This window comes from Neomonachus schauinslandi, chromosome 2 (genome assembly GCF_002201575.2).
Source record: "Neomonachus schauinslandi chromosome 2, ASM220157v2, whole genome shotgun sequence".
NCBI lineage: Eukaryota > Metazoa > Chordata > Mammalia > Carnivora > Phocidae > Neomonachus > Neomonachus schauinslandi.
The window spans coordinates 107,803,564-108,091,921 of NC_058404.1; positions in this window are offsets into that span (position 1 = coordinate 107,803,564).

Here is a 288,358-nt window from a genome sequence, read left to right on the forward strand (position 1 = left end):
CCATTCCTTCTTTAGTAGCATGTTGTTTAACCTTCATGTATTTGTGGTCTTTCCAAATATTTTCTTGTGGTTGACTTCAAATTTCATAGTGTTGTCGTCAGAAAATATGAATGGTATGATCTAAATCTTTTTGTACTTGTTGAGGCCTGATCTGTGACCTAGTGTATGATCTATTCTGGAGAATGTCTCATGTGTACTTAAAAAGAATGTGCATTTTGCTGCTTTAGGATGAAATGCTCTGACTATATCTGTTCAGTCCATCTGGTCCAGTGTGTCATTCAAAGTCATTGTTTCCTTGTTGATTTTCCGCTTAGGTGATTTGTCCAGTGATGTGTTAAATTTTCCTTCTATTTTTGTATTATTAAAATTTAAAATTTCCTTCTATTATTGTATTATTATCAAAGAGTTCCTTTATGTTTGTTATTAATTGTTGTATGTATTTGGCTGCCCCCATGTTGGGGGCATAAATACTTACAATTGTTTATCTTCTTGTTAGGTAGTACCCTTTATTATGATATATTGCCCGTCTTCATCTCTTGTTACAGTCTTTGGTTTAAAATCTAGTTTGTCTGATATAAGTATTGCTACTCTAGCTTTCTTTTGATGTCCGTTAGCATGATAAATAGTTCTCCATCCCATCAGTTTCAAACTGCAGGTGTCTTTAGGTCTAAAATGAGTTTCTGATAGGCAGCATATACATGAGTCTTATTTTTTCTTTTTTCAATTAGCAATAATCGCGCCTTGTATAAACTGCGTTGGCTACGATACTGCCACTGCGCAAAACTTGTTGTTGTTGTTTTTAATCCATCCTAACACCCTATGTCTTTTAATTAGAGCATTTAGTTCATTTACATTCAGAGTAATTATTGACATATATGAATTTAGTGCCATTGTATTACCTGTAAAGTTGGTGTTTCTGAAGATTTTCTCTATTCCTTTCTAGTCTTTGTCACTTTTGGTCTCTCTTTCCCACTCAAAAAGTCCTCTTTAATATTTCTTGCAGGGCTGTTTTGTGGTCATGAACTCCTTTAGTTTTTGTTTGTCTGGGAAACTCTGTGTCTCCTTCTATTCCAAATGATAACCTTGCTGGACAGAATTATTTTTGGCTGCAGATTTTTCCTATTTATCACACTGAATATATCATGTCACTCCCCTCTGGCTTGCCAGGTTTCTGTGGAGAGATCTTCTGCTAGCTTTATGGGCTTTCCCTTGTAAGTCAGGGGCTTCTTTTATCTTGCTGTTTTTAGGACTCTTTCTTTATCACTATATTTTGCAAATTTAATTACAATATATTATGATGTTGGTCTGCTTTTGTTGATTTTGATGGGAGTTCTCTGTGTCTCCTGGATTTGGATGTCTGTTTCCTTCCCCAGATTAGGGAAGTTTTTGGCTGTTATTCCCTCAAATAAATTTTCTGCCCCCTTTTCTCTCTCTTCTTCTCTGGGACTCCTATGATCCCAAGTTATTACATTTGATGGAGTCACAAAATTCCCTAAGTCTATTCTTATGATCCATATTCTTCTCTCTTTTGTTCAGCTTCATTATTTTCCACTATTCTTTCATCTATATCACTTATTCTTTCCTATGCTTCTTCTATTCTTGTGGTCATTACATCCAGTCTGTTTTATATTGTATTTTTCATTTCTGACTGATTCTTTTTTAACTCTTTTATCTCTATTGTAAGGGTCTCCCTGAAATCTTCAATTTTCTCAAGCTCAGTGAGTATCCTTATGACTGTTGCTTTAAATTCTCCATCAGGCATGTTACTTATATCTGTTTTGATTAGATCTCTGGCCATGACCTTTTCTTGTTTCATTTGTGATGAATTCCTCTATCTTGGCACTTTGTCTAAATCTCTGTCTTCTTCTCTGTGTTAGAAAAGCCTGTTGTGTGTTTCCTGCTCCTGAGAGTGATGGCTTTATGAAGAAGTCATATAGTGCCCAGGGCCTGGAACTTCAGGGAGTGTCTCTGGTGTGTGCTTCTTGTGCTCTGCTCACAGTTTTCACTGCTCTATCCTTCAGGCCAGTCATCTATAGAGGCTCTCCTTGCCGTTGTGGGCAGTGTTTGAACATTGGCCAGAGTTTGGCAAGTTTTAACCAAGTGTGCTCTGGTCTCCTCTACTTCTATAGACCTGAAGCCTTGAGGAACTCTCTGGTTGGTAGATGTGGTTGGTGCAGAGGTTTCTGCTGGTCTTCTGGGGAAGGGGCTCACTGTGTTGGGCCTTAGGCACACTTTTCTGAGAAAAGCAGTGCCAGTAAAGTGCAGGGGGCTGGGACTTGGTGTAAGCAGTTTAGGTGGCCAATGTTGGCACTGTGCTATTTACTAAAGTTGTTTTATCTTTTTTTTTTTAAGATTTTATTTATTTATTTGAGAGAGAGAGAATGAGAGATAGAGAGCACGAGAGGGAAGAGGGTCAGAGGGAGAAGCAGACTCCCAGCTGAGCAGGGAGCCCGATGTGGGACTCGATCCCAGGACTCCAGGATCATGACCTGAGCCAAAGGCAGTCGCTTAACCAACTGAGGCACCCAGGTGCCCTACTAAAGTTGTTTTATGCTGAGGGGTGGGGGAAAGAAATGGCTCCAGCAGCTCCTTTGTCCCCAGAGAGGGGTCTCCATGCTTGCTGCTCTCAGGGAAGCACTCCCAGAAGAGCAAATAATTTCCCCCATGCATCCCAGGCCTTTTTCAGATCACTGCTTTCATGCTGTCTGTTTTCAGGTTGCTTGCTTGCCTGGAGCAGCACAGTGCATTTTGTGCTCTATCCTAGCCAAATCTAGTATCTTTTAAAACTCTGAACTCTAGGTCCCTAGTGTCATGGGCCCTGTACTGGTCATTTGGGGCAGGGTCTTGCCATGCTGGGACTGATGCAGGTTTGACCAAGTAGGGCATTTGTGCCAGAGCACAGGTGGATGGGATTTGGAGCAAGCAAGCTAAACAGCCAATGTCCAGTTTAGCTGCCCTTAGCAGGTGTCTCTGTGCCTTTGCTGAGGGGCAGGGGAGGAAAATGGAGCCCACTGACTCTTTTGTCTCCAGAGAGGCATATCTTTGAACACCATCTCTCCCAGATGCACTCCAAGAAAAGCAAATAGTCTCTCTGCTGTGAGCCTTAGGCGATCCTCAGATCATACCATCTGCCCTGGGGTTGTCTGCCTTCTCCCTAGGAGTAAGACAGCATCCTCAGAGCTCTATCCCAGCCAAACCCACCGACTTCTAAAACTCCAGTCTTTGAGCCCTGCTGGTTGCAAAAACTCACAAAAATCAGCCCCTCTCATTTTCCCAGCCAATGTCTTTGGGTAAGTGTTCTGTGTGTATATATCCCCGTGCACTCCACTCTCTCACCATTCTCTGCATCACATGCAATCCATTTCTCCCCCAAACCATGTCTCCACACTTCCTACCTTCCTCAATGTGGCCTTTTCTCTCCCTCTAGTTGTTCAGTTTGTTCTCTCAGTACTAAGGACAATTCTGGGATGTTCACAATGATTTGACAGTTACCTCGTTGTGTTCAAGGGATGAAACAAGCCTACATTCCTCCTACTATGCCACCATCTTAGCTCTTCCCACTGAAAATAAGTAATCTTTGTACCTTCTCTTTTATATATAAAGTACAAATCTATATATATTAAATAAACAGACATACAATATATGTGTTGTATTACTGTGGGGGCGGAAACCTTTTTAAAAGACTTTTCAGGAAGAGGGAAATTAAGAAAAGATTGAGAAACACTGACCTGGACAAAAAAAAAAAAATCCCAAATTCCCATGGAAATGCATAATGAAATATGGTAATGATAAGGTATCTTTTGACTTCCCAAAGTGTAAGATGCATATTAAGGCAATATTTCTCATGGCTTATAGTGGAAGCTGCTTTTCATCAAAATTTGACAGATTTTAAGGCTTTTCTTATTTAATGAATGTAGTAAGAACATTCTAATTTCTAATTATATTTGTCTTTGCATATAATCAGATCCTGGACTTTATTTTCTGAATTTGCTGGAAATTTTCTGAATTTGCTGAAAATTATTATTGCCCTACATAGGCAGAATAAAAATCTTTTCAAAAGTGTTCATAACAGTCCTCTGGTCTTCAAAGATTTTCTTGAGATTAGTTATCTTCCCTGAGCCTATCACTTTTTTTCAAGGTCTCCAATGGCTTGAAATTCATCTCATTCTTCAATATTTATAATTATTATTTGTTTCCTATCACAAAAGTATCACAACCACTCTTTACTCCGTTTTACCCTCTATCACATGCATTGTCAAGATAGACCGTATTTGGGGTCTTAAAGCACAACTTAATGCATTTAAATGTTTTAAAGTAAGGTTAAACTTGAAATCATTAACAGAAAGGTATCAGGAAATTTTTAAATATTTGGAAGTTACCAATATACTTCCAAAAATTAATTGTTAAGTTGGAACTTATTTACAAAAAAGAATAAAGTTGAAAATTCACATTATCTGTTTCAAAATTTACTGTAAAAGAATTTGTTATTTTAGAGAAAGGATAGACATATAAATCAACAGATTATCACAGAATCCAGATAAAGACCAACCTACATATAGTCAATTACTTTCTGGAAAAGTATAAAACCATTCAATAGAGGAAAAGTTCTCTTTTTTTTCCAAAATGGTACTAAATAATTAAAGATCTAAGGAAAATATAACTTTACTTAAGATCATACCTTAAAAAAATAACTCCAAATGAACCATAGACATAAGTATAAAAAGCAAAATTATAAAAATTCCAGAGAAAAATATAGGAGACTTTTTTTTTTTTTGGTGGCTGTGAGTTTGGCAAAGTAATTCTGAGGAAAACATTACTATGAATATCAACAGAAACAAAACAGCATAATTAGCATCCCAAGGATTTTGATGTTGGAACTATCTATTGTTCTAAGTTACTTCTTATTTTCCAGCATGAGATTATTTCAACACTGGATTAATCTAATTGTAATCTTTTGAGTAGTTTAAATTACAATTAGATTAACCCAGTTTTGAAATATTCTATGCTAGAAAATAAGAAATGACTTGAGACAACAGGGTTGAAAGTGACAACAACAAAGTAGTTGAATGAGAAGGAGGCTGATATACTTTTGGGTAAACAAGGACAAACAGAGCAAGGCATTACATGAGAGGTGCTATTAAAGTTAACAAATGTATCCTTGTGTGTTTATAGAAAGAAAACAAATAGAAATAAAAGAATTAAGATATGTGATTGTATTGTTAGATTTCATGATTTTTAAGGTGAAGTCTTCCAAGTAATGAGAAATTTCAAAATTTAGAATATGGTAAAAAAAAAATAGACCAATTAAAAATGTCAACACAGGGGTGCCTGGGTGGCTCAGTCATTAAGCGTCTGCCTTCAGCTCAGGTCATGATCCCAGGGTCCTGGGATCAAGCCCCGCATCGGGCTCCCTGCTACGCAGGAAGCTTGCTTCTCCCTCTCCCACTCCCCCTGCTTATGTTCCCTCTCTTGCTGTTTCTCTCTGTCAAATAAATAAATAAATAAAGTCTTTAAAAAAAATATCAACACATGGAGGATTCCCTTCTGACACCCTCTGACACTCCCAGTGCTTATATTAGTTTCCAGTTGGATCTTATAATTTCTATACTACTGAATTTTGGAAGAAATCCAGCAAACCTTAGCTAATCAATCACCTTTCATGAAAAGCATTATCATTTATATTAAAGTGTATTTTTTTTTGTTTGCTAATCTCATGGTTAATCATTAAAAAGAACTTTTTAGTTAACAAAGAATATAAGAAAAATATTTAGAATAATATATGAATATTTAACTATTAAAGTGTGATTATTGAGAAATAAAAGATCATTTTAATGCATAATATTTTTTGCTAAAAAGAGAATAATTTAATTGATAATATGGATTCATTTTATTCTCCTAACAAAGTGGCTGTGTTTGCCTTGGAATTCATTATACTGATAGTACATCCAGTGAAATATAATGTAACCTTTAATTAAAAGATCATCTACAGTATTTACCATTTTAATGAAATAGCTAAATTTAATTAATTGCAAGTGAAAGAAATATCTATACTTTAAGATAGATTATAACTTAAAAATTATGCCAAATATTATATGTGAATCTAAATTGTATGTTATTTCCATTATAACCTGCAGTTATTATCTTATTATATGACATAATTACTATAAAAGTAGTTGCTATATCTCACTGCAGATATTAACAGCGTATTAAAATCACAACCAATATTATTACTGCTTTAAATATAATACTCAGAATGTAGTAAGAGATGAAAATAAATCACAGGTGTTGCAGATAGGGAGAGAGCCTTGATCATGGAAACGAGATAGAGTGAGAGAGGGAGAGAGAGAAATCAGCATGCAGGGATTGCACAAGAAAAATAATTCCTCAAAACCATTGACTGGGAAATGAGAGGGGCTGATTATTGCAAAGTTTTACAAGCAGTAGAGCTCAAAGTCTAAAGTTTTAGAAGCCCATGCCATCACTGGTGTGGAACTTGGCAGGGCTTAGAGTTGTTCCTGTGAAGGAGGGCAGAGGCCCTGGAGCAGACATTGTGCTTTGGGGATCCTCTGAGTCACACTGGGAGAGACAGCTCCCCTTCCTGGAGTGCATTTGGGAGAGGTGGCACTGCATCTCTGGGGACAAAAGGGAGAGCAGTGAAAAGTTCTCATTACTCATGTGTCTAATGTTCTCTTTGGTTAGTGGGAATAATGTCACCTTCTTCTGGATTCCACATCACATTGTCTACCCAGTGAATTCACACCTCATGTTATCTAGATGTTATATCTCTTTTCATTCACATTGTAAAGTTCATAATTGCTATAATATTTTACAAACTAAGTGATCATAATGTTTCAGAAACATTTTAAGAACATTACATATATGATCACAGTTATTCACAATTACTCATTTGAGGCAAGCAGAATGAGGTAAGTAACTTTTTGAAGAAAGTAAAGTTAATAAACTTAATAAATTTATTTACAAAGTATGAATAAATGGAAGAAAGCACTCTGTAATTGCTTCTTGAGGCTCCACATTAATTCAACTTGTCTCCTCTTTCTTTTAATTCGTTTTTTCCCTGCTTTTTCACTCTGAATTCTACATCTACAATATGGTTAGGACATGCATATGTAAAAAGCAAAGTATGTGCTTTATCTGGATCAGTAACTAGTACACTGTTAAGGTATTAATATATGATGTACAGAGCCTGACTTACTCTCAAGAAATTATTAATTTCCAGGAAGTTGTACAATGACATAATTTACTATCAAATATTACAAATACTGTAGAATTCTAATGAAAACCATAAAACAGGCTCTTTAACTATAGAGAATAAACTGAGGACTGCTGAAGGGGAGATGAGTTGGGGGGATGGGTTGAATTGGTGATGGGGATTAAGGAGGTAGTTTGTGATGAGCACTGGGTGTTGTATGTAAGTGATGAATCACTAAGTTCTATTCCTGAAACTAATATTACACTACATGTTAAGTAACTGGCATTTAAATACTACTTGAAACTACAAAAAATTAAAAATAAAAATATATTCCTGGTTATATCTTGTCAAAGTTGATCATGTCAATACCCACTTTAATTGCTTGTTTTATAAGACAAGAAAAAAAAGAGTATTCATTTTAAATTAAAAAATAAATTTATTGTCCTAAAAAAATGTAGGCTATGTATTTTGTTCTATATACACTATATATTTCCTTTATTCTTTTTGTAGAACTCAGGGATGTGTGCAGTCACACAGTGTTAGAACATCTTTCCGTGTTGTTTACAAAGCTCTTGACTTAGTAGCTGTTGGCAGTAATTAGCATAACTTTGGTAAGTTAATGCAGCTTTTTTTATCTCCTTGTTCTAGTCTGTGAAATGCTTCATTTAAACTAAATACACTTTAATGTCTTTTATAAAGGTAAAATATCACAGTAGAGGTCTACCCACAAGGATCATTATTAATGTCACCACTATAAAAAATGTGATTATTCAGACAAGTATGATTAAATATTGTGCTTAAAATTAACACCAACGTTATATATTAATGTATGCTTCTGTCAATAGAGCATTTCCTTATATACAGTATTATAAACTAATTGACTCAAATAGAAAACAGAGCAATGAAGTGCTAAAATATTTAAATAAAACATAATTTTTAAAGCAGATTCATTTATTTGTTAACTTTGTAACCTTGGGAATTTATATAAATTATTTAGGATTCAAACTATTCAGGCACAATCTGAAAAATGATTAATAGGTAATACCCTCAAAATTCCCTTGGGGATTTATATTCACCCAATATATAACTGCTATAATAGTACTAAAAGTATTACTGATACTAATGGAAATGAAGTTTATTATATTTTATTTGTTATTATTATGAACAACATAATTGGAGCTTAACAAAGGAAAGATGTTCACAAAAAATAGCAGTCCATGTCTTTTGGGATTGAAGGTATCTAGAAAACCTTAATTATTTAATTATTACTACATTAAGTTTCTCAGCAGACCCTCTAAAGTGTTAACTTTCACTTGTGGGCTACATTATACTGGAACTGGACTTTGAATCTGGCAAAGAATCTTGAAAGTGATAGTTAATATACACTATCAAATATTTATCAAGTTAAATTACTTGATCTTCAAAAAAATTTTGAATTTGTGTTATCTAAATTATGTCTCCTAAATTAGAAAATTATCAAATAGTTTTGACATTTCCACTTTATATTTTATCTATAAACATGGCCACAAAATTTTATGGATTATTTGATTTTTATTCTTAGGGAAATTTTAAAACTTTGATTTTTAAGACCATTCTATTAGAAATTACTTTTTTATGTTAAAACAAAATATCTTGGGGTGCCTGGGTGGCTCAGTCGTTAAGCATCTGCCTTTGGCTCAGGTCATGATCCCAGGGTCCTGGGATCGAGTGCCACATCGGGCTCCCTGCTCAGCGGGAAGCCTGCTTCTCCCTCTCCCACTCCCCCTGCTTGTGTTCCTGCTCTCGCTGTCTCTCTCTCTCTGTCAAATAAATAAATAAATAATCTTTAAAAAAATAAAAATAAATAAAAATAAATAAAACAAAATATCTTGCTAAAGCTATTAACCCTCCAAAGGGAATCGCCAGAAAAAGTCTAATCCCTTTCGATAAACGCCCTTTTGGATACTGTGGCATAAATAGTATGCTTTTCGAAATCATTTCTTCTCAAGACAAAATACAGTATTAGAACAACTTTTGTATCAGTCTTATGACATGTCTCAAGTTCTTTTATATGCCTCATCACTCTTGCAAAATAATTTTATTCAACAAATATTTACTGAGAATCTACTACTATGTACCAGATTCCAGAGATAGAATAGTGTACAAACAAGGAAAAAAAAAAAATCCCTGCATTTGGAGAACTTTTATTTTGATGGGACATCAAAACGGTACTAAGTAATGAGTACAGATGTATTTATAGACTCTCTACGTTTGCTTAAGCTCATAGGCTTTGTCTTTTCATGACATCTGTTTCTGTAGCTTCCTAATGACTATACTGACAGGAGCAAGGAAGGAATCTTGTAAAAATCACCTGGGGTTCTCCTGTATGCTAATATCAATTCATTAACTTCAGTTGAAAATCCAGCTAATTTACATCTCCATCTTGTTCACTTTAAGAGACTAAAGAGACTTTGTCAAACACCATCCCCCATTGCCTGTGCTGTACATTACTTTGAATAAAGAGAATTAAAGTACTGTCATCAACCACTATAGATTTCTGAAATTTTAAGAAATATTTCATTCACGGGTGAGGCTTAGGGACAGCATGCACTTTGCTTATCCTATGCCAACTAGTCTGAATAAATTTATTTTTCTCCCTTTATTAAAAATTTAAATAGAATGTAAAACTACAACTCTAATATATCATGAAGAGGTAAATGAGGTAAAGATATCCTGAACAGCACAAACACAGGAGTTAGGAAAAAATCGAATTGAACATATACAAGTGTATGCTAGCTTTAAAATTCTATTTCATTGGAAGATAACAAGGGCTCATAGGTTAGCAATATGCATTATAAAAAAATACACATTTTTAAAAGTGAATTTCTCAGTTCCAGCCATCCAACAAACATCACAACATGGTTCTTCCTTATCCCATGCCCATTAGTACACAGAAAAGGGTAAAGTAATTTACAAAAATAAATTAATATGGATCTTTTAAAAATCAATCTCATAAGCCTATTTTTTGTAACTTTTAGTAGTAAATTTCATCCTTGCAATATTATGAATGCCACTTCAGGTGAAAAATAATTATTTTGTGTCATCAAAGAGGTGATACTCAATGAAACTGTTAAGCTTAAAACAAAGTGGCTACTGAGATCAATTTTTATCATGCATTGGGCACCTTGGATGTTCAATAAGTAATCCATAAGATTAATGATTTTAATAAAAATATAACTTTTTACCATATTCTTTCAGTGAATCATAGATTAAGATTGCATTTTGTGATGTTATGAACTATATTACTTCATTTACCTCAAGTTGCTTATTTTGCTTATATAAAATGCATCAGATTGATGTTTGTGAGAAAATTCATTAGAGACTTTTCAACAAATAAACTCAAAATAAAACAAAGAAACACTGTAGTACATGTGGGAGATATCTGCAAATCTCCAAAACACACTAGAATATTATTCATAATGGACTACATCGTGTTAATACAACATGCCAGGAAACACAGTGAAATTAAAACAATATCACCAATAGTAATTCAGGTCCTTAAAATGCTTTTTAAATGCCATAAAAATCAGAATAACTTATTTCATGCTTTTGAGATAAATACACCTGATTATCTAAAAATAATCTCAACTAACATAGAGAATGAATTTGGATACTCCACAGAATTTTATGGTTATGATTATATTGAATATTTCCAAGGTATACTTGTCTCTAAGTGTGTATTATTTTATCTCTATATTAAGGAGATAATATTTTGAGGCATTTATAATTTTTATGTAATTATAAGATTAAAACACTATAGAGCAAGGGTGGAGAAGAGCTGTTGAGCAGGAGATGAGTAACAATGTAGAGTTCTGAAATTCTGAGATGACAGCATGAGTTCTTGAGGGAATATAGAGACCTGGAGGAGAAAGGAAACTCCTCCAGATGCAAAGCCCAGTGCTAGAAGCTGTGAATGATGCGGTGATGGTTTAGATATGATCTAAACCTATTAAACAGATAAAGACAAATGTCCAACTATTATAAAGTACTCTATTGAGGGGTTCAAGGTAGAGGCATGGGAAGACCCTGAATTCACCTCCACCCACAGCCACACCAAATCTACACGTACATATAGAGCAATTCTTCCTGAAGAATTAAGGGCTTATTAGCCAGCTCCCATATAACAAAGTGTAGAAGGACCACATAGAGAAAGGTACGAAAGACAGAGACATGGTAATACAGGAACTCCACCCCCAACACTAGAACCTGTGGTAGGGAGGGATAGCACTGAGTGACCCACACACAGATTTGCTACCCTGAGGTACAGCGGAAAAACAGCAGTTTAAAGAACAATTTAGACTGTAAGTGATGGAAACCCATTTCCTCACCCTACAGCATCCACCAAAGGTTGAGGAACTGTTGAAACTTTCTCTGGGGTTGGAGGTGCTAGGGTTGGAGGTGTTTATATTCCCCCTCTGTTTTGATAGTGCAGATGAAAGTAGGGTCTGGGCATTTTATGCAGCCTGCCACCTCAAGTCCCAGGCCTCTAGCCCACACCAGTTCAAATCAAAACAACAAAATATCACCTCACACCAGCCAGGATGGTTAGTATTAAAAAGACAAGAAATAACAAGTGTTGACAAGGCTATGAAGAAAGGGGAACCTTCATGCACAGGGAGTGTAAATTGGGACAGCCAATGTGGAAAACAATATGGCAGTTCCTCAAAAATTCAAAGATAGAGGGGTACGTGGGTGGCTCAGTTGGTTAAGCGTCTACCTTCAGCTCAGGTCATGATCTTAGGGTCTTGGGATTGAGTCCCGCATCTGGCTCCCTGCTCAGTGGGGAGCCTGTTTCTCCCTCTGCCTGCCTCTCCCCCTGCTTGTGCTCTCTCCTTCTCTCTGTCAAATAAATAAATAATTTTTAAAAAAAATTCAAAGATAGAAATAGCATATGATTCAGTAATTCTACTTCTGAGCATTTACCCAAAGAAATGAAAATATTAATTCAAAAATATATATGCACCCCTATGTTTATTGTAGCATTATTTACAATGCCAAGGTATGAAGGCATACTATGTGTCCATCTATAGATGAATGGATGAGGAAGATGTATATATTTTACTATATATATATATAGTAAAGTATTACTCAACTATAAAAATAATTAAATCTGGGGTGCCAGGGTGCCCCAGTTGGTTAAGTGTCTGCCTTTGGCTCAGGTCATGATCTCAGCATCCTGGGATCGAGCCCCACATCAGGCTCCCTGCTCAGCAGGGAGTCTGCTTCTTCCTCTCCCTTTGCCCTCCTCCTGCTCATGCTCACTCTCTCTGTTTCTGTCTCTCTCTCTCAAATAATTAAATACAATCTTAAAAAAGAAAGAATTAAATCTTGCCATTGTGACAAAATGGATAGACCTAGAAGGTATCACGCTAAGTGAAATTAAGTCAAACAGAATAAGACAAACACAATTTGGTCAAATCTAAAAAAGAAACAAAACAAGTGAACAAACAAATTAAATCAGAAACACACTCAAAAACAGAGAACTGATGGTTGCTAGTAGGTAGGAGGTGGGGGATGGACAAATAGGCAAAGGGGATTAAAAGGTATAAATTTCTAGTTATAAAATAAGTCATGGGGATGAAAAGTATAGCATAGGGAATATAGTCTGTTCTATTGTAATAACTTTGTATGGTGACAGATGGTAATTACACTTATCATGGTAAACATTTCATAATGTATATAATTGTATGACTATGCTGTATACCTGAAATTAATATAATATTGTATGTCAACTATACTTCAATTAAAAAAATACTACAGTATCATCAGATTATTTTTTTCTCTAAATAGTGTGTTTAGACAATAAAAAGAAACAAGAGCTATTTAAATGTAAAAGCTGAAGGAAAATAAAACTCTTGCTCTTTGCAGATGATATGAATACATATTCTACATTTTCTTGCCTTCAATAGTATTTGCTACTTCTGAGTCTCAAATATTGCCAGTTAAAGGCAGGGCTGCCCGGCATCCACAAGGCAATACTTTCCTTTTCACTTTTATTTGAAAATAATGCTTCTTAAACTGTGTTGAATTTCTAATTTTCTTTTTTATTTCCTTTCCTTGTGCTTTCTTCACTGCTGCTCTTGTTTTCTTTATGTAGATCCAAGTTTTCCAATCTGTATCATTTTCCTTCTCTCTGAAGAATTTCTTTTAACATTTTATGCAAGGCAAGTCTACTGTCAACAAATTATTTCATTTCTTGTTTGCTTGAAAAAGTCTATTAAATATTTTACTCAATTTTCTACTTCCTCATAAGATTTGTAAAAAAGAAGTTTCATATAATTCTTACCCTTGTATAATACAAGTAAGGCTTCCCCTGACCCTGTCTTTTGTTAAGACTTTTTCTTTATGTTTTCATGTGGTTTCCTAGGATATCTCTAGGGGTAGATTTGTGTGTGTTTGTGTGTCATTTATTGTGATTGGCGTTCTCTGATCTTGGATTTGTGGCTTGTTTTCCTTCACAAATTTTGGAAAATTCTCATTCATTGTTACTTCAAATGTTTTTTTTCTCTTTCTTATTCTTCTGATCTCCCATTATATATGTTACAAGTTTTGTAATTGTACCAAAGTTCTTACATATTCTTTTCCATTTTTTCATTATGTTATGTTATGTTATGTTATGTTATTTATTTATTTATTTATTTATTTATTTATTTATTATTTTTGCTTTTCAGTTAGGGAGTTTCTATTGACATATCTTCAATCTCATTGTTTCTTTCCTCAACCATGTCCACTCTACAGATGAGTCCATCAAAATCATTCATTTGTTAAAATGTTTATGTCCAGCATTTTCTCTTGATTCTTTCTTAGAAAGAATATTGCCTTTGTATGTGTATATAGAGACATAGATATACATTGTCTTATTGCATGTTGTTCAATTTTTCTATTAGAACTCTTATGTTCCATATTAATCAAGTATTTAAAATTCCTGATCTGATACTGCTAAAATCTTTGTTATATATAGTCTCATTCTCATATTTGCCTTGTTTTTCAGGTTGTGTTTTCTTTTGCCTTGTCACAGGTCTTGTAATTTTTTTTTAAGATTTTATTTAATTATTTGACAGAGAGAGACCAGCGAGAGAGGGAACACAAGCAGGGCGAGTGGGAGAGGGAGAAGCAGGCTTCCCGCTAAGCAGGGAGCCCGATGCGGGGCTCGATCCCAGGACCCTGGGATCATGACCTGAGCTGAAGGCAGACGCTTAACAACTGAGCCACCCAGGCACCCCAGGACATGTAAATTTTTGCTAAAATCTGGGCATGGCAATGGGAACTGAAGCATATAGGCCATTAGTGTAATTTTATGTTTACTTAGCTAGGAGTTGATCTGTGTCTACAGTTTGCTGTAGCTGTATGTGTCTGAGGCTTCCATTTCTTCTAGTGATTTTTTCTTTCTCCTCTGTTGTGTTTGGGTTTCCCTAGAAACTCCTTAGAGTCTGTCCCTTGTAGATCTTTTAATGTAGCTGACTGTTATTTTATAGGAGCCCTGTGGTTGTGGTGGTAAGAGTGGGGTTGGTGGGGTGAAGAAGCATTCTACAATTCTTTGATTAGATCTCAATCTCAGTTAGCCTGTCTGAGATGTCATCTTTACAAATGGTTCTCAGCATTTTTTTTTTCTTTTCCTAATCTCCTTGGATGAGAAAAAAAGGTTAGAGTTGGGTAATTTTCTATTCCCAAATCCAATAAGGTTCATGACGTCTTTTTGAAACCTTGCTGAACAGGACTTGGCTGCAGAAAATTCTTTGAGATTACTTAAAAATAACTATTTTTCTCCTGGAAATATTTCAAAATGGTTATTTTTCCCCTAAGCATAATTAAAAATCGTTACTGTTCCATTCCCTTGGTCAGACATGAGGGGATTTTTCTCTAATTGTTTTTGTGAGAAACTGGTAGAACTTCTGAAAGCAAACCCATGAAAATATGGTGCCCGCTTGGAATGGAGTCCCAAGAGTTTTTAACTCTCAAGTTTGTCCACACTTATCCTCCATCAGTTTGGTCAAGTTATCATTTAAGTGTTTCTACTATTTACCAGCACCAGTAGATTATGCTTCAGGGGAAGCTGATTTGCCTTTTCTGTATTTGACTGTCTCTCCAGTTTTCAGGGTGGTAGTTGGTCCTGTGACTTCAGTTCACTGAGAGATCCACAAAAAAGTTGAGTTTCAGCCTGTTCAGCTTTTTTCTTGTGAGGATCTGATTCTTTTTGTTACTGGTATTTGCAATCAGTTCTTTCAAGGAAATATATCACATAATGGAATAGAAGAAATATTTTACAAGTTTAGTGGACACTATTATTTAATATACTATTTTTTTTTTTTTTTTTTTTTTTTTTTTTTTAAAGATTTTATTTATTTATTTATTTGAGAGAGAGAGAGAGAGAGAAACAGCATGAGAGGGGATAGGGTCAGAGGGAGAAGCAGGCTCTCCGAGAGCCGGGAGCCCGATGCGGGACTCGATCCCAGGACTCCGGGATCATGACCTGAGCCGAAGGCAGTCGCTCAACCAACTGAGCCACCCAGGCGCCCTTAATATACTATTTTTAAAGAAGAAATAATTTTAGTAATAATTCTTCATTGGGCCTTTACCCCAATGAATATGAAACATACTATGGTAGACACCTCTGAGGGATAATTTTATTGCTACTTTTATTTGTAAAGTAATAGTTATATTATGAAGCAAATTTTTCTCTTTTGAATTGTGCATTGTTTTATTTTCCTGGTAAACAAATACCAATGAAGTGAGAAACCAATCTGATATCTAAAGAGAAGGCTATGTCTTCACTTGAGATGATTATGAGGAATAATCAATCAACAATCATAAAAAAATTTCTAAGGTACTAGTTGAATAATATTTTAATAATTAACTTTGTGATTACAAAATGAGAGCTATCACATTTTTTTATATTAAGGAAACCTAATAGTCATCTTTTCCTAAATGATTAGAAATAAAATCAACTTTAATGATTATTATGTGAATTCTCAACCTTACAACATATTTGATCATTTTGTTTAAATATTTTTATTATTAAACTGTAATTTTTTTTCATTAACTCAAATTATAAAAGTGCACTTTATTTTTAAAATAAAAGTTTTAACATCTCATTGTTGATTTCTAATGTAATCGCTTTATAGTTGAGAACATTATAACTTTGAAAATGAGCAAGAAACTTTGATCTAGAGCATGGTCATAAAGTTGAAATATTAAAAGTCTTCTTGAAAATACTATATATTTCCACAATATATAATAGTTTGAAGGGATACATTTTCCTATGTATTAGCTGGATCAAATATTATCACTGGGTTTTTCAAATCTTCTATAGATTCACACATTTTCTATTACTTGAAACAGTTTGAAAGATGCAATGACTAACGTAAGTTTGTAATTGTCAGTTTGAGATTTCTATTTTATAAAATCATACAGTTCAAATTGTTAAACTTTTATTTTTTAAAGATCTTATTTATTTCTTTGACAGAAAGAGACACAGCAAGAGAGGGAACACAAGCAGGGGGAGTCGGAGAGGGAGAAGCAGGCTTCCAGCAGAGCAGGGAGCCCGATGCGGGGTCAATCCCAGGACCACAGGACCATGACCTGAGCCAAAGGTAGACGCTTAACGACTGAGACACCCAAGCGCCCCAAGTTGTTAAAATTTTATTATTAAATTTTAAAGTATTTTTCTTTGTATTAATTTCTATCAATTTCTCATCCTCAATTATATTTTGTCTGAAATTGTAATAGCAGATGTCTTCCTCTAGTTTAATGCATTTCCCTACTTTGCAATATCTTTGTGTCATTTCAACTATGTTCTTTAATAACAGTGTATCCACTTTGATTATTTGTCATTTTTTTTTTTTTTTTTTTAGAGAGAGACAGCATGTGTAAGCAAAGGGTAGGGGTGGCAGTGGGAGGGACAGAGTGAGAGAAAGAGAATCCCAAGCAGGCTCCATGCTGCCAAGCATGGAGCTCAACACAGGGCTCAATATCAAGACCCTGAGATCGTGACCTGAGCCAAAATCAAGTCGGATGCTCAATTGACTGAGCCACCCCGGTGCCCCTGATTATTTGCCTTTTAATAGGTGTTTCTAAGTAGTTGTCATTGATCAAAGTGTCAAATATACTTAGGTGCATTCCTGATATCTCACTTCAGGCTAATTATTTACATGCTTTATCTCTGTTTTGTCTCTATTTCTGTCTTCTGCTTTGTTAATTCAATTTTTTCTTAATGTTTTTCCTCTTAGGTATTTTATAGAAGTTATGTTTGTATTTCTATTTGTTTAGGGTTATTTCTACATTTTTAACAATTGTACTTTATATTATCAAAAAAAGTTGTAAAAACATTTATTAAGTGAGCAGGAGTGGATGAAGTTTGTGTGGTAACACATAATATCCACTATCAGGTTGTAGAATGCTTGCAAATGGAAAATATTTTTTTGTGATTTTTCTATTTTTGGCATAACTGGATCAACTCACAGGCTTGAGAAGAAAGGTGCCTGGAGATTATCCTTTTTAGACTTCTAGTTTCTTTACTACAGGAAGACTTACATAAATCTGAATCATTTATTCAAGAGCATCAGGCACCTGTGTTTAATTGCAACAAATTCTCACTCCTTCCTGTATTCCTGCCCTTTGTTTTATGACTTCATGTGCCCTTTCACTAAATTGGTGGCATGTGCTACCCTATTTCCTGAGTTTGAGTTTGGTCAGATGACTAGATTTGGTCAATAGGTTAAGACAAAAATGATGGCATACCAATTCTAAACCAAGATATCAAGAGTACCTGCATATTTTAACTTGTGTCTCCTAAGTTTCTGTTATCACCTAAGAATTGTATTCTTAAGCTAGACAGTTGGTCTTAGGGGGAGGATGAAAGCCAAGGAAGGTGAAGCACTGTTTAAATCAGCTGATGTCTAGCTCAAGCTATATGATTGTTTATTGCTTTATGACTCGATGTTTTCTTTTTTCTTGGCTAATAATTACTTTTGTCTTTGAATAGCTGACATATGGCAGTTTACAGAATTCTGGAGTAGTCACTGAGTCAGAATTCAGTACTACAACTCCAGTGTGTAGCTATGGTTACAGTTAAGAAAAGCAGCAACCAGGAAAAACAGCCAACCATTCCCTAGATTTTTTAGTGAAAATTCTATTCCACAAGCTCTTGTTATTCAGCTCGCTGATTACAGGACCAGAAACTACAGGATCAAACAAAGCTGCCCTAGAAGAACCCAATGCCTTCTCCATTATGCTTAAAAGAAGTATTTATATCTTTCTTCCAACTGTCTCTCAGCATTCCCCTTTGGCAGAACTGGGTTACATCTTACACTTGAGACACAAATCAATCTGTAAGTGTAATTTTCAGAGTTCTACTTCTATATTATAGGAAGACATAAAAAAAAGTGTTATTATCAGAGCTGAGAGAACCATCTTACAAAAAGTTTTATTAATTTTGAACTTACATGAAAAGTTCTTAATGGTTTATGCTTATTTCTCTGAAAGTAAAACTCTTACAATCTTTTGTCTAATTGATTCCCCTTAAAGAATATTCAGTTACACTAAATTAATTGTATAGTTGCTATGTGTGTTTGCATATTCAGTAATTATATAGTCATTGGGCTACATTGCCTGAGGCCCAGTCTTCCAAAAGCCTAACATAATGAAATTTATTACCTAAGCACTGTCTTCCTCCAGGAACTGACCTTGCCAAGCAGCATAGTTAGTGCAAGAACACCATTTTGGAAATTTTGATCCTATCCCTTGACTATTGATCTTATGTAGACACTGAACTCAGTTGATCATGTTTTCTTCCCAGATAAATCTGAAATGAGAATTTTGAAAGAAAAAAGTGTCACTATGTGAATGAATCTCTGAGACAAAAAATTCAGGAGTTGTTAGCAGACCTGATGTCTGCCAAACTGAAGAATATAGTTAACACATAGAAAAATAGGAGACAGGGCTCTAATATCCTTAAAAACATGGTTCCTGTTAATGTTGAGTCATGTTGGTTTCCTGATAATAAGAGAGGTACTCATTATATTTATCAGAATGTGTCCACTTTGCTTAAGCTGATTCAGGGAGTTTCTATCACAATCAAAAAGATTTTCTATCAAGAGTTTCTATCAAAAAGCGATCTAAACAACTCACAGCAAAAAAGTGTTGACTAATCTTGTTACTCTTAGCTAAATTCAACTTAAACATTTACCAAAATACTAGTCCCAACTCATTTTAGGGTCACAGAAATTTATTTAATATAGTTAAGAAAAAACATATATATAAAGAGAATTATTTATCATAAATGCTCATTTAGCTCAATGTAATTATATATCCTAAATAAAATGTGATGAAAATATTTCACCATATATATATAAGAATTACCTTGAAATATGAGGTAAAAATAATGAAGATTAATTAATAATAGCAATGAGTTGGCAAAAATATCTTAGAGATATCCAAAAAAAATCCATGTATGACAAAAAATATTGAGCTGAATACATTTCCATCCTATATTTTGATCATAGTATAGCAAGCTTAAATGTACACACATGAATCAGGAGAAGAGAGAAGTCTTAGTTAATAGAAACTAACCAAATTTACATTTTAATTCTTTTTTTCTTTATATGTTCAATAAATATTTATATAAAGAAAGAAAAAGTGTTAGCTACAATTATTTACATCAGTACTATTTGCCTAATTTCATCCTGTTTATGTTAATTTTCACAGGAGTATTACAATGTAGTCATTATCATTTTCCACAGTTTACAGAAAAGGGAATTTATGCCTAGAAGGACTTTAGAAAGTTATTCTAGTTCCAATGCAATCTTAATAAAGCATTATCAGTTATTTTAGAAATTACCAAGCAATAATCAGCAATCTTATGAGAATATGAATGTACTAGCAAATGAAAGCAGAATATTGAGTTAATCTTGTAGGAAAGGAGAATATCAACTACGTGTTCAACAGCATATTCCTGAATAACTTCACTACCAAGGCAGCTAAGTAGGGCTCAGAACATATGCTAGAATGGTTTACTGAGGGATCCCTGGGTGGCTCAATAGGTTAAGGGTCCCACACTTGGTTTTGGCTCAGGTCGTGATCTCATGGGTCAAGGGATGGAGCCAGGGGCTCTGCACTCAGTGGGGAGTTTGCCTGAAGATTCTCTCCTTCTGCCTCTCCCCCGCCCCCACTCATTCTCTGTTTTTCTCTCTCTCAAATAAATAAATCTTTTTTTTTTTTTTTAAGAATGGTTTACTGAAAAGGGTGCCCTTCCTCAAAAGGAAAATCCATAGAGTGCATGAGTATAACATCATACCTAACAAGGACCCAGAGTACCAATAATAAAAGATGCACCACAAATTGTAGGAATTAGCTTTTCATATAGGAAATGGAATAATGAGAGACATTACTTCCCCTCAATATTGTAATGGAAAATACTGTTTGGGGAAGCATGCAGAAAGGCTTTTTGCATGCATTATTATCAGTTACAGATTCTACTGATACTTATTTGTGTTGGTGATTAACTGAAAACTAAGTATTTTTAAGTATTCTGGATAATTTTAGTGACTGAGTAAGCAACCATTATATAAAAATGCTTTAGGAAGCAGTATTCTAGCTGAGAACTCAAACCTCAGTAAATGTACAATAAGTAAGAGGGTCTCTATCACATGAAGATGTATAACAGGGTATGAAGAAAACAGTATTTCACAGGCTAAATTTTAATAGGATTATGAATCAACCAATCTAGTATTGTTTCATCTATTCATGAAAATCCAATGATTTCTGATTTTAGTAAGTGAAATATCAGTAATGTAATTTCCTATTAATTTTAACAAATTAGGTAAGTAGCATCATTAGGGTTGGTGTCTTCAAACCATCTTTTTTTTTTTTAACACATTTTATATTTATTTTTTATTTATTTCTTTTTTTTAAGTAATATCTACACCCAATGTCAGGTTCAAACTCACAACCTAAAGATCAAGAGTCACATGTTCTACGGACTTAGCCAGCCAGGCAACCCACAATTTTTGAAAGCATTCAAACCATCTTTGAAGAGTTTGGCTGAAACTAAATCCTGCTCTTCAATGCCTCACATAATTAAGCAACTATAGGAACCCACCAAGGATCAGAGAGTAAGAACAAGACATTTCTGTGAATCCACTCCTTGTTTCATTCAAGATGATAGTCTACAAAGAAAAAAAAAAATGTGAATCTTAGAAAGCACAAATACTATTTGTTGAGGTCCAATAAGAAATTTATAGAATTTCATTTCTATGTGTTTATCCCACGTTAAAAGAAATATTTTAAAGTACATTATATATTATAACTGTAGGTATGACAATTTATACATAAACACTTCTGCATATATTGGGGTGCATGCCAAAATGTTTTACTAATAGAGTGCATGATTAAAAATATATAAAGCATCGTGTTAAAAAAATCAACACAATTTAAGAGGGAATCTGTGGAGGAGCTTACTCTTGGAGCCTCAAATAGAGAGAAGGAAAACTTAAGCACATGTCTGGATCCAAGCTGCTTTTTGTGGCAGATATGAATCCGTTCCTTGTTTAATGTTGAGGAAAACAGAGATTCATTCTATGTGCTACATGTGTGTTAGTGTAGGCACCACGTGCAGATCATAAAATAAATTTACAGTAATTCACAGTCAATGTAATCAAATTTTACTTGTAACCTCTCAGCACTATAAAGGGAGAATAAGCATACTGAGAGGCTAGGTGGTTGATGGTGATGCCAACACAAACACTTAAGAGGAATACTTCATTCTTAGATTTCTAGTAACAGAGAGCTAAGGGGAAATTTCATGCCAGTTAACCTCTGTTTACCCTCTATAAAATGTTTATAACACTTGCTCCTATATAATTCATATGCTATTCTGAAATTAAATTAAGGACATTAACAGCACTTAGTAAAATATAAATGTATCATCAAACCTGTGGTATGGTAATTCTTATCATGAAAATAGAACCGAATAAACTCTATAGCTCTATAGAATTGCTAAGTCCCTCAGAAGACTACATGTTCCTTACAGGGATCTAGGAATAGGGATATGTCAAGCCAAAAAGTAAATCCCATCTACTGGTATAAATTTTACTCTGATAATGGCTACTGATGATAATTATGATGTGATAGTGATTATAGTGATGATAGTAAGTAACATTCATAAGGCACCTACAATCTTTAATATACAATGTCAACTCACATGGGAAGTTATGTATTATCATCTTCATTTTATAAGTGATTATCATTAGTATAAGTGAGGATATGTGATTTACTGAGAGTCACCCAACGGGCAAGATCCACTTTGTTATTTCTCCACAAGGATGCTGTTATAATACATCATGCTGGCTCTGTATATATTCAGCAAATATATATTCGGTATACACTTAATAATTCAGAGAATAAGCATTACTGACTACAAAGAACATAAAGCGTAAAGATTCAGGTTAGTGGATAGCTTGGAAGTAGAGCAACATTTTGGTTTCTGTAATTGAGAACAAGTCATTTTTGGAAAATTTGACACCAAAATTAAGTTAAAATGTAAACTAAAGTGTGTGTCAGTATAAAGACCTGCCTATATTTATATGCGCACATTTGCTTGTACTATATTGCCTGTGGGATTACATATGAGAAGACTATATACATTTTGACATGTGTTCTCCTGGGCACCATGTTGTGGAAAGCCAAATACGCTCAGTCAGACCAATTTATTAATTGTGTAATGTTGGAAAAGTTACTTAAATGCTCTGAGCCATGATTTCTTCATATATAAAATAGGGAAAATATCATCTACATCACAGGATTTAGCTTTCAAACGTGAATAAAAGAATCTGGCACAATGCCAGATACACACATGCTGCAGATACACACATGCTACATGTTTTCCTGTCTTCATTTGCTTTGCAGTATTAAACCCGAATATTGTGAACACTTAAGAAATCAAGTACTATGCTACATTTCCTATGAAGGTGCTATTTATCCCTTAAATTACTGTTATTCTAAAATTTTTAAAAAATAATAAATCAGAATCAAAAACTATCTTAAAATGATTATACATATAAAAATAAGGTGATAAATACAGCATATGCTTCCCTTGTATGCATCATTGTCAATATCAGCTTTAGATCATATTATAGGTGTACTGCAATGCACAATTCAACAATGAAGGCATTGTTGTAATACTTGTAACTTCTATAGCAGGTTATGTAAAAACAGTAAAGATATATTCAATATGGAGGACCTCTAATCAAAGTATCTGAGGGCATAACTATTACAGCTTCTGAGAAAAATTAAAAAGCAAAACATATTTTTTGCATATAGAAAAGACTAAACCAAATCCTTTTGCAAATGTGAACTTTAATGTTTGATGATGAGACACAATGACAATTAGCTACATTTTCTTAGTAGAGGTGGCTAGTTAGTAAAGAAGATGCAGAAAATTATTCTGGCTAGATAAGACAGACAATTATTTGAAGGTGTGTTTGTGTTTCAATTTTTCTGAAATTTTAAGTAAAATTTGAAGGTTTTATAAAATGCTTTCAAATTAAAATTTTTAGAAAATTGTATTATCATCATGGTTTATTAATCACAAGATCATACTATATATTTAATTTTAGTATTAATATAGTATCTACCTAAATATTTGTCCACATGTGTACATTCAGAATTATACTAAAATTAAAGGCAGTGTAGGGGTAATAAAGCTCTTCAAACACAATCATAAGGTAAATACAAGAAAGTTGTTTGTATATATGTGTGTGTGTGTATATTTAAACATTTTCTTGTTCATTTAACTCATTAAATTTATTAACTTAGAAATATTATTCAAATTATGAAAATATTCTAAGAGGAATTACCAGAAACACTGATCTCTCTGTAAGCATTATTCTTATCTTAATGTTTTATAAAGTTGCAGTATATGAGTTGATATCCCTAAAATTTCACTGATGGTCAAACATGTTTTTCATATTTGAAAGTCAATCTTTTGGTGATGAAACACTTGCATACATTAGAAGCTAGGTCAACATATATTTATGTTTAAATATCAGTGTTGAACATAAAGACTTCTGGTTCAGTGAAGTATTTTATTAGCAGACACCTATTCAGACACTTATGTGTGGTAACAGCTCCTGGTTTTTGAAGAAATGCTTTCATTTATAACATAGTATGTATTCATTTTATTCTATTTTGTTAAAACATATTAATAAGAAATCCTTTTTTAAATCTTTTCCCATATTAAAATAAATGATTTTATATTTTGCCAAAATATAAAATGTCTTTTTTACTTTCACTTCAAACAGGCTATGTGGACGTCAACTTCAAAAATATCTACTATTGTAATGAATTTAACTGAAAGATTTTCTATAAGATTTTCAAGTATAGTATAATTTTTACAAATATACCTACAATAAATGTAGAAATGTGTATATATTTATGTACAAATTGGTCAATAAGTTTATTAAAAATAGGACACTGATAGTATCCAATGGAAAAAAAGACAATCTTTTCAACAAATGTTGCTGGAAAAACTAAACAGCTACATGCAGAAGAATGAAATTGGACCACTTTATTACACCATACACAAAAATAAATTCAAAATGGATGAAAGTTCTAAATGTAAGACAGGAAACCATCAAAATCCTAGAGAAGAACACAGGCAGCAACCTCTTTGACATCAGCCATAGCAACTTCTTACTAGACAGGTCTCCAGTGGCAAGGGAAACAAAAGCAAAAATGAACTATTGGGACCCCATCAAGATAAAAAGCTTCTACACAGTGAAGGAAGCAATCAATAAAGCTAAAAAACAACCTTTGGAATGGGAGAAGATATTTGCAAATAACATATCTGATAAAGGGTTATTATCCAAAATCTATAAGGAACTTATAAAACTCAAAACCCCCCAAAACAAATAATCTAGTCAAGAAATGGGCAAAAAACATGAATAGACATTTCTCCAAAGAAGATATACAGATGGCCAATAGACACATGAAAAGATAATCAACATCATTCATCATCAGGGAAATAAAAATCAAAACCATGATGAAATACCACCTTACACCCGTCAGAATGGCTAAAATTAACAACAGTGAAAACAACATATATTGGTGAGGATGCAAAGAAAGGGAAACCCTCTTACACTGTTGGTGGGAACGCAAACTGGGGCAGCCACTCTGGAAAACAGTATGGAGGTTCCTCAGAAAGTTAAAAATAGAACTACCCTACAACCCAAAAATTGCACTACTAGGTATTTACCCAAATGATGCAAAAATACTGATTCAAAGGGACACATGCATCCTGATGTTTATAGCAGCATTATCAACAATAGCCAAATTATGGAAAGAGCCCAAATGTCCATCAACTGATGAATGTATAAAGAAGAGGTGGCATGCATATAAATATATAGTGAAATAAATATAGTAAAATATTACTCAACTATCAAAAATAACGAAATCTTGGGGCCCCTGGGTGGCTCACTCTCAAGAGTGAGACGCTCAGTTAAGCGTCTCACTCTTGACTTTGGCTCAGGTCATGATCTCAGGGTCATGAGTTCAAACCCTGCATCAGGATCCATGCTGTGTGTGGAACCTGCTTTAGATTCTCTCACTCTCCCTCTCCCCTTGTCCGGCCCTCCAGTTCAAGCACTCTCTCTCTCAAAAAAAAAAAAAAAAAAAAAAAGACAAGAAAAAAAAAGAATGAAATCTTGATATTTTCAACAACATGGATAGAATTAGTATATTATGCTAAGAAAAATAAGTCAGGAAGAGAAAGATAAATACCATATGATTTCACTCATATGTGGAATTTAAGAAATAAAACAGATGAACATGGGGGAAGGGGAAAAAAAAGAAAGGGAGGGAAACTATAAGAGACTCTTAACTATAGAGAACAAATTGAGGGGATGTGGGCAGGCGGGGTTGGGCTAAATGGGTGATTGGTATTAAGAAGGGCATTTGTGATGAGCATTGGGTGTTATATGTAAGTGATGAGTCACTAAAGTCTATTCCCAAAACCAATATTACACTATATGTTAACTAACTAGAACTTAAATAAAAACAAAAAATTCTATGAATTGTTAAAATCTAATTATCTTACATAAAAACTGTTAAGTGGATTGATGTTCTTTGTTCTTTCTTATTTTAATTTACATATCTCATGTAGATAGTGATAATTTATATTTTTCTTATGGGTATTAATAAGTGGAACTTGAGGGATGCACAGTAAAAGAGAGAAATATATAGATTTCTTAACATCTATTTCTAAAGTGAATTTCTCCTGCATTAATTCTTTTATAATAGTTTTAAAATTTATTTGATTAAAACATAAGGTTATTTGACAGCTAAGTCCTATGGCTGAAACTGGTGGAGGCCTAAAATGCCCTCTGAACTAGAAATACTGAGAATGGAATTTGTTTTGGGGGCAAACAGACACTTTGTGACTGGGACTGTGTGGAAAGTTCTGTTTTATAGCATAGGAAGCCACATAGTAAAAATAAAATTCTTGAGGACATGGATCCACTGTGTGTCTTAATTGCCCAGTGAACGTATTTCTTGACACATAGTAAGTATTCCATTTGATTATTTAATGATTGGATGAGTATAAGAAAATACATAGGTATATATAAAGTTTTGGATTTAAGTATTCAGTTTTGGAAAATATAAATGTAGCTTATTCATATATTTAATCATTCTTGCCATTGGTATCTTTTTAAATCACCAAGTTCTGCCTTAATGCTCAAAGTGCACATGCATAAGCAAGCTGGAATTTTTGATCCATACTATTTCCGTTATTTTTACAACTGCTATCAATTATACTGCAGAATATTGCATTGTGTTACAAATACTGTGCTAGAATGATCATAGTGACTTAGTTTCCTTTGTTACAATGCAGACCTTTGTTGGTTTGGACTAGAGCTTTATTCTAATATTATTCCATGAATCAGTCTGACAGCATTTTACACCACTCTAAACTGAAATGACTGTTCTTTACCTCTTTAATTACATTACCTTTCAAATCCCTTGTTAAGGGCTCATTCATTCTAAAAGCCATTAAAACTACCTGAATTCACAACAATAAAGACTACAGACAAATGATAATTTATTACTAAATTTCATTATTCCAAAGAGCAGTGCATTTTCTTAAAGCAGTGAAAACATCAGTTCCCTAATTTTGAATTGTGCTTTAAAGTACACTGTATTTCTTTTTAAATGATGGAAATATTCTTAAGCTACCATTCTGACATTAAGGTAAAATAAGCACTTAATAAAAATGACAATCTAATATACATGGCCATATTTCATTGATTTTATTTAACTTCCCTCTTTGATAATTTACAAATGTATATTTCTGCTATAAAGTATAAAGCTACTAATACAATTCTATTCTCTGTAGGCGGCTTGGGGACTGCTGTCACTCTGCCTTTATTAGGATCATACAATGCGAAGAGCATTCTGCAGGTGTTGGCTGGCATGTTGTAAAGTAAAAGAGATTCCATAATTAAAGACTGTGGTGCTGGAGAGGCCCTGTACAAAGTTATCTTTAATGGATGGCATAGACAAAGATCAATCTCTGACAAAACAGTGATCAGAGGTCATTTAGGTTGAAAATCTATATTGTAAATTAAGTATTGAATATTTGTTTTGCTTACTCTTTAATTAATAATAAGTATTTATCTTACCTATTATTTCATCAACATTTTGATTACATGGTAGGAACTTTCAACATTTAGGCTTTTAAAATAACATTAATAAATTAAATTCTTGAAGAATTTCCTCCCAATTGTTATTGAATTTCCAATTATTAACAAAATCATGAATGGCTAGAGTCCTTTTCCTATTTTGTCACTGATAGAAAACCAATATTTGATATAGTAATGCTGTTTGGACCATCAAAGAGGAAAAAAAAATTACTGAGAAAATTAACATTCTAACACAGGCAAAATGTACATTTGTGGTGCAGAGCTCTGTCCTGTCAATTGTTACAAAATTATAATAGTAAGTTCAAATTAGTAAATTTAATTCATGGTTCAAATAATACAATCTAGGGTACCTGGGTGGCTCAGCCGTTTAGCGTCTGCCTTTGGCTCAGGTCGTGGTCCCGGGGTCCTGGGATCGAGTCCCACATCGGGCTCCCTGCTCCATGGGAAGCCTGCTTCTCCCTCTCCCACTCCCCCTGCTTGTGTTCCCTCTTTTGCTGTGTCTCTCTCTGTCAAATAAATAAATAAAATCTTAAAAAAAAATACAATCTACATAGAAAATAGGAAAGAAAACCAAATAAATAAAATTTCTTGACAATATTTTATCTTCTCAAGATAATCTTTATATCTAATTAAGATTAAACATAAGTGATGCTGGCACAAAGTTGGACACATAGATCATTGAAACAGGTTAGAAAGCCCAGAAATTAACTCACAATTATATGGTCAATTAAACCGACAAAGGAGGCAAAAATACACAATGAGGAAAAGACAATTGCTTCAATAAATGATGTTGGAAAACCAGACAGCTACATGCAAAAGAATGAAAGTAGAACACTTTATTACACCATCCACAAAAATAAACTCAAAATGGTTTAAAGACCTAAATGTGAGGCCTGAAACCATAAAATTTCTGGAAGAAAACATGGGCAGTAATCTCTTAGACATCCATCTGAGCAACATATTTATGGATACGTCTTCTCAGCTAATGGGAAAAAAATGCAAAAACAAACTATTGGGACTATACCAAAACTAAAAGTTTTTGCACAGCAAAGAAAACCATCAACAAAACAAAAAGTGAACCTATTGAATGGTAGAAGATGTTTGCAAAGGATATATCCAATAAGGAGTTAATATCTAATAAAGAGCTCATACAACTGACACCAAAGGAAATAATCAATCTTACTAAAAAATGGTTGGAAGACAGGAGTAGACATTTTTTTCAAAGAAGACATAAAGATGGCCAACAGACATGTGATAAGATGATCAACATCACTAATTATCAGGGATATGCAAATCAAAACAATAGTGAAATATCACCTCACACCAGTCAGAAGAGTAGAATTAAAAAGACAAGAAATAACAAGCGTTGGCTATGATGTAGACAAAAAGGAACTCTTGTGCCCTATTGGTGGGAATTTAAGTTGGTTCAACCACTATGGAAAACAGTATGGAAGTTCCCCCCAAAATCAAAAATTGAAATACCATACAGTGATTCCAGCAATTCCACTACTGGGTACTTATCTGAACAAAATGAAAACACCAATTTGAAAAAATATATGCACCCCATGTTTATTGCAGCATTATTTATAATAGTCAAGAAATGGAAGCAATCTGTCTATTTATAAATGAATGGATAAAGATGTGCTCTGTGTGTGTGTGTATATGTGTGTGTGTAATATTACACAGCCATGAAAAGGAATGGGGTCTTATCATTTACAGCAACATGAATTGACCTATAGGGTATTATGGTAAATGAAATAAGTCAAAGGATAACAAATACCATATGATTTCATGTATATGTGGATTCAAAACAAACAAACAAACAAACAAAAAACAGGAATAGACTCATAAATATAGAAGACAAACGTAGTTGCCAGAGGCCTGGGGAGTGGGAAAATGGGTGAAATAGGTGAAGGACATTAAGAGGTACAAACTTTAAGTTACAAAATAAGTGTCACAAAAATTAAACAATGTAGCATAAGGAATATAATCAATATGAAAATGTTGTTATATGATAACACATGGTATCTATACTTATTGTGGTAAGCACTGAGTTATGTGTAGAATTGTCAAGTCACTCTGTTGTACACCCTGAGCTAACATAACATTGCATGTCAACTATACTTCATTTTTTAATTTTTATTTATTTTTTATTTTTTTAAAGATTTATTTATTTGAGAGACAGAGAGAACTTGAACAAAGGGAGGGGCAGAAGGAGAGAAACTTGAAGCAGACTCCCCACTGAACACAAAGTCTGACCTGGGGCTCAATCCCATGACCCAAGAGATCATGACCTCAGCTGAAACCAAGAGCCTGATGCTCAACTGAGTGAGCCACCCAGGTGCCCCACTTCATTTTTTTTTAATCACAAAAAGTATTAAAATAAAAAGACAATAAATGGATAAATCTGTAAATAAATTACAAGAATATGTTTGGGATGATAAAAGCGAGGTTTCAGGTATTCAGAGGCTTTATCATTATTAAGAAATAATATACAGGGGCAACTGGGTGGCTCAATAGGTTAAGCGTCTGCCTTCAGCTCAGGTCACTATCCCAGGGTCCTGGGATCGAGCCCCACAGTGGGCTCTCCACTCAGCCGAGAGTCTGCTTCTCCCTCAACCTCTCCTTCTGTGATCTCTCTCCCTTTTGCTCTCTATCAAATAAACAAATAAAAACTTAAAAAAAAAGAAATAATATACAGTACAGAAAACAGTTTAGGAGACATATAGGAGATAGTAAAAAGTTATAAAAATTAATAGAATAATATGGAAGAAAACTACAAGTTCTATCACTTCAACTTCTTTGGTGCTACTTATCCAAAACCCTAGAGATATGTATTCTTCTAAAAGTAGATATTAATACAGCCCGAGGGATAAAGACACATAGATAAAACTCTACCATATATATTGACATATATGTTGATGTATTTGTTCACATATATGTATGTAAATTCTATTTCATCAAGCAAGAGTTACAGGCCATCATTATGACAAAACTTTATTTTTGTTCTCATGACCACTTAGAATTTATATTTTGTGATTTATGTGTTTTTTTTCCCCTAACCCAAGGATGAAGACTTTATTAATTATCTTCCTCCCCTTACCTTGCAACTGTTATGAACAGGAAGGCTATTGTTTAAATAATGAGAATTCAATTTTCTTCTGTCTCCTCTTCCTCCTCCACTTTTCAGCTCATGTATTTTGACTTTGGAGGATGGAGCATGATAGAGACTATCAAGGATCACTGTTTTCTGGGCTTGATATAAGTTTGACATTCTCTTTTTCTCCTTTAGGGCTCCATTCCCTTTAAATTCTTAACCTGAACTAATGCCTCTCAACTCTAACTAATAACTTGAGACAACCTGTGTATTCCTTAACATTCCTTTGCCTACTGCCAACTGCCTTGCAAGGAAGTCTTAGTGCCTCTCAAGGTGGACAGAATAGGGGTAGGATATGGCCGAGAGTGACAGTAGGAGAAAAAGTCCCTTTTCCTTCCCTTGATTATTCTTCCCCATGACTTAAAACATTGTGATAATATTTTTAAATTCTGGGTCCTTATTCATATTTACCAAGATATTAAACATAGAAATATATATGAGTACAATTTGAAGTTATACATAGCAGTGCATTGCCCTCTACTAAACTTTGTTTCTTGAGTGATTAAGTTTGACTTTAGAAAAATAAAAGTATAGAAATGAGAAATATAATTAAGATATATGTTTAAGTATACCAGAAGTCATCTAAACTTGTAGAGCATACTACAGCTTATTTTAGTCTATAAATTGTACAAATACTTTCATATGTGCTGATAAATATTACATACTCTGAAATCCAGAGATAAGTTTTAAATCTAATTAGTTATACAGAAAGTTCATGTATCACTTTGAATTATTAGCACATTACTGTTTTACTGTTGTTCTGGAGAAAATATATGAATAACTAAAAAACCAAATATATTCTCATGTATCTGTTTATAATAATTACATGATCTTTATATATACTATATAGTTTTAAATTACTACACATAACATGATTTTAGAGCTTGTTATCATTTATTCAGCACAACTTATTAAAATAATTATCATATGCAAAGTACTTACAATATTCCATTACATATTATGGTTACTATATTTGTCTTCTCATAAAGTCTTTGCATTATTACAGAAAAAACATAACATCTTGTTAATTTCCACTTACCACGATCATAAACACAATTCATAAAATAACTCATAATTTGCAATACCCCCCAAATGTCCAACATCTCATTAAAGCTTGAACTACATAATAGTTTATAATTTGAGGCTCTTTCATTTACAACACTGCATTAGCTGCACAGTTCTGTTAAGTAAGTGGAGGGGATAAAGACAAAATAATCATTTTAGGGGTAAAGGAATGGAGAAGCCAACAATATACAATGAGGAAAAGACAGTTTCTTTAGTAAATGGTGTTGGAAAAACTGGACAACATGCAAAAGAATGAAACTAGACCTACTATACAATGTCATTCACAAAAATTAATTCAAAATGGATTAAAGACTTTTATGCAAGACCTGAATCTGTAAAAGTCCTAAAAAAAAAACAAAAACAGTAAGCTTCTTGACATTAGTCATGGTGATAATTTTTTGAATCTAAATCTTAAAGCAAAGGCAACAAAAGCAAAAATGGTCAAGTGGGACCACATCAAACTAAAAAGTTTCTGAACATCAAAGATCTCAAAACATCTTTAAAATCAGCCTACCAAATGGGGGAAAATATTTGCAAATCATATGTCTGATAAGAGATTAATATTTAAAAGATATAAATAACTCATGTAGCTCAATAGCCCCCAAAAAGCCCCCCCAAAAAAAATCCAATTAAAAATGAGCAGTGTACATGAATAAACAATTTCCAAAGAAGACATATAGATGGCCAACATATGCCTGACAAGTTGCTCATTATCATTAATCATTAAGAAAATGCAAAGCAAACCCATAATGAGATATCACCTCCCACCAGTTGGGATATCTATTATCAAGAAGACAAGTGATAACAAGTGTTGGCAAAGATGTGGAGAAAAGGGAACTCTTGAGCATTGTTGTTGAGAATATGAATTGATGCAGCCACTATGGAAAACAGTGTGGTGGTTCCTCAAAAAATTAAAAATAGGACTACGATTTGATCCAGCAATCCCTCTTACAGGTATTTATCTGAAGAAAGTAAAACTACTAACCCAAAAAGATATATGATCCTTGTGTGCACTGCATCAGTATTTACCATAGCCAAGATATGAAAATAACCTAAATGTCTATCTATGGATGAATAAAGACATGGCATGTATATACAATGGAAGACTATTCAAAAAAAGAATAAAATCTTGCCATTTGTGAAGAAAACATGGAAGGAATTTGATGGCATTATGCTAAATGAAATAAATCAGATGGAAAAAAAGAAATACTGTATAATCTTGGGGTGTCTAGGTGGCTCAGTCTGTTGAGCATACGACTCTTGATTTTGACCAGGTCATGATCTCAGTGTTGTGGGATGCAGCCCCGTGCTGGGCTCTGTGAACAGCATGGAGTCTGCTTAAGATTTTCTCTCTTCCTCTCCCTTCACCCCTCCCCCTGTTCCTCCTCCTCTCTCTCTAAAATAATTAAAAAAAAAAAAAGAAATACTGTACAATCTCTCTTATATGTGGGATTTAAATAACAACAAAAGTGGATGGGGACATGGGGAAAATGGATAAAAGAGGCCAAAAGGTGCAAACGTCCAGTTATAAAATAAATAAGTCATGGGGAAGTAATGTACAGCATGGTGACTAGAGGTAATAATACTGTATCAGACCAGAGAGGGAGACAAACCATAAGAGACTCTTAATCTCAAGAAACATAAAACAACAACAACAACATCCAACAAAAGCTTGTCTACCCAAGACAAAGGCCTGGAGAAAGGGTGGCAAACACCTGAAAACAGTTTGACCAACACCCACCCTCTCCAGCCTAACACCAATAGAGCAAATGCACCCTACACTCCAAGGCTTCAGCAGGGCTGAGGGAGAAGCTGATCTTCCAAGACACCACCCTGTCCCAAGGAAACAGTTGGCACTTTCCAAATGTCCCCAGGGTAGTATTAACATGATCCAGCAGCAAGGTGATCCTTGACTCCTATCCAGTAGTCAAAAAACTTGACATGGCAAGGTCATTTGGGAGCAGTCATCACATAGTATCATATCTACAACATATTAAGTAAGACTGTAAATTTTAAAAATGAAAAAAAAAAAACAGTGGAAAATAAAATAGAATAATGGGAGAGATAAACTTGTTCTTCATAAAAGAAAATAATTTAAAAGCTTTTAAAAATATGAATATCCAGGGGCGCCTGGGTAGCTCCATCATTAAGCATCTGCCTTTGGCTGGGGTCGTGATCCTGGGGTCCTGGGATTGAGCCCCGCATCCGGCTCCCTGCTCGGCGGGAAGCCTGCATCTCCCTCTCCCACTCCCCCTGCTTGTGTTCCCTCTCTCACTGTGTCTCTCTCTGTCAAATAAATAAAATCTTTAAAAAAAAAAATATCCAACTGACCCACCATCATTAATTGAAAAAAAAAAATCTCCAACTAAATGAACATAAAAGGTCTTTTTTTTTGGAGAGAGAACATGCACACGTGTGTGAGTGGGGGAGGGGCAGAGGGAGAAGGAGAGAGAGAATTTTAAGCAGGCTCCACACCCATCATGGAGCCCCATGCTGGGCTGGATCTCACAACCCTGAGATCATGACCTGAGCTGAAATCAAGAGTCCAAGGTTTGGGGCGCCTGGGTGGCTCAGTCGATAAGCGTCTGCCTTCCGCCCAGGTCACGATCCCAGGGTCCTGGGACCGAGCCCCGCATAGGGTTCCCTGCTCTGCGGGAAGCCTGCCTCTCCCTCTCCCGCTCCCCCCACTTGTGTTCCCTCTCTCGCTGTGTCTCTCTCTGTCAAATAAATAAAATCTTTAAAAAAAAAGAGTCGAAGGCTTAACTGACTGAGCCACCCAAGTGCCCTAATAAAAGTTGGTCTTCAACAGAATGAATATATTCCATGTGTGGGTCTAATTTTCTTTTTTTTTTTTTTTTCCTTTAGCCTCTCTGAGGTATATTGACAACTAAAATTGGGTCTACGGGGTATAACTAGATAATTTGATACATATATATATATACATACATATTATACACACACACACACACACACGTTTTTAATTTTGATGAAGTCTAATTTATAGATTTTTTTTCTTTTATGAGTCTTGCATTTGTCATGCTAAGATATGATCCTGATCAGGTTCTAGGTTTTCTTCCATATTATCTTCTAAAAGTTTTATAGTTTTTTTTTTGATTTTCCATTAATCTAGGTATTTTTCCCACTACCAGTGCCACTGAGTATATATTACTGTGACTATATAGTAGTTCTTAATATTAGGTAGTGTAATTCCTCCTTTATTTTTTTTTTAAATAGCTCTGTGAACATGGAATTTTTCTCCATTTATTTACATGTTCATTGGTTACTCCTTTTAGTATTGTGTGATTTTCAGCATACAAGTTCTATGCATGTTCTCTTAGATTTACATCTAAGTATTTTAACTTTTTGAGAGATTGTAAACAATACTGAAAATTTAATTTTAATAAATTATGAGTTCATTGCAAGTATATAAATACAATTAATTTTTATACATTTATATCCTGTGGCCTTGCTAAACTCACTTAATAATTCTAGGATTTTTTTTTTTTTATAAATTCTTCAGGATAACCTAGGTAAACCATAATATTATTTGCATATATGACAATTTAATTTCTTCCTTTCCAATATGTATGTCTTTTCTGTTCTTTCCTTATTGTGTTCACTAGATCTTCCAGTATTTTTTTGATTAACAGTATTGAGGGTAAACACTCTTTTCTTATTTTTGACTATCAGGGAAAGAATTCAGTGTTTCAATATTAAATGTTAGTTGTAGGTATTTGATATTTGACACATTGATTTTACTTTTAATATCTTTAATAATTACACTGATTATTCATGGAAGACAAAAGTGTTTAATTATTTTTTTTTCTTTTTCTAATTCTTTCAGAGAAGTCACACTTTTGACTGATAATTTTAAGTTTGATAACGTCAACATTTTATAAGATTATCAATATTGAGTATTATAACTAATTCATCTAACATTACTAACGGAACTTAAATTATTTAATCCTAAGATACTGAATCATAAGGAACAAAGTATAACAAAGCATAGATAACAAAGAGGATGTAGGCTTAGCTATCTTGTACCACCTAAGCTTATGTAAATGGAATTTAATTTCTTATGTGAAATAATTTTGTTTCCTCCAATTTTTATCTCAAGAATTCTTTGCACTAGCAGAATGATCAATTTTGAATTATGAAATACAATTTTGTAAAATTAGGTTTTTTCTCTCTTACTCCTTACCAGGAAGACATGACTAGTGACCAGAAAAAAAATAAATAAATAAAAGAGAGAGAGAGAGATTAATCTAGTTACTTTGTTTACTATATTATACTTCTACTAAAAAAGTAAGACAACTTCATAGTTGAAGCCTTTTATAACCTATGAATATGCTATATTTGGTATTTTATTTCACTATTATTGACAGTGCAATAACAGTGAAATAAATATATGCTAATTCCTTATATACATTGGATCAATTCTTTAAACTCTTTGTTCTTTAGTACACAACATGATATGACACCCGACACCTGGAGAATATCTCCCCTTCTAGAACTAAAATGTGCATCCCTCATTTGTTTCAAGTCTTGGCAGACAAAAGCTCTCAGCTAATTCCCTCTCTGGAACTTGCCTTTAGCTAAAGATAGTCCCCTTGTCCAAAGAAGATCACAGAGGCTAATGGTTGAGCTGGCTTGCCTAAATTCAAGATACTTCTCATTCAGCTCCTGAACTCCTCGTAGTATCTGCTGAATCACTGGTGTGATTACATCACCTTTGAATTTTCCCTATCCAATCCTGTTTCCTTCCCTTCCCCTCTGCAATTGGCATAAACAGCAATCATAATAAACTTTCTACACACAACAGGAATCTAAACTCAACAGCACTTCTGTGAACTATTCTTTATAAAATGAAATCTATCATCTTCCTCCTATGGCAGTTAAAATTTATACATGAAAAAGTAACATAAGGTCAAATAGCTCCTAAGAAACATAGTTCAGTCATGACCATATATAAAGACAATAGAACAGAAATGATACGAAGTATCAAGAAATGAGAGGGCAAGAAAAAATAAATGCAGCATTATTCTGTCACAGGCAAATATATTTTATTAACCTCAAACTATGTATTAATTTTAAAATATGTGTTACAATTTCTATTCTGAACCATCTAGTAGGTTATCTACATAATGACCACCAATAATTCCTCTCATACCTGTGTTAGTGTGCTGCTTGCCCTATCGAGAACAAGAATTCAGGGGCACCTGGGTGGCTCAGTCGTTAAGCGTCTGCCTTCGGCTCGGGTCATGATCCCAGGGTCCTGGGATTGAGCCCTGCATTGGGCTCCCTGCTCCCCGGGAAGCCTGCTTCTCTCCCACTCCCCCCGCTTGTGCTCCCTCTCTCAGTATATCTCTCTCTGTCAAATAAATAAATAAAATCTTAAAAAAAAAAAAAAAAACAAGAATTCATTCCCCTTCTGTTGAAACTGAGCTATCCTAGAGACTTCTTTGACCAACAGTGTGTGACTTCAGTGCTTAGGTGTTAAGATGCTTGGAGTTTCCTGTCTTACCTGAGAAGTCAGCTATAATGTAAAGAATTCTGATTCCCTACTGGAGAGCAAGACCATTTGTAGAGACTGCAGGATGAAAGAAAATTTATGGAAAGAGAGAAGCCCAAACTATTCCAGCCATCCAGCAATCCAGCTGGGATGTCAGACATGTAAGTGAAGGCACATGTCCACCAGAACCAACTGAGCCTAGCCAACATCATGACGTCAGAAGGAGCATAAACCATCCATCCCTGACAAGCCAGATCCCGGTCAAAAATTATGAAGAAACTAATAACTGTTGTTTTGAACCAGTGAGTTTGGGGTAGTTTGTTTTGCATCATTAGATAATTGAAACAACCACATGATCACAATGAAAATTCTCTTGAATGTTGCAGCCTAATAATTAACTGAAAAATTTTTATATTAAATGCAAACTGATACCTATGATTAATGGGTTTTCTTAATAAATACAACTATTTTAGGGAAGAAAAAATTATAATTAATCTATTTAATAGATAGTGTTTTTCATTTAAAATAAACTGCAGGGGAAGGGCATATAACCCATTTATAGCTACAGGTTACAACTGGAAAACATTACTCTTCCATCGATAATATCCATAGATAATTTACAAAACATGTACATTGCCTGTTTTACATATGGTAGCAGATAGTCTTATTATTTATTTTATAGTGAAAAACTTCATAAGATCCTGACATACTCTATAAAAACCTATTTTACTTTTTTAACTCTGGTAAGTTATGAGAGGGATACTAAGAAGGGAGGAGAGAGTGTCTATTGTAAAACTGCATAAAGTGGAGAAAAGTAACAGCAAATACAATAGCAAGGAGCAAAGCAGTACTTGTTTGGGAGAACATCACCAACCTGAATCAACCTGGTTTTGATCCTCTCTACTTTGAAACCCTAAATCCATTTTCTCAATCCCTCCCTCCCTCCCTCCTTCCTCTGCCTCAGCTCACTATTCCTAGCTGATGGTTTCCACCTAATGTTGATTTTTTACATCAGAGAAAATATATTAAGCTAGATTCTACTAGAGTACAGCCAAAATAAGAGACTCCTAGAGTGTATCATTAATAGAAGCACATGCAGACAAACAGATGACTTTCAGAAAACAATGCCATAAGGCTGGCTTGTCTGTGGGTCACATTCAGCTTTAGTCAGTTGCTACTTATCTTCAAATCTTCGAATTTAAGAGTTATATATGGAGGGAAACATATCTTAGGCTAATTTTTTTTTAATTTTAAAGAATATGAGAAGCCTGTAACTAGGATTTATTTCTGTCCTCTTTTTACTATCTTTTCCTTCTCGTATTTCTCTAATTTCTCACCATCTGCTATGACCTTATTTCTTCATCAAGTACAACGATCTTGGCGTCAATGGCAACAGCACATCTGTCCTACGATTCTGTTTTCTGTTTTGTTTTGTTTTTTTCCCTTATCTGCTTTATTCTTTCCTGGCCTTTCAATTTATTTATTTAAGGCAATCCTATTAATTGAATTACTAAAATCACTCTCAAATTTAAAAGAGTAGCATAAAAGATTTTAAATGGTCATCTTACTCAATAATTGCTTATTTTCCCACCAATTTAAAATCTTAAAAATAAATCATTTTGTGAACAAAAATATTACCTTTCAACCTTTGAGCATTTTAATATTACTAGGAGTTATACTGAAACACAAGGTGCATGTTTTAAAAAGAAGATAAATAGTATTATATAATATAATATCCATTTTGGAAGGTTTTTTTTTTGCATTTTTTTTTGCATTTTTTAATGAAATTGGAAGGGCAGGCATGATGAATGTCCATAAGTTTAATGGAAGCCTAAGATAAAAATATAAAGAAAACTAGCTACGTATTCAAGCAATGAAATATAAAAAGAAAAAAAAAAAAAGATTCTCACTTGTACTGACCCCTAATATATCTTTTATAGGTTACACAGTAGCTGAATGTTTCCTACATATTTTCCTTCAGGAAATCCCCATAGCATTTTTAGTATCTCTTGTGTCTTTTTTGTTTTGTTAAGAATTTTCAAAAGACTATATCTACAAGCATCTGGCTTATTTTCTAACTTTTCTAAAAATGCAAAGAGGGAGATAAATGTAGTGTTCTCCCCAACTTATTCCACTTTACTTTTTAGACATAGACACTTAATTTAAATTGTTTACAACAGGGGCATCTTGGAGGATCAGTTGGTTAAGCATCTGCCTTCAGATCAGGTCATGATCCCTGCATCCCGGGATCAAGCCCCAAGTCCATCGGGCTCCCTGCTCAGCAGAGAGCCTGCTTCTCCCTTTCCTCTACCCCTCTCCCTTTCCTGGGCGCTTTCTCTAGCTCTCTCCCTCCCTCTCAAATAAATAAATAAAATCCTTTTTAAAAATGTTTACAATAGATTAAGACAATGTCAAGACATTCTCAATATTTGTATCATGAAGCACTACATTCTAAACATATAGTTGGTTAACATAATTCAAATGTGAGTATTATTTATACTTTTATTTAGTGAAACAATTTTTATGCTAGGAATTATATTCTACACATCACATATGTTATCTGGTAAATTCATAGAAAAATCCAACAAAGTAAATTCATTATCCCTATTTTGGAAATGTGGAATATATAATTCAAATAGTTAGATAACATACCCAGGTCCATACTAGTTAGTATTAAAGCCCAAACTTTGTCTAGTGGGGAAAGAAAACAGAACAACAACAACAAAACATTCTAACTGGGAAACATTTTGGTTGGTCTCTTTCATCTCACATTTGATCTTCTGACTCCCAAGAAACTTATGTTCATGCTTCAACCTAGAAATTCTGGAACTACAATGTTGTGATCCTGAAACTAATGCTGGGGGTGGTCTGAAAGAATCATTTGAAATATTTGTAAGCACTAAAAATTTCTCTTGACTTAAGCTGATCATCTGAAAACAGGACAAGTATGTGCTGGATGATAATCATTTAGATCATACCCTTGCTCTTGATTTCTTTAGCTTCTATGTCTCAAGGCAGGTCCTCCAAACACCAGTTGATGAGTGACTGCGCATTTAGGTTTGACAGCCAGGCACAAAATTGCTACTTGGCAGGAGTGTGTACATGTGTGTGCATGTTGTACATATGGCAGCATGTAATCGCGACTTGTGAAATTTACGTTACAATAAAGGGATGATAAAGCTTCTTGCTTTGACCTCCTTCTCCTGATCATCCATTCATTCTCTTGATCTCTTGATCATGGGCAGATTACTAGATACCCGAAGATTTTAATTTGTGAAACTGGTGTAAAGAAGGTACTTACTCAATCTACTTCATGGGGGTTTGATGAGAGCGAAATTGGGGTAGGAAAAAATCAGGAAAGGAATCCTAGACATGTTAATATTTTTAACACTCAATTGCAATGGCCTCAGAAGATGCACATTTACAAAACTAGGCATAAAATAAATGGCATATGTGCACCATTTCACAAGATTCTAAAAATCTATATTATAGAATATAATCACTGCTCCAAGAGTAATTTTAAACAGAAAATTTATTACATAACGAAGTATGAGTCTATAAATTGTAACATATCTTTTAGTATTCACCACTGTATAAACACATCCTAGTATTTTGCATTGAAAACATCAATATATGAAATTTTATACTGTTTTATTCAACATGTGAAATCAACTTAAGCAGCTATTTATAATTCCATATTTACTACCTTGTAAAATATGATAATAAGGGCGCCTGGGTGGCTCAGTTGGTTAAGCGACTGCCTTCGGCTCAGGTCATGATCCTGGAGTCCCTGGATCGAGTCCCGCATCGGGCTCCCTGCTCAGCAGGGAGTTTGCTTCTCCCTCTGACCCTCCCCCCTCTCATGTGCTCTCTCTCATTCTCTCTCTCTCTCAAATAAATAAATAAAATCTTTAAAAAAAAAATGATAATAATACACCACTGTCCTTTTTCATTGTTGATTTTGTCAAGATTTCAATGAGTGTCTCATGGGATTTGTCCCTTGGATTTATTACTAGAAAAGATAATGTAGATTTTGATATATCACGTATGGCATTTTTTTTTTTAATCAATAAGTACCTGAGAAATCCCTGGAAAATTACTATCTCTGAGAATTTATCAGTAAAATGAAGATAATCATACCTTTTTTATGGGGTTCCTTTGAGAATGAACTGAGATAATATAACATGTTTTGCACTTTGCCTGGCACACACACAAAAAAGGCAATATTAGATATAATTACCAAATATTAGCTATAATTTTTATTACTGTCTAAGATTCATATTGCTATCTCCATAGTATTATGATGACCCTTAGGAATTGTGTTCTTAACATCTGTATATTTTTGACATGAGGTTTATTTTCTATATCTATTTTTACTCACTTATATTTCTATTTTTTTAAGATTTATTTATTTCAGAGAGAGAGAGCACAGGAGAAGGGGCAGAGGGAACCCACTCGGGGCTTGATCCCAGGACCCTGAGATCATGACCTGAGCTGAAATCAAGAGTCGGATGCTTAACCGGCTGAGCCACCCAGGTGCCCCTATATTTCTATTTTATTACAAACTACATTTCTCCAGTTTTATTTGCCTACATCTATTACTGTGTTATTACCATTTACACAGTAATATTTATTTCAACAAAATTAGACACTGTGTAAGTAGGTGGAATATCAATAAATATTCATTAACTTTGGATTTTTGTTTTCAGTTATATGATATATATTCAGAATTGTAAACACAAAACTTTACTAAAATAGACATTTTAGGTAAGACCAAGAATATATTTTATTATAGAACACTTATTCCTTTTCCTCACTTACATTATTAAATTCTTCTATCTTGGTAATTAGCTCTCTTTTGGCAAGTAAATCAATGGGAAAACAAGATTTTTAATCTATAAAATTTCAATTTAAAGTGAGTTTGTCAAATTTTTGTATATATTATACAAGAAAATGTAGTATTTTCCATTTTATTTGAAAATAATTTGAAAACATAATTAGAGGTCAATTTTGGAATATTCATCAGTAACATACTTAGATGTAATTTAAAGATTAATTCTGTTGAGTTTAAAACTTTCAAATCTGTAACTATTTAATGTATTGAGAATTAAAATGCATTACCAATGATAGTATTAAATATTTTAATTAACTTCTAAAACATTTGAAGAATGTTTTCCTATAAACTAATACATTGTGTTAGCAAAATATTATGCTTTTGACAGTTCAGATATTAAACATTTCTTAATAGGCATGAGCTAAGTGAGTTCTAATTAAACACTGTATAACTTTTGATTCTTACCATATATTCGTTGCAATAATAGGTGATTTGGAGAAGAGGGGAGTATTAGAAGACAAGGCTCATAGTTACAGGGGTTTTGTCATCTATTTTGTGTTCATGCTTTATAGCTGAGAATTGAGGCAACATAAAAGACGTTAGAAATGTGAAAAAAAATCAAAATAGAAGTGGTTGGGGTATATAGGTTTGCTGGTTTCTCAAATAATAGATAACAAATTTTAAAAATTAATTTTATATTAAGGTCTGGATACAAGCATTTTTATTTAGCCCATGGGAGCCCTATAAGATAATTCTAATTAAGTGTGATAGGTTAGTCTAAAAGTAGTTGAGAAAACACAGATATAAACCGCTGCAGTCTAAATTAAGACCCAATACCTTGAATATTACACTGTTCTATACAAGTAAAAATTAAGACTAAAAAGCAGCAACTAATTTGTTCTTGTTATAATTGTTCATTATAATTCTTTTTTCATAAAGGTTAAAGAACTGACTTGTTATTTTCTCTATCTATCACCACAACTCCTAGAAAATTAGATGAAAATTACTCCAGGTACAAATTATTCTTTGCTTTATCTTCATTTTATTGTCCATTATAAAAAAAATCTGGAATATAATCAAAGGCAGATTAAATATATAAATTAAGTCCAATATATTCTCTTTTCTATTTAATGCCAAGAAAACATGTCTTGCTTGAGCTACAGTGACATCTTGTGGCCCAAAGTGTTTTGTTTAGTTTTCATATGTAAATTGTTCACATTTTCTGCTCTTCAGTTCTAGGTTTTAAAGGAGGCAGCTTTCATTAGCATAGATTCTGAACAATTGGTAAACATTACATAAACAAAATGTTAAATAGGGAAAAAAAAGAAAATTTCACAGTAAACATGTCCTAGGACCACCGCTGACCTAATTTCTTTTGGAAGTCTTTCAATTACTTAAAGCATATTTTTAAATATTGAAAACATATGTGGAAAAGGTGAGGCCAACTTCATTCTAAATTTGATGGCAAGTAGTGCCAATGACTTTGTTCTCTTCCATGTAATTAAAAAAGAATCAACTAACTATCAATTGAGATGATTTTTACAAATTTTTGAATATGGTCTCAATATCTGCAGTTAAAACAAATCTTCTATGATGTGTACATTATCTTTGCAATTTAGAAGATTTATTTTGTTTCCTTAGGTGCATACTGATAAACATATTGAAGTTATATTTTCTCAAGCCTCTCTTTTCCTCAATTAATATTTGCCAGATGGCTTCTGATTATTTTTAGAGTTCCCTAGGGTTCCATATCGAATGCACTGAATCACATCTTCAGATTTTTAACAGAAAGCTCAATCGTTCTTTCTGCACATCTTATGGAAATATAATCATGAATTGAACAATATTTCTTGACCTGAATGTGCACAGATGACTGTAGTTTGTAAAGCTAATTTGTTAAGAACTAAAATACTGGTGATATATATAATACCGATATTCAAATTTAATTTAATGTAATATTCAAATAATTTTAAATAAAGTAAAATATATAATAATCTAATAAAGTGCATTTTTTTTAATTTTTTTAGGGAGGGGGAGAGAGAGAGAGATTGGGGGGAGGGACAGAGGGACAGGGGAGAGAATATTAAGCAGGTTCCATGCTGGGCATGGAACCCATGTAGGGCTAGATCTCACAACCCTGAGATCATGACCTGAGCCAAAATCAAGAGTCAGGAGCTTAACCCACTGAGCCACCCAGGCGCCCCTAATAATGTGCATTTAAACCTATTTCTGCTATATGGTCATTTAAGTTTTAGAAATAATTGTTTTATTATAATGGGTATAATTCAGGCAGTCCTGACAGCATTCACCATATTACTGTTTTCTATAATACTGTTACTGTTCTTTAATTCAGGATTTCTTCTACAAATTCCAAAATGAGTATCTTTTTTAATAACTAGCTTTTGTTTGACAGAAATGAGGTACTCAGTTTTACATTTATGGACTCACATTGCAAACATAAAGATGGCAACACCAAAAGCCTCTTTTTGTATGTTTTATAAATGAGCACTGCACAGGGCTCCTGGGTGTCTCAGTCAGTTAAGCCTCTCACTTCAGCTCAGGTCACGATCACAGGGTTGTGGGATGGAACCCTGCCGAGGTCCGAAGTTGGCAGGGCGTCTGCTTGTCCCCCACCCTCTCCCTGTGCCCCACCCCTCTTTCTTTCTCTCTCTCTCTCTCAAATAAATAAATAAAATCTTAAAAAAGAGAAAAAAAGGAGCACTGCATAAATATAGTCGCCACTGGGTTGGTTACTGATAATTCTGGTACTTCTGATAACTGAAGAAATGATTTTACCTTGGGATTTTCTAGATAATTTATAAGCATTAATCAAAAACACTGCCCTTATTTCATGAGATGTTGTTAATTTTAACATAAATCTAGATTAAACTATAAATGTCAAACAGATATAATATTGTTCTAACCATATCTATTCATTTCTCTTTGCTAGAATATTGGTAAAATCTGCATGCATCTTGGCTAAGGTTCAGATAAGAAGTTAGCATTTTTTTTGTTGTTCCTAAAAATTTTTATTAAATGTTTTTAATGCTCCATCTACATTTATTTTGTGAATCAAGAGTTGTTCTTTCTGATTTCTAAAAAAATCTGCAACCTATTATTTTTTAAATAATTATTACAACATATTTAAAGATTCATTTTAAACAAATATTATAAATCCCTTCTGATAATGTGAAAAGAGATAGAAAAATCAAAAGTATGTGTTTATTAGTAAATGGTTTATTTGAGGACTATTTTCATATAGCAAATGCCATTCTGAGAGAAATAATAGTACCGTTTTATGGACCCAGTGCTTTAGATATATGGTACTTTTTATTTCAAGATCTGCATACATGATCAAAATCCTAGTTTAATAGATGGGGAAACTGAAGTTAAGAGCTTAAGGTCACAGGGACTACATTTTTAAAGACAGGATTCATTCAAGATGTTCCACCACAAAAGCTCATGCTCTTCACTATATGCTGGTCACCTTTCTCTCATCATAAAGCCTCTTCAATATATTTAAATTTATAAAGTTAATTAAAGGAAATTCAGGTCAATATGCCAATTATCACACAGGTAGTTCTAATAATAATGAATTATAATATCCTTGCTTAAATAGGCCTTTGTGTGAACATTTCCTTATTTAGCCTTTTAAGATCTCCTTTATGATATCTCAAAAGTGGCTGGACATTGAATAATATTACTTAATGTCACATATTCTACACAGATGTGGGTATTAATTTAAAAAGTTTTAAGGATATCTTTATTTTGTAAAAATAATTTCCAATTACATGAATACCATATAAATCATTACCTATCTTAATCTTTTTTGCAAGTATTGTTTACATATATATTTGATTTCTCCTGTATTTTATTAAGAAGTTTTCTACTTTTATCTGTTATTGTAGCTTATATTCAATTTTGCTCAAGTATACACTCAATTTTTGTGTATATATTAAAATTATAACAAAATTTAGATTAATTGCAGAACAAAATGCATTTTTTAACCTGTTTTTCTCTACTCTTTGAAATGTGCCTTGGAGAGCACCTCTCTTGTTAGGGAATATATCCATATACAATTCTGTGTGTGTGTGTGTGTTTCAGAGAGAGAGACAGAAGGGTAATATGTGAGAAATAATAAAACAGATGTGAAGACACGTTAAAAAATAATGAATCTGGCTAAATGTAAAAGTTCCACACATGGAGAAAAACTCAAACATATCAATGAAAAAATTTTGCATTTAAACTTTATGAAATTTATAGTTTCCAAATAGATCTGGAATTTTAAAGAACACATTTAAGTATCAACATTTAACTTCTATTTTATGACATTGCCCATGATCATAGAAGTGAGTAGTAAATATTATAGAAAAAGAAATTATTTTATGGTAAAAGAAATATAGGCTTAAAGCCAATACATTTCCTCTTGTAATCAAAAAAGAGTCATCTATATAACAGAATGTGTAATACTTTGTATGCAAATAAGAAAGTACTATTGAGCTGAGGAAAACATCTGTTTTATGGTCCACTACACACAGTTCTAAGTGCCATGATAATTTGGGGCAAGGACTTGGTTTTTCTTGCAACATCTGGGCATTTCAGGCAAAAACCGTAAGTAGTGTTCTGTGTGAATAACTTGGACATCAGCAGTATAAACCTAATATTGAATTTTAGAGATGTAGAAATAAAACTGTCATATTTATATTTATGATTTCAAATTCATGAATTGTGGGGCGCCTGGGTGGCTCAGTCATTAAGCGTCTGCCTTCGGCTCAGGTCATGATCTCAGGGTCCTGGGATCGAGCCCCGCATCGGGCTCCCTGCTCAGCCAGGAGCCTGCTTCTCCCTCTCTCACTCCCCCTGCTTGTGTTCCCTCTCTCGCTGCATCTGTCAAATAAATAAATAAAACCTTTAAAAAAATAAATAAATTCATTAATTCTGACATATTTTGAAAATGAAGGACACCCGTTTGTGCCTGTTTATGTTCTAAAGCATATTAGACAGTATTAATCATATTTCCCTTTCTGTATTGTGTGCTATAACATATTGGAAATAACAGTGCATTAGCCTCAGAGGATTCTGATTTTACTTTGCTTCCAGTGTTACTTATTTGGACCTTTAAGTATTTCTACATATGATCGCATGAGGTGATGTCAGTGAAATAGTTAAAAAAAAAAGATTGTTATTGCTCAATTTATATGGGTTAAACCAAAAGAAGTACAAGAGGGGGAAAAAATATTGTAACTTGACTTAGACCCAAAACTAACTTGAATCCAAACACCAAATGTGGATATATTTTGTTAGAACATTGTGGGTGTTTAGGCAGAGGAGGATGTAAAAACAAATTGCTATTTTTTATTATAAAAATATTGCAAGATCTAAGAAAAAAAGCATATATGAGAACATAAGAAGAAATAAACAAGAGGTAATTATATAGAGAGAAATTTTATAAAAAACACTATTTTCTAAATTTGAAAATCTTGATAAATGGATGAATTTCTAGAGAAATTAGGCTTATCCAAAATTTTGTGAATAAAATAATTTAATAGGGTAATAATTGTGAACAAAATAAGATATGAAAGAATTTATTAAAATTTCCAAACTCAGATTATTTTAATGTGAATGATTTCAACATGCATTAATACATTATCATACATTCCTTATGTAATTTATTCCAGAGAGTAGAAGAAAACACACTGTATTGAATAAAACTAGCAAAATACTGGGGCGCCTGCATGGCTGAGTCAGTTAAGCGTCCAACTCTTGGTTTCGTCGCCTCAAGTCATGATCTCAGGGTTTTGAGATCTGGCCCCCCTGTAGGGCTCCATGCTCAGCAGGAAGTCTGCTTGAGATTCTTTCTTGCCCTCTCCCTCTGCCCCTCTCCCTGTTCTCTATCTCTTTCTCTAAAATAAATAAATATTAAAAAAAAAAACTAGTAAATATTTTTGTTGTTGTTTTTCAGATTCCACACGTAAGTGAAATCATGATATTTGTCTTTGAACTAATTTCAGCATAATAGTATTTTAGCATACTACATATTTTACCATAATATTCTCTAGGTCCATACATGTCACAAATGACAAGATTCATCTTTTTTATGGCTGAGTAATATTTCATCGTGTGTGTGTGTGTGTGTGTGTGTGTGTGTGACATATATATTATGTATTCTTTATCCATTCATCTATGTGCAACTTGGGTTACTGTGCTATTTGTGTATTATAAATAATGCTGCAATAAATAGAAGTGTGCGTATATCTTTTTCAATTAGTGTTTTCATTTTCTTAGGGTAAATACTGAGAAGTGGAATTACTGGATTATATGGTATTTCTATTTTTAATTTTTTGAGGAACCTCCATACTGTTTTCCACAGTGGCTGCACCATTTTACATTCTCATTATTCTCCCTTTGTCCCATATATTCTTTCACAATGATTTCTTGTCTTTTTGATACTAGCCATTTTGACTGGAGTGAGGTGACCTCACGTGGTTTTGATTTGTGTTTCCCTGACACTTAGTAATGTTGAACATCTCTATGTCTGTTGGCCATTTGTATGTCTTTGGAAAAATATTTCTTCAGGTCCTCTGCTCATGTTTTAATTGAATAGCTTGGGTTTTTTTTTGGTGTTGAGGTGTATAAATTCTTTATATATTTTAAATATATCAGATAGATCCGATAACGCCTTATCGGATCCATCATTTCAAATATCTTCTCCCATTCAGTAGGTTGACTTTTTGTTTTGTTTATGGTTTACTTTGCTGTACAAACACTTTTTATTTTGGTGTAGTTTAAATACAGAAAACAACCTGGTGTTTGTCAGAGGAGATGTGGGTGGGGGAACGGGTAAAATAAGTGAAGGAGATTAAGAGGTACAAACTTCCAGTTATAATGTAACTAAGTCACAGAGTTAAAACATACAGCATAAGAAATATAATCAATATTACAACTTCATATGGTAATAAATAGTGACTATACTTATCGTGGTGACTACTGAGTAACTATACAGAATTGTCATATCACTGTGTTAAATACCTGAAGCCAATATATAATCGAATGTCAATTATACTTTAAAAAATTATCAAAATTTTTATTACAAATGTGATTAAATTACTTTAAAAAATTAAAACCCTTTCCTCTAAGTGTTATCAATATAACACTGAGAAAAAAACACTAGCTATTTTAGCAGAATGTTATATGATGTGGTTAATCCACTAAAGTAAATGTTATCTAAATAATGCAAAATAGACTGATTGCTAATGAGATTAAATCAGTAATCAAAAATAAATCCCAACAAATAAAAGTTCAGCACCATATGGCTTCATTAGTGAATTCTACTGAACATTCAAAGGAGAATTAATACCAATTCTTCTCAAACTCTTCCAAAAAATGAAGAGAATACTTCCAAACTCACTTTTCAAGGCCAGCATTATCCTGATACCAAAACCAGACAAGGACACCACAAGAAAAGAAAATTACAGGCCAAAATCTCTGAACATATGCAAAAATCATCAACAAAACATTAGCAAAACTAATTCAACAATATGTTAAAAGGATCATTACCATGATCAAATAGATTTATTCCAGGGATATAAGGATGGTTTGACATCTGTGAACCAATTAACATGATATATCATATTAACAAAATAGAGGATAACAATCATACAGTCATCTCAATAGATGTAGAAAAAGCATCTGACACCATTAAACATCTATTTTATGATAAAAACTCTCAAGAAAGTGGATACAGAGAGAATGTAACTCAACATTGTAAAGGTCATATATGACTGTAAGAATTATTTAGTAGTTGATAAACAAAGGAAATTTTAAAGGAAGAAGTCTGGAAATATATTCATTAAAATATAACACCCACTTCTTATTGAGATAAATTGTGGGAAATAATATATAAATTTTAAGAATAGAGGGATTTAATAAGGAATTTAAGAATGCTTCACTTAATATGATAAAGAATATTTCAAAATAACTCATAGGTCATTTTATGTCTTATAATGGATACTTTCATTAAAAAATTAAGGGAAATTGCCTATCTGACTATAATCATTTAATAATTTTTAAAAAATTCTAGTCAATTAAGTAGAAAATAAAATATCAATATTTGAACTTTTATAGAAAGTCTGAGACTTATAAACACAGAAATAAAACAACAAAAAGAGTAATACAAATGTTTACAAAATAGAAGTCTAAGGAATAACAAACATTTAGCAATAGCTTATTTTAAAATATAAAATTAAATCATTTCATTGAAAATGATGCAAAAAAACACCAAACTATTTTAAAGTGTGTCTGCTATATGAAGAAAGCAAAACAATTTACTAAATTTTTAAACAAAGAGTTGAGAAAAGGGATGTGTTATAGTCCTAACTGACACTTATAAAGATGTTGATAATGGAAGATTAATGTATGCATAGATTATTTCAGAAAAACTTTAGTTTTAAAAAATAAAATAAAATACAGGAAAGGAGAAAAAAAGAATTAGGGTATTATCATGTGTGCAGCAAAGGGCACCCCAATTCAAAGAGCAAGCTGGAGAATCCATGTAAAAGGATATTGTTTAGCAGATATCTTGAAAGGAAATTGCATTCTTCTTAATTTAATCCTCTTCATCTCACCTACCTTAAAATAAAATTGTGGTAAGCATCTGAAGATAGAAGAAGCCTAAGAAAATGTAGCAAATGAAGGAAAGGAAATGAGAAAGAGTAGAGGGAGAGGATGAGAAGGGAAATTAAAATGGGAGAAATTTAGTAAGCCAAAAAGAAAGTGGATAATTTGAAATTCATGAAAACAAAGAGCAAAGACAAGAGTGGATAATGAGTTAACCAATCAGGAAATGACAAGAAAAAGATCTGTTCTATGAAATACATAACTAAAGGGATATCAGTCTGAGAAAAGTTACCAATTTCTTCTTGAAGCTCTTCTAAAAACGAAAATAGAGAAACCTTTGTAAATGTAAAGGGAAATAAACACAGAAAATTAAGATGATTTGAGAATTGCCAATCCAGTGGAAATTGGTAGGATGAATATAATGGGAAAAAAGTAAACAAAAATAAACAAAAACTGAAAAATTGGCAAGAGAGCACTTTGTTCTAGAAAGGAGGAAAATGAGTGAATTTTCTCAAATGACTGAGTAAAAGCTCAATGTTAAAGAAGTGTAAGAGAGACCAAGTATAATTTTATCTCACACATATTTCTTTACGGATGGCTTTAGGTATTTAGGTTTGGACTAAAACATATATTTAATGAAATATGATTATTTTGTAACAACAAAAAATTTTAACAAACATCAAATTTTGAAAAATAATTTCACAATTATTATGTCCTTAATAGTTGAAAGGACTAAAATTATCATGGCAACTAATCAAAACAAAAGTATTCTTGATAAAAATGTCAACCCAGCAATGATTATTTTGTACTGATTTTTCATACTGGTAATGTATCCAGGGATTAAAAGTTAAAGCTTCAGACTCACTTAGAAAAAAATATTTCACCAGAGATAAAGAGGAGAAATACATGAGATGGAGTCAATTCATCAAGAAAACATGAAACTCCTAAGAGTGAGTGCACATACAGCACAGAATTACAAAGAAAGAAAGAAAGAAAGAAAGAAAGAAAGAAAGAAAGAAAGAAAGAAAGAAAGAAAGAAAGAAAGAAAGAAGAAAGGAAGGAAGGAAGAAAGAAAGAAAGAAAGAAAGAAAGAAAGAAGAAAGGAAGGAAGGAAGGAAGAAAGAAAGAAAGAAAGAAAGAAAGAAAGAAAGAAAGAAAGGAAGGAAGGAAGGGAGATAAAGACTGTTAAAACCGAAAAGAGAATCTATGTACATAACTGAAAATTTCAATCCTTCTTTCTTATTAATAGAACAAGTTGACAAAATCAAGTGGCATAAAGAAAAAATAAACATTAAATAACTTGACCTAACTAACTTTTATAAAGCACATCAACAATGGAAACATTTGGAACATTTACAAAGAAACTGTACCTTGGGCCATAAAAAAAAGTTTACATACTTAAAGGAAATTGAATCAAGCAAAGTAAGCTTTCAGAACATGATGCAAATAAACTAGAAATTAGTATAAAAAATATATCTGGGGGACACCTGGGTGGCTCAGTCAGTTATACATCTGCCTCAGGTCATGATCCCAGGGTTCTGGGATTGAGTCCCGCATCAGGCTCCCTGCTCAGCGGGGGAGTCTGCTTCTCCCTCTGCCTCCTGCTCTCCCTGCTTGTGTGCTCTCTCTCTCTGACAAACTAAATAAAATCATATATATATATATATATATATATATATATAGAATCGCTCCAAATATTTCTAATTAAAAAAAACAATGCAACATAGTATGTGGATTATATTAGAAAGTTGCAGAGGCAATTATACATAATATTACAGATTATTTTTAATTGAATGAAATAAAATATATTGTTTTGTGAGATACAATTAAAGAAATACTTAGAGGAAACTATAGCATCAAGTGCTTGTATCAGAAGAAGAAAAAATTTTCAAAGCAATCATCTAATCCACCATAAGAATAAAGTAGAAATCGAGTAACAAATAACTGAACAAAGGGAATGCATAAAAGAACAGAAATCAACACAATTGAGAATGATAAAACAACAGAAACAATCAGTGAAACTAAAATCTGTATCTGTCAAAAGTTTATTAAGTAGGGGAGCCTGGGTGGCTCAGCCATTAAGTGTCTGCCTTCGACTCAGGTCATGATCCCAGGGTCCTGGGATCAAGCCCCACATCGGGCTTCCTGCTCGGTGGGAAGCCTGCTTCTCCATCTCCCACTCCCCCTGCTTGTGTTCCCTCTCTCTCTGTGTCTCTCTCTGTCAAATAAATAAAATCTTAAAAAAAAAAAGTTTATTAAGTAAACTCAAGCAAGCACACCAAGGGGAAAAAATAAAGTCATAAATTACCAACACAAATACTATTATGGATTTTATAGGCAATACATAAAAGATAGACAATATTATTAAAAAAAAACTTTCATAAATTTGACACTAGATAAAATGGATCAATTTCTTGAAAGACATGTGATCATGGAGTTTCTTCAAGAATCAATACATAATTTGAACAAGCCTAAACTGTTAAACATATTAAATTCTGAATTAAGAAATCTTCCTGAAAAGAAAATGATGACCAGAGGATTTTACTGGTTAATTCTATCAAATATTTATGTAAAGTAATCCAGAAAATATATAACAAAAAAAGACACAGATATCAAAAGAAAAATTATTAAGGATCAATATAGAAGTAACTTCAAATACTCTTAAGTAAATATAAGCTTATCAAATAGAATGTTACATAAAAAGGGTAATACATTATGACCAAGTAGGCTGTTATCCCAGGGATACCAAGATTGGCTTAACATTGAAAAATCAGTCTATGCAGCTTGTCATATTAAAAGACTAAAAATAATGAAAACCTAATAATCTCAATAAATATCTAAGAATTGTTGGAAGAAACTTAGCAGCCATTCAAAACAAAAAGTCTTAGTAAACTGACAATTGAAGGGCATTTTTCCAACCTATTAAAGATCACTTACTAAAAATCAATATCAAGATTGGAAATAAGGCAAATGTCTCCCTTCACTTATTCAACTTTGGCTGAGATCCTTGCCAGAGAAATGATGCAAGAATAATTAAAATTGAAAAATTATATACCAAATAGAAAGGAAAAAGTAAAACTGCCCTTATTTACATTGAGCATTTACTGTCAGTTTTTTCAAGTTTTTATTTAAATTCCAGTTAGTTAACATATATTGTATTAGTTTCAGCTGTAGAATTTAGTGATTCATCACTTATATGCAACACCAAGTGCTCATCATAAGTGCCCTCCTTAATGCCCATCACCCATTTTACTCATCCCCTTACTCTCTTCCCCTCCAGAAACCTTCAGTTTGTTCTCTATTGTTAAGAGTCTGTTTTCTGGTTTGCCCCTCTTTTTCTTCCCTTCCCATGTTCATCTGTTTTGTTTCTTAAATTATGCATATGAGTGAAATCATATGGTATTTGTCTGTCTCTGACTGATTGATTTTGCTTAGCATAATGCTCCCCAATCCACATTGTTGCAAATGGCAAGATTTCATTCTTTTTTGACTGAGTAATATTACATTGTGTATGTATATATATATCACATTTTCCTTACCCATTCATCAGTTGGATAAAAACAAGAGAACTTAAATACACCAAAAATAGTAAGTAAATTTAGCACAATAATACAGGATTATATTTAAAATATATTTTTCTACATGTTAGCAATAAAGAAATGAAATTATGAAATGTTTAGATATAAATCTAATAAATTATGTGTAATATTTTTACAATTAAATCAGCAAAATTTAATGAAAGAAATCAAAGATCTAAATAAATGGGGAGATATGTTGTGGACATGAAATAGAAGTCTCAATGTTATTAGGTGTCATTTCTCACTGAACTGATATGTATAGTCCATGTAATCATATTCAAAATCCAGTCATATTTTTTCTACAAACCAAACCAAGAAGTTGATTTTAAAATTTATATAGAAAAGCAAAAGAACTGGGATAAAACAACCTCTAAAAAGAACAACTTAGGTAAAAAAAAAATGTTTGGGTAATCTAAGAATAAAGAAAAATATTGTACAACCCTTCACAAAATAATTTGTCAGTGTCTTATAAAGTTAAACACTTTAGGGCGCCTGGGTGGCTCAGTCGTTAAGTGTCTGCCTTTGGCTCAGGTCATGATCCCAGAGTCCTGGGATTGAGCCCCACATCGGGCTCCCTGCTAAGGGGGAAGCCTGCTTCTCCCTCTCCCACTCCCCCCACTTGTGTTCCTTCTCTTGCTGTCTCTCTCTCTGTTGAAAATAAAATCTTTAAAAAAAATAAAAATAAAGTTAAGTGCTTTAAGTCCATAGTTTAAGACTTGGTATAGAGCTATAGTCATCAAGTCAGTATGAAACAGAACTGATTGCAACGAAATAGAGCCACATTTAGAGACAATTGCTTTTTATAAAAGGGATCGAGGTAACTCAAAGGAAAAAAAATAGCCATTTTCATAAATATTATCAGAACAATTGGACCTTGATTTGCATAAAAATGAATCTCAACCAATATCTAACGTATATATATAGACATGAACTAAAAAATAATTACTTAAATGTTAAAACCTAAAATGATAAAATTTCTAGGATAAAACTTTAAAAATGCTTTGTGATCTTGAGATATGCAGTATTTCTTAGATAATACACAAAATGTACATTATATAAAATATTAATTTATCAAAATTAAGAACTGCTAATTTTACACAAATTAACACACATTCATGAGAAAAACTCTTAGGAAACAAAGAATAGAGAGGAAAATTCTCAACTTAATGAAGAGTACCTAAAAACAACAACAACAAAAACCCCTACAGTTAACATCATATATAAGGTGAAAGGCTAAATGCTTTCCCTCTAAAATCAGGACCAAGGCAAGGATTTATAATCTACTCTAAATAAGTAAAATATTCAGGTAAAGATATAATACAATATATACAAGACTTCTGTTCTAAAACTACAAAACACTGATGGAAGTAATTTTAAAATATCTAAATAAATGGAGAGACATGCTATGTTTATGGCTGAGAAGATTACAATGAAAGTGTCAACTCTCCCCAAATTAACAGATTTTTAACACAATTTCTAAGAAAATTTTAGTAAGATTTTTGTAGAGGTTGACAAGATTTTTCTAAAGTATACAGTGAAAGACAAAGGAAGAGTGGGACAAATGAGTCTACATGAATTGACAGCTTATAGCTATAGCAGACTGTATTATTGGTGAAGGGAAAGAAAAGAGAACCAAGAAATAGTTTCACTCTAGTACAGCAAACTGATTCTGTCAAAGATAACAAAAGCAATTCAGTGGATAGTGGATAGTATTTTCAAGAAATAGTACTATATTAACTGAATATCCATTGACCAAAAAAAAAAGTGAGCCCTTACTTCAACCTTATACCTCATGCATAAAAAGAAAAACTCTAAATGATATATAGATTAAATTAGAAAATATAAACCTACAAGACTTTTAGAAAGTAATATCAGATAATATCTTCAAAACCTAGAGTTTGGTAAATAGTTCTTATGTAGGACACCTAAAGGACTATCCATAAAGGGAAAATTTTTCTAAATTCTACTGCCTCAAAATGAAAAAATAAAAAATTCCTCTTCAAAAGAGGATGAAAAGCATAGACTGGGAAAAAAATACTTGCGAACCAAAAATCTGATGAAGGACCTATATGTGGAATAAACAACTGTCAACCCCAAGATTATTTTTTAAATCCAATTTTACACTCACTTCACAAAACAATTTGTCAATTATTCACAAACATAAACTTATGCCTTATGCCTTATTTTTTAAAAAATACATTATGTGCTAGCAAATATAGACTTAGGTATTTACTCAAGGTGTGGAAAGTTATATTCCCAGAAGTGGAATAGCTAGTTAATAGCTAGTTAAAAGTATTCTATCTTTAATTTTTTGAGAAAACTCCATACTGTTTTCCATACTGGCTATACAAATTTACATTCCCACCAACAGTGTGTGAGGGGTCCCTTTTCTCCACATCCTTGACAACACTTGTTATTTCTAGTCTTTATGATACTAGCCATTCTAACAGGTGTGAGACAGTATCTCATTGTGGTTTAGATTGCGTTTCCCTGATGATTAATGATGCAGAGCATCTTTTCATGTACCTATTGGCCACCTGTATGTCTTCTTTGGAAAAAAGTCTGTTCAGATCATCTGCCCATTTTTTAATCAGATTGTTTGGGTTTTTGTTTTGTCTTGCCTACTCAGTTTTATGAATTATTTATATATTTTGGTTATTAACCCTTCATCAGATATATGATTTGCAAAGATTTTCTTCCATTCAGTAGGTTGTTTTTTCATTTTGTTGATGGTTTCTTCCACTGTGCAGAAGGGTTTTAGTTTGATGTAGTCCCACTTGTCTGTTTTTGCTTTTGTTGCTTTTTAACCATTTTTAATGCCCTCAATCTGGTCTTTTCTTTCTTTCAACCACAATTACTTGTGGAACTTTAGTTAGAAAAGAGTTGAAGCATGTATTGAAGCCTACTTTGCTCGTGATGCAGAAAACTAGCAGCCCTAGGATTTAACATTTCCTGCATTTGATCTCTATTTTATTCAATATCTGATGGATGTGAGCATTGAAATCCAGGTAACTTTCAGATCAGGATAACTCTAAGGGCTCACATTGCATAGTTCTGCAGGATCAGGTTAAGCAATCTTCTGAAATTACACCATTGTTTAGTTTACTCATTTTGCTATCCTGATACCTCTACTTCTTTATTAATTTTCAATGGGCATACTTCCTTAAGAAATTATTTTGAGGGAAGATGATTGAAGGTAGTTGGTACTGGAAATGATCTAGGAAGTAAACATTAAAGATGCTTTTTTTTAATTTTATTTTAATTAGTCATTAGCCAGATGACAATAGGAAACACATTTTTGATGGTCAAGGGGAATGATAATCTCAACAAAGTATATTAAAAATGGTAAGACTAAATTGGAATGTAAAAGAGGTAGATGGAACTGCATGGATTTATATTTTTGGCATTTGAGGGTTATGAGTATGCTACTTTATAAGAACTGTGGAATTGAGTGGTTGCTGAAAGCACAACTTTGTATTAAATAAAATGATAGGTTCAACTAAGCCAGTATCCAAATTAAATGTGATAGTCAGAAGTCCTCCATCTTATGCTCCCAGAAGGTAGAATGTGCTGAAGACAAGTTCTAGGATTTGACTGTAAAAAGATAATTTTTGAAAGGCTAAATTTGCAATTCACATCTTGGCAAAAATTCCACACTGGAGTTAGAGCTCTAATAGGAGAAAATTCTGACCCTGAGTTTTGGGCTATGCATATCTTGATTATGTGTTTGAGAGCATTAAACCCAGATTTCCTTAAATTTATTAGCCTGCAGAAGTGATTCTCTCAGTCTGGAGAATAGCAGAAACCCTCTTTTGCCTAAAGTTATTATGAATGTATTAATATAGTCAGATTCCTCACAGGAAAACATTTTCCCTCCTTCAGATATGCACTGACCTTAGCTCTCAGCCATTACTCTAATAAACAGGGTCAAATGCCAATATGACCTAACTGGCAAAATCCTGGATCTAGTAAGAGACAAAGAGATTATTCATTAATATAGCTATAATTGTATACTTCTAGAAACTGTGAGAGCATGGATTGGAATAAATCTTTGTAGGGAAGTACAGAGAGGGGGAAAGGGTAGCATACATTAAAGCTGAGTAAAAGAGTTGTTGATGGGGGGCTATTGGCTATAAGACTTCCATTTATCAAAGTATCAAAGTATTTAACCAAAGTATGGGCACCCAAAGCCAGCCATAAAAATGCTTTGGAGATGGCTTTCCAGAGAGTGAAAAAAATGAAGGCTGATAATAATTAGGTGAAGATGGCAACTACTTTCTTTGTGTTGAACAAGGGATCAAAAGGCTTACAAGTAGACATGCTAACATGAACCTATTAAACAAGACGAAGTAATCCCAAAGATGGAGGACAGGGAAGACTCTTTACTAAGGAAATAAGAGAAGTGTTGTTGGTTTGGTAGGGGAGAAGAATAGCCATCACTGAGAATCTGACTCACTGTTGTCTACTGCTGGTTGGGGCTGATAGTAAGAAATATTGTGAACAGGTCTTCCTACTATCAGTGTGGGTAATATGTCTCAGTTTGTCATCATCTAAGTATCAAAACAAGGCAAGTGCAATTTGTCTATAATCAACAGTATCCTAATGGCAAGTAGAGGAGCATGATTTACAGGGTTTTATTAATATAGCCAATAAACTGTGGTCTTCTTGGTGTAAGATAGTAGGTCAGCTCAAAAGACTACTGCTCTTTTTACAAAATAAAAAAATTCATGTGTGGAGGAGCATAAGGGTCCTGTCAGCTGCCCCAAAGGAAAGTCAAAATCTTTCACCCACCTTCCATCCCTAGCCAGTTCTGAGACAAAATACATGGATAAAGAAATGGTCATTTTCCCCTGAAGAAATCTACAATGTCAGAGCAGAAGTAGCAATTGCTTCAGGCCTTTTCCAAAGGGTAATCTGCCCACTTTACATTGGTAAAATGGGAATTCTAAGATATTTTCACAGCTATTAAATAAAGTGTCTGAGCTAACCTTCGACCCTGTATTAGAGTAGGAGCATAGAAAAGAAATGGAGTCCTGGCCCTGGATGTCAATAGTAGATCAAATAGGTACACAGACACACCCAATGTTCAATCTTTTCTTAAAAGCATAACTGAGTTAGAAAGACTTAGGATCTACTGAAGTCTCATATTTTTTTTTTTTTTTTTTTTATCTTAGGGAGTAAGAGTTATCATGGTAGCAAAGGTGAAGTGGAAGAGCCTAAAGCAGGCCACTTGCAATGGTGTATACACAAAAATAATCAAAAACAATACTGTGTTCTAGGATGAGTGGCAGAAAATAGATTAATGCAATTTTCAGATTAAAAAGATGCAGAAATTGTGGTCCCTCTTATTTTCTAATTTATTCATCACCGTGGCCCCCTGTGGAGAAATATAGACAAATCATAGCAATGTACATAAAAAATCACTATACCCACAATTGCAGTTTCAATTCTGTATATGGTATTCTTAGTGGGATAACCTATGGAAAGGTATTTGATGTGATGCTACTGATCTCATAAAAGCGTTTTATCTCCCAATGCCCATCAGGAAGGAAAATAAAAAATGGTGTGCATTCTCCTGGGAGGGACTAATGCATTCATTTGTGCTCTTGCCACAGGGCTATGTTAATTCCCACTCTGTCACAATAAAATCTGAAGAGAATTCAATTGTCTAGGCATTTGTTTAGTGTTACTTGAACCATTATATTGATGGCATCATGTTAATTGGACCCGGAAGATAGGAGGTTAGAAGTATCCTGTATATTCTAGTAAGACACACTATGATGAGGGAAGTAAACCCTATGAAAATTCAAAATTCTGTTGCATTGAAAAAGTCTGTATTGACCTGGAGGTCGGAGGCATGGCAGTTGATTTCTTCCAAAATAAAGACAATTACTGAAACACTAACCTTTTAACACTAAGAAAGGGTGAGTGTGATTGGAACAATTTGGGTTTTTTAGAAAGAATAAACCAACTTGGGAATACACTTTTGGCTCATTTATTGGTCTACTCAGAAGGCTGCCTTTTTTTTTTTTTTTTTTTTTTTTTTGTCTAAGAGAGGGTTCTGCAGCAGGCATAGTCTGCACTTCAGTGGCACTGCCACTTTAACTATACAATGTAATGTATAGTAAATGTCATAGTAAGGATTGTAACTGTATCAGGAGCCTATTCTCCACTACAGAAAACTACAGATCAAATGACGATGTGAACAGAGCTATCACAGTGTTGGTTACTGTCATAGTGGTATATCTGTGAAAGGATTGCCCCTAAGGTGACCTAGATTCTCTTATCTCTATATCCCTATAACTCTCCCTCAGAATGCACTGATAGGCTGTCCCCATGACCAGTTGATGGAGTAGGGGGGAAAAAAAAAACAAACCTGGCTACTGGGTATTTTACGTAAGTGATGAATCACTAAATTCTACACCTGAAACCAATTTTACCATATATGTTAACTAACTAGAATATAAAGAAAAATTTGAAATTAAAAAAAACAAAGAACTTGGCTACTTTCCCTGTAAGTAAATTTTGCATGTTGGTACAAGCCAAAATTTGACTGTTACTATTCTATAGCTCCATTCAAGGGCAACATCTAAAGACAATGTTAAGAAAAAGTGTTCTCACTACAGAAAACTTTAGTGGTCATTTACATTGTGGGGAGGCCAGTGATCCAAGGGCAGTGTTCAATGAGATTTTTGCTCAAGGCTCTGAAAAAAGTAAGGTTGGAGGCACTTTTAACACTCTTCCTAATGTCTCTTAACTAATGACTGACAGTTCCAAATTATTTTATAACTTACACAATTTTCTTGCCTACTTTTTGGACCATTCCAAGCTATAACATATGCTCCATATATCTAATATGGGATCCAAATAAAGTTATCCATTACAAAATTTTGTTCCATATTACACCCCTGCTTGGGTCCTTCACCTCTCTTATCCTGTTTCCTCTAGTCCTAAAGTGTTTTCTCCTGGGAACAGTTCCTTAATGGTTTAAATGTATGGGAATCCTCATTAAGGAATGAAACTCTGGCTTGAAATATTATCCATTTAAGAAAAACTGATAAATAGGACAGTAACAAAGTTAAGAACTTTGGTTTATCAGAACATTACTGACAGTGAAAAGCATCCAACAAAATGGAAGAATAAAATAATCACAACACATATATCTGACAAAAGACTCTGATAGGGAAAAATACATTGTACAAATCAACAAGAAGCCAGGCAACCCTATAAAAATAACCAATAGAGTTAAACCGGCACTACAAAGAAGTTCTCAGAATGGCCAATGAAAATATGAAAGGGTACGCAACATCTGCAGGGTAAGATAAATTAAACCCACAATGAAATGCTATTGTATTTCACGATATTACACTCTAAGTCAAAAATTATAAAACATACCAAGTTTTGCAAGAATACAAAAAAAAAAAAAAACCAGAAACTTTTATACTCTGCAAATAAAATAAAAACACCCATTTGGAAAATTGGCAATATTTACTAAAGCAATATTGAAAATTCTGAAATTAATGAAAAATAGTAAGTAAATAAAAAATGTTTAACTCAACACATTACAAAATTAATACAGCAGTCTTTCTTGGGATAAAAGGGAGAATTAAATTCCTGATAAGAATAGCTAGAAGGAAGGATTTTAATAATTTTAAATATACTAAGGTACCAGGAAGACATGTGAGTGAAATATTGATGTTTTGGTGTAAATTTAAATGTAAATGGTAATATATTTAAAGAGAAATTATAAATTTTATTATTTGGGGCAAATAACAAGAAAGAAAACAGAAAAAATAAGCTTTCATTCAATCCCATTGATAGCAAGAACAAGAAAAAAACTAGATAAAATATGCATATTAATAATAGTAAGAATCCATGTATATCAATAATCACAATATTATAAATTGAATAAATTTATAACTTAAGAGACAGAGATGGTATGACAGTTCAAAATACAGATTGAACAGCTATATAATATTAAAAGAAACAAACATTAGGAAACCAACAAAACAAAAAGGCAATCTAATTGAATGGGAGAAAATATTTGCAAATAATATAATCAGTAAGGGTTTATTATCCAAAATATATGAAGAGCTCACACAACCCGATATTTAAAAAAAAAAAAAATTCAATTTAAAAATGGGCAGAGGAGAATTGACATATTTCCAAAAAGACATACAGATGGCCAACAGACACATGAAAAGATGCTCAATATCAATAATCATCAGGGAAATGCAAAGAAAACCACCATGAAGTATCACCTCACACTGGTCAGAATGGCTATTATCAAAAAGACAAAAAATAACAAGTGTTGGCAAGCATGTGGCCAAAAGAGAATTGTGAATTGTTGGTGGAAATGCATAATGGTGCAACCCTTATGGGAAACAGTATGGAGGTTTCTTAAAAGATTAGAAATAGAACCAATCCCATGATCCAGCAATTAAACTTCTGGGTATTTATCTGAAGAAAACAGAAACATTAAGTTGAAAAGATATATGGACTCCTATGATTATTGCAGCATTATTTGCAATAACCAAAAAATGGGAGCAGCGCAAGTATTCATTGATAGATGAATGAATTAAGAAGATGTGGAATATATGTACAATGAAATATTACTCAGCTATCAAAAATAAAGGAATCTGCTCATTTGCAACAGCATAGTAGATCTAGAAGGTTTTATGTAAAGTGAAATAAGTTAGAGAAAGACAAATATCATATGATTTCACTTATATGTGAAATCTAAAAAAAACAAACAAATAAACAGAAACATAGATGCAGAGAACAATCTGGTATTTGCCAGAGCAGAGAGGGATGCGTGTATGGGCAAAATAAGGAAACAGGATTAAAAGGCACAAACTTACAGTTAAAAAATAAAGACTATGTGGGGATGCAATGTACAACAGCATAGAGAATATACTAAATAACATTGTAACTATTTTGTAAGGTGACAAGTGGTAAGTGGATTTATCATGGTGATCACTTTGTAATGTATATATGTGTTGAATCACTATGTTGCACATCTAAAACTAATATAATATTCTATCTCAACTTCAATAAAAAAGAAACACCAAATATAAGAATAGAGAATATTTAGAGGAGAAATAACAACCCAAACAGAAGTCAAGATGCCTTTATAAAACTTTTTAAAAATTTTTTGGATAAATAGAATCAAAGGATCACTTCACAAAGAAAATATAATTTTAATAAACTTGTGTGTAATAAATATGACTTATCTCTTCAATTAAACTCCAACAAAATACCTAAAGAACTACTGCTATCTTAGAAAATAAATGATAAAATTTATGTGTCAGGGCAAGAGCCTTTTTCCTAAAGAAATAAGAGAGGCAACTTTCCTAACAGCATGATTTTTTATACATCTCTGTTAATAAAGTAAGTGTGGTACTGATGCATGGACAGAGCCCAGAAGCAGATATAACTGTAAATGAAAAAAGTCATATAACACAGTGCCTTTGAATAACAGTGAAGCAAGAATAGTGATTCAATAAATGGTGTATAACAGAAAAATAAAATATTTAGAAAAAACAAAAGGAAGCTCTAGAACCAAGAAACATAATGCTAAAGTACAAACAGCAAAAACCACAAACAGAGAATATTAATACGTTAGCCTACTTTTCTATTATAAATTACTAGAGATAAGACATGAGTATCAAAGAGTTAAGATGTTTGCAACATATGAAAATTATAAATATATATGTAAATATATAAACATATACAAATATCAGGACAAACAACACAAACGCACATATATTCTAACAATTCTAAAACTCAAAAAGGAAAACATACAAAATGGTCTAAAGTTATGAATAAAAAAGAAAAAGAGAAATTTGGATAGATAATAAATTTAAATGTGTTCAGCCTCACTAGTAACAAGTAAACTGAAAATTAAAACTAAATTGAGGCAATATTTTACACTTATAAAACTGACAAAGCTTAATGTCTGTAAACATTAAGACACAATTTAGGAAAATGTACTAAAATTTAACATGTGCATAAATACACATACATTAAATTAAAGAAATCAGTCTTCAATTTACATACCCCAGCATAACTCTCATACAGCATAAATGGGGAAAAGTAGTATTATAGTATAAATGGTATTGTTTTAAATAAACAAAAATTTGGGGGGGGACCGAGATGGTGAAGTAGAAAGATCCTGAGCTCACATCCTCCCATAGACACACCAAAACTGCAACTACACATAGAACAATTCTCTGAGAACAACCTAAAGACTAGCAGAACAGCTCAACCACAAATAAAGTCATAAAGAAAAAGCCACATTGAAACAGGTAGAGGGGCAGAGAAGCAGTCTAGTCAGGACCTACAGCCCCTGGGGCAGTGAGCCACAAATAGGAGGGATATCACATATTTGAAAGTCTTCTTGAGGAGCTAAGGGCTCAAGCCACACAACAGGCACCCACACCCTGGGGACCTGTACCAGGAAGATAAGCCCTCATAATGTCTGGTTTTGAAAATCAGTAGGGCTTAACTCCAGGAGAGCTGGCAGACTAAGGGAAATCAATGCAGAACGCACTTTCTCTGAGACCCAGAACAAAGGCAGCAGTCTGAAAAGCACCAGGGCCATATACAGAAATGTACTGATTTATTTTAGGGCATATGCCAGAGGGCCAGAGATCTAGGAAATTTTTCCAGGACTGGAAGTGCTGGAGGGTGTCATTTTTCTTACTTCCCTTCACTTATTTGGTCGTGCAATTGTGGGTTCCATTTTTTTTGTATTCTCCATCTACCTTGCTAGCACTGCTCACCCCACTCTGGTGTTTCCCTGCAGATCTGCCCAGGCAAATCTGCCTATTCTATCAGGCAATCCTCAAAAGTGATTCCCACTATGCCACACACCAGTCAAAACTGGTACACCCCCAATGTGGTTCCCACTCAAGGGGGGCAGCCCCAACTGCCAGTGGAGCTACAATAGTCACAGCCGGTCCCACCAGGGCATGGCCCTGCCCACCAGGATGTTCACAGCAGTCACTGCCCAGCCACAACAGGGAGAGAGATGCAGCCCACAGAGGGTGTACCCCTGACCAGCCTGGTGCTGGTGACCAGGGCAACTGCACTTCTGGGCTCCACAGGATACCTTTTACATAAAGCCACTCCTTCATGACTGGGAAACATTAACTGATCTACCTAATACACAGAAACAGAGAGTCAGGCAAAATGCAGAGATGGAGGAATATGTTCCAAATGAAAGAATAAGACAAAAAACTCAGAAAAAGAACAAAATGGAGATAATCAATCTATCTGATAAAGAGCTCAAAGTAATGGTCATAAAGATGCTCACTAAATTTGAGAGAAGAATGGCTGAACATATCCATTTAGAGCTTCAACAAACAGAGAGAAAATATGAGAAAGAACCAAGGAGAGCTAACAAATACAATAACTGACATAAAAAATACATAAGAGGGAATCAACAGCAAGTTAGATAATGCAAAAGAGCAGGTTATTGATCTGGAAGACAGAGCAGTAGAAATCACACACTGAACAGCAAAAACAAAAACAAAAACAAAAAAAAAAGAGTTTAGGGATGCCTGGGTGGCTCAGATGGTTAAGTGTCTGCACTCAGCTCAGTTCATGATCTCTGGGTCCTGCAATCGAGCCCTGTGTTGGGCTCCCAACTCAGTGGGGAGTCTGCTTCTCCCTCTCCCTCTGACTCTCCCCCTGCTCATGTTCTCTGTCTCTCTCTCTGCATCTCTCTGTCTCAAATGAATAAATAAAATCTTAAAAAAAAAAAAAAGAGTTTAAAAAAAGGACTGTAGGTTAAGGGACCTCTAGGACAACATCAAGCATAATGACATTTACACTATAGGGGTCTCAGAATGAAAAGAGAGAAAGAAAGGGTATCAAATGTATTCAAAGAAATAATGGCAGAAACATTTTCTAACCTATGGAAGGAAACATATATCTAGTTCCAGGAATCACAGAGAACTACAAACAAAATGAACACAGAGAAGTCCATACCAAAATACATAATAATTAAAATATCAAAAATTAAAGATAAAGAAAAAAATCTTAAAAGCAGCAAGAGAAAAGCAACTAGCTATATATAAGAGAACACATATACCTGTCAGCTGATTTTTCAGCAGAAACTGCAAGACAGAAGGGAATGCTATATTTAAGATGCTAAGAAATAAACAAAAAAGTCTACAACCAAGAATACTTTATTTAGCAAGTTTATAATTCAGAATTGAAGGAGAAATAAAGAGAGGTCCAGACAAACAAAGGTTAAAGAAACGGCACAAATAAAATCAGAATTGCAAAAAAAGTTAACCAATACCACAGAAATACAAGGTTTATAAAAGGCTACTACAGGAGGGGGAGGCAAGGTGGTGGAGGAGTAGGGGACCGCTGAATTTAGCTGCATATCTATCAAACCATTTTGACCACCCATGAAATCAGCCTGAGATGTAAGAATGTGTATCTGGATCTCTACAACCAGAAAGAAAAAAACTGCTTTTTGCAAGGTAGGACATGTGGAGTCGTGAATCTGCAGAGAGATATAGGAAGATAAACAGAAGGGGGAGGGAGCCACCATAAGCTGGTTCCTGGAAAGTGATATAACAACAGGGTGCAAAACTGGAACCCTTAGAAATCTGCTCTCGGGGTGCCTGGGTGGCTCAGTCTTTAAGCGTCTGCCTTCGGCTCAGGTCATGATCCGGAGGTCCTGGGATCGAGCCCCGCATCGGGCTGCCTGCTCCACGGGAGGCCTGCTTCTCCCTCTCCCCATCCCCCTGCTTGTGTTCCCTCTCTCACTGTCTCTCTCTCTCTGTTGAAAAATAAATAAAATCTTAAAAAAAAAAAAAGAAATCTGCTCTTTTGAAAAACATCCCTCCCTGAAAGGGGCTCTGAAAATGAAAAGGCAGAATGCTAGGTAGGGCATTGTGGTCTTGGGATATGAGGAACCACAGAGCAAAAGGGGGTTCCTGAACCAGTAGAGTGCCCAAGAAATGGAGCCAGGAAGCAGGTTATGGTCAGTGAGCCCAGGAAGGGACTCTCAGCTCAGATCGCCATACACCACAAGCCAGGCCAGTCAATTATCACTCTTTTCTTGAGCAGCCTGAAAAAATCTAGAACCTGCTGCTCCTGTGACTGGGCAAAAACTTGTAGAGTGGTAGCAGCCCAGAAAGGCCTTAGAGCGGTACTCAAACATGATCCAGGAGCTTCGGGTGTGCACACGAGCCCACGGTTTTAGAATCACAAAGGGCAGTGGCACTACAGGGCCCCTGGGACTACCTCTGAGAGAGGTGCTGTGGATGTGCATAGCAGGAGGCAGCAGTTTTCTGCAGCACATACAGAAGTGGTGACTGTTTGTCCTGGAGGGTTTATGAAAGGGCACACTGTGGGCCAGAGGTTTGACTGTGGCCATCTTTGCTCTGATCCTCTGAAAAGGGATGGAAAGCCCCCAGGGAACAAAAGCCACACAGAAGACCAGTTTCTACTGAGCCCATCCCCCTGACAGGGGGTGGGGCAAGTCCGCACAGATAGGGTTACCTAAGAAACAGGGCAGCAGGTCCCTCCCCCAGAAGACAGGCTGGAAGAACAGCTGGATGACAATCCTATGGATGCCATAAGATTTTAAAATCGCAACACTAAGAGAAAATTATATATTGAGCACCAGGTGTGACCTCAAGACTTTTTTTTTTTTTTTCAGATAAAATTCTCCTTTATTTTTTTCTTTTTTTCTTCTCCTTATGCTTCTTCTCTGTTTTTTTTTTTTTCCTTTTTACCTTCTCATTTCAACTGGATGTTTATTATATCAACTTATATTTCATAGTCGCTTTTTAATTTGTATTTTTTCACAACTATATTATTTATTTATTTTTTTTTTTTAAGATTTTATTTATTTATTTATTTGACAGAGAGAGACACAGCGAGAGAGGGAACACAAGCAGGGGGATGGGGAGAGGGAGAAGCAGGCTTCCCACCGAGCAGGGAGCCCAATGTGGGGCTCGATCCCAGGACCCTGGGATCATGACCTGAGCCAAAGGCAGACGCTTAACGACTGAGCCACCCAGGCGCCCCACAACTATATTTTTTAGATATATGCTTTATTATAGTCCTTTTTTCACTATTCAATTTTACCTTTATATATATCCAAGTTTTAATTTCCTTGTAATTTGGGGACATAGTGTCCTCTAACACAGAGACCAAAATATACCCAGGAACAACTGAAACACCTTGCTTTGTCCACACTGAGAGATTATAGCCCCTTCCCTTCCCCCCTTTTTTTCTTTTCCTTTTTTTAAAATTAATTTTTAAAATTTTATTCCTGTGTTTCATTTTGGCCTTGTTTTTTCAGTGGTGGCGCTGACCACCTCCGGATTTTGCTAGGTGCATCTTGCTTGGGTCATGGTTGATATTTTGGACTCTACTCATTCACTCAACCATTCCTCAACAGAATGGCTAGAAGGAGGAACTCTCAACAATGAAAAGAAACAGAGACAATGTCCTCTGCCACAGAAGTAATGGATATGGATATAAGCAAGATGTGAAAGAAAGAATTCAGGATAGCAATCATAAAGTCAATAGCTAGACTTGAAAAAAGCATTAATGACAATATAGAATCTCTAAGAGGAGAAGTGAGATCTAATCCCTGAGGTGGTGGAGAAAGACAGGGGGCTAGAAGATATATTTCAGCAAATCATAGCTGGGAACTTCCCTAACCAGGTAAAGAACAAGCATTTGAGTCAAAGAGGCAGAGAGGACCCCTCCCAAAATCAATAAAAATAGATCAACACCCTGACATATAATAGTGAAGCTTGCAAATTTTACATCCAAGGAAACTATCCTGAGAATAACCAGAGAAAGGAGGTTCTTTACATATAGAGGAAGGAACATCAGAATAACATGAGACCTGTCCACAGAAACCTGGCAAGCCTGAAAGGGCTGACAAAACATATTCAGGGTACTAAATGAAAAGAACATGTGTCCAAGAATACTTTATCCAGCAAGGATGTCATTCAGAATGGATGGAGAGATAAAGAGCTTTCGGGACAGCCAAAAACTGAAAGAATATGTGACCACCAAGCCAGCCCTGCAAGAAATATTTAGGGGGATTCTATAAGGAAAAAGAGACCCCAAGAGTCACACAGACCAGAAATAAACAGAGACAATCTACAGGAACAGGGACTTTACAGGCAATACAATGGAACTAAATTTATATCTTTCAATTGTTACTCTGAATGTAAATAGGCTAAATGGTCCCATGAAAAGACACAGGGTTTCAGACTAGATAAAAAAGCAGGACCCATCCAGATGCTGTCTACAAGAGACACTTTTTAGACCTAAAGACATCTCCAGATTGAAAGTGGGGGGATGGAAACCATTTACCACACTAATGGACCTCAAAAGAAAGTTGGGGTAGCAATCCTCATATAGACAAATTAGATTTTAAACCAAAGATGGTAGTAAGAGATGTAGAGGGACACTATATAATGCTTAAAGGGTTTATCCAAAAAGAAGATCTAACAATTGTAAATATCTATGCCCCTAACATGGGAGCAGCCAATTACATAAACCAATTAATAACCAATATAAAGAAACATATTGGTAATAATGCATTAATAATAGGAGACCTCAACACTCCACTCACAGTAATGGTCAGATCATCTAAGCAGAAGATCAAGAGAGAAACAAGAGCTTTGAATGACACATTGGACCAGATGGGCTTCATAAATATATATAGAACACTCCATCCTAAAACAACAGAATACTCCTTCTTTTCAAGTGTACATGGGACTTTCTCCAGAATAGATCACATACTGGGTCACAAATCAGGTCTCAACCAGTACCAAAAGTTTGAGATTATTCCCTGTATATTTTCAGACCACAGTGTTTTGAAACTGGAACTCAGCCACAAGGAAAAATTTGGAAGGAACACAAACATTCAGAGATTAAAAAGCATCTTGCTAAAGAATGAATAGGTCAAACAGAAAATTAAAGAGGAATTTAAGTAATTCATGCAAACCAATGAAAATGAAAACACATCAGATACTGCAAAGGTGTTCCTTAGAGGGAAGTACATAGCCATCCAAGCCTCTCTCAAAAAATTAGAAAAATCCCAAATGTACAACCTAAACTTACACCTAAAGGATCTGGAAAAGGAAGAGCAAATAAAGCCTAATCCAAGCAGGAGAAGAGAAATAATAAAGATTAGAGCAGAAATCAATGAAATAGAAACCAGAAAAACAGTAGAACAGATCAACAAAACTAGAAACTGGTTCCTTCAAGAATTAATAAGGTCAATAAACCTCTGGCCAGAATTATCCAAAAGAAAAAAGAAAGGACCTAAATCAATAAAATCGTGAATGAAAGGGAAAGGTTCACCACTAACACCAAAGAAATAGAAACAATTATTAGAAATTATTACCAGCAACTATATGCCAACAAATTAAGCACCCTGGAAGAAATGGATGTCTTACTGGAAACTTATAAACTACCAAGACTGAAACAGAAAGAAATAGACAATCTGAATACACCAATAACCAGCAATGAAACTGAAGCAGTAATCAAAAACCTCCCAAAAAACAAGAGTCCAGGGCCAGATGGCTTCCCAGGGGAATTCTACCAAATATTAAAGAATAAATAATACCTATTCTCCTGAATCTGTTTCAAAAAATAGAAATGGAAGGAAAACTTCCAAACTCATTCTAAGAGGCCAGCATTACCCAGATCCCAAAACCAGACAAAGACCCCATCAAAAAGGAGAATTACACACCAATATGCCTGATGAACATGGATGCCAAAATACTCAACAAGATCCTAGCCAATAGGATCCAACAGTACATTAAAAGGATTATCTACCAAGACCAAGTAGGATTTATTCCTGGGATGCAAGGGTGGTTCAACATTCGCAAATCAATCAATGTGATAGAGCACATTAATAAAAGAAAAGACAAGGACCATCAATTGGATCCTCTCAATTGATGCAAAAAAAGCATTTGACAAAGCATAGCATCTTTCCTGATTAAAACTCTTCAAAGTATAGGGATAGAGAGAACATACCTCAATATCTTAAAAGCCATCTAGGAAAAGCCCATGGTGAATATCATTCTCAATGCGGAAAAACTGAGAGCTTCTCCCTTAAGGTCAGGAACACAACAGGGATGCACACTTTCACCATTATTGTTCAACATAGTACTAGAAATCCTAACCTCAGCAATCAGACAACAAAAAGAAATAAAAGGCATTCAAATTGGCAACAAAGACATCAAACTCACTCTCTTTGCAGATGACATGATACTTTATGTGGAAAACCTAAAAGATTCCACCCCTAAATTACTAGAGCTCATACAACAATTTAACAATGTGGCAGGATACAAAATCAATCCACAGAAATCAGTTGCATTTCTATACACTAACAGTGTAACTGAAGAAAGAGAAATTAAGGAATCAATTCCATTTACAATAGCACCAAAACCCATAAGATACCTAGTAATAAATCTAACCAAAGAGGTAAAGGATCTATACTCTAGAAACTATAGAACACTTATGAAAGAAATTGAGGAAAGGTATAGAGACAGAAAAACATTTCATGCTCATGGATTGTAAGCATAAACATTGTTAAAATGTCTATTCTGCCCAGAGCAATCTACACTTTCAAAGCAATCCCTATCAAAATACCATTGACATTTTTCACAGAGCTGAAACAAACAATCCTAAAATTTGTATGGAACCAGAAAAGACCCCAAATGGCCAGGGGAATATTGAAAAAGAAAACCAAAGCTGGGGGCATCACGATGCCTGACTTCAAGCTCTATTACAAAACTGTGATCATCAAGACAGCATGGTATTAGGGGCGCCCGGGTGGCTCAGTCGTTAAGCATCTGCCTTCAACTCAGGTCATGATCCCAGGGTCCTGAGATCAAACCCCACATCGGGCTCCCTGCTCTGCAGGAAGCCTGCTTCTCCCTCTCCCACTTCCTCTGCTTGTGTTCCCTCTCTCACTGTGTCTCTCTCTGTCAAATAAATAAATAAAATCTTAAAAAAAAAAGAAAAAAAAAGACAGCATGGTATTAGCATAAAAACAGACACATAGATCTATGGAACAGAATAGAGACTCCAGAAACAGACCCTCAAGTCTATGGTCAACGAAACTTTGACAAATCAGGAAAGAATATTGAATGGAAAAAAAGACAGTCTCTTCAATGACTGGTGCTGGGAAAATTGGACAGCTACATATAGAAGAATGACACTGGACCATTGTCTTACACCATAAACAAAGATAAACTCAAAATGGATGAAAGACCTCGGAGGAATTCATCAAAATCCTAGAGGAGAACATAGGCAGTAACCTCTTTGACATAGGTCACAGTAACTTCTTTCAAGACACATCTCTAAAGACAAGGGAAACAAAAGCAAAAATGAACTATTGGGACTTCATCAAAATAAAAAGCTTCTGCACAGCAAAGGAAACAGTCAACAAAACTAAGAGGCAACCCACAGAATGGAAGAAGATATTTGCAAATGACATTATAGAAAAAGGGCTAGTATCCAAGATCTATAAAAAGCTTTTCAAACTCAACACCCAAAAAACAAATTATCCAGTCAAGAAATGGGCAGAAGACATGAACAGACACTTCTCCAAAGAAGACATACAAATGGCCAACAGATACATGAAAAAATGCTCCATATCACTTGTCATCTGGGAAATACAAATCAAAACCACAATGAGATATCACCTTACACCAGTTAGAATGTCTAAAATTAACAAGACAGGAAAGAAGAAGGGGAACCCTCTTACACTGTTGGTGGGAATGCAAGCTGGTGCAGCCACTCTGGCAAACAGTATGGAGATTCCTCAAAATGTTAAAAATAGAGCTACCTTATGACCCAGCAATTGCACTACTAGGTATTTACCCCAAAGATACAGATGTAGTGAAAAGAAGGAGCACATGCACCCCAATGTTCATAGCAGCAATGTCCACAATAACCAAACTGTGGAAGGAGCCAAGATGCCCTTCAACAGAAGAATGGATAAAGAAGATGTGGTTCATATACACAATGGAATATTACTCAGCCACCAGAAAGGATGAATACCTACCATTTGCATCGACATGGCTGGAACTGGAGGGGATTATGTTAAGAGTGAAATAAGTCAAGCAGAGAAAGACAGTTATCATATGGTTTCACTCATATGTGGATCCTAAGAAATAGTGCAGAGAGGGGCGCCTGGGTGGCTCAGTCGTTAAGTGTCTGCCTTCTGCTCAGGTCATGATCCCAGAGTCCTGGGATTGAGCTCCACATCAGGCTCCCTGCTCAGTGGGAAGCCTGCTTCTCCCTCTCCCAATCCCCCTGCTTGTGTTCCCTCTCTCACTGTCTCTCTCTGTCAAATAAATAAATAAAATCTTTAAAAAAAAAAAAAAAGAAATAGTGCAGAGGACCTCAGGGGAAGGGAGGGAAAAGTGATTGGGAAGAAATCAGAGAGGGAGACAAACCATGAGAGACTCTGGACTCCAGGAAATAAACTGAGGGTTACAGAAGGGAGGGGTGGGGGTTGGGGTAACCGGGTGATGGGTATTAAGGAGGGCACGTGTTGTGATGAGCACCAGGTGTTATATGCAACTAATGAATCATTGAACATTACGTAAAAAACTAATGATGTACTATATGTTGGCTAATTGAACATTAAATAAATAAATAATAAATAAATAGACACTACTGCAAACAGTTATATGTCAAATTGGTCAACTTAGAAGAAATGGACATATTCCTAGAAACATACAATATTCCAATACTGAATCATGAAGATCATGAAGAAATGAAAAATCTGAACACACTGGTTACTAATAACAAAATTGAATCAGTAATCAAAAACTCCCAACTTGCGGTGCCTGAGTGGCTCAGTCGTTAAGCGTCTGCTTCAGCTTAGGTCATGTTCCCAGGGTCCTGGGATCGAGCCCCGCATCAGGCTCCCTGCTCCGCGGGAAGCCTGCTTCTCCATCTCCCACTCCCCCTGCTTGTGTTCCCTCTCTCACTGTGTCTCTCTCTGTCAAAAAAATAAATAAAATCTTAAAAAAAAAAAAAAAAAACTCCCAACAAACAAAAGCCCAGGACCAGATGACTTCACAGGTAAATTCTACCAAATGTCTAAAGAATACCTAAACTTCTATTCCAAAAAATTAAAGAAGTTATGCTCCCAAATTCCATCTACAAGACTAGTATTAACCCGATACCCAAACCAGACAAAGACACCACCAAAACAAAACAAAATATTACAGGCCAATATCCCTGATGAACATAGATGCAAAAATCCTGAACAAAATATTGGTGAACCAAATTCAACAATACATTAAAAGGATCATACACCATGAACAAGTGGGATTTATTCCAGGGATACAAGGATGTTTCAATATTTGCAAATCAATCAATGTGATACACCACTTTAATGAAATGAAACACAAAAATCTATGATTATCTGAGTAGATAAAGAAAAAACATTTAACAAAATTCAACATTCATTTATGATCAAAACCCTCAATAAGGTGGGTTTAGAAAGAATATACCTCAACATAATAAAGACCCTATATGGCAAACTCAGAGAAAATATCATATTCAACAGTGAAAAACCTGAAAGCTTTTCCTCTAAGATGAGGAACAAGACAAATATATCCACTCTTGCCACTTTTATTCAACAATATAATAGAAGTTCTAACTGCAGCAATCAAACAAGAAAAATAAAGGTATCCAACTTGGTGAAGAAGTAAAATTGTCACTATTTGCAGAACACATGATACTATATATAGAAAACCATAAAGACTACATGACAAAACTATTAGAATAAATGAATACAGAAGTGTTGTAAAATACAAAAGTAATATAGAGAAATCTGTTGTGTTCCTATATAATAATGAACTTTCAAAAAGGAAAATTAAGAAAATAAACTCATCTTCAATGGCACCAAAAAGACTAAAATACCTAGGAATAAATATAACCAAGGAAGTAAAACAACTGCACTCTGAAATCTATAAGACACTGGTAAAAAAAAAAAAAAATTGAAGATGACATAAAGAAATGGAAATATATGCCATGCTAGTGAATTGGAAGAGTTAATATTTTTATCCTGTCTATACTACCCAAAGGAATCTACAAATTCAATGCAATCTCTATCAAAATTCAGTGGCATTTTTCATAGAACTAAAACAAGTAATACTAAAATTTACATGGAACCACAAAAGACCCTAAATAGCCAAAACAATTTTGAGAAAGAAAAACAAAGCTAGTGTTGTCATGCCCCCTGAAATCAAACTGTACTACAAAACTATAGTAATCAAGAGCATATGATATTGCCACAGAAACAGACACATAGATGAATGAAATAGAATTGAAAGCCCAGAAATAAACTCATGCTTATATGGTCAATTAATCTATGACAAAAAAAAGCAAAAATATACAATAGGGAAAAGGCAGCCTATTCAGTAAATGGTGTTGGGAAAACGGGATAGTTACATAAAAAAGAATGAAACAGAACCATTTTCTTACTCCATATTCAAACAAACAAACAAAAAACCTTAAAATGGATTAAACACCTAAATGTGAAACCTGAAATCATAAAACTCTTAAAACATAAGGAGTAAACTCTTCAACATCAATTTTAGCAATATATATATTTTTTGGATCTGTCTCCTTAAGCAAGAGTGACAAAAGCAAAAATATACAATTGGGACTATATCATACTATGAAACTTTTGCACAGTGAAGGCAACTATCAACAAAATGAAATGACAATGTATTAAATAGAAGAATATTTGAAAATGAAATGTATGGGGTTAATATCCAAAATATATGAAGAACTCACACAACTCAATACCCAAAAAAATAAAACAACAAACAAACAATTCAATTAAAAAATGAGCAGAGGACCTGAACTATCATTTTTCCAAAGATGACATACAGATGGCCAACAGATACATGAAAAGATGCTCAACATCACTAATCATCAGGGAAATGCAAATCAAAACCACAATGAAATCACTTCACACCTGTCAGAATGGCTAGTATCAAAATGACAAGACATTACAAGTGTTGGTGAGGATGTGGAGAAAAGGGACCCCTTGTGTCCTTTTGGTGGGAATGTAAAGGGGTACAGCCTCTATGAAAAACAGTATGGAGGATTATCAAAAAATTAAAAATAAAGGTGCCATATGGTCCAGCAGTTTCATTTTGGTATTTTTCTGAAGAAAACAAAATATTAATTCAAAAGATATATGCATCCCTATGTTCACTGCAGTATTACTTGTGATAGCCAAGATATGAAAGCAACCTAAGGGTTCAATGATAGATAAATGGATAAAGTAGATATGGAATATTTTATACAATGGAATATTACTCAGCTGTTAAAAATAAAGAAATATTGCCATTTGTAAGAACATGGATGTACCTAGAGGATATTATGCATAAAATCTGTCAGACAGAAAAAGACAAATACTATATGATTTCACTTATATGTGGAATCTGAAAAACAAAACAAATGAACAAGCAAGACAGGGACAGATTCATAAATACAGAGAACAAACTGGTGGTTGCCAGCAGGGAAGAAGATGGGAAAATGGGTGAAATAGATGAAAGTCATTAAGAGGTATAAACTCACAGTTATAAAATCAATAACTCACTGGGATGTTATGTACAGCATAGGGAATATGATCAGTAATATTATAATAAATTTATGGTGACAGTATCTAGACTTATCATGATGATCATCTTATAATGTATATAAATGTCAAATTCCTATGTTGTAACTTGAAACTAATATAATATGTCAACTGTACTTAAGTAAAAAAAAAATAAAAGTGAAAAGAGAAATAAGGTAAATTTTTAAAAAAATGGTTAAATTATACCAATGTAAAGTGGAATATTATTATCAGTAAAAATAATCAACATTCTTATAAAGTCATCTGATTTATCCAAATATGATATATTTTTTAAATGTTACAGAAAAATCCTATGAAATGATAAGTTATCCAGTATTTAGAACAGGCAAAACAATAGCATATATTAATAGAAATTATTCTTTACGTAGTTAAACAAAAATATTTAATATGGAGGTGGGGATGGAAAGAAAATACATAGAGAAGATACATGGGAGTTTTAACTATAAAAAGTGTCACGTTTAAGAAAAAAAGAAAAAAGCACCATGTTTTTACTTGAGTAGTGTGTATAACATTAATTACAATATTCTTTAATTTTGTGTATTTGAAATTTTTCATAGTGAGTTCAAAATAAATATAAAATAGACCAATGATTGGGATGCCTGAGTGGCTCAGTTGGTTAAGTGGCTGCCTTTGACTCAGGTCATGATCCCAGGTCCTGGGATGGAGTCCCGCATTGGGCTCTTTGCTACGCAGGGAACCTGCTTCTCCCTCTGCCTGCTGCTCCCCTTGCTTGTGCTTGCTCTCTGTCTTTCTCTCCCTCTCTTTCTGACAAATAAATAAAATCTTAAAAAAAAATAGAGCAATGATGAAAATAGTTAACATGTATACAATTTATAAACATAAGATTGAAGAGATATTAACCATTATACTATCATTTAATTAATCGGTATATGTTGCAATTGATGTATCATTTACTTATGGATTATACTTATCAGACATGAAAATCTACTCAGATTCTTTGTGGGGGAACAGAGTAAGATAAATTGTCTAAAATATTTAAATAAAAGAAGATAGCATCTATACAAAAGAGAAATACAAAGATCAATGAAATAGTCCGTTAGGTCATAATTCTAGAAATGAAAAGTACATAATGTTAAAGTGTAATAAACAATAAAAATAATATAAGAAAATAACACACACATATGTGTAATAGAATAAATGGCCACAAGTGCACCATAAATATTCATTAAAAATTTGCCTAGGGGCTCCTGGGTGGCTCAGTCGCTAAGCATCTGCCTTCGGCTCAGGTCATGATCCCAGGGTCCTGGGATCGAACCCCGCATCGGGCTCCCTGCTCGGCGGAAAGCCTGCTTCTCCCTCTCCCACTCCCCCTGCTTGTGTTCCCTCTCTCCCACTGCATGTCTCTCTGTCAAATAAATGAATAAAATCTTTAAAAAAAAAATAAATAAATAAAAATTTGCCTACATATCTAACTTTTGCGATCTCAAATAACAATGTAAATTAGTAAAGAATATTAAGATAGGAAAAGTCCTGCAGATACCTTTCACAATGTACAATTTTAATGATTTCTGCTGGACTCTGCATATTGAAGAAAGACACCAAGGCTTACTGCAGAATAACTCTTCATCAAAAACAATACTGAATTATGGAAATTTAATAAAATAACCCCCCAAAAAGCTCTATGATAATCTCCAATTTGGAAGAGCTCAGGGTCCAACTTGAAGAATAGATATACAGAAGTACCCTTGGAAACTCTTCCTTTACTGTGGTCAATCTCTTGGCCAGCTGCCCCTGGAAAAGCACCACATAGGCACAGTGCTAGCCAACAGAGGGACATCAGCCTCATCAGCATCTATTTGGCTTTGTAAAACTCTCTTCCCATAATGTGGCCAGCTCTACCAAGGAGGCCAGCCACATCCACTCTGTACCTGGCTTTCAGCAAGGAGAAACAGAAAGATGAATACACAAATCCGGTTTTCATCCTAGTTGCTTCTGCACACACCCAAAAGTATAGAGATCCTCCTGTTCTATATTCACAGGCTTTTAGCTGTTGTAAAGTAAATACACATCAAATAGCCTACTGGGACATTACATCCTAGCATAAAATAATCTAAGTATTAAAGTAGCCAGAGGAACCAAGGCAAATCTACCCAAGTAGTTTTGGGAAAAATAACTTACCTAAGAGAAATGGAGAGATACCTCATTTAGGAAAAAAAAAAACTCTAGCTAGAATATCTTATCAATTTACCTACTTTATGTGTAGTATATTGATATATGTCCACTGATAAACATAGTATGTATTGATAATTATTATAGTCTTAGTTATATTTGTTACATATAAATAGCTAATTATCCCTGACATTAACTACAGTTATAGTTTTATAATATGTAATGAAACATGGAATGATTCCAACATGAATATCACACACTTCATAGCACTCCTTCCAAAAGTCTTATTGAATCGACAAGGAAGATATAAATAAACAAATAACAGTTCTGAAGAAGGAAAAAAAGATCTATCAATGAATCAATTATTTGGTGTATTCCTAGAAAACAGGGATTAGATTTCCATAAAAGGCAGAGTAGAGGTACCAAGTTTCTGAAGTGGTAAGAGCAGGGTTTCTTCTCCAGTGGGACTCATGTAAATCTCCATGTTAGTTTTTGCTTTGTTTTGTTTTGTTTTTAAATACAAAAAACTTACATGAACCTAAGTCACTTAGGATAATTATCATTATCAAATAATGAAGTTAATTATTTCCTAATGGACATATGTTTTGGTCCTTTCAAAGAACATACAACAGCTTTCAGAAATGATGTATCACTTATTAAAAGTATAAATAACTATTTTCTTAAGAAAGTAAACACAGTCCATTAGTGATGTTGCCAGAAGGGAAACCACCAAAGAGCCTCTGTCGATGGAGAGTGGGATAAAGGCAAAGTGGCTTCAACAAAAAACAAAGGGGCAGCCTATTCCCCTAATTTCCAGAGAAGACTATTAAGATTTACACAGACCCCAAAACTAGTCCTATTATTCACCAGAGAGAGGCAAAGAGAGAGACCTATAAAACTGCAGCGAATACTTAACTTGTCTTCCTCCTCAGTGACCCTCAAATTTGGCTATACCTTTGAGTCAAATTGAAGAATTTTAAAGTTACCGATGCCTGAAGGTTGTGATTTACCTTGTGTTACATGCAGCTTAGGCATTGCTTTTTTTTTTTAATGCTCCAAGTGTTAAATTTACAGTCAACTTTTTGTCAAATGTTCTACTATCCATGTACCTATTAGAATCATTTCAGCCAGGAGTCACAGAAAATGCAAACAATAACACGTATCATTTAAGAAACAAAACAAAACAAAAAAACCACAGGATATTCCTAAGCAGAGCAGGGTTTCATTAATTCAGACCCAAGGATGTCTTCAAGTACTGTTTTTCCCCTTTGCCATCCTCCATAATGCTGCTTCCTTCCTTTATGGTCAAAGGAGAGCTGTAGCTGCTACATTCTCACACATTAATGCTCAAAGACAGAAAATGCTTCCTTCTTCTGATTTCATTTATTTTTTAAGAGTGACAAAATGTTTTCCAAAAGCTAGAAATGGGTCACTGTTTACTTCTGAATTACCCTGGACCTAATAGTATTTACTCAAGGCCTTTGGGACAAAGGTAGACACAAGAACAGGTGCTCACACATTACAAACTGTTTTTGAAACTCCTCCTAGCCTTTATGATTTTTCAAACTTTTACAGTTATCTCTACTACATCATAAACTTTCTTTAAGAAACTCACATTTGAGGGCTTTTAATAAGCATTATGTATAGTTTTAAAAAATAGAATTCTTTTTGCTCTTGAAATGCCTGCAGATTTAATTTGTGAAAAAATATAACTGACTCTAGTTATTCATAGAATTTAACTGATGAAGTCCGAAATTCCAAGGCATATATATTACTTGATTACTGGTTTCCTTTCCCCCAACTCGTAACAAATAACAATAGTCATTCAGCATGCTGTGAGCAGCTATGATGATCTGGAGAGAGAATGGAGAAATTATATTTGTGTGGCACGAAAATTGTTTAGTTAAAAGTAGTTAGTTAAGAATGGCTTTGTTGTAAAAAAAAAAAGAAGAAGAAGAATGGCTTTGTTGTGCATATACATCAATAACTATTTCTGTTACTGATCTTTTATCTATATAAAATTAAAATTGTATATGAAGAGTCAGCAGAGTGAGAGAGAGCAAGAGAGGGAGAGCAAGGAGAGATTGTATGTCTGTTTCAGTTGCCTCATGTTTGCACTACTGAGAAAAGTTTATTTAGTTTAAACTGGTGGTTTTATTTCAGATTTTTCCTCATCAATATAGTCCACCCTTTGAACCAGTAAGAACCACATTTTAAATAAATAGAACCAGGTGACACCTTTAGGGGAAATAATCTTATCATGCAATTCTTATTTCCTCGGAAAGTAGCTTTCAATTGTAGTATGTTTGATACTTTTGGAATGCATCATTATTGTTATCTGGGGACAGGGTTGCCATTAAATAACATGAATTGCAATAATATAAATGCCCAAAGTGCTATTGCAGTCTTTTATGTTCTTAAAATTAACATAGTTCATTAAATAACTAAATGTCTATGTTTCTATATGCTGCTTTATAATAGAACACCAGTTCTTTGATACGATGATTAGTGGGATGTAAGCTCCATAAATTTATGAGCCATTTTAGACAGAACCTCCCCACCCCTGATACCACCACGGCAGAAACATTAAGTACGAGCCTACAAGTTTTTACTGGTCCTTGGAAGCAGGGCTTCTTAAGAGAGCTTCTCTAAGGAGAGTAATATATCAGATGGATTTGGCAGGAATGTAAGACAAGTCAACAGAACTATGTCCTCACATTAAACAGGCTTAAGAAGGATCAACCATATACTCAGAGACACTGACCCAATCCATCAAGGGCTCACATCTTCATTTTTAAAGGGCCTTCAGTTTAGGGTAGTTTTGGAGTAGTTAAGAGTATTAGTTCTTTGTAGTGTTAAACTCTTTCACTGAGATCACAAACACATGATGAAGACAAATGTAATGCAAAAGTAGATTTGATATTGAAGCTCCTTGGGATTTTGTGTTCCATGATTCATATGACACCGAAGTCCCTAATGTTTCTTGGTTTTTGCTTTCAGCCTCTCTCTTCTAGTGTTGTTTTTTTTCCCTTTTCCAACTTTTTGGTTCCAAGAGGGAGGCCATCCATGAGAGTGTTTCAAAAAGAAAAGTAGCAGTTTCATATCAATATTTCTTTTTTTAAAAAAAGATTTTATTTATTTATTTGACAGAGAGAGACACAGCGAGAGAGGGAACACGAGTAGGGGGAGTGGGAGAGGGAGAAGCAGGCTTCTCGCAAAGCAGGGAGCCTGATGTGGGACTCGATCCCAGGATCCTGGGATCATGACCTGAGCCAAAAGCAGACGCTTATCGACTGAGCCACCCAGGCACCCCTTCATATCCATATTTCTTGCTTAACATCCTAATTTTTGTGAATGTTAGAAGGGAGGGAAATACACCCATTCTCTTGAAAGTACAAAAATAAATGTGATTAAATTTCCTGAAACTCTGCTTTATTTTCTTTTTTCCTGCAGTTGAATGATTTTTTAAATGTTATTGTTATTATATGTATTTATCAGAAATTATTTTATATAATAGTGATTTGTACATTGCCATTTTTCTTTTTCATTGTAAGGATAAGATAGGACTACTTTATCATTAAGAGATTCAAACTGTATGGCATTGTAACAGGAATAATGTGTCAGCAAATATAAATGCAAAATCTCACCTCTTGCATCAGTTTGGTACTTCTCACCCATTTACATGCTTATCACTTTTTAGCATATATGTTATCTGCTTTAAGTATTAACTATATGGTTTAAATATTTTTTTCATGTGAGAACATTTAGGTCTAACGTTTTTCCAGGTTTTTTTTTTGTGGTAAAATATACACAAATTTTAACATTTTAACCATTTCTAGATATGCAATTCAGTGACATTAGGTACCTTAACATTGTTGCCTGACCATCACCACAGTGCATCTCTGGAAGTTTTTGTTTTCTTAAACTGAAATTTTGTAGCCATAAACTATAACTCCCCATTCCTTCCTCCCCCAGCCTCTGGCAACCACCATTCTATTTTCTGTTTCTATGAATTTGACTACTTTAGTTACCTCATCTAAGTGGAACCCTACAACATGTGTCCTTGTGAAGTAGAACAATACAATATTGGTCCTTAACGCATCTAGCTTATTTTACTTAGCATAATGTCTTCAGGTTCCTACATATTGTAGCATGTGCCCAAATTTCATTCCTTTTTAAAGCTGAAAAAATTCCATTTTCTGTATCTATCACATTTGGTTTATCTTTTCATCCATCGATGAACATTTATTTAGGTTGTGTCTACCTTTGGGCTATTGTGAATAATGCTGCTATAAATGCAGGTGTACACATATCTGTTCTACCTCTGCTTTCAACTCCTTTGGGTATAAGCTCAGAAGTAGAATTGCTATGGACTGTATGAAAGTTCCATGTTTACATTTTGAAGAACCACCACACTGTTTTCCACAGCAGCTGGACCACTTTACATTCCTACCAGCACTCACTGCTATTTGGCAGCGAGCATATTGGTGACCCAAGCAAGAATCTCCCTGCTGAACCCAGTTTGTTCACAGAAATGTGAGAGACAAAATGTTTTTTTTAGGCCACTAAATATTGGACTGTTTTGTTACAAAGCAATAGGTGACTCGAAGTTGGAAACTGGAAGTGGGATGATGTGACAACTTACATATGTAACATTAGGGAGTGGGCAGCAAATAAAAACTGGAAGCTCCTCAAGGAAACCATTAGAGAATTACTTAAGTACACTGAATAAATTATTGATAGAGTCTGGAGGAAAAAGGGATCCACATTATGTAAAGCCAGAAAACTTGGCAACATTATCACTTGTGGTAACATAGAAAAGGGGATATGTAACCAATTGGGGATTTCTGCATGGGATTTCCATGCAGAATATTTAAAGTACCAACTGATTTGTTTTGTTGCATAAGATACAGATAAGAGGGATGAAGGAGAAAAAACAGTTTAGGTCTCTAGAAGATATTAGAGAAAATATAAAGTATCTAGGACTTACTAGGTTCAACAATAAAATTATTTCTCATCCTGTTACATTCAGCAAAAGTCATACATATTAATAAATAGATTAAGATTAAAATAATGCCAAATATACAGATACAAGATCCTTATTGAGACCTTCGAATGATTCGACAACATATTTCTTAGACCCACTATGTCAGATAAGAAAATTTCTAAAAATATTCCAAGAATTGTCTCACAGTACTTTGATTCTAAATATAAAGTGGAGAGAAGATTGGCTCAGAGATATTTAAGGACATGGCATATTTTTTCTATTTTAGTGAACTCTAGTAAGATTTATAGATGATAAGTTGTTTAGAGTCTGGAATGTTAGAAAAGTTTCAATTAAAAGGCTGTTTAACTTAAATAACTTTACCTATTCTAATTGTATTGTTCAACTGATAACACCTGACAATAAAGTTATACTTCTTGTATTATTTATATAATAGCTATAATATCTTCCTCATTTTTTTGTTTTTATGTCAGCTGAAATTGTGCACAGGTATTGTTATTAGGATTAAGGAGGTAACAAAGGTACTTCAACAGTATTAAAATTAATAGAGGTAATGACATTTAAAAATGTTTTTTACCTCTACCATTTCGTCTTAGGAATATTTTAGTGAATCACATTACAGTGTGATTATATGTTTTGTGTTTTTTTCAATTATGAATTAAAAACATTAGTTTGAAAATTTAGTTTTTAGAATTTTAGTTTTACTTAACATTTTGATACCATGAATCATAGATTTGGCTACATTGCATATATGGCTTTAAAGGGCTTGATTCTAGAAAACTTTTTGCTTTTACTTTTCTTATTAACAGGAATAACCAGATTTCCCATGAACAAATGCTGTATGGCTGGTGAAAATAATTCAGCCTATTTTTGCTTCAATGCTGTTTCCATCTGTAGAAAGAATCTTGCATGGAGTTGAAATTATTGTATCAATTTGCTAAAAAAGCAATCTTAATCACTCATCAAGCCTTGATTTCTATATTTGCATTTTCATGAATGTATATTAACTTATTGTTGTGTATAAAAGTACATATTTGTGGATTAACTTTATCAAATTTAAATGTTTGTGATATCCCAGTGAGCATAAAACCTAGTAACTTGGTTGCATCTGTTCACATAATTGATTTCTGTATTCACAGGGATTCTGAAACGCTAAGCACACAAGCAGTTATCATTAAGGCAGTTTCACAGGCCTCTGAATGTTGTGTTCCAATGATCCACAAACTCTTAAAAGAGAATATGAAGAAAGACTTAGCAGTGGCTTTGAATATCATGAATAGTTGTTACCTTTTTCTCTGATTCATGGAAATGAATCACTGTATATTTGCATTAGAGCATTCACATCCATTGAAAAATTATTCTATCAAGAGGAAAAGTGTTAGTTGACGATGAAGCATGCACATTATTTGAGAAACTGCTCACACATTTCAATAAATGATAGCTTAATAAGGATAAATAGTAAATATACATATATTTTTAAAAAACAGCTTTCACCTTTGTGTTTATATAATCATACTCATTTGTGCTGGGGCACAGGCGAAGGCAATTTTCCACAAATTATTCTAATAAACCACTGGGTTGATATCCACTGGTATCAAATACCAGATGCATATAATTGCTTACAGGTGTTTCCTCATAGAATAATTCTGTATAGCAATAAAAATATCAATTCCTATTATTCTTGTTTCCTAAAGTGTCTCCAAGTTAGTAGTTACACATTAATAGGAACATCAGTGATAAAAGTTTCTATGTCCTCATCAGTTTTCCAAATTAAGGGATCAACAAGATTAGAAAGGTTTTTTCAGCAGACTTTAAAACATTTGTAGAGCAATATGCATTAATTTGAATCACCAATTTGTTAATCCTAAGTGTGTGTGTGTGCACGTATGTGTCAGGAATGTTGTATGTCTACAGTTGTATAAAATAGGTTTTTGGAAACATTGCAATAGCCACATTTATTTGATGAGGATGAAGTTCTCTTTATATTTTAATTTGTATAAAATAATTTTAGAATTACCATGACTAAGATTTTTCCACTTATTTTTCTGTTCAGATTTAGAGGGGAGAGAGAGTTTGATGGGATTATTTAGGTTGGACATTGTAGCCGAGGCTTCTTGTGACAATATTTTGGGTGATCTTAGAGGAAGACTACTGTTGCCAGTTTTTACTGAGACCCAAAGCAAGAGAACATTCTTCAACAGTCCCAGATAGCAAGGCAGAAACTCTGTCAAGTTGGCTTAATAGCTCAACAGATACAACGCCCCTTATATTTTCTGTAGTAAATATGTTCAATGTATGGAGCTTCTGGAAATCTACAATAAAATAGAATTCTCTAGATAACTATTCCGTAGCCCCAGGCTTGCTATCGAGCCAGGTAAAGACAGAGCTCGTGAACTTGTGTTGCCAAAAGGCCATGCAATCTGAGCTTCCACTCATGAACTGACCCATCAAGCTAAAATGTGGACTATATACAGCAGCTCTCCAGTACTATGTGAAAGTAAAACATAGATTAGATTAGATTTAAGCAGATTCTGTTGCATAATCAAGTGCCTGAAACACAGATATTCCCCACTGTCCTTGCACTGGCACCTTTCCCTCAACTCAGCCCTATCGGCCTCCTGTATGTGGTTTTCCACATACAGATGTCTGAGGAAGGCTGGCACCATGCATGTAGACCTCAGGAACGTTAACCCCCTATTCAGTGATGATCCTAAAGTAGAATAATCCGGACTGTGAAGTAAATGTCTGGTTATTTATAATTAGAGTTGACCAGAGCTATGGATCCACTTAAATCCATGGACAGTCACTAATGGTTAGCCTAGATGACAAGGGTGTTGGAAGAACAAGACTGAAGGGACAGTGACAAGAGGCACTGGAAAGAGGTATAAAGATGGGTCTTTAATAATGGGAACAACGTGTAAGGATGACCAGCAAAGGGCATCCCCTGCAAATGATGCCTTTAATAATAATAAGGCAAGCAATAGGACTCAAACCCTTTGATATCACTTTGTCTCTTTCTCCACCCCAGCGTTCCTCAATATGATCATTGACAAAGGGTAATGGTGGCAGGGCTGCCATTGAAATAATGCATGGGCTAACAATACAGGCTTCTGCACATCACGATTTATCTGGTCCTTTTAATTGCTGAGTGCCCAACTTTTAAAAAACAGAAACCAAGGAACACCTGGGTGGCTTAATCAGTTAAGTGTCTGCCTTCGGCTCAGGCCATGATCCCAGGGTTCTGAAGATTCAGAAACAGAATTAGCTGAGTGACAACATTTACAAAAGCACATCCTTTGTACCATAAAAGCCCTGAACTAGCAATGGATATATGGTACCTTTTCTCCCATAAAAACCAGAATACATGGGTCTGGGAACCAAGGGTGTGGAAGAAGACATGGCTTCTTTCCCTAATACACAAAAGTCTCTCTTTAGCATTTTGCTCCTTGAAACTTAAGAGTTTTGTTGGATTAGAGGTCTCTTTTTTTATTGAGGGGGAAAAATTTCTACTACAAGACAAAACATTATTTGCATTAAACTGGAAACTAAGAATCCCACCCAGCCACTTTAAGCTTATCATGATACTGAATCAAGACAAGGAATGGCATATCTTGAGAGGATGATCATTTCTTAATATTTCATTTTCTAGAGTAAAAATTATAGGAGACTGTAGTAACTGCTTACAGTCAGGTTAACGGCTTTAATCTAGGCTTTATCTTTAGTCGCTTGTTCTAAAGGGGAAAAGTGATGAATGGAATACATTGTTAGCTTCCAGCAAATAAAGAGACCCATGAGAGCATCTTCTCCTCTGACCAGGATTCTCTTCTCGTACTTTCTCTGACAGATATTAGAAGTTGGGCATGCTCTTTGCTGGTCTAATTCTTCCAGTATTCTTAGATAAAAAGCAATCCTATTTCCAAGTGGTTTATTTATTATTAAGGTCTATTTGACAGAAGTTAGAATGTAGTTTTTTATTGGTTTAACTGGATTATTTGGGGTTTCTTCAGGAGCAGACTGTGATATGAGAATTTTCATAAAATCGGTTTATTAATAAGGTGTTCCCAGGAAACATTAGGAGGGAAGAGGAGATATTAGTGAAGGAATGGAAGCCAACACAGGGTGCCTTATTAAGCAAGTTACTATCGTGAACAACTGAAGATAAACCCTGCTTTTAAACTAAGGTACTCCATTTAGAGCACACAGCTGAGTTAACTCACTTGGAGACATGGGGCCTGGGATATGTACTGATCAATTCCTATTAGTCACTGATCAAGAGCTGCTCCCAGGGACATCTTAATTCATTGGCACTTCCATGTGACATGGACATACCAGGTTCCAGAGGCAGAGAATACCCTCAGGGAAAGAGGCACAGAAAGTGAAAGTTTTAACTTAGTCCAATAGGACAAAAAAGTTAAATACTGACAGGACATTTGCATTGCACTGACAACATCTACCACACATTTTATTTGCTTAGTGAGACAAAATTTATTAATCCTAAGGTATACCCTGTCTAATAATTCCAGATCAGAGCAAAAGGACTGTTTTTGTGTTTTGTTATATTTTGCTTTGTTTCCTCAAACTTCTTTACTATCCTCATCATTCACAGTAAAATAGTAAGAAATGAATATTCAAAATTCCCTCATGAAGGTTATAATCTTATTTCAAGAGCTAGATTATTATATCACATCAAATAAGGTCAATGAGATAATTATATGGGAAAGTGCTCTGTAATGTTTGAGTGCTATAATGATTTCAGTTAATTATTTCCATAAATTCACTCACATTTAAAGATCAAATAGCACTGAATGCCTTAACAGAAGAGCTAGAAAATTAATCAGGTAAATGGATTTATTTTCATATATAATGTTTTAAGACAAGAAGTATTTTTTGAAAAATCTCACCCATAATATGAAACATATTTTATTTCATTCTCAAACATATTTAAATTTTAATACCTCACATTTCACACCAGAATATAAGATACAACCAGTTCTTCCATGTTGAATGTGCCTTATAAATATGTAAGGTCATTTAGCAATGCTTTAAATGTAGTATAAATATTACATATTCTAGCCTAAATGACTCATGTAACTTGAAACATCATGAAATTTTATAGAAAAAAAGTTAGAGAGAAAATTACTGTATCAGTGAAAGAATATAATTGATGCACAGTAACAAGGAAATCTAGCAGAAATAAAATCCATTGACAGGGAATACTTCTTTAAAAAATATACCTGGTTGATACAAATACATCATAAAATGATTGGGAATGTTTTAATTATTATGGATTATCTATAATAATTGCAGTTTTACTAAATTTTATCTTTAATAATCAATGTATTTGCTGTAACATGGACACTAATAATTATATACAGTAGCAGGATCCATTCATTCCAAAGGTTCTTTTCTTTTCAATAAATATATATTTCATTCCTGTTGTATTAAGCTTAAATTATATTTAATATTAACCATGCCTTTTAAAATATGCCTGTGATTTATTTTTCACTGGCTTTTTATTTTTTGAGGTGTAGTTATAACCTACAGAGATCAGCAACTAAAAAATTTTGTGATGAGAAAAAAATCATGATGAGTACATTGCTCAATGAAATTGAAAAATAGAAAATTACTTCATGAACTTGTAGTGGAAATGAAATACCATTCTGAAAATCAAAGATTTTAGTGTAGATTTAGAAACTGGATAATTTATCCAAAATTTTATTTTCCAAAATCACAACTTAAGATATGTGTATGTATATAACTATATAGAATTACTATAAATATCATATATTATATATAATTATATAAATTATGTTGTAAATTACAATATAAAGTATAAATTATATAAATATATATACTTAATAGCATCACTAAAATCACCTTGAATGTGAAAGATGTTTAAAAAATTGCAATAGAAATCTTTAAAACAACTTTATAATGTACAAAATGAAGTTTAAATTCTACAATGCTATTTTTGAAATGTACATCAGAATAACAACAACATTGGTTTCAGACTAAATATATTTATATTTTAATAACTTATTTTTCTAAATATTTCCAATTTCTACATTTTGCATACATTTTTATAAAAATATGTTGACTATAAAAGTAAATAATTATAAAATGAATCTTTTGGCATCACAATTGATAAACCTTAAAAAGTCCACTAAAGTATGGGGGTGCCTGGGTGTATCAGTCAGCTAAGCATCTGACTCTTGATTTCTGCTCAGGTCATGACCTTAGGGCTGTGAGATTGAGCCCCATAGGGCTCCACACTCAGTGTGGAGTCTGCTTGTGATTTTTACATTCTCCCTCTGCCCCACCCCCTCCCTCTTTCTCTCTCTAAATAAATTAAAAAATAAAAGAAAAAATCCACTAAAATATTAAATGTTTTACTATAAATAAAACCTATAATGAATTCTAAGTCAAAAATACTTGGCTATTACCAGCTGCAGTTTTCATCATTAATGCATTCCATGAGTTTCTCAGTAACACTGTTCGGTGATATCAGGCATGCTGGTTGGGGAATTCTTACTGAAAAAAGAAAGGATACACAAAAGAAGAAAAATGTATGAAGAAAAATCTGTTAGTGTTCAAACCAGGTGAAAGAGAAATATACCTGCCAGATAATTACAGAATTATTTTCAATATATTGAACAGTTGAAAAAGGGAGAAAATGAAGGATTCAGTGATTAGTTCACAGCAAACTAGGGAAAAGCCAAAAGAAAATGTAAGAAAATGTAATTACAAAATCTCAAACAGAATATAATAATATCCTTTCTCTGCCCCATGCATACCACCACCACCCCTACTAGGTAAGATTGGCTTTAAATAGAGATTAGGGAGCACTGTGGATGTTTATTTTGTTCTTAATGACAAAATACATGATATTTTGAACAAGGCTTCAAGCCAAGATCCATTAGGCATGTAAAGCAAGAGAAATTCTGCACTGTATAGAAGATAAATTCATGCTACCTTATGTTAAAGAAATTCACTGGCCAATAAATGAATCTCTGAAATTCTGGCTGGTGACCTTCAGTAAAAAAGTTTGCTAAGGTTAGTAAAAGTTTTATCACCAGGGAACATCTGGTGATTAATAACAACAATCACCAAATTTTTCAATCACTAGATGACCTTTAAATCATTCTCTGTGTCTTGGGGTGCCTGGGTGGCTCAGATGGTTAAGCATCTGCCTTTGGCTCAGGTCATGATCCCAGGGTCCTGGGATCAAGCCCCGCATCAGGCTCCATGCTCAGTGGGGAGTCTACTTCTCCCTCTCTCTCTGCCCCTCCACCTGCTCATGCTCTCTCTCTCTCTCTCAAATGAATAAATAAAATCTTAAAAAATAAATAAATCATTCTCTGTGTCTCAAATATAGAATAATTATAGATAATATTTAAATATTTTAAAGTAATGGTTTGGCTCAAAAAAGTAAAGACTATAAATTGAAGAGCAAACATAGAATAATTATAAACAATTTGTAAATATTAAAAGGAGTTCCTTGGGCTAAAAAACAAGCAAGTATTAGAAAATAAGTCCAATAAAAATAGTTTAGGGAAGTAAAACCATGGGCAGTGGGCAGCCTGGGGTCTGGTTCTGAATGTAGGCAGAGGAGCTCTGGAAGGGTACCAGGAACTAACTTTACTCAGGAAAAGACCAAGAACCACCACTGGGAAATCGGGTGCTCCTCTCTAAAAGACAGTAACTATAAAAGACAGTTCTCATTTTTGTCTTTCATAATCTGAACTACATTCTTATCCTTGGAGATTTCTTTGATATATGACTGTGGAAGTCAAATACCAGTTCCTACCCTGGAAGCCGAAAATGCAAAATAATTGGGTTCTCAGTCTAGCCTGCAGGTCTGGTAAAGATTTGTTGATTTGGATTCTTCCAATCACACACCCTCATGACAAATTTGAGATTAATGTGCAACCTACCTGCATCTTTGCCCATAAATTCTCGCCATTTTTTTTCCTGTCTCTATATATGAACTGTTGATTTTAACCAAGCTCTCACCTTCTATTTTTACACGAGGTCACATATGTAGTTGCTAACACAAGAATATTATTGCTCCAGCCATGCTAACATAACCCCCCTGTGTCACCAATTTTTATCTCTTAATTGGATCATTATTATGATTTCTCCCACGTGAAAAGGAGCATTATTTAATTACATTTCACCTTTTCAAGCTTCCATCTTGGTTCTCTACTACCCTTTAAAAGAAGTCACTGATAGATTTGCTTGAACACAATGACTATAAATTCTCTCCAATTTCTCTTGACTCCATTTCAATCAGGATTTTTTCCAATGCCATTCCACTGAAACCATTCTTGTCAACAACAGCAATGACTATCAGTTTGCTAAAAACCAAACATGTCACTATGTTTGTTCTCATTGTTTTCTCTGTGGCATTTTAAAGAGCAATTACTTCCTTTTCTTTTGAATACACTCTCTGAAAATGATGGAGTTTTATTTGAGGATTTTAAGTAGATTTTCATAACTTATGTTTAACAAGATCCCTCTGGCTGCTGTGTGGATAATACTGAAGGGGAGAACACTTTGTTTCTTGCTTCATGCTTCTATATAAATGGCTTCTCCTTATAGCCTCTTTGATGTATCTCCCTCTTCCCCTAAATCTTTAATCAAGACGTAACTTAGGACTTAGTCTTTGGATCTCATCTCTATCTACATTTACTTACTTGGTGACTTCATTTAGTTCCTTGGCTTTTACACCGACCTATATTCTGTTCTTTGCCAAGCCTGGGTCTCTACCCTTTTTTACAGAAATGGATATCTACCCACTAATTAAATGTCTCCACTTGTATATTTAATAGGCATCGCAAATTTAACAAGCGTAAGACTGAGCTTCTGAAAATCACTTTTCATAGTTTAGAGCAACCCTATCTTTCCAGTTCCTCAAGACACATGCTTCCGAATCATCTCTGTTCAATACAGATATTACATCTAGTTCAGCAGAGAGTGCTGATGTTTCTACCTTCAAAATGTTTTTGATCTGAACACTTCTCTCTCCCTATCATACGGGAATGCCCACTTCACTGCTTTCACTGCTTTGGCTCTTGCTTCCCTTCAGTATTTTCTCTCCAGCAGTCAGAGGGATTGTGTTAAACCCACAAGTCCTGTCACTCCTCTGATTAAAACCCTCCAATATTGTCCTAGCTCTTAAGGAAAGAGCCAAGTCTTTAACGTGGCTTACAGGTTCTCAAGCAGTCTAGACTCTGAACACAAACAGCTTCATTTCTCCTTCATTTCCTCATGAAAATTTTATCCAATATCACCTTCACAGTAAGACTACAATTTTGACTGCAGTAGCCTAACAGTCACATTCCCTGATGTATTTATCTCTATGGCACTTATCTGTGTACCTAATTCTGCTTATTGTCTATTACTCCCTTTTACAACGCAAGTTCCAGAAGATCAGAGATCTTTGTTTCGATCTGTCGTATCCCTAATATTCAATAGCATTCTGAAATATAGTAATTTATTGATGTTTATATTAAACAAATGTAGGAATAACTGAAATTATGAAAGAAAGCTAAGACGACAAAATTTCTCCCTAGTGTTAATGTGCCTATAGGTCGAGCAGAGTAGCATGGGTGGTGGCTTTGGTAGTTTGGTAGTTCAAAGAAGATGAAGTTTGCACCAGAGCAGTGACAGCCCATAATGCCTTTGGTAGTTGTGGATAGCCTGAGTCCCTATGGAAGCAAACATAGGTGGACAATCTGTAGCTTCTAGTATTCAGCCTGGTTTCTATTCCTGCACCTGGCTTTTAAACCCCCTTGCAATTTTTAAGCTACATGTATATTCTAATATATTTGTGATAGTCAATTTTCTATGTCAGCTGGTCTAGGCCATGGCACTCAGTTTTTGGTCAAATACCAATCCAGATGTTTCTGAGAAGGTACTTTTTAGATGTAATTAACATTTAAGTCAGTACACTGAATAAAGCAGATTATACTCCATACTGCAGATGGGCCTTACCCAATCAATTGAAGACCTTAAGAGCAAAGCCTGAGGCTTCTTGAGGAAGAAGGAATTTTGTCTTCAGACAAGAGCAACTGTAGCTCTTCCCTATATATCCAGTCTGCTGGTTTCCCCTACAAATTTCAGACTATACAGGCAGCCTCCCAAATAAGAGAGAGAATCTATATAGATATGCTATATATTCTGTCCCTCTGGAGAAGTCTATGTTTCTGTTTCTCTGCATATTCTATTGACTCTGTTTCTCTAGAGAATTCTATTTTTTTATTTCTCTGCATATTCTATTGGTTCTGTTTCTCTAGAGAATTCTGACTAATACAATATTCCTTCCCTAAAGTCAGCTAGCACTGGTTTCAGTTACTTACCTATAAAAGGCTTGATTGATATAAAAATTAATACAAACAAGAACTAGAACCAGAGAGAATTTAGGAAGAGGTAATTTGTGATCAAGCAGTTGGTGTAGTTTGGGCTCAATTGCCATGAAATTACATGTGTAATGGGGGAGGGAGTGGATTTTTTTCAATAAATGTTATCAAGTAGCAAAATGCTTAACTAAAATGTCATTACTGAGCAGTATTTATGAAACATCTATTATAGGCAAGGCCTGGGGAACCAAGTGACCACTGCCACAGATTGCTATCAAGACTGTAAAGAATTAGAGGACTGTTGCAGGAAAAGAATATTCATAAGAGTGCTGTCAAGTTAAAGAGAATGACAAACTCAGGTGTCTAAATGTTTGCCTCAGGCTCTAGGGTGTTTAAGAGAACATCAAAATAAATTTTCTCTCACACCTGGAATACTAAGCCAGAATTTAGCATCAGTTGAATTCACATCACTTAAAACTTTAGTAAATAAAGAATAAGGCAGTGATTTAGAAACACCAGAACTCCATAAATTGAAATGGAAATACATGGGAGTATTCAAAAACCAAAGACATACATGATGAATGAGATTTTCTTACCAGTCTTTTTTTTTTTTTTTCCTACTGCGTAATGATGGTGCCTCAGCCTCAGTAATCATTTTGCCTAATTGTCTATTGAGTGTGTTAGGTTGCAAAAAGTTAAGTTCACTTCCACTACTCCTCATTTATACAGATCTATAACTAAACTTTAATATCAGCATGGAGCAATGTATAAATTACAAGTCAAAATTTAATATAGAAAAAGTTATACAGAAAATTGAAAACATTTCATATACAGGCAAGATGTGCGGAACAGAACTAGAAATTGATTCTGAGACTGAGAACTTAAGACAAAAATACTTTTGTTTGAGTTATATGTATCAGTATGAGTGTACTTATCTGAAAATCTGAATTTAATATGATAGTATTGAAGTATGACAAGGATTTCATATTTGCTGGGTTCGTTCTGTAAATGTGGACTCAATGACTGCCTCTGTAACATAAAGTTAACAGAAATTCCTTAGAAATTTGTGGAGGAAGGATTTTAATGCCTTAGGGAGGTTAAGTTGCTGGAGTCAATTTATCATTTGGAAAATTTTTTTTTATTATTTATTTATTTGAGAGAGAGCGAGAGAGAGCACATGAGCAGGGGGGAGGAGTAGAGGGAGAGGCAGACTCCCCGCCGAGCAGGGAGCCCGATGCGGGGCTCGATCCCAGGACCCTGGGATCATGACCTGAGCCGAAGGCAGACGCTTAGCGACTGAGCCACCCAGGCGCCCTATCATTTGGAAATTTCTAAAGTACCTTCTAATGTTATCTGCCTATAAAGATCTACAGGATGTATATGAAACACTTTTCAGTTGTTTTATAAACTTAAAACCATTTAGAAACCATACAGTATATTATTAAAAAAAAAAAAAACATGAGTTGTCACTGCACACCTATCTCTTGGCTAAAATAAATAAGGACAACATGAAATGCTGGCAAGTTTGTGGACAAAATGGATCACTCATACATTGCTCTCCAGAATGTAAAATGGTATAGCTTTCCTGAAAAAGTTTGGCAGTTTCTATTAAAAAATCAAACCTGCAAATACTATGCATCTCAGTAATTGAACTCCTAGGCATTTATTCTAGAGAAACAAAGGCATGGTCACACAAAATCCTTGAGTGTTTATAGCAGCTTTCTTCATAATAGCCCCAAACTGGAAACAGCCAGATATGCTTCAATAGGTGACTAGTTAAACTGTAGTACATCTACTTATGGAATGCTACTCATCAGTGATACACAAAATAGCCTGAATAGGAAAAAGTCAAATCTAAAAGGTTGCATATGTGGCTTCTCAAGGCAAATCAAAGAGACATTTACAAAAGCTTTTAAATGCTGAACTACCTTCTCATTAGTCCCAGTGTCCATTTGGAGAAGTCATACGAAATCTCTAAAACTACCCAAGATAGTGATGAGGTGGTAATGGAAACAAGATGAGGATGAAGTGAGCCTGATCTATTCCCCAACCTCTACTCCTTACTTATTTAAATTCTGTTCTCTCCTTCAATTCCAACCACACCTGACTCCTTACTGTTTCTCAAACATGCCAGGAAAGTCTTAGTTTAGGGTCTTGGCATGTGTTGGGTTTTTTTGGGCACCCTTCCTCCACACACACAGTCCCATTTCCCACATGGCTTGTTTTCTCACCTCTCAGCTCTTGCTTTGAATGCCATATTTTCAGTGAGATCTTTCCTGTTCATCTCATTTAAAATTACATCATAAACTCCCAATACTTCTCACTGCCTTCTCTGTTGCTTTTTTTTTTTAATTTCCAAAGCACATATCGTAACTTTCTGACATACTCTGTACTTTACTTTTTTATTATTTGAGTTCCTCAAAAGGAATGTAAACTCCATGAAAACAAGGCTTTTTTGTCTCTTTGGTTCACTATTGAATGTGTCTAGAATAGAGCCTGGCATATAATAGCATTCAATAAATAATTGGTAAATTGATTTAATAGAATATAGAGAACATTGAAAACCATACCATGAGATAGCCCTATCATCTTTGAATAGCACTTTGTGGCTGGGAGATGGGTATGGGACAGTGATTTGAAATGAGCTGTTTTCAATAAAGATAGCAGAGTTCAGAGTGGCAAAGGTCAGATAGAAAGAGTGCCATCAGAGAAAAGGCAAGATTATCACAACAGGCAGCACTTTAGTGGTATCCGAATGGTTCAGGGGCGCCTGGGTGGCTCAGTTGTTAAGCGTCTGCCTTCGGCTCAGGTCAGGATCCCAGGGTGCTTGGATCGAGCCCCGCATCAGTCTCCCTGCTCAGAGGAGAGCCTGCTTCTCCCTTTCCCACTCCCCCTGCTTGTGTTCCCTCTCTCGCTGTCTCTCTGTGTCAAATAAATTAAAAAAAAAAAAAAAAGATCTTAAAAAAAAAAAAAAGAATGGTTCAATCTACTGGCATTATAGGGCCAAAATAGATGGAAACCAATTTTTGAATAACAAATGACAAAAGCAGCAACCATAAAACACTTAAGATAATGTAAACATAGGTTTGACTTGAGCCAATAAAATAGATAATCCTGCCCCCACATGTGAATTATTTACCGAGTCAATCCACAGTCCCAGACAGAACCCAGGTAAAGCTGAAAAACTTAAGGAAAGACCCTATAATAGTAATGTAAAAAACAATATGCTACATGTCACTCCAAGCCTTCAGCCAAAACTCCTGAGGCTATTTAGCTAGGTGTTTATATATTAACATAAGGAAAACACCCTAATCTTTCAGAGATTATGGAAAATACTCCTAAATCAACATTAGTTTTTGGATACCTGAATTCCTCATGATTTACTAGATAGAAGTAACGTTCCAGAAGCATTAAGGAGAGTTTTGACCCTAGCCCAACTCATAGTAGGCTTGGTAGTGTGCAGAGGCCAATCACATGATACATTTCTCCACTGCAATGTGTAGTCAGAGTAGATAAATTTAGGAAATAACAAAATCCCTAGAATGGCTACCTTGCTAATGATGTTAAGATTTTTATAGCAGGAATCACTAAGTGGAAACTGCCAGTTCTCTATTACTACCAAAAATGTAAATCAGGGGGTGCCAAGGTGGCTCAGTCGGTTAAGTGTCTGACTCAGTTTCTGTTCAGGTCACGATCTCACAGTTGTGGGATCGAGCTCCGCATCAGGCTCTGTGCTCAGTGCAAAGTCTGCTTCAGATTCTTTCTCCCTCTCCCTCCCACTCTGTCTCTCTCTCTCAAATAAATAAATAAAATCTTTAAAAAAGTGTAAATCAGTGTGATGGAGCCCACCAATTTTGCAAAGATACCAGTGGTGCAAATTATCTCATTTCACCACTCTCTCCCATTTGACTGATACATAGTGTGTATAAATGATGGAGGATAAGGGGGAATTATTTTAATATGTGTGTTTAATCTCAGATTTTTAACCATATATGCTTTCTTTACTGTTAACTTTACTGGTGTCTCCTTGAATTGTAAATGCTCACGATCTCTCTTGACCACATTCCATCCTCTCAATCTCACACACTGACTTTTTAACCAAATGTTTTACTGAATGGACATGTCAAGATCAACCATGGACTCTAATTTTCAGTAGTATTTAGAATAGTTGATCATGCAAACTTGAAATATATATTCACTTGTTTTCCAGATAATACAGTTTGATTTTCTACTATCCTATTGTAAATTCTTTCTCTTCGTCTAATTGTCCTACCCTGAACCACAGAAATTTGGTGTGCTCCTGGAATAAATCCTCAAACTTCTCTCTATACTCAGCCGTAAGTGACATTATTTACTTCCAATAATTAAATATCTATGCATATTCTGGTAGCTCCTAAATTTGTAATCCCAACTCTAAGCTCAAATTAGTCATGTACAAAACAGATATATGGCAACTCAAAACAAAAAGAAATGAACATTGCTTAGAGATCTTGGACTTTCAAATGCCAGCAGTAATTGAACTTTGGTTCCTCTCTCCTTTGAGAAAGAGTTGAATGGGATTTTGATTTATGTGAAATAATCACATTGTGTCAGGTAGGAGAATCAAGCATTGTGTTTAAACAAACAGAAATGGGTGGATATGTGATTGGAGGGAGAGAGCTGAAGTGTAATGGCAATCATTTTGTTTGGCCAACATGGTTTCTCATATTTTTAGGACATCAACTGACTTTTTTTCCTCTGGTAAAAAAACATTTTCCAAGCAGTACTTATTTATTTATATACTTATTTATCTATCAGAGAGAGAGCAGGAGCAGAGGGAGGGCAGAGGGAGAGGGAAAACAGACTCCCCCTGAGCAAAGAGCCAGACATGAGGCTCCATCCCAGGACCCTGGGATCATGACCTGAGCCGAAGGCAGATACTTAGCTGACTGAACCACCAGGCACCCCTTCTAAGCAATTTTGATGAGACAGTTAAGTCTTCCTTCTTCCTAGGGTGGGAAAGAGAAGCTATAACTTTAAAATTATTTTAGTGCCTCAATGGGATATTGATATGACTAATACAAAGAAAAGCTTTTAAACAAATTCTGATATAGTATCCTGACATTTCTCCAACATTCTCAATGCTGGAGATACTTTGGTTCCTTTTCATCTCAAAAGCAAGCTGTTGTTTTATTCTTTAACCATGAAATGATTTTTGTATATGTGCATATGTATTTATTGGTGGTTGTTTTTTAAGAAAATGTTCTGTGGAAATATAACATCTAAAGTGCATAATCATAATTGTATAACTTGAACTTTATTAAAGTGAATGCATCCATATCATCAGTACCATGTATAGTGACAGAAAATGCCCCACACCTCAGGAGTTCTTGTGGCCTCTATAATCATAATGGGTTATGGAAATGTTCAATGAAGAGTTCATCCACTCAAGATTAACCCTTCCCTTTATAGACTGTAGATAAGTTTTACCTGCTTTTGAAATTTAAATGGAATCATGTTATATGTCTGGCTTCTTTGCTCAACATTTTGTTTGTGATATTGAGTTTCTTGTACAGGTCTATTAAACTAAGATTGAATTTTTAGCATCTATTTTACCTATTGAGTATGTTAGTTTCTTATTATGATTGTGGATTTGTCCACTTATTTTATTAACACATTCAATTTCATGTATTTAAACTGCTATTCAGTATATTCAGATTCAGAATGTTGTTAACTTTTTGGTGAAATTTTTATATTTATCAATGTGAACATCTACTTTATGCTTCTTGCTTCAATAGTATAGATATATCAACATACTTTTAAAAGTGTTGGTATGCTATATCTTTTTCTATCCTTTCACATGTGGTTTTATCTATTCTTTATTATTATTATTTTTCATTATTTTAATTTTAGAGAGGGGGAGAGAGAGAGAGAAAGAGACAGTGTGCATGAGCAGGGTGGGGGGTGGGCACAGGGAGCAGAGGGAGAGGGAAAGAGAGAATCCCAAGCAGGCTACACACTCAGCACAGAGCCCCACATGGGTCTCAATCTCACCACCAGGAGATCATGACCTGAGCAGAAATCAAGAGTCGGGTGTTTAACCCACTGAGCCACCCAGGCACCCTTAGTTTTATCTATTCTTATATTTAAAGTAGGTTTCTTATACACAGATTTTAAAAATCCCTTATAACATTCCAGTCTTTTAATTGGTATATTTAATCCAATTGCTTATAAGTCATTTACTAACAAATTTATGTTTATATACTATTACATTAATTTCTATTTTAACTTTTCAGTATTTTTTTTTTGCTCCTTCACTACCTTGTGACTTGAGAATATTTGTTATGATTTTTCTCCATTAACTTATTATATATTGTTTTACTGTTTTTTCAATGGTTACCTTGGAGTTACAAAATACATTCTTGACCTTTACAGTATAATAAAAACATTCACTTCTATGACTTCCCTAATACTATTAAAACTATTGAACACAAAATCCACTTGCCCTTGTCTCCATAAATAGCAGTTTATGTTATTGCTTCCACATGATTTATTTCTACATATATTTTAAACTAGCATTTATGTATCACATGTGTGAGATATATATCTATTTATCTCTATATACACAGAGAGATTTTTATCTCAGATATATTTACCTATTACTTGTTCTTCATTCTTTTCTGTTTCCCTCAATCCTTCTGCTATCACTTTATTTCTTTCTGTCAATCTCCTTTTAGCATACTGTGTATTTAGTGTTATGTTGCTCTACGTATAACAGATTCTCTTAAAGTTTGTCTGCATGAAATCATTTCATGTTCTATTTTGAAGGGGATTTTTGAAAAGATAGAAATTATTTTGAGGACTATAAAGGGTCATACATTTTCTTCATATTAACATCTTTTTTATTTAGATATGTCTTATTGTCACTCTTTAGAATGAATTATGCATTGTTTCTACTGCTGTTTTATAATTTTTCTCTATTTGACCAAATTGGTCTAAGCAATTTCCCTAAGAAGTGCTTACGCATGAGCTATTTTGTATTTTTCTTTCAGCCTTGAATATAATTTCCTCCAGTAGGTCTTCTGCTTATTCTTTCCCTTTCCAGTCTATGCTTACTTCTGATTCTACTTATGTTAGAACTGTTCAGTACACTATTTTCCGTTTTGTTTTGTTTTTTCTTTCAGTTTAGATATTTCTAGCAACCTGAATTCTAGTTCACTAATCCTGAGACTCTGGCAGTCTTAACCCCAGATACTGAGTTATTCAGCTGCAGTTATTTTTCAGTTTTAAAGATGTTTATTTTCATTATTATTCTTAGAATCCAATTCCCTGGTAAAATTATCTTTTTGCCGGGCGCCTGGGTGGCTCAGTTGGTTGAGCGACTGCCTTCGGCTCAGGTCATGATCCTGGAGTCCCTGGATCGAGTCCCGCATCGGGCTCCCTGCTCGGCGAGGAGCCTGCTTCTCCCTCTAACCCTCCCCCCTCTCATGTACTCTCTCTCTCATTCTTGCTCTCTCAAATAAATAAATAAATCTTAAAAAAATTATCTTTTTGCCTATTTTCTACAAATTTTCCTATATTATCCTGAATATATTAATCAAAGTTATATAAAGTTTCTATCTGCTTATGCAAATGTATACATCACCTCTAGGTCTACTTTTACTTTAAGTTTTCACTTGGGAGTTGTAAAAGCCGGTCTGGCATACCTAGTGAGTTTTGGTTGAATGCTTGAATGTTGGGAGTAATATGTAAGAAGTGTTGAGGATCTAGATAGTGATCTTTAAGAAGGATTAACACTGGCAGAAATACTGGATGATGTTTAACTTAATCCTATTAGAGAGAAATGGGAGTCATAGCAGTTTTACTAAGGCTCAGTCTATGTTTCATTTATACTCCTGTCCAAGACTTAGCCTTGCAAAAATTTTGACTCATTCCCACATGTATTTTTTCTAGCACATCACCCATCAGTTTGCAAACTTTAAATATACTTAAATCAACACAACAAAACTACTAAAACTCTGTTTTTCTTTACAGAGGCTGTTTGGCCTATCCCAGGATCACTAAATCTCCTTCAGGAAAAGCAACTTGAAAACATATTTCGACTCTCTACAGTTCTTTGCTTTCTAAAACATTAGTGCTTCTATTCCCCTTTGCTTCTGAAACTCCTAGCTGTCTTTATATATTAAATCTATATTATATTTACAATATAGATTTTATATATTATATATTTATTTTTCCAAATATAATGAATTGAATTTGGTTTCTCCTTCCATATACATGGATGGTTGATTGTCTCCCTTAAAATATTTGCTAATAATACTGTCCACTGTTTACTGGGCTCTTATTGTTGACTGTGTAAATAATATTTAATATTCATAAATGCTGAATTAGATTTCTTATTACATTTGTGAGGAAACTGAGCCTTGGAGAGATCCAATAACCTCCCTAGAGTTTAATAATGATTATATTTCAGTGGGGCGGCTCCCAGCTCCTTGAGAAAATCCTGGCAAGGGGCTTTTTAAAAGATTTATTATTTTTTAAGATTTATATCCCAAAGGGACAGAGAAAAAAATGTATAATTACAAGTTCTATAAACTAAATGCTATAAGAAAAAAAGAAGTCAGAGGCCTAGAGTCAGGAAGAAGCCTGATTATGGTTTAATCAGGTTGAGGGGAATTTAAGGCCATCTTAGTCATAGTCTTTACTAGAGCTTCTGTCTCTTCTCCAGTGATCTGATGTGTTTTTCATTTGTTTTTGTCCCCTACCCCTGTTCATTTCCCTAGCTTATCATTTCCAGTCTATTTCCTTGAAGCCACATTCTTCATTGATTATGTGCTCTTCCACTCTAAGTGAGACATGAAGGCTAGAGGGATAATGTGTGGAGGATTCCACTTTCTAAGCTCAAAGTCCTTGCCTTGGAATTGTGGAGAAAAACCAAGATGTTTCACAATGGCCACTTTTCTATTCTCCCTGCCCGAGCCCTGAAAGAATTTTTCTTGGATCCTCACTGTGAGGACTTGATGGAGCTCCTTGAGGTAAAGTCCATAAAAGTTTGCAGCTCCTCTAAGTTTGTGGCTCCAGGGATATTTCTGTTGCATGTTGGACTATAGTGAGCTTCCAGAAATTCGTCAAAATTGCCATTTAAGTGTTCCATTTTGTGACTTTCTGCAACTTCTGTTCCAGGTAATCAGGTCTTTATTTCTCTGGATGTACTATTCTGTCCAGATTTTAGGGTAGTAGTTTGCTCTGTTTAGTTCTCTGTTGAGTCCAAGTTATTAATTTTCAATTTATTCATCTTTTTCTATTCAAATGAGAGTGATGATTCCCAAGCTCTTTACATGTCTAAGCTATTATCAGAGGCCTTGAAATATTTTTCTGATTATAAAATTATCATTGAAGAAAATTTATAAGATGCAGGAAAAACATAATTTATTGAATGAAACAGTAAGACAAAATAAGCTAACAACAAAAAACTTTGAATAGATTCCTGTTGGAATGAAAATAAAAATCAAAGACTTTATGAGGCTCTTTAAAGGCCATGCATGATTCAACCATATCCCATTTCATGCCTTCCCCAGTGACCTTACTACAGCCACACCAGTCACAAATCCTTTGGATATGTTTCCTCTGGATGAAATGCCTTTTCCTATTCCTCATAGTCATTTCTTACTTTTGTCCTTTAAATCTCATTTTAAGTAGTTCTGCTTAGAGACACATCTCCCTAATCACTATATGTCAAATAAAGGCCCACCTAAAATGTTATATATCCTCACCTATAACCAACTTCCGTTGTACTACCTATGTCATCTATTTCTTGGGTTTTGTCTGATGCCCCATTAGAATGCAGGCTCCGTGAAGGAAGTGAGCATATTTTTTTCATATTCATCACTGTAATCTAATGACTAGCACCTCATTTGACATAAAGTGGGTTAATTAATCTTTCCTTATCAATAATTCAAACAAACTCTTCCTCAACCCAATGTTTAAAATATTCAAGGAGACGGGGCGCCTGGGTGGCTCAGTCGTTAAGCGTCTGCCTTCGGCTCAGGTCATGATCCCAGGGTCCTGGGACCCAGCCCCGCATCGGGCTCCCTGCTCCGCGGGAAGCCTGCTTCTCCCTCTCCCACTCCCCCTGCTTGTGTTCCCTCTCTCGCTGTCTCTCTCTCTGTCAAATAAATAAATAAAATCTTTAAAAAAAATAAAATATTCAAGGAGAAAGTAAACTTAAAATAGAAATAATTCCCATGGACTCTGAATCATACAGTTCAGTAAGTGCTGTCCCCTACTGTGTGTTAGTGGACAACATATAGTTCTTCTCTTGTATGAGTTTCCTTATCTGTAGAGTGACACTAATAATAACTTTTTCTTATAGAATTTTAATGAAAAACGTAACTGAATAAATGTAAAACCTTAGAACAGTCCCCAGGATATAAATGCTTAAAAAATATTTTCAAAGAAAACAAACATGAATAATGATTACATATGTCACAAAAGAAAATATACTTAATAATCTGTACTATTTTATAACATTTCTTTGAAGTGTGTTTCAAAGCATTATAAAAGCACGATCAATTGTATTTCCATAACAATCCCACAATTTCTACTGCATTGTTAATAGCTTATTGCTTTATAAAGTCGAAGTCAAAGACCTAATGAGAGCAATTATCTTTCACAAGGTCAAAAAATATTTTTTTTCAGTATAAAGTTTGAGATGAATTGATCTGATTAAGAAAACATGTTTATATTACAGATTATCTTCATTATATTCTTATTCAGTGCTAACACTGTATAAACTGTTTGTATATAAACTTGCAATATTGCAAAGAAGCCTAGAAAAAGTGTCTCATGTTACAGAAAGAAAACTAAGGAAAAAAAACAACAACAACAAAAATTTCTTAGAAGCCATATCTGGGCCACCCCAAACAGGCATTCATACCACTCCCTCCTTCACCTATCTCACACTAAATGGACGGGTAGGTCCAAATTTCCAAAGTCACTTTGTGAGGTATTATTTCAGACACCTGGTTTCTGGTCTTCAAGTCCAGTATTCTTTCTACAGTATTCTGCTGATTTGAGCTTATTACAGTCATTATAACATTCTTTGTTAAATATCAAACACATTTGTCAGCTGGGGGTAAGTGGGGCAAATATATTTCACTCTTTTCTGCTGTTCTTACCTAACTTGGGGCATGGTGATATATTCTGATTAACATACTATAAGAACATTCTTAAATAAATGTATCCAGAATAAAGCAAATGGAATATTGAAAAGACATGAAATGGTATAATAATGGAAAATATAGGAAGATGTTGAGTTATAAATGGGATAAAAGAGAGCTTAATATTATATTTTATTCATTATTGAATAACAGAAATACTCTTATGAATAAAGATTAAACTTGACATTTGTGCCCACCTAACACTTCCTCCATTCTATATTTTAGTGCAACTCAAATAGTTTCCTAGTTTCTTTAAAATTTTACTTTTCTTTTTTATTCCTTTAACTCAGTGGTTCTGAAAATTAACTATACATTGCACAATGGGATCATTTGAGGAACATTAAAAAGTTATTCATGCATGGTTCCATCCAGGAAGATTCAGATTTAATTGATCTTAGGTGCTAGCTGTACAGTAGTATTTTTAAAAACTCTCCCAAATAATTCTAATATGCAACCAAAGTTGAAAATTACAGCTTTAAGTAATGTTGATGTTGTTTCTTTCCCCTCACACACACATTTTAACTTCTTCACCTAATTACAACTCATTTATCTATATCTCAATTCAATTGTCATTTCCTCAGAGTAACCAGTATCCCTAGGTAGACTTAATTTATACTCCCATACTATCTTGATATCTCCCTGAGCAAAAACATTCATAAAGTTTTACTCACAATCTTTGTTTGTTTTGTTTGTTTGCTTGCTTTTTGCTAGAAGGCCTTGAGAACAGGAGGAAATTATTCATGTTTTCATTTTGATATTCTAAGTCCTTTTCTTCTTCAAGCATGTACTGGACCCCCAACAAACAGAAGAACTCAGACCAAGAGGTAAGAGTTTAGCAGTAATAGATTTGATATTATCATATACACTATAATTAAATGATCTATAGTTGACTGAATACTCATGAAATATCAAGGGATTTACAAGCAATAGCTATAATCCTCAATAGCCTTTCTAGATGTGACACAAATTAAACAATAAATTAAAGAGATTAATAAAATCACCCAAGGTCACAGCTAGGAAACTTATCTAAATTCAGTTGGGCTAAAAACACCACCTGTATATTTCTACCATAAAATACTTTACCTCAATAATATAAGAAAAAAATGCTCTGAAGTTATTAGATATATTCCAGAATAAGTGAGGCTATGTCATCTTCCAAGTTTTTATCACTGGTAGTATTCAAGTGGATGCTTTTATAGAGAGAACTTCAACACAAATGGTATATACCATTATATCATGAATCTCATGATTGTTTTTTTAAGATTCTGCTATACCTTCTCATCTTTCTATCTAAGCAGTTGGTGATGGAATGTAATTTGGACGTATAGCTTTGGTATCTTGATGATGAAGATTATTTTAAAAACATTACAATATAAAATTTAAAAATAATAAATTATGAAACTTTGCTGTACAATTTGTATAAATGTATGTTTAGAATATAGTGTACTGCCTTTTGATTTTTATCTGAAGTATCAATATCAATGTTATTTACTGAGAGACAGGTGGATCTTCTACTAGGGATGGAGTACGGAATACAGATTACAGCATGCCTACATTAGTTAAAAATATTATATGATAATGCAAATTTAAAAGATTTTTTTCACTTTTCCAGGCCAGACTATTAAACTCATGTTAATTTATAATATTTAAGGCTTAATATAGTTCCCATGCAAATATACAGAATTGATAAATATATGTACAATAATTGCTTATAAAAATGTATTTTCATCCCCATGGTTTATTTTGATCACCAAAAACAAATATAATGTTTGCATTCCCAAGACATAGAAATATGTTAAAACCAAAGGAAAATGGATGTTCAGTATTAGCAGAGAACGCTTAGCTGGCAAAATGACCTTTCTATATGAATGTACTATTCAATCTCTTTTTTTAATCAGGTTTATGAAGTCTTTATCATATTGATCATTATACATGTTTTCAGGTTGAAGCTGAGTGTGGTTATTGCATTATTATTTTTCATTTGGAGTTTATTGATTTTCTGCCAGTAATTTACAGATCAATTTATTAAAAAGTATTGTAACCACTTGATTTATATATTTTCTAAAAGATAGTGCCACAATGGGAATCCTTTCATCAATCTGTCAGGACTATAGAGCTTTCATGCTGTGGGCATTTGGACTTTAAGGTATGTCAGATTCTGGTTCATCAGGATTTTTCTCACCAAATTTATTTTTTTTAAGATTTTATTTATTTATTTGAGAGAGAGAGAGAGATCACAAGCAGGGGGGAGGGGCAGAGGGAGAGGGAAAAGCAGATGCCCCCCTCCCCTTACGCCCCTTGCTGAGCAGGGAACAGGACATGGGGCTTGATCCCAGGATGCTGGGATAATGACCAGAGCTAAGTCAGCAGCTTAACCAACTGAGCCACCCAGGCACCCCTTCCCTCCAAATTTAAACCTTCAGATTATTTATAGGAGTAAGAAACTAAATATGATAAATCAATTGTTCAATAGTAACTCCTGATTTTAAAGTTGATTTTATCACATTCAAAATGGCCTTTTTTGATAAATCAAAGGTTTGTTGCCATAATGCCCTTTAAGCTCAAGGGAGTTTGACAGAAAACAAAAGCCAGGGCACTTATATTTAATCACATAATTGTCATTAGTTACTGATTTTAAATAATCTGTGAGCTATTTTTTTCTTGTTATCAATTAGATTTGAAAATATAGAAATTATACAAGACTTGAAATTATTTGGGACTTGGGATATAGAAATGAAATGTATCAGGCTAACTTCCCATTCTACCATTATAATCTTAGGTAGAAATGGTGCTGTTCATGGATGTTATCCACTTGGAAAAATTTCATCTAAAAATAAATATTTTTATTTGGTCATTTGCATTAACATTTGTAATTGACTTTCCATATGATCAGTTCAATATCTACTCTGGTTGGACTGTAAAAATTCAATCTAGAATGTTTAAACAAGAATAACTACATAAAAATATCACCAAATAAGAATAAAAAGAGACTTATGATTTCAGTTCTACTTCTAAATGGCTAAATTATTTTGGTAAGGCAATTTAACACTTCCAACTACCAATTCCTGTTATTTTGAGAGCTGGACTAGAAAGTCTTCTTAGAACCAAATGTCCACTTTCATAAAAATGGATATATCTCATCACATAAAAATAGTCTGAGTTCATTGATGCTTGAATTTACTCCCCTGCAAAAGCTGACAAACCAATATAATATTTATTAGATCCCTTCCTGAATACTTTTTCATTTATCTCAACTTCATGCCATTACTACTTCATTCTAAATTTCTGGGTTTTAACACTATATCTGAGAGTCTTTGGTCTCAATGCTTTTTCTAGTTTCCAAAAAAATTGTATTTTGTTTTCCATAAAAGACTATAAACCACCACTAATAAAACTTACATTATGATTCAGGCAATGTGATATGTCTTTTTGATATGTTATCAAATACATCTCCAAAAATCTGCAAATATACATTATTCCAAATTGCAGGCATCATATATTTTAAATATTTGATTTCAGATTCCAGCTTTAGACAATAAAATTATTTAAATGGTTTTACTAATCTTTCTTTGTCAAATGATTTCTACCATCCACTGCTTAATTCATCTAGAGTTTTCCTTGTTGTTTGGCAATTTCCGTATACATCCAGTTTAGATGAATCATATTAGCTATACATTTATTTAATCTGCTCCAATGTTTTTGACTATATGCTTTATTAACACTCTAAATGCAGTGACACAGATGAGATCTGGAATCTAGGTCATGGTGTGGATATTCTATTTACATTTTGTCAAAGTAGTCCACAATGCACTATCTCCTCTGGGTATGACTGCCACATGAAGTTTCATAATATTGTGGCTGGCTGTGTTCAATGTGACAAGGTTTAGGTATGACCCTTAGAAGACATGGTACGAATTTGAAATAATCATACATGTACCTCTACATCAGTCTACTGATTTGGAAATTGAGAAAGCAGAAAATCATTCACAGCAAATTTTATCTGGTAATTCAGACTTACCTTTATCAATCATCTTAAGTCCATCATTAATAGAAGAGGAAAAGAAAAGGTTTGCAGATTTCTTATAAATATCATTAAGAAAATATTTTTTTGGAAACTTAGGGACACTGGGTCATTAGGCACAGTGACTATTTTTAACATAAATATGAATGTTCTTCATATATGGCCAGCCATTCTCTTGATAAAAGCATGCTTTTCGGGGCGCCTGGGTGGCTCAGATGGTTAAGCGTTTGCCTTTGGCTTAGGCCATGATCCCAGGGTCCTGGGATCGAGCCCCACATTGGGCTCCTGGCTCAGCGGGGAGTCCGCTTCTCCTTCTCCCACTGCTCATGCTCTCTCTATATATCTCTGTGTCTCAAATGAATAAATAAAATCTTTAAAAAAAAAAGCATGCTTTTCATTCAAAATCACAGAAATAATAAACCACATTCATTAGGCCACCATTTATCCTTATACATTCAGAAACACAGATAATTATAATGGCATTTCTAACCTACTTAAGCTTGTTTTTTTTTGTGAGTAAATTGGAAAAAAAAACCTGTGGCAAATTTATTTTATCTTATTTATTTTTTTTAATTTTGTTATGTTAATCACCATACATAACATCATTAGTTTTCGATGTAGTGTTCCATGATTCATTGTTTGCGTATAACACCCAGTGCTCCATTCAGTACGTGCCCTCTTTAATACCCATCACCAGGCTAACCCATCCCCCACCCCCCTCCCCTCTAGAACCTTCAGTTTGTTTCTCAGAGTCCATAGTCTCTCATGGTTCGTCTCCCCCACCTGTGGCAAATTTAAAAAATGTCTGCAACATTTTGCAGTTTATCTCAGGAAGAGATGAAATCTATTTCTGACTTTTGAATTTGGTTTTGTCCTTATGACTTGTTTTGTCTCACAGTCCTTGGCAATTATGATGCTAGCAGAGATGTGACAAGTGCATATACTGTGGGGCTTGCTCTTTTTTCCTATTCTACACCCTTCTACCACCATATGAATAAGCCAGGGATGGCCTGTTGGACAATAATAAATCTTGTATAGAAAGGTCTCCCTGTAAACCCAACTGTCAGAGATGAGTTCCCAGGTATGAAGGTGAGGCTATTTTATTTTATTTTTTTAAAGATTTTATTTATTTATTTGAGAGAGAGAATGAGAGAGAGAGCACATGAGAAGGGGGAGGGTCAGAGGGAGAAGCAGACTCCCTGCCGAGCAGGGAGCCCGACGTGGGACTCGATCCAGGGACTCCAGGATCATGACCTGAGCTGAAGGCAGTCGCTTAACCAACTGAGCCACCCAGGCGCCCGGTGAGGCTATTTTAAACCATCCACACACTGTCAAGCTATTGCCTCATCACAGATATCAGCCAACCTAGTGCAGTCCAGAATTAACACTCAGTGGATCCAAACCTATAGCCCTGCCCAATTGCTGGATATAGTCTGTCGCCTTGCCCAGGCAGGTAGACCAGACAACAACCCAGCTGACAATGGAGAACAGTATCTAGCCCCACACAATTGTGGGATAAATGTAGAGTCCTTCCAACCAGAGAGCCCAGCCAGTGACCTTGCCTAACCGTGGAACACAGCAAAAGGCCTGCCTGATTGGGAAGCCCATTCTAATGACCTCAACCCAACTTCAGAGTACAGCCTTCAGTTTAACTTGAAGAACTCTGCCTATGGCCCTATCTAAACACAGAGTCCAATTAGTGACACCATATGGTCAGGGAACAAAGTGTGAGACCCTTTTGAACAAGGAGTGATTGCAGAGCTCAGCCCATGACCCTACCAAATCACAGATTCCAATCAGTGTTACCTCCCTATTAGGGAACACAGCCTGCAAAATCACCTGTCCAGAAATGATTGCAGAGCCCTGCTAGTGGCTCCACCTGACTGCAGACCACAGCCAGCTGCCCTACCTGATCAGGAAGTCCATCTGGTGGTTCCACTTGAACACTCTGCCCAACCAATGGCACCCCCATGACCTGAGAGCATGGGCAGTAGTTTTATTCAACTAGGAATCCCAATAGCAAACTCTACTTGCTCATGGGAGCTATCAGCTAACCCATCCAGCGCCCCTTAAGTGAATTGACTGGTGAGGGTCTTGCCCTGCCCAAGTGAACCTATAAAATCTGCAAGAAGAGACCACTTTCTCACATGTGCAAACACAATGCAAGGAATCAAGGTTCACAAAGAATCAGGTAAATATAACATTACTAAAAAAAACTAATAAAGGTCCAATAACCCTGCAGAAATGGAAATCTATCAAGTACCTAGCAAAAAATTCAGAATAATCTTAAAGAATTTCAGGGAAATAGAAGAAACAGACAACTAAAAATTAGTAAAACAATGCATTAAAAATTGATTCAAAAAACAGATAGAAATCAAAATAAATAAATCCTAGAGCTGAAGAATATTACTAAACCAAAGAATCTATGGAGAGCTTCAATAGTTCTGACCAAACAGAGGAAAAATCAATGAACTAGAAAATAGGTCATTTGAAATTACCCAGTCACAGGAACAAGAATGAAAAAGAATGGGGGGGAAAAAAAGCTTTTGAGACTTGCAGAACACCTATAGTGAAATGATATACACATGGAAATTCCAGAAAAAAAAGAGACAGAAAGTTTTATTAAAGCAGTAATAGTTGAAAATGTTCTAATCTTGGGCAGAGAAATGAACGTCCAGATTTGTGAGGCCCAAAAGATACCAAACAGGTTGAACCTAAAAAGGCTACATCAGGATACATTATAATTAAATATAAGCCCCAAAGCCATAAAATACCTAGAGTAGGGAAAAACTCCTCAAAATTGTTCTTGGCTGCATTTTTTTTTTTGGAAATGACACAAAAGCACAAGCAACAAAAGCAAAACAAATGAACAAACAAACAAATGAAATGGCATCTAAAAAGCACAGTAAGAGATATCAACAAAATTAAAAGGCACCTTATGAAATGGGAGAAAAATTTTGCAAAGCCCATTATCTAATAAGAAAATATGTAAAGGAACTCCTACAACTCAATAGCAAAGCAAAAACGAAAACACACATACATAAAATAATCCTATTAAAAATGGTCAGGGCACCTGGGTAGCTCAGTTGGTTAAGCAACTGCCTTCGGCTCAGGTCATGATCCTGGAGTCCCAGGATTGAGTCCCACATTGGGCTCCTTGCTCAGAGAGGAGTCTGCTTCTCCCTCTGACCCTCCCCCCTCATGCTCTCTCTCTCTCTCACTCTCTCTCTCTCAAATAAATAAAAAATTTAAAAAATCTTAAAAAAAAATGGTCAAAGAACCTAAATAGACATTTTTTCAAAGAGTCAGATGTCAATCTTTACCATTTATCAACTGCATTTTTAGAACTTGCCTATCAATGGAAATATCAACCTTTCATATAAAAATAAAACTAATACTTTGAAGTATTTTTCGCTAATAGATTTTCAGGTTCTTGTCATTAAATCTTATTAAAGAGACTTTAATATTCATTTCTATATATTTCTAAAATTTTTTGTAGAGATTCTGGAAAATTCTGGAACATACCTAATGCTCAATCACCATGGAAAAAAGTTAGCAGTGTCATAGTGAAAAAATTTGATTGCAAATCTTGGTTAAAGCTCATAAAGAAATGATTCACATTATTAGTCATTAGGGAAATGTAAATCAAAACCATAGCTGGAGACTATATCTGTTAGTATGACTATAATTTTTTAAAAGGAAAATAAAAGAAGTTGAGGAAGATAGAGACAAATTGGCATTCTTTGTACATTGCTGGTTGTAACATGAAATGGTATAATTACTGTGGAAATTTGGTAGTTCCTCAAAAAGTTAAGCACAAAATTACCATATGAATTAGCAATTTCACTTCTAGGTATATACCCAAAATAACTGAAGAGAGGTACTCAAACATATATACATATTTACAGTAGCACTATTCACAATATTCAAAAAGTGGAAACAATCCATTAACAAAAATGGATAAAAAAAATATGGTATATATGTAGAATGGAATAGTCAGACAAAGGATAAATGAAGTAGTAGCATATACTACAAAGAAGACAAATCTTAGAAACATGCTCAGTGGAAAAAAAAAACAGAAAAAGGCTGCTTATTTATGATTCTATTTATTTGAAATATCTAGGATAGTTAAATCCATAGAGGAGGAAAACAAAACGGGGGTTGCTAGGGACCACTGGGAGAAAAGAATGGGGACTGATTGTTTAATAGCTATTACATTTTCTTCTGGGGTGGTGAAATGTTTTGAAATAAATGGAGGTAGTGGTTGCACAACATCTTGAATAGACTAAATGTAACTAAGCATACACTTTATATTTTGTGAATTTTACTTCAATTTAAAAAATTTGGTTTATTGGGGTTCATGGGTGGCTCAGTAGGTTAAGCATCTGACTCTTGATTTCAACTCAGGTCATGATCTCAAAGTCATGAGATCAATCCCCGTGTTGGGCTCCATGATCAAAACAGAGTCTGTTTTTCCCTCTCCCTTCCCCTGCTCATGCATTCTCTTCTCTTTCTCTTTCTCTCTCTCTCTCTCTCTCTCAAATAAATAAATAAAATCTTTAAAAAAATTGGTTTATAAATTTATGACACAAATAGGTGGTTGCCAAAAAATTCCTAAATAAAAATTGACCTGAAAATATGACTTACTATATGCTATACATTATAGTAGTATATGATATGAGGTCATATTTTTAATTGGTTAAGACTGTGGTTTGTTTTAATGGTTTGTCAATAATTTTTTAGCACATGAGGAATCAGAATTGAACCTAGTAATGATATGGAGTTTTAAAAATTATCTAGCTTTAAGTATATGTTGATACATTACCTGAAATAGTCCTGGTATTATCCTCCCAAATACATTTTAATTGGTTCAATATAATTTTGTATCTTCACATACTTGGTAAATATTTTACTAATTATCAACAAAATTATATATATATATGTTTTTAATATATTACTTTTAAATATATATTTTAGGGGCACCAGTGTGGCTCAGTTGGTTAAGCATCTGCCTTCCACTCAGGTCATGATCCCAGAGTTCTGGGATCGAGCTCCCTGCTCAGTGGGGAGCCTACTTCTCCCTCTCCTCCCTGCTCCTGCTCTTTAGCTATCTGTCTTTCTCTCTCCAATAAATAAATAAAATATTTTAAAACATTATATATATTTTAATCTTTAAAATATTTTAAAATATTTAATCTATATTATTTAAGAATCCCTCTACCAAATTTTAAAGATTATCTTTTTAACTTTCAGATTTAATTACCTCTATATTCCCTTTGAATTTTACTTCAAGGTGATTTTGATGTTTCACCTCCTATTTAAAAAAGTGCCTGGATAAAATGCAAGCTTTGCACTTTAAATGAATTTGCCCTTGGTTATCTAATAAGATAGCTGAGCCTTCATGACTTTGGTATTTCAAGGTCCAAAATATATGGCTTACTTTTTAAGAACTACAGAGTTCTCATTATTTCAGTGGTTGTGTATTGCTTTTATTCTGCCCCATATAATAATTCTACTCAAAATTGCTATCAGCAGGTTTCAAATGGCAACGACATGACTGTGCTAAATGGGTCCTCTCTCACTTTTCAACCAAGTTATCCATGAAGCCACACATAGAGGACTTGATTCAGGAATTACATGATTATATGATTTTTTTCCCCTCAGTTCTGGAATTGGAGGCATGGACAAAATTCTATCAATTTTTAATTCAACAGGTCTGTGTGGGGGCACGGTAGGAGACTGAAAGTGAGATTTTCTGTAAATATTAGCATGTCATATGCTCTCTCCTCTAATGAGCAAATAATAATAATAATAATAATAATTTTAAAATATCAAAAAGAAAACCAAAATCATCAGCAACACCCAAAGAACACAACTACAGTCATCAGAGGAAGCTGACTATATTAATTTAATTTAGTTCTGACAAGGATAATTTTGAAAGTTTAAAAGTTGAAAATGCAAATAAGCAAAAGACAAATACTAGTCATAAGTCTTTTCAACACAGTCTGTTCCTACGCCACATGACATAAATTATAATCAGAAACAGCCCATTTTATTGTTCTCAGGTTTCAGGTAGGAGTTATCTTTTGGAACAGTAAGAAAAGCTAAAGATTTTTTTTTGTCAAAGAGGTTCCAAGCATGTAAACATAACCTCACCACTGTTTCTGTTCCTTGTAAGCAATTGGCTTCAGTTTTTTATACCTATGACTGACTGTGGTGATAACCAACACATTTTTTTTCCTCTCATTTGGAACATCAAGTGGTAAGAATTTCTTATTTTCTAATAATATATATTAACATATTGTGCATTATGTAAAGACTGTCAACACTTTATACTTTGGCTTTCTTACTTTATGCTAGCATAGAATTATGTTGATCAGCCACTAGCTGTGTGATTATATTGCTTAAATTAGTTGTGCTCCAGTTCCCTTATCTATAGTCAGAATACACATTCTTCTCAAGAGCATATGGAACATTCTAAAATATAGGTCAAGTTATAGGACACCAAACAAGTCTTAGAAAATTGAAGGAGATTAAAGTAGCACCAAGTATCTTTTCTGACCACAATGGTATTGAACTAGAAATCAACAACATGAAGAAAACTGGAATGTCTACAAACACGTGGAAACTAAATGACATACTCCTGAGCAACCAATAGATCAAGAAAGAAATGAAAAGGGAATCAAAGATTATCTTGAAATCAATGAAAATGGAATCACAGCATACTAAAACCTAGAGGATGCTGCAAAAACAGATTTGAGAGGGTAATTTATAGCAATCAGTGCACATATTAAATTTAAAAAATTTCAAAGAACCTAACTTTAAATCTCAAGAAACTAGAAGAGAAAACAAAAACAAATTAAGCCAAAGTTAGCATAAATAAGGACATAAGTAAGTGAAATCAAGATCAGAAAAGTAATAGAAAAAGATCAGCAAAACTAACAACTAGTTTTTCAAAAAAAGTTTGAAAACAGTAGCAACATTCAAAAAAGAAAGACTCAAATCAGAAATGAAAGAGGAGAAATTATAATTGACCCTACTGAAAAATAAAAACAAATTCAATAATCTAGAAGAAATGAGTAATTTCTTGGAATCAAACAACTTACTAAGGCTGAGCCAGGAAGGAAATACAAAGTCTATCAGACCATTTAGTAGTAAGGACATTGAATCAGTCATAAAAACGTCCTCAACCAAAGTCAAGGGCTGGATGGTTTCACTAGTGAAGTCTATTAAAAATTCAAAGAAAAAACACCAATCCTTTTCAAGCACTTCCAAAACAACTGGAGAGGAGGGAACCCTTCCAAATTCATTTTAAGAGGTCAGCATTATACTGATACCAAAACAAGGACACTATCAGAAAAATTACGGGTCAATATCCCTGATGAATGTAGATGCAAATATTCTCAACATAATATTAGCAAATCAAATTCAAGAACTCATTAAAAGGATCACAAAGCATGATCAAGTGGGATTTACCCAGATCTGAGATGCAAGAATGGTTACACACACACACACACACACACACACACACATATCGATGCAATATATGAGCATTGCAATAGATTATTTTTCTGCATATGACAAAATTCAATATCCTTTTATGATAAAACACAACAGATTGGACACAGAGGGAATGTACCTCAACATAAAAAAGGTCATATATGACAAATCTACAGCTAACATTATACAACATCCTTTTATGATAAAAACACAGCAGATTGGGTACAGAGGGAATGTACCTCAACATAAAAAAGCTACAGCTAACATTATACTCATAGAGAAAAATTTAAAGCTTTGCCTATAAGATCAGGAAGAAGACAGGGATGCACACGCTCACCATTTTTATTTAACACAGTACTGAAGTCCTAGCTAAAGAAATCAGGCATGGCAAAGAAATAAAAGATATCCAAATTAGAAATAAAGTAAAATAGTAATTATTTTCAGATGATATGATCTTGTATAGTGACCATCCCAAAGACTCAACTAAAAACTATTGAATCTAAAAAATAAAAAAATGAAAAATAAAATAAAAATTAAAAACTATTGAATCTAACAAAGGAAGTCAGTAAAGTTTCATTATATAAAATCAAAACACAGAAATCAGTTTCATTTCTATAAACTGACAAGAAAATATCTGAAAAAAACCTATGCCATTCAAAATAGTATCAAAAACAATAAGGTGGCTGTGAATAAACTTAACTAAGCCAAGAATCTGTACAATAAAAGCCACAAAACCTTGAAAGAAATTGAAGACAAACAAATGGAAGGATATCCTGGGTTCATGGATTGACAGAGTTAATATCTTTTAAATGTTTACACTACTGAAAACAATCTACAGATTCAACACAATTCTTATCAAAATTCCAATGGTATTTTTAACAGAAATAGAGAAACAATTCTAAAATTTGTATGGAACCACAAAGATGGAAAATAGCCAAAGCAATCATGAGAAAGAAGAACAAAACCAGAAGCATCACACTTCCTGATTTCAAACTATACAATAAAGCTACAGTAATTAAAACAATATACTGGTATACTTTACAGCATAAAGGAAGACATAAAAGAAAACATAAAAGAAGACACACAGGCCAATAAAGAGATCTCAGAATAAAACCCCCACATATTATCAACTAATATTTGATAAAGGAGCCAAGAACCTCCACCTGGGAAACAATAGTTTCAACAAATGATGTCAAGAAAATTGAAAAGCCACATGCAGAAAAATGAAATCAGACCCCCATCTTAAACCAATCACAGATATTAACTCGAAAAGGATCAAAAATTAAGCTTAAGACCTAATAACACAAAACTCTATAAGAAAACATGAGAATCTTCTCAACATTGACTTTGACAGTGATTTTTTTTAGCTATGACACCAAAAGCAGAAACAACAAAAATGGAACTACATCAAACTTAAAAACCTCTACACTGCAAAAGAAAAGATTAAGAAGATGAAAAGGCAATGTATGGAACAGGAGAAGATATCTGCATACTATGTATTAGACAAAGGGTTAATATCTAAAATTTATAAAGAACTCCTACAACTCAATTACAACAACCCGATTTTAAAAAATGACCAGAGGAACTAACATTTTTTCCCCAAAAAAAGACATACAGATGGCCAACAGATACATAAAAAGATATACAACTCCACAAATTATCAGCGAAATGCAAATACAAATAAAAACTGCAATGAGCATCACCTCACACCTATAAGAATGGCTATCATGAAGAAGATAAGAGATAAGAAGTGTTGGCAAAATTTGAAAAAAGGGAATGCTTTTACACTGTTACTGGTATTGTAAACTGGTTCAACCACAATGGAGAACAATATGGAGGTTCTTCAAAAAGTTTAAAATAGAAATACCATAATCAGTAATCCCCTTCTAAGTATATATCCAAAGGAAATGAAAACAGGCTATTGAAGAAGTATATACACTCTCATGTTTATTGCAGCATCATTCAGAGTAACCACAATATAGTAATAACCTATGTCCATCAATGGATAAAGAAGATGAATAGATGAATGGAATACAATTCAGCCATGAGAAATAAGGAAATTCTGCCATTCATGAGATGAATTGACCTCGAGGACATTCATGTCATAAGTGAGATACATCAAGCAAAGAAGTGAGATAAGTGACATATGTCAAACAGAGAAAGACAAATACTGTATGATCTCTCCCATATATGGAATCCAAAAAACCTAAACTTGACAAATAGGGTGATTACCAGGGGCTGAGTGATGGGGGAATGGGGAGGGATGTTTAGGGCACATACTTGCAACTAGAAGATAAATAAATTCTGCAGATAGAATACACAGTACTGTGATTATAGACAACAAAACTGTATCATAAACATTAAATTTGCTAGGAAACTAGATCTTAATTGTCCCCATCACTTGAAGAAATAATAATTATGTGACACAATAGAGGTATTAGCTAATGCTACAATGGCAATCATATAAGTGTATCAATATGCTGTACACCTTAAACTTACAAAGTTATATGCCAATTATATCTCAAAAATAATTAAAAAGGATTTATTGGAAATAGGAATAAGGAGAATTAGCTGAAGAATAGGAGATTCTACCGTTGCAAAAAAACAAACAAAGGTGGCGCCTGGGTGGCTCAGTCGTTAAGCGTCTGCCTTCGGCTCAGGTCATGATCCCAGAGTCCTGGGATCGAGCCCCGCATCGGGCTCCCTGGTCTGCGGGAAGCCTGCTTCTCCCCCTCCCACTCCCCCTGCTTGTGTTCTCTTTCTCACTGTGTATCTCTCTCTGTCAAATAAATAAAATCTTTAAAAAAAAAAAAAAAACAAACAAAAACAAATGGTATGTACAACATGAAATTATACATGTATTCCTGTGAATATTTGTATACCTAATATCCCAACAGTTATTTTGAAATTAAATTGAGATAACCTGTAAAATCACTTTAATTAAGACATTGTGTAAATAGTTGAGATTATTGTGATGGTTAATATTTCTGTTAGGGTTTTTTACATTAATAATTTAATAACTCTATTACCCAGAAGATAAACTGTGTATTCTTTAGAAATATATAGCTTAATGTAAATTTGTTCTATAATGAAAAATATTTTGTGAAAGAAACTGATTAAATATTAAAAATAATGTTTGGAATTGTCATATAACTCACTATGAAAATTACTCCTTGGCAGCAAGGATTATTATTACAAGTGTATGAACTGTTTTTGTTTTAAATTGTTCATTTCACTATTCTTTAACATCTTCAAAAACTGATAATCACTCAGGATAGTTACTTTGGAAATAACATTAACTTGGTAGATTTTTCAACTCTCCCATTTCGTTTCTTCAAGTGTGGAGTACAATGGCTATGTCAAAAATTAACTAATTGAGGGCACCTGGGTGGCTCAGTTGGTTAAGCGACTGCCTTCGGAGTCCCGGGATCGAGTCCGCATCGGGCTCCCTGCTCGGCAGGGAGTCTGCTTCTCCCTCTGACCCTCCTCCCTCTCATGCTCTCTGTCTCTCATTCTCTCTGTCTCAAATAAATAAATAAAATCTTTAAAAAAAATTAACTAATTGAGGCTCTATTATTCTGCATATGAAATACATGCATGGTAATGAAAACCTTTAAATGACTGAAGTAGTACAGTTAGTATGTGTGCTCATGAAAGAATATGAGAAGGATAAAAAATAATACTCAAATGTAATCTTTTTAGCCCTCAAAGTGGGTATTTTTGAAATAGATCAGAACAGAATAATTGTCCTTTTTAAACATATCATTTGTACAGTGATAGTCAAGATTATATTAATCATAAGTATAGGGTGTTTGATTCTTCCTTTAAAAAAAATATATTGGGTACGAAAGGGAAACCACCTTTAACTTACACTATCTTGTAATCTCTTCTCTGGTCTTATTTTCCATATGAACAATATTTCATACAAGAATCCAGCAGTGGAAAGATTTTTTTTTTAATTTTCAATTATCTACTTATTTTAAAATGTTTTAGAAAAAAAATTATTTTTGTTTTAAACAAACATGGCTGTAATCAATTGCCCAGCTAAGTATCTGTAACATACTTTTCTTCCTGCTGAGAAATTTTATATATAGTTCCCTCTTTAATAGCACTGGTTACCAAGTAAGATTTGGGTAATATTTTAGGGGACCATATTAAGTGTCTTCTGACTTCCAAAATTACTTCCTGAGAATGGTAAATAACTCTATTCCAATCCAGACATGAGATATGATTCAGTTTCTATTATTTGACATTTGTTATTGATTATAGACAATACTTTATCCCATTTTAGTGGAAATATTACAAAATAAAAATCTAATTTTACTCATATTTCCATCAAATGTAGTAACAAATACAAGAGATTAAACATGGAAATATTTCATGCTGCTATATTCTCATTTTTTAGTGTTTTTATTTTTTGCCTAATCTCATTCTTCTTAAAAAAGTACAAATATATAACATTTATCATATGTTAAGTCACTCTGATATGAAGACAATGATCCCTATGCTAAATAACTCATTTGAAGGCTTGAATGGCCATGTTTATCTTTTCCTGAGTGAACTTAGAATTATTTTTACCTTCCTGACTTCGATATATATGTTTTCCAGGGAAGGCTATATTTTTAAGTTTAAAATCTGGTATAGTTTGACCTTTCATTTTGACATTCAGTCATCTGAAATTGAAGAAATCTGGCTTGATGATTGTTTTACTGAGAACATGCCTCATGGATTTCCAGATCACTTTTAACGTAGTGTTATTCTGCATTTAATCACTTCAAAACTATTAAAGATATCAGCATAGTTCCTTAGATTGTCATTAAAATACTTTAAGATAGCTCATTACTGCAACATCTTCGCATTGCTCTAGATAACAGTAAGCGACCATTCCATTAACTTTTCCCGATAGGTGAATATAGAATATGCTTCAAAGGCATAATTTATCTGCTCACCAGAATTCATAAAAATCCTTGCTTTAACTTTGGTATTTGCTCTATTTGCTTTGCACTGTCTCCTGGACCATTTCTCTCTTATCATTGACATTTCTTAATAATAAAAAGAAGGGAATACAAAAGAATCAGGTTCTCTACTTTTAAGCACTTTTAAAATAAACACAGATAAAGGATGTGTTTAAGTTCTCAATAGACCTTTTCATTTAGCAAACTTTTGTTTGTTTGTTTAGTAAGTATTACTTTGTTTTTACCTTGAGTAAATACTTCGCCACTTTTTAAATTATTTGATTATGTTCACAAGTTATTTTAAATTCTAGTCTATTACAAACTGAGGGTTCTAGAGGGGAGGGGAGTGGGGGGATGGGTTAGCCTGGTGACAGGTATTAAGGAGGGCACGTATTGAATGGAGCACTGGGTGTTATATGCAAACAATGAATCATGGAACACCACATCAAAAACTAATGATGTAATGTATGGTGATTAACATAACATAATAAAATAAAATTAAAAAAACACAGCAAAAAAAAATGCTAACAAGATGGTTTGTGAGGACTCATAAATAAAAAAGGGATCACAGGAAGTCAAAATACCTTTTTGAAAAATAATATCAAATGAAAAAAAAAATTCTAGTCTATTTCAATCCCAATTAGTATAAAGACAAATCCTTTTTCTTTCTTTCTTTCTTTTTCTTTTTTTTAGGCTAGTTCAGAAGAAACAGCTACCCCCTTAGCACCCTCCCTCTCCCCACCCCATGACATCTTCTACACTGTGCTGCCCAAGACAGCCTCAATGTTCCATTCAGCTATGGTAAACTGTAGACAGACTTCTCCTGATGATAGGCCCCTGAACTCCCTTTTCTCAAAGCCTTTACTTTAGAAAACTTTAAACTGTAAATTCTTTTTCTGCTCCTTTTGGATATAAATCTCCCAGCCTTTGCCAGTTTTAAAAAACAAGGGAATGTCTTTCTCAAGGATCTGGGAACTGTCCCCTTGAAACATAATAATCAAAGCAGATAGTGCCCTAATCTCCCAGTCTCTGTGGAGCCTAACTGCAAACAGTGACAATTAGCAAACACAAATGGCCTAATCATATTGACCAAACTCCCCAGTAACATATTCCAGTGCTCTTCATTTAATTTAGCACAGCTTTAAATGCTTTGTTTCATCAAAGTCCAGTCTCTCTCCCCTACTTTAATGGTCTTGAATAAAGTCTTCCTTGCCTGTGTAACTCTGTCCACTACAATTTTTCTTTGACAAGGCTATACAAGATTTATATTTATTCCTGAAAAAGTAAGTGTGCAAGCTAAAATCTGAGACCATTTGACATAGGAGCCTAATAATATAACAACACCAAAATTTATTGAGCACTTATGATATGCATGACATCATTTATATGAATCAATTCATTGAATCATTAAAACCAACACACAAAATACACAAGTCTTTACATATAGAATAAATTAATATATGGAATAATTAACATAATTATTATATATTAATTATTACAGTATTATTAACATATGGAATTAATGAACATATAGAATAAATGCAGTACTTATTGATATAGAAAAATAATAGGTATAGTATTTTTAAAAATTCTTATAAATTCTCTATTCTTATCCAATCACATTATTTAATTTTCCACATAAGTAGCATAAAACAAGTATTAGTAAATGGATACTTTTTACATACTCCTATTTTCTCAGAAATTCCATCTCTAACCAGAATTCCAGCTCTGCAAATGGAATGCACAGTTAGTCCCATGACATGGTGGGTGACTAAGGAATGGTATATGCTGATGCAGAGAGCCCTAAAGCCTTTCTTATGCCAATGAGAAGAAAGGTGGTTCTTTCACGCAAATGCAGTCTTATTGGTCCGGATTCAACTCATCATGCTCTCTGGTCATTTTCCAAGTTTACACACTCTTTTATTGACTCAGTTTTCAAGAATCAGCTGTCAGGCTTGGACCCTAACTGGTAATTCCCACTATTTTTCTTCCAACGCCCTCTTTATCTTTTCACCAAGGAAAATAAAATCCTGTTTTTATTTCACAATATACCCTCAATCAAAATAATTTTTAATGTGTTTTTTGTAAGGGCAAAAAGTCTCAAAGTTCCAATATTCCAACAGGCAAGATGCAAGACCAAGCCTACTCTTCTCCCATCCAAAAAAATCAAATGTAAGCAAATAAAATTAAGGTTTCCATACTCACCATATTTAAAATGACAGGAACTTTCATATTTTGCTATACATATATTATGTGGTGTTAATTTTATGCCGAACAGAGGAGATACAATCTTTTATAATAATGATTAAGATCCTTTGGGACTATATATTTTCCCATTTTGCTTTTCTTCCTTAAATAAGATCTATATGTACATCATTCCTAAATACTCATGAAATCACTTAAATAAGGAAATGTTCACCATATAGGACATTTAGAATTTTTTTTTAAACTCAGGAATGTTTTTCTACAAGGATCACAACACTGACTTATTGCCTCTGATATAACACCACATTTGCTTAAAACATAAGTTTATAGTATAAATTTCACTTATATACTTTGGAAGATCTTTGAGGGCAGGGTGTGGTTCTATTTCTGTTTCAATTACCCATATAGAGCCTAAAATAAAAATTGAAAGAAAATCTGAGATCTACAAAGTTCAGTAAGAATGAAAGTTTTCTTAAAAATAAGTTTTATCTTTTTAAGTATTTTTTTTTGTCTCTCAAATTTATTCACAGCTAACCTCCTGCTAAAATGTAACCACTTTCTGAATGTAAATACTCTTTATTTAAATATTGTAATATTTATATAAAGCATGGTGAACTGTGACTACAAAACAAATATGATTTGATAAGTATACACAGGCACATCATGAGCCAAGAAGAGCAAAAGAAACCAGCAAATAGACAAATAAAACAAAGAAACACAGAGACACTGCCAGGAATAGTGAGGAAGCTAGATCACATTTACCCAGGTAAGACAGGGAAAATTAAAAGCACGTGAGGCCTATCAGGTTGCCATTACTACTAGGCTCCAAGGAAGTAGTAGAGGCAAATACCTATCTGAAATAAAGATTTATCAAACTACTTCACCCAAATTATCTATGAATTATATCTATGAAATAGAAGTTTTCAAAAGAATAAGTAAGCTTATATTTGAACCTGAAATAATGAAGCAGAATTCCTTCCAGAGACAAAAACATGAAAATAGGGAAGTGTAAGGTGATGTGGAGAACAGAATGAGAAGTTCTAACATATGTCTAAGTGTGGTCCTAGAAAAATGTATACAGAAAATAGGGTAGAAGAACTATTTGAGAGTTAATGGTTAAGCATTTTTTAAAACTAATAAAATAAATGAACCAGAGAAAGAGAAAGCACAGCTGAAAAGAAAAAAAGGAGGGGGGCAGGAATTGTAGGAAAAAAAAAAATCAGACTATAAAGACAAAGTGAAAATCTAAATATCAGCTAGAACAAAAGCACTTTTGACCTGAATAGTAGTCTTACTATCTATATTCAAAGAGAGAACTATATTCAAAGACAGAGAGAAAATATTTGTCAAGTTAAGGTTTTATACCAAGCCAAAATATGTGTATTGGTTTTCAACTGCTGCTGTGACAAGTTACCACAAATGCAGTAGCTTAAGTAACACAAATTAATTATCTTAAAGTTCTGTAGTTCACTTCTACATTTTTTTATTATGTTATGTTAATCACCATACAGTACATCATTAGTTTTTGATGTAGTGTTCCATGATTCATTGTTTGCATATAACACCCAGTGCTCCATGCAGAACGTGCCCTCTTTAATACCAATCACCAGGCTAACCCATCCTCCCACCCCCCTACTCTCTAGAACCCTCAGTTTGTTTTTCAGAGTCCATATTCTCTCATGGTTGGTCTCCTCCTCTGATTTCCCCCCATTCATTCTACCCCTCCTGCTATCTTTTTTTTTTTTTTAACATATAGTGTACTATTTGCTTCAGAGGTACAGATCTGTGATTCAACAGTCTTACACACTTTACAGCACTCACCATAGCACATACCATCCACAGTGTCTATCACCCAGCCACCCCATGCCTCCCACCCCACCCCCCACTCCAGCAACCCTCAGTTTGTTTCCTGAGATTAAGAATTCCTCATATCAGTGAGGTCATATGATACATGTCTTTCTCTGACTGACTTATTTCGTTCAGCATAATACCCTCCAGTTCCATCCACGTCGCTGCAAATGGCAAGATTTCATTCTTTTTGACGGCTGCATAATATTCCATTGTATATATATACCACCTCTTCTTTATCCATTCATCTACGGATGGACATCTTGGCTCTTTCCACAGTTTGGCTATTGTGGACATTGCTGCTATAAACATCGGGGTGCACGTACCCCTTTGGATCCCTACATCTGTATCTTTGGGGTAAATACCCAGTAGTGCAATTGCTGGATCATATGGTAGCTCTATTTTCAACTTTTTGAGGAACTTCCATACTGTTTTCCAGAGTGATTGAACCAGCTTGCATTCCCACTGACAGTGTAGAAGGGTTCCCCTTTCTCTGCATCCCCGCCAACATCTGTCATCTCCTGATTTGTTAATTATAGCCATTCTGACTGGTGTGAGGTGGTATCTCATTGAGGTTTTGATTTGGATTTCCCTGATGCTGAGCAAAATTGAGCACTTTTTCACGTGTCTGTTGGCCATTTGGATGTCTTCTTTGGAAAAAATGTGTGTTCATGTCTTCTGCCCATTTCTTGATTGGATCATTTGTTCTTTGGGTGTTGAGTTTGATAAGTTCTTTATAGATTTTGGATACTAGCCCTTTAACTGATATGTCATTTGCAAATACCTTCTCCCATTCTGTCGGTTGCCTTTTGGTTTTGTTGACTGTTTCTCTTGCTGTGCAAAAGCTTTTTATCTTGATGAGGTCACAATAGTTCATTTTTGCCCTTGCTTCCCTTGCTTTGGCGATGTTTCTAGGAAGAAGTTGCTGTGGCTGAGGTCGAAAAGGTTGCTGTCTGTGTTCCTTTAGTATGTTGATGGATTCCTGTCTCACATTGAGGTCTTTCAACCATTTGGAGTGTATTTTTCTGTGTAGTGTAAGAAAATGGTCCAGTTTCATTCTTCTGCATGTGGCTGTCCAATTTTCCTAACACCATTTGTTGAAGAGACTATTTTTTTTCCATTGGACATTCTTTCCTGCTTTGTCAAAGATTAGTTGACCCTAGAGTTGAGGGTCCATTTCTGGGCTCTCTATTCTGTTCCACTGATCTATGTGTCTGTTTTTGTGCCAGTACCATACTGTCTTGATGATGACAGCTTTGTAATAGAGTTGGAAGTCTGGAATTGTGATGCCTCCAGCTTTGCTTTTTTTTCCCAACATTCCTCTGGCTATTCAAGGTCTTTTCTGGTTCCATACAAATTTTAGGATTATATGTTCTATTTCTTTGAAAAAAGTTGATGGTATTTTCATGGGGATTGCTTTGAATGTGTAGATTGTTCTAGGGAGCATTGACATCTTCACAACATTTGTTCTTCCAATCCATGAGCATGGAACATTTTTCCATTTCTTTGTGTCTTCCTCAATTTCTTTCATGAGTATTTTATAGTTTTCTGAGTACAGATTCTTTGCCTCTTTGGGTGGATTTATTCCTAGGTATCTTATGGTTTTGGGTGCAATTGTAAATGGGATTGACTCCTTAATTTCTTTTTCTTCTGCCTTGTTTTTGGTGTATAGGAATGCCACTGATTTCTGTGCATTGATTTTATATCCTGCCACTTTACTGAATTCCTGTTTGAGTTCTGTAGCAGTTTTGGGGTGGAGTCTTTTGGGTTTTCCACATAAAGTATTATTTCATCTGCAAACAGTGAAGAGTTTGACTTCTTCTTTGCCAATTTGAATGCCTTTTATTTCTTTTTGTTGTCTGATTGCTGTGGCTAGGACTTCTAATACTATGTTGAATAGCAGTGGTGATAGTGGACATCCCTGCCGCATTCCTGACCTTAGGGGGAAAGCTCTCAGTTTTTCCCCATTGAGAGTGATATTTGCTGTGGGTTTTCCATAGATGGCTTTTATGATATTGAGGTATGTACCCTCTATGCATATGCTCTGAAGAGTTTTGATCAAGAAAGGATGCTGTACTTTGTCAAATGCTTTTTCTGCATCTATTAAGAGGATCATATGGTTCTTGTTCTTTCTTTTATAAATGTATTGTATCACGTTGTTTGATTTGCAGATGTTGAACGAACCTTGCAGCCCAGGGATAAATCCCACTTGGTCGTGGTGAATAATCCTTTATTGTACTGTTGGATCGTATTGGCTAGTATTTTGGTGAGAATTTTTGCATCCATGTCCATCAAGCATATTGGTCTATAATTCTCCTTTTTGATGGTGTCTTTGTCTGGTTTGGGGATCAAGGTAATGATGGCCTCATAATATGAGTTTGGAAGTTTTCATTCCATTTCTATTTTTTGGACCAGTTTCAGAAGAATAGGTATTAATTCTTCTTGAAATGTTTGGTAGAATTCCCCTGGGAAGCCATCTGGCCCTGGGCTTTTGTTTGTTGGGAGATTTTTGATGACTGCTTGAATTCCCTTAGTGGTTATAGGTCTACTCAGGTTTTCTATTTCTTCATGGTTCAGTTTTAGTTGTTGGTACATCTCTAGGATTGCATCCATTTCTTCCAGATTATCTAATTTGCTGGCATATAGTTGCTCATAATATGTTCTTATAATTGTTTGTATTTCTTTGGTGTTGTTTGTGATCTCTCCTCTTTCATTCATGATTTTGTTGATTTGGGTCATTTTTCTTTTTGATAAGTCTGGCCAGGGGTTTATCAATCTTGTTAATTCTTTCAAAGAACCAGCTCCTAGTTTCGTTGATCTGTTCTACTGTTCTTTTAGTTTCTATTTCATTGATTTCTGCTCTGATCTTTATTATTTCTCTTTTCCTGCTGGGTTTAGGCTTTATTTGCTGTTCTCTCTCCAGCTCCTTTAGGTGTAGGGTTAGGTTGTGTACTTGAGAACTCTCTTGTTTCTTAAGAAAAGCTTGTATTGCTATATGCTTTTCTCTTAGGACTGCCTTTGCTGTATCCCAAAGATTTTGAACAGTTGTGTTTTCGTTTTCATTGGTTTGCATGAATTTTTTAAATTCTTCTTTAATTTCCTGGTTTACCCATTCATTCTTTATTAGGATGCTCTTTAGCTTCCATGTATTTCAGTTCTTTCCAACTTTCCTCTTGTGATTGAGTTCTAGTTTCAAAGCATTGTGGTTTTAAAATAGGCAGGGAATGATCCCAATCTTTTGGTATCGGTTGAGACCTGATATGTGACCTTGGATGTGATCGGTTCTGGAGATTGTTCCATGGGCACTAGATAAGAATGTGTATTCTGTTACTTTGGGATGGAATGTTTTAAATATATCTGTGAAGTCCATCTGGTCCAGTGTGTCATTTAAAGTCTTTATTTCCTTGTTGATCTTTTGCTTAGATGATCTGTCCATTTCAGTGAGGGGGGTGTTAAAGCCCCCCACTATTATTGTATTGTTGTTGATGTGTTTCTTTGCTTTTGTTATTAATTGCCTTATATAATTGGCTGCTCCCATGTTAGGGACATAGATATTTACAATTGTTAGATCTTCTTGTTGGATAGACCCTTTAAGTAGGATATAGTGTCCTTCCTCATATACTCTAAACAAATCAGAAAAGACCTGAAACCAGGGGAAAAGAAAGGGAAAGAAAGAAAAAAGAAAAAGATAAAGATAAACAAAAACACAACAAAACAAAACAAAACAAAAAACAGAATATGATCAAATATCATCAGGCTGTTGCATAGATCAGTGCCACACACTAGATTTTGGATGCATTTTGGTCTGTTAGAAGAAAGTGCCTCCCAAAATTTTAAAGAAAGAAAAACTTATATATGTACAAAAATAAGTGTTAATATGATGAAGGGATGAAATATGACTGTAAGGACGAAAATTATAAAAGATTTTATAAAAGTAATTGATAACAGGTTGTTTGAAAAAAGAAATAAGAGGATTTAAGAAAAAGAAAAAAAGAAAAAAAGGGAGAGATTGTGATCATGCAGGAGACTAGAACAAAGCCATACCCTAGAGATTTAGGATATATTTTGATCTGTTAGAAGAAACTGTATCTCAAAATTTTAAAGAGAGAACAACTTATATATATATGCCAAAAATAAGGGTAACTACTATGAAGGGATAGAATATGACTCTAAAAATGAAAAATAAAAATGTTTTTTAAAAAAGGGATTGATAAGATGTTGGTTGAAAAAGGGAAAAAGAAACATTAACAAAAAAAAAAGACAGTTAAAAAATAACTTTGAAAGACTAAAGAATCATGGGAAAAAAGCCATGGATTCTATGTGCATTATTCCCCTAGCACTGGAGTTCTGCCGTTCTTATTGATCGGTAAACTTGGTCTTGCTGGCTGTTCTTGCTGATCATCTGGGGGAGGGGCCTGTTGCCGTGGTTCCCAAATGTCTTTGCTGGTGGTGGAATTGCCCCACCCTTGCCTGGTCCAGGCTAAGTAATCTGCTCGGGTTTGCTCTCGGAAGCTTTTGTTCCTTGCAAGCTTTCCGTACAGCTTTGGAGGATGAGAGTGAAAATGGTGGCCTCCCAATCTCCGCCCCGGAGGAGCCAAGAACTCGGGGCCCCACTCCTCAGTGAACCCCCAGAGAAAAGCAGTCAATTCCTCCCATCTTCCCGCCTCCAGGCTCACTCCGTGCTCACCCGGCCTGTGACTGCACATCTCTATCTCTGGCACCAGACCCCATGTGGAGTCTCCAAACCCAGCAGATCCCTGTAGTGTGCTCCCACACCGCTCCTCCCTGGGGAGGAAGGGGAGTCTCCCCGGATCTGCCGCTTGTTGGGTCCCTGCTGGAGGAGCAGTGGGCCGACTATGCCGCGGATCACGGTTTATGGCAACCCCGAGCTGAGAGCCCGCGCCTCAGCTCTGTCTCTGCCGCTGGCTTCTGGGCTCCGATACCTGGGAGGTCTGCGGCACTCAGTCACCCCAGCCTTCCTGTGACCCTGAGGGTCCTGAGACCACACTGTCCCAGCCAGTGTTCCACCCCCAGCTTAGCCACTGGAGTGACATCCCTCAGCGGAGCAGACTTCTAAAAGTTCTGATTTTGTGCTTGGCGGCTCTATCACTTGTCAGAAGCGGCTGACGGAGGCCCCCTCCCCCCCGTCTATCCTCGCGAATATCGCCTCGGATTCACTTCTCCGCACGTCCTACCTTCCAGAAAGTGGTAGCTTTTCTGATGAGAGAGTTGTTGCTATTCTTTTCTTCGATCTCCTGTTGAGTTTGTAGGTGTTCAGAATGGTTTGATCCCTATCCAGCTGAATTCCTGAGAGGAGACGAAATCCAGGTCTCCTACTCCTCCACCATCTTGCTCTGCCCCTTAAAGTTCTGTAGTTCAGAAGTGACACAGGGCTTCATGCATCTGACATCCCAAGTCTGCAGGGGTACACTTCTTTCCATAGACTCAAGGAGAGAATCTGTTGCATTGCTTTTTCCAACTTCTGAAGCCTCTTATGTTCTTTGGCTCATACCCCCTCTCCCTTCATCTTTAAAGCCAGTGACACAGTATCTGACTCTGCTTACATTTTTACAACTCTTCAACTGTCCCCTTCTTCTCCCTCCTTCTCTCAGAAAGACCCTCATGATTATATTGGGCCTACCTGGGAAATCCATTGCTGTCCCTAGTTTAAGGTCAGCTGATTAGCAAAATTGATTTCACCTGCAAGCTTAATGGCCTTTGGCAGGTAAACCAATATATTCATAGTTTTCAGGGAATAGGATGCAGATATCTTTGGAAGGCATTATTGGGCCTATCTTTCAGGAGGAAGGACGAGTTAACATTTTCACATAAGAAAAAAATGAAAATTATCACCAACAACATACATTCCATAGCCATGTAACAGATTTCTTTGCACAGCCCTCAGAAGGAAATGACACTGCTAACACCCTGATCTTAGACTTCTAACCTCCAGAACTATGAAATAGTAAATTTCTATTATTTAATACTCAAGTTATGATATTTTGGTACAGCATCCCTAGAAAACTAATATAAGGACCAAATTCTAAAAATATATATTTACAAACTCAAATTCAATGAACAATATAAATTTGATAATATTCTGTAGTAAATAAATAAATTTAATCCTTAATTAATTTTCTTGTAAAAACACTAGACCAAGACAATTTTATAAGTTGTACCACACTTATAAGAAATAAAACATTTCCAAAGATACACAAAATCATACTGGAGATATGAAAAAGAAAGAATCCAACTTAAATTATGAGGTCTTAAAATATTGTTGTGAGTGTGAAATTAAAACATTAACAAAACAAACTTCTTTTCATAAAGCCCAGTGTCAGTGAAAAAATAAATAGATGGATCAATGGAATAGAATAGAGAGCCCAGAGAGAGAGCCACACAAATATAGTTAACTGATATTTGACAAAGCCCTAAAATCAATTAAGTAGGAAAAGAATAGGTATTGTTCACAAATGGTTCTAGATTAATGCATAACCATATGCAATAAAAACAATAAAAATATTCAAAGACCTTGCACCTTACACAAAATGGACTCAAATGGATCATAAGCCTTAATGTAAAGTAGAAAACTATACAGTTTCTAAAAGACAATGTAGGAAAAATCTTTGTGACTTTGGGATAGATGATGAGGTTTTAAACACAACACCCAAAGCATGATCCATGAAAACAATAAGTGGAACTTGACTAAAATTAAATGCTTGTTTTCTGTTAAAGACATTGTTAAGGGAGAGAAAATATTTGCAAAACATATTTGATAGAGGACTTGTTTTCAAAATATATAAATAGCTTTTCAAACTTGACAAGAAGAAAACAAACAATTCAATTAAAAAAAAAAAAAGGCAACAAGAGATCTGAACAGGCAACCTACCAAAGAATATGTAGGGATGGTAATAAGCATATGAAAAAACTGGTCAATATCATCTGTCATTAGAGAAATGTAAATTAAAACAAAAATGAAATACTAAAATTTCAGTGTTTTGGCACAGACTTAAAGGATGATCCTGTAGATTTAAAAATTAATGAATCACTCCCATAAAATGTATTTCTTAAACAATGAATTAAGCTTATCACACTTCAAAAGGTATTCTCTCCCTTTTTAATCTTGTTTTGGATCATCAGCTATTTTATAAATGTCAAAATAAATTAATTAAAATGCACTTAAATAGAAAAAGAAGAAGGAAGGAAGGAAGGAAGGAAGGAAGGAAGGCCACTTCACAACTATTAAGCTGGCTAAAACCCAAAATCTAATGACACCAAATGCTTGAGAGTGTGTGGAGCAACAGAAATTCTCATTCATTGTGTATGGGGATATAAAAATAGATATAAATTTGGAATTTGGTATTTTCTTACAAAACTATATATAGTTTTATAATTTGATTCAGCAGTCATTCTTCTAGATGTTTACCAAGTGAATTGAAAGCCTAGGTCCATCCAAAAATCTGCATGTGAATATTTATAGCATCTTTATTCATAATCACCAAAAATTTCAAGTAACCAAAATGTCCTTCAATAGGTGAGTGGATAAGTGAAGTATCATATAGCCATACACTGGAATACTATTCACTCATATAATGAATGAACTATCAAGTAATGCAAAAAAAAAAAAAAAAATTGATGAAATTTAAATCTATATTGTTAAATAAAGAAAGCTACTTCAAAATGCTACATTTTGTGTGCCATCATTTACATAATACTTAGAAAAGCAAGCTTATAGAGATGATAAACAGATCAATGGTTGTCAGAGGTTTGGGGATTATAATAAGTTGAATAGGTCTATCATAGAGCAGATTTCATGGAGGTGAAACTCTCCTGTGTAATACTGTAACAGTAGATACATGACACTATATGTTTTCCAAAACTCATAAAAATTTCCAGCACAGAGAGTGAACCTATAATATACAAATTAAAAAAAAAAAAAAAAAGGAGGTTGGGGTATCCCAGGATGGAATACACATTGTAAAAAAAAAGAATCGAATCATATTAGGACTGTGTAAAATGATCTCACTGAGGAAGGTAAGAGAAAAAAATAACTGGTTTAAATAACTTCAGAAACAAGTGAATAATGTAAGACTCACAACAACAATAAAAACTGTACATAAACAGTTTACTATAGTTGATAAAGTTAGTTCACATAAAAACAAATACTGAATTGTTATCGGTTCATGTATATACATGTGTACTACACTGATTTATTTTGTATTTCCTTATTTATTTTTATTGATATATAATTGACATAAAACATACTAGTTTTAGATGTATAACATAATGGTTTGATATATGTACATATTACAAACTAATCACCATAGTAAGTCAGATTAACATCCATCACCAACATTGTTACATTTTTTTTTTCCTTGTGAGAACTTTTAGAATTACTTTACCAACTTTCAAATACATGATACAGTAACATTAACTAAAGTCACCATGCTATATATTACATCTCCAAGACTTATTTATTTTGTAGCTTTTGACCCCCTTGACCTATTTACCCACCCCTTCACCACTACTTCAGTAACCATCAATATGTTCTCTGTATCTATGAGTTTTTTTTTCAGTTTTTCTTTTACTCCACATATAGTGAGATCATCCAGTATTTGTGTTTGACTTATTTCACCTAGTAAAATGTTTTCAAGGGCCATCCATGTTGTTGCAAATGGCAGGATTTCCTTCTCCTTCATGAGGGAAATATTTTAATATCCCTATCCCTTTAATATCCCTTTGCTTTGGGATATTAAAACACACAACGTTTTCTTTATCCATTTGTCCACTGATGGGACATTTAGGTTGTCTCCATATCTTGGCTGTTGTAAATAATACCTCCTTTAGATAGTGAGAAATGGAATTGCTGGATCATATGCTAATTCTGTTTTTAATATTTTTAAGACTTTATTTATTTATTTGAGAGAGAGAGAACATGAGCAGGGGGAGGTGCAGAGAGAGAAGCAGACTCCCCAATGAGCAGGGAGCTGGATTCAGGGCTTGATCCCAGGACCCTGAGATCATGACCTGAGCTGAAGGCAGATGCTTAACTGACTGAGCCACCCAGGCACCCCTCTATTTTTAATTTTTTGAGGAACTACCTTGCTGTTTTCCACACAGGCTCTACAAGGGTTCCTTTTCTCCTCATTCTCACCAACACTTGTTATTTCTTGTCTTTTTGGTAATAGCCATTCTAACAGGCATAAGGTGATATGTAATTTGCATTCCTCTGATAATTAGTTCATTTCTCTGATAATTGAGCACCTTTTCATGTACCTGTTGGCCATCTGGATGTCTTCTTTGGGTCAATGTCTATTTAGATCTTCTGCCCATTTTTTTTTTAAGATTTTATTTATTTATTTGACAGAGAGAGACACAGTGAGAGAGGGAACACAAGCAGGGGGAGTGGGAGAGGGAGAGGCAGGCTTCCCACTGAGCAGGGAGCCCGATGTGGGGCTCAATCCCAGGACCCTGATTGACTTTGCTTTTAGTGTCTAATTCAAAAATTTATCACCAAAACCTATGTCAAAGAGCTTATCACCTATGTTTTCTTCTAGGAGTTTTATGACTTCAGGTGTTGTGTTCAAGTTTTTAATCCATTTCAAGTTGATTTTTGTGTAAGGTGTAAGAGAATGATCCAGTTTAATTCTTTTGCAAGTTGCTACCCAGTTTTCCCAACACCATTTATTGAAGAGGCTGTCCTTTCCTCATTGTATATTCTTGCCTCCTCTGTCCTAAATTAATTGATCATGTATGTATAGGTTTATTTCTGGGCTCTCTATTTTGTTTCATTGATCAATGTGTCTGTTTTTATGCCAGTACCATACTGTTTTGATTATTATAGATCTGCAATATAGTTTTTTTTTATTTTTTTTATTAACATATAATGTATTATTTGTTTCAGGGGTACAGGTCTGTGATTCATCAGTCTTACACAATTCACAGCACTCATCATAGTACATACCCTCCCCAATGTCTATCACCCAGCCGCCCCATCCTTTCCACCCAACTCCACTCCAGCAACCCTCAGTTTGTTTCCTGAGATTAAGAGTCTCTTATGGTTTGTCTCCCTCTATGGTTTCATCTTCTTTCATTTTTCCTTCCTTTCCCCTATGATCCTCTGTCTTGTTTCTCAAATTCCTCATATCAGTGAGATCATATGATACTTATCTTTCTCTGATTGACTTATTTCGCTTAGCATAATACCCTCTAGTTCCATCCACTTCATTGCAAATAACAACATTTCATTTTTTGATGGCTGCATAATATTCCATTATATATATACACCACATCTTCTTTATCCATTCATCTGTTGATGGACATCTAGGCTCTTTCCATCGTTTGGCTATTGTGGACGTTGCTGCTATAAACATTGGGGTGCATATGCCCCTGCAATATAGTTTAAAAACAGGAAATGTGATGCCTCCTATTTTGTTCTTTTATGTCAGGACTACTTTGGCTATTTGTAGTCTTCATAGTTCCATGTTAATTTTAGGTTTGTTTATTCTATTTCTGTGGAAAATGCCATTGGAATGTTGATAGGGATTGCATTGAATATGTGGATTGCTTTGGGTAGTATGGACATTTTAACAATATTGGCTCTTCCAATCCATGTGTTTGGAAGTGTTCTTTCCTCTCCTATTTCTTGGAAGAATTTGACAAGGATCGGTATTAATTCTTTAAATATTTAGTAGAATTTGCCAGTGAAGCCACCAAGTCCCAATCTTTTCCTTGTTGGAAGCTTTCTGATTATTGATTCAATCTCCTTAGTAGTTGTTTTGTTCAAATTTTCTATTTCTTCATAATTCAGTCTTATTAGGTTGTATGTTTCTAAGATTTACCCATTTCTTTTAGGTTATCTGATTTGTTGGCAAACAGTTTGTCCCGATACTCTCTATTGATCCTTTGTGTTTTTTATGCTATTAGTTGTAATGTCTCCTCTTTTATTTCTAATTTTATTTGAGTCCTCTTTTTTTTTTTTTTTGGATGAGTCTAGCTCAGGGTTTGTCTATTTCACTTATATTTAGGCACTCTTTCATTTCTCTTTGCTACATTTGGACTTTTCATTGTAAAGGTCATCCCTGTATTAATGTGTCCTTAATTATTTCATGCTTTGGGGTGATACAGTAAATTGAAAGTTTTCTTTTAAATTTTAATTCTCACCCATTTATTTATAGTATGGTAATATAATTATCTTTCTTTATGTTGATTTAGTATTCTGCAATCTTGTTACATTCCATAATATCTAGAAACTTTTTTTATGTTTTTTTTTTGTTTTTTAGATTTTCCACATAAAGAAGTTCATGTTCTGCTTAGAAAACAGTTTTATTTTTTATTCCAATTCTTCATAAAGGTCCTACTTTTGCATGCATTATTTCACTGGCTAGTGTCTCAATAAAATAATGCATAGCAATGGTGAGAGTAATTTTTTTTTTTTTTTTTTACTTTTCCTGAATTTACAGTGAAAGCATTCAGGCTGTTATTATGATATTAACTTTAAATGTTTTGTACATCTCCTCTATCAGCTTGAAGTTCCATTTTATTCAAGTTTCTTGAGAGTTTCAGCATGAATAGGTAGTAAACTGTACCAAATAATATTTATAAAATTATTGTAATAATCTTTAACTTTTCACAATTTTTCAATATGTTGAATTGCATTAATTAGTTTTCAGATATTAAACCAAATTGCATGCTTGATATAACCCTACTTGGCCATGTCATATTGTGCTTCTGATATTTTACTGTAATAGATTTACATCATATCTTTCTAAATTCTTATTTAACACTTCACTATAACTCCTCCAGGCATAGTTTCTCTTAGTAACTTGTATTTTCCTTTGAAAGCAATTATAAAAATTGGTAACTTGTATTTATTTTACAACTATTTTATTTATAGCTGTGTTGGCATTATGCTATGAGTTTCATGGAACCAGAATTTTAGCTGTTATGTAACTGATTTATTTATGCATTTAATACATAATGAAAATTAAATGTGTCATATAAAAGAGTAAATTCATGAAGATCATAACATTGAAATATATAATGTAATAGTATACATTTTTTCAGATGATTAATGCTAGTTAACAAATGTAGTAATATGTAAGACTGGTTAATATCTACATTACATATCTTATTCTCTATCACTCCATTTGGAATATTTGGATTACTTGGCAAACTTTTATCATTGTTATATGGAGCTATTATGTTAAAAAAAAGAAATGCATGGATAATATAATCAAACCCTTGAATCATGATTTTCTTTTATACAATAAAAATACTCAAATTGCCTTTCATTTTCATGTAGATTACTTTAAACTTAAAATTATAGCTATATTTTTAAATATGTAAAAATTTTAAAGTATATAACTAAATTCTTAGTCATTATGGTATGAGAGAAGAACATCCAATGGTATACCATTATAAAATAGAAAATAAAAAACAAATCAATAAATACATAAAGCTAAAATACTTGCTTTGATAATAAACATATTACATGTAAGTTATAGAGCCAATTCACTTTAATAAGATGAAATATTATATAAAACCGTGATTTTTCTGTGAATTTTCAGTTTAATATTTGGCTGTAGTAATTTTAAAACATAATATATTTTTTTAATTTGTTTAAACTAGGGAAGTATAAAGTAAATCAATAATAAATACAGATCCTTTTTTCACATTGTTAAGATGATCAGTTAGTTGTGTTAATAAGAAATTATTAGAGTTCCATCTAAGAGCTAATCTTGATATATCCATTATTTTTCTAAGCTAATCGAATTCATTTGCAGAGACAAATAACTTTATAGGTGAATAAACTGAATATTGTGGTCTAAGCCTTTATATATCAGTAAGAATAAACAAGAAGTAACTGTCTTTCTGGAAGAAACATTGGCACTTCTGATGCTTGGCATAGACTTTATGACACATAAGAACAGTGGATCCAGAGAACATTTATAAAATTTTACCAACATGTTTTCAAATAGTCAATTACAGTTTGGTTGTTAATGCACAGACATAGACTACTTGCTCTATTGGATAGAATTCTTTGAACATCTCTTTTTTCTACATGTAAATGCACCTTCTGTCTATCTGCCCCTAACTCCACCACCACAAAGAAGGACAGCTAGTTTAGCCTGTGCTATGTAAGAAATAAACATCGTTCAGAGGAAAATCTGTAGGTTTTCTTCTCACAAAAGGAGTTAGAATTTTGCTTGAACTTTTCATGCTAAACTTGTCAATATAAAAATGATTTCTAGAATTTTAATTACAGAGACAAAATGTCACTAACAACATACTTTAGATTTTAATCTTCCCTATTGAAGTAAAATAATTCATTACTAAATTCCAACTGGTAGAAACATGATAAAATATAAAAATTCCCTAGAGAAAGTCATCAAGATAACATAACCATAACATAACATATAACATAACTTAGTATAGAAACAAATTATTTTGTGAATATTCTAGAGCCTTAGGTTTAGTATAAGAATCTTCTGACTTCACAGAAAGATCAAAATGATTTGCAAATGGGCGCCTGGGTGGCTCAGTTGGTTAAGCGACTGCCTTCAGCTCAGGTCATGATCCTGGAGTCCCGGGATGGAGTCCCATATCGGGCTCCTTGCTTGGCGGGGAGTCTGCTTCTCCCTCTGACCCTCCTCCCTCTCATGCTCTCTGTCTCTATTCTCTCTCTCTCTCAAATAAATAAATAAAATCTTAAAAAAAAAAAAGATTTGTAAATGTTTCTAACATTACAAAAGCGAACAATAGGGGAAATTTAATTTGAAACGTGAGCATAGAATATTCATTAAAAAATGCCTTATTAAGAAAGGAATAATTTAAATCAAGTTTAATCAAACATTTGTGTGACTGAGTTCAAATACATGCAACATATATTCTTAATCATTTGCACAAGCTTGAATATAACTTTTAAATAATAGAATTAGCATTACTATTTCAAATTTCTCCTTACATAACAGTATTTCTTCACAATTTAATTGTCATATATATTGTTAAATGCAATCTCTATTACTAGAGAAAAAACTAAATACATAACTAAATTTATACTCTTTCACTTTTTAGAGATTTATTTATTTATTAGAGAGAGAGAGAGAGAATGCACATGTGCGAGAGGGAGGAGGGGCAGAGGGAGGGAATCTTTCAAGCAGATTCCCTGCTGAGTGCGGAGCCCCATGCCTGGCTGATCCCACCACCCACGATATCACAACCCTTGTGGAAACCAAGAGTCAGACACCCAACCAACTGAGCCACCTAGGTGCCCCTACTCTTTTACTTTAATACAAAATATTAAGAAGCCCCAATTATGCTTTCACTCATCCCCCCCAAAACTATTCTCAACCACTATAAACTTTTTAAAACAATCTATACAGCCATTATTTAAAAGCTTTCTTAGTAGGCAAAATAATTGCCATAGTTTTTGAAATATCTTTTTCAATCTTTCTTTTGATTTCCTATCATATTTTTAATCATTTCTCCTGTTCTAATGGGATATATATTTACTAACAAACTTCCGTATTTTTACTGTTTCAGATAGTTTTACTTAAATACTATGATTCTATTTCATTTTTAAAGATTTATTTTTCCAAAATAAATATTGGTAATACTTCTTGAAAATCCATACCTATAGTAAAAATTTTAAATTGCTTATAAAAACTTTTATGAGGTTGTATGGGATTTTTTAAGGGCTCTTTCAATGCTTCTCTTTGAGAACCTGTGCTTTCTTTGTTCCTATAGTTTTAAAAAAAACCTTTACCTTACCATTTTATTAGAATATATTAGTATATCGTCACTGCTTTGCTATATAATTATTTCTTCCAAATTCATAAACCCTCTCAGATTGATAGATGTTATTTGTTGTTCTTCATTTCTTTTACTATTATTTTAAAAATATTTTGTATAACTCTTCCTTATTTTTCCCTTTTGTGTTCAATGTTGTCATTCACTCAATGTTTTAAATAAGCTACATCACAGTGCTTATTTTAAGCTTATATTCTCATAACAGCAGATGGCTTTTTCTTTTGCTTTTATTTTGTTTTTTAAATGAGATTGTGAGTTTGGGTTTATACTAATTTCTTCTTCAAAACAGTTACAAATATTAGTCATATTTATGTGTTTGTATGTCTGCTCTTGTGTGCAATTGTATTCTTCACCAGGATGCAAGTTCTGTGAAGATAACACACTTCTCTGTTTTATTTGTCAATATATCCATGGTACCTACGTCAATGTCTGACATTATGTTTATTGATAACTAATGACTATGATTTTTTAAACCTTTTCTCATAACACATGAACCCATTAATCATGTTTCAAAACCTGTTTTTGGCATCTCCCCGTACATTTTGCAAAAGCTTATCCTATTAATATTTTATAGTATTTCAAAGAATCACACAATTTTCTGTGGTATTTCCTGGCATGGTTTTTCATATTTTCTTTCTCGAAAGTTTTATTTCAAAAGAATCAATATAATGTTTTTGTGAGGTAGAGTTTATTAATGGTACTACTCTTGGCCAGTTTCCCACAAATGATGTTCTTTGAGGTAGTGGAAGCATTTAATCCAGTTTCTTACTTTTAGCTGTCTGTTATGTTGGGCACCAACTCTTAAGATAAATGGTTCTACATGAAGAAAATATGAACGTGACGATAAATGGTTCTACATGAAGAAAATATGAACGTGACTTTCATTGGTTAACCAAATCTGCCACTATTATGTGACAGCAACCCTATCTCCATATGATAATTTTGGTCAAGTATCCTGACAGCATAGTAACTTTTTCTTTATCTGCTGTTAGAAATTATAAATCTTTATAGAGGGATTCTTCTGAAAATATATTTCAGTATGGTTCCTTTGTCCTTTTCTCCACCCCAACCTTGGATAAAAATGTGGCTTTAAGAGAACTTTATGATTTCATAGAAAGTTCCTCTGTGACTTGATTCTATGGAAATCTCCAGTAGTGACTATTTACAATGGCTTTGGTAAAATTAAATCTATTAGAGATTTGTCTAGATAGATGATAGATAGATGATAGATGATAGATAGATAGTCTGGATAGCAGAATATTAACATTTTGTTGGTATGTTATTAAATTGTAACAATTTCATATTATATAAAATTTTCCTTATGATATTAAAAATGGCATATACAGTGGATTTGTTTCCAAATGCTTGTTAGGCTAGATAAGATGCTTTGAATCAAATGTGTAGGAAGTCTTTATTCTATATTTGATATGGTAGTAAATTGAAGGCAAACACAAAAATATAGATAGATATAAAACTACTAGAAATAACTGTATTCTGTACTAAAGGTGCATAGACATCTATATGCATGTCTAAGTAGCTATAACGTTGAATAAACAGTGCTGTATATTATATTTTTTCCTCCTTTATTTTTGTATTACATATCCATCTTAAACTTCAGTATCATCCTTATGGTTTTCATCTTCCATGTCCTTGCCTTCAGAAACTAAAAGAAACATATTGTTTCAAATTTTCCATTAATAAAGTCTTCACAAAATTTGCATTTTATCCTATAGATTTGTACATGTGGGATATTTTGTTCTGCCCATAACATTTTATTATCACTACATGGTTGTTGAATATTGACCACTGGAATTTATATAGATAGATAGATAATAGATGGTAGATAGATTTTATCAAGTACAATCATCATTTTTTTAATATATATTATATAAGGTCCAGTAAATATTTTGCTACTGCCATGAGTTAGTTGATTTCCTATTGATTTATCATTAAATGTGTCCCATTTTCATAATAGTATATAACCCTAGTATGTGACTTGATGAATGGTACAGAGGTATTTTACCAAATTAAAATCTATGAAGTTTATGTTAGTTTATTACAGTTTTAGGTACTTAGTTGGTACTACTGAGATGTCATAATGAAAAAATTTAAGGTACTGTTTTATTTTGGAGAAGAGTACTTACATCTTTGTCTCATGTATGTTTTAATTACCCAGTATCTAAATATTTATTGATTACTTTACATTTAAACATTTGTTTGACTTTGTACTCCTTAATGGACTCTTCCTACTTCTGTGATATATTATTCCAGTTGAATGGTGAGTCAATATCTCAAATATCATTATGACACATTTTTTTCATTGAATTTCCTTATCTGTGTTTAGAAGTGTACTATTCAAATATGACACATCAGTTTGTTAAATGGGTGCTGTGTTTATATTCAGATAGGACTCTCTCATTATCACATCCAGTGTATTTGGGTTTGGCAAGTAAATATTTGTCATGCAAATATCAAACCTATATTCCTCTTTCCTCTTAATAAACCACTAACTGTTGTCTCTCTAAAGAAGTGTTTTTCAAAGTGTGGTCTCCAAAATGGCAACATTAGCATCACCTAAGAACTTGTTAGAAATGCAAATTTTGGCTCCCACCACAGATCATTTGAATCTGAAATTCTGGGAGTCAATTCCTACAACTTGAGGTTGATCAAGCTCTCCAGGTGATTTGGATAAAAAAAGTTTATGGATCATTGCTTTAACATAGCTTCTCCCATCTTTATGATATGGCACTCTGATGTATCTCATAGTCTCAATATTTATTGCATAGAATGTTGGACACCAGCCTTAAACATCAAGGAGTTTTAAGGAATGCCAGAACATAGTTATTCTAGTTATACTAGTCTCTCAGGGATCTAACCCTTATCCACCTTGGGTTGGGTCACTCAAAAACAGATTCTGAGAATGAGATTTGTGTTTAGGTGGTTTAATTAAGGCATGTCCTGCAGAACAACACCTGAAGGAAGCAGGATTGGGTGAGGAAGAAATCAAACTACAGAGTAGTCACAGCTGTGCCCTCAGACAATCTATTAGAGCCCTGGAGATGGGATGATCCTTCCAGAGCTATATAAATTAGAAGCAAGCGGCTCAGTCCTTTCAATGTTCTCCTACTCCTATCAGGCATTGAATGCTAGTTCTCCTCCCAGAGGACCAAAATATTGACAAAACAGTTCCCTTCATCTGATTCCTGTAAAGGGATATTTAGTTACAAGCTATGCAGCCATTCCCACAGCTGGAAATCTGGTTAGCAAACCAGTGTCCATGGCACATACCTCACTTCCTACGTTGTTACAAGACTGTTATGTTCCCTTTCTACACACATGTTCTTTTTGGTTTTGTTTTTATTACAAAACAATTTTCTAAACAAAATGGAAAAATATATTTAGATGAGCAATTGGACAAGTTAAAATATTTATAAGATGATTGAGATGTTTATAATTTGTACTAAGCTCAAGTCAATTCCAATTATTTATGTACAAAAATGCTTAGAGCTTTCAATTACATAAAGCAGAAGATGAAATAAAAACTATTAGTTAAAATTAACACCACTATGGACAAATATTTATATGACACTTATCGACAAATCTATTCATAAAAATATGATTCTGGTAGATGTCTCAGATTGTAGTGCTGGATACCTGGATCAAAGAAATAAAATAAAAATAGAAAATGTGATCAAGTTGAAAAGCAGCTTTGGAATAAAGTTGGAACAAACCAATTTTGGAACAAAAAGGCAATACAATTGATGAATATAAAAAATTCTTTCTTCTTCCCTGGGAAATATTAAGAAAATGGAAAACTTCTTATACATTTAATCTATTTTGCTATGTAGAAAGGTAGCATTAAGTGATAATATTATATTTTGAGCAACTGATTTATTATTTTAGCATTTTTTTAATGACATCTCTAATTGCATTTGGGATCTCTACTAAAACTTAAACTTTCTGTGCTTTTCACCTCTTCCTGGAAATTTTAGTTTTGATATTTTAATGAAGGATAGCTATTTGCACAGGAACTTCAGGATATAATACATTCATATGTCAGTATAAAATAATCCACAATGAAGATAAACCCAGTCACCTGGTAATTTAGAATTAATATATATCAATGATTTGAATTATCACTACTTGCGCCAAATAAGTTTGTGAATTCAGTCCTGAGAAACTAGAACAAGATCAATAAATCAGGCATCTCTGAGCAACATAATATTTAGCTTTCACAGCAAATATGGGACATATCTTGTTGAGTCTTTGGAAAAGGCTCTTTGTTTCAAGTTGTGAGGGTCTTAAAGGCATATTTCCTACCTAAGAATGTTACTCATTCAAGTGACAAGAGAGATGTCATTAAAATCCGATAATGGTGAGGCACCTGAGCGGCTCAGTGGGTTAAGTGTAGGACCTTTGATTTCAGCTCAGGTCCTGATCTCAGGGTGGTGAGATAGAACTCCACAACAGGCTCTGCATTGCATGGAGCCTGCTTAAGTTTCTCTCCCTCCCTTTCACTCGGCCATTCCCCGCCCCCCCGGCCACGTGTGCTCTTTCTGTCTCTCTTAAAAAAAAAAATGCTATAATGGTATTATGATATACAGACAACACCTGAATTCCCAATCTTTCAAATACATTTATTATGGTGCTTCTGGGGCACAAGTGTTATTTTCAAGAAGACTCGTCTGCATAATTAATCTGTAATAGGTACAGTCACTGTTTAATGAGATAAAAACCAATTTTGGAACAAAAAGACAATACAATTGACTATCAAAAATTCTTTTAATTGCAATGAGAGAAATATCCCATTACATTAGCAAAGTTCTTAAAAAGGAAAGTAGCAGGGGCGCCTGGGTGGCTCAGTTGTTAAGCGTCTGCCTTCCGCTCAGGTCATGATCCCAGGGTTCTGGGATCAAGCCCCGCATCGGGCTCCCTGCTCAGCGGGGAGCCTGCTTCTCCCTCTCCCATTCCCCCTGCTTGTGTTCCCTCTCTCGCTGTGTCTCTCTCTGTCAAATAAATAAATAAAATCTTTAAAAAAAAAGGAAAGTAGTATTTCATTTCCTTTGTTTACTTCTTTATCATAACTTTTTACTATGATATAATTTGAGACTTACAGGGAAATTTTAAGAAAAGAGCAAGTTCCATAAACATATTAATAAAGATTACCAATTGTTTACATTTTGCTTCCCTCCCCCTCTCTTTCTTAATACAAACACATTTGCACACACAAACGTGTGCATGCTCACACGAACACACACACAGAGGCAGTTTTGCTTTAGGTTTCCATGAGAATGAATTCCAGTTACCACGTTTTCATTAAATAGTTCCTGTCGCGGAACAATGCAATTCAAAACAACGGTGATGGTGGGATACCAACGTTGTGTAATTGCACAAAATATAAACTTCGCTGCTAGTTCTCCAGTCCACACTAGGTAAATAATGCATGCACATCATGATCAGTGATCAAACATGTCATTTCTTTCAAGTCTGACAGTATTTGTGGCTGTGCATCTGTTACGCAGTTGATTCACAAACAGAAAAGTGTGTAGTTGTGTTACTTTCTTACCTCCCAGTGATAAACCATGTGACATTTTATAAAAATGGATTATCAAAAGAGGGAACTGAAAGTTGAAAGTGCAACAAAAAATTAAACGTGATAATGCTAAGTGAAGTTCAAATTGAAAACAAATGGAGTTATAGAAGTAGCTACATGGGATGTTGACTCCACCAATGACAGACTAGATAAGCAGCCAGAGGAAGTCAGTGAAAGCAAACTTAGGGACATAAATGAGACAAATGGTTGTGAGAAAAAGGATGATGATATGCCAGAAGGGATGCTCGTTCAAAAAAAAAGTCACATTAAAAGAACCCACAGAATATTTCACAATGTTGAAAGGACAAAGGATAAAAAATTAAAACCTAATCCTAATTTAGGAAGTAGAATAACAATTTGTTAAGGCATAAAAAGGTGCCTGTGTGTGCTGTGAATATATGATGAGAAGGCAAGCACTGTTCATATTTCTTTTAATAAGTTTTTTTATTGCCTGCCTTTATTTTTACTTTTATTGAAGTATAGTTGACACACAATGTTACATTAGTTTCAGGTGTACAACATAGTCATTCCACAAGTCTATACATTATGCTGTGCTCACCACAAGTGTAGCTCCCATCTGTCACCATACAATGCTACTGCAATACCAATGACTATATTCCCTATGCTGTACCTTTCATCTCTTGATAAGTTTTATACAAATAAATACAATGATTCAATTGTAAATTTTTTTCTAATATTTTAAATTGCAATGTATGAGATAAATATTGGTTTTACTAATTTTTATGTTCTTAGATTGAGAATAAAATGAATTTTAATGTTTTGACAAAAATGTTTAAAGGTCACAGAACATCAGTAATTTTTCCTATTGATTGTTAAGATTGCTTTGCATGATTTCCATTTACAGAGTCATATTTACAAACTGGCACTACCCGTCAAAGGGAAAAGTGCCATGAGACTAGGTTGGAAACATGCCCATTTACCCAAATAATTCTGCGTGTGTTGCTTTTTTTTTTTTTTTTTGTCAAAAACAAGAATCTTGGTCCAAATAGGCAATGCACTTATCACAGCACAGTTATCAAAATCAGAAAATTTAACAATGGTATAATATTATCTAATCTACACTACATTTTAATTTTAACTGTCTCAAGTAAAATATAGTACTTTTAAAAATTTTTCCCTGAAGATCCGTTCTTAGCTCATGAATTGCACTTCGTTGCCATGTATTTGCGATCTCCTTTGATCTGAAACACTTCCTCAGCCTTTCTTCATCTTTTCTGATCTTGGCAATAATTTTAGAAAATTTCTCTTTATACTTAATTCAGTTTATACATATTTTGCAAAAATGAGATTGTCCATCTTTCTTGGTGCATCATATCAGGAAGAATGATATCTGGTTCATCCCATTATTGGTGATGTTTAGTTTAGTTATTTGATTAAGGTATTATTCTCAGGGTTTTCCCACTGTCATGAGATTATTTTTCTCTTTGTAATTAATAACTACTATTGGGGAGTCCATTTTGAAACTATGGAAATATATTGCTTATCAACATTTCATCCACTGGTTTTAGGATTTTTTTAATTATATAGTTGGCATTAGTCCTTAAAAGATTTTCCTCTATTTATTATTGACATATTTACATAAAGACTTTGGATTTTAGTCTCATTCTGTCATTGTATATTTTGATATTTACATTGTCCCAGATTAGGTCAGAGGAAGTCTGTTCAAGATGGCTTCTTTGTGCTTTTGACCTTTCTTTGAGGATTTCATTACTTTCTAGAGCAAAAAGACACTGCAGGTACACTGAACTTTTTTTTTTTTTTTCCAACTTTGAGTTGGAGGAATTCTTTATGTATTCTGAATGTGTTCCTTCTATTGGTATGTGTTTCACAAATATTCAGCATTTTTTTTCTACCTTATTCATTTACTTGATAGTGTCTTTGATTAGCAGAAGTTTAATTTTTTTGTAATTAATATACTTTAATTTTTTAAAAGCAATTTTAGGTTCAAAGCAAAACCTGAATTTGAAAGAGTGGAAAGTACAGAAAGTTCCCATATACCTCTTGTCCCCCAACATCCCTCCCTACACCTCACACAAAGCCTCTCGCACCATCAACATCCCCCATCAGTGTGGGACATTATCATATTCCCGCACTAACATTGACACCTCATTATCAACCAAAATCCATAATTTACCTTAGGGTTCCCTCTTTGTGCTATATACATTCTATATACATTCTATAAACGTGTGTAATGACATATATCCACCATTGTAGTATCACACAAAATAGTTTCACTGCCTTAAAAATCCTCTGTGATCCACCTATTCATTCTCTCCTGTCTCCTCACTAAATCCCTGGCAAACACTGATCTTTTTAGTCTCCACAGTTTTGTTCTTTCCAGAATGTCAGATAGCTGGAATTATACAGAATGTAGCCTTTTCAAATTGGTTTCTTTCACTTAGCAATATACATTTAACATTCCTCCATGACTTTTCCTGGTTTGATAGCTAATTTCTTCTTAGCGCTGAATAATATTCCATTGTCTGAATGTACTCCAGTTTATTTCTTCACTCACCTATTGAAAGGCATCTTGTTTACCCTCTAAGTTTTGGTAATTATAAATAAAGCTGCTATAAACATTTACATGAAGGTTTTTGTGTGGACATCAGATTTCAAATCATTTGAGGTACAATTGCAGGATTGTAAGTGTATGTTTAGTTTTGTAGGAAACTGCCAAACTGTCTTCCAAAGTTGTGCCATTTTGCATTCCCACAAACAATAAATGAAACTTCCTGTTCAAAAATTTTGATTTAAATGAGATCTAGTTTGTAATTTTTAATATTGCTACTTTCTGGGTTCAGTTTCAGAAATCGTGCCTAATCAGAAGCCATAAAGAAAGTCTCTTTCTTACAGAGTCTGAATAATTTTTAAACTCTAAATTAGGTTTAAAGTTTGCTCATATTACTATTTGTGTGTGGTGCAAGAAAAGGAATAATTTTCTTTCAATATAGATACCTGGTTGTTCCAGCACAATTACAAAACATTTAATTTCTCTACTGAATTATTTGTCACCTTTGTCAAAATCAATTGCCCATATATTTGCAGGATTATTTCTAAACTCTCTTCTTTTGCATTAACAATTTTTAGTTCTCATGAAAATATAACATGGCAGTTTTGAGGAAAGCCCTGACATGCAGCAGTATACTGAAGAGACTTTTACTTCTTCCATATATATGTATATATCTTTCATTTATTTTCCTTGCTTTCATGCAATGGATAACTGCTCCAGTACAATGCTGAAAAGAAATGGTCTTGGGGCGCCTGAGTGGCTCAGTTGGTTAAGCGTCTGCCTTCAGCTCAAGTCATGATCCCAGGGTCCTGGGATCGAGCCCTGCATCAGGCTCCCTGCTCAGCGGGGAGTCTGCTTCTCCCTCTCCTCCCCCCTTGTGCTCTCTCTCGCTATCTCTGTCACTATCTGTCTCTCTCTCTCAAATAAATAAATAAATAAGAAAAAAAAAAAGAAATGGTGAGCTGACATGATTGATTTGATAACTTTATTAGGGGAAACATTTAACACTTCCCGGTACAAAACCGTAACCTTAGGCTTTTAATAGATGCACTTTATTGGATTGAAGAAGTTCATTTTCTTCCTAATTTGCTTAGAATTTCTATCATGCATAGGCGGTAAATTTTATCAAACTCATTTTCTCCTATTGAGATAATCATACTATTTAAAAATTTTTTATTCATATGGCAAAATACATTAAGTATCTCTTTAATGTTATCCAAATTTTTGTTCCTAGGAAAAACAGCATTTAGTTATGACATATTATCCTGTTTCCATAGGACTTAATTTGATTTGTCTGTAATTTGTTAAGAATTTATACTTGTATTTGTGAAGGTAATTGATCTATAAATAGTGTATACAACTTTTATCCAGTGTTTGTACAAAGTTAATGCAGATCTCATGAATGTAGTGTGTATGTGTTTTCTCCTTTCGGGGGACATTTTCTATATTATTTATTTTAGTAATTCATCAGGCAAACTATTTAGACCTGTAGATTTTGGTGGGAATGCTTTTTGATAATGAATTAAGGTGTTTTTTTTTTTTGGCAAATGTAGGGTTTTTAAATTTTCTGTTTTATCTTAAATTCATATTCCCTAAATTGTGAAATGTGTCTGTCATAAAGTGGTCCATTTTTCCTCTCTTTTTCTCTCTCCTCTCTCAGAATTGTTAGCAGCTTATCAATTATATTGACCTCTTTAAGGAATCAACTTTTGTCTTTGTTCATTTTCTTTACCACATGTCTGTTATCTATTTCTGCTCAATCTTTAATTTTTACATTAATTATTACATAATTACTACTCAGTTGGCCTGGCTGAAACCATGAGAATGGGTGGTGCTATTTTTCTGGAGTGGGGGGACAGTTATTGTCAAAATGGTTTTCTGTTATTAGGCTACCATTTTTTTAAGTAATTTCACTGGAACACAAAGGTTTTTATAAAAATGTTTTTCTTTTTTTGTGTGTTTTTTGTCTTTACAGGGATGGAGGCTACTGCAGAGCTTTGTTCACAGTATATGAAAGACAACAAGGAAAACTGGGGAACTCATTGCCATGATTTTTCTTCAAGTGCTGACGTCCCTAGGGTGTCTACCCTCCTCTCTCCAACTTTCAGAGTCTTTCTATACTTGTTGCTTGTTGTGTAAAGGTATTTTTGGTTATATATATATATATATTAAAGATTTTATTTATTTATTTGACAGAGAGAGACAGCAAGAGAGGAGACACAAGTGGGGAGGGGGGTGGGAGAAGGAGAAGCAGACTCCCCACTGAGCAGGGAGCCCCATGTGGGGCTCGATTCCAGAACCCTGGGATCATGACCTGAGCAGAAGGCAGACGCTTAACGACTGAGCTACCCAGGCGTGCCGAAATTTTCGGTTATAAGAGGGAGGTCTGGAAGCAATGGGGCTACTTCATGTGGTGAAATCACAGTCCCCTAACTTCTTTATACTGGCAATTTTATTCTAATGTTCTATTATGAAAATTTTCAAACAAAAAGCAAAGATAAAATAATTTAAAATGAACATTCAATCACCTTTTACAATCTTTACTATGTTTTATCACATTTTTATTGATCCTGCTACTCATTTACTATTTCATCTTCGTTTTTTGATATTTTTCTAAGTAATTTTCAGACATCTGTTAAATATTTTAGCATGCATATTGTTTAATGAAATTTAATATTATTGCACAGAATTTTAGATGAAATTTACATGTAGCGTCATGCATAAATCTTAAGCATACATATTCAGAGTTTTGACAATTGCACATGCCTTTGTAACTTAAACCCCTGACACAATAAAATGATATTAGTATCCCCTCAGAAAGCTCCCTCATGTCCCTTTCCAGTCAGTTACCATGCTCATTCCCCTTGGAGCAATCATTGTTTTGACTATTTCTACCATAGATGACTTTTGTTTGATTTTAAGACTTGTACTTCCCTAGTTAAGATTTTGTTTGCAGGACCAAGAAAAATTTAATACGTAGTTTGTTCCTTCCTATTTCTATTTTATTGTATAAATATACCACAGGTTTTATATATGCATTTTCTATGGATTGACAATTAGCCAATCTCTAGTTTGGGGATATTATGAGTTATGCTGGTGTTTTGGTTTTATTTTTGTTTCTGTTTTTGTATGCATATGATTATTTATCTTTATGAAAGCTTAGGAGCAAAGTTGCTGGCTCACAGTGTTGTGTGTATTTAGTCTTATAAATATTTTTAAAAACTACAAGAACTTTTCCCAAAGTGATTGCAACATTTCACATCCTCAACAACAAAATGGAGCACTTCAGTTACTCCCTACACTCGCCAGCATTTTATCTTTTCATCTTTTCAGTCTTTTTAATTTGAATCATTATGGTGGTTGTAGTGATATTTAATTGTGGTTTCAATTTATATATAATATAAAATATTATATATTTTATTCAATATAAATTAAAACTAATAAGCTTAAGTATTTTTTATGTTTATTAGACATTAGTGAACTCTTTATGAATGTTATTTAAAATTTCTTCCATGCGTTTTATTGGAAATTTTTGTTGTCTTTAATTTTTAATTATAGGAGCTCTTTTTATATGTTTTGTGAACATTTACTCCCAACTTGTGGCATGCCTATTTGTTTTCTTGATGGTATATTTTGATAAACAGAAGTTTTTAATTATGAAGCCTAACATATTTTTATAAGTTTATGCATATTCCTTCTTCGACTTATCTGAGAAAAATGTTTTTTTGCCCTAAAGTCATAAAGACATTATTCCACGTTTTCTTTTAAAAATATTAGGGTTTTACTCACAAAGCAATAAATACTATCAGACTATCAGGAATGTATGATCACAAGTAATCAAGTGGCAAAAAAAAAAAAAAAAAGAAGACGAAGAAGAAAAAGCATCCATATATTCAGTGTATGGATATACCAAAGAACCAATAATTATTAAAGTCTACTATGTAGCAGACAGTTTGTTTAGTTATTAAAAAAAAAAAAAAACTTTTAGATAAAAACTGAATTGTGAAGATGATATTCCCTAAGCCCTACTAAGTTATCAATGGAGACTGCAAAATACTGATATAGTGAATTAATTTTATCCAAATATAACTTAAAATACTTTTAACATGAAAAATACTATGAAATGAAAATGTTTTATTCAAATCCATTGTTAAAATATACATTTTCATGTATTCCTAGAAAATATTAAAATATTTGAATAAAAGATTATGGGTACTAGAAACAATGGAAATCAAAACATTCATTTATGAATACATGGTTTATGTATAAAGCATGTATTTATAAATTATGTAAACTATGTAAACCATGATTTTTTTCCACCTAACAGGTTATTGCTGAGTTGTACTGAAATGTTCCCTGAAATTTCTGTCATTCTTGAGGATGTTGTAAACCAGAAGAAAAATTTGCCATACAAAATTGCTTTCTTCAAACATCTGCTGCCAAGAAAGTTTGTTTGGAGCTTGTGATGATGGATGAATTTTTGACAGGTAATTGCAATTCAGATCAGATGCAGACAGATTTAGTACCTAAAAGCTTCTAGTTTATTAAAATCACCATTGATTTATTTAGCACCCCTTCTCCCCTCCAAACTGTGTTGCATTTTAACATTCTTTGGGAATTAATAATTTATCTATGATACCTATAATTTATACAGTTGATTGAAACATATTAGACTGTTCTTGGTTCTGGAAACAAAATCTTAGATAGGGAAGTACTTGAAAAATTAAGCAACGTTCTTGTATTGTTAAAAAATATCATGGCATATTTACAACTGTACTTATCAATAATTCCTCATTAAACATTTCCGATTAGTTATGCAATGTTTCATCTAACAACTGATTAAGTCTTTATGAACAGTTAATCCAAGCATTAGGTCTCACCCTCTTTTTCTTTAGTGCTTTTCTGGAAAATTGAGTCTGGGATGCAGAAAGTGTATAGGGGAGTGCCCTGTGGATTAACTCCTGAGGAAAGAGAAGGAAGTAAGATTGGGTAGAGGGAGAAGTTGAATGGTGACTTAGTTACAGCAATTCTCAGCAGAGCCTACAAGGAACTCTGGAACTATGATGGCTTTAAGCAAACGGGCCAGATCTTTATACCATTCCCCTTTCCTCCACAAAGACCAGTCAATGAATATGAACTCCCTTTACAGGGAAGAAGACAAGTCCTTGTGTGGAAGAGCTATACAGAGAGCCACCAACTGAGAGCCATCAGTAACATACCTTCTCTGCTAGTGCAGCTGATGAAAAGAGTGCCCCAGTCCTCAAGGGAATCTGGACAGCAGTATATGTACATATAGTGTGTGTATGTGTATCCTAAATTAATTTTAAGGTCATTATTTTATATGCTATTTATACAAAAGTATAAAAGTATATACCATTTAAAATAATAGTAAAATTAATGGACCTGTATCCACTATATTACCAACACATCAGAAGCCATCTCTGTGGTCACACGACCTCTTCAAACCTATCACCTATCATTTTTCTCCAAAGACAATCAATTTCCTTCCTGAATTTCACTAACCATGTCTTACTGTGGTACCAATAGCAATTTTCTATAATACCAGAAAAGCAAAACCATATTGGGGATATTTTTCAGTCTAAGTAAACACTAACGGAAATATTTTTCAGTTGTTTGGGATTTGATGCAATCAATTTGCCACCAATGGTCTAGTTGATCTCCTTGAGAGATGGTATTTACCATGGCTCAACATTGATTTCTGCTACTGATATATTAAACATTCAGCTACAGTCACTAAATAGGCCTTGATCAGAAGAAGCTTATGGTGTTGGACACATGCACAGTTCTTATCTCTACCACCATGACTACGAAGATCTGTCACCGTGCAAGGAGATCTATTAATTCATTTTGCAAAAACTAGAGTTTTTACAGAGGCTGCCAGACATCTACTAGACCAATTAACTTGTTCCCCTGGTTGAGTGTATCTTCTGCAAGGGATGTGTTCTAGCGGTCATTAATGAGATCTCATATGACACTTTATGACCACTCCCAAAGTCCATTATCATACTTCTGTCCTCCATACCTTCTCATCAAAATCTATCAATCTTTTTCCTTCCAAGCCCTGACCAAAGATCCACACCATTCATCACAAGATAGGAGTCCATGTATAACCTGAAGTCAAGCAATTCTTCTTCCACACACAGTGGATTACCATTGCTGCACACTGGAAGAATTCACTCTGATCACATTCTTTTTTTTTTTAAGATTTTATTTATTTATTTGAGAGAGAAAGAGAATGAGAGAGAGAGAGAGAGAGAACATGAGAGGGGGTAGGGTCAGAGGGAGAAGCCAAATCCCTGCTGAGCAGGGAGCCCTATGTGGGACTCGATCTCGGGACTCCAGGATCATGACCTGAGCCGAAGGCAGTCGCTTAACCAACTGAGTCACCCCAGGTGCCCCGAGCACATTCTTTTAAAGCCACCAGTGTGTGAGGTTGTAGCACAAAAGAAATTGACTGTCAACTTGTATAAACACAGAACTGATCTACACATGAATCAGACTTGGTTTATTTTTCTCCTCTCACAGCTGGTCATAAAATATTCTCCATGAAGGGGCGCCTGGGTGGCTCAGTCGTTAAGCGTCTGCCTTCGGCTCGGGTCATGATTCCAGGGTCCTGGGATCGAGCCCCGCATCGGGCTCCCTGCTCGGCAGGAAGCCTGCTTCTCCCTCTCCCACTCCCCCTGCTTATGTTCCCCTCTCTCGCTGTGTCTCTCTCTGTCAAATTTAAAAAAAAAAAATATTCTCCATGAAATTATAGGTGTAAACTGATGGAAAGACAATCTTATCTACCATAGATTTCTCTAGTAGCATAAGATCATGTCAAATCATATTGGCATACTAGGACTGCTTATAGCATAGCCAGGACTTGCTACAGAGCCATCTATTGCTCGGACATCTATTCAAAAATGGTATTCTTTCATTTGATCTGTTAAGTGCACCAGAATAGTAGTCTCAAGTGCAATATATCCTGCATCCATAAGCCAAAGAGACCTGCCGATCACTGTTTTTTTTCTAAGAGGTAGAAGATGGAAGGCACAGTAACATGTGCTCCTAAGAAATATCCAATGCATTAGTCCTCATCTTCTGTGAAGGAAATACTAAAATTGTATTAGAAGAACAAGAGATTTATGGGGGAAAAATGCTAAAGAGGAAAAAAATTAGAGAAAGGGAACTATAAGAGTCTAGGAGAGCTATCAGATTGAAATAAAGATTTGACTCTTGTGAGGGCAAGAAGGAAGAGAGGGAAGGAAAAGAGGAGAGAAATAAAGTGAATCAAACAACAACTTAGCAGCAGCAGGATAGTACGATACCCTAACATCACAAAGGTACAAAAACCTAAACTGGGAACATCCAGTTCTTTGTTAGTGATTGAGAGGAGGCAACTACCTAACACTTTCAGAGAGAATAACAACACCTTCTCTCATTAAACAGGAACTTATAAATTAAGTTCCCAGAAAAAAAATCTAATGTATGAAAGCCAACAATGCAAATAAATAATCACCGCATAATTTCAACCTAGATTAATTAATTATAGATTAATTAATTCCATCTAACGACAGTTTTAAAAGAAATTCATTTAAGGTGACCTAAAATACAATGAAGGGATAATGACTAAGACAGAAAAAAGCTTCATGAAATAAAAATAAGTAAAAGTAACATAAGAACAGATATCTATGAAAAAGAACTCATTGGAAGATATAAATATATATTCATATATATCTATGTTTTTGTTTATAACTATACTTATATCTCCATCTTATTTATATATTTTGCAAATTAAAAAATGTATTGTCTCCTTACAAAGATAGAGTGAATAAAGCACACTCACAATTTAAATAGACAAAAACACAAATTTGGAGGAATTTATACATTTCAAAGGACATAGAAACAAAAGTATAAAGAGTTAGTTAAGAAACGTGGAAGATAGCTTAAGGCCCTCTTACATAATTACCTCAATTTTGCAAATGAAAAGAAAACAAAGTACAGAGAGACTAAGCACTTTGCCTCTGGTCACAGAGCTACTAAATGATCCAGCCAGTCTTAATCTAGACACAGGTTTTATTTTTTTAATTTTTATTTTTTTAAATAATTTTTTTAAGATTTTATTTATTTGACAGAGAGAGATAGCGAGAGCAGGAACACAAGCAGAGGGAGTGGTTGAGGGAGAAGCAGGCTTCCCCCTGAGCAGGGAGCCCGATGTGGGGCTCAATGTAGTAGTCAGTCCCAGGACCCTGGGATGATGACCTGAGTCAAAGGCAGATGCTTAACGACTGAGCCACCCAGGCCCCCATAGACTCAGGTTTTAAATATGACTCTCTATCACCTGTAAAGTTGTTCATCATTCTGAAACCCTCAAAATATTAGCTGCGTCTTTCGGTGAAAAGGACACAAATATTGAGAAGACACCTGAGACACAAGAAACAATAGGGCACCTACAAACTGTTAAAATTGATCTATTTTTTATTTATTTTATTTATTTTTTTTTAAGATTTTATTTATTTATTCATGAGAGACAGAGAGAGAGAGAGAGAGGCAGAGGGAGAAGCAGGCTCCCAAGGAACAGGGAGTCCAATGCGGGACTCGATTCCAGGACGCTGGGATCATGACCTGAGCCGAAGGCAGATGCTTAACCATCTGAGCCACCCAGGTGCCCTGATCTATTTTTTAATATTAATTAATTATAAAAGTAACTATACAATTGTTAGAATATTTAGATATTTGTCTTCAAATTTAAGGACAATCCATAAAATAAAAATATAACCAATGATTCCGATGCAGTAAAGGAATTAATGAAATGCTCCATTAAATGAATGGAAAACCTCCATTCCAATAGAAATCAGGGAGGGAGAAAATATATATGTATTTTATATATATATATATATTTTAAAAACTTTTAAGTGATTTTAAACAGACAATATAAATAGGTTGGTAAAAGTAAGTCCCTTTTCTGCCTAACTTCTAATTATTAATTATTTTGAGTTTATATTTATTTACTTTGACAAATTTACATGACTTGTATTAATTTCTAAATTTAAAGAATGAGATTATTTCAATGACACTCCTTGTCTCCTCTAATTTCCAAGTGTTAATTCTCAAATTGATCATTTTGCACCTACAATATATATGACATTTATATTTTTAGACAGTTACTTAGGCATAATTTTACATATGAGACTTGATATTTTACTAAAGTTATATATCATTCTATTAGATGGCTAGATTCCATCATTAGGTAGATTGTTTTCATTTTAGAAATAATTTTAAGTGCTATGTTCCCTGCATTCTTAGATCTCTGAGAATACTTGCTCTATTTATATTTTCAAGTCAGTATATTATGGCATAAAATTGGGTATTCGATTTTTATGACTTTTGCTAAATATTGTTCTGTTTTTACCTGCAATTGAATAGTGTTTTTTTAATTTTAAGTATCAATTTAATTTCCTCCACTATTGACAGAGAAACAGGAAGATTTATTTATTTCTTAGCTCTCTTCTCCCTCCTGGAAGACTTGACAGTACAAGTCAGAAAATATTGGATGAAATAAAGCCAGACAAAAAAGGAGTACATATTGTATAATTCCATCTATGCAAAATCAAGCACAAGTTAAAGAAATCGATAGTTAGATGTCAGGATAGTGGTTAAGCTTTCAGGGGTTGTGACTCCAAGAGGTTATAAAAGAGGCTTTAGGGAAAAATTGGTTCCATTTCAACACTCCACAAGGGTACTGGGAATGTTTGTGATTTTTATTTGAATTTGGTTCATTTGGTCAAAATATATTGAGTTTTTTAATTATAACTACAGTATTTTCAGAATAAATACCATACCTCAATAAAAAATTTTCTGCTAAAAAGCCATACATAGGGGCGCCTGGGTGGCTCAGTTGGTTAACCATCTGCCTTCAGCTCAGGTTATGATCCCCGAGTCCCGGGATCATGCCCCATGTCTCACTCCCTGCTTAGTGGAAAGCCTGCTTCTCCCTCTGCCCTTCACCTTGCTCTCTTTCTCTCTCTCAAATAAACAAAATCTTTTTAAAAAATTAAAAAATAAAAATAAAAAATAAAAAGCAATACATAGATTTTACTCTTTTCCAGTAAGTATATGTCAAGCACACTGTATGCTAAAGCACATTTAATACTCACAAAACCGCCATGGGGGCGGGGGGTGAACACGCAGGCACACACACACTGAGAGTTACAGTGGTACAGTGACTTGCACAATGTCACGAGTGAACAAGTAGTTCATCTGAAGTTTGACCCTGACCTCCTGCCGTTAGAGCCCAAGCTTGCTCCTACTGTGTTGTATTTCAGGCCATTTCTATGTCAAGAAGGGGCAACTCCATTGACTAGAGTGTTCCCAAGTCCCTCAGCTTCTCCCCATTTGTTCATGCTTCAAATTAACGTAATTGCTTCATTTGTCACTAGATCCTGAAGGCATTTTTTTTTTTTTTTTGGTCTAAGGAGGAGAGGATACTAACTATCCAAGGAAAGTTTCACCCGCAATCTCAATAATCAGTCTTTCTACATTGCCCATCTCAAATTATCTTTTTATAGAAGTATGACCTTTTCTATTTTAAGGACAATTGTTTCGTAAGGAATATAAACCAAAACAGTTAAATTATTAGCCTCTAACAAAAATTATCATTCAAGAATAAAGTATAAGTTCCCATTTTTAAAAATTCAAGCTTTGCAGAGAGAAAGCATGTGCTTGTCTCAGTAGACAGAGTGTTCATGAGGGACAGTTTCTTAATGCAGATGAGACAATCTGTCTTTGCAAGCAATGTTCTCTTTGGGGAAAAAAATAGGTTCCATTTCAACACTCCACAAGTGATAAGTGAAGCATTTCAAAAATAGAAGCTCCTAGATGTGTTGATGAGACAATATGTCATTGCTAAAAAAAAAAAAATCTGCTTGAAAAGGCTAAATTTCACCCTGTCCCCACATGCCAGTTATTTAAATTTCTACAGCTGTGTGGAGTTAGCAAACCTTATGGTTCAGGAGATGGAAGAAGAGGTGTTCTTTTTCATCTAGTTATTGATATTTACTGAAAATATGCATTTCTAAAAAAATGCATTGAATTAATATTTCCCTTCAAACAAAATAGTGTAAGATCACATTTCATAAAGAAGTTTTAGTCTTAGAATTTATAAAGGAAAAAGACTAAAGAAGTCATCTGTATACAGTTGTGTAAAACACAGGTCACCTCCTGATCTTTACCTTGGTGAGAATATAAAAATATTAGACTTGGAATCAAGAAACCTGAATGTAGTTATTGTTTTTCTGCTTTGTCTATGTGGTCTAGGCAAAATTCTTGTCTTGTCAATTTTCCAGGTAGGAAAATTAGGCAATTACAGTAAACTCTCCTGAATGTTTTCCTGGCCCTGGGAATTTCTGTTCTACAACATGCAAAAATTTCACACCACAACCTCCTTCCTGTTTAAGGAAGTCTGCCTGTCACAGAGCTTTTGCCCATGTTGTTCCCACTAAATTAAATGCCTTGCTTATACTCATGATCTAATTCACATCTAGTTTTATTTACTTCAAGACTCACATTTATATGGAAATATTCCCCCAAATAATGACTAGATCAATTATCTTCATATAGGTTCCCATTGTTTTTACCTCTGCTGCACTATGAAAACATAAAAGAGGTTCCAAGTGACAGAGTTAGAGTAAAGCCAGTGCACAAGTGGGTCCATGTTCAGCAATATGACAAGAGCCATGGGGTTGCTAACAAAAAGTGATGGGCAAAATATCTTGTTTCTATTCTCTCCACTTAGCCCGGGAAAACACTAGATCAGTCTCGACAGTCCATTACTGACATCTGAAGAAAAGGAAGGAAAACAACAAATGCTTTAGCTTTGATTTTGTATTTGTCCTCAGCTGGAGTTTTTGGTTGGTTGTTTTCCATCTCTGTTTGTTATCATATTCAAAATCTGTTTAGATAAAACTTCAGGTGTAATATTTTCTTATGCTCTGTAGAATTTGCTCTGTTTTCATTTATTCATTTATTCATTTATTTTGGGAGAGAATCCCAAAACTCCTCTTAAATATTACTTTGTAATAATCTTACATATGCCACAGACATTTTTATCTCTACTTGTGAAATCTCACCAAAGCACACTTATTTGTCTATATTTTTATGTAAATTGATTTTAATTGTTCTTCTGTTTTGAGTTTCTATTTGAATTTTATTGAATGTCATGACTTTGCTGACAGTCCTTCACCTTAATGCCCTGTCTTTTGTGTTTTGTTTTTAGTCAAATAGACCCCTCACTAGTTGCAATTCTGATAGCTTACAGAAATAATTAGAAATGGCAGTTCTGTGGGCAACAATCTTCCCTAATTTCAAGATATAATGCATATCTATTATTATTGTTTTTCTTTGCTATTATGTTCCTTTGTTCTTTCCTTTAAACATTGAAAAAATTATGGGTGATAAAATTCATCTGCTTGCATTATCATCTTGAAATGGAAGCCTCTGTACTCTTAAATCTCAAACGTGGAAAGTAGAACACATTCATATAAATGACATATAAATCATGTAAAATGCCAGGTGTTAAATAAATAAATGTCTCTTTCTTCATGAGACAATGATTTATTCCTGATTTTAAAGATGTTATAAAATCAATAGCTTTCTTATTTCTACTGTCACCTGGAGGTGATATATTAATATTGCTGTCATTGTTTTACTTGTCCTGACACCTCATAGCTAATGCAGAAAAACAACCTGTTTCTCTTCTAATGCATTACTGTTTGTGTACAGCCACCGATTGGAGATCAGTACACTGATAACAACAATGTCTCCATTTATTCCTGATACTTAGGTACATATAAAAACAGTGGTTCACATGAAAACCTGGAGATAAAAGTTCACCTGAAATTTTGATCAAAAAGCATGGGGAAGATTTAGTGTACATTCCTTTATGATCTTGGTTAAGTCACTTAATATTTTGCAATATCAGTTTCTTAATCTATTTCCTACTTTCTAAGTCCCCTTACATTTTAGGTTTCCATTCTTATTAAAATATATATATATATATCTACTATTATATGTAATATTATAATTCTAAAATTCAAAGATTTGAGATTAGATAAAAATCCTTGCCAAAATACAAATTTTACAAAATAAAGGAACTTCAAAAAATACAGAGCAACAGAATTATTAAATCAGTTCCCTTGTACAGTAGTTTAACCCTTCAATGTACTAAATGCTCATATATTTAGTTTTCTTTTCAGTTTTCATTGAACTATTAGTCTCTCAAAAATGTATAGTTAGGGACAACTGGGTGGCTCAGTTGGTTAAGCATCTGCCTTTGGCTCAGGTCATGATCCCAGGGTCCTGGGGTGGAATTGAGCCCTGTGTGTCAGGTTCCCCGCTCAGCAGGGAGCCTGCTTTTCCCCCTCCCTCTGTCCCTCTGCTCCTGTTCTCTCTCATTCTCTGTCAAATAAACAAAGTCTTTTAAAAAATGTATATTTAGTTCAACATATTTGTTTAAAGTTCAGATAACTTAAACTTGTCATTAACAAGTGTTTAGATTTAGCTATGTGTCAATTATTTATTTGTTTGGCAATTGTGACAATACTGCATCAAAACTAAAAGAACCTTAGAGTTCTTTTCTTTAAACATATTTCTCATCCAGATTAGAAGAAAGACAATTTGTGTCAGTACGTAACATCTTTCCAAACACATACTTTCACATATTTCAGAGCTAATACTGAAAGTGCAGGTTGCTAGTTTGTGGTCAGTGAATTGCCGAAACCTTGGAAGAGGCTGTATTTTCTGAGTTTCTGACTGGCATCCTTTCATTTTAATCACAAAGGGTAATTGCTACAAACTTTGATTCATCAAATTAACTTTTTTGTAATTACTAACCATCATCATTTTTAGAGCTAGGATAATGGCTTCTTTATTTTCAACTTATGCCTAGTAACTATAGTAGAACAGACAGTCAATAAATAGGTTGCTAAGTAAATGAGTATACATTTATTATGTAGCAGAAGCATGTTGGGTGTTTTAAATACATTATGTCATATAATACCAGAAAAATCCTATGTGTGAAATAGGATTGCTTGTTCTATTGACCAGATGAGATAGCAAAGAATTTTCCAAGGTTCATACAATGTTAAAGCCAGGATATAAATGTTTAGTGGTTTAAATGTATTTTAAATGCTCCAACTCCAGAGACAATGATCTTTGTTTCCATATAGTAATGCTTAACCAAACTATGTCACCCTACATTAGTATTTCATTTTACCTCGCATATACAATCCATACATTTACACACTACATAAAACAGTGCTCTTAAATAATAGACACATTAAAAATACTTGAATTTAAAACAGTCATACATAATGTACTACCCAATTTTTGTGAAAATTAATTTGGTTCAGAATATCATATTTTTGCATGGTAATATTGTTATTCAGTACATGAATTTATTCAATACCACCTCTTTCATATATTAGTTATCAATATTTTTCTAGCTAGAGGGAAACTATCAAGTGGTATTATAGATGAACATAAATGCAAAGATCCTTAACAAAATAATATCAAATCAAACATAGCAACACATAAAAGAGTAAGACATAATGACTACTCGTGGTTTATTTCAATGAGTGTCTGATCAACATAAATAAATAATTAAATAAATAATTAATTAAATAAATGTAATTCATGATGTTAACAGATTTTATAAGAGAAATCATTAGATGTATAGAAAGCATTCAACTGAATTCAACACTACTTGTGATTAAAAAGTCCCCAAATACTAGGAATAGAGGGAAACTTCCTTACCATATAAAAGAGGTTATAGACAAAATCCATAGATACATCATACTTAATGATGAGAAACTGCCACTTTTGCCTTTAAAACAGGAACTAGGTGAGGATGACTTCTTTCTCTATTCCCATTCAGTATCATACTAGAAGACCTAACTAGTGCAACGGGGGGGGGGGGGGGGGGGCGGGGCGGAAAGAACGCAGATAAGAATGGAAGAATAAAAATTGTATTTATTTGCACATGAAACACTTTTCAATGCAAGAAACATAAAAGTCAGTTGCTTTCCTATACATTAGTAATAAACTATTGAATTTGAAATTTAAAAAAATGGTAACATTCATTAAATCTGATCTTCATGTGGAAAATGACAAGTCACTGAAGAAAGAAAAGTTTTTAAAAGATCTAAGTAAATGGAGGTATATTTTACATAGATTGGAGCATAGGTTGCATATTGGAGCATAGATTGGAAGAAAGAATTAGAAGACTTGATATATTTAAGATGTCAATTCTTCCCAAGTTGATCTATAAATTCAACACAATCTCAATCAAAATCTCAGAAAACTATTTTGTAGATATCCACACACTGATTCTAAAATGTATATGGTACAGCAAAGGATACTATAGCCAATACAATATAAAAGAAAAACAAAATTGGATAATTTACACCACCCAATCTTAAGACTACACAGTTATAATAGTCAAGAGCACATGATATTGATGAAGGAATAAACAAATAGATGAATAGAACATGATAGAGAACTCACGTAAACATAGTCAACTGATTTTTGAAAAAAGAATGAAGGCAAGTCAATGGAGATGAGAGCGTTTTCAACAAATGGAGCTGGAACAACTAGCTGCACATGTGGAAAAATTGAACCTAGATATAGACCTCTCACCTTAAACAGAAATTAACTCAAAACGTATTATAGTCCTAAATGCAAAATATAAAACCATAACATTTCTGGATGAAAACATTGGAGAAAGTCTGCATGACATTGCATTAGCTGCTGAGCTTTTATACAACACCAAAAATACCACCCATGAAAGAAAAAAAACTGATTGTTGAAATTTATTAAACTTAAAATGACATTAAGCCTTCTTTAGCTAACTGAAGATTATTTGCTCTTGAGGGCTTAGGCTAGTAGTGGTCCTGTTGGAATTGAGTTGTAGTTTTTCTTTTTTTTTTTTTTAAGATTTTATTTATTTATTTGACAGAGAGAGACACAGCGAGAGAGGGAACACAAGCAGGGTGAGTGGGAGAGGGAGAAGCAGGCCTCCCGCGGAGCAGGGAGCCCGATGCGGGGCTCGATTCCAGGACCCTGGGATCATGACCTGAGCCGAAGGCAGACGCTTAACGACTCAGCCACCCAGGCACCCCGAATTGTAGTTTTTCATTCGTTGACAATCACAAGGCATGGTAATACTAAGAGACGCCCTAGGGGATTTCATGAATACCAGACATACTCTCCCTTATCTCCATTGTGGAATAGCAGTCCAATTTCACCTTTGGAACTTAGCATCAATTACCCTAGCCTATACAGTAACCCCTGCCCTCTCCTATTGATTCAGAAGCATGAGGAGTCCAAAATAGCTTGGTGGTAGTCTCAACTTCCACTTTATTGTAATCACTGCTCTGTCTCCTGATGGAAATATTCTTCTCTTTGGGACTGACTTCTATGCTAGCAGAGCATAAGGCTGCCATGACAGGAAACAAAAATTTAACTAGTGAGTCATTAAGGGTAATAGTGATTGGTGCCACTCCCATTTCCAGACCTTTATTCCTGGACCTGCATGTCCTGGCTATAGGAGAAACTACCATATATTGGACACTGATTCAGAGCCTATGAAATCACCCAGAGAACCTTGCCCCAGCCTTTCAAGGCATTGTCCCGTAGGTAACACTGTGACTGGATCTTCAAGAAGCCATTCCACAGTTCTATCAAGCCAGATGCTTCAGGATGTTGGATAATGAGATAAAACCAGTTAATTCCATGAGCATGGGTCCATTGCCACTCTTGGTTTGTGTGAAATGTGGTCTTTGTTCAGAAAAAGTGCTAAAATGCTAAAAATGTTAGTATAGACTAATATGACAGTAGATAGGACATTGTGTAAGTTCACAAATAGCAGTTCTTATAGAAGTATTGCATGTAAGGAAGCCAAATCTATATCCAGAGTAAATATCTATCCCATTAGGAACAAAAGACTGACCATGCCACAGCAGAAGTGGTCCAGTGTAATCAACCTGCCTCTAGGTATTTAGCTGATCAACCTGGGGAATGGTGCCATATTGAAGATTCATTGTTGGTCTCTGCTATTGGTAAATTGGTTACTTGGCAATGGCCGTAGCCAGGTGCATAGAAGTCTATGTTACTGAGCCCATGCATAACCTCCATCCTTGCCATGATGGCCAATTTTGTCATAAGCCTGTTGGGGTACCCACTGTATTATTAAAATATTCCTCTGATAAGGTCACTTTCTGGTGGGCAATGACATGGGACATAAATATCTTTATATATATATATATATATGTACATACACACACACACACACACACACACACACATATATATATTTGCCATTTAAAGAAGTCTATCCACACACATCTTTCTCAGAATTCCTTGTCACCAATTCTTCAATCATGTTCCTTTCAAGTCCCTGAACATCCAGCTGAAACACTGGCCACAGCCATGACATGATATATAATCATACAACTGGCCATTTCTCCTTTCAAGCAAAGTGAAGTTCTTGAAATTCTGACCACTTGCAGGATGCTCTTTTCTCACTATCATTCAAGAATGTTAGAGAAAGTGTCTATAGTGCTGAGTCTATTCACTTTTTGGTCATGCCTACACATCATGCAGAGCTATCTGTAAACCAGGCCCAAGTTTCCTCTTCCCTGTCAACAAATGAAAGGAGTCCTCATGAGGTCATAGGTGCAGACTGAAGGCTATGAACAGAATATTCATGTCACACTAAAATGCATATGTTGAAATCCTAAACCCCATTGTGATGCTACATTTGGCCCTTTGGGAGGTTATTAGATCTTGAGAGTGGTGCCTTTATGAATAGGATTAGTGCACATGTAAAAAGAGACAAGACAGTTTGATTTTGCTCTTCATTCTCTGCCATATGAGGATATAAGGAGTAGACAGCTTTCTGCAAACTCTGAAGCAAGCTTTCACCAGAACCAAATCTGCCTACACTTTGATTTTGGACATCTCAAACTCCAGAAGTGTGAGAAATGTGTTTGTTGTTTAAGTCACCCAGTCTACAAGACTTTGTTATAATATCTGAGCTAAGACACTGGGATAGAGAAAGTAGTGTGGCAAAAATGGAGACCATGGGCATTTGAATCACTTTTCATGTAATTTACATGTGCTTTTAGGGTCTGCTTGGCCCCAGTCTTGTACACACTATTTGTATTGGAGTGCTGCTGTGTGTGGCAAACTTAATGGCTGAGTCTGATAACACCTGGTTCATGATGGGCAGCTCAGGTCACATGAAGCTTAGTGGCCCATGGTTAAGCATTCAGCCTCTGCTGAGGCCCAGTAGCAGGCCAAGAGCTGTTTCTAAACAGAAGAATAGTTATATGCAGAGGATGGCACAGCTTTGCTCCAAAATCCTAAGGGCTTGTATTCTGATTCATCTATAGGGGCCTGCCAAAATTCAAAGATAATCCCTATCTGCCACTGCCACTTTAAGCATCATTGAATCCACTATATCATATAACCCACATGGCAGAAAAATATGTGAAGCAGCCTGGATATTTTGCAGAGCCTTCTCTTGTCCTGAATTGAACTCAAAACTAGAAGCTTTTCACATCACACAGTTAGTGGGACAAAAACACACCCAAATTAAGAATATGTTGCCTCTGAAACACAAAGAGGCCTCCCAGAGGTATTGTACCTCTGTTTTGGTTGTAGGGGGGGAGTTATAACTACTTATGCTTCACCTTAGAAGAGATATATTGATATACCCACCTGACTGGACATCTAGATATGCTGAGGTGGAATACTTCTGATTTTTTGTTAGATTTGTCTCCTACCCCCAGGGATGTCTTAGTAAGTCCAGAGTAGTTATTGTTTCTAGCTCACTAGGTCCAATCAGCACGTCGTCAGTGTAATGGACCAGTGTGATATTGTGTGGAAGGAAAGGTAATCAAGATCTCTGCAAATTAAATTATGACATAGGACTAGAGAGGTGATATACCTCTGAGATAGGACAGTGAATGTGTATTGTTGACCTTGCCAACTACTGCGGCCAAGGCAACTGCTTCTAGTGGTCTTCACTAAACTAACTAAAGACCCAAGAAAGTCAATAGTGTAGTGTCATGTATTTATGCCTAACAAACCCAGGGTAGATGATGGTACAAACAAAATCCACAGTCAGTCTGCTAAGGAATTCCCTCTTACTGAGAGAGGCAGATCATTTTGCTTTTTGTTCTATTCAGCCCTTTAACTGATTGGATAAAGTCCACTGTATTATAGAAGGCAATCTATTTACTTAGAGTCTACTGATTTAAATGTTATTCTAATTCAAAAATATTTTTCAAGTTGGCACAGAATTTACCACCATATTGCTTCCTGTCTCACTCTCTTCTCCTTCAGGGACTACAGTTACATACATATGAGGTCTGTGGAATTTCTACCAAAACTCACAAATACTCTTTGTATTTTTTATTTTTTGTATACTCATTTTTTTACTGTGTGTTTGATTCTGGGTAGTTTATACCATGTCTTCAAGTTCACTCATATTTTCTTCTAAAATATCTAATTTACTGTTAATTCTAATCAGTGTACTTTTCATCTCTGACATTGTAGTTTTCAGGTATAGGTGTTTGATTGGTGTGATTCTAACTACATTATGAAAGTAAAGGCAACAGGATTTGTTGATAAATTCAGTAAGGGCGTAAAAGAATGAGAAAGTTCAGTGAGTTTGTTGTTAGGAAGTAATAGTCAAAGTTTTTTGGGCAATTCTTTTTTTCAGTAATCTACTAGACACCCAGATAAAAGAATCAAAAATCAAGAATACTTTCAAGGAAAAGTTTGAGTTTAGAATAATTACAGTATTATTAGTATAAAATAGTATTTAAAGTCATGAGACTGAATAACTTTACCAAGAACATAAATGTATATGGAGAATAGTAGCAAAGATTTGATCATTATGTTGAGAAGAGGAGAAACCGAAAGAATACAATAAAAGATTAGTCTGAGGTAAGAAGAAAATGAGAAAATTGTGGTATCTTACAAACAAAGGTAAGAGTTTATTATAAAAAGGGGTATGAATCACCTTGTTAATTTCAGAAGTACATCAGGACTGAATTTTGGCACTAAATTCGGCAACACAGAAGCCAATTATTACCTTAAATTTGGAGTTTCTGTTGATTACCTGAGAGGAGATCCTGATTAGAGTGGACTTCAGGGAAAGTGGGTGACAAGGAATTGGAGACAAATGGATATTATGATAAGATTTGAGGAGTTCTGTTGCAAATAGGAACAAAGAAATAGAGTTGTACATAATGAGGAAACAGTGTTAAAAGCATTTTGAGATTATGAGAAAAAGATTTTTTTATGCTGATAGGGATGCTCAAGTAGATTAAAAAAATGATATTGGAGTAAACAGAGAGAGTAATTGCTGTTATGATGATTTCAATAGGTAAGAAGAGGTGAAATTGAATGCAAACATGGAGATCCTGCAAAGAAATGGTAGGGGAATGTTGCTATTCATTTAAGAAATGGAACTTTAAGTACTTTACCTGTAATTGTTCTTTTATCTGTTATAAAATTGCTTTAAATAATGTGAGATTATATTGCCATATTTATATGTGTTCTTTATTACAATATTGTATGAGCTATTATTTTATAACAGAATATCTTCCCACTACCATTTGCACTATTGAGATATTTTTTCCTACCATTTCATTTTTATTTCTGATATTAAAATTGATAGCTTTCTTTTCGGTCATGTGTTCCTGTTATATCTTGTCCATTCCTTTGTATTTGAACAGCCTATATCATCTAGGTCTGATTCTTTATTGCTTCAACAACTTCTTATACACTCAGTCTCAGATTCTTTCCTTTACATAGTGAATTTTATCCCATCAATCTTATAATTAAAATAAATTTAGGACTTACATCAACCATCATGGTTTCTACATAATTTTCTTTCTTGGTTCCTTGTTTCCTGTCTTCAATCTGAGAGCCTGAATTTTCTTTTAAGAATCTAAATTGTATTTATATATATATAAAATGTATTATATATTATATATTGTATATTATTTATATATATTTTATTTTCTTATTGTGGTTACCTACAAGTTTTTCTACTAATTTCCCAAATGTATTAACACCTGTATCTTTTCCTAAAAAGTATAATTCCCCTCTTCTCCAAGTTTTACACTTCTATATATTTGGATATTTGATAAAGCATAAGTTACATATTTTTTTTGTATTTATTATTACTATTGAATTCTGGATTCCTGGATTTTGATTTTATGACAATAAATTTAGGGAGGAGAATTTGGTGGCTGGGCTAAGAATTTGGCTAAGAATGCATTTCACTTTATCAATTTTTTGTGCCATTTAAACTTTTACATCATGGGGTTTACTATCAATTCATAAATTATAGAAATTTGAAAAAAAAATATATATGAAATACCTAAAATGTAAAAGAACTTGTGACCTAACTTGTGACAATTATTTTTCATTTTAATTATAAAGACTTTATTTTTTCCATTATAGGTAGCATTCTATGTCTTTAGTGTATTTGTAATATAAAAAAATTCTGTCTCAGTGTTACTAGATTAGAATTAATATTTTTAAACTTATTAGAAAATTAATTTAATTTCCATTTCTGCTTAGTTTTATTTTTGTTGAAACCATATATTTAACTGTTTCTTGGTGTAGATCTTACTATTGCTAAATAATTTACATATATATAATTTTTAGTTAATAGCATCAAAGCTGTTGTTTTATACATTTTTGTTGAAGTTTAAAAATAGTTTTGGAAAATCAGTATGAATTCCATATTGTTTATCTTGTTCAGGCACAGGTTAATCTGCCAAGGAAGGGTGAACTTTCCAATATCAGATTATCTAAATTTAATAGATAAAACATATTCTCTGTAAGACTTTGTTTTGACACCAATTTCCATATTAATTCACATTATAACTAAAGCAAAAACAACTTTGTAGAGCTATATTTAGCTCTACACAACTAAGAACTATCATGTAGATTCTCACCTCAGATACATATCCTGGGTTTCTCAAGAATTGTTTCCCATGGTCCTTAATTTAGCTAATTAAGTAACTTAATCTTATACATTTCATTTTTATAAAATTAATTATTAAGCTAATAAAACCAAATTATGTTACTGATAATAATTTCCCAAACATTTTTTAGCTTTTACCTTAAGGGAGACCTTAGATTGAATTGCAACTACACTTTTAAGATTTAATTCACCATTTATAACTTTGCTAGTATTCAGAAGACTTCTATAATAAATAAAAGGATGAGCTATGAATCTCATATTATGGTTGCAAATTCTCACAACAGGCAACATTTCACTGTTGTATGGGCTGAATACTAGAAAGGTTTTCATGTGATAAATTTATCAATGTCTAAACTCCCTGATGAAATATGGCTGTTTTTGCCTTTAAAAATGTGGATCAATCAATGTTATTGAGGACTTTTCATCACTGAAAAATTTTTCATTTATACTTGAGACTTTGATAAAGTTTCAAAGTGATTTATTCTTCTCAGATTATTTTTGTAGTCAAAATTTCTTTGTCTACTAAGTTTAAGAAATAAGAACTTCTATCTATATGTGGTATTTGGTATATTATTTTATTTATAATTGTTTTCTGCTTTGGATTTAATAACAATTAAAGAATTGCTAAAATAAACTATTCAAACAGTAATTGTTAAATAGCCACTACATGACATATATTCCAGTTTGCTGTGGTTATGTATAATCAATGCTAAGATACATTTTTTTAATAAGATGTGTAAAATAAATGTCCTACTTAAATAATTTTAACCTTATCAGGAAAACATATGTAAGTGTATTGGAAAGTGTTTTCACAGACTCTAGAATACATATCTGTGTATAGTAGCAGAGCTGATTACTCCAATAACTATATATTTAAAGTATAGGAATTTATAAATGCACTTCACATTTTTGAAGTAGAGATTGGACTCACTGAGATTGTTTCTGCTTTCACAAAAAAGCTGTTGGTGGCGCCTGGGTGGCTCAGTCGTTGAACGTCTGCCTTCGGCTCAGGTCATGATCCCAGGGTCCTGGGATCGAGCCCCACATCGGGCTCCCTGCTCAGCCAGGAGCCTGCTTCTCCCTCTCCCACTCCCCCTGCTTGTGTTCCCTCTCTCGCTGTGTCTGTCTCTCTGTCAAATAAATAAACAAAATCTTTAAAAAAAAAAAAAAGCTGTTAAAAATAAACCTCACGGAAAGGGGAACCCTCCTACACTGTTGGTGGGAATGCAAGCTGGTGCAGCCACTCTGGAAAACAGTATAGAGGTTCCTCAAAAAGTTGAAAATAGAGCTACCCTACGACCCAGCAATTTCACTACTGGGTATTTAACCTAAAGATATAAATGTAGTGATCTGAAGTAGCATATGCACCTCAATGTTTATAGCAGCAATGTCCAAAATAGCCAAACTATGGAAAGAGCCTAGATGTCCATCAATAGTTGAATAGATAAAGATGTGGTGTGTGTATATATATATATATACACAAACATATATCTACAATGGAATATTATGCAGCCATCAAAAAATGAAATCTTGCCATTTGCAACGACAGGGATGGAACTGGAGGGTATTATGCTAAGTGAAATAAGTCAATCAGAGAAAGACAATTATTGTATGATTTCACTGATGTGTGGAATTTGAGAAACAAGACAGAGAATCATAGGGGAAGGGAGGGAAAAATGAAACAAGATGAAACCAGAGAGGGAGACAAACCACGAGAGACTCTTAATCTCAGGAAACAAACTAAGGGTTGCTGGAGTGGAGGGAGGTGGGAAGAATGGGGTGGCTGGGTGATGTACACTGGGGAGGGTATGTGCTATGGTGAGTGCTGTGAATTTTGTAAGACAGATGAATCACAGACCTGTACCCTGAAAAAATAATACATTCTATGTTAATTAAAAAAAAAAAAAAGAAGAACAACATTCCACAACTTTCAAGCACTTGCTCAGCAGAAAGAAAAAACTGCACGCTGAACTCTGGCAAACAGTCATGGTACCTTTGTTGATAGGTAAAGAAGGGAAAATAAACTTAGGTAATACATCCCTATAAAAAAAAAGTGTGATTTTAACTTTGCTGGATCAAAGACTGAAGCATATTTTTATTCTCTCTATAGAAAATAATACTATAAAATTATTTTCAAGAAGTGGTGATCAAGGACTATGCATTTTGAAAAGGAAGGAAAATGTAGTCAAGCAGTTCATTAAAATTATATTATTTTTTTAGATTTTTGTTATGTTTATAGTATTTTCAGTCAGCTTAAAAATTTTTAAATTTGTTAATTTTCTCATTTTTAGTAACTAATCATTCATTAAAAAAAAAGAATGGACGTGATGCTAATCTAGTTACTTTTCTGCTGATCATTTTTATAGGAGAAAGGCTCTGGGACAAACAAGAAAGAGACATCCATCTGTAAATTCCACATCGTCTTTGGGGAAAAAGAAATCTTGTCCAGATTATCCTTGTTTTTGCATAATAGAAAATATCAAAGTAAGTATTATATATATTACTTTTGGAATATATATATATATCTCCAAATGTTCGATTGGATTTACCATTTTCACATTACATCTTTTTCTGCCATGTAATTGTTTTCAGAGTTTTTCTAATACTGAATACAATCCTTTAGTAAATTATTTCCTAAAGATTGTATTATTTTTTAGATCACTAATGTGTCACTACTATTTCTTTAATGCAAGCATTTTAGGGATGAGTTTAATTTCGGTAAAGTTCATTGGTTCATTCCTATAAAATATATGAATTCAAACATTATTACTTAATGAAACATCATGGCAAATATCCTGTGCTATAAGTATTATTATTCTGAAAAATAAAATTAATCAATATATTTTGAAGAATAACTTGTGAGGAAAATGTCCACATAAGAAACTGAAATTGAATTTTAATAAAATGTCCCAAATATATTGTATTTAGAAATTTTTTTTATAATTCTGTTTCACGTACATACATGGTGTATTTTTTAAATTATACAGGGTAGAAACAAATACAAAAGCTAAACTTTGATGCTTTTTCCACATATTTTTAATATATCAAATGTTTTCATAGTCAAAACAGGAAATGTTAATAAAAGGCTATGTGTATGTTTTGAATACAGATATCTTTAATTTGATAAATATTAAATGCCAGTTTATATTATTGTTCAAAATCATTCATCCCCTTTTGTTTATGGCCCAAATTTTACTTTGAATTTTTTTTTTTTTTTTTAGAGTGCTTGTGTGTGGGGAGAGACACAGGGAGGGAAAATCTTAAGCAGACTCTATGCCTAGCAAGGAGCACAAGGGAGGGGGTCCATCTCTCCATCGGAGATCATAACCTAAGGTGAAATCAAGAGTTGGATGCTTACCTGACTGAGCCAACCAGGTGCCCCACTTTGGTATTTTTATGTAGCTATGAAAATACTTAATAACATAATACATAATAAAAATTCATGGAAAATGGAAACAGTGATTTAATATAGACACCATCCTTTATTGCATGGATAGTTAAATGATGGCTGTGTTAGCCCAAAGGAGAGGAAAATATAGAAATTGCCCACTTTCAACAAAAAGTCAAGGATAATCTTTAAAATTATTCCCTCCTCTCCTTCTTTTTTTTAAAGATGATTTATTTATTTATTTATTTATTTATTTATTTATTTATTTATTAGAGAGTGAGCAGGAGAAACAGCATGAGAGGGGAAAGGGTCAGAGGGAGAAGCAGGCTCCCCGCTGAGCCGGGAGCCCGATGTGGGACTCGATCCCAGGACCCTGGGATCATGACCTGAGCTGAAGGCAGCCGCTTAACCAACTGAGCCACCCAGGCGCCCCCCTCCTCTACTTCTTATAAGGTTCATTTATTTTTTAGCTCTGCCCCTAAATTGATGATGCGGCAGATTTCTTCAGTCCCCAGCCTCATGTCCCTCAGTCTTTGATTTGAGTTACAACTGTGATGGACAGGTCCAATTCTTCTCTCACTGACAATGTCCCAAGCATTGCCATGTATCTTTCCACATACTTCCCCAAAACATTCTGTCGTCAAGAGAGTTATTTTTCCCTAGGTATAGGTGCAGTCCAAAAGTGTGGGGAAATTAACCCCATCTGCCCTACTGTAATTTTAAAAAAATGGAGAATGAAACAGAGAATACATGATCCAACTTCCTGTCTGTCAGAAAAAATTCTGGAAAACTTCTAATAAAATTTTTAGAGGTCCCAGATAACTGAGCCCCTGTTATCTATAGCACCAACCTTGATTATTTATCCTTATATAGGCTATATCTCCTTCCTGCCTACTGTGTTGTTGCTCTCTCTTTTATCGATTTATTTTAGTTATTTATATATTCTGCATAGAATATCTTATTGGATATATGTAATACAAACACTTTCTTCTACTCTGTGGCTTTCTTCTACTCTTAATGGCAATTTTTAAAGACTTAAGTTCTTGATTTTAATGTAGCTCAATGTATCAAAACTTTCTTCTAAGTCTAGTACACCTAATGTCCTATTTTGTATACTGTTTACTACTCAAAGTTAACAAACACATTGGCCTGTAATTATTTCTCAATACTTTATTTTTTTACCTTCACATTTAGGTCTATGATCCATTTAGAATTGATATAGTGCCTGTGGAGGGGTCAAGATTCATTTTTTTCTAATGGATATTCATTTGACCTAAATTCACATATTTAAGGAAACCATCTTGTCTTCACTATGTTACTACCTGGTGGGAATGAGAGTCCCAACTCTCTGGTTTCCTACTTAGACAACCCCTGGGAGATGTAAGATACCTAGTTAAAGCCTAGTGAAAATCTGGGTTTTCTCTATTGGCCTTTGCTGGCTTAGATGAATATGGGATCAGAATTTGTGTGTGTGTGTGGTGTTTTGCATTTATTTTCTTCAAGTTTTCTGTCTTGCTACTTTTTTGTTTCCTGTCTTTTGACTAGAGAATGCATGCTTTTGGTAGGGCCTTTTTGTCTGCCTCTGTTGGCATTGTTGGGTTGCTGGTTTCTTCCACTCTAAGACTAGGATTTATGAGGCAAAAAGCCAACCTAGGAAATTCACTATATGCTGTTACTTGGGTCCTATGGTCCTTAGCTGGCCTGACTTCTGTACATCTTTCAGAGTCATTATATATTTGTTTGAACATATAGTTTTCAGGGTTTTTAGTTGTCCTTACATAGAAGAATTGGGAAAAGTATGTCTACTCTATCTTTCTAGAAGCAGAAATTTAACCTCTTTCAGATTTCTAATGCCTGACCTTATATACCTTTGAGGAAAAAAAAAAAATGTAGTCATATGTTCCCCACATTTCCCTGTGCTTCTCATATCCCTGAGACAGGCCAATCAAGCTCTGCTACTTTGCCAAGTCTAAGATACAAAGTTTGAGATAAATATACATATATATATATTTTTTTATTATTTATTTTTTACACAGGCCCATGTTATTGCTGAAAGCTCAGGTGGATTATTGCCTCCTTTTGGCAACTCTCTGTTCATAGCTTCTTTCTAAAAAGTCTATGAATTAGCACATGGAGTCAAAACAAAACTGGCATACACACTCACTGTGCAATAGTATTGTAAGTGATTTTGGTCCCATTAAATCATAGTTTTCTCAAAAATTCTCCAATACTTCAAAGCAGTGTTTCACTTTATATTACCCCAGCACTTTTAGCCCTTATCTACAAGAGCACTGGTTTTCTACTAACTACTCCATCATAGTTGAAAATGGAAGTATGTCATTTATTTTTATTTTTCCAAGGAGGAGATTACTAAAGATAACTGCAAAAATTTACAAAGTGTGTTTTAAAGTAAGTCATTTCATATACAAAAACAAGAATACATGAAAAATAAGATTTCATATATAAAAATAAGAATCAATAAAATTGACATAATTTTGGCAACTCTGACCATGTTAAAAATTAAAATAAAATAAATAAAAATTAAAAAGACTAAAATATATCAGGAATACTGTAAATTTTATACCGATACCATGAAATTTAAAAATATATTGACAATATTATTAAACTCTATTAATTTAATAAGCTTGAAAATCAAGATCAATATTATCTTATTTTGTACATGTTATCTGCAGTGTTTTAAATAAATTATAATTTGTTTCCAAAATAAAAATCTAATCAATTTCAAATTGAAATAAGAACCTGTAGCTTATCTTAAAAAGACAGAAAGTCCAACCATAAGAGAATTGTATTCTTCCATGGAGCTGAGTAGTTGCTGTATATTTTGGAGACATGTAGTCACCAGTTTGCCACATTACTTCCTTTCCCTATTTGTCCTTGACTTTGTGGTCAAGTGAAAATGCAGAAATTATTTTTCTTGCATTATTCCTCGATTTTAAAAAAGATCAAAGTGAAAAACTTCTCAAATTTACATCTCTATAAATATCTGAAAAATCAGGTTTTGCTGAGAAGTTTGTGCATTATGAGAAAAATGGGTAGTACTTTGGTAGATACAGGAATATAGACATTGTTAAACCCAGGCCACTTTACTCAATTATCAACCTACCATTTGTACAACATGTTTGATTGCCAAACCTAGTCTAAAAAACAAAAAGCAAAAGCAAAAACAAAAACAAAAACAAAAAACAAATTTTCCTGGGAAACTAGGTCAAGGAATGATCATTAAAACTTTAATGAAACAATTATCCTTGAAGAATGTAAAGATATTAAAAATAAACAAGAAAAATTTCATACATCTTTACACCTATATAAATTCCAGGAATACATAATTCCCATCCAATATAAAGTATTTTAGAATCATTCTGAATGTATTCAGGCTGATGGACATAGACTGGTGAAGTAAAAAATTATTAGAAGTTGTGGGCTTTTGGGGGGGGCGGTGGTCCTTGAAGGTAGTAGGATTGGGGTTAGGGAGATTTTTAACTATTATTTCTTTAGTGTTCTTTTGCTTAAATTTTACAACTGTAAATTTTTTGCTTTGTAATTCAGGTAATTTAAAACAATAGAAACAATGTTAAAATTTTGGCAAATATCTTTAAGCAGGCTTATATAATCCATAAGTTTATATTCCTTGATAAACATAGCAAGTAATATTTCTGTAAATATGTAATTTTTTTAAGTTTTCACTTTAATTTCATTTAGCTAACATACAGTGTTATATTAGTTCCAGGTATACAATATGGTGATTCTACAATTCCATACATCAGCCAGTGCTCATCATGACAAGTGCACTTCTTAATCCCCATCACCTATTCCACCCCTCCTCCCTACCCCCTTTGCCTCTGGTAACCATCAGTTTGGTCTCTATAGTTAAGAGTCTGTTTCTTGGTTTGTCTTTCTCTCTCTCTCTTTTTTCCCCCTTTGCTCATTTATTTTGTTTCTCAAATTTCACATATTAGTGAAATTATATAATATTTGCCTTTCTTTGACTTATTTCATTTAGTATTATACTCTAAAGCTTCATCTATGTTGTTGCAAATGGCAAGAAATCATTCTTTTTTATGGCTGAATAATATTCCATTATAATATATATATATATATATATTCCATTATTATATATATCTATAAATCAGTAACCACACCACATTCCCACAAACAGTGCAAGAGGGTTCCCCTTTTTCCACATCCCTGCCAACACTTGTTGTTTCTTGTGTTGTTGATTCCCGCTGCTCTGACAAGTGTGAGGTGATATCTCACTGTAGTTTTGCTTTGCATTTCCCTGATGGTAAGTGATGATGGGCATCTTCATGTGTCTGTTGGCCATCTGTGTGTCTTCTTTGAAGAAATGTCTCCCCATGTCTTTTGCCCATTTCTAAATGGATTTTTTGGTTTTTGAGTGTTGAGTTTTATAAGTTCTTTATTGAGTTTTATAAGTTCTTTATATATTTTGGATACTAACCCTGTATCAGATGTGTCATTTGCAAATATCTGCCCCCATTCAGTAGGTTGCCTTTTAATTTTGTTGATTGTTTCCTTTGCTGTGCAGAAGCTTTTTATTTTAATGCAGTCCTAGATTATTTTTGCTTTTATTTTCCTTGCCTCAGGGGACCTATCTAGAAAAAAGTTGCTGCCTGTGTTCTCATCTGGGATTTTTATGGTTTCAGGTCTCACATTTAGGTCTTTAATCCATTTTGAATTTTTCTGTATGGTGTAAGAAATTGGTCCAGTTTTACTCTTTTGCATGTTGCTGTCCAGTTTCCCAACACCATTTGTTGAAGACACTCTTTTTCCCATTGGATATTCTTTCCTGCTTTGTCAAAGGTTAACTGACCATATAATTGCAGATTTATTTCTGGATTTTCTATTTGTAAATATATAACTTTTAATTCCAGCCAAAAGATTGCATTTTTTAACATGACTCTTCAGTTAGGAGGTGTGTGATTTGAAGTTTGGGTCTTCATCTCTAACATGAATGGGCCACAGTGAATTTTGCAGATGAAAGAGGTAAAGAAAATACTTAATTCTTGTATTTAAACCTAAAATTTTAAAAGTGATATGGCAGACATTTACAAAAGAAAAATCTTCCTTTAAACTTTCAAATTTTGCATTGCAGATATTGTAATTTTACATGCTTATTACCCATTGGGGTGCTTTTAGTAATTAAATCATAAACAGATGTATAAGTGCATTACTACATGACACAAGGTGACTGATTAAAATGCAGTTACTAACTGGAAAATATGTATGTATTATTTATGAGTCATCCTAGCATTTAACATAAGGAAACATCTCTCCCCTTATTTCTGTGTTAATCTCAAAGGACTTATCAGTAATTAAAATAAACACACACAAAAATAAAAATAAATAAATAAATAAACACAAAAATGTGTAGCCACTCTTGGGATTCTGACTCAATTTTTTAACTCTATACAACTCTAATATCTTCTGCTAGAATTTTTATTAACTCATTTATGTTTCCTGGAATATAATATAGTTTTACTAACAGTGATTTCCAAAGGTGAATAAAACAATCTTGTCTTTAAAAATATCTCTAATTGGTGGGGAGCCTGCTTTTCCCTCTCCCTCTCGCTCTGCTGCTCCCCCTGCTTGTGCTCTCTCTCTGTCTGTCAAATAAATAATAAAATCTTAAAAAAAATCTCTAACTGAAAGGGACGAATTCTGGAGTATTTAACAGAAAATTGAGAATTTGCTTTTCAAGGGATGCTAAGTTTAAACAAACCAAGTGGTGACTGTGATTAAAGTAAGAAGATACCTTATGAATTGGGGAGAAATTTCAGGTTAAATGTTTTTCTTATCATTAAAAAGGACAAATGGTACTAAATGATATCTAAATTTCATTCCGTTCTAACACAAACACTGTTTTATCTAGATTAGTTCATGAGAGTGTAAGGCATATAGTCAGGGTCTTATGATTTTTGCAAGCAGTTACACTTTTTCTTTTTTGTTGTTGTTTTGTTTTGGAAATAGAAGATCATGAGAAAACTTTATTCCATAATCATGATTTGTAGTATAATCTTCCAATCAGTTTTTGAAAATCCTTTTGGACCAGTACTCTCTTTCAAAATTTATAGCCACATGACATAGTAAAAAATAGAGATGATCCATATTCTCCAAATATGGAACCTTAAGCTAATGGAAAAGCAAAAGTAAGGGATATTGCATTATAGCACAGATAAAAAGAAATAATGAATATGTTAGTGTTCAGACAATGTTCTTGGAAAGAATATTTGCTTTAATATTTCTACTCCTTTTATTTTATTTTTATAGATATTTTGTGTTACATTTTGATGCAAGATTCTTAATAGATTTTATTTTTTAAAGAATTATATGTATAGGCTAAGTCACTGTTTACATGTTATCTTTTAATATGTGATTCAAGCAAAGAAATTATTTCTATGCAATTATTTGACTCAACTAGGTTTGAGATGTTTAGTACTTGTTATGACTACTTGAATAAACTACATACTAAATAAATAACGGTCAATGTTTTATTTTTAAATAAGCTATGATGTCTTCACAGACATGAACACAATTTTGCCATTATCAACAATGGCATTGACAAATATAAATCTAATTTTGTATAGTTCAACCATCATCAAATGGGATAAAATATCCAAATATTACCTACATTATTCAAAAGTATATTAATTTAATTATGGTTTTCAGAAGTATCAGTGCCTTATTTTTTCAACATATTTTAAATTCTTCAAATTATTTAATATCCTGGATATTGTTTCTGTTTTCAATTCCTAATATTTCTGTATTTTTTCCCCACTGTTTCTATCTTCTTTCAGAGTATGTCTTTTGGTTTTGAAGAGTAGTAATGGTATTAAAAACAAACTACTGCCTAAATGTTAAGATTCTAATTATCATTTTACTCTTGACTATTTTCTCTTCTAACTTTGAATTCAAAATGTAGACTGGCATTCAGTTAATTTCTTTCATGATACTTCTATGATCAAATCTTTATAATTATATTTTTTCTATCAGCTGAAGATTTATTAATTTATGTATTCCAAACATACTGAGTTTCTACTATATGCCAAGAGGTGTAGTTGAGAACAAAATAAAGTCTCCACCTTCATGAAGCTTAAGTGATGATGGTAGAGAAAGAGAGACTACAGATAAGTGAATAAATATGAATTTAATATCATTTATTCATGTGTTCTAGGAGTAAAATGAGGCAAGATAAGGTAATGGAAATTGGAGAATAGTGCATCTTAGACAGGAAAGCTAGAGAAAACCTTTTCGAAGGAGGTGACTTTGGACACATGACAGGATGAATGAGGGAAGCAGACAAACAAATAGTAACAGATTATCAGGCAGAGGTAATAGCAAACACTAAGTCTCTGAGGCTGGAGTATGTGTGAAAGTTTGATGGATAAAAAAATATCTAGTAAGGCAAAGTGTATTGGAAGAACGGTGACTTAAAAAAAAAGTTGAAAAGTTAGGCAAAAAACAGTATATTTTATATATTTCTTATTAGTAGGCCCATCTAAAGTCTTTGGATCTTATTTAGGATGATCTGTATACACATGCTGATTCCTGAGTGGAGAATAGAGTTCAGAAGTTCTAGTGTAAAAAGAGTGAAACCAAGTGTGAGGTTACTGTAGCTGCATAAATGGCTTGAGCTAGTGTGATAGAGGTGGAGGTGATGAAAATAATGGTTAGAGGCTATGTTTATAGAATTTGTTTATGAATTAAATATTGAGTGTGAGGAAAAAGTAGAAGTCAAGGATAATTTCAGGGATTTTGGCTTCTACATCTACTGAATGAAGATGCTTATTAATGATACTGGACTTGGGAATGTGGTTAAATATTTGTTTGGATATATTAAATATGGGATTAAGAAGACTTCCAAGGAGAGAGTAGAATATAGTGGCTGGGTCACATGACTAAAAATATAAATGCAGGATTTATCAAGATGTATATATGATTTAAAATCATGAGATGGGATAATACTAGCTAAAGTGTGAGGAAAGGTTTTGTTTTTTTTTAAAGATTTTATTTATTTATTTGACAAAGAGAGGCACAGCGAGAGAGGGAACACAAGCAGGGGGAGTGGGAGGGGAAGAAACAGGCTTCCCACTGAGCAGGGAGCCCGATGTGAGGCTTAATCCCAGGAGCTTGGGACCATGACCTGAGCTGAAGGCAGACACTTAACGACTGAGCCACCCAGGTGCCCCAAGTGTGAGGAAAGATTAAAAGCAGAAAAGGTTGCACATTTTTGTACAAGTGGTTTCTAGCCTCAATAACTGGGAAGAGAAACAATCTAGAAAAAGTGTCAGAGTTGGAATAGTGAGGGGCTTGGGAGGTTTTAGTAATCTACGAGATTGGGCAGGGTTCCTCTAAATTGAATTTTGGGTGTATCTGGTAGGTTTTCTTCATAGACTTTAGCGCAATAACAATCATTTTAAAACTATTAGCTTTGTTTCTTTTCACTTATCATTTGTACTTTTCAAGAAAAAAAGTATGGTATCTATTTGGACCCTTATTTTGCATAGAACAATGCCTAGAATGTATCAATTATTGAGTGTGTTTTATGTGAATAAAAAATTGAATACATAAGCATAAAACTTAAAATATTAGGTAGGCATCATGATTTCAAATATGTTTTTCAAACATTATTTGATATTGTACAAAATATGCCTTGAAATCATTAGTTTTTTTCATGTACTCATTTTGAAACATTAACAGTTAATCTCAGGAAAAGGATCACAAGAAATGAGCATGTGTTTCTACAAGGTTAATCCATAAATAATAATTTTATTAATGGAAAATTTCAGAGTTATAGAAAAGCAAAAGAGTCTCAAATTAGCATAAATTTATAATTATTTCCACATTTTTACTTTTTTTATTATGTTCAGTTAGCCACCATATCATACATCATTCATATTTTCACTTTTGTTGGTAGAAATAGTTTTTAATAAAAGAGACAGACATTCTTATAATACTTTTCTGTAGCATAAAATGTCTAGATTTAAAATATAATTTAACTGGGAAAAATATATATATAGATACTACAGGCATGCCTCAAAATCTATTCACTAACAATGTGCATATTTTTTTTTAAAGATTTTATTTATTTATTTGACAGAGAGAGACACAGTGAGACAGGGAATACAAGCAGGGGGAGTGGGAGAGGGAGAAGCAGGCCTCCCGCAGAGCAGGGAGCCCGATGTGGGGCTTGATCCCAGGACCCCAGGATCATGACCCCAGCCGAAGGCAGATGCTTAAAGACTGAGCCACCCAGGTGCCCAACAATGTGCATATTTTTATCTAGGCAGATTTTATTATTAGAAAATATAATACAAATATACTAAGAATTACTAGATAGCTAAAACAAATGAAATGAAAATACTAATCATAATGTAATCTTCCCATAAGCGGTTGTTGCAATGACATATATATTATATATACATATATATGTATATATTGTATATTATATACTATATATTGATATTATATACTATATATTATATATGTATACATAAAAATGCTTATTTGTAATTACATATAAAAATATACTGTCATATACATATATCCATATTGATCAGTGATATTGGTATAAACTATGACAGTTGGGTGCTGCTGTTCATTTTTATGGTTTTTTTAAAGATTTTATTTATTTATTTGAGAGAGAGAGAAAGAGAGGGTATGTAGTGTGAGGAGGAGAAGAGGGAGAGGGACAAGCGGACTCCTCTCTGAATGTGGAGCCCAGTGCCGGGCTTGATCTCATGATCCTGAGATCATGACCTGAGAGGAATCAAGGGTCAGAGGTTTAACTGACTGAGCCCCCCAGGCACCCTGGGTGCTGCTGTTAAAATGGAATGACAGGCCCAGATAATTTAATATATAATAACTGATGAGGGAACAGAAGGCAAGCTGAGGACAAAGCAGAAGCTGACATCCCACAATCCTCCCCTCATGGGATATATGTGACATTCTTCAGGTACTCCTGGCTGCCCTAAAGCTAAGGAAAGGAAAAACAATAGTTAATTTATAGAGATCATGATCCTTCAAGACATGAGTCTCCCTCAGTTTACAAATGTTTTAGCAATCTATAAGAACAAAGCATTTCTATTGATAACCTAGCTTTCAGAAGGAAATGTAGATACAATTAAATGTCCTTATAACCTGCAGCCCATTGACACATACTTGAAGCAGACAGAGTGTAATGTTTCTCCAGGAAGCTCCCAACTATCTTAATGTTAATGGCTTGCGAGAGGGAAAAACAACCTTAACTTGACAATGGCAAGGCCTCACATATCCCGTGAGCCTTCTTTAACATAGGAAAATCATTTTGAAACCTCCCTTTTCCTTACCTCCCCCAACTACCAAGTATATATTGGGCCACCCCTCACAACCCCAGGGCAGCAGCTCTTTCTGCCCAGGGGTCCTGTCCTTGTGCTTTAATAAAACCATCACATTGCACCAAAAACATCTCAAGAATTCCTTCTTGGTCATCGGCTCCGGTCCTCACTCCACTGAACCTCACCTATATTCCAAAACTTCTTCAATAACATTGGAAAGCTGACATATTTTTGAGCAGGAAAATTTAAAAATGCAAGCTTATATGTAAAGAAAAATAAAACAATCTTTACATGGGCCCATATACTAGAGATGAGTTAAGTAAAAATTTGAACAGAAAAAGTGTAAAGTTAATTGAGTGTAAGAGATGAGAATGGCATTAGGGCCTATTTTTGTGAATAACAATGTCTTAGGCAAAAACTCAAAAACATAAGCATATAAAAATGAAGAAAAGACTTTCTTCCATTAGTTGAAGGACACTATAGACAAAGTTAGCAGAGAAACATTAAAAAGAGATTCGATAGAGAAATAGGAAAGAGATTTAACAAGAAATATCAAAGGCTAACAAGCATTCAAAGACATGCTGAAACTCATTATATATGAGATGCAAATTAAAATATTAAAGACTACATGCATTAAATTGGTTCACATTATAAAGCTAGTTAATGCCATGAATTTCTTTGGATTTTGGTAGGCAGGAAAACCATAGATTGGTGTTGAAGTTTTACAAACAAACATAACCCATTAATCCAGTTCCTGAATATATAACCCAGAGAAATTCTCCAAAAGATCAATGAGAATCTATATGTATGCATGTGGAAAAATACATCTTTCCTGGATTTCTCAGTGTTCCTATAAAGTTTCAGCCTCCTGAGCCACAGAAATTGATACACTATGAAGATAAAGAAGGTTTGCTTTTATGTCCCCAGAAACATTTTACATTTCACATAAGAACAGAAGTTGATCTGTAGGCACTTGTCTCCCTAATAGTATGTGTAATTGTTCCCATCCAAAAGAAAATAGCCATCTCTTACCTCTTTTGAACTAAAACTGCTCAGTACCATAGACCTGGGTTAACTCAAAGGGTGGATGAAGAACAAGGAGAACTGGAGAGATTCAGAAGGTTATTTTAATAGGTATTTACACATCAAAAGGGAGGACTTCTGGAGGAGCTGGTCTTATCTTTCCTATTAGAGATTTATTTACATACCAAAACACAAAGGAGAGAGCCCATACTATAACTTCTTGGTACTTAGAACATTCCCCTCAGAAGGAGAATGCTGACAGCTGTCTTCCCCCTACCCCCATAAGCAAAGAGAATTTATATTTGTGGGTTCTTAGCCTAAAATATGAACCTATGTAAAAGGTGGGAACTAGCTTTCATTGTCTTGTCCTGTGGGTAAAACCTGGGGTGCAGGGGAACCAAATGGTTATTGTTTGTCATAAGTAAATAATAATAATTTACTCTGGTTCAAAAACTAGGTATGCTTTCAAGATAATATTCATAAATACAGATTAAAAGCATAACAGTGAATTTTCATTATAGCATTATGTTAAAATGAAGTTGGAGGTTATCTAGGTGCTCACATCCAAGGAATGTATGAAAGCTGACAGACTCCCTCCCTAACTAGACTCTACTCAGGCTATTCTGAGTTATTTTTCAACTCAGCCTCAACTTTTGGACTTCTGTATTTGTCTGCATTGTCCAGTTTTAGCAAGAATCATGCTAAGTCAGTTTAACCAGAATCCCCCATCCTCCATATCTACTCATCTTCAATATCTAACTGGATTCCTAATATCCTCCACCATTCTCCAGGTGGTATCTGACCACTTTGGCCTGTCTTCAGTAGGAATCCTGGTAGGTAGGGTTAACTAAAATATATATTCTTATTCCTGATGGTTTTTCTTAGTAAGTTTATATCCACTAACACCTCCCACTACATCTTGGCTACAAGTTCCCACTTTTCCTTGTGTTTGGGGTTGAGCCAATTTCTCTCTTCCACACTGTAAGATCCCATTGCAGTACTCCCTATACCTGTTACAATAGCTCTTCCTGAGTTAAGTTTCCCTTACCATCTTTAACAAATACCCTAGTTTTTTTTTTTTCTTTAACAATGCTGTGAAATACTAATCGGTAACTTGAAATAATAGACGTAAAACTACCTGCATGGACTTCAGAACAGAGCTGAGTGGGAAAACACACACACACACACACACATTTAAAAAAGGAATGAAGTCATTTCATGATTCCATTTACATAAAGATATATATACAGACAATAAGAACACATACTGTATAAAACACATATGCTCAAAAATATAGCTATTAAACATATTAGAATGGCTGTCTAGGATAGTGGGGCAGACAGGAAATAGGATTAAGGAAATATATATATTTCTTAAAGGAGGAAGTGGTATGTTGATGATACTGTGGCATGAAGTGAAGAATAGTGTTCATTTATTTTTCTGCCCTTGATGAGGAAAAAATGAAAATATGTCTTTCTAGAATACTTAAAATAATTGCTTAGTATAATCACAATCATACATATTCAAATTATATTTTACATCTGGACTATCACAATTGTATATCTTTATATCCATTTTAGAATTGCAGGCTTTTAAAAATAGGATGACATTTAAGGAGATGAAAATGAAATGTCATTAACATACTTTCCAAAGTCCTTACTATTATTTGAATAAGCTAAAAATTGCAATTAGCATTTTATCTGAACTTATCATTATTTATTAATGCTAATAGTGTTAAAAAACAAGACAACTAGTCAAAAATGGAGTCACTTATGTTAAGCTCCATGTCACCAACCCGAGATTTAAGTACAGTTTTGATTATTTCAGGAATAAAATCTTAAACCAGTCAACAAGGAATCTCCTGATCAGCACTAGGGAGGTAGTCTGTCTAGTAGACCCCTTCCATCCCCTAAAGAAAAGTAACCTTGAAATAATCAATCAACTTTTTTTGCCTAGTATAACTTCCTTGTTCCCACTCCCTTCTGCCTCTAAAAGTCTTTCTTTTTGTACACCTCCAAAGAGCTCCTTTCTCTCTGCTAGATGGGAGGTTGCCTGATTCAAATTGATTTTTCCTCAAATAAACTCTTAAAATTTTAAATATGACTCAGTTAATCTTTTAAGACTTCTGGTATTAGAAGCAGGAACTGAAGGAAACCCTGATGGCCACCAGAAGCAATGAGCAGGGTAACTTATGTGCTGAGCCCTGTGAGTTCACTGTGCTCTCACCACCTCTGGAGGTGGTGGGTAAGTTCCTCTCAGATCCTAGCTCTGCAGTTCTTTGCGCTATAAATTTTCAGACTTTATCTGAACATTTGTTTTTCTATACTGGGTCCAGAAATTGGGCGGAGTCAGACTGGGTCTGACTTAGATATCGAACTGAGTCCAGGGTCACACTGTGTCCAACTTAGAAATAGAACTGAGTCTGGAAACCAGCTGGAAGCAAACTGGGTCTGACGTAGAAGCCAGACTGGGTCAACTGTGAAGCCTGACATTCAGAGCCTTATAGGAACTTTTTTTTCAGCTCTTCTCTTGTAAGCTAAAATGAAACTGTGTACCCAGAGGGAAAGAAAAACATTCTGAAACCTTTGTAGATTTACTGAAACATTCCAAAAGTCTTCAACTTGAAATCTAGAATATAGGAATTATTTGAATTCCATTTTGGTTGAAGATCTTTTCCCTGATCTAAAGAGGCAAACTCAGTATTATGGAGTTGGATGGGTGTGTCATCCTCTTGACATCATTCAGGATGAACCCAATTCTTTGAGGAATTCAAAACCATTGTACTTGTCTTACAAATCAAGTCTTTACAAAAACAAAAATGGAGCTCTAGATATAATCCAAAGCTCATCTATCCTTTATACCAAACCCAAAACTTCCCCTATTTATCTCAAAAGGCTTACAGATATTGTAAAAGATCTGGACTTAGGGAACAAAAGCCCTTCTTGGCAGAACTTGCATTTTTTTTTTCTCTATGCCTTTTGAAATATAAGCATTCTAGCTGATCTCTAGGAATCAAGGTAGTTCTAACCAGAGATGGGGGAAAAAAGGAAAGGTTATTTTGAAAACTAGGTCTATGAAAAAATCTTTATTTTTTCTTCTTCTTATTTTTTTATTATGTTATGTTAATCGCCATACATTATATCATTAGTTTTTGATGTAGTGTTCCATGCGTATAACACCCAGTGCTCCATGCAGTACGTGCCCTCTTTAATAACCATCACCAGGCTAACCCATTCCTCCACCCCCCTCCCCTCTATAACCCTCAGTTTGTTTCTCAGAGTCCATAGTCTCTTATGGTTCGTCTCCCCTTCCAATTTCCCCCCCTTCATTCTTTCCTTCCTGCTATCTTCTTCTTTTTTTTTTTAGCATATAATGTATTATTTGTGTTTTTCATAAATATTTAGTTTTAGACATCTGAGCAGGTAACCTCAGCTTATTCTGACTGCAAAAACCACAATTTAGATCCAACTGTTCTTTAATAAACTAGTGAGTTTTGTATTTTCATACCCATCTCATGGCTAAAATTTAAAATGAAAGCCATAAGAACACCATGTCTCTCTGTAGGCTGATCTATGTCTATGCATGTATGTTATAGATGTGTGATATTTTTCTACCTTCAGATGATATTGCTGAAATTAATTTGCAAAGAGATCTATTTAATTGACTTAAAGACAAACATTATATAAATCAAGTCTACTCTCAGAAATATAGAAACTAATTCAAGTGATTTTCAAATTTATGTGATCTGGGATAATCTTCAGAAACAACTAATTTAAGTGTATTGGTTTAATTAAAACAGACATATCTTTAGAGATACTGATATTAAATGTAACAGACATACAACTTTTATTCTACCTAGGTTCACTAAAAATCAAATAAGCTCATGTTACCTCTGTTACATAATTTGTTAGCCAGAAAGAGAACTAAGATGGTGGTTAGCTGTTCAGTGTCATTATTTCATAAAGTAATTTTATAAAGGGAAAATAAACTCTATACCCATACGCCTAACATTTCTGCTGATCTACATTGTTCTTTTTCTCCCCATTGTTTCGTATGTTGTCATTTTACTTATGCCTAAAGAAATTGTTTTAATATATTTTAATATTGTATTTATCTGGGATGAAAAAAATATATTGTACTTGGATGTTGGTGTTTGTCTCATTTTGTTTGTTTTTTGCTTTATTATTGCAAGAATTTTTGCTGGGAATGGATTTCTAATTCCGCATAATTCCCCCTCCCTCTCCTAACCCATTTTTTATCAGCTTGTTAAAAAAAAATTAAATATGTTACTCCATTGTGTTCTTGCTAGCATTGTTTTTGACAAGATTGTGACTTTATTTTAAAATGGATTTTTGTTTGTTGTTTGAATGTTTTATAATTTTCTCCTTTACATTGATTTTCACTGACTTAGGTTATAATGTCTCTTGCTGTAGATGTCTGTCTAATTGTTTTGCTATTTTGGGGGATTTAATTACATATACCTTAGACTACTTGATATTGTCCTATGGGACATTGAGACACTGGTTTTATTTTTTCATTCATTTAATTTGGACATATTCTGTCTGTATTTTATTTCAGATCAGAATTTTCCAATAGGACTCTGCAATGATAAAGAATGTTTTGTGATATGCACCATCCAAAGCAGTATCTCAAAACCATGTGTGGCTATTGAGTATTTGAAGTGCCGCTTGCTGCGACTGAATCTATCACATTGGAAAGCTCATGTTAGGATGTTTTATCCAGCGTGTCTTCATGTTTTCTTTTGCTTCCCAGTGTCCAATAAGCTCTTTATTCCATTTAGTAATCCTTAAAATATAACTTACTATGTTTTCCATTTCTAAAATTCCATTTGATCCTTTAAAAAAATCTTATAATACTCTCCTAATTTTTCATGTATTTTTTCTTTAAATATTTTAACATATTTATGATAGCCTTTTAAAATCATTGTTGACTCAAACATGACTGTCTTTTCAAAATGTGTTTCTATTGACTAATATTTCTCTTAGGGTTACATTACCCTGATTTTAGTACATATCTAAAAATCTTACTAGATGATAGACATTGTCAGATTTTGAGTTTCTGATTATCTTGTCCTACTTTCAGAAGTTCTGAAGTATATTTAAGCAGACAATTAAGCTATTTGAAAATTAGCTTATACATTTATGACTTAGTTTTGAATTTTGGGAGGCAGATCAATGTTCATCTTTATGCCAGGTCCAGTTTAGCTCCTCTACACTAAGCTGACACTTCTGGAGGTCTTTCCTGAATTTCTAGAAGTATCTTCATTCTTGCATATTGGCACCTGAATATCTCTGACACTTATGGAATCTTTTAGAATTGTTTAGCCCACTGTTTCTCTGTATATCTTTGCTGGTCTCAAGGAGTTTCAATTTCAGGTTTAGTTGCTGCAGAAGCAAGGGACTACATATGCAGATTTGTGAAGTTTTGTCTTTATTATGCACTCCTCTTTCTACTACTTGGCCCCATAAATTCCAGCTACCTCAGTCAGCCTTTCCAATATTTAAACTGCCTCCAAAACTCAGTGTTCTGCTTGGGTGTCTCTGACTGCACTGCAGTCCACAAGTGCTTCCAGGTAGATAGCAGTGTGATCATTGGGGCACCTTGTTTGTTTCCTACTCTGCATGGAATCCCAGTCCTGTGTGGCCTGTTTGAAAACAACTGAACCTAGACTATTATATCCATCTCCAGTATGAAGGCATGATAAAATATTACCTGCTATACAGACAGAAGATTGAAGATAGTTCTAGCTGTAGTACTCAAATACGATAAGAACAAATCATTATATATTGTAAGAATAATGGACAGAGATAATTATTGATCCTGATCAATGATATAGTCTATAGATAGTGCTATAGGGCAAGAATAGTGTCATAAAGAAAAAAGGGGAGAAAATACTGTCATTATTTCTAGATGACACAGTTACTTACTTAGAGAAGAAAGTGAATGAACAAACTTTACAAAGTATGGCACATAGGCTGGATATAAGCTCAACCTACAAAAATCAATTGAAATTTCCTTTTCATGTGCTAAACAGTTAGAAAATTTAGGAAAAAATAATATGTAATAAAAATTTGCAATAAAGATTGGTTTCCAAAATTTTCTTAAGCAATAATGCAAAATAATTCTATAGTAAAATCTTTGTAATTTAGAAATGTGTATGGGGAAGTAACTGAATACATTGGGAAACATTTCATGATCTTTATTTATAAATTTCATAAAATTATTCTAATAGATAGATATAGACAAATTAATTCCATAAATAACTGTAGATATTTTAAAAAGAAGAATAAAGGGTAATATTTATCTTACAGCCACATATATCCATGGCTGTAAATACAGCTATATGCACATGAACACACACACACACAAACACACACACAGAGCTTATACAGGCATACACCATAACCCAAAGCCATAATAATTGAGCCCATGACGTTTTCATGTGAGGAATAAATAGAATAATAAAACAGAATATAAACTCAGAACTAGATTTGTCTATATTTGATAAAGTAGCATTACAGATCGATAGGAAAAGAATGAGTTATTTAAGGTAACATTAAAAAATAATTTCTTAAATGGAAAAAATGATCATGAATCCTGATCTACTATCAGATACAAATATGGACTCACTGGCTTTATGTTTTGAACATTGTTAAACTAAATTTCTAACTTTTCAACATATAATTTTCTAAAATGTAATATCTAACAATTTATAATAATCACAACTCAATTTATCTATAAATACCTTTCCTTTATGACTTCCAGGTGTTTTTGTTTTGTTTTTAATTTAGAAAGGGATCAGTGTGCACCTAAGTAAAAAAAAATGGACATTTGTGATAGGAGTATAGAGAATTTTCATGTCAGATGACTTGCACATTCCTTAAAACAATGCATAAGTCTCAAAATTATTTTTTTTCTATTTTCACCTGACGAAATGTTAAGCCGTGATGCTCCATACACAAGCACAAAATATGCTATTTATCAAGGTAAATTACAATATCAATATAATTGTGAAACATCTTCGATAAATAACTTACTCATCCTGTTAAAGTCTTAATATCCAATGACATTACTTACAGTTAAACTAAGAACTTCATTTTAAATTAAGAATAGAGAAAATAAAAATGTGGACTTATCTTTTATAGAGAATCAACAGTAATTATAGTTTTAATAAGTTTACCTTTCCTATTTCTCCTTCTCATGTTTATATGTATAATGCTTGTTCATATTTTCTTTCTTGAATAATTTTCCAAGGTAGGAAACTAAATGTGGAACAGTCATGAAACACACCCTTGACAGAAAATTAAGCACATAAGACATAAAATGTAGGGAAAAAATTGAAGTTAAGATGACAATAAAATTGCATTTAACCATTATTTTTTCTAGTAGAAAATGTATTTTAAGTCAAGTTCATAAATATAATATGTACTAAGTGGTCATTATGTCAAAATCAGTATCTTTAAATGACAAGGCAAATGAATAGGTCTTATAACATAGTTGGCCTGAATTATTCACATATCTTTATTTGTTAAAAATTTGTATTATACAGAAATTTTCCTATTTCCCTTGTCACTTGAATTTCAACATTTAATACTGTTTTCTCTCTGGATTTTTTTTTAATTGCAATTATCTTTACAATAGTAAATAGTATTAAAGGTGATATAAATGATCCTAGGAAACTACTAAATAATGCAAAAAGAGATATGCTATTACCCAATATCATTCTTTCAAAAAATACATTCAGCATTGAGCACATGCAAATCCGTATCACGGTCACTTATATCTGAGACTGACAGTGTGGCCTGTGGATCAAATCCAGCCCACAATCTGCTTTTGAAGATAAAGCGGTTTTGGAACACAGCTACATTAACTTGTTTATAAGTTCTCTACAAGTGCTTTCATAACTGTGACACAGAGTTGAAGAGCTGTTACTTTATAACTCACAGAACCTGAAATACTTACTATTTGGCCCTTTAAGGGAAAAGCTTGCTACCTCCAACTTATACTGTTAACTCTTTCTCCCTCCCTTCTTTCCAACCTTCCTTCCTTCCTCCCCTCCTTCCTTCCCTCCTTTCTGCCCTCCTTCCTTCCCTCCTTTTCTCTCTCTCTCCTCCCTTTCTTCTTCTTCTTGTTCTTTTTGTTTGTTTAAAGAAAAATTCCACTCATCTCACTTATTATCACTTTCCCAGAGAAAGACAAACTCTTTACAGAGTCCAGATAGGTTATCAGAAATATAAACTGAAATAGATCTTAATGCATATTCAAATCTTCGTACTTAAGGTTAAATTTGCCATTGCTAAATAGTAAATATTTTTCATTTCTTAAAAGGAATATTCTTACTTAATAAACAAAATGGCATACTTTTGATAAATGACTTGCTCATGTACCTCAACCACAATATTTTTAGCATATTTAGCTGGAACAGTCTAAAAATTTTCAAATATATTTGCTATGTTAGAAGTGAGATTTTATTACCTTTCTGGGGGGGGAAGATAAGCCTTTTCTTTTAAGTACTGGAAAGATTCTTTATGATGCAAAGAGAACTCAATAGAATAGTACAAAATAAAAAAATACATATAGAAAGGACTTGAATTTTCAAAGTTTTGAGCAGTGAATTTAAACCAAGTGTTGGCAGTTTAGCAAGAAATAAGGAATATATTTTAGGTTAAAACTGATGCAAACAGACTGTTTCTGGATCATTGTTTTAACACACTGACCACGGAACAGTTTGTGTTTGTGGCAAAGACCCAGATACGAAATAGGCTGAAATAGAATTTGGCAGAATTAAGCAGCTTAGAAAGAAACATATTCCTGTTGGAAGAGTTGTGACTTTTGGAATAAGTGACTGGGGACAATTTACAGAATTTTTAAAAAATCATATTTTCCTTTTTCTTTTTGCCAGCATACAACCAACCACCTGTTCTTCCTATTACCCAGGGAAAAATTATAATAAGAGAGAACATCTGGGTGATTTAACTAAAATATAAGATTGCTCATTACACTACTGATTTTTTTTTTCTACAAAATGCTGACAGTAGGAACACAGAAAGGTTGGCATAATGGCTTTTCTGCACAAATATGCAAGTTTGGTTAAGTTGGAGTTCATTGGGAGAAAATATTTATGTTTCAAATTTAGAATATTTTCTTTGTAGAGTTATCTTTTCCTTTACTGGAGCTGTTTGCAATTAAAATCAGTGTGTGCACATTTAAGGAATCTCCAACAATTAGGTGTGTTATTTAAGAAACATTAATGTTTAATATATTAAAACTCATGCATCTAAGTGAATACATTCATCAAACAACTTTATGGATATCTGTTCCATGCAATTGGCTCCAATCTGTAGCACTTACTGTAAGACTTCTCTGGATTATTTGGGTCTTGATAATGAAATTGCTTTCAGAGTTTGATATATTGTTTAAATACATTTAGAAGGCTGTATTTTATTTACTGTGCATTTTGGAAAAGTTCAATAGTTATTTAGAAGTTAAATCTAGTACCTAATATATAAAGATCAAGTTAGGTGATATCTCAAAGAGAAATCTCAGTGGAAAATACAATACTTTAGAAGTAACCTTTATGTACCAATTAAACTGCCTTTGAGTGATATTTGTGATAGATACTATTGGAAAGACACACTGATTCTCTAACACTAACCTACTTAACTACACACAATGTCTCTGTTTCCTCATGTCCTGCTAACATTTAGTTGAGGCATCTCTATATCATCTATAAATTCAAAATAGATACCAATCAATGAGAACGGCAGAACTCCAGCTCTAGGGGACTACTGCACATAGAATTCATGGCTTTTTTACCATGATTTTGTAGTCTTTCAAAGTTAATTTTTTTTTAACTGTCTTTTTTTCTTTTTTTTTTCTTTTTGAATTTTTCTTTTTCCCTTTTTCAACCAACATCTTATCAATCCCTTTAAAAAAAAAAAAAAAACATTTTTATTTTTCATTTTTAGAGTCATATTCTATCCCTTCATAGTAGTTACCCATATTTTTGGCTTATATATATAAGTTGTTCTCTCTTTAAAATTTTGAGATAGTTTCTTCTAACAGATCAAAATATACCCTAAATCTCTAGTATATGGTATTTTCTATTCCCCTGCCTGATCACATCCTCTCCCTCTTTTTTTTCTTTTTTTAAATCCTCTTCTTTCTTTTTTCAAACAACTTCTTATCAATTCCTTTTATAAAATTTTTTATAATTTCCATCTTTACAGTCATATTCCATCCCTTCATCAGATCAACTCTTATTTTTGTACATATATAAGTTTTTCTTTCTTTAAAATTTTGGGAGGCACTTTCTTCTAAAAGACCAAAATACACCCCAAATCTAGTGTGTGGCACTGATCTATATACCAGCCTGATCATATTTGATCACATTCTGGTTTTTCTGTTGTTGTTGTTTTGTTTTGTTTGTTTTTGTTTTTATCTTTATCTTTTTCTTTTTTTTCTTTTTCTTTTTTCTCTCTTTCCCTTTCTTTTCCCACTGCTTCAAGTCTTTTCTGATTTGTTTAGAGTATATTTTCTGGGGATGTTGTTACTCTGCTAGCATTTTGTTCTCTCATTAATCTATTCTCCTCTGCACAAAATGACAAGACAGAAAAAATCACCTCAACAAAAAGAACAAGAGGTAGTACCGACTGCCAGGGACCTACTCAATATGGACATTATACGATGTCAGATTTAGAGTTCAGAATCATCACTTTAAAGATACTAGCTGGGCTTGAAAAAAATATGGAAGTTATTAGAGAAACCCTTTCTGGAGAAGTAAAAGAACTAAAATCCAACCAAGTAGAAATCAAAAAGGCTATTAATGAGGTGCAATCAAAAATGGGGGCGCTAACTGCTAGAATAAATGAGGCAGAAGAGAGAATCAGTAATATAGAAGATGAAATGATGGAAAATAAAGAAGCTGAGAAAAAGAGAGATAAACAACTACTGGATCAGGAGGGCAGAATTCGAGAGATAAGCAATACCATAAGACGAAACAACATTAGAATAATTGGGATCCCAGAAGAAGAAGAAAGAGAGAGAGGGGCAGAAGGTATAATGGAGCAAATTATAGCAGAGAACTTCCCTAATTTGGGGAAGGAAACAGGCATGAAAATCCAGGAAGCACAGAGAACCCCTCTCAAAATCAATAAAAATAGGTGAACACCCCGACATCTAATAGTAAAACTTACGAGTCTCATAGACAAAGAGAAAATCCTGAAAGCAGCTCGGGAGAAGAGATATGTAACCTACAAGGGTAGAAACATTAGATTGGCAACAGACCTATCCACAGAGACCTGGCAGGCCAGAAAGGACTGGCAGGATATATTCAGAGCACTAAATGAGAAAAATATGCAGCCAAGAATACTCTATCCAGCTAGGCTGTCATTGAAAATTGAAGGAGAGATAAAAAGCTTCCAGGACAAACAAAAACTAAAGGAATTTGCAAACACAAAACCAGCCCTACAGGAAATCTTGAAAGGGGTCCTCTAAGCAAAGAGAGAGCCTAAAAGCAACATAGACCAGAAAGGAACACAGACAATATACGGTAACAGTCACCTTACAGGCAATACAATGGCACTAAATTCCTATCTTTCAATAGTTACCCTGAATGTAAATGGGCTCAATGCCCCAATCAAAAGACACAGGTTATCAGACTGGATTAAAAAACAAGACCCATCGATATGCTGTCTGCAAGAGACTCATTTTCGACCCAAAGACAGCCCCAGATTGAAAGTGAGGGGGTGGTGGGCGCCTGGGCGGCTCAGTCGTTAAGCGTCTGCCTTCGGCTCAGGTCATGGTCCCAGGGTCCTGGGATCGAGTCCCACATCGGGCTCCCTGCTCCGCGGGAAGCCTGCTTCTCCCTCTCCCACTCCCCCTGCTTGTATTCCCTCTCTTGCTGTGTCTCTCTCTGTCAAATAAATAAATAAAATCTTTAAAAAAAAAAAGTGAGGGGGTGGAAAACCATTTACCATGCTAATGGACACCAAAAGAAAGCTGGGGTGGCAATCCTTATATCAGATAAATTAGATTTTAAACCAAAGACTGTAATAAGAGATGAGGAAGGGCACTATATCATACTTAAAGGATCTATCCAACAAGAAGATCTAACAATTGTAAAATCTATGCCCCTAACATGGGAGCAGCCAATTATATAAGCCAATTAATAACAAAAGCAAAGAAACACATTGACAACAATACAATAATAGTGGGGGACTTTAACACCCCCCTCACTGAAATGGACAGATCGTCTAAGCAAAAGGTCAACAAGGAAATAAAGACTTTAAATGACACACTGGACCAAATGGACTTTACAGACATATTCAGAACATTCCACCCCAAAGCAACGGAATACACATTCTTCTCTAGTGCCCATGGAACATTCTCCAGAATAGATCACATCCTAGGTCATAAATCAGGTCTCAACCGGTACCAAAAGATTGGAATCATTCCCTGCCTATTTTCAGACCACAATGCTTTGAAACTAGAGCTCAATCACAAGACAAAAGTCAGAAAGAACTCAAATACATGGAGACTAAAGAGCATCCTACTGAAGAACGAATGGGTCAACCAGGAAATTAAAGAAGAATTAAAAAAATACATGGAAACCAATGAAAATGAAAACACAACTATTCAAAATCTTTGGGATGCAGCAAAGGCACTCCTAAGAGGAAAGTATATAGCAATACAAGCCTTTCTGAAGAAACAAGAAAGGTCTCAAGTACACAACCTAACCTTACACCTAAAGGAGCTGGAGAAAGAACAGCAAATAAAGCCTAAACCCAGCAGGAAAAGAGAAATAATAAAGATCAGAGCAGAAATCAATGAAATAGAAACTAAAAGAACAGTAGAACAGATCAACGAAACTAGGAGCTGGTTCTTTGAAAGAATTAACAAGATTGATAAACCCCTGGCCAGACTTATCAAAAAGAGAAGAGAAATGACCCACATCAACAAAATCATGAATGAAAGAGGAGAGATCACAACCAACACCAAAGAAATACAAACAATTATAAGAACATATTATGAGCAACTCTATGCCAGCAAATTAAATAACCTGGAAGAAATGGATGCATTCCTAGAGATGTACCAACTACCAAAACTGAACCAGGATGAAATAGAAAACCTGACCAGACCTATAACCACTAAGGAAATTGAAGCAGTCATCAAAAATCTCCCAAAAAACAAAAGCCCAGAGCCAGATGGCTTCCCAGGGGAATTCTACCAAACATTTCAAGAAGAATTAATACCTATTCTTCTGAAACTGTTCCAAAAAATAGAAATGGAAGGAAAACTTCCAAACTCATTTTATGAGGCCAGCATTACCTTGATCCCAAAACCAGACAAAGACCCCATCAAAAAGGAGAATTACAGACCAATATCCCTGATGAACATGGATGCAAAAATTCTCACCAAAATACTAGCCAATAGGATCCAACAGTACATTAAAAGGATTATTCACCATGACCAAGTGGGATTTATCCCTGGGCTGCAAGGTTGGTTCAACATCCGCAAATCAATCAATGTGATACAATACATTAACAAAAGAAAGAACAAGAATCATATGATCCTCTCAATAGATGCAGAAAAAGCTTTTGACAAAGTACAGCATCCTTTCTTGATCAAAACTCTTCAGAGTATAGGGATAGAGGGTACATACCTCAATATCATAAAAGGCATCTATGAAAAACCTACAGCGAATATCATTCTCAATGGGGAAGAACTGAGAGCTTTCCCCCTAAGGTCAGGAACGCAGCAGGGATGTCCACTATCACCACTGCTATTCAACATAGTATTGGAAGTCCTAGCCACAGCAATCAGACAACAAAAAGAAATCAAAGGCATCCAAATTGGCAAGGAAGAAGTCAAACTCTCACTCTTTGCAGATGATATGATACTTTATGTGGAAAATCCCAAAGACTCCACCCCAAAACTGCTAGAACTCATACAGGAATTCAGTAAAGTGGCAGGATATAAAATCAATGCACAGAAGTCAGTGGCATTCCTATACACCAACAACAAGACAGAAGAAAGAGAAATTAAGGAGTCGATCCCATTTACAATTGCACCCAAAACCATAAGATACCTAGGAATAAATCTAACCAAAGAGACAAAGGATCTGTACTCAGAAAACTATAAAATACTCATGAAAGAAATTGAGGAAGACACAAAGAAATGGAAAAACGTTCCATGCTCATGGATTGGAAGAACAAATATTGTGAAGATGTCAATGCTACCTAGAGCAATCTACACATTCAATGCAATCCCCATCAAAATACCATCCACTTTTTTCAAAGAAATGGAACAAATCATCCTAAAATTTGTATGGAACCAGAAAAGACCCCGCATAGCCAGAGGAATGTTGAAAAAGAAAAGCAAAGCCGGCGGCATCACAATTCCGGACTTCCAGCTCTATTACAAAGCTGTCATCATCAAGACAGCATGGTACTGGCACAAAAACAGACACATAGATCAATGGAACAGAATAGAGAGCCCAGAAATGGACCCTCAACTCTATGGTCAACTCATCTTTGACAAAGCAGGAAAGAATGTCCAATGGAACAAAGACAGTCTCTTCAACAAATGGTGTTGGGAAAATTGGATAGCCACATGCAGAAGAATGAAACTGGACCATTTCCTTACACCACACACAAAAATAGACTCCAAATGGTTGAAAGACCTCAATGTGAGACAGGAGTCCATCAAAATCCTAAAGGAGAACACAGGCAGCAACCTCTTTGACCTCAGCCGAAGCAACTTCTTCCTAGAAACATCGCCAAAGGCAAGGGAGGCAAGGGCAAAAATGACCTATTGGGACTTCATCAAGATAAAAAGCTTTTGCAAAGCAAAGGAAACAGTCAACAAAACCAAAAGACAACCGACAGAATGGGAGAAGATATTTGCAAATGACATATCAGATAAAGGGCTAGTATCCAAAATCTATAAAGAACTCATCAAACTCAACACCCAAAGAACAAAGAATCCAATCAAGAAATGAGCAGAAGACATGAACACACATTTTTCCAAAGAAGACATCCAAATGGCCAACAGACACATGAAAAAAGTGCTCAATATCGCTCAGCATCAGTGAAATCCAAATCAAAGCCTCAATGAGATACCACCTCACACCAGTCAGAATGGCTAAAATTAACAAGTCAGGAAACGACAGATGTTGGCGGGGATGCGGAGAAAGGGGAACCCTCCTACACTGTTGGTGGGAATGCAAGCTGGTGCAGCCACTCTGGAAAACAGTATGGAGGTTCCTCAAAAAGTTGAAAATAGAGCTACCATATGATCCAGCAATTGCACTACTGGGTATTTACCCCAAAGATACAAAAGTAGGGATCCGAAGGGGTACGTGCACCCCGATGTTTATAGCAGCAATGTCCACAATAGCCAAACTGTGGAAAGAGCCAAGATGTCCATCGACAGATGACTGGATAAAGAAGATGTGGTATATATATACAATGGAATATTATGCAGCCATCAAAAGGAATGAGATCTTGCCATTTGCAATGACGTGGATGGAACTGGAGGGTATTATGTTGAGTGAAATAAGTCAAACAGAGAAAGACATGTATCATATGATCTCACTGATATGAGGAATTCTTAATCTCAGGAAACAAACTGAGGGTTGCTGGAGTGGGGGGTGGGGTGGGAAGGATGGGGTGACTGGGTGACAGACACTGGGGAGGGTATGTGCTCTGGTAAGCGCTGTGAATTGTGCAAGACTGTTGAATCTCAGATCTGTACCTCTGAAACAAATAATGCAATATATGTTAAGAAAAAAAAAAAAGAAGAAGAAGAAGAAGGTAGTGGGAGGCGAAGAATGAAGGGGGGGAAATCGGAGGGGTAGACGAACCATGAGAGACGATGGACTCTGAAAAACAAACAGGTTCTAGAGGGGATGGGGGTGGGAGGATGGGTTAGCCTGGTGGTGGGTATTGAGGAGGGCACATTCTGCATGGAGCACTGGGTGTTATGTACAAACAATGAATCATGGAACACTTCATCTAAAACTAATGATGTAATGTATGGGGATTAACATAAGATTAAAATTTAAAAAAAAAATTCAAAATAGAGTAGCAAGTGATAATTGCAAATGAATTAGAGGAATAATGATATTTGTTTAACACTAGTATGTACTCATCTAAGCAATATCTAAGGTATATATGGATGTTGCTTAGATTTCACTTTACAATGTTAAAAAATATTTTTCCCTTATTCATTATCATTAATACTTATAATAGAACAAACAAGGCCAAAGAGAAGAAGGTAAAGATTAAAATGAAGAAGGGAAGATGTTAAAGAGGAAATGAGGATATGAAGAGATGGCAGTAAAAAAGATAGAAGTGAAAACAACAACATTTTTAAAACTTTGCAAACTGTGTTTCATGCCAAATTCTTTTCCGGTAGAAAAGTAAAGACACTGAGGTAAAAATCCATCCATACACACATAAATTAATATATTAGTTAATTAAGTGTATAATAAAGAGACTAAATCCCTTTAAGGTGTGAAATTTTAAAGCTTATTTTGAAAGTACACATACTTAAAAAGACTCAATTTAGTGATGTAAGGTAGAATTCTCAACTCTATAAACCATATTACTATAGATACATACATATATAATGTAATGTTTATATTGTAAATTTTCATATTTTTTCATCTTTAGAATCAAACCAAAGAAATGATGACATATTTTATTTATAGGAATATAATTTTCTCTATATTGACAATGTTCAAAGCATAAGAGGGACTTCTACTTCCAGTAATGGCAAACTAGATTATTTTGGGTCATGGGGCAGGTAGGATTTGCAGGACCAAACAATGAGAGAAAGGGAGTACCAAAGTGACAAGCTTATTGACATGCACCCACATTAATCCATGAACCCCTTTCTTAGTTTAAAGTTGTGGCTGAGATACTAAGAAGTTGAGGACAGTCTTCAACAGGTTCTTGGAACCAAAATATTAGAAACTGAGATTTAAGTGCTGCTGAGCCTTACCAAACACCCAGATTTTAAGTTGGATACAAAGGGTGAGAGTAAACCAGAAATAAACCCAATCTTCACAAAATTACAGACTAGATTCAAGTCATCTCACTCCCTGCTTGTTCAGCCAGGATGGCCTGTGTCAACTCTTAATACTCCACAAGGAGTATTAAGGCTTCACTGTCAGAATAAAGTTTCATTCAGAGGAGATGCAAAGTTCCTCTACACTTTTTCTTTTGCTATGTCTGCTACTCAACCAATCACATCAAGAGATACAAAGACAACCTAACTAAAAACCAGATTAAAACAAAAACAAAACAACAACAAAGGAAAAGTACATGATATATTCAGATATTAGAGTTATATGATAGAGAGTTAAAACAATTCATATGTATTAAGTTTTAGTATATTGAGAAAGATTGGATCTATTAAAATAGAAAACTTTATTTTGAAAGTTTCATGTATTCATGAAAATACATGAAAAAAATGGAAAATTTCAACCAATCTTTGGATACTACAAAAAATATTCAATGGATATCCTGGAACAAAATGATAAAGTCTAAAATAAAGAACTTAACGTATAGGTATAATAGCACATTGAACATATAAGACCAAATTAGTGAACTGGAAGGCAAAATAATAGAAAAGTAAAAGTTTAAAAAAGAAAATGGTGCCTCACAGAATGAACAAAAAAATTTAATAGTGGTATAATTATATTAATACATCCATAGTAGACTTTAAAGCAAGAAGCATTCTAAAGACTATTAGTCATATTGATAAAATGTTTAATCTAACAAGAAAAAGAGACATAATGAGGCTAAACCTGTTTGCATAGAATAAGAAAATTGATTGAACTAAACAGTTGAAGAGACAAATCTTAGACTAGAACAGCAAAACATAAATTCCTTAAATGTATAAAAATCTGAATAATACAAATAATAAAACTAATTTAATTAAAATAATTACTAGTTTTATTATCATCTTGCTTATCAACTTGCCTACCTCAAGCACAGTATTTCTCAACCTTTTGCACATTAAGATTACTTGTTAGGCGATTTTAAAATACTGATGACCTGAAACTACTCCCACATATTCTGATTCAAAGGGTTTGGGGCAGATCTTGGACATGAGATTTCTTTTTTAGCTTCTCAGATGATTCTAATGTGAAGTCAATGTTGAGAATTTTGCTCTAGTAGTTTACTTGACAGATCTAATTATTACTACACTGTTGTCTTTTTCCTCTACTAGGTTGGGAGCTTTTGAGGATAGGACTGTATTTTTCATCTTTGTAGCCTACACATCTACAAGAGTTTATATTGAAGCCTGACACAAAGTCAGTGCTAAGTTCTTTGGTGAAAAAGTTTCAAAAGATGGTTATTTCAATTCAATTTAACAGCCATTAATTAAGTTCTTACCATGTGCTAGACTTTATACAAGGTATTGGTGTACACAGGTAGATAACTCCTTTAGAAAAATCAGTATTCAGTCGGGTGCTCACAGATTAGCAATTGTTATACTGATAACTGCTAACTGAGAGTAGCATTAGGTCACTACAACTTTACTCTTCCAGTCTCTCAATCTAAAATAGTTAGTCATTGTTTCCTTAAATAATAGTCCATTATCTTAAGTAGAGTTAATTATACAGAACAGCCCTTTAAAAAGAGCTAGAAATAAGTAACAAAAAAAGAAAAAAAGATAAGTAGAAAAATCTCTTTCTGGAAATTATGCAATACATTTCTAAATAACCCCTTAGGAAGGAATAAAGTTTGAAATTAAAAGAGATTTTGTACTGAACAATAACAAATATATAATATATAAAAGCTTGATGATATAGTTAAGTGTGTTTTAGATAGAGAAAAATTATAAATGTAAAGTCATATGTTACAAGAAGGAAAGTTGAAAAAAAATAAGGTATGCATCATCTCAATAAAAAAGAACAGCAAAATAATGAAATAAATAAGAAGGGATGAGATAATAAATATAAGCTAAGAAGTTAATGACATAGAGTTATTTAACAAAGCCAAAATTTAGATTTTGAACCCTCCTAAAAAAAGAAAAAGATAGAACATAAATACTGGACAATACTGCCAGTGTTAAAAATGACAAATAGATCTCCTTAAAGAATTTTTACAGGAAAAAAAACAAACCGGATTAACAATTAGAATTAATAAATAATCAAAGTTGCTGGACTCAAATACAAAATTTAAAAAGTAGTGTTTTTTTATATTCCATCAATAATTGAATTGAAAGTATTAAAATGACAAAATATGCTATTTATATAACATCAATAAAATAAAATATCTCACTAAAATCTTCAATATATCTATGTTCAAAAATATGAAATATTGAGAAAAAAACTATGTTAAGTGGATGGATATAGTCTCATGACAGATATAAATTCTCAATTTTATGAGATTTATTTTTTCCCAACTTGATATAGATTAAATGCAATATAGTTCATAATATAATAATAAAAGGAAAATAAAAATGTGAGAGATTATTGTCGACAGACTTACTCTACAAAATAAGGGAAAGAAGTCTTCGTTCACAAGGAATAGAATTCAAAGATAGAAAGTTTTCTCTATACAAAGAAATGTAGAACACTGAAAATGATGTAAAGAATATATATTTAATTAGCTTAATTGCTCTGAAAGGTAATGAACTAATGCAAAATTAATTATAAAGTATTTTATAATTATAGTATATACAAAAGATTTTTATCTCGATTGCTTTAAAATTTAGTAAGAGGTACAAATTTTTAATAGAGCAGATGAAATAGAATCATAAAAATATACTCAGTTAAGCTAAGAGAAATCAGAATAAGTGGAAATACATCACATGTTGGAAGAATTTATTCCAATCATATCAATTATCACGTTAAATTTGAATTACATAAGCAAACCAAATAAAAGAGATTGTCAGATTGGATTAGAAAAAAAAATCCAACTACATTCCAGCTACTGGAAACCTATTTAAATATAAAGAAATAGACAATGAAAAGCTAAAAAGATAGGAAAGAGTTATACCATTCAAACATTAACCAAAATAAAGTGAGAGTACTATATGTATGCACTTAACAACAGTGTTCCAATATGGATGGTGGAAAAACTGACAGAATATAAGAAAAATAAAAAAATCCAGAATTATCTCAGACTTCAAAATTCCTCTGTTAGTAATGGATGGAGTAAGTAAGCAGACAACCAGTATGGATGTAGAAGACCTGAACAATACTATCAACCAATTTTACCTAATGGACACACAACTGATCAACAGCAAAATATACATTTACCCCAAATGCACATGTACCATTCACTAACACATTTAAAAGAAACCACACAAAACTCAGACCACAAATAATTTAAACTGAATCAATAATAGAATGCTGCCTATATAATTTCTAAGCATTCGGAAATAAAATAACTCACTTCTAATTAATTTGTGGATAATAAAGAAAATGTAAACGGAAGATAAATGATAATTTGAACTAAATGAAAATAAAAATATTATCATATTGAAATTTATAGGATAAATCAAGGTTGTGATTAAAGTAAAATGTAAGCACAAAATACTTATTTAAAAAAAGGAAGAACTCAAATCAATTATATAAACTTTTAACTTAAGAGTCTAGAAAAAAATGGGGTGCTTAGTCGGTTAGGCATCGGATTCTTGGTTTCTGCACAGGTCATGAAATTGAACCCGGTGTAGGGCTCTGTGCTCAGTGGGGAGTCTGCTTGTGGATTTTCTCTCTTCCTCTGCCTCTGCCCCTCTCCTCGCTCATGCTCTCTCTCTCTAAAAAATAAATAAATAAGTCTTAAAAAAATCTAGAAAAGAAAATCAAATTAAGCCTAAAACTAGCAGAAGAAAGAAAATAAGATTCACAGCAAAATCAATATAATTATAGAATAGTTGCAGAATAAAATGTCAATATACAGTAATTAATTCCTTCTCCATGGAATTAACAGCAATAACAATTGAAATTTAAAATAAAAAAATAGCATTTATATTAGCATCAAAAAGTGAAATACTTGGATATAATTTTAACAAAAATATATCCAAGATATGTATGATGAAACCTCAAAATACTGAGAAAGAAACCAGAGAACACCAAAATAAATAAAAAGATATATCATGCTTATGGATTGGAAGACTCAATGTAGTTAAAACAATTTTGAAAACAAAAAAAAATACAAATGTGTGGGACTCATCCTAACTATATCACAACATACAAATAAAACTATGATATTCAAGAGAATATGGTATTGTTGAAATGATAGACACACAGATCAATGGAACAGAAGGAGATTTCATAAATAGACCCACACAAATATATTGATGTGATTTTTGACAAAGGTGAAAATTTTTTCAAGAAAATTTCACTGGAACATTTGGACTTTAATATAGACAAAATAAAAGAAACTTACACACGCTTCACACCTTATATAAAATTTTCTTTAAATAAATCATTACCTAGATATAAATATCAAATTTTAAACTATAACACTTCTAGAAGAAAAGTTAGGTGAAAATCTGATTGACCTTGAATTTGGCAGAGTTTATGACATCAAATGCATGATACTTAAAAATATATGTGACAATTTAACTTTATCAAAGTTAAAAACTTTACTGTGTGAAAGACATTGTTAGAAGAATGCTAAAAAAATGACCAAATAAATAGGGCACAGACTAGGAGTAAATATTTCTAATATTCCAACATATCTGATAAAGAACTAATATCTATAATACACAGAGAAAAGGTAATTAAAACATACTAATAAGAAAGCAAGCAATCAATTAAAAATAAGCAGCAGATTTGAACAAATTAATGATGAAGATATATGAATGCAAATAAGCATATGAAATGGTAATAGCAAGATTTAGAGAGGCATTGAGAAAATAAGAATATGATATAAAAGGCAAAAATGTAAGTACCCTTTTCTGGAAATCTCAAGAACAATTTGTAGGCTTTTGGACATTCCCCCCAAGTTATGTTGTGGACATCTTCCAACCTTCCTAATATTTTTAAAATGGACTTCAGCCAATTTATTTAAGGCAAAGAGTAAACTCAGAAGAGTAACTGCTCTGATTTTGACAAAGAAAAATAGCTCTGGGGATTAATGATTATCTTACATGAGCTTCCCAATTTGTCTGAACTTTTACTTTTTTTTAAAGATTTTATTTATTAGAGAGAGAGAGAACAGAGGGAGAGAGGGAGGGAGAAGTGGACTCCCCGCTGAGCAGAGAGCCGGACGTGGGACTCGATCCCAGGACCCTGAGATCATGACCTGAGCTGAAGGCAGACACTTCCCCTACTGAGCCACCCAGGCAACCCTGAACTTTTAATTTTAAGAAGTTCCAAAATAAAACTTTGAATTCCACACTTCAACACTAAAATCTCCTATTTCTCAAAGCCAATACTGATATGTTTTAAATGAAATACCTTATTTTCTCTTATGAGTAAGTATAACTGAATAATTGTATTTTTTTGAACATTACAAACTTTCTGTTTTGTTTTCCACACACACAAAAAATAAGGGTGGTGGGTGGCAGCACTTTCATTAACGAAATAAAAGGACCACCAATCCACATTTCTAAACTCAGCACAAACATTCTTCAAATATAAAACAGAAGATATATCAAAAATAAAATCTGATAGAATTCGTCACCAGTAGTTCTTCAGATGGGGGAAAATAATCTAGATGGAATCAGAGCAATGTCAGAAAGAGTAAAAATGAGTAAAAAGAATAAAGATTTAATTACAAATTCACAGGTACTTTAACCAATAATAATAATGTCTTGCTGGTTTCAAAATATATATACAATCAAAATAAATTTTTAAAAAAGTAAGTAAATGGATTTAAGATTTTCTCAATTCCCTGTATTATCTAGAAATTGGTAAAATATAAATTTAATTTAAATATTAATAAATCAAGAACACACGCGATAGTCTGTAGGTTAGCTAACAAATGAACAGGAAAAGAATATGTAACTTAAAATATCTCACTTCCTCCATTCTACTGTTTCTTTCTCTTAGATATCTGTTGTAATTTCAGAATCTATTTACCATGTATCTTTTTATTTTTCTACAGTATGTCTTAGATTACTTTGCCCTATGTTCTGTGACTTCATATTTTACCTGTTCTGTTTCAGTCACAAGCTTATTCCTAAACTTTGCCTATTTTGTTCTGTAGCTCATCTAATTATTTTCTTATTTTAATTATCTAATTTAATGGATATTGACAAAGGTATATTCCTGTCTAACTGACAACACAAAAAAGATATAGAACATTTCCATCAACTTAAAAATTTCTGTTGTACTACTTCTTAATTTCTCTACTTCTTAATTCTCTTAATCTTTGTTTCTGTCTCTATATATTTTCATTACTAGAGTTTTGCATAAGCAGAATCACATAATATATATTCCTTCATAAATATTTCTTTCTCTCAGAATAATGTGTCTGAGCCTCTTCCATGTTGGACACAACAATATTTTTCTTCCTTTTGATGATGAAGTAATATTCATTATAGAGATGCAACAAAATTTGTTTATCTAGACATTTATCGTGTTTTGTTTTGAACTATCACTAATAAAATTACTATAAACATTTGTGTCCAAGCATGTGTGCAGACCTATTTTCTTTCTTCTTGGGGAACTACCTAGTAAAATAACCAAAAGGTCATATAACAAAAATGTTGAACTTTTTGAAGAATCGCCAGACTGTTGAGAGTTAAAGTGTCAGTCCTGAGTATTCACTACCACACCTCTTTGCTGCCATGATATTTCCTCCTATTGATATCCACCACCTTTGGAAATCTATCAAAATGTGATTTCCAGAATGTGTCTCAAACATACTGGGATGTGATATCATGCTTTAAACCAGTCCTACTTCTTGTCTGTCTTTTAGATATTTTTTAGAATTTCTGGTGAAGGGGCGCCTGGGTGGCTCAGTCGTTAAGCGTCTGCCTTCGGCTCAGGTCATGATCCCAGGGTCCTGGGATCGAGCCCCGCATCGGGTTCCCTGCTCTGTGGGAGGCCTGCTTCTCCCTCTCCCACTCTACTTGCTTGTGTTCCTGCTCTCACTATCTCTCTCTCTGTCAAATAAATAAATAAAATCTTTAAAAAAAAAAAAAAAAAAGAATTTCTGGTGAAAGAAGATACCTAGTTATTTTATGCCATTATGCTTTTGTGAACTTCTATTTTATAATTCATACCATTTCAAAGATTTGGCACAGAAGCCTACAATTACATGTTCAGTCTTCATCAAATGCATTAGTTAATTTTAGTGGCAAAAAAAAAAAGACTATGGAATAAGTAACCACATAATTTATTATGGAAACCAAGACATTGCAATGGTGAAACTGTTATTAAATATGATTACATTAAAGTTTTAAAATATTTATTTGAAAAAAATATTTATTTGATGACTAACACATTTACTTTATTATATTGGTGAATTTATATTATTTTAACATTAAGGTGTATTCCAAGAAATAAAAGTAATTTATATTTGTATATTAAAGAAATGATTATAAATAATATTTATATTTATCAGATAAACCGTAAAGTATACCATGGGCAGAAGAATTATTCATGGTACATTCTTTTTTTTTTTTTAAAGATTTTATTTATTTATTCATGAGAGACAGAGAGAGAGAGAGAGGCAGAGAGAGAAGCAGGCTCCCAAGGAGCAGGGAGCCCGACGCGGGACTCGATCCCAGGACCCTGGGATCACGACCCGAGCCGAAGGCAGATGCTTAACCATCTGAGCCACCCAGGCGCCCCATGGTACATTCTAATAAACTATAATAAATTTTACCATACAATTTTTGAAAACTATATTACTGCTATTTTTCTGTAGAATATATTTGTCTAGGATAATTATATTTTTATTCTTTAATGAAATTACCTAATATTTTTAAATTTACCTTTTTTGGATAAAATGTATCAAATTATTGACATCTTCAATTGGTTCTACTTTTTGAACCAGAATATTTCTCTGCGTGAAAATACTATTACTATATATAATAAGGTACTTAGTAAGCATAGAACAAATTATTATAAATAGAGAATATTTTTAAATCTAATTTTTGATAAGTATAAATCAACTATAAAACACTATTTAATATAAAAAATCTGACATGAATTCTAAACAGGATGAAATGCTAAAACAACATGATGGTCTAGTAGTAATTTATGTTTTACATTTTTAATTTAAGCTTTATATCACTGAGAATCTACTAGTGTTACTCTCATACAAGAGCTTCATAAAGTGTTCTTCATAATTTCAGCTATCCAATTTTCCTCCTCTTTATTTATCATATAGCTATAACATATTCCTTACATCTTGTGATTTAGTGTCACATCAAGCTATGTATGTTCAAACTACAAAGCTGTTGAAAAATTTATAAACATTAACATTTAAATGCCAACTTATGGTTGCTCCCTCCCATAAAATATTATCTACATAATGCCAAGCACTCAATGTGTGTTACTTTATTTTTGTGAATGAGTTTACATTTTTCAAGTCTACAAATTTTTCCTTCACTATACTTAAGGCATATGTAAAAATGTTCATATTGGATGGAATCAGTGTTTTGGTAGCAATTCTCATTTCACCCAAAGTTCATTTTTCACTCTTGGATGAGATTGGAATACACCCAACTATAACATAAGGAAATATTCATGCACATATGCATAAAGACTCCATGGCAGAACCTTCACCCATTTAAATTAGCATACGGAATCATTTTACACACAATAAATCCAATACAATAACATCCTCACACAAAATGAATAGCATTTAATGATTTCACAAAATCTGTTCCACCATAAATTTTAGTGTGAATTCTTGGCAGAATATCATATTTCTTGCAGTATTAAACTATTCAGTCTTACTTCAGAACTTGTATTTTGTACTAAGATTTATAGAAAATCCCATAACTGATAATCTCGATTCACATTATTTTATGGATAAGACACTTTAAAATATTTATATCCACACTTTGCGTCTAAATATTTTGTAACTACATAAGATTCACTGACATCTCCAGCATCAATAGATTTTTAACCCCTTTATTGAAGTATGATTGACATACAAAAAGTTGTGTATATTTAATGTATACAACTTGATGAGTTTGGATATAAGTGTACACCCATGAAACCATCACAACAATCAATGACATAAATATATACATTACCTCCAAAAGTTTTCTCCCATCCTCTTTAGTTATTATCTGTGTGTGTATGTGTTATGCGTGTGATAAGAACACTTAACATAAGGTCTACTCTCTCAGCAGATTTTAAAGTACACAATAAAAGATCTGTAAAAGTTATTCATTTTGCATAACTGAAACTTTGTACCTTTTGACCAATGTCTCTACATTTTCTCCTTCCTCCATGCCCTGGCATCCACCATTCTGTTTTCTGCTTCTATTAGTTTGACTAGTTTAGATATATCAAATATATACAATAGTGTAGTGTTTGTGCTTCTGTGGCTGGCTTATTTCACTTAGCATAATGTCCTTCAAGTTTATCTATGTTGTCACAAATGGCAAGATTTCCTTTTTTATAAGGATGAATAAAATCTCATTGTATTTATATACCACATTTTCTTCATTCACCCATTCATCAATATATATTAGGTCGATTCCATGTCTTAGCTATAGTGATTAGTGCTGCAATGAACATGGGAATACAGGTATCTCTTTGAGATACTGATTTCATTTCCTTTGTTTATATACCGAGAAGTGGGATTGTAGGATGATATGGTAGTTCTATTTTTAATTTTTTTGGAAATCCTCCATACAGTTGTCCATTGTGACTATATCAATTTACATTCCCACCAACAGTCTACAAAGGTTTCTTTTCTCCACACCCTCATCAATATGTTTTTATCTTTGTTTTTTGTTTGTTTTTTTATAATAACCATCCTAACAAGTATGAGGTGATATTTCATTGTGGTTTTGATTTGCATTTCCATGATGATTAGTGATGTTGAACACCTCTTCATATACCTATTTGCCATTTATGTCTTCTTAGGAAAAAATAACTTTTCAGTTACTTTGCTCATTTTTTAATTGGGTTATCTGTGTTTTAGCTATTGGGCTGTAGAACTAGGGGTGCAGTCTAGCTGTTGAGATTCATGTTTTGGTTGTTAAGAGCCCCTGCCTTTCTTTGTTCTTAATTACACCTCGGCAGTTTATTCCTACTGATTCGCCCACTCTGTGGTGTGAGGTACTTTAGAGACAAACCTCTTGGGCAGAGCCCTGAAATGCTGGGAGTTCAGATGCTCACATTGCTCTCTTTACTCCACAAGAGAACTTGTGGATGAGGGGATCTCACTTGGCATTATACTGTGCTGGCTTGGGGGAGAGATGACTTAGGAAGATTAAAATGGTTCTTCTTATCCTTTGATGCATCTTTTTTCCTTTCTCTGATCAATTGAGGTACTGTAACCTCTCATCTGGATTCTGAAGCTCTCATAAAGGTCTACTCATGTGTGGATGACTGTTAAATTGTTTTTGTTTGAGATGAGGACTGGGACCTCCCTATTCCACCACTTTACCCATGTCACTCCCAACAGAATTTTATTTTGTTTGTTTAAAAGATTTTATTTATTTATTTGACAGAGAGAAACACGGCGAGAGAGGGAACACAAACGGGGGAGAGGGAGAAGCAGGCTTCCCACTGAGCAGGGAGCCCAATGCGGGGCTCGATCCCAGGACTCCAGGATCATGACCTGAGCCGAAGGCAGACATATAATAACTGAGCCACCCAGGCACCCCACTCTCAACAGAATTTTAAATAAATGTATCTTTACCCTTTGATTATTTATAATCATAAACATTGACTATAGGGATATTTGAAATTTTTCATTGGATATAAGGTATTCACAGGGATTGAACAGTTTTCTATGATTTTTTTTACAAATTTTATCATTTATCATGTATTTTTAGGGCATCCTTCTGTCCCTCTGAAAGAACACACACACACACACACAGAAATGATGACTTCAGGTTAAGGAGCTTACTATAATTATTTAGCAGTGCATCACATAACCTACATTTGGGGAAAAAAAGTCATTTCAGGCTCAAGCTATCTTCTCACTGAGGCTAAAGTCATCAAAATTGTTCAAAAGATCCATGGAAATATGTGTACCCATTTCTTATCATTTGCAATACCCCCACATAAAAAAATAACAAGTACACAAGCTGATCAAAATTAAATTATAAATTTAATATAGTAAATAATATAGCACATACTATTCATATCACTAAACCAGTTCATGCCTGAGTACTGAAAGACAGATGGCACCTTGGGAAAGATTTTTGTTGTTTTTGTTATTGAATCAAAGAGTCAACATCCCTGAGATCTCTGATGGGACTTTCTTCAAAAAGTCTTAAAACTCAGGAGGCAACATTACACTGTTACAAAACACGTGTATAGTCTGATTTTCCATAATTTCCTGTTTTTAGTGTTAAGCACTTTCAAAGGATGCTGAAAGGTTAAGTGAAACAAAGATTTACAAGGTCTACTTGGTTTTGTCATGTAGCAGTATTTGGTGAGCATAGCAGGAGTTGTTTTGTTGAAATAATAAATGAATACTCCATTGGAGAATGAATAAAATGAGTAAATGGCAAAATAATTACAAGTATATTTAGGGATATCTGATGTAAATAACTGACACATGATTCAAACTAATTAAAAAAAGGGTTATCTATGGGGGCACTTGGGTGGCTCAGTCGGTTAAGCATCTGGCTTCATCTCAGGTCATGATCTTAGAGTCCTGGGATTGAGCCCTGGAGAGCCTGCTTCTCCTTCTACTGCTCCCCCTGCTAGTGTGTTCCCTCTCTCTTTCTCTCTCTCTCTGTAAAATAAATAAATAAAAAATCTGTTTTTTAAAAAAAAAGGGTTATTGGGGCACGTGGTGGCTCAGATGATTAAGCATATGCTTTCAGCTCAGGTCATGTAACAGAGGGAAAGAAGAAATAGAGTGAATCTAGTAAAAGTAATTTTGCATATTTGTGAACAGGGGTTTGGAAGTAGGAGATTAAACCATCTCCTGAGTGGAGTAGAGGAAACCAAGGGGGTGAGGGCTTTGTGATTTATAGAATGTGATAAACGCTTGGCATATTTGAGGATTGTGGTAGAGTAAATTGTACACAGACAATAATATATTTCCCAGGGTCTGTTGAAGTTTCAATTAACACAGAATTATTATTTTAGAGTTACTTTCCTCTTGCACTTTGTATAATTTTTTCCAGGAGAACTCCAATGCTCAAGTCCAAGTGGAGGAAAACAAAGAGGCTCTTCTGGAGAATAAGGGTTTGCACACACATGCAACAGAAGACAGAGCGATAAGATAGCTTAGTGAATATATGAGAAGGAGATGGCAATCCTGGCTACAAAATATAAGTTGGGTGAGCAGGGTTGTGAGCAAAATGTTAGGGCTACTTGATAGATAGTCCTAATTCAATGAATTGGAGTCTAGATTTTACAAATTATAAAAACATTTGAAATTATTGGAGAAGAAAGCCTGAAAGACTTTAGCCATAAACTCTCAGGAACACACTTTCCCCTCCATTGTGCTATTTTTTCATACAAATCATATCTTTATACAATATAATCCCTTCCATACAACTAATAATTATTGCTTTATTCAATCATTTTATTAAAGTAAAATAAGAAGAGAGTTACAAACAAAAATATATTTATACTTTTATACCTACCTATATGGTTACCCTTATAGTGTTATTTGTTTCTTCAATGGCTTTATGGCTGAAGAGTATAGGGAGAAAAATTGAAGATGTGGCAGTCATTTTATAGAGAGCTTGGGGTGATGAGTGATTTGTCACCTAAATGGTGAAATCACATGGTATTTGATTAAAGACAGTGAATAAATTGTTTAAACCCTAGATGAAAAGAGTAAATGGTCTGGAGGTTTGCAGATAATAAAGACCACGAACAGTAAATAGTTGAATGATAGAGTCTCCTTAACACAGTATTTTGTATATTAATCAATTAATTTTTAACAAAGAAAACTAACAGTTTGGAAGTACTAGTGTGAAGCAAGGTGTAACCTGAGCCAATCTCAATTCAGAGGTGTAGGTCATATGGGATTACAAAGCATCTTCATTTGAGAGGGATGCTAAAATGGTGCCCTTGGGAGAGGCAGGTTTTAGGTACTGCAAAGCAGAGTTTAAGAATTTGGAATAATTTTGTGGTAATTTACCAGGAGGAGAAAGTGGAAAGATTTGAGAGGTAAGAAATAAGTAACAGACTAAATCAGATGCAAGTCAATATTTACCATTGCGAAGTTGATGATAAAGTAGAACAGAGGTTGGCACACTACAACCCTCAGGCCAAGTGCAGCCCAGTACCTGTTTCTGTAAATGTAGTTTTACTGGGAGACAGTGATGCTCATTTGTTTACAAGTTATCTGTGGCTGCTTTCCCACCATAGTGGCAGAGTTGAATAGTTATGACATGTGCTGTATGATCTATAAAACCCAAAGTAGTTCCTATAAGGCCCTTTACAGTAAAAGTTTGCAAAACTCTGAAGATTAATAAACTTAGGAGTTAAATTTGAGGGGATTTTTTTTTTTTTGCTGATAAAGCAGTTATGAGTTAACAATATCTTTAAGTAGGGTGTGTAGTTGGCATGAGGTGATTTTCTTCCTCAGCTATAGTCACTGCCCGCTTGGTGGTTCACCACCCAGTGATTGTTGTGCCCATGTGTGTCTACTCTTGCAATGTAACCGAATATGATGATGATTGCAGGTCCTGCAAATACTACATCTGAAAGAACTAGAGGAAAGGTTATTCCTGAGATTGCATACGTTACCTAAAGAGCCTAAGGAAGAGGTGATACTAACTGGTGTCAAGCTTAATATAATTGCCCTAGGATAATGGTGTTTTCTTGCTGAAAACTCTTATTTGTACAATATGTTATGTTGTAAACATATTAAACAAATAGCCATGAGATCTAGGTGGGAATATTTTGCATCTTCCATTCCATCATATCCTTTCACTGCGCTCCTTTCCAGTTGTTCTTTTGCTTTTATTGGAAGTTTTGAGACAGCAAATTGTTGTACATTAATTTCCTGACTTAGAGAACTAGAATGACGTACCTGAACCTATATTTCTCATTTTATTCATTTATTCACCTAACATTTATTAACCATATACTATATGAAAGGCGCTGTTTTAAGCAATGAGGATTCAGTAAGAAGTTATTCAAAGTTCCAACCTTCTGAAGTCAATAGTCTCATGAAACAGACAATAAAATGTTAGCAAATAAATATATATTATACCAGGTTATATGTTTAATGAAGAAAATAAGCAATAAAAGATATAGACACTGTTAGGAACTGCTGAGCTCTTTTATATAGTCATAGAAGACTGATTTGACAGGATGGTACTTTAGCAAAGACATGGATGAAGTGAGCAAGAAAACTATATATAGGTATAGGGTTTAAAGACATTTAGATGGATGTGAGCTTGGTGTGTCTGTGGAACAGATTGAGGGCCACCATGGCTAGAGTGTAGTGATGAAGTCTGAGAACTAAACAAGGAGCTTATAGAACCTATATGTTATAAGAAGGAGTTTGGATCATGATATAATTGTGTTTAAAAAACACCTCTCTGGCTGCTTTTGGGAAAATGAATTGTAGGGGTCAAGAGTGTAAGCAAGGTCAGTTAGCAGGCTGAAGAGTCTGACTCCAGGTGAAAATCCTATGTGTGATCTTTTAGGCTTGACCACAGGCAGTTACAAAGCTCTGCCTGCCAGGTTTCATTGATAGAAGCTGCCTTCCTCTCAGCAAACTTGGTGCATAAGTAGGACATTGTAGTTTTCTGGAGGATTTTCAGTGAAGGCCTCTGATTCCCCCTCTTCTGACTGGGTCAGCCATGCTCATGTGTATATCTGCATTCTTAGCCCATGCACTTCCGTTCAGAGACCTCCTTATCATAGGCCTTCCCAAAGCAATTTCCAGGTGCTTCTGCCAAAAACTTCTTATCAGAACCTTAGCTGAGGTACTTTTAATTTTTTCATTTAACTTAGTACTTTTTTACTTATAGCCTTTCTCCCCATCCTTTCACTCCATATTCTACAAAATTACCTTAAAAATATAGGGAAATTATGACATTCTCAGATAAGCAAGTTGAGAATAAAGCAGATCTACTTACATGGGATACTAAAGAGTCTTGCAGGCTAAAATAAAAGAATACCAGAGAGTAACTCAAATCCACACTGAAGAAATAAAAAAACACCGTAAGTGTAACAATATAGGTAAATATAAAAGTATAAATATATTTTTGTTTGTAACTCTTTTCTTATTTTACTTTAATAAAAAGATTGAATAAAGCAATAATTATTAGTTGTATGGAAAGGGTTATATTGTATAAAGATATGATTTGTATGACAAAAATAGCACAATGAAGGGGAAAGTAATGGGCCTATATTGGGGAAAATTGCAGTAACTATTGAATTTATGTAGTATTAATATGATCTAGTATTTTTCAAGCTAAAATGTTACTCTTAATACCAACCAAGTTCAACCACTAAGAACACTGGCCCAAGAATAGAGCAAAAGAATCAGTAATAAATAAAATGGTATAATAGATAATATCTATTTAACACAAAAGAAGTTGGTAATATAGGAATAGACATAAGTCATATAGAAAACAAATAGTAAAATAGAAGTAGTAAATCCTATCTTTTCAGTAAATACATTAATAGATTAAATAAATTAAACAATATATTCAAAAGCCAGATATTAGCAGAATGGTTGAAATGAAAAAAGATCTGACTATATGCTGTCTTCAAGAGATACATTTTAGATCCAAAGTTACAAACTGGTTGAAAATAAAAGATGAAAAGAGAGATAGCATGCACTCAGTTAATAGCAGTTTGACAAGCTAGACCAAAATCAGAATAAATACCTTCTAAGATGAAAGTTGTTACTAGAGACAAAAATTACATCTTATAAAAATAAAAGATTTAATCCATCAGAAAACACAACAATTGTAAAGTGTGTACCTAATAAGAGAAATCCAAAACACATAACGTAAAAACTGACAAAGTTGAAGGAAGAAATAGACAACTATAGAATATTATTGCCGACTATTAATCGACTATTATTGTTGATTAACCATAATAGGGACTTCAATCCCTGATGTTCTAAATAGAACAACTAAGCAGAAGATCAACAAGGAAATAGAAGGCTTGAAAAACACTATAAACTAACCAAACCTAAGAGGCATATATAGAATTCTCTACCAAACAACAACAGAAAACAAATTCTGAGTATACATGAAATATTTTTTAAGATAGATCATATTCTAAGCCATACATCTCAAGAAATTTAAAAGAATTGAAACCATACGAATTATATTCTCCAAAACCTCCAAACTCAAAAATATTGGAAATTAAGCAGCACACTCTTAAATTATCAATGGGTCAAAAAATTACAAGGAATAATAAGAAAATACTTTTATTTATTTTTTCTAACAGTGGTAAACAGTTTTTATTCAGGCAATGAAACATGGAAAAATATATTAGTAATCATTATAATAATTTCATTTGTGTGAGTATAACTTTTACAAATATTTACCTGACATATAAAAGGGAAAGTATTGTGCATATAAAATTTATGTAGATGATTATTCCACACAACACAGTCCTAGAAAATACTTTTAAATGAGTGAGTGAAACAAAAACACAACATACCAAAACTTATGGGATGCAGTGAAACAAAACAGTGCTTAGAAGGAAAATTTTTACTGTAAATGCCAAATAAAAAGAAGATCTCAAATTAATAACCCAAACTTTCATCTTAACACACTATAGAAAGAATGGAAGTCTAAAACTAAAGAATGCAAAAGGAGTAAATAATGAATACTATAGAAGAAATTCATAAAATACAAAAAAGAAAAACAGAAAAAAAGTCAATAAAACCAGAAGTTGGTTCTTTGAAAAGATAAACAAGTTGTCAAAGCCTTACACTTGCAAATAAAAAGAGGACTCCTATTTCTAAAATCAGGAATAAGAGAAGGAGTTATTACGACTGACCATGAAGAAGTAAAAATGATTATAATGGAATACTATGAACAACTCTATGCCAAAAATTAGATAACAGAAGAAATGAAAATTCTCATGAAAACACAAATGACAGAAAGTGACTCAAGAAGAAATATCTTACTAGAATCATAACAAATAAAGAAACTGAGTAATTTTAAAACTTCCCACAAAGTAAAACCCAGGCCCAATGTCTTCACCACAGAATTCTACCAAATATTTAAAGAATAATTAACCAATCTTTCACAAACTTTTTCAAAAAAATAGAAGAGAAAATAACACTTCTCCACTCATTCTAGGAGAGGAGTATAACCTTGATGCCAAACCAGAAGAAAACATCAGAGGGAAAAACAAACAGGCAAACATATCACTTATGAATGTAAAAGCAAATATTCTCAATAAAATACAGTAAACTGAATCAAGTAACACATGGCAAGAATTATACACATGACCAGAAATGCAAAGTTGTTTAAACATTGTAAAATCAATTAATGTAATATACCAAATAAAAAAAATAAAGAACAAAAAACATGTGAACAACTCAATAGACATAGATAAAGCATTTGATAAAATCCAACATGATTTCATTATAAAAATACTCAATATTGGGGCGCCTGGCGGCTCAGTCCTTAAGCGTCTGCCTTCGGCTCAGGTCATGATCCCAGGGTCCTGGGATCGAGCCCCGCATCGGGCTCCCCGCTCCGCGGGAAGCCTGCTTCTCCCTCTCCCACTCCCGCTGCTTGTGTTCCCTCTCTTGCTGTATCTCTCTCTGTCAAATAAATAAAATCTTTAAAAAAAAAATACTCAATATTAGGAATAAAAGGGAATTTTCTTCAACCTTCTAAAGAGCATATACCAAAACATCCAGTTAGCTTCATACTTACTGGTATGTGGCTGAATGCTTGCCACTAAGATCAGGAGCAAGGCAGTGTTTTTGCCTACTCAACACTGTACTGGAGGTTCTATCTGGTAAGATAAATTAGGCTAATAATAATAAAATAAAATAAGAAGTAAAAAAAGAAAGATATTCAGATGGAAAAGGAAAAATAAAATTGTCTCTATTCATAAATGACATGTTCTTTATATAAAAAAATCTTAAGGAATCAGTCAAAAATTTTTAGAATAAATTATTTCAGCAAGGTTGCAATATACATAAGTACTATAAAAAAAGTGAGTTGTATATTTACATACTTGTAATGAACAATCCAAAATTAAGTTATGATAACAATTTGATTTATAGGGTGCCCAGGTGGCTCAGTTGGTTAAGTGTCTGCCTTTGGCTCAGGTCATGATCCCAGGGTCCTGGGATCGAGTCCCATATCAGGCTCCCTGCTGAGCAGGGAACCTGCTTCTCCCTCTCCCTCTACGCCTCCCCCCTGCTCATACTCTCTCTCTCTCTCTCCCTTGCTCTCTCTCTCTCTCAAATAAACAAAATCTTTAAAAATTTGATTTATAATAGCACCAAAACCAATGAAATATTTACTAATAAATTTATCAAAAAGTACAAACCTGATACAGTAAAAAATATAAAATATCATTGAAGGAAATTAAAGAAAATGTAAATAAATGGAAAGACATTTCATGGGCTGGAAAACTTAACGTTGTTAAGATAGAGGTACCTCCCAAATTGATCTATAGGTTCAACTGAGCTCCTATTGTAGTCTATGCTGTCTTTTCCCCCTCAATATTGATAAGCTTATCCCAAAATAATAATGAGAAATCAAAATATCTCTGGGACAATTGGATATTCAGAAAGAAAGAAAGAAAGAAAGAAAGAAAGAAAGAAAGAAAGAAAGAAAGAAAGAAAGAAAGAAAGAAAGAAAGAAAAGAAAATAATCCCCTACCACATACAACACATAAAAATCAACTTAAAAGTGATAGAAAACCTAAATGTAAGAACTAAATCTGTGAAACACTTAACAGAAAACATAGAAGTATTTGTGGCCCAGAGTTAGGCAAAACCCTCCATAATAGGACAGGAAAAACACAAGCAACATATAGTAGATAAACTGGACTTCACTAAAATTAAAAATATTTGTGCTTCAAAGGACACTATCAAAAAAGTAAAAAGTTAACCAAAGAATGGAAGAAAATATTTGCAGACCATATATCTGATAAGGGATTGGTGTTTAGAATATATTAAAACACTTCTAACAATACTAAAAAGACAACCCACATTAAAAAAATAGTCTAAATCTATATCTAAATAGACATTTAGATATAAGAAGATATAAAAAACAGCCTATAAAAATTTGATGCTCAATCATCACTAGCCATTAGGGAAATGTGAATCAAAAGTGAAATGACACACCACTTCACACACACTCAGACGACTACAACTAACAAGACAGATAATAACAAGTTACCTAGGATGTGGAGAAATTAGTACCTTCATACACTTCTGGGGAATGGAATGGAAAATGGTGTGGCTACTTTAAAAATACTCTGGCAGTTCCCCAAAATGTGAAAGTTGAGTTACACTATTACCTTGCAATTCCACTGTCAGATATCTATCCAAGAGAAATGACAGTATAAATCCACACAAAAAGCATTTGAATGCTCTTTGCAGCATTATTCAAAATAGCCAAAATGCAAAAACAACAGTAATGTCCACTGACTGATGAATGGATAAATAGAATATGGTATATTCATATAATGCAATATTTGGCAATAAAAAGGAATAATAATAAAGAACATGCTACAACATAGATGAATCTTGAAAAAAATTATGTTAAGTAAAAGTAAAAAAAAAAGCCAGGTACAAAAGGTTACATATGATCTCATTCTTACGAAATGTACAAAATAGATCTATAGAGACAGAAAGTACAGCAGTTGTTATCTAAGACTTAGGACATGGGGCAAGAGGGATGAATGCTAATGAGTACAAAGCTTCTTTTCGGGGAGGTGGAAATTCGTAAAATTGATCTGATGATGGTTGTGCAACTCTATGAATATACCAAAATCCACTGAATTATATAATTTAAGTTGCTAAATAATATGGTATGTAAATTATATCTCAATAAGGGTGTTAAAAAGTTATGCTCATATTTAAAGTGATTGAATTTAACAAATTAGATAAGAAAAGTAAAGGGCTGAATATTAAAATTTGGGGATCTCATATTTTGAGATCAGAAAGAAAAGGAGGATGGGGTAAATAAAATTTAAACAAAGAAGCCAACAAAAGGAACAAAGATACCCTCGTATCTTTGCAAGCCATGCAAACTATTTCAGAAAAGCTACAGTAATAGTCCTGGGAGATTAATTAATTTGATGCAAAATAATGGACTTTCTGTTGCCCAATGTACTTTCTATGAAAGCTTTTGGCAAATTTGATACATGGGCTTCAGTGGAACAACAGTTAAAAAAAATCCTGGAGTTAATGAGAAAGAAAAGGAGGTAAAAAATGAGAAATGTTATAATGTACAATTCTTTGGGGTTTTGTTACAAACAGACCAATGAAGAGGCATCTGAAGGTGGAGATATAGTTCCAGGGAGATTTATGTATATGGTATAGAAATTACTACACTGTAAGAATACAGAGCATTAGGCAGAAGGAAGGAGAATATGATAAAGAAGGAGAATGCAAACACCATTATGAGCGCAGTGTTGTTCAATACCAAGGGTAGATGGGATCCACTACAAATAAGGGACATTGAGCAATTGTAATGAGAGGGCCATTAGAGTCATACATGCAGTTTCAGATACATTAGAGGACCTGCCACTGAGAACATGAAGTAAGTCTCTTGTTTGCTTATATTTCCTCAAAGAAATACAAGGTAAAATCATGAGTCAAATGTAATACTGGAGTTGTGAAAAAAACAGATATAAAATATCATTCCCAGAGATTAGAAGAGATAGTTGATTAGAAAAACGTAGAAACTTGCAGGGTATTGCAAAAACTTTTTGCAAGATTTGTGGTCATTTATTTAAAGTACAGATAATCAGTACAATTAAGAGTGTCTTTTTCATCCATTCGTTTTTGCTCAATTTTAGGCATGGAGAGTGTAACAACAACAAAAGGTTTCCATATAATATAGGAATAATTATCCAAGTAAAATTAATTCAACCATTACAATACATGTTGCAACCAGGTTTTTGGATGGGTGACTACCTCTTAACTTTTTAAGAAATCTGATTTCTTAATTTAGTATAGATTAAGTTCTGACCAATTAAAGAAGCTGTGGGAGAAAATTATCTTCCCTATAGAATATGAATATGTGTCTAAGATAAAATGTAAGTAAAAATAAACTTCAGATGATTGATCCCAATGCTGTCCTTGATCTCTTTGACAATTGTGTAACTCTCATTGTCAAAAGTTATAAATAATTTTGGTCCTTAAATTATCACTTTTGAATACTTAACTCCTCAGTTTCACTTTTTCACCAACATTTAAGCAGTATTAAATATTACCTATAATATTAACATTATATAGTAAAAGTGTTCTTAATGTAACAATTAAACATAAATATATATAAAATATAAGGCCCTCTTGTTTTAAAGCATCTTTTATGAAAAATACTTTAATGTTTGAACAAGATTTACATCAATTAAAAATCTTAATGGTCTCTAAGTTTGAATTCTTTTTGTGAAAAACCTTACACAGCTCTAAAACCTAAATTTGGAAACACAATTCATGTAATCATTAATTATAGTTTCATTATAATTATAGGCCATTTTCACAGGAAAAAATATGGCCATTTGTACAGTTAATTTCAGGGAAAAACACATTTTACTATATTTTCATTATTTTTGTTTAAACTATTCAACCTCACAAATTGAAGTGTGTTCAACACCCTATTAGCATTAAGATAATCTGTTTATGCTTTTTGTTTCCATAAAGTAAGGCTGACGTTTTAAGCTGAACTGTGAGTAACTGAAAACTTAGTAATATTAATGATATTTCAGAAGTAATCAGTATATGAGTATGCAAGGAGTCATGCCTCTGCCAAACTGTCAGTTTATTTAACTGCCTTGTGGCAAAACCAATATTAATAGTTGAGAGTTCTTAATGCCCTAGGGCTCTCCTCATTTGCTAAGACATGATAATCAGTGATGCCAGGCTATATGGCTGCACCTCTGCCAACTCATGAATACATCATTCAAATGAGTACCATAAACAGATAGAAGTGTAAGTTGCTTCTGTCTTCAGAGCCTTCTGTCAAGAATTAGAAGCTGGCTTGTAGGGACAGTGGAAGTTAAACAGAAGACTTAATGAAAATGCAATAAATTAATGATGAGACTTATCGGAAAAATAACCGGTAGGCCACCAATCAACTCCATGTAGTCTTAACATAATATTAAAAAAAATTCACAATCTCTAATCCAAAATATCTTAAGACCTAAACCACTTCTAAGTGAGCTATATTCTTTTGAGCCTACTGAATTTCAAGAGAAAGTAATATCTATTGTTCTGGTATTACAAAATGGTAGAATAGATTGTTTATTTCCTAATTATTTTACCTTATACTCTTACACATTGTAACTCATATGTTTCTGGTAGGTAATACTTAAATTTTGTATATAAAAACACATTTATGTTTCAGTACTATAGGCAGAAAGACATTTTATTTTATTTGTTTCTACAGCAAAATCATCACCAATACTAGAATATAAATATATAAATTTATACAAAATTAACTTCCAGATTTAAAGCCATGATATAATTTTAAATGCGTTTTAACTGGGGTGCCTGGGTGGCTCAGTTGGTTAAGCTTCCCACTCTTGATTTCAACTCAGGTCATTATCTCAGGGTTGTGAGATCAAGCCCTGCATCAGGCTCTGCACTGGGCATGGGGCCTACTTAAGATTCACTCTCTTCGGGCGCCTGGGTGGCTCAGTTGGTTAAGCGACTGCCTTCGGCTCAGGTCATGATCCTGGAGTCCCGGGATCGAGTCCCACGTCGGGCTCCCTGCTCAGTGGGGGGTCTGCTTCCCCTTCTGCCCTCTTCCCTCTCGTGTTCTCTGTCTCTCATTCTCTCTCTCTCTCAAATAAATAAATAAAATCTTAAAAAAAAAAAAGATTCCCTCTCTTCCTCTCCCTCTGCCTCCCTCTCTTAAAAAACAAACAAAAAAAGAAATAAACCTTAAATGTGTTTAAACTAATTAAGGCAGTCTACACCCTATGCCTGTAGACATATGTTGGGTTTACATACATTTCAGAATTTCATCCCTTCTCCTCTAGCAAGGTTTAACTTTTACCCCATATTACAAAAAAGACAAGCATATGCCTGCAGGGAATACTAGGTTGCACTCACATGTTTTATAAAAATATATAATATTAATGCAATTCTTAGCTTATGCTAATAAAACCATGTTTTACTTGTTTACTTAATTAGTTCGTGGGCAAAAGAGTCATTCATTTTTTAAGAATTTTCCACCAATTAAAATATACATTTTTAATAATAAGGAAGAAAAATATAAGACTATGTGGTATCTTCAATTTTGAAATAGCATGCTCACTTTAAAACTTTCAGTTAGTGGCATTCAACCACAAACATATAAACAATTGCATTTACATAGCCAAATCTATATAGTTATCATAAAGTCTCAAAATGCCAACAACTACCAATTTTGCTTCATTCTCTGAGAATCTTCAATAGGAAACTGAAACTATTACTTAATTTTCAGCCTCTCTACCTGCCAGCAACAGCTGGGCAATCATTCATTACTATCTTCAGTGAGTAGCAAGTTCGTGGCCAAGTCAATAATTATAGAATCAAATGGAACATCAATTTCTATCCAAGATTTAATTTGGCAGTATAGTGCTGTGAAAAATAATACCCTCATATATCATTGCTATCATCTCTGAATTTACTATCTTACTAATATTTCTATCCAAGTTATTTGAAATGATTGTTTCCATTAGCATGGTAATATAATCATTTAAAAATTGAATTTTTATAGCAACCCCCTCACTTAAAAAGAACTGCTGTATATTGCTCAGTTGCTTATGATAATAAAAAGATAATATTTAAATCTAACCACCTTAAATAATACTATAAAATTGTTTTTCTAATTTCTACTAATTTATTTATTTATTTATTTATTTAAATGTACTTTTGTTTTTGGAGTTGGGTTTGTTTCTTTATGCTTTCTACATTTAAATATTTTTTCTCAATTCTGGATTGATACAAAACAGTTTTTTGGGGGGGGCCAAAAATCTTCACATGTTAAAAATGATGGACTTGTCTCACTTTGTGAATCTGTAAAACAAATGAACTGATGTTCACATGGCTTAATTCCAAGAATTTTAATGCTCTCTCTTGCTTCTGCTATAATTGTTGGTAATTATCCCAAAATGTAGATTTCTGAAGGATATCTGAAGGATAGACCGCTTTGGATGTATCTGGATTATGTTGGTGATGATAGCCTCCTCCAATCTGAATAGGTTTTTCATATTAATGCAGGTTTCTCATACTAATCTTTGCATCTTTCTGTTTGTTACTCTAAATCCCTGGTCAAAGATCAGAAAATTTTTAACTAGATCATAAGAGTAATGTCTTACAGAGTATTTTTCACTGTATATATATATATATTATTAAAAGATATAATATTTAAGATATCATGTTGTTCATTATGTAACATATTTTTAAAGAACATGCAAATGATATGCTATTTTCAGAGAAAAATACTGTAATATTTTTCTATGTCTTAAAAATGGGTGGTAGTTCCTTTGGAGGAAATAACCCTCTAGTAAATATAATAAAAAGCCTATAATATTATTATGAAATAACAGATGCTGAGTAATATTTTTAACACTGCTTTGAAAATAAATGAAAATTCAGGGAAAGGTAAATAACTGATTATAGCAAGCTATAATGGCTTTCAAAGTAGCTGAAGTCATTATTCCATTAAAGAATGGAAAAGATGAGGGCAGATTTCTTATAATCTTCCCCAACTTTAAGTATCATGAATTGGTTCATTATCTTTCCTATTTCCCCTCGCCAATTTTGGCTTCATACTATCAAAAAAATCTTTTTTTTTTTTTAAAGATTTTTTATTTATTTGACAGAGAGAGACACAGCGAGAGAGGGAACACAAGCAGGGGGAGTGGGAGAGGGAGAAGCAGGCTTCCCGCTGAGCAGGGAGCCCGATGTGGGGCTCGATCCCAGGACCCTGGGATCATGACCTGGGCTGAAGGCAGACGCTTAACGACTGAGCCACACAGGCGCCCCATACTATCAAAAAAATCTTACGGTACCTTTTGTTGGGTATGTGGTTTGGAGAGGTAGAATTCTAATTTCATCAAGGCATTTCCAGATTTGATTATTTATAGCATCTTTCCAATGTGCAAATTCTTTTACTATTACAAAACCACATTGGAGTTTAAAAGAGTTGATTTTTAAATTAGCTATCTGTGAAACTTCTTATAGTAGACTTTTTTCCTATTTTAAGTTGAATTAACTTAGTTTGGCAATCGTTTCATATAAAATTTGAGAATTTTATTCAAAATGCTTCTATAATACAATTTTAAAGCTAAGCATAACCACATTATTTATTTAACATTATTAAATATTTTTAAAATTATGTTGATGCATTCCAAATAATATATTTTAATAATTTACATATATTTAATATATTAATTAATTAAATATGTTGTAACAATATTATCATCATATTTCCTGAAGAGTTTGAAAAAAATAGTTGATTACTCCATTTAATATATACAGGTAAGATTAGTGTAGCTACAAAGAGCTTCCTTTTAGAATTTTGTTGGGTTATAAGAGACCTAACATAGGAAATTAAAATGAAATGAAAGAAATATATTGTTGTGGATGTGTCTCTAAGATATTCTAGAAAAAACTCAATTTTGATTTATACAAGAAAAATTTATAGTTCACAAGGTGGACCACTTATGAAACAAAATTGTTTTATATGCAATTAGTTAATACATATATATCTATATTAGACTAAACATTTTAGGATAAAATTTGTTATATAATTAAAAAAAGCCTACATAGTTATAATCCATTTTTCTCACATTCTTGTTTTTCTGAATTTTAACTTTGTATCTAAATTATTGTTCTGAATCTATAAATTTTACAAGTGTGCCAGCTATTGCATATTTTAAAATAATGCCTGGCTTGGCGATGTTTCCAAAAGTCCACCCAAAAAGCAATTAAAAAATAAATATATTTAACTAATAAAAAATGTTCATCTCTAAAGAAATGAAAAATTTAGAATGTGTTAATAAAATGCCTCAAAGATAAAGTTATTTAAAATTTAATTATTAATCTTTTTCATTATTTTTGTACAAGAATCGAATTTACAAAGTGGCAACTAAATTAGTTATTTCTTACTCAGGTTTTCATGACATTGAATATATTGTGAGATAGATATATTTTAATCATAATCATTGTCCATATTAAGAAGCTGACTAATTCCCATGTGAAATGTTTCTCTGCATAATCACAAGTTCTCATACTTCTACTACTTCTGTTTTAATTTCTATGTGTATATATTCCTCTTCTCCTTTTCCTTCCTTCGTTCCTTCTCTTCCTCTTTCTTTTTCATGAGCCTGGGACCATGACCTGAGCTGAAGGCAGACGCTTAATGACTGAGCCACCCAGGCACCCCGAAATATGTACATTTTTTAAAAGGTGCTTATCTACCTTGTTGATAGGAAGGAAGTTATCTTAGTATAATGAAAGCAACCTAAATGTTTTGCATGAATTACATAATGAGGATAGGTGAATAAACATAGTATACTGATCAAGAACATAAATGAAATAAATAAAAGCCAATTAAAGATGGCCTTAAAAAAAAAAAAAAGATATCCCAGTGATATCTAGTAGATAGAATCAGAAGTTTCGATCACAGCCAAGATATAGGCTATAAAAATGCGGACTATTTTTGTGGCTTTTTCATTAAAGGTATCAACAGTTTCTTTTTGAAATCCAGGCAACATACAGCATTTCAAATAAACATTTCACATCATTTCAAAAGTAATTAAGACAATTGTTGATTTGAAATAAGCATCAATCAAATATGAAAAACTAATATGTAGTTGAAAGGAAGTAAGCTGAAATAAAGATGATATATAGGGAAGAATAAAACATGACAGTCAAAATAATAATTAATACTTATAGAATAAAAACAGATATTGCATTCATACAAAGAAGGTGAAGTATACAAAGATAATAGATGCTGGAAAAATAGATGCTTTGAGAGATAGATTAAACACATATTTTACCAAATAAAATAAAAAGAGTGAAGATTATAAACTTAGAAGATAATTCTAGAAGTTACAGTAATAGACTAATAGAAGTTCCATTATTCCAGAAATATAAAGCAGGTAAAACAGAAATAAGGAAATAATTTTAAAAAGTGAAGGAAAATACATGAAGTTTCCATAATGGATGAAATTCAGCTTTCAGAATCTAAAGAGCACTTAAAAAAAGAAATATAAAATATTCTCTACAAAGTACAGAATTTTGAAAAACTGAGAGTAATAGAATATTAAAATTACGTTCATAGGGGCACCTGGGTGGCTCAGTCATTAAACGTCTGCCTTCGGCTCAGGTCATGGTCCCAGGGTCCTGGGATCGAGCCCCACATCGGGCTCCCTGCTGAGCGAGAAGCCTGCTTCTCCCTCTCCAACTCCCCCTGCTTGTGTTCCCTCTCTCACTGTCTTTCTCTCTGTTAAATAAATAAATAAAATCATAAAAAAATATATGTTCATAGGAAAAAACAAAAAATTAACCACAGACGTGGAGAAAATACTGAGCACATATATTTTAATGGACTTGTATCTTCAATATATAAAGAACGCTTAAAACTCAATAATAAGACAAACAATTCAAAGTGGGCAAAAATCTGAACAGATACTTCAAAAAGGAGACACAGAAATGGTAAATAAAAATATAAAAGTGTGTTCAATATAATTAGGATATTACAAATTATAACAACAATGAGATACCCCCACACACCTATTAAAATGGCTAAACAACAACAAAAACAATGGCTAAACAAAACCTGAAAAACTGTACTACCAATTGCTGGCAAGGATGTGGAGCTGCAGGAACCCTCATTCATTGTCAAAGGAATGCAAAATGGTACAGCCACTTTAGAAGACAATTTGATAGTTTCTTGCAAAACTAAACATAGTCCCACTATCAAATCCATTAATTGCATTTCTAGGTACTACATAACTGATTTGAAAACTTACGTCAACACAAAAATAATAGCATGCAGATGTTTATATTAGCTTTATTTATAATTACTCCAAACTGGAAGGAACCAAGATGTCCTTGAATAAGTGTCTTTGAATTAAAACAAAAACAAAAACTGTTACATCCATACACTGGGATACTATTCAGTGATAAACAGTATGAACTATCAAATTTTGCAAAAACATGGATGAATCTTGAATGCATATTGAAAAACAAACCAATCCTAAAATGACTGTGTACTATATTATCCCATTTATATGACATTCTAGAAAAGGCCAATCTATAGAAACAGTAAAAAGATGAGTGGTTGCCATCGGTTCAGTTGGAAGAGGAAGGGAAGGTTGAGTAAATAAAGTACAGAGTATTTTTAGGGTAGTTGAAACGATTCTGTATGATACTGTAATTATGGAAATATGACATTAAGCATGTCAATATCCATAGAACTTTACATCACACAGAGTGAACTTTAATGTATGTAAATTAAAAGAAATCATTTTGTAGGTTAAGAAATTATAGGATGGAATGCACCATAAGAAAAAAAAAATTTAACGGTATTATGCATCTCTAAAACCACCTCACTGAATATGATGGGAGAAAAAAACGCTGACCTAAGTAACCCTGGAAATAAACAGAGACTGTAAAGGTAAAGGTTACTGTACATAAACAGTGTAGTTTGTTGATACACTTGTGTGCAAAGGAGGTACTTGCTAACAATTTTGACAACGCTATACATGAATACTGCAATTAAACAATTAAGCAAATGGATGGTAGATGATGAGAGCTAGATCTCTCACTGTTGGAGAAAACAAAAGCAGTTCGAGAAAACAAAAGTAGTTGATGATTACTAATATAAAAATTATTGTTATCTTTCATGTGATATTGACTGAGATGGTGCATAAAGGAAGTTACTGAGGTGCTATAAATGTTAAATGTCATTATTAGGTGTTGGCTAACAGATTCTTACCTACATTAACATTTGTCACAATCTATATATTCAAATGTATTTAATTTGCTGTTATACTTCAATTAAAGAAAGATATGCAAAAAAAAGGTCGACAGGAAAGATATAGCCAAGGAAATAATGGATTAACTGGAAGATATAGCTGAAAAATAAATAAAACCCAGCTTAAATTATGGAAGTATAAAAGGGTATAAAATACAAAGTCACAAATTCAAAAAGCCCTAAAACACTAAGCAGCAAATATTCATTTATTAGGAAAAACTGATGAAAATCAAGACAATGTGGAGATATAATTAGTACCGGGTAGTTTGATTGCCTTAAAATAAATAACAATTCCATTGAAATTGGATTTCTTAGGAACAATGGAAGTCAGAGTCAATATAGTGATATTTTTCTTAATAAAGAAAATACCTGCTAGGCTAGATTCCCTACCAAAGAAAATATTTTTCAAACAGAATAAAAATAAGATTTTCAGACAAAGATAAAGTGAGATAATTCATCAATAGTATATTTCTTCTTACGGAAATACAAAAGGCAGAGAGAAAATTATCCCAGACAGTTATAAGAAACTTGAAACAAAAAGAGAAGCACTTAAAATAGAAAATATTTCAGTAAATATGTGTGATTGTGACTACATAAAACAGCAATAATGTCTTATGTTCTATATCTAATAATACACAAGTGATTATTTTATCATATTAATAGGAAGAAAAAATTAGTGTTCCAGTATCCTTTCATTACCTGGGAAGGGTGTAAAAATGCCAGTAACATTGTATTTTCTTATGTCAAGAATACAAGCTTATACACTTTTGCTCTAGGTCATGATAGTTTAAAACAGACTAACTCTCCCACTACTCTGAAGCTGAAGATAATTCATGAAGTGATGACAATATTTTGCTTTTGTTTTTATTTTTAAGGGTCAAAGGGTTGAGCAGCAGAGATATTAAAAAGGAAGAGGAAGACAATTTTTACTTCAGACTGTTTGCCAGTCTTCATACAAAGTGTCTTTCCCCCTTTGGCTTACCTTTGCACTCTCTCATTTTTGTTCCCTGACCAAATTGCTATTCACCTAGTCCTCAAGCAGTCTCTTTGAGTCCTACAATAATCTTTATAAAAGTGGTTCTCTAGCCAAACTGCACTTTCAAATCACCTGGAGACCTATTGTTAGATAGATCTCATATTCCATGAGCAATTTATTCAAAGTAGTGACCCCAAAAGATATTCACATTATAATCCTCAGAATTGCAAATGTCGACTTACATGGCAAAAGTGACTTTGCAGAATCTTTTCTATTTGCAGAGAACCAGAGAGATAAGAGCACGAGAAAAACTCTGCCTGCCATTGATGATTTTGAAGATATCTGCCGGAAGCCTGCTTCTCCCTCTCCTGCTCTCCCTGCTTGTGTTCTCTCTCTGGCTGTCTCTCTCTCTGTCAAATAAATAAAATCTTAAAAAAAAAAAAAGATAGAAGAAAGATAGAAAGTCAAGGGGTGCAGGTGGCTTCTAAAAGATGGAAATGGCCTCTAAGTTTGTGGTAATTCATTGCATGTGTGCATATTCATATATTTAACTTATTCATATTTTTACATATATTGTGTTGTACTTATTCAAAGATCATGTCATAGTTCCCTTAACTTCTCTACAACTTTTGAGCAAAGAATTCATGGCTGATTACAGAACTGATTTTAATATTTTCTAAGTATTTAATGTGTAATATTTGCAGAATAAATGCAGTGGTTGTTACTAATTTTTTTGTGATGTTTCACTGAACTCCACATGATTTTAGATAGTATACAACCTGAAATGTAAGCTAAAACATGAACATTGTAAAGTGTTTTGAAAAATGTTCAAAGTAATTTAGGATGCTGTGGTAATGGTAAGTGAGAACAGATGGCTGATAGAAGATCATCATCAATCTCAGTTACTTAGACTGAAATAAACTTCCAAAATAAAGAAGAGTAATTCATCAGGAGAGAGAAATATTCGTTAAAACACTGTAATTCCCTCAATCCGATTTTCCAGTCAGAAGCATACTACTAAGTTATAGTTGTGCCTATTGGGTGAGCCTGCTCCCAAACTGGAGAATATCCTATCCAAGCAGTTTGTCCTCATTTCTCAGACAGATATCAAACTTAGTTCAACTATTTCAGTCTATTCTGCTGTGCTGCTATTAAAATATATGCATAACCCAAGAACTCACATTTGTAAATTTATGCAACTCTACTTCTCATAAAAGGTCATGCAATTATATTAAAAAGATATTGATTTAGGGCGCCTGGGTGGCTCAGTTGGTTAAGCGACTGCCTTCGGCTCAGGTCATGATCCTGGAGTCCCGGGATCGAGTCCCGCATCGGGCTGCCTGCTCAGCAGGGAGCCTGCTTCTCCCTCTGACCCTCCCGGCCCTCTCCACTCTCATGTGCTCTCTCTCATTCTCTCTCTCAAATAAATAAATAAAATCTTTAAAAAAAAAAAGATATTGATTTATAAAAATAATTTGAAACAAAATTTCAAAAAAAATTAAATTAACAGAGATTTACATGTGTGTATAGTATTTAGCAAAACAAGACAGTCAACTAACATATTGATAACTATCAAATTTACATTATGGACCATGGAAACACACACATGCACACACACCCTTTCACATGTTCATGTAAACATATACACAAATTTACATGCTGAAGAATATTACAAATGGTATTATGATACCAATTCTCATATCTCTATTCTTTTAGCACCTCTTAAACATTTAGCATTATCTGAAGACCAAAAGAAATGCCACAGCTTTGACTGACATGATTCCAATTTGTATTCCATAATGACATGTGTTCATAGTAGTTTAATGTGCCCTATTCTCTTGCCCCACACTATTTGACTAAGATGATCTTTTTATGTTAGGGACTGTTCCCTATAAACTCATTAGTCTGTGCATTTGCAATTGGTTAAATGTTCATTTCAATTCAACTCTACCTATTGTCTTTATGGAAGATTTCTTTTTCCTTCATTCAATTTTGCAAATGCTTGAAGACTACCTTACCACAGTATTACATTTCCTTTCTAGTCAATTGAGTTGGAAGGATTTATAAAATCTCCACAATTTCTTTTCTTCACTCCTGGTTACAACCATTAGAAAACAGTATGTCATAACTGTATTATAATAACTTACAGAGATTCTAAAAACGCTTTAGTCCTCTTTCGAATTTTAAAACTTATATTGTCAAAGTTTTGCAATTATGTGACCACACATTAAATATGTTTACAAGATTTTTGGACAAAGGAATTATAATCTATGATTTTAAAATAAAAATGTATTAAAAACTTAACACACATATTAAGTAAATAATTAGGAACTTCATGAATTATTATAAAACATCAATTAAAATATAAGCCAGATTAATAAACTGAGCATTAACAGCAATGCTAAAACCCTATTGTGCCCATCTGTATGATCTAACCAGATAAATGCAGTATTTCTAGAGTCAACTCATATAAACAATAAATGGCCAGGAGCGCAAGTAAGTGGTCATGAGTGCAAGTATTTCTACATTAATTTTGTTTTAAACATTTTATTTTATTTTATATACACTATAATATTCTTTCTGCAATTAAGACTAATGGATATCTTTAAGTGATTAGACTATTGCTGTGAAGGAAAAAATCAGAAAAATGTGCAAAAGGCTCTGCTGGTTTGGTATTACTATGTCTATAGCTACACAATTGATAAAATAAAAATTATAAAAGGAAATCAAAATTCAAACATGAGCAAATACTTAAGCAAAACCAAATGTAGTGCTTTGAAGAAGAAAGAAAAATGCTGACATTTTGAAGCCAATTACAGAAAGCATCAAGTCCATCTGGCCCTCAAGTACAATAGTTCCTGGAAACATGGGCCCCTTAGGCCCCATGATCCAGTCCCAAATTTCTGACAATTAGTAGCCACAGTATACTCTTAAATTTTCATCCCCAGTATATTTAAATCACTTAGAAACTTATGACTCCTTCTTTATTTAAATGGAGTTATTCTCTCCCAAATTTTTGAAACTATATATGCTAATGAAAAAACAAATCAAACCTACATTACCAATATTCTGAATCACTACATTTCAAATGAAGGAGTATATTTCTTATATAAATTATTTGTAATGCTTAGTAAAAGAAGATATTAATTCTGAGTTGGGGTAAAAATTACAACAAATTGAATAAATTTAACCAATTATTTTCATATATTTAATTTACTACTTTGTAAAGGGATTTTAAGTTATTTAGACAGTTTTTTTCTTAGGGGTACACATCTGCCCTGTCAGATGTATGGTAGGATAATATCATAAATCATGGGAGGGGGGGAGATTATACTGTGGTAAGTTTCTTACATTTCACATTTTATGGTATAATATTAGAGGCAGAGCACAATTTACTAAAAATATAAATTGAAAAATAAACCAATATTAGATATTGAATAAAAAATTGTCAGTGAATCAAAACATAGATGGAAAACTGGGATGAGAAAACACCAACACCATATTAACTTCAAAGAAAATGTTATATTTTAATATAATCATGAGTAATTACATTTAATATAAATGATCTAAACTTGCCAGTTAAATGATTGCATAGATTGCAGACTCAATTATTTGCCATCTAATAGGAACACAGCTTAAATAGAAACACATTGATACATAAAATTTAAGAAGATGAAATGGTAGACTCTTCAAAAAAATTTTCGAAAACTATTTAAAAGAACACATGAGTAGCTGTATTAATATGAGTAGTAATAGACAATATAAGGAACTATTACCAGAGATAAAAGAGACATTATATTATTGAATGAAGAAGTCATAGGGATAGAAGGCACAGCATAGGAAATATAGTCAGTGGTATTGTAATAGCATTATATGGTGGCAGATGGTAGCTACACTTGTGGAGAGCATAGCATAATATATAGACTTGTCCAATCACTATGTTGTACACCTGTAACTAATGTAACATTGTGTATCAACTATATGTCAATCAAAAAGAAACAATGCATGATAACAAAGCAATTATTTCACCAAAAATACATAATAAAGCTTAATATTTATACATTTAGCAAAATAACTTCAAAGTACATGAAGCAAAAATAGAAATGACTAAGTCACAATGTAGATAAATCCAAACTCATAATTGGAGATTTCAACACTTATATCTGCAATTGATGGAATGAGTAGGCAAGACCATCAGTAAGGATAAAGAAACTCTGAGAAAGGCCATCAACCAATTTTACATAATTACATTTGCAGAAAGCTACAACCAAGGACAGCAGAATGCCTTTTCCTTTTAAGTGTACTTGGAACATTCACAAACATAGACCATATACTGGTCCATTAAATAAACCAACAACCATGTTGAGGTGGAATTAGAGATTGAGATTTGAGAATAGGAGTAATCACCAAGAAAGTCTAAAGATCTGTTCACAAAGAGGTGAAATTTAGGGGTAGGAGAGAAAAATAGAGAAGGGCCGTTGAGACAATATCACATGACCACTGGTAAGACAGATATTTGCTTAATTTGAGTATTTATGTGAGACATGAATAAAGAACAGAAACCTCACGTGAGTGATGATTTGTTAGTAGTTTGGCTATGTTTGTTATTTTGAAAGATTATGAGGGACAGTTAAACAGTTTTGAGATATGCAAGTATGAGGTAGGCAGAATAATGGCCTCCCAATCTGCACATCCTAATCCCAGGAACCTATAAATATGTAAAAGCATATGGTGAAGGAGAATTAATGTTGTAGATGTAATTAAGTTTACTAATCAGCTGACTTTAAAATGAGGAGATTAGGATGATCCAGGTTGTCTAATTGTAATTACAAATGCCCTTGAAGTAGAAAAGGGAAACAGAACAGTCAGAATCAGAGAAGGAGATGTGATGATGGAAACAAGGGCAGGGGGCACAGTTTGAAAATTTGATCCACTGTTGCTGGCTTTGAAGATGGAGGAAGGAGCTGTGAGTCTGGGAACACAGGTGGTCTCCAGAAGCTTTTAAAGGAAATAAATTATCTCCTAAAGCCTTGTAAAAGGAACACAACTCAGCTGACTTTTTGAACATAGGCCAGTAAAACCAACTTTGGACTTCAGATGTACAGAACCATAACTGAAAAGTCTGGCACTGGTTAAAATGTAATTTTTCAGGACTGACTACTGGTCTTAACCTGGCAGTTTTCATGAAGAAAGTGGCCTCCCCGCAACAGACTCAGGGTATAACCAGTGGATTGCAGCCTCTGAAAGGAATTACAGTTAAGGACTCAGCCTTCTTGGCCGGTTATGCTCTTTTACATATTTGTGTTCCTACTTTAAATGCCTTCATTCCCGGGTCTCTTTATTTAAGACCTTGAGCAAATATCTTCTTCAGGAACTTTTTTTGTGATGGGAGGGGAGAGAAATCTTGAAGATCTTTTTTCCCACTGTAACTCAGTGCTCAGTACTTTTGCACTCCTACTCCTCTCTCTCAACCTTCCCAGACTCCAGGGCACATAAGACTGCTGAACCTTTTTGTTTAGAGTTCCTCAATAGTGAGATGATACCCACATCTGCCTCAATTCTTCTGACTCTTGACCAGTGCAAAACTCCACAGGGAAAAGGACAGGGGAGCCATGTTTCCCCAAGTTTTAGCCTCTTACACCATTATAGTAAGAGAATAAAAGCTTATCTCTTTCCTTCTTGGCTTGTTGCTTTAAAGATTTTTTTAATTTATTTATTTGATAGAGAAAGCAAGAGCGAGAGCGAGAGAGCAAGCGCAGAAGCAGAGGGAGCAGCAGAGGAAGAGGGAGAAGCAGACTCTCCGCTGAGCAGGGAGCCCGACCGAGGACCCCGGGATCATGACCCAAGCAGAAGGCAGACACCCAACCGTCTGAGCCACCCAGGCCCCTTGGCTTGTTGCTTTAATCAGCCACTCTAACACCTGGCAGCTCAGCACGCTTCCAACTTAGCTGAGCTCCTGATAATAAGGTAATACATTTGTGTTATTTTAAGCCACAAAGTTTGTGGTAATTTGTTACAGTGGCAATAGAAATCTAATACAACTAAATAAGACTTTATCATTAATCAATTAGAAATTATACCATTTAAAATATGTAACTTGTTTTTTAAGAAAATATTTTAAATAACCTCTAGTTGCTTAAACACATTTGGATATATTTTTGATCAGGTATCATGTTTTTTCCAATATCAGAAGTCTTTCAAGATAACTTAAATAAGAAATTTTAGGAGGGACAAGTTCCTCACTGGCAACATGAGTAAATCTGTGGAGTCTCTCTCTAACAACATCATCATAATTATTAAAAAAGTATTTAAGAAGAGTTATTTAAAGTATCTGGAAATATGAATGAAACCTTGTCATTTGCAATGGCGTGGATGGAGCTAAAGAGTACTATGCTAAGCAATTCAAAATAAGTCAAAGAAAGACAAATGCCATAGGATTTCACTCACTTATGGAAATTAAGAAACAAAACAAATGAGCAAAGGGGGAAAAGAGAGAGAGAAGCAAGACAAGGAAAGGAATCCTGACTATAGAGAACAGACTGATGGTCACCAGAGGGGAGGTAGGTGGGTGTTTAGATTGAATAGGTGATGGGGATTAAAGAGCACACTGTGATGAACACTGGGTGATGTATGGAAGTGTTGAATCACTATATTGTACACTTGAAACTAATATTACACATTATGTTAACTATCCAATTGAAATAAAAACTTTTTATAAAAAAGAAACTACCTGGAAATTATCATAAGGGAATATAGCAAAGGAAGAAATATTTAATCAAGAAAATGTACTAAATCTTATTAAAAACAGTGAAAGTCTGTGGCATTTGACTCAGGCATATTTCTTACTCTACCATTTTAGTGTGACCAACTCTGAGCAATGGTGTCCAAGAAGATGGGGCTTTCTTTCCTTCCAGCTCCTAGTTCAAAGCTATTCTCTCTCCTGCAGAAGCAGACCACCAGGATTTCTCATTGCCATCAGCTTCATATTTCAAAAACTCTAATCCAGGCAAGAGTAGCTGAAAGTTTGCCTCCTCCACAGAGCACCTGATCATAAGGCAGAAGCTCTGCCTTAGGCAGAGACTAATGAATCCTCAGTTGCCTTTGCTCCAGACTGCTTGAAAGGCAGAGGTCCATGTTGGGAAAGATTATCTAAGAAAACCAGAGGCTACTATATCAGCATAATGCTCTACTTGTAAAGCTGGAGTGTCAGTTGGAAAGAGAACAAGGGAAAGAGACAAATAAAAAGAGCCCTCCTGGGGTCTAAATAACATTTTTTAAAAGTTGAAAGACAAATACAAAAGAAAATCTTAAAAGCAGCAAGAGAAATAACTTAATTACATATAAGAAAACCCTGATGAAAGTAATACCTGATTTATCATTAGAAATGATAGAAGCCAAAGGTTGTAGGATGACATTCAGAGTGCTCAGAGAAGGAAAACTATTGGTCCAGAGTATGATATTCAGCAAAATTATCTTTCAAAAATGAAGGCAAAACTCTGGAAAATAGCATGGAGTTTCTTCAAAAAGTTAAAAATAGAACTACCCTACATTCCAGCAATTTTACTATGAGGTATTTACCCAAAGTATACAAAAATACTGATGCAAGAGATACATGCAACCCAATGTTTATAGCAACACTATCAACAATAGCCAAACTATGGAAAGAGTCCAAATGTCCAACGACTGGATGGATAAAGAAGAGGTGGTATCAGAGGTACGTAGGTGGCTCAGTCAGTTAAGCCTCTGACTCTTGGTTTCAGTTCAGGTCATGATCTCAGGATCCTAGGAGCAAGTCCTGCTTCGGGCTCTGGGCTCAACAGGGAGTCTGCTTTTCTGCCTCTCTTCCTCTCTCCCTCTGCCCTTCCCCCCACTCGCTCACTCGCTCTCTCTAAAATAAATAAGAAGATATATACATACACACACACACACACACACACTGGAATATTATTTATCCATCAAAAAGAATGAAATCTTGTCATTTGCAACTACGTGGATGGAGCTAGAGTGTATTATGTTAAGCAAATAAGTCAGAGAAAAACAAATACCATGTGATTTCACTCATATGTGGAATTTAAGAAACAAAACAGATGAACATAGGGGAAAGGGAAAAAAAGAGAGGGAGGCAAACCATAAGAGACTCTTTCACTATAGAGAAAAACTGAAGGTTGATGGAGGGAGGTGGGCAGGGGATGGGCTAAATGGGTGATGGGTATTAAGGAATGCACTTGTTTGTTTTTTTTTAAAGATTTTATTTATTTATTTGACAGAGAGAGAGATAGCGCTTGTTGTGATGAGCACTACATGTTATAAGAAGTGATGAATCACTAAATTCTATTCCTGAAACTAATATCACACTGTATGTTAGCTGATTAAAATTTAAATAAAAACTTGAAATAATGGAAAATAAAAAAATAAATATTTAGGTGTTAAAAATGATAAGAGACAATCCATTAGGAAGATTAACAATTATAAAAATATATGCACATAAAACTAAAGCCTCAGATAATATGAAGATTGAGGGAAACATGAAATACATGGCAGAATTGAGGGAGACAGATGATCCAATAATAGTTGATTTCATCATTCAATTTTAAATACTTAATTGGACAACTAGGCAGAAGATCAACAAAGAAATAGAAGACCTAACAACACTTTAAACTGTAACTATAAACTATAAACCAGAAGAGACATCAATAAAACAAATTGAATAGAGATTGGTCTCAAGTATTCATGGAACACAATACAGAATAGACCAAATCCCAGGCCATAAAACAAGTTTCAACTAATTTAAAAGCATTGGGACAATACGATGTGTATCCTCACACCACAATAGAATGGAATTAGAAATGCATAGCAAAAAAAAAATTAAAATTCAAAACTATGTGATAATTACACAACACAGTTCTAAATAACCAATGGTTGTTGAGGAAATCACAAGAAAAAAATAGAATATACTTTGAGAATAAAAAGGGTCACCTACATACCAAAATTTGCAGGTTGCAACTAAATCAGTGCTCACAGAAAAAAATTATAGCTGTATATGCATATATTAAAAAGAAGATCTCAAAAAAAAAAACCTCTACATTATAGCAGGACATCAGCAAATTGAGCTATTGAAATGCTTTAGAAAATATGTAAACATTTTAATTAGATATGAAAATGCAGGATACTATTATACCTCCATTATTATCAACAGTATATAAAGTATCTATTTGATGTGTTGTGATTTAAAAGATTTTTTAAGGTAATCACACTTTTCCCAATCTCACAATAAGAATTGTTAAAGTAATATTCAATATATAATATAATTCTTGTAAATTCCTAATAAGAAAAACTTATCTGAAACATCGAAGTGTAGCCAAAAATATTTTCTACTTGTAATTATAAGTACGTGAAATAAGTTGCATTTTATAAATATACATTTCAGAAAACTCACAACTGCTATTGTAAATAAGCTAAGAACAGAAACACTTCAAAAAACTATTTTGATGGGCACCTGGGTGGCTCAGTCAGCTAAGTGGCTGACTTTGGCTCAGGTCATGATCCCAGGGTCCTGGGGTCGAGCCCCACATCAGGCTCTCTGCTCAGTGGGGAGCCTGCTTCTCCCTCTCCCTCTGCCTGCCGCTCCCCCTGCTTGTGCTCTCTTGTTATTTTGATTATTGGAGGGGACAGGTTTGTTGGTTCACAACCTGGGGAGTTTGGGTGAAATTCAAAAGCAGCCCCTTTATGCTGAGGGCAAGAAGAGACTGAAGAAAGAAGCCACTCCAGAATGTAAGATGGCAGTTTGAATAAGCAAGGGAACTTACAGGTGTGTCTTCTGTGGTCACAAGATGAGAAGGTCTCCACACATGACTGACAGAATCTTGAGACTGTATATAGACACCTTAATGTGGTTCAGCCATGTATCCAGTCCAGGTGGTCTCAATTACACATTGCTTTCTCAAAGCTGCATCCCTGAAACAGCTTCCTTATGGAATGAAGGGTGGATTGAATGTTCCTAGGAGAGAGGAGAGGAGTAAGGAGTCTTTGATCAAGTCCAACTCACAAGGCACCTGAAAGTCACGTCCTCTTGATCGTCTCTTCCAACAAGATTTTAATAAATAAATACTGTTCTACTTTCATCATTCTAACTGTGCTTATAACAAACATGTTTGCTTTGAAATTCTGTGGAAAAGGAGCTAAAGAAACCACAGAGGCCATGTTTCCTCAGGGAAAGAACAGAATGTCTTTGCTGGGTTTTTCTAGGAATATTTTAAAAGACCACTGAATAATGAAAACATATTTCAAACTTGAAAATTGTACTATGCTCAAGAACATGTGGGTGGCTTCTTAAATAACATTTTATCAGTAAAAACATTTTGAAAATACATATTCAGGGGCGCCTGGGTGGCTCAGTCGTTAAGTGTCTGCCTTCGGCTCAGGTCATGGTCCCAGGGTCCTGGGACCGAGCTCCGCATCGGGCTCCCTGCTCCGCGGGAAGCCTGCTTCTCCCTCTCCCACTCCCCCTGCTTGTATTCCCTCTCTTGCTGTGTCTCTCTCTGTCAAATAAATAAAATCTTTAAAAAAAAAAATACATGTTCAGATTTAATAATCATTATAGACATGCCTTTCTTTTATGATACAGAGGCAAGTTTTACTATTCCCTAAGATTATTGGATTATTCCAGCATCATTTTTTTTTTTCAATGATTAACCATCCCCTGTGATTATTTCCTTGTCTGTTTGCCAAAAAACAATTGACAAATACATATGGATCTATTTCTGGACAACCTGTTTGGTTCCATTGATCTCTTTGTACTCAACAAAATGACATCCTTTTAATATAGTGTAAGTTTTATAGTAAGTTTTGAAATCTGGTAGAATAAGTCTTCCAACTTGAATCTTCCTCCAGATTGTCTAGGCTATTCTAGATCACTTTTATTTATATATAAATTTATAATCATTTTGGGGCGCCTGTGTGGCTCAGTTGGTTAAGCGTCTGACTCTTGATTTCGGCTCAGGTCATGATCTCAGGGTCCTGGGATCCAGTCCCATATGGGGCTCCACACTCAGCAGGGAGTCTACTTGTCCCTCTCCTTCTGCTCCTCCCCACTCAACTTCTCTCTCTCTCTCAAATAAATAAATAAAATCTTTTAAAAAATTATAATCGGGGCGCCTGGGTGGCTCAGTTGGTTGGGCAACTGCCTTCGGCTCAGGTCATGATCCTGGAGTCCCGGGATCAAGTCCCACATCGGGCTCCCTGCTCGGCAGGGAGTCTGCTTCTCCCTCTCCCACTCCCCATTTGTGTTCCCTCTCTCGCTGTGTCTTTCTCTGTCAAATAAATAAATAAAATCTTTTAAAAAATAAATAAATAAAAAATAAAAATAAATAAAAAATTATAATCATTTGTAAATTTTCACAAAAATAAAGCTGTGTTGACTCAGTATAACAATGTGGGGAGAACCGACATCCAACAATAGTCACTAATCAATATATATGATACACAACTGCATTTAATTGTCTTTATAAATTTCTGTCAGCAATATAATCTAAACAAATTTGACTCTTCTTTGATAATATATTTGAGGTTATTTTAAATAGAATTTCATATTACATTTTCAGTTTTGTGTTGCTAGTATATTGAGATACAATTGATTTTTATGTAATGATTTTATATTTAGACATTTAATTCACTTATAAATATTAATAGTTTATTTCATAGATTCTTTTGGACTTTAGATATAATCATATCAACTGAACAAAATCTTTATGTCTTTTAAATCTTTATTTTATTTAATACACTGGTTTGGAATTTCCTCATAAAGATGACCAAAGAATGAATAAAAATACATCTTTGTCTTTTATCTGTTTTGAGGAGAATGGGTTTGATAATTAACCATTAATTATAAGATAGCAATAGATTATTTATAGATAATCTTTATATGTTTGGAAAAATTATAATCCTTCTAATCCTAGATTGCTGGATGGTTTATTATAATGTGTGCAAACTGAGGGTTCTAGAGGGGAGAGGGGTGGGAAGATGGGTTAGCCTGGTGATGGGTATTAAAGAGGGCATGTACTGAATGGAGCACTGGGTATTATATGCAAACAATGAATCATGGAACACTACATCAAAAACTAATGATGTAATGTATGGTGATTAACATAATAAAATAAAAAATGTGTGTTGAATTATATCACTTTAGTGTGATGATTTCAACAAATGATAAATTTGCATTCTTTTTTTCTTTTTCAGATTTTATTTAAATTCAAGTTAGTTAATACTGTAATATTAGTTTCAGGGGTAGAATTTAGTGATCCATCAGTTGCATAGAACACCCAGGGCTCATTACATCAAGTGCCCTCCTTAATACCCACCACTCAATTTCCCATGCCCCTACCCATTTCATCTCTAGCAACCCTCAGTTTGTTCCATATAGTTAAGTCTCATTACAAAAAAAAAAAAAAGAGTCTCTTATGATTTGCCACCCTTTCTGTTTTTATCTTTTATTTTTCCTTCCCTTCCCCTATGTTCCCCTGTTGTGTTTCTTAATTCCACATATGAGTGAAATCATATGGTATTTGTCTTTCTCTGACTTATTTCATTTAGCATAATACATTCTAGTTCCATCCATGTTGTAAATGACAAGATTTCATTCTTTTTGATGGCTGAGTAATATTCCATTCTAAAAATATATATATATATATATATATATTTTTCCCATTATTTGGCTATTATTGATAATGCTGCTATAAACATTGGGTGCATGTACCCCTTTGAATCAGTATTTTTGTATTATTTGGATAAATACCTAGTGGTATAATTTCTGGGTCATAGGGTGGCTGTATTATTTATTTTTTGAGGAACCTCCACACTGTTTTCCAGAGTAGCTGCATCAGTTTGCATTCCTACCAACAGTGTAAGTTTACCCTTTCTCCACATTCTTGCCAACATCTGCTGTTTCCTGAGTTGTTCATTTTAGCCTTTCTGACCAGTTGTTCATTTTAGCCATGCTGATCAATGAGCCATTCTGACTCATTATGGTTTTGATTTGTATTTCCTTGATGATAAGTAAAGTTGAGCATTTTCTAATGCATCTGTTAGCTATTTTATGTCTTCTTTGGAAAAAAAATGTCTATTCATGTCTTCTGCCCATTTCTTAACTGGATTTTTTTGTTTTTTCAGGGTTGAGTTTGATAAGTTTTTTCTAGATTTTGGATACTATGCCTTTATCTGATATGTCATTTGCAAATATCTTTGATTCCATAGGTTACTTTTAGTTTTGTTGACTATTTCCTTTGCTGTACAGAAGCTTTTTATCTTGATGAAGTCCCAATAGTTCATTTTTGCTTTTGTTTCCATTGCCTTTGGAGACATGTCTAGTAAGAAGTTGCTGCAGCCAAGATCAAAGAGGTTGCTGCTTGTGTTCTCCTCTAGAATTCTGATAGATTCCTGTCTCACATTTAGGTCTTTCATCCATTTTGAATTTATTTTTGTGTATGGTGTAAGAGAGTGGTCCAGTTTCATTCTTCTGCATGAGGGTGTCCAATTTTCCCAACACCGTTTGTTGAAGAGACTGTCTTTTCTCCACTGGATATTCTTTCCTGCTTTTTTGAAGATTAGTTGACCATAGAGTTGAGGGTCCATTTCTGGGTTCTCTGTTCTGTTCCATTGATCTATGTGTCTGTTTTTGTGCCAGTACCATACTGTCTCGATGATTCCAGCTTTATAATACAGATTGAATTCCAAAATTGTGATGCCTCCAGCTTTGGTTTTATTTTACAATATTACTTTGGCTATTCAGGGTATTTTCTGGTTCCATACAAATTTTAATATTGTTTGTTACAGCTCTGTGGAAAATGCTGGTGTTATTTTGAGATGGATTGCATTGAATGTGTAGATTGCTTTGGGCTGTATAGACATTTTAACAATATTTGGGTTGTATAGACATTTGGGTTGTATAGACATTTTGTATAGACATTTGGGTTGTATAGGCATTTTAACAATATTTGTTCTTCCAATCCATGAGCATGGAATGTTTTTCCACTTCTTTGTGTCTTCCTCAATTTCTTTCAGAAGTGTTCTATGGTTTCTTTCAAAATTGTTTTACAAATCTTTTACCTCTTTGGTTAGGTATCTTATGATTTTTGGTGCAGTTGTAAATGGAATTAATTCCTTGATTTCTCTTTCAGCTGCTTCATTATTGGTGTATAGAAATGACTGATTTCTGTGCATTGATTTTATATCCTGCAACTTTGCTGAATTCCTGTATCAATTCTAGTAATTTTTTGATGGAGTCTTTTGGGTTTTCTACATAGAGTATCATGTCATTTGCAAAGAGTGGAAGTTTGACTTTTTCCTTGCCAATCTGGATGCCTTTTATTTCTTTTTGTTGTCTGATTGCTGAGGTTAGGACTTCCAGTACTATGTTGAACAACAGTAGTGATAGTTAGCATCCCTGTAGGGTTCCTGACCTTAGGGGAAAAGATCTCAGTTTTTCTCCAATAAGGATGATATTAGCTATTGGTCTTTCTTATATGGCCTTTATGATGTTGAGGTATGTTCCCTCTATCCCTACATTGTGGAGGGTTTTTATCAAGAAAGGATGCTGTACTTTGTCAAATGCTTTTTCTGCATCTATTGAGAGGATCATATGGTTCTTATCCTTTCTTTTGTTAATGTGGTGTATCACATTGATTGACTGGCAGATGTTGAACCACTCCTGCAGCCCAGGAATAAATCCTACTTGCTCATGGTGAATAATCCTTTTAATGTACTGTTGAATCAGATCAGTTAGTATCTTATTGAGAATTTTTGCATCCATGTTTATCAGGAATATCAGTCTTAATTCTCATTTTTAGTGGGGTCTTTGTCTGATTTTGGGATCAAGGTAATGCTGGCCTCATAGAATGAGTGTGGAAGTTTTTGTTCCATTTCTATTTTTTGGAATAGTTTCAGAAGAATAGGTATTAATTCTTGTTTAGATGTTTGGTAGAATTCCCCTAGGAAGCCATCAGACCCTGGACTCTTTGTTTTGAGATTTTTGATTACTGATTCAATTTCTTTGCTGCTTATGGGTCTGTTCAGATTTTCTATTTCTTCCTGTTTCAATTTTGGTGGTTTATATGTTTCTAGGAATTTGTCCATTTCTTCCAGATTGCCTAATTTGTTGGCATATAATTGCTCATAATATTCTCTTATAATTGTTTATATTTCTCGGTAATGGTTGTGGTCTTTCCTCTTTCATTCATGATTTTATTTATTTGGGTCCTTCCTCTTCTCTTTTTTTTTCTTTTCATCTTTTTTTAATTTTTATTGTTATGTAAATCACCATGCATTACATCATTAGTTTTTGATGTAGTGTTCCATGATTCATTGTTTGTGCATAACACCCAGTGTTCCATGCAGAACATGCCCTCTTTAATACCCATCACCAGGCTAACACATCCTCCCAACCCCCTCCCCTCTAGAACCCTCAGTTTGTTTTTCAGAGTCCATCATCTCTCATGGTTCATCTCCCCCTCTGATTTCCACCCTTCATTCGTCCCCTCCTGCTATCGTCTTCTTCTTTTTTTTTTCTTAAAATGTATTGCATTATTTGTTTTAGAGGTACAGATCTGTGATACAACAGTCTTGCACAATTCACAGCACTCACCATAGCATATACCCTCTCCAATGTCTATCACCCAGCCACAGCATACCACCCAAGCCCAACCACTCCAGCTAACCCTCAGTTTGTTTCCTGAGATTAAGAATTCCTCATATCAGTGAGGTCATATGATACATGTCTTTCTCTGTTTGACTTATTTCGCTCAGCATAATACTCTCCAGTTCCATTTACGTCATTGCAAATGGCAAGATGTCATTCCTTTTGATGGCTGCATAATATTCCATTGTATATATATACCACCTCTTCTTTATCCATTCATCTGTCGATGGACATCTTGGCTCTTTCCACAGTTTGGCTATTGCGGACATTGCTGCTATAAACATTGGGGTGCACATACCCCTTCGGATCCCTACATTTGTATCTTTGGGGTAAATACCCAGTAGTGCAATTGCTGGATCATATGGTAGCTCTATTTTCAACTTTTTGAGGAACCCCCATACTGTTTTCCAGAGTGGTTGCACCAGCTTGCATTCCCACCAACAGTGTAGGAGGGTTCCCCTTTCTCCGCATCCACACCAACATCTGTTGTTTCCTGACTTGTTAATTTTAGCCATTCTGACTGGTGTGAGGTGGTATCTCATTGAAGTTTTGATTTGGATTTCCCTGACGCCAAGCAATGTTGAGCACTTTTTCATGTGTCTGTTGGCCATTTGGATGTCTTCTTTGGAAAAATGTCTGTTCATTGTTCATGTCTTCTGCCCATTTCTTGATTGGATCATTTGTTCTTTGGCTGTTGATTTTGATAAGTTTTTTATAGATTTTGGATACTAGCCCTTTATCTGATATGTCATTTGCAAATATTTTCTCCCATTCTGTCCGTTATCTTTTGGTTTTGTTGACTGTTTCTTTTGATGTGCAAAAGCTTTTATCTTGATGAAGTCCCAATAGTTCATTTTGCCCTTGCTTCCCTTGCCTTGGAGATGTTTCTAGGAAAAAGTTGCTGTGGCTGTGGTCAAAGAAGTTGCTGCCTATGTTATCCTTTGGGATTCGGAGGGACTCCAGTCTCACATTTAGGTCTGTCAACGATTTTGAGTCTATTTTTGTGTGTGGTGTAAGGAAATGGTCCAGTTTCATTCTTCTGCATGTGGCTGTCCAGTTTTCCCAACACCATTTGTTGAAGAGACTGTCTTTTTTCCATTAGGCATTCTTTCCTGCTTTGTCAAAGATTAGTTGACCATAGAGTAGAGGGTCCATTTCTGGGCTCTCTATTCTGTTCCAGTGATCTATGTGTCTGTTTTTGTGCCAGTACCATACTGTCTTGATTATGACAGCTTTGTAATAGAGCTGGAAATCCGGAATTGTGATGCCGTCAGCTTTGCTTTTTTTTTTTTCAGCATTCCTCTGGCTATTCCCGGTCTTTTCTGGTTCCATACAAATTTTAGGATTATTTGTTCCATTTCTTTGATAAAGTGGATGGTATTTTGATGGGGATTGCATTGAATGCGTAGATTGCTCTAGGTAGCATTGACATCTTCACAATATTTGTTCTTCCAATCCATGAGCATGAAACATTTTTCCATTTCTTTGTGTCTTCCTCAATTTCTTTCATGAGTATTTTATAGTTTTCTGAGTACAGATCCTTTGCCTCATTATTTAGATTTATTCCTAGGTATCTTATGGTTTTGGGTGCAATTGTAAATGGGATCGACTCCTTAATTTCTCTTTCTTCTGTCTTGTTGTTAGTGTATAGGAATGCCACTGACTTCTGTGCATTGATTTTATATCCTGCCACTTTAATGAATTCCTGTATGAGTTCTAGCAGTTTTGGGGTGAAGTCTTTTGGGTTTTCCACATAAAGTATCATATCACCTCCAAAGAGTGAGAGTTTGACTTCTTTGCTGATTTGGATGCCTTTTATTTCTTTTTTTTTTTAAGATTTATTTATTTATTTGAGAGAGTGCATGAGCAGAGGGAGAGGGAGAGGCAGAGGGAGAGGCAGAAGCAGACTCCCCGCAGAGCAGGGAGCCCAATGCAGGACTCGATCCCAGCCCCCTGAGATCATGACCTGAGCCAAAGGCAGATGCTTAATGGATGCCTTTTATTTCTTTTTGTTGTCTGATTGCTGTGGCTAGGACTTCTAGTACTATGTTGAATAGCAGTAGTGATAGTGGACATCCCTGCCGTGTTCCGGACCTTAGGGGGAAAGCTCTCAGTTTTTCCCCATTGAGAATGATATTTGCTGTAGGTTTTTCATAGATGGCTTTTATGATATTGAGGTATGTACCCTCTATGCATATGCTCTGAAGAGTTTTGATCAAGAAAGGATGCTGTACTTTGTCAAATGCTTTTTCTGCATCTATTCAGAGGATCATATGATTCTTTTCTTTCTTTTGTTAATGCATTATATCACGTTGATTGATTTGCAGATGTTGAACCAACCTTGCAGCCCAGGGATAAATCCCACTTGGTCGTGGTGAATAATCCTTTATTGTACTGTTGGATCGTATTGGCTAGTATTTTGGTGAGCATTTTTGCATCCATGTTCATCAAGGATATTGGTCTGTAATTCTCCTTTTTGATGGGGTCTTTGTCTGGTTTGGGGATCAAGGTAACGGTGGTCTCATAAAACAAGTTTGGAAGTTTTCATTCCATTTCTATTTTTTGGAACAGTTTCAGAAGATTAGGTATTAATTCTTGAAATGTTTGGTAGAATTCCCCTGGGAAGCCATCTGGCCCTGGGCTTTTGTTTGTTGGGAGATTTTTGATGACTGCTTCAATTTCCTTAGTGGTTATAGGTCTGGTCAGGTTTTCTATTTCTTCCTGGTTCAGTTTTGGTAGTTGATATATCACTAGGAATGCATCCATTTCTTCCAGGTTATCTAATTTGCTGGCATAGAGTTGCTCATAATATGTTCTTATAATTGTTTGTATTTCTTTGGTGTTGGTTGTGATCTCTCCTCTTTCAATCATGATTTTATTTATTTGGGTCCTTTCTCTTTGTTTTTGATAAGTCTGGCCAGGGGTTTATCAATCTTGTTAATTCTTTCAAAGAACCAGCTTCTAGTTATGTTGATCTGTTCTACTGTTCTTTTGGTTTCTATTTCATTGATTTCTGCTCTGATCTTTATTATTTCTCTTCTCCTGCTGGGTTTAGGCTTTATTTGCTGTTCTTTCTCCAGCTCCTTTAGGTGTAGGGTTAGGTTGTGTATTTGACATCTTTCTTGTTTCTTGAGAAAGGCTTGTATTAAAAAAAAAAAAAAAAAAAAGAAAGGCTTGTATTGCTATATACTTTCCTCTTAGGACTGCCTTTGCTGCATCCCAAATATTTTGAACAGTTGTGTTTTCATTTTCATTGGATTCCATGATTTTTTTAATTCTTCTTTAATTTCCTGGTTGACCCATTCGTTCTTTAGTAGGATGCTCTTTAGCCTCCATGTATTTGAGTTCTTTCCGACTTTCCTCTTGTGATTGAGTTCTAGTTTCAAAGCATTGGGGTCTAAAAATAGGCAGGGAATGATCCCAATCTTTTGGTACCTGTTGAGACCTGATTTGTGACCTAGGATGTGATCGATTCTGGAGAATGTTCCATGGGCACTAGAGAAGAATGTGTATTCTGTTGCTTTGGGATGGAATGTTCTGAATATGTCTGTGAAGTCCATTTGGTCCAGTGTGTCATTTAAAGTTTTTATTTCCTTGTTGCTCTTTTGCTTAGATGATCTGTCCATTTTCAGTGAGGGAGGTGTTAAAGTCTTGTTCTTTTTGTTGAGGTGATATTTTCCATCTTGTCATTTTGTCCAGAGGAGAATAGATGAATGAGAGAACAAAATGCTAACAGGGTAACAATGTCCCCAGAAAATACACTCTAAACAAATCAGAAAAGACCTGAAATGGGGGGAAAGAAAGGGAAAGAAAGAAAAAAGAAAAAGGAAAAAAAAAAAAGAAATAGAAAAACAAACAAAAACAGAACAAAACAAAAAAAACAGAATATGATTAAATATGATCAGGCTGGTGCATAGATCAGTGCCACACACTAGATTTTGGGTGTATTTTGGTCCTTTAGAAGAAAGTGCCTCCCAAAATTTTAAAGAAAGAAAAACTTATATATGTACAAAAATAAGGGTTGATACAATGAAGGGATGGAATATGACTGTAAAGATGAAAATTATAAAAAATTTTATATAAGGAATTGATAAGATAAGAAGTTGTTTGAAAAAAGCAAGAAGAGGATTTAAAAAAAAAGAATAAAGAAAAAGTGAGAGAATGTGATCAGGCAGGAGAGTAGAACAAGCCATACGCTAGAGATTTAGGGTATATTTTGATCTATTAGAAGAAACTGTATCTCAAAATTTTAAAGAGAGAACAACTTGTATATATATATGCCAAAAATAAGGGTAACTACTATGAAGGGATAGAATATGACTCTAAAAATGAAAAATAAATTTTTTTTTTTTTAAAAAGGGATTGATAAGATGTTGGTTGAAAAAGGGAAAAAGAAAAACTAAAAAAAAAAAAAAAATTAACTTTGAAAGACTAAAGAATCATGGTAAAAAAGCCACGGATTCTATGTGCAGTATTCCCCTAGCGCTGGAGTTCTGCCATTCTCATTGATCGGTAAACTTGTTCTTGGCTGGCTGTTCTTGCTGATCTTCTGGGGGAGGGGCCTGTTGCCGTGGTTCCCAAATGTCTTTGCTGGAGGTGGAATTGCCCCACCCTTGCCGGTCAGGCTAAGTAATCTGCTTGGGTTTGCTCTTGGGAGCTTTTGTTCCCTGCAAGGTTTCTGTACAGCTTTGGAGGCCGAGAGTGAAAATGGCGGCCTCCCAATCTCCGCCCTGGAGGACCCGAGAACTCGGGGGCCCACTCCTCAGTGCACCCCCAGAGAAAAGCAGTCAATCCCTCCAGTCTCCCGGTGTCCAGCCGCACTCCGTGCTCACCCAGCCTGTGACTGAGCATTTCTATCTGGCACACGACCCCGTGTGGAGTCTCCAAACCCAGCAGATCCCTGTGGTGCACTCCCGCGCAGCTCCTCCCGGGAGAGGAAGGTGAGTCTCCCCGGATCTGCCGCTTGTTGGGTCCCTGCTGGAGGAGCAGTGACCCGACTGTGCTGCGGATCACGGTTTATGGAAACCCCGAGCTGAGAGCCTGCTCCTCGGCTCCGCCTCTGCAGCCGGCTTCCATGCTCCGATACCTGGGAGCTCTGCTGCACTCAGGCACCCCCAGTCTTTCTGTGACCCCGAGGGTCCTGAGACCACACTGTCCCATGAGGGTTCCATCCCCCCACTTAGCCACTGGTGCAACGTCCCTCAGCAGAGCAGACTTCTAAAAGTTCCGAGTTTGTGCTCCGCTGCTCTATCACTTGCCAGTAGCGGCTGACGGAGGTCCCCTCCCCCTCCGTCTATCCTCCCGAATATCGCCTGGGATTCACTTCTCCGCATGTCCTACCTTCCAGAAAGTGGTCGCTTTTCTGTTCAGAGAGTTGTTGCTATTCTTTTCTTCGATCTCCTGTTGAGTTCGTAGGTGTTCAAAATGGTTTGATCCCTATCCAGCTGAATTCCTGAGACCAGATGAAATCCAGGTCTCCTACTCCTCTGCCATCTTGCTCCGCCCACCTCTCTTTTCTTTTTGATAAATCTGGCTAGGGATGTATCAATCGCGTTCTTTCAAAGAGCCAGATCAGTTTTGTTGATTTGTTCTACTGTTTTTTTTGTAGTTGTTGTTGTTGTTTTTGTTTTTCTATATCATTGATTTCTGTTCTAATCTTTATCATTTTTCTGCTCCTGCTGAATTTAAGTGTTATTTGCTGTTCTTTTTCCAGGTCCTTTAGATGTAAGGTTAGGTTCTGTATTTAAGATTTTTCTTGTTTCTTGAAGAAGGCCTGTATTGCTGTATATTTCCCTCTTAGGACCACCTTTGCTGCATCCCAGTGGTTTCAGACTGCCGTGTTTTGTTTTCATTTGCCTCGATACATATTAAACATTCTTCTTTAATTTCCTGGTTGAGCCATTCTTGTTTTAGTAGGATGTTCTTTAACCTCCATGTATTTGTGCTCTTTCCAAATTTTTTCTTGTGGTTGACTTCAAGTTTTAATGCATTATAGTCAGAAAATATGCATGGTGTGATCTCAATCTTTACATAGCAATCGAGGGCTGATTTGATCTCTTCTGGAGAATGTTCCATGCACACTTGAAAAGAATGTGTGTTCTGCTGCTTTAGGATAAAATGCTCTGAAGATATCTGTTAAGTCATCTGGTCCAGTTAGTCATTTAAAGCTCTTGTTTCCTTGTCGATCTTTTGCTTAGATGATCTGTCCATTGTTTTGAGTGGGGTGTTAAATTCCCCGACTATTATTGTATTATTATCAATGAGATCCTTTAAGTATGTTATTAATTGATTTATATATTTGCCTGCTCACTAGTTAGGGGCATAGATATTTACAATTGTTAGATCTTCTTGTTGGATAGACCCCTTAATTATGATATAGTGTCCTTCATCTCTTATTACAGTCTTTGGTTTGAAATCTAGTTTGTCTGATATAAGTATGGCTACTTCAGCTTTCTCTTGATATCCATTAGCATGATAAATCGTTCTCTACCCCCTCAATTTCAATCTGGAGATGTGTTTGTGTCTAAAATGAAACTCTTGTAAGCAGCATATGGAGCAGGAGAAACAGAGAATCAAAAAACTATAAGCCTGATTCCAAAGAAAAGGAAAGAAAAAAAATAAGGGGAAAAAAAAAATACAGCCTGGTCCTATTTCCCCCAGACCTGAAGGGGATGCCATGAGGCACGGTATGATCAGTAGACTTGGTGCTGGCAGCATGCAGCCTGTGTTGCTCTTCTCAGGGAGAGGCCAGCTGTGCTGGCTCAGAGTCAGTCCAGTTCAGGTAAAAAAGCACTTACTAAGCACAGGGTGGTGGGGCTTGGTCTAAGCAGCTCCGACCTCCACTGGGGGCTGCTATGTTGCTCTCTGAGGTCCACCAGCTTGCTAGCAAGGGTAAAATGGCACCACTCCACTCTCTTGTCCCCAGACAGGGGGATCTCATACCCCCTGCTGTTCAGGAAGCCTTCACAGAAAAGGGAGGCCTATCAGTGTGCCTGGTGCCACATCTCTCCAGCATTTTATCTTAGGTGCCTGGCTGGGATTCAAAACTCCAAATATCCTGCATTTCATCTTTGGCATAGGGCTGGGATTCAAACCTCCAAATGTTAAAGGAGCCACTACTGCTTGGATCCGCTCCCTTCTCTGGATTAGAGCCTCACTGTGCTGACTAGTGCTCTTTTCCCAGAAAAACAGTTCCACGCCTGTGTGGGCACAGAATCTATTGTGTGGCACCACAAAAAGCAGCGACCAGAGAACAGGTTATCCACCCTCTCTGTGCCTGCCTTTGTCCCCTGCCAATGAAAGGCGATTCGCTGGCACCTACAGGGTCCTTTGTCCTTGGTGAGGCAATATACCTTCTCCCAAATGTACTCCAGGAAGGAGAACAATCTCTCCCAGTGGCACCCAGGAGATTCCTACTCCACTTTGTGGGCACTCCTGGGCCAGAGCTCTCCTTCCCCCCAGGAGCGCATCTTTCTATTGCAGCTTTGAAGTTACTGTGTCTTTTAACTCTGGCTGCTTTTAAGGTTTTCTTGTGTATTTGATTTTCAGTATTCTATTATGTGTCTAGATGTAATTTACATTGTGCTTATCTTATTTGCAATTTACCAAGATTCTTGAATTTGTTGGCCATGGTATTCATCGTTTTTGTAACATTCTCATTCATTAACTATTCAAATAAGGCTTCTGTTTTATTCTCTTCATCATCTCCTTTGAGATGCCAATTACACACATTTTAGATCATTTAATTGTACATATTATATACCTATTGACAAGATATACCAGAAACAAAAATAAAATCTTTAATGAACAGGCACATACCAGGGGACTGGCTGCAGTGGAGTAAACATTTTGAAAAAAATGTGTACAAAACATTCCAGAGCTAACAGTAAGATTACATTTATGAACTGAATGGCAAAAGAATGTCTAGGAGAAATACTGGACAAAGAGGCACAGGAAATATAAAAATAAGGAAGTGAAGAACATTTTATATTTATGTAAGTATTTAAAAGTCTAGGTAGCCAGACATATGAGAATCTCAAAATGATAGTGCTGCTACACTATTAGATAATTTTAAGTTATAAAATTTTTTTAAAAATCAGGAGATTCGAATAAACGTTTACAATAAGAGAACAGAGTCAAAGCATCTAATCTAAGCAGATAATAAACGACCACATTCCAGATACAGTCAGTATGGTCTTAAACATTTCCCACTGGGTCAGAGAAAGTTCCTGATTTTTCAGTGTAGCAAACAAACGTGGAAACAGGGCAATGGGCATGAATATCATGTCACTTACGGGAAGACAATAACTGCAAATTGTGATAATCCGTTTCCTTTTAACAGTTTATCACAGTGCTAATGACGTTGAAGAGGAAAAGTTTATGTAATTAGAGAGATTGAAATTGAGAATATTTCCCCTTTCATAGGGGTATGTTGTACACTTTTAATAGAATCCAGTCTGTTTTTCTTTTCTTTCTTTTCTTTTCTTTTCTTTTTTTTTTTTTTTTAAAGTGGGCTTCATGCTGACCTGCATTGAGATCAAAAGTCAGATGCTTAACTGACTCAACCACCCAGGTGCCCCAATATAATCTAGTTTTTTAAAAAAAAAACTTCAGGGCACCTGGGTAAGTCAGATGTGAAGTGTCTGCCGTGTGTTCAGGTCATGATCCCAGGCTCTTGGGATCAAGCCCTGCATTGGGCTTCCTGCTCAGCAGGAATCCTGCTTCTCCCTCTCCCACTCTCCCTGCTTGTGTTCCCTCTCTCTATCTCTCTCTCTGTCAAAAAATAAATAAAGTCTTTAAAAATAAATAAAAAATAAATAAAAGAAAAATTTCTGGGGTGCCCAGGTGGCTCAGTCAGTTAACCGTCTGCCTTTGTGGGATCAAGTCCCTCACTGGGCTCCCTGCTTGGCAGGGAGTCTGCTTCTCCCTCTCCCTCTGTCTGCTCTTCCCCTTGCTTGTTCTCCCTTTCTCTCTGTCAAATAAATAAATAAAATCTTAAAGGAAAATAAAAATTTCTTAGGAGCTTAGAAACTATTTCTTACTTTTTGTGTATATCCAGTTAATGGTTTATACTACAAAATTTAAAAAACAGCTTTAAGGAATATATAAAAATATATTTAATGATTATCAAGCCTTTGAACAAAAGTTGATATTGTAAGTCAATTCATGAATTATTTCAAGATCAATTATCTAATTGTGTCATTATTTAATGCACTTTTCCATGTAAGTTTGTTATTCTGTTACTGACATCAAAGACATTAACCAAATTGTCTTAGTCATTTTGAGAAATTACTTTGTCATTAATTTTATCTAGTTCATATAGTGTTATATGAGGCATATGGTAGGCTATAAACAGAGGAGGGTTCCTTACTCTGACTTATACATAATTGGTGCTTGTCAACACTAGCATCTGTAGCATTCACTGATTGAACATATTTTTTTTTTTCCCAAAGAAAAGTGAAGTAACAAATCCCACAATATCAACAATGTCTAAGGAGAATATCACTATTTTTACATTAGATTTACCTCCAATATAATTATCCTATATGATTGCAGTTCACTACAATATGTTATAAATATCTTGTTATTGAAAAGACATACCATTTCCCTAATTATATTTTATTTTATTTATTTATTTTTAAAGATTTTATTTATTTATTTGACGGAGAGAGACACAGCGAGAGAGGTACCACAAGCAGGGGGAGTGGGAGAGGGAGAAGCAGGCTTCCCGCAGAGCAGGGAGCCTGATGGGGGGCTCGATCCCAGGACCCTGGGATCATGACCTGAGCAGAAGGCAGACTCTTAATGACTGAGCCACCCAGACACCCCTCCCTAATTATATTTTAAATGAATTAATATTGCCTATAAAATGATGTATTCTTTCACTAAGTTAGCATTCAAATTCATCACAACCTATATTATATCCTCATACAAACTATTCTATTACCAGATTTTTAAAAAATTTTATTATGTTATGTTAATCACCATACATTACATCATTAGTTTTTGATGTAGTGATCCATGATTCATTGTTTGCATATAACACCCAGTGCTCCATTCAATACATGCCCTCTTTAATACCCTTCACCAGGCTAACCCATCCCCCCACTCCCCTCCCCTCTAGAACTCTCAGTTTGTTTCTCAGAGTCCATAGTCTCTCATGGTTCGTCTCGCCCTCCAATTTCCCCCCCTTCATTTTATCCTTCTTCTTCTTTTCTTTTTTAACATATTTGTTTCAGAGGTACAGGTCTGTGATTCAACAGTCTTACACAATTCACAGCACTCACCATAAAACATACCCTCCCCAATGTCTGTCACCCAGCCACCCCATCCCTCCCACCCCCCACCACTCCAGCAACCCTCAGTTTGTTTCCTGAGATTAAGAATTCCTCAAATCAGTGAGATCATGATACATGTCTTTCTCTGATTGACTTATTTCGCTCAGCATAATACCCTCCAGATCCGTCCATGTCATTGCAAATGGCAAGATTTCATTCCTTTTGATGGCTGCATAATATTTCATTGTGTATATATATATATACCACCTCTTCTTTATCCATTCATCTGTCGATGGACATCTTGGCTCTTTCCATAGTTTGGCTATTGTGGACATTGCTGCTATAAACATCGGGGTGCATGTACCTCTTCGGATCCCTACCTTTGTATCTTTGGGGTAAATACCCAGTAGTGCAGTTGCTGAGTCATAGGATAGCTCTATTTTCAACTTTTTGAGGAACCTCCATACTGTTTTCCAGAGTGGCTGCACCAGCTTGCATTCCCACCAACAGTGTAGGAGGGTTCCCCTTTCTCCGCATCCCTGCCAACATCTGTCATTTCCTGACTTGTTAATTTTAGCCATTCTGACTTTCTCCGCATCCCTGCCAACATCTGTCATTTCCTGACTTGTTAATTTTAGCCATTCTGACTGGTATGAAGTGGTATCTCATTGATTTTAACTGGGACTGGAATTCAATGTTGTAATTTAATATCTGTGTAAACTTGTATATGAGATTTAATTTCTCAAGTCTATTTCATCAAACTTAAAATAAGGATAATATTGGTCTCTATCAGGATTGGGACCCTTGTAAGAATAAGAATATCCATCTTTATGTATTAAATAAACCTTTTCATTGCTTGTAGAAATCTACATTTTTGTGGCTAAAATACCTTTTCTTGTACCAGTTTGTGTGCCTGTAATAACTTTTACCTATAGTACTTCTACCCATTTTTCTAAATCAAATACCAACAACAACTAAAAGTGCTCCTATTTTTTTTGTATTCCCAGGAGGAAGGCCCCTACATTACTCTATGCTGATGTCATTAATCAATATTAAAGAGTTGCCAGTTTGCTTGAGTCAGCAATAATAGGTAATAATAGGGTGTCCCATTTTGTATGACTCCAGAACTACCTGCTGTGCTCTACTTTTGATAAGAGTTATCATGCATTCATTTTGACTTCTCTAGTTAAATTGAGGTCTGAGACTAAGTCTTCCCATTTGGTACATGATCCTCCTTAAGTGTCTGCATACTGCCTTGAATGTGGATGTGACAAATAGATATTTACTGAACTATATTTTGATCTTGGTATCATAATTGGCATTATTTGGCATCATTCAAAATATTAAAAAACTTTTTGTTATTACTTTCAAAATATGAGGTTGGAATCTTCATATCAGAAAGCCCTCTTCCCATGTTTAAATTAAGTTTAAACAGTTTGTATGAATGAGTGCAATAATAAAAGGACTGTGAATGAAAAGATAAAATAATACGTAATTTCCATACCATAAGAACTCTCCTAGGTTCAACAGATATAGAGATTAGCTAACTAAGCAAGCAAACAAGTAAGCTTGTTTCCTTGATCTTATAGTAAAGTGAGGTAGATTGGTATTTGAGAAATTAAATACCAACCCAGGAAAATGGTAAATTTAAATAAATATAAATAATAGTAACTGTAAGTTATCTAGTTAAATAATTACTACACTAGAATAGAACATCAGATAGTAAAACTTGAAGTTTCCTTGAATCAGGAATTATTTGCCAAAATCTGAAGGAATGGACTTCTACTTCCATTAATATGATGATTTATATACTTTAGAAAATTCTGCCAATAAAAAAGTCAAAAGCTGATTAAAATATAAATATAAGAGTTTATTTGAAAATGTATCGCTCCTTGGCAAGATAATAAGGATTAATCAGAAGCTAAAAAATGAAGAAGAATGTAGGAATAAAAAGGCTTATTATGTTAGAATCAACTAATTGTTTTAACAAACCTCAAGTCTCAAAGACTTAAGACATTAGAAGATTTTTGTTTTTGTTTTTTTTCCCCCCATAAAACAGTTCAGTGCAAGTGTTTGGTGATGATTCCATGTGACAATTCTAAAAAGTCATGTTCCTTACACATTGTGGATACTCACTAAGGACTTGGAGCTCACTGCTTACAATTTTGGTTTATAATCAGTTATTTTTTGCAGTTCTGCTGGCACAAGATTTCTGCACTTTATTCCATTTCATTCTGGCTTATAAAATGACAAAATCCTCTGGAACGCAACAATTTTTATCTAATATGTTGCTAAATCCATCTATTTGCAACCAATATCCTTCTAATACACAATTTTCAAGTTTTTCCAGAGTTTTAGCTTGGTAGATCCTTAGTTTACCTTCCAACTTCTAAGTTACCACAGATAACAGTGTTTTCTCACGCATGTGTTTTACTATTATTTAGCATGAATATACTGCAGATAATTCTGTAGAACTAAACAACTTCATACCACAATGTAATGAGACCAAAAAAAAAAAAAAAGTTTCTATTTTACTGATAGTGTATGTGAAATGACGGTGTGGCTTTGAGTTCTGCTCTGTTTTTCCATCTATTCAGGGATAAAAGCTGATAATAAAGTTACTACCAGAAACATTGCCAGTCATTGTGGCAGAAAGAGAAAGAGAACTTTGAAGGATCTAACACCAGCTCTTTAATGCTCAGGTCCCGAAGTGTTATGTCACTTTCACTTGTAGCTCATCTGAAAGGATTACTTCCATGACATCATCCAACCACAAAAGGACCAGAAAGTGTAACATACGTATGTAGAAGGGGGTGAGCCAGAAATATTGGGAAACGACAATAATGATTAATACATAGATCTCTATGTGTGTGTTCTAATTTTATGGTCTGTGTGTTCTATGAAGGCTCAACCAACATTGTTCTGTGATTCTTAACAGTTGTCACCTGTCATTAAGGAATCACCACATTTATTATTACAAAAATGCAAATTATCATTTTATGGATTAGATAAGTAATATTAGGACTCTAGGAGTTAAACCTAAAATATCAGTGACTTAACACAAGAAAGTTTACTTCTTGTTCATGAAGAGTTACATCAGTGGTATGGGGGTTCCACTTCAGGTGATCATCAGGGACCCAGGCTCCTAGAATCTTCTGGCTCTGCCATTATCAACTCATGGACACTGACCCAGGAGACAGAAGAGAGTGATTAAATGTCTGTGTGGGAGATTTTTTTTTTAAAGATTTTATTTATGTATTTGACAGAGAGAGAGACAGCAAGAGAGGGAACACAAGCAGAGAAGTGGGAGAAGGAGAAGCAGGCTTCCCGCTGAGCAGGGAGCCCAATGCGGGGCTCGATCCCAGGACCCTGGGATCATGACCTGAGCGGAAGGCAGACGCTTAACGACTGAGCCACCCAGGCGCCCCTGTGTGGGAGATTTTTAAGCTCCAGGTCTAGAAGGCTCACATGTTACTTTTGCACATGTTCCATTGTCCTGAACTTAGTCACATAGTCACACCTAACTGAACATACATGGTCCAGGATAATGTGACTCCTGGTTGATCAGTGATATCCCAGTAACATTTTTAATTCATAATATATTATGGCTCAAATTAACTTTACTTTTATTAGCTATTTAAAAATAAAATTTCTGAAGGCATTTTTATTTAAGTTTCTCTGATTTGCTAGTATATTTAACCAATTGGAAGAAACATTTTCAAATTCTCTCTGGAAAAGCATAAATTCAAACCAGCCTCATATTTCCCGAGCATTTGAGTTTATATCAAAAATCTATGTTATTAAAAAACATGAATGAAGAATAACAGGAAAACAAACAGATGTTGTTTGCTTTGGAAGTTTTACAGAGAATACAATAGAGGTGAAATCTATATAATTTAAATCAAAATTAAAAGCTTTTGAGATTAACTAAAAACAAGCATTACAAAAAAGTCCAAGACTATCTTAATAATAAATAATTCTAGAAGTAAAAAAAACATAATATAAGTTATTAAAGCATAATAGAATCTTTAAAAGGTACAGTAGATAAACCTGAAGAAAAAATTGTGAACTTGAAAAGAGTATAAAGACCTTAAAGAATATAGTCCAGATATAGAATTAGAAAAATAAGGTGGTGGTGCTGGGTGGCTCAGTCAGTTAAGCCTCCAACTCTTGATTTTGGCTCAGGTCATGATCTCAAGGTTGTGAGATTGAGCCCTGCATTGAACTCCACACTGGGCATGGAACCTGCTTATGATTCTCTCTCTTCCTCTGCCCTCCCTTCTCTCTCTCTCTCTCACTTTCTCTCTCTCTGTCTCATAAAAGAAAAGAAAGAAAAATATGATGTAATTACTAAGGTACAAGGAAGACAGTAAGAGAAGGCTCACATATAGAATAACATTATTCCAGCAGGAAATAATGAAAATAATACAAAAGAGATGATTTTAAAAAAGATATTAACCTCTTTCACAATTGCCAACACATGTACAACATAAATATGAAATTCACAATGAAACTCAAAGAAAAGCCTTAAAACACCAAAATACGGGATAAAATAGCAGCCAGAAAAAAATGGTCACCTGGAAGTTAAAAAAAAAAAATTAAAAGAGACAGCTCTTTTCAATAACATCCATAGGAATCATGAAAATACACACACACACACACACACACAGATTTGAGAGGAAATACTGCCAGCTTAAAAGTTTAGACCCAAAGAGGTGAGTTTTTAAAGGGCGAGGGCAAAATTATTTCTGGTTAACAAAATATGAGAGCATTTATCAATATACTTTCATTTCATAAGAGAAAAATATTTCAGAAGAGGTATGAAATGCAATAAGAAACTTGATAATGAGGTTAAAACTAAACATACATTGACTAAGTAATAATAATAATACCTAATTTGTTGGTTTAAAAATAGAATTTAAAAATTAGACAGCAATAATTTTGAGTGGCAGGTGACCAGATTTAAAACACTCTACAGAATTTGGCATCGTTTAGCACAGTATAAGAATATTAATAAAATTACAATTGGAAATGTTATTTTAAATTATATACAATTAAAATAATAGACATATAGCATTTACTTTTTAGAGAAGTACAGGGCATAAATTGAATAAGAAGTTTAAAAAAGTGTAATTCACTGGATGAGACAGTAGGAAGAACTAAAATGGGAAGAGAACATTTCATGGAAACAGAAGAGTTTATATAACAGTCATATGGTGAAATAAAGGTTATCTTTATGAGTAACGAAAAAATGTGTGTCAATCTTTCAGGAAAGCCTTGTGATTATTAATTTTATGTGTCAATTTAATTGGGCTGAGGAATGAACAGAAAGCTGGTAACACATTATTTCTGGGGGTGTCTGTGAGAGTGTCACTGATATAGATTAGTATTTGAATCAATAGACTCAGTATAGATCATCTTCCCAATACAAGTGGGCATCATCTAATTCCGTTGAGTTAAGAAAAGCTGAGTTGAGCTCAGAAAAGCTGAACAAAACACACCCGTACTCATGTGCTGTCACTTGCATGTACACACATGCACACACACACACATGCGCACACACACATGCACACACACATGCACACACACGCATGCACGCACACACATCTATGTGAAGGTGTTAGAGAACTACAAGGCAACCAGAACACAAGAGGCCAGGACTGTGGGAAAAAGGGACATGAATTGACAAACATTGCGTTTTGGAGTTCTATCCCTTGAAATATTTGCTGATTCTTAATCACTCTGGATCCTAAAGGATAAAAAGCAGAATAGAAATCTGAAGCTAGAAGGCTGGGAACCTGAGTGGAATTTTGGGGGTTTTTACATGACATAACTGTGGCCATAAAACCTTGAGTTGAGGAGTGTCAAAGCAGCTAGGATGCAAAGGGATAGTTTCTGGTAAGAAGGAAAGAACACTGAGGTAGGCCCAGTGTTCTTCATCAGTGTTTAATAAGCGGGGCTAAGGGACTAAAAACCAAGCAGAAAAGGCTAGGTAAGAGCAGTAAAAAATTGGAGTTCAAGATTCACCAAGTAGTAGAAATACTGGTAAACACCACATCCCAGACTTCCTTTAAGGTGGAACAAGCTATAAGTCAATCTTCACAAAGACTGAAATCCACCTTCAAATGGACCCAAATCCATAAATTGATGTGCATATACTTTAATGTCATGCTACAGAACAAAATTAAATCTTTGGAGGAAGGTAACATTGTAAAGATTAAATTATCTCTACAACTGTCCATGCAAAGTATCTAGCTTTTAATAAAACAACAACAAAAAAATTCTTAAGAAATTAGATGTTAAAATGAAGGATGGAGAATTTTGTGAAACATCACATAGTTGGGATCAGAGATAAGGGAATACAGAGTTGGTGGAGTGTTAGCCTCTACCACCAAAAAATTAAAAAAAAAAAAGAAGAAATTTAATGGAAAAGTTAGTCCAGGAAAGTAAAATAATTGAAATTAAAAATGCAATAGACAGTGGAATTACTAAGTGAGATGATTTGTGACCAGAAAGATAAGTCAACAAAAAACAGGCAGGTCACCATGTGAAGAGGAAAAAACAAATGGAAAAGAGCACATGGGACATGATGATTCCAGAATAATCTTAATTCTAAAACCTAATGAAAATACTACAAAAAGAAACATTTCAGGCCAATTTCTCCCATGAACATAAATGTAGAAATGATAAGCAAAATATTAATAAACTGAACCCAAAGATGTATTCAGGAACTCTGAATTGCTTTAACATCTGAAAGTCAAATATAATTTATCACATTAACAAAACAAAGAAGAAGCACCACACAATTACGCCCAATAGATGCTGGAAAAGCACTTTATAAGTTTCATATCCATCAAGATCAAAACTCTTGGCAAATCAGAAATCACAATTAACTTCTCTAACTTCTTATTATCCATTTATAAAAGAAAATATGCAAATTGTCAGTAAGCATATGATAACTACCAACATACATATTAATCAGGAGAGTGCAAATTAAAACTACACTAAGATATATTTATGCACTCATCAAGATGGCTAAAATTAAATAGACTAAAAATACTAAAAATTGGAAAGATTGTAGAACAGAAGATTTCATATACTTAAAATAGGAAGGAGAATTAGTAAAACCACTTTGGAAACAGTTTCTCAACATGAATGGAGATGACTGTGTAAATATACTACATCCACAAAAGTTCACTCCTATTTGTATAAATAAAACAAACCTGTAGATATATGCAGCAAAGGACATGTACAAGAATGCTAGTTTTAATATTATTTGTGATAATATCAAAGCAACCCTAATAACCCATCAACAACCTACAAAGAAAATAAACTTTTGTTTCATATAACATACATGAAACTCATCTTGAGTGAAACATGCTAGAGACAAAATAAGGTATAACATGTCATTTACATGTATTTGAAACATATAGAAAACTAATCTATCATGTTTATAATAAAATACTCTGTAGGAGAGGGTCAGATGGTGACTGGGAGAAAGCATGAGAAAGTTTTTGTGTTGCACTTAGTGTTCTGCTTTTCAAGAAAATTGTGGCTGTTTTGTGATTACATTGTGAAAAATTATATATGCATTTATGAATTATCAATTTTTATAAATGTATTCTATACATGAATAAATAAATTTATGAAGTATTTGTGTTGATCATGGTATCACATTGTGAGAAGATGCTGGAGGCAAGTCAAGGTCAGACCACACAGTATCTCAAGGCAAATATTAAAAATTTTTGTGTCGGGGCTCAGTCGGTTAAGCATCTGTCTGTCTTCAGCTCAGGTCAGGATCCCAGGATCCTGGGATGGAGCCATGTGTCAGGCTCCCTGCTCAGTGGGGAGTCTGCTTCTCCCTCTCCCTCTGCCCCTCCCCCAGCTCTTGCTCTCTCTCTCTCTTTTTCTGTCAAATAAATAAATAAAATCTTAAAAAAAATTTTTTGTGTGTGTCGAAGAGCATCGAAGAGTCATTTAATAAAGAGCTTGGTCTCATGGGAACATTTGCACTTTAGAATTCTGAATGCAGAAATAGAGAATAAATTGGAAGAGGGAAAAGTGGATTTGGGAGAATAACTAATATTCCAGAAGATGCATGAGGACAACTTGGACTGCTGTGTGTGTGTGTGTGTGTGTGTTTGTGTGTGTGTGTGAGAGAGAGAGAGAAAGAGAGAGGCTGTGAAGAGAAATGGGTAGATTTAATAGATGTAATGTTGATCATTATATCAATAGGATTTGATGTTGGGGTGGATTTTGGCAGGACTATGGAAGAAGAGAAAGGTTCAAATATAACTCCTAAGTTTCTGTCCTGTGTCATAGAATAGTTGGAAACGTCTTATTAATAGGTAACAGTGGAAGATGTTTACATAAGGAAATTTGAATTTTTTTCATACTTTAGAATGTTGAGTATGAAGTGTTTCTAAGATACTCAAACAGAGATGCCAAACAAGCATGTTCCATCTTGGCTCTGAGGAGAGATCAGACCTGATGATATACATCTATAAGTTTCCTGTGTGTAGTGGATTTTAAAACCAAGGATATGAGAGAAAACAAATTGAGAAGTGAAGTCTTTCTAGTGCTAAACCTGGAGGTACTTAATTCACAATAGCATTTAGAGTTGAAAATGAGTCTGCAAAAGAGAATGTGAGTGCTCAGTGAAGTAGAAAGAAAAATCATGAGAACTTTGTCAAAGAGAAGACAAATGAGAATTCAAGGAGCAACACCTTGGGATAGAAGGAGAGTTGGATTTAGTGACACGGTGGCTATGGTTTAATTTAATAGTAAGAACTGTTTTGGTCATTGAAACAGAAACCACTTGTAGTCAATTGCAAGATATATATATGACAGAATAAAAACAGTAAAAACAGGCAAATGTTTTGAGAACATTGGTTCCAAAGGAAGACTTACTCAGACTAGTAATGGGAGGGAGTGGGATTCAGAAATTTTGTTGTCATTGCTGCTGCTGTTGCTACTGATTTTTAAATGACGAAATTTGAGGACACATTTGTAAAGATGAGAAGAATCCAAATGTGAGAATCTGATTGCATATTGAAGAGAGAGAATAGATAATAAGCAATGAGGGAGAAGACAGCTGAAAAGAGATCCAAAGCACAGATTGAGGCATTCTCCTTTCAAAGAGAAAGAGGGGCTCATCTGGTATAGCACGTGGTTGGATTCCAAATCAATGGGTTTTGCAACTGAATAAAAAACAAACAAACAAAAAAAGATGCTCCTATCCAAAAATGTGATTTTGGGAATGAATTTTAAACATACATTTTTAATATACAATTTATTTTGAAGTTTTATATTCTAGAAAAGCCTTGAGAGGTATATGTACTGAGAAACGCTCAAACAGTATTAAATGAATAAATTTTTTAAAAAGCATTTTTTGCCATACTTAGTTAGTGAAAGTCATATACATTGTCATATTATATACTCTTCCCTTTAAAGGTATTATCGATATTAGCATTTACATACAACTTAGTCATTTCAGATTTTAAGGGCGAAATTCTGGGTAATGAAACAGTTACAATCTCCAGGTTTATAGCTCTTATGGGAAATAGAGGATGTAAATATTTTCTCCTTCATAATTATAATAAGATAAAGTATATCCTTTAACTAAAAGAATATTAGGATTATATTTTATAGTAATAAGAATTAATTTACATAAAAGTAAATGTAATTAAACAAGTATTTCTGTTTGTATCTCCATAACTCAACTTCTTTCTAATATTCCTCCAGCTAGTTTCATGTTTTGGATATAACAAAACATTAATTGCCTGAACTCTATATTGGGAAGTCATAACACCAAGTTGGGAGTTATGCAATTCTTGACTCTGCAAAGTTCAAGTTGTCAAAACAATGTAAGCAGTACATTCTGATTTTAAAGTATATCCCTTTGTCTTTGTTAAATTTAGGTATTTTAATATTTCAACAATCAGGATGCATCTGGAGGTCAATATCATCAGAAACTTTACAGCTACCAGTTAGAGAACAAAAACAATGATTTTAGCTGAATTTTTCGTAATAAATGATAAGTTTTTGAAGTCTAGAACAGACAAGTGTGATGTATTTATTCTCCCAAATAATTACCAGAATCTTGCAGGAATATGTAATAAAATATGGAAATACAAGGGAAGAGGAAGAACTATACGAGTTTATCCAAATTTAAAGAGCAATACACATGGTTCCAATACACTCGCTCTTAATATGCACTGCAATTTCAGTATCAATTTCAAAGTTACACTAAATTCAAAGATTGCAAATACAGGCTTTAGAAGGCAACATATTATTATGATTCTATGATATAAAATTGTTAATGGACTAATGCAACACAAAAGAATCACTTTTTCAATTAAAGAAAGTTTAGAATTATTTTTTATTGTAATGTTGGAAAAAATAAGTTGTCAATTAACTTTAAGCCCTCTAAAACTCCTATTAAATAAATTAAATTTAACAGATAAGATCTAGAACATGATATTTGGTGTTCGATTTGCTCCTTTCAAAATACATGATTATTAGCACTTCCAAAGAATTTATGGGCTAACAAAGAGAATTTTTTTAGAAGATTTATGTGTAAACTTAACCTCTATAAAAAGCGGTGAGTGGAAATTTTTTAGATTTTCATCTCCACCTGTGATAAGCCTCCTAAATTTACACCGTTTGTTGTACAGATGTTATCACTTTCAATTATATCATAATGTAAAAAAAGAAGTAAAGTTTGGCTTTTAGCTACAAATGGGGAATTTTTTTCTAGATGTAAATTAAAAAATGTAAATAGGCTAGAACAATTGTATATTGACTCAATGACAAAATCGTCTATATACTGGGTCAACTTCATGCTGATCTAGATTTGACGATATCAAAAAAGATAGACTCTTTTCTTCTGTAACATATCATCTTGTAATATATGCTCTGTATTCTAAGGCTAGCTTTGCTTATGGTAGCAAGATGACCAACAGCAGTCTCTCATGCTATGCCTTGCCATGTAGCTTCTATAGCATATCAATGAATATTCTTTCCCAGGTAAATTTCCCCTCATGTCTCATTCAAAAAAAAAAAAATAGGTTAATTGCTTATTAGCCTGTTAGCCAATCACTCTGGATAAGGGATGAGACATTTAATCAGATGAAGAAAATCATGCTTCTCAAGAAATTCCAGGGAATGATGGTGCCAACTTACTAAAAAACACCTAGGAGTTTGTCTGTTTGTGTTTTTTTTTTTTAAGATTTGATTTATTTATTTGAGAGAGAGAGAGCATGAGCACAACCGGGGTGGGGAGTAGAGGGAGAAGCAAACTTCCCGCTGAGTGGGGAGCTCCCATGTGGGGCTTGACCCCTGGACCCGATCATGACCTGAACAAAAGGCAGATGCTTAACAGACTGAGCCGCTCAGGCGTCCCCAAAACACCGAGGGTTCTTGGAGGAATGATGGCTATCCAATCTAAAATTGTGGAACTGTTTTGTTACAAGTGGAATAGGAGAATGTAACTGAATCCTAACTGGCAAGTGTGGCATATTTATACATGCATGCGATTACACTTTAATGTTTGTCTGTATTGCAGAAGAAAATAGAAACTACAAATTAGACCAAGGAACAATTTTTCTATTTTCTAACTTTCAAAAAGATCTCAAAAAAGATCATGGTTTGTCTACAAACTCACACACCAATTCCTTATTGACAGTAACTAAGTGGCAGAAAGACAATTTAAATAATATATGTTAAAAAACATTTCAAGTGTTGGGACAATCTAACTGAGCTCTGCTCAACACACATCATTTTTATCAAAATAACATGAAAACTAAAATTTCAGTCTAAGTCAGTTTATTTTTATAGGATTAAATATGATGGGAAAATTTTCTAAATTGAAAAAAATATGACAGAATTTTAATTAGCACCAAGCATATTATTAGTGTAAAATGTCAATTTTCCTTTTTCTTCTGTGGTATTGGCTTTTATATATAGTGTGTACCTTAAAAAATAAAAATCTAAACAAAGTAAATCTTTCATTGGCTTGCTTAGTTTCTTCAGCATAGTTTTGCATGTGTATAGCATGCAAAATTCTACGTTTCTAAAAATAAATTCATCTTTCTATGAGGGGAAAAATGTGCTTGGTATTTAAAATAATTTAGTCAGTTACACTCACATATTTAAGTATTTATTTTAAATGTCACCATGAAATGTTAATTTTGATATTTCCCTTATTATATTTAATCTCTTGGGATATATATTTTTTTAGTCCTGGAAGATGAACAATTCACAAATAAGATCAATGTATTTCAATTTTAAAGTTATCATCAGTGGTAACTACAAAGTATGGATTCTTTGCAACCCAAAATGAAGATATTCAATACTACATAGTAATCTGAGGATTGTGCTTGCAATGATGTTCCTGTCCTTCAAACTTTTAAAAATTTTACTTGCAAAACATTATGACCTGAGTTTTCCAGCAAATGAAAATACAATAAAAAAAGGATTCAGTGTTTTACACCAAGCCTCACATCCAATGTCAAATGTTTATCTGAAACTCAGAGGAAAGCTTTTCTCAAATTTTACGGCAGAATTTTTTTTGTTGTAAAACCATTTTCTTGAACACTAATTCAAGCAAAAATCAGAATCCATATACCTGTTCTTTCTATATATGCTTCATGGTCTTAAAGTGTCTTTCTCCAATATTATACATAAACTCTTTATTGGAATTCCAATTTTTATGCAACCATGTTATGGACACAATACTTTGAACTTTAATTTCCCTTTCCTCAGTGAAGGTTTTGTGGTCCATGTCTTGGATTCTAAAATCAGAGAAGCTATTTCAAATGTGTGATGAGGTAAGAGTTGCAGAATACTATATCTCTCTTTTTCATTAAGTTGATATTTTAACAGGGACATTTTCAAGATAATTTTCTTACTTTTGTTTTCGACCCAACAGGATGAGTCTAATGGATGGGGCTTGGGAACAGAGAAAAACAGACAACATTTCCATAGACTAGTGAGAGAGTGAACTTTGATAAAGTCTAATTTGATTATATTCCATTAAAATGTTCCCAGTGGTGGTATATTTTGTGTCCATCCATATAAATCTTGTTCTGACTAAACACTATGATTATGTAGGCATTCATCTGATTTAAAACGCTTCTTTAATGTTAGAATTATTGGTTAAAAGTTAATTTAGTAGTGGGAGGAAACTAGCTCATTTGACTCTGGATGTTGCAGAGCTAGTTTCCTCCCAGTAGCTATATCACATACACATACACACATAAAATACATACCTATATACATATATATTATATTATGTATATACTATACTATATATACTCCATATTATAAAATATAATCTATAAATGTTAATATTTTAATATTATATTGAGGAAATTCAGGGTTCAAAAACTCATTACTTTTTTTTTTAAGATTTTATTTATTTATTCATGAGAGACAGGAGAGGCAGAGGGAGAAGCAGGCTCCCAAGGAGCAGGGAACCCGATGCGGGACTCGATCCCAGGACTCTGGGATCATGACCTGAGCCGAAGGCAGACGCCTAACCATCTGACCCACCCAGGCGCCCCCAAAACTCATTACTTTTATCAAAGCCATATATCTAGTAAGTTATATAAATTTGGTCTGAACCCAAATGACTGAGTTCATATTCACTGGAATCTAACACTTAAATTCTATATTTTCTACCTACCTTTCTACTTACCTGTAAAACATCTCGGTCTCATTATGAGGTCTTCTGGAATACTCTAATTTCCTCAGCAACAAAATTATAACTCCCAAATGGGTCGCATCTGCAAATGGCTCATTACTTTATTTTGAGATATCTCTATCCTCCTGGAAAAAATGCATTGGATCTAGCACCGGATTGCCAGGAACTGAGCCCTGTTCTGGCAGTTTACTAGCTGTACAATTTAGGACAAAAGAATTAATATCTCTGTGGCTCAGTGTCTTCATCATAAAAATGAAAATTGTATAGCATACTAACTCCATAGAGTTGTTGCTTATGATTAAATTATATAAAGCACTTGGAATAATGCCATAGTTATTAATATTACTGCTCTATGTCAGAGTACATTTTCCTTCTTTTTCCCCCTCTATCTTCAGAAAGTATGTTCTAGAAGACCTTGGTCCCTTGTGGTTGATAGTCACTTAGTTTGTCACCTTGTGAATGGTAGCAATTGGGTTAAATTTTGACTAGGCTTATCCTCTTTGTAATTTAATATATTTCAATGAGCTTTGATTCATGTGTAGAAATAAAAGACAATATAGGTCATTACATGGAATGTCATTACATGTTTAGTTTTACAAACTAAAACTAAGTACCTTGACACTTCATTGGATTCTTAATTGATGAACTTAATAAAGACATTTGAGAAAAAAGCTTACAAGATTGTTGTCATTTGAACAAATATTTATTTGAATAACAATAACTTAAGTACCTATTATTGAGAATTAGTATGCTATTTCCTAACTCAGAGAAGGTTATTCTGGTAGTAATGCTAATCTTAGCATAGTTTTTAAACATTTATTTCATTATGACATTTACACTGTGATTAGAGCTATAATAATAACATATTTTATTGTTTATTTTGAGGATCACAATATCAATATACAAATTAGTGATGTAATTGATATTTAATAGCTCAAAGCTTTATGCTGAGCATATAATAAAAACTTTCATTTGTCCTTTATTTCCCCTGCTGGAGAACAAACTACAATTTGTGACCATCAGAGAAGAATGAAATTCAACACCTTATCTTTCAATAATATTTATTCATAGATTCCACTCTCCCCTCAATAATATGGACTCCAGAGATTTAGAGATGTGCCATAATCTCTCTTAAGTTGACATATGTTCAAGGTGTGTATTAAGCTACTAGAATGCCAAATAGATTCAATAAAATACAGACAATTTCAAAGAAAGAGAAAGAGGGAAGAAAAATGAAAACACATTTTTTTAAAGATTTTTTATTTATTTATTTGACATAGCAAGAGCAGGAACACAAGCAGGGGGAGTGGGAGAGGGAGAGGCGGGCTTCCTGCTGAGCAGGGAGCCCGATGTGGCACTCGATCCCAGGACCCTGGGATCATGACCTGAGCTGAAGGCAGACACTTAATGACTGAGCCACCCAGGCGCCCTGAAAACACATTTTTAAACAAATATGGCTTTGTTCCAGCGCAGCACGAGCATAGCTTTACCTATAAAATGATTTCAAAACGCACTTGATGGGAGGGTTTATTATGCCATTAATGTACTGCCAGGCTGGTTTTATTTTTGCACTTGGCAATTGTCATAGCAACTTTGGAAGTTCAGAACTGCTTGGGGCTTCCTTTCTCTACAGAGGTAAATATAATTTGTCTTCAAAATCTGTACATGAGTCAAGAGTAAATTTAAGGATATAATATAGGGCCAGAATAAAACAGCACTTGTACTGAGGCATTAATTATAGGTAAAGTGAAGAAATCTTAAATGGAAGTAAGTGTAAAGAAGCTCCTTTTCTTCTTCTTCTTTTTAACTAATTCAGGAATGAAAATATCTGAAAATCTAAGTAAGAATGATGCTGAGCCTGGGGAAAGAGAAGATTGAGTTTAAAGTGATCAATACATGGAGATGGTAAAAATAATTGTTCAAGTTTCTACATCACTTAATTCTGTTCATCAGAATGGGCGATATGGATGAAATTATAATTTGGGCAGAGTCATTTGTACTTTGTTCACTTGTTTGCGGAGTTCTTTCTTCTTTGTCGTAAGTAATGAATGACAAAGTGAAGAAAGGAAGAAATTAATACATAAGGGAATGAAGGAAAGACAGAAACAGCAATATCCGCCTTATCTGGTTCCTCTGCTGGCACTAAGGACCTGCTCATCATGTTCTAACGCCCGGTTTGCTAAGGAAGAACTCTGTAAAAGCCATCAATCACCAGGTGGTGTAAGATAAATTTTGAAATGATTCAAGGTTTTTCTGAAACTTTTCCAGGAACCTTTTGCAGGTGTTTTTAATAGAGAAAATGTGCCCATCTGTGAATGTTTACACACAAAGACTGTATCAACACATCCATAGATTCAAAACACCCCGACATTCAGCAGGCTCCTATTATGTGTATAAGCGTATGTGATTAATTTTATTTACAGTAGTTTATTACTGTGTGTATTTATTCATGAATGAAACAATGAGGAAGATATGGACACAGCTGTCTGTGATTTAGCATTCAAGTTATTTGGACCTAACAACTAAGCTATTACATACTTCTTCAAAGAGGATTTTATGAAAGTTATCCACCACCTAACGCTCTCAGTGCTGTTGCTGATTGCCTTTGTACAGAGTTTCCGCATTCATGAAAAGCCTTACCGAGTGCTGTGTTACGTGCAGCCACTTCTTTACTAAAGCCCTGCAGGGATGAATCAGTACTTCATATACAGTGTGTAGAGGAGGAGGTAGTACACAGTAAACCTTCATAAGATACGTATTTGCATGGTCCTGATCTCTAACTTCATATTAAAACCATTGAAGGAGATTTTAATACCTCCCAGCCCTGAGTCTATCAATGAAGATACGGTCTGGGATGGGAGCAGGGCACTAATCCTTTTAGTTACTTATTTCTACATCTCCTCAAATAATTCTGATGTGCAATCAGAATTGAGAAGTCCTGCTCTATAAAGAAAGTCTACAAGCTATTTTGAAAAAAATACAAAGTACATTAAATACCAAACATAAGAATTTTAAGAAAAGTAAATGAGAATAATACAGATTTTGGTATAAAACTTAGGAAAAAACAATAATATTATAAGAAGGTAACAAATTTGTTATGTTTTAACTAAAATACATGTTATAATAAGAAGAAAATCTTTACCTAAGGAGTATAAAATAAACATGTTTGAATTCCACAGCAGTTCAAGATCAATGGACAAGTTATTTTAAAGAAGACAGAAAGAATGAAGAAAAATTCCTGTATCGTATTTATAAGTTATTGCAAATCTAGTTGATAATGATTAGGAAAATCAAAGATTCCGTACTGTTACAGCTCTTTTAAGGTTCTTGACCTACCTATAAAGCATAATCTATAGCTCCACTCAAAATACCCTTATCTTCTAGCCAAGTCGGCCCCCTCGCGCCTGAACAGTTAATGGGAATTTTCAGCGGTGTAATCCCCTCGACTTCCACATGGTGGCACTGATTTCCTCCTTTTCTACTTAAAACCTTGTAGTACTAGGACAGTGAGACTCCCCCAAATTAATGAAAGTATTCTCAAATTTTGTTATCTCTGACTGTGTTCTTTAGAAATCACACCTGTTCTTCACAAGGATATAGACTTTTGCTACTCAAAGTGTGGGCCAGGGACCAGAGGCAGTATCATGAGTCATACCCCTGACCTACTGAATCAGAATCATTAAATAAGGTTTAAGGTCCTCTGTAGGCAAATTCGAATTAGGAGGCATTTTTATAGAACATTTGTGTTGAGTCTTGCTGTAAAACCAAATTCACTTTTATATTAAACCATCAAACATTAAATTATTAAACAATCATTATGTTAGACTCCATGTACTCTTCTCAAAAAGAAGTTTACCCAGCTCTGCCATTCGTTTGTATGTTTCAGACACAACTACTCCTACTTGCTTGCTCTCCAAACCCAAAGTTTTGTGTTTAAATCTCAGAGATCTTACTGCCAGTCTCTTGCATCTGCCTGTCATCTTCGTTACCTGATCTCCATCACAGTGGAGAGAGTGGAAAGGAACACCTAATCCCACAAGATCACCATCACAGGCCTTATTTTTAAATGGCATAAAGCATAAATACCCACCAGCCTAAAAGAAAAAGTGACTCTAAGCCCACCATGCTTTAGTTTCCTATTTTAATCTATTACTTACCACTCTTCTAAATCATCTTCGGTACTTTTATCTCCATTCTGCTTTGTGCTTCCTCTTTTATCTAACACTCTTCCTCTCTCTCCCCAAATCATGAACTTCCCTCTTTTGACAGTTCCTCTATGAGTGTTCTTTCTGAGTGCATACTTTAACTGAAATAGGGCCAACACTCTGGACTTTCCTTCCCCTGCAATATTCTCAAGATAAGGAGGGCTAGTTCCCAGTATCTCACATACATCAGGATCAGGAGATGATTTCCTCTTCCTCCTCGCTGAAAATATCAGACCACTATTACTCTATCTTCTTGAAATGAACACTACTTCCTTGAGATAGATGCAATTGTGTTTGCGTCAGTAGGTTTCCTTACTGTTATTGACCCATTTCTTTAGAATTTCCCTGCCTTCAGTGAAATGTTTGGAACTTGACCTGATCTTTCTTTCCAGTCCTATGACCTACCGTCATGTCAAGTTGAGGGGAAGAGTTATCTCAGTTCATCACCCGGAAAGATGTGCCAATCACAGCAGCCAACCACCATAGCTAGAGAGGACTTAGAATTTTAGTAGGGACTTTCATTCCACAAGGAATCCACACCCAATAAAGAAAACCCTCAGTGATTCTCTGAAAAACCCATATTTGAAGTAGAAACTTATTTTAGATTAATTCAGGAGAGAGTTGAGCTTAATAATGATTGGTCCAACTGATATATTCTACTTACACAGAGCTAATTCCTGCCATTGAATTATTGATATGGCCAAGTCTCAGTGAAGAGTAAAACATTAACTCCGACGTATTGCATATTTAACTCAAAACATCCTGACTATATAAAAAATGTATTACATATAAATTTCAGTTTACCATTTGCTAAAGAACTGGAAGATATTTTTCAGTTCAAGAATGTACAGTTTGCAGTGATATGAAAAATATGACATATAAGGGTATATGTTCTCTCACTTAAGTTATACTGTTAGCATTTATTCACATAAACATGCATATCCACAAAACATACACAAAAAGGGCTAAGTCATTTTATTCAAAAGAAACAAAAGGGATAATCTTTTATTTTTTAAAAGAGCCGATAGAAAATAAATACAGATTAAAATGGACACAATAACTTCCCACCAACTAAAACTATAGGTAACACTGTAGTTCTGATAGAGGTTTGGGTCTTTTCCTTAAGCAGGAACTGAGTTACAGACTGGTGTATTGAAGAAATATTACCTAGCTTATAAAAGTTATGGAAAAAGAGACTAAGAAAGATGACTTATGCATAATGTTCACCATTCCCTAGAGTCTTATTTAAGGTCTCTTTTTCATGTGAATTAATTCTAAAAAAAATGTATCTACCATTACCCATTTATCTATATCATCATGCCTTCATCAATTTGCCTTGGCTAACAAAATCCCCCTAAAGGGATATATACTGGAATATGTATTTTATGCAGTTAGGAATACCATGAAGTGCTAAAACTGTATTTAAACTATAACAGGGTAAAAAAATGTAACCTTATATTAAAATTATAGGTGACATGTCTAATTCAATAAATCTCTTCTTTGAAACAATATTTTAAGATTCGAGTAATAATTATTATAAAAGAGTTAATTTACATTGCAATATCTAAAATAGATATTTATATTAAGAAAAAGTTTTGGAATTTTTGTTTATGTTTCTCTTTTTTATACTTTAGCACCTTTACCCTAATATACAAAAATCAGTGTACAAGTAAAATAAAAGACAAGTTAGTCTTTTATCAATATGATTAGTCAAAATCAATGATTTTAAATATGATTTTAGTCAAAATCAATATGATTGATTTTGTTTTATGAACAGAGTGAATTAAATAGTATTAAAAATTGTCCTTGGGGCGCCTGGGTGGCTCAGTCGTTAAGCATCTGCCTTCAGCTCAGGTCGTGATCCCGGAGTCCCGGGATCGAGTCCCACATCGGGCTCCCTGCTCGGCAGGAAGCCTGCTTCTCCCTCTCCCACTCCCCCGCTTGTGTTCCTGCTCTCGCTATCTCCCTTTCTGTCAAATAAATAAAATATTTAAAAAAAAAATTGTCCTTGAATATTACCATGTCAATGAACTAAACATACCTGATTTACTCTCTCCTCTTTAAATTGACAATGAATATGAAAATAATAATGATAATAATAAGATCAATCTTTGGCAGTATAAGCTGTATTAAAAATGACCATATACCAAAGTTTTCTGTCACTAAATTATTAATTTATCTGGATTTAGAAGCATATATCTGGACTGATACTTATATTCACCTTATTAAAATAATACCTGCCCATCCTCAAAAAAGAAAAAAAAAAGGTTGACAGTTCCAAAGGATATAGTCAAAAGCTTCATCTTATTGATAATCTCAGCCAGCATCCAATTACAGTTGATCCTTGAGCAATACAGGGGTTAGGGGCACCAACCAGCCTGCATGGTCAAAAATCCACGTATAACTTTTGACTTTCCCTAAACTCTACTAATAGCCTACTGTTGACCAGAAGTGATAACATAGTCAGTTGATGCATATTTTGAATGTTATATGTATTATATGGTGTATTCTTAAAATAAGCTAGAGAAATTAAAATGTTATTAAGAAAGTCATAAAGAGGAGAAAATGCATTTACATTACTATACTGTCAAAAATCTGCATGTTAGTGGACCTGCACAGTTCAAACCCCCATTGTTCAAGGGTCAACAGTATATCTCTCAATTGTAAAACTGCTAAGATTGTTACAGAGTCAAAAACTAGTACTCACCTAGGTTGCCATCAGATTTATACTTCTACATATCCATGCAAAAACATATCTCTCAAAATGTACAGCTGGAAAAAGAAAAGATTTAAAAGCATGGAGCACTGGGTGTTATATGCAAAAATGAATCATGGATCACTATATCAAAAACTAATGATGTAATGTATGGTGATTAACATAACATAATAAAAAAAAGGTAAAAAAAAGTATCTTCAAATATGCTCAGTTGCCTTTGATAAAGCTTTAAAAATACTTTTGGAGAAAAAAAATAATAATCAGAGCAACACAGCCTGCAAGATATGACCTGCATGCATTACCTAAATCAAAAACTGAACTTTATCTGACATCAGCTAAGTTGAGGAGAATACAGATTATCAGCCATTGATGATCTAGAATCAATTCAGAAGACTCCAATAGATAACATTGTATCAGCTGTGGAAAACTGAAGTAAAAGCCGGACCTATAAGTCTGACTATAGGAAAATGTTCTAGTTCTAGATAAGCCTGAGTTTGAAAAATGGAAGCAATGTGGAAGACAAATTGGAGTAAGATGAGAATGATGGGGCTCATTTATCATCAAGATCGTTTTGGCAATCTTGATAGTCAAAGTAAGATATGAAATTGAGAAATGGGTATTTAGGGTAGTGTACACAGAAATGTGTGACACAATAATTACATTGGCTAAAGAGAAGCAGAGAGGAAAAGATGAAAAATACTTTAAAAATAGTATACTAATTTCCTTGGGTTTCCATAACAAAATACCATAAACTCATGGCTTAAACAATAGAAATTTATTGTCCTCAATTACAGAAGCTAAAAAATGTGAGATCAAAGTGTCAGTAAGGCTGGTTCCTTCTGAGGACTGTTAGGAAGAATCTGTCCCATGCCTCTCTCCTAGCTTCTGGTGGTTTGCTAGAAATTTTTAATGTTGGTTGGCTACAGAAGTTATCACATTGATTTCTGCCTTTATTCTCACACCATGTTCTTCCTGTGTGCATGTCTGCTCAAAATTTCCCCTTTTTATGAGGACACAAGTCATATTGGATTAGAGACCCAACCTGCTTCAGTATGACATCAAATTACCAAATCCAATGACCCTATTTTCAAAAATGTTTACATTCTTAGGGGCTGAGGCTTAGGACTTAAATATATCAGTTTTTTGGGTAGACCAATTCATAGTTAAGTGGTGAGAAAGGAATCTTGTAAAGTGTAATCTGGCATAAATATTTTTGCATAACTTTATAAAATGAACAAGGATATGGAACAAATACCCAGATAACCTCAAAGCAGGAAGTTCAGGGCATAGAAGAAGAAAAATGTTATATATTTCTTGTCAAATTCAGGTGCAAATACATATATTTCTGTGCAATAAATTTTTCTTAGTTTGCAGTGGAATGTAGTGCTAACATGCACAAATTCTGGAATGTTAGAAAATGAGATGGGTACTGGAAAGAAGTTTGTAGATCATTCTGGAAACAAAACCAAAAAAAAGGACTATCATAAATAAGTAAAAAGTGTACAATGTACAAATTGCTTAAATCCTTCATTAGAATTCAGAGGAAATCGAGAGGCACCTGGGTAGTTCAGTCCGTTAAGCACCCCTTGATTTCGGCTCAGGTCATGATCTCAGGGTCCTGAAATCGAGCCCCTGCTTGGGATTCTTTCTCTCCCTCTGCGCCTTCCCTGCTGGTGCGCTCTTTCTCTCTCTCTCTCTCTTAAAAAAACAACAACAATAACAAAAACTAAAAAGCAGAGGATATTAAGTTAAACAAACAAACAAACAAAATCACATTATGTTAGTTTAGGAGACATCTAAAAGAACAATAAGAGTTGAAAATTAATGAATGGAAAATGACACATCAAGCAAATGAGACTATCAAGAAAACAGGTGAATCAATATTAATAACAGACAAAACAGAGTTAAAATTAAATATCTTACAGTAGCACAATGACAATATCTCATACTGATTAAATATACAATTTAACAAGAATCATTTGTAAAGATAAGCACTTATACATCAAAATACATAGCGTCAACATATGTAAAATTAAAAGGTGAGAAATGACAAACACAAGAAAATGGAATAAAATAAAATTTAAAAATTAACTTTGCAGTAGAAAAATATTTAAGTAAGGCGCCTGGGTGGCTCAGTCCATTAAGTGACCCCTCTTGATTTCAGCTCAGGTGATGATCTCAAGGTCATGAGATTGAGCCCAGGTCTCTGCTCAGTGGGGAGTCTGCTTGGAATTCTTTCTCTCCCTCTCCCTCTGCCCCTCCCCTCCATGCTCTTTCTCTCTCTCTAAAATAAATAAATCTTTAAAAAACATTTAAGTATATAGCATGTTTGAATAATGTAATTCTCAGGCTTGATCAAATAAATCTCTTGAACTTTACCAACAATTAGAGAATATATAATATTCCCAGGGGTAGGTGTTGCCTTGCAGGAGCATCTTCAAAAATAAGCAGAAGCACCAGCCATTAAAGTGAAGGAATGAGTCAGTTGTACAGGCTCATGATGTCCAAGGGAATCTGGAGATTCAAGATTTCCAGGTGTATCAGTCCAGTTATTACCATCTGGTGTTTTAGTCTTCACTAATCAGAACCCTGACCTCGGTAGATCGGGCTATTTTCATTGAATTTACCTTCTTTTAACTTGGATACTTACCATTCCATCCTAATCCTGATCTCCATCTTTCTCTTGGTACGACCTCTGTGGAAGTTATATTAAAAACAACAAAAAAATCAGGATTAGGCAGAAAGAGAAAATGCAATCCCAGTGAAGGCCTCAGCTATCCCAATGGGAGGCTCTGGAAGTGAAATGACCCTTCAGAATTATCCAGAAATGAGAAAATTCCTTACATGAATCATCACTGGCTTCAAGCCAACCTGGGGAAGTAGGTGTAAACAGTTGTCATGGGGAAGCACTGTGCACCATTTAAAAATTTTATGCTTTTCCTGTGCATAGCTGGGTTTAACAAAAGTGGGTGAATTTTCAGGATCAATTTTGTGATAGAAAAAAATATCTACTTATATGAATAAAACATGTCCAGAACTTCAAAGAGGCTTTTAAACACATACTTTAGAATAAACAAGAGTTGTCACATTTGTGATTTAGCAATTATAAGGGATATAATTAGCCAGCAAAGTATTTTTGATGCTTTGTTCTTCTTAAAAATAATTTCCCTACACTAAGATTTATAATTCTCTGATTTAATGACAATTCTGTTTTGAAGATTGGACAATTAAAATATTCTGTTAAATATTTTGAGATATGCAACAGTAAAATTCTGATAAATTTACTTAATTAGATATTCTGAATTTTTTAATAAACTAAAGGAGTAACAAAATCATTAATGTCTACAACTTTTAGGATGAAGTCATTTATGATTCCAGAACATTTTTCAAAGAGATCAATACAATTTTGATGATTTCCTATGGTGTCACTTAGAAAAGTGATGTCAAATTTGGGCTTGGCATGGGATACCTGGGTGGCTCAGTTGGTTAGGCATCTGCCCTCAACTCAGTTCATGCTCCCAGGGTTCTGGGATCGAGTCCAGCATCTGGCTCCTTACTCCTTGGGGAGTCTGCTTCTCCCTCTGCCTGCTGCTCCCCCTGCTTGCACTCTCTCTCTCTCTCTCTCAAATAAATAAATAAAATCTTAAAAAACAATTTAGGCTTGGCAGGGAATCAATTTTTACCCATCTCAATTAACATTTAACCAGCTCTAATAGAAGTTCCCCAAGCTTTGCTTTGCTTTTCATGATTCAGCAGAGATCAAATTTAAGGCAATTTTAAGTAGTGTTGTTACTGGAGTGATAGAAAATAGGGTGAAAAGGCTAACTAACTAGTGACACATAGCTAGCAAAGGCATCAACTTTAAATTGATGATTTTCTATGAGAAAACAGAAAAATAAAATGATAGGTCCATGCTAGCTTTTATTTTTTGTTGAACTAAAATAACTAGTTTCCAGTACCTTAAGCACACTTAATTTAAAAGTGGAAAAAAATGTCAAGTGGGCATAAAAATAAAGGTTGTTCAATTGATTTCAACACATTTGTATGTAGACTTTTTCAATAAAATATCTTAAATTTTATACATATATGGTTTTAATAGCATTTTATTTTTAAATCACCTGGTCATATAACTGTTTTAAATAGAAGTATTTATAAATTGCACAAAAGACATGATTAGTACATTTATTATTCATCTATATCCAATTTAACCATCATTTTCTTTTAAACCACTTTACTATTTTTCTCTTTCTCCATTTAATTATAGTATGTATTAATTGTCATAAACAAGATTGCTTAGCTATGAAACACTTTCTTTTTTTAACATTTGGAAAATATTCATATATAAACGTATGTATCTCAAATTTATATTGTGATTTCTTTTATATTTAATTGACAATTATGTTTTCTTCACAAACTTTATTATAAAATGAATGTATTTGTTTTACTGCTAATTGAATTCCTATGAAATCCATAACCATTTTGTCAGAGAGGGCACATTGTTTTATTTATTTATTTATTTTTTTAAAGATTTTATTTATTTATTTGACAGAGAGAATGAGAGACAGAGAGCATGAGAGGGAGGAAGGTCAGAGGGAGAAGCAGACTCCCTGCCGAGCAGGGAGCCCGATGCGGGACTCGATCCCGGGACTCCAGGATCATGACCTGAGCCGAAGGCAGTCGCTTAACCAACTGAGCCACCCAGGCGCCCGAGGGCACATTGTTTTAAAAATATTCCAAATTTTTACTGTTTTTCAATTGTTTTATTTTAATGTATTGGGATTTTTCTTACTCTAATGTTTATTTTAACATGTTTTTCTTGTTTTCAGAGTTCATTCCTAATTTTAGATTTTAAAAAAGTCACACAGTCTTTACCTAAGTAATCCAAAGTTTAACTATCTTCCTAACTTTTAGAACATCATACCTGTCTCCAAATAGAAATACAATTTTCCACAATTGCTAATTCAAAAATGATTTATTATTTATTTCCTCCCAGAATGCTTTCAAAAAAAAGTCATTCCTTGGTATTAGATTTAACTTGAGAAGTTCTTGTTTTTATAAATCTATTTGGCCTAGTTTTTCAATACTCTTAAATTTTTCAATGCAGTTTTGTTTTTTACCTCACATTTCATCATACACTTTAATGCCTATTTCACATTTAAACATGAAATATGTATCCTTAAACTTTTCTTTTCCTCCTATATTTTTCTTTAACCTACACGATTTTATCTGAATATAATTTTTTAAAATTATTAGACAATAATAATAGTAAGTTACCCTTGTAAAATGACTATAGATAAAATACTAGTTTGTTTCATTATCTTACTATTTTCTCATCACTTTGTCTTTAGTTACACTAACATTTTTCTTATTCACTTTGATTTCATGCCATATTACCTTTTTTTAAAAAAATTCACATCTTTTTTAAAATTTAAATTCAATTAGCCAACATATAGCACCTCATAATTTTTGCTGTAGTGTTCAATGATTCATTAGTTGCGTATAACACCCAGTGCTCATCACATCATGTGCCCTCTTTAATGCCCATCACCCAGTTACCTCATCCTCCCATCCACCTCCCTTTCCACAGATGACATGATACTTTATGTGGAAAACCCAAAAGGCTTCACCCCAAAATTGCTAGACTCATACAGGAATTCAGCAATGTGGCAGGATACAAAATAAATGCACAGAAATCAGTTGCATTCCTATACACTAACAATGTGACTGAAGAAAGAGAAATTAAAGAATCAATCCCATCTAAAATTGCACCAAAAACCATAGGATACCTAGGAATAAACCTAACCATAGAAGTAAAGGATTTGTACTCTAGAAACTACAGAACACTTATGAAATAAATTGAGGAAGACACAAAGAGTTGGAAAAACATCCCATGCTCATGGATTAGAATAAACATTGTTAAAGTGTCTATGCTGCCCAGAGTAATCTACACATTCAATGCAGTCCCTATCAAAATCCACATCTTTCAGTAGTAATTCTTTAGCTTTGTATATGAAAGCATATTTTTAAAAATATGGAAATATATAACCACTTCCAGAGAAATCTTGTAAAAAGGAATAAAAAGACATGCATTACAATGTTTATTGCCATATCATGTCTATTAGCAAAGAGTTGAGGTTAACCTACCTGCTTATTGCAGATAATGGTGAAGTAATTTGTACCTATGCTTTGGACAGGATATTATGTAGTAATCAGAAGGAAGGAACATTTGTTCATATAAAAATAAAAGTAGATAATAAAACTAAAATTCTGGATAAAAATAAACAGGAAATTAATTTATTTCAAATTATTATTTATAAAAACTTTAGGGGGCGCCTGGGTGGCTCAGTCAGTTGAGCGTCTTGCCTTTGGCTTGGGTCATTATTTGGGGTTCCTGAGATCGAGCCCTGTGTTCGGCTTCCTGATCAGCAGGGAGTCAGCCTCTCCCTCTCCTTTTACCCCTCCCCCCCAGGCTTGTGCGTGCTCTCTCTCTCTCTCACATGTTCTCTCTCAAATAAATAAATAAAATCTTTAAAAATAAAATAAAATAAAATAAAAACTTTAAGTGCACAGATTGATTTTTTGTGAATATATGTGTGTGTGTGTGTATGTGTATATGTAAGGATATCTGAGAAGGGGTGTGTGTGTGCAATTGCACATGTGCAGAACTAAATAACCAAATCAGTAGTGTATTCAAAGAAAATAAATTAAACACAAAAGATAGGGTGCTGGTGGTGATTAAGAATTGGGACTAGAAGTAAAAGTAAAACAATTTTTATTTTATTTTTTTAAAGTATCTTTTTTTAAGGATTTTACTTATCAGAGAGAGAGAGAGAGAGCTCAAAGCAGGGGGAGGGGCAGGCAGAGGGAGAAGCAGGCTTCCCGCTGAGCAAGGAGCCAAATGTGGGACTTGATCCCAGGACTCTGGGATCATGACCTGAGCCAAAGACAGATGCTTAACTGACTGAGCCACCCAGGCATCCCAAAAGTAAAACCATTTTTTAAAATTATTAGACAATAATAATAAGCCCAGGTGTTTCTTCAACTCAATTTTTTACTTCAGAATACTAAAACAAATACATAAAAAATCAAAACTACATTTCATCTTGGCTTCATGTTTTTCTTGGGGACCTGTCTTTAATAGCGTATTTGTTTCCAGCTGGATAGGGATCAAACCATTCTGAACACCTACAAACTCAACAGGAGATCGAAGAAAAGAAGAGCAACAACTCTCTCATCAGAAAAGCGACCACTTTCTGGAAGGTAGGACGTGCGGAGAAGTGAATCCGAGGCGATATTCGGGAGGATAGACGGCGGGGGAGGGGCCTCCATCGGCTGCTTCTGGCAACTGATAGAGCTGCGTAGCACAAAATCGGAACTTTTAAAAGTCGGCTCCGCTGAGGGACGTCACTCTGGTGGCTAAGTGGGGGGTGGAACCCTCAGGGACAGTGTGGTCTCAGGACCCTCGGGGTCACAGAAAGACCAGGGGTACCTGAGTGTGGCAGAGCTCCCAGGTAATGGAGCAGGGAAGCCGGCTGCAGAGGCGGAGCCCAGGCGCGGGCTCTCAGCTCGGGGTTGCCATAAACCATGATCCGCGGCACAGTCGGGCCACTGCTCCTCCAGCAGGGACCCAACAAGTGGCAGATCCGGGGAGACTCACCTTCCTCTCCCGGGAGGAGCTGCGCGGGAGTGCACCGCAGGGATCTGCTGGGTTTGGAGACTCCACCTGGGGTCGGGTGCCAGAGATAGAAATGCGCGGTCACAGGCCGGGTGAGCACGGAGTGCGGCCGGAGACCGGGGAGACGGGAGTGACTGACGGCTTTTCTCTGGGGGCTCACTGAGGAGAGGGGCCCCGAGTTCTTGGCTCCGCCGGGGCAGAGATTGGGAGGCCGCCATTTTCATTCTCCGCCTCCAAAGATGTACGGAAAGCTCACAGGGAACAAAAGCTCTGGAGAGCAACCCAAGCAGATTACTTAGCCCGTACCTGGCAAGGGCGGGGCACTTCCGCCTCAGGCAAAGACATTTGGGAACCACGGCAACAGGCCCCTCCCCCAGAAGATGAACGAGAACAGCCAGCCAAGACCAAGTTTACCGATCAATGAGAACGGCAGAACTCCAGCGCTAGGGGAATACTGCACATAGAATTCATGGCTTTTTTACCAT